General features: G+C 38.4%; 4 protein-coding genes across 11 annotated transcripts; 2 read left to right on the top strand and 2 right to left on the bottom strand.

Annotated features, from left to right (window-relative positions):
• Positions 1-484: 484 nt before the first annotated feature.
• PIWIL1 (piwi like RNA-mediated gene silencing 1) lies at positions 485-23,635 on the top strand. Its single transcript, XM_056342827.1, has 21 exons — positions 485-835; positions 1,452-1,535; positions 4,977-5,127; positions 5,867-5,992; positions 8,167-8,381; positions 9,455-9,576; positions 10,221-10,301; positions 11,221-11,421; positions 11,795-11,906; positions 14,081-14,201; positions 15,443-15,560; positions 15,724-15,838; positions 16,846-17,033; positions 17,638-17,714; positions 18,044-18,240; positions 18,529-18,632; positions 19,116-19,186; positions 19,724-19,877; positions 20,765-20,890; positions 22,009-22,156; positions 22,889-23,635. Exons 2-21 carry the CDS (start codon positions 1,455-1,457, stop codon positions 23,003-23,005), a joined length of 2,625 nt encoding a protein of 874 aa, XP_056198802.1. The 5' UTR covers positions 485-835; positions 1,452-1,454; the 3' UTR covers positions 23,006-23,635.
• A 618-nt stretch (positions 23,636-24,253) lies between these two features.
• RIMBP2 (RIMS binding protein 2) lies at positions 24,254-186,740 on the bottom strand. 3 transcript variants are annotated; one of them, XM_056342805.1, is made up of 28 exons: positions 186,553-186,740; positions 183,669-183,893; positions 182,834-182,968; positions 145,962-146,099; positions 95,034-95,123; positions 87,841-87,963; positions 81,134-81,238; positions 76,223-76,273; positions 73,604-73,624; positions 70,126-70,330; positions 64,215-64,366; positions 60,999-61,075; positions 59,960-60,069; positions 58,745-59,554; positions 54,340-54,491; positions 53,497-53,964; positions 51,229-51,378; positions 49,424-49,582; positions 45,665-46,396; positions 43,844-43,958; positions 40,596-40,748; positions 37,442-37,626; positions 35,025-35,193; positions 32,879-32,944; positions 31,370-31,473; positions 29,494-29,565; positions 28,246-28,380; positions 24,254-25,834 (listed from the first exon to the last, which is right to left on the bottom strand). In XM_056342805.1, exons 1-28 carry the CDS (start codon positions 186,661-186,663, stop codon positions 25,646-25,648), a joined length of 5,202 nt encoding a protein of 1,733 aa, XP_056198780.1. In that variant the 5' UTR covers positions 186,664-186,740; the 3' UTR covers positions 24,254-25,645. The 3 variants fall into 3 exon arrangements, 2 of the variants coding, with proteins under 2 accessions (XP_056198780.1, XP_056198788.1); XM_056342813.1 differs by lacking the exons at positions 32,879-32,944; positions 40,596-40,748; positions 45,665-46,396; positions 73,604-73,624 and having other exon boundaries at positions 186,553-186,735; XR_008822502.1 differs by lacking the exons at positions 24,254-25,834; positions 28,246-28,380; positions 29,494-29,565; ... (3 more) ...; positions 40,596-40,748; positions 45,665-46,396 and adding an exon at positions 41,072-41,131 and having other exon boundaries at positions 37,557-37,626; positions 186,553-186,739.
• A 13,953-nt stretch (positions 186,741-200,693) lies between these two features.
• Positions 200,694-218,297, bottom strand: STX2 (syntaxin 2). 6 transcript variants are annotated; one of them, XM_056344915.1, is made up of 11 exons: positions 218,052-218,297; positions 211,893-211,964; positions 211,313-211,412; positions 209,764-209,838; positions 208,718-208,791; positions 208,410-208,518; positions 206,619-206,692; positions 206,369-206,506; positions 204,857-204,967; positions 204,245-204,305; positions 200,694-202,761 (listed from the first exon to the last, which is right to left on the bottom strand). In XM_056344915.1, the coding sequence occupies exons 1-11, from the start codon at positions 218,079-218,081 to the stop codon at positions 202,628-202,630; spliced, it is 978 nt and encodes a 325-aa protein (XP_056200890.1). In that variant the 5' UTR covers positions 218,082-218,297; the 3' UTR covers positions 200,694-202,627. The 6 variants fall into 6 exon arrangements, 4 of the variants coding, with proteins under 4 accessions (XP_056200890.1, XP_056200610.1, XP_056200671.1 ...); XM_056344635.1 differs by having other exon boundaries at positions 204,178-204,305; positions 218,052-218,293; XR_008822831.1 differs by lacking the exon at positions 204,245-204,305 and adding an exon at positions 205,515-206,043 and having other exon boundaries at positions 202,660-202,761; positions 218,052-218,295.
• Positions 218,298-221,351: 3,054 nt separating this feature from the next.
• On the top strand, positions 221,352-226,160 carry RAN (RAN, member RAS oncogene family). The gene is made up of 7 exons (XM_056345054.1): positions 221,352-221,500; positions 222,435-222,477; positions 223,380-223,464; positions 223,554-223,679; positions 224,685-224,872; positions 225,417-225,587; positions 225,682-226,160. Exons 2-7 carry the CDS (start codon positions 222,442-222,444, stop codon positions 225,724-225,726), a joined length of 651 nt encoding a protein of 216 aa, XP_056201029.1. The 5' UTR covers positions 221,352-221,500; positions 222,435-222,441; the 3' UTR covers positions 225,727-226,160.
• The last annotated feature ends 13,459 nt before the right edge of the window (positions 226,161-239,619 follow it).

Genomic DNA, 239,619 nt, shown 5'->3' with positions numbered 1-239,619 from the left:
TGCTCACGGCCAATTCCTTCCAGGTCCTGAGCTGTGCTATTCTGTTGTGAAGCACCTAAAACACAAGGTGCGATCCTCTGTGACAGCCACAGCGATCGAGTCAGCCTTACTTGGCAAAAGGTGCTCTTCCTCTTCCTCCTCTTCCCCCCCCCGCCCGCCTGCCCGCCGCCCCGCGGAGGAACACCCCGCGGAGGGGAACACTCCGCGGCAGCCGTCCTCGCTGCTGCGAGCGCGCCCCGTCGCTGACGCGACTCACAGGGGTTTATTTCTTGTTGCATTGCACCACCTTCTGGGTCACTTAATTTATGTTCCAAGCAGGAAGCGGGGGGAGGACGAAAGAGGTTTTGGCAGGAAAATTCTCTGCCGACGGATCATCACGCACATCACAGACATCACGCAGGAGGCGCCAGCGGCCTCGATACAGGAGGGGGAGGGCGGCGCAGCCCGAGGAGGCGCCCGGCGGGCGGGCACGGGCGCTGTGCTGCGGCGCCCTTCGGCTCTGCGCGCCGCGGCCGGCGCCACCCTTCGGGACTCTCCGGCAGAGCTCGGGGCTCAGGAGCCAATCGGAGGAGGGTGTGCGTTCCCGCCTTGCGCCGCTAGTGCGTGCAGCCGCGGCGGCGTGCAGCTGCCCCCGGCGCCATTACGCCGAGGGGAAGAGCGGCCGCTTTGAGGTGGTTGTGGCGGCTCCTGTGGCGGGGGCCCGGCCTGCGGGCAGTGGTGGGCTGGCTGTTGACCTTCGTGGGAACAGAGTCGTGTGGAGTTGTGACGAGAACGGGCTGTTGCGTATTGCAGCAGTAGGAGCAGTAGTCCCTTTGCGCCCCGGTCACAGGTTGAGGTAACACAGAGGGCCGAGCAGAGTGGGGGTTGGACACGCCTCTGGGCGCGGGTTTTGGCCCCAAAAACTGCTCAAGGCTGGCAGAGAAGTTATGGCTGAGCCCACACTGAAAGGGGGGGTGGGGGGCGGGGTGCATGTGATGACAGACAGGTCTGTGGGGCCGGTTTGCCTCATTAGGTAGCCGAGCAGGTGGTAACGGTTGGCATTTGCTCTGGGTGAAGCATTCCCTGCCCCTAGGGTAATGTAACAAATTAGGTTGAGTTGAGTCTTGAGCATCACTTGAAAGTAGTATCAGTAGGCTCCGACTTATTCTTGGCTGAGGTTGCAGATCCTGCCGTGCTCTACCATTTCGTTGACTTGCTTCACAGCTTCAGAATTTGTGGTGGGTTGTGCTGGTCAGTTCAAACTTGAGTGTAAGAAGCTGTAACGCCCCCACGCTACCTGTTGTGGCTGCATTAGTTCCAAGAGCAGGACATTTTGCAGAGGAGGGTGTATTTTAGTGAACCAGCTGAAATTAAACAAGGGTAAATGCAGTGGTGCTGCTCATAATACTGTTTGGAATAAGGGTGGGGGAAGGAGAAGATTGAACACTAATGCTATAGGTGGTTTGTCTTAGAAGATGACTGGAAGAGCTAGAGCCAGAGCAAGAGGAAGACCTCCAGCACAGGAGAGTACTATTCCTTCTGTCGGAGCTGCATCTGTAAGTTGGCTCTCCTTTAAATTTAGAGTGCAGCTAGGCTTTGGAATGTCATAGCTCAGCTACTTCCTATTTTAATATCAGGTATATATGTTAGATGTTATGTGTGTGTGTATATATGTGTCATGGTTTAACCCCAGCTGGCAACCAAGTACCATGCAGCCGCTTGCTCAGTTGCCCTCACCCAGAGGGATGGGGAGGAGAATCAGAAAGGAATGTAAAACTTGAGGGTTAATATAAGAATAAAGATTCTTTCATAAAAAAGATTAAAAAAATAACGCAAGGAATTAATTCACTACTTTCCATTGGCAGGCAGGTGTTCGGCCATCCCCGGGGAAGCAGGGTTCCATCATGCATAGCGGTTACTCAGGAAGACAAATGCCATAATGCCAAATGTCCCCACCTTCCTTCTTCCCCCAGTTTATATACTCAGCATGACGCCGTATGGTATGGAATGCCTCTTTGGCTAGTTTGGGTCACCTGTCCTGGCTGTGTCCCCTCCCAATTTCCCGTGCCTCTCCTGCCCTCTCCCTGGCAGGGCCCAAGAAACTGAGAAATCCTTGATGTAGTATAAACATCACCCAGCAACAACTAAAAACATCAGTGTCCTATCAACATTGTTCTCACATCACATCCAAAACACAGCACTGCACCAGCTACTAAGAAGAAAATTAACTATCCCAGCTGAAACCAGGGCAATGTGTCATGCGTGTAGTTACATTAACTCCTTTTTATTAAGGAAATTTTTGTGTGCTTACAACCAAGTGATCTATTGTAGTACAGTTGCTATAATAGAGCTAGTGGAAATAGGTAGACGTTTTCATAGCACGTTTTGTCCACTGTGATAAGCCTGCAGAGAAGCAGAACACATTAGTCTGCTGCTGCTATTAATGTATATTTGGCCAGAATCTGGTCCTTTTACTTTTAATATTAAGGACTTTCTGACTGCATTTGAGTTAGTGTTTAGGGATTATTTTGTGCATATGTGGCCTGGTCAGTCCATGGCTTGAAAATTGTTCATACTTGTGTGTTTGTAGCTATTGCCCCATACCTGGAGATTTTTTTAAAGCAGTTGCTCAAATTTGTCAGTTACTAATAATAAACTTTCATTTGAGAATGTTATTAGGTTGGAGGAGTGTTTCTATTCCATTTCTTGCCAGTGTCAGATGAGTTTAAGTCGTGATAAAAGGTAGTTTACAGGTCTGTTTCTCAAATAGTGAAATGCGTCTTGCATTAGCAGTGGCACTGATGCACCTCTTGAACCCGGAACTGAATTTATAAACCTAAGAGACCTGATTACTTCAGATTTTGTCTCTTTAACATGAATAAAATTGTTAGCAGTAGTCAGGAGGTGATACCAGTGTCCTGCTGTAGGCAAAGAGGAAACCAAAGGAAACAGTAAGGTTTAGGGACTATGCAGTCCGAGTGGATAAAAGTCTGCATTGTTTTTTTTTTTTTTCCTGTTCTACCACGTAGACTACATGTATCTCCCTCCAAGAGGGTTAGTTCCAGAAGTGTTTCCAAAGACATGCTGAAAAGAGATTGTGAACGAGTAGGAGCGTTTATGTTAGACATTTAGAAAATGAGGGCGTGCACTCTGTCTCAGGTTAAGTGAGAACATAATCTGTGCTGATGGCAGGGGAAGATTGGAAGAACTAGCCATGTGTTGTAGAAGGGAACCATCCCATTACTTGACTTTTACACTGCATTGATACAGAGATGTCATAGTACACCAGGTTCTTAATACTGAGGCTTTTATCAAAAGGCATTAGTGAGGTTTAAGGAGGTCAGGGGCCTGCCTTTCCTTACTGATGTCCTGACAACCCTGTGATCTTGCTGCAGGGGTAAGAAAGAGGATAGATTGGTCAGTCCCTGGCAAGTTCTTCCCGACATGGAGACTGCATCCTCCAAGGAGGATGCAGAGAGGGTGGAGCTTGGCTTTTCGTAGTGGTGCATGGTGGGAAGATGAGACACAATGGACACAAACTGAAGCAAGGGTTGTTCAGATTGGACATTAAAAAAAAATGTTTTCATGATGAGGACTGTCAAGCACTGGAACACAGTGCAGAACAGCCAAGCATACTGAGGTTGTGCAGTCTGCATCCCTGGAGATGGGATAAATCCGAGCAACCTGATCAGACCTCATGATTCACTTTGCTTTGAGCAGGCGGTTGGGCTAGAGACCTCTCGAGGTTTCTTCCAGCCTGATTTATCTTGTATTTCTATGAAGAACAAGACTGTTGTTCCCCTTCCCCACACCCATACAGTGGACCCTATCCCAGCATAATCTTGCCCTTCAGTTTGTGACTTGACATGGAGCTCTGTTCTGATCCTTTAATGGATGGGAAAGGAATACAGTGAGCTCAGGATCGCAGGGCTCTGCCTAGCTGTTGGACTAGAGAATCCATGTAGGTGGGATTACCACTTCCTTCAGGAGCAACGATGGAATATAGGTGAGGCAAAGCAGAACTGATCTTTCCTGAACTGCTTTTATGAATACTACAGGGAGCACAAAACTTGTGATAATATGCTGTTACTGTGATAGTACTGCACTCTGATAATTTTCACATAATATTCTTTAGGGTAGTGTGCATTTGATTTTGCAGCAATGCTTATGGGTGTTTAAAGACTTCTTAGAAGGTATACTTTTGGCAGATCTTACAACACGTAAAAATAACATGGAGAGTATAAAACCAGAGGGGCCTGCTTAGTTACTGATCTTGTGTTTAGTGTCAGAACATGCATGTGAGAACTGCAAGATGGGTAGCAAGAGCTCTCAGAGCAAACAAGTAGAGGAACTCCAGGAATGGATTGTGGGCAGTTTGTGACATTCTGCTGTGTTGCAGGGAAAGACGGAGCCAGGCTGGCCCTCTAGCTCAGCTTTCATGATTATCCTTGACACTGGCCTCTTGCTTGCTTACGCTTGGAGAACTTGATTACTCCTGGAGGGACTAATGTGGGGTAGACTGCGATCTGGTAACATGAAACTCTGAATTGCAGGATTGCTTATGGCTGAGGGTTGTGTGTTGCAGTTCTTCTAGGCATGACACTTTTTAATATTATTTATTCACTAGACACTAAACTTACAAAAGCTGTTTTTGTAAAATAAGTAATCAGCTACTTGAAGTATCAGAGGGATTGTTAAAAATGAGAAGTCCAGAAATTTTAGTTAGAGCTTGCAAAGAGAAGATTTGCATATACTACTAGTTAAATGAATATTAACTTGCAAAAAAAATAATTCCTGAACCCTGTTATTTTGGAATTTGAAGTACAGAGTAATAACTCTACTACTTAATATAGGGAAAAAAAAATTAAACTTAGGTAGCTGTTACACTTGGGTGTTTGAGTGTTCTGTACTTGGTTAGTGACTTTGTTTTGCTCTACTCCTGGAAGTACGCTGGTTTTTTCAGTTGCAGTAGGAAAAGCTGTCCCTAACTGTTGTAGGTTCAGGAGACTTTGCCAAGTCAGCCAACCAGCTGTCAGCACCCCCAGCAGCCAGGGATTCCTCCAGCGCTCTCAGAACCACTGGGTGGCCATGGGCAACAGAGGGTCCCTCAGCGTGTTCCAGGAGACCAGGATGGGAGAAGGCCAGAAGGTCAGAAAGAGTGAAAATGTTCGTTGCCTGTAAGAGCACACGCTTTGAAGAGAATGCAATTCAGATATTCTTTAAACTGTATTTCTAGGTTTTCTTTTCAAAATGAGATTTATTACTAAGATTTGGAAAAGTTCCCTGTATGTACCTTGTGATGATAGTATTGCCATTCTAAAGTGCAGTATAACTGAACTAGGAATTTTGAAAACTACTTCAAGTGTGCTCTACTCCATCTATACTATCTCCTCTTACCAAAATAGTTTAAAAATAAATTAAAAAGCAGATGGCACAACTTAACTGCATGACTACCAATAGTAAATTTCACTTTGATATTTCATTTATTTCATTGTTTTCCTTAATTCTTAATAAGGAAATTAAACTTCCTTACCTATTTCACATCACAGTGCGTTTAAACATTTCAATGCCAGCTAGAGATGAAATGGAAGATCCATCATCCCTGTATTTGCAGAAGAATTTACTGATTTGCAGTTTACATCTTTTTTTATTCTGGCTAGCAAGCTGCTACTAGTTAACTGTCTGTAAATCTTAGGAACTTATTATGAATTACCTGAATGTTATTTTTAAAAATAATTTATTGTGTAGCAGAAGCTGAAACTTAACGTGTCAGGATTTCTCTTAATTTTTTATATATATGACTTTCAAAATTGAATTGTATTTAATTCTTCTTTGTATGTAAGACTTGATTTCAATTCTTTCTCTTCATTAAATTTCAAAACAATAGGATTACAGCTTTCTGTGGGATTTCAGAAATTGTCTTTCGGAGATAGGGGTGGCCGTCACAGAGATTTCCATGACCTTGGCATAAATACTCGGCAAGCCATCGAACACGTTCAAGAATCAAAAACTGGTATGTTCAGATTAGACTATGACATATAAACAAATTGGAATGAAAAACAGTTTTGCTTTGCTTATGCTTTTAGTATTCCCTAGAGAACAAAATAAGAAAACCTTCATTGTGTACTAGAAAAAGATAAAAGTTATTCCTGATATCTGAAGAGGAACAGTAAGATGATGTCTGATGGCAGTGCTTCAGACAGAAGTTATGTAGCATTTTAAATTGCCACTATTTAGACGTAAGTCATGATCCTTGTATGTTCCTGTTGTCTACTTCTTCAAGCAGGACTCTTGATTTGCTTCTAGAAGTTTGGTATTTAGTAGAAGGTTGGTTTTTTTTCTAGAAGTTCTGGTTTGTAACACATTGACCTAACCAAATTAGTTAAGATCGTGGAATTTGGGACATCTTCTGAAGAAATTTTTTAGTTTAAATAAAAGGTTATATTCTTCCTTCCTTGAGATGAAATCATGCATATCAAAAAAGTAAAATCAGGCGGTCATGATGGTCCTGCCTTCTTGCTAGAACACAATTATTTTTAGCGTTCAACACTGCAGGTTCTGCACCAGTGTTGTGGTTGTAGTTTAACCCCAGCTGACCACTAAGCCCCACACAGCTGCTTGCTTAGTCCCCCTACAGTGGGATGGGGGAGAGAATTGAAAGAATGGAAGTGAGAAGACTCGTGAGTTGAGATAAAGACAGTTTAATAAGTAAAGCAGAAGCTGTATGCAACCAAAGCAAAACAAGGAGTTCATTCACTGCTTCCCATCAGCAGGCAGGTGTTCACCCACCTCCGAGAGAGCAGGGCTCCAGCACATGCTAATGGTTACTTGGGAGGACAAACGCCACCACTCTGAATCCCACACCCCCCCGCCTTTCCTTTTTCTTCCCTCAGTTTATATACTCAGCATGAGGCTCTGGTATGGAATGTCCCTCTGGCTAGTGCAGGTCAGCTGTCTGACAGCTGTGTCCCCTTCCAGTTTCTCATGCCCCTCCAGCCTTCCTGCTGGCAGGGCCTGAGAAATTGAAAAGTCCTCGATTGAGTATGAATGTTACCTAACAACAACTGAACGCATCAGTCTGTTATCAACATTATTCTCATAGTAAATCCAAAACACAGGATTGTACGAGCTACTGAGAAGAAAATTAACTTTATCCCAGCTGAAATCAGGACAGTTGGTAATAGTTTTGTATTGTAAGTGACTCTGTGAGACATCACAACGATATGACAGTAACTGTAGTCCACTTTTGGTTAATTAGACGATAGCTGGAGCATGCCACAGGTCCAGGAATGTCGGGGCTTAGTTCTGCTCAAGTCACTTCAGGGCAGAAGCAGTATGGTAGTTTTCATTCTCACGTAGATTTTCTTTCTAGAGCTATGCTAATGCTAGATCACGGTTTGCTGTACTTCGTAGGCAGCTGTATTGCTGGCCTCTTTATAGCTTTGTACGATTTTCTAGTGTAACATACATGCTTTGTATGTGGTAGGATTTTTTTGTTTTCATTTGGGGTGTTGTATTTGAGATAGAAAAAAATGGATAATGAAAGCCAGATTAAAATGAGTGATCCATAGTTGTCTGTAGTGTATTTTTTGTATTAGACTTGTGTCTTTAAGCCTAAAAGAAATTGGAATGAGACTTGAAAAAAATGGGAAGAAATATGTTAGATACGTAAGTGATCTGGAGGTAGTTCTTGCTGTTGTGGGTTTTTTGTTTGTAAAATCTTGAAATACCACAAGAAATGTCATCTTGTCACACATGAATGAGAATGTGGTTATGTCTAGTGACTGATACTCAACTGTTACTTTCTGCATTGTGCTTATGAGTCGTACAAAGAAAGATTAATTTGTCCACAAAGGAAGTGTATGTTTTGGTGGAAATTCTCTCTAGTACCTGGTACTAACCCTTTTGGGGGCAGGTTACTGATCTAAATGCTTACCTCGTTTGATGAGAGATTTTTCCTGACAACTGAAGGAACTATAAAAAGCTCTGATAAGCAGGTGGGTGTCTGTAACACTGTGCCTATGTGAGCATTTCCTATAGCTTGCTGAGTCTAGAACAGTTGCAGAACGCAACTGACCTCTGATCTTTTGTCTGAATGCCTTAGTACTTTAAAATTTCTCAGAGCTGTTGAATTACTATAAGCTAGTAAAATTGTGTAACTCCTAAGATGTTTGCCTCTCATTTTAGGTTCTTCAGGTGATAGGATAAAATTAACTGCAAATTACGTCCGTTTGACGTCTCGACCCCAGTGGGCTTTATATCAGTACCATGTTGGCTATAGTCCTGAGATGGAAGCGCGCCGTCTTCGATCAGCTTTGCTGTTTCAGCATGAAGAGCTAATTGGAAAGACACATGCGTTTGATGGATCGGTATTATTCCTGCCAAAAAAACTAGGGAATAAGGTATGATACAAGAATGCTATTTATTTTTTTTATTTTGAGTTGCATTTTGTGATGCATCTTGTTTCTTACTGGTCTGGGCGAAGTTAGAATTGATGTCCCCATGAGTACATTTAAGTGGATCGGATATATTAGTATAAGCTAATTTGCTTATGTAGAGAAATTTGGTAATAAATATCTGGTCCTAATGCTTAGGTTCTGCAGACTAGAGTAATGCCCTGCACAGAAGTGGATAGTATAGAAAGTATTTTTCCTTTAATTTTCTTTCTTCTTATGTCTTTTTGTAACTTCTGTATTTTAACATCCAACATGTACTGTGTGTGTGTGGCAAGGTTTTGGTAGCTGGTGTGTGTGTGGGATGGCCCCCATGGAAAGAGATTAGGGGCTGCCCTGTGCTGTACACAGCCATTTCGAGCCCCGGCCCAGACCAAAGCTGAGCCCATCAGCAAAGTTGATGGCACCTCTGTGTATTTAAAAAAGGTGGGGGGTTGGAATGCCAGAGCAGAAGAAAATGAGGAGAAAGGAGGAGCAGAGGGGAAATGCCATGTGTACGAGTGGTAACCCCTGTCTCCCCCAACTCTGCACCTTGTGCTATTCATTGCCTCGCTGGAGGGGCTGAGTGTAACTGGTGGCGTTAACAGGGCAGGGCAGAGGAGTCTGGAGTAAGTTTGAGCCTGGAAAAGGGAGAGGGGGAAGATGTTATCGCTGTATCTTATTTTTCCCCCTAGTACCTGAATCAGTAATGAAAAATATATTAATTGGCAATATATTAAATTTATTTCCTCAAGTTGAGTCTTTTCCTGCAATGTGAATTGGTAAGCCATGTTCCTGTCTTCATCTTGAATTCAGCTGCTTTGTGGATGGCCTCCATTCTAATCCTGTAGTCATCTTCACCCAAATGAATGAAGTGCTTTAAGTTACGGTTCACAGTTGTAGTAGGAAATCAAATTCCTGTTTCAGCTAAGTCTTGATTTATTAGACTCTTAATGCGCAAGTCCCATTCGATATTAGTGGAGCAAAGTCCAGATATAGCCCTGTTTGCCTCTAGTTTTATTAACAAAACTTTGCTTTCTCAGGTTACTGAAGTGTTCAGTAGGACTCGAAATGGAGAGGGTGTGAAGATAACAATCACATTGACTAATGAGTTGCCACCTACTTCACCTACCTGTCTGCAGTTTTACAACATCATTTTTAGAAGGTTTGCTGTCCAAGTTGTGTCTTCATAAGAAGTAATAATTCTAAAAATATTTGACTTAAGTTTTTCCTTTCCAAAGAGTGGACTACAAATCAATGTAACAAATCTGTATGTTGAAGCCTTTGTAGCTAACATTACTATGCGGCCAACCACATCTGGTGACGTTTTAATGTGCAGTTACATGCATATTCCTGGCACTTGTTCATGTGAATGGCGTTTATACCTTTTCCCTGAGCAGGCAGACTCACACTGGAGTGCTGTTGTAGGCAATTAGTCTTACCCTTGCCCTCTACTTGTTTCTGGATTTGCCTTTTAAAGCAGTTAGCAGTGCAGAACCTTGAGCTGGCAAATCACCTGTTTTTTTCTGCAATCTTTCTACTTAACCTGGGTACCTGGACTGCCTGGTTCATTAGACTGCTACCTTCAGCTGGTTGGTGAAGGGTTGGGTTGTATGCTAACTTATTCTCAACGGATTGTCATTAATTAAATGTCCATGGCCTTTCTGAATTTAGTAATTAAAAGGTCACATTTGTGATTGTTTATCTAGTCAGATGAACAAAAACTGAGGTTGTGCAGAGGTTTGGAACCATGCATGGTTTGATAAACTGAATAATAATGGTAAATGACATCCATATTTCATCTTGCAGGCTTTTGAAGATGCTGAATTTGCAGCAGATTGGACGTAATTATTATAACCCCAGTGACCCAATCAGCATCCCTAATCACAGGTTTGGCAAAAAGGATACTTGGGCGTAGGAGGGGTGCAGGGACAAAGGATGATACTTATACACCACTCTGGTGGTTTATCTTGTAATAAAACTATGGACTTAAAAAACTGGTATTCCTGGGAAGTACGAGACCTCATTCTCTAACTTACTTTCTTCTATGTGTAAGATCTCATTACTTGTTACCAGTGTGTGTTCTGCTATTACATTTCTACTCCACTGTCAAGAAAACTTGCCTAAATGTCTGGAAGCCTGAGATCTCCGAATACTTGAATTCTAAAGCTTAGGAGTTTCCAGCCTTCATTCTGAAGACCATTTAATCTGCCATGTAAATTCGTATCTGGCCATACCCCGCTGGATGGGTAGTTGTGGAACTCACCTATTTCTCACTGTCACATCTTGCCCTCATTCCCTGCCAGGATTGTGTATAATGTTACTGATGCTCCACGCTAGCCCTAAGCCTGTTGCACAAGTTAGCAAGCTTTGAGTTTGACTGGGGCCTCATCATATGGCTGTGGTGTACTCCTTGCCTACATAACCTGGTTGATGGAAGTAACTGGATGGTGTTCAACTAGATAAACTGTTAGTCTTGTTAAAGTGTCTTGGATACCCATAAACTTTGTATATAAGATATTTAAGACTAATGGCACCAAATGGATTTCTTAAGTTTTGGGGCATCCTTTATTTCACTTCAGTTATATTGCTACATCGTTCAGTTAATCTCCTTTTATCTCGACTAAGGATACCTGCATGTAAAACATTTTTCATTTTGTTAACTTTCAGGAGCTTGGTTATATTTGGATAACAGCTTCTTTGTGTCTTAACAGCTTTCCGATGTCTGGGAAAGTGGACGGAAATTGCTCAGGGTGAGAATAGAGATGCTTTAAAGCACGTTAAGATTCTGTATGTTCTCTTTTGGCAGGCTGATGGTTTGGCCGGGCTTCACAAGTTCTGTCCTGCAGTATGAGGAAAGCATTATGTTATGTACAGATGTGAGCCATAAGGTTCTTCGCAGTGAAACAGTGTTGGATTTTATGTACAGTCTGTATTACCAGGTTGAAGAAGAGCAAAGATTTAGAGATGCCTGTACTAAAGAGCTGATAGGTTTAATTGTTCTTACAAAGTAAGTCTCTCTCAACTCTTGTTGTCTTAGAGAGCTGTTTATTTTTTGGGATGTTCCATGTCCTGAGCTATATAAAGAAGCATCAGAAAGCGTGAAAATGACATCATTGTCAAGCTAGCAAGCGTATTGAGATGACAGTGTTTGTAAGAGCAGGGGTAGTACATACTAGTTTAGTTCTGGTTTCATTTGGTTTTCTTACGGTTTAGTTTTTAGTAGAATTGATAGCCTCGTACAGGTGAAAACTTGAAGTTACTGCTGCTGATAGGAGCAAAACTTTCAATTTCCATGGATATTACTATTAACTCATCCTGCAGTTATATTTCTTTTCTATTTAAGATCAAAAATCCCCAAACTGATTACATTGTTTATTTAGGTACAATAACAGAACATACAGAGTTGATGACATTGACTGGGATGCCAGTCCACAGTGTACCTTTAGAAAAGCAGATGGTTCTGAGATCAGCTACGTAGACTACTACAAAAGGGTATGGAAACCTAATGGTCAATGTGTGCATTATGCTTTAACTTGAAATGTTAGAGCGTTGTCAGAGGTTTACTTATGCATGGATTTGTAATTCATGTTTTTATTTAATAGAATTTTATTTTTAATGAATACTGTGTAATCTGAGGGTAGCGAGTAACCTATGCAGCATGATTCAGCATGAGTAGTGCGTCCCAATGAGTAGTCGGTCAGGCAAAAATGCTGGGAGGCCTACATGGATGAACAAAGAGCTCCTGGAAAAACTCAGAAAGGAGACATACAGAAGGTGGAAGCAGGGACAGGTAATCTGGGAGGAATATGGAGACACTGGCCCAGCATGCAGAAACGAGATTGAGAAAGCCAGAGCCCAGCTGGAATTGAATCTGGCCTGGAATGTTAAAGGCAATAGGAAGGGCTTCTATAAGTACGTAAGCAACAAAAGGAAGACTAGGGAAAATTTGACCCCACTGCTGTGCATGAGGCAGGGCCCCTGGTGACATAGGGTGTGGAAAAAGATGAGGTGCTGAATGCTGCCTTTGCCTCAGTCTTTACTAGAGAGATGGCCATTCAGGATTGCCAGGCCCCAGAGACCAGGGAAGAGTCTGGAGCAAGGAAGGCATATCATCGGTGGAAGAGAATTAGGTCAGGGAATACTTGAGCAAGTCCCTGGGCCCTGGTGGATTGCACCTACAAGTAACTGAGGCACCTGGCTCATGTTGTCAGGCCACTGTCAATAATATTTGAATGATGTTGGTGATAGGGGATAAGTGCCCAATGGCTGGAGGAAATAAAAAGTCACTACTGTCTTCAGTCCTACTGGAAGTTCAAGGAGGATGACACAGGGAAATATGGGCCAGTCAGTTTCACATTGATCCCTGGGAAGGCGATGGAGCAGCTAATCCTGGAAACATTTCCAGGCATGTGAAGGACATAGAGAGTCATGAGGAGCAGTCAGCGTGGCTTCACCAGGGGAAAGTCATGTTTGACCAACCTGATAAACTTCTGTGATGAAATGACTGGCTTAATAGATGAGGGGAAAGCAGCGGGTATTGTCTACCTGGACTTCAGTAAGGCTTTTGACACTGTTTCCTGTAAGATCCTTGTAGAGAAGCTGGTGAAGCATGGGCTGGATGAGCAGACAATGAAGTGGATTGACAGATGGCTGCATGGACAGGCCTAGAGCATGGTGATGGGTGGCATGATATGTAGCTGGAGTCCAGTAACTAGCGGTGTACCCCAGGGCTCAGTACTTTGTCCGGTCCTGTTTTAACGTCTCTATTGATGACGTGGGTGATGGGCGGAGTGTACCCTCAGCAAGTTTGCTGATAATTTACTGAAGGTAGAATATATGGACAATCATCTTAAGAGAAGTTACTCTTTGATAATTTTGGTTCTTTGCAGCAAAGTTTATGGGCCTACTACTGTAATTGTGAAATCTTTCTGCCCATCAGTTTCAACTGGAAACAGGGTAGGACTTAATAAGCTAGCAGCAAAATTAATATTATCCATTCTAGTTCGGGATGGAGTTTATAAATTACAGATTTTCTCTGCCATCTTGCCTTTGCTGTGATCCTGCTTTTTTTTACAAAAATGTTAGCCTTTGAGTAGTTTCTGAGGTGTGGTTCCCTTTAAGAAAAAGGAAAAGTTGAATTATGAAGTATGTTTGTTGACTGTCAGCTTGTCACCTTTTTGTGTTTTTTTTTCTTCTGAACTAAATTAGTGACTGCTAGACAGACCAACTCTTGCCAGATGCAAGGAAAGGTTGTGGGAGGATTGAATTTCAGAAACTTCACTTGGATTCCTGTGATGCCTTGAAGTAAACTGCTCTGTGGGGTGGGAATGTTCGTTACTGAACTGGAATGAGGATCGCAGTCTTGGGATGAATACTCTGGGTGGTAATTGCCTCAAGCAAGGCAGAAGCATTGCTTCTGTTGTCTTTTGCAAGTCAATAATTTGATGGCACCAACAGAGAGAATAGTGCTTCCCCATTTGGCGGCTTCTGACAAAAGGAGTTCCTTTCAAGTTAGCCATGCTAATTGAAAAAAAGTTGCTGGTTGCATTTCTTTTGGTTTTGTTTGTTTCTAGGAAAAAATACTCATTTTCTAAAGTGAGCATTATGCTTAAGAAAACTGAGTTCGTTATGAATAAACTAACATACAGTATGTATTTCTAATACAGCAATACAATCAAGAAATTACTGACTTGAACCAGCCTGTCTTGATCAGTCAGTCTAGGAGGAAGAGAGGGACTGTGATGCCAGTACCGGTGGTGTTAATTCCCGAGCTGTGCTTCCTGACAGGTACTGTAGCGTTTTTTCATATCAAAGTTTAGTGGGTTTGTATGGCAAGGTTTTGGTGTTGGGGGCGCTATGGATTTGGCTTCTGTAAGAACTTGCTTTCCACCCCCCACCTCTGTTCTGTGAATCACGTATTTAAGAATTTTCCTTAAAATCTGCATTCATCACAGATTTCACTCACATCAAGAAAAAAAAAATTCCCCACACCAAAATCAAAATAACATCATAACAACACCAAATGGAAGTGGACAGTTTACACACAATCCGCCCCTTGTTGCTTCACCACCACAACAGAAATTCCCCACCATTTCACTCTTCACCCTCTAGCTGTGTTCAGTACGAGTTTTGCCTGTTACCTCTCCCTGTTACTATCTTTATCTCAACCCATAAGCTTTTTGTTGTACTTGCTCCCCCCTGTCCGGTTGAGGAAGGGAGTGACGGACGGAGCGGCTTTGGTGGGCACCTGGCCTCCAGTCAGGTTCAGCCCACTAACAAAGCATCTGTCCAACCATAATGCCTGCTGAAACTGGTGTTTTGACAGCAGCCTCTTCTCAAGTTAAGTAGGAATGTTTTGTTTGTATAAATGTGATTTTTAGAAACAAGTTTTGTAGCTAAAAGATTATGTTTACATGATGCTGAAAAGTTCCAGGGATTTTGATGTTGCATACTCTTTGCATACAATGTTTCAGCATTATTTTCTATATAATATATATACAATATATATTATATAATATAAAATATATATATATGTGATATATGAATATATATATGAATGCATATATAATACGTATTCAGAACACAATTATTTCAGCATACAAAAATTCAGCATTATCCTACTGATACCTTGTAGTGTTTCTTGGCAGCAGAACTTCTGTTGAAACAGAAGTTTGCTAAAAATTGACAATTTTGTATGATAGATAAATATCTATTTTCCTCTGAGATACTGATTTTGCGCTAGCAGTACCTTTCCATCTCAGAATTGTTTTGCTAGGAATGTAAATACAGAGCTATATGTCTTGTGTAGTTTCTTCTCAAGTGCAAAAATGCAGATTTTTTAATTTATTTTTTTCTTTTTCCCAGCGCAGATGGGAATATATGTACAGGGAGCAACTGAAAACCTTGATTACTACTGACACCACTTTACGTGTCTGCAGTACATGCATAGCTAATCTGCGTGACTTACAAGTTTACTTTCTTAGTCTTTAGTCTAACTTTTACTCAGAAAAACATTTTGCTGTTAACAGGATTAACTGAGAAGATGCGTAGTGATTTTAATATGATGAAAGACTTGGCTGTTCATACACGACTGCCACCTGAGCAAAGACAATGTGAAATTGGAAAACTTATTGACTGCATCCAAAAGTATGCTACCTTAGTATCTTTTGTACTTCTTTATCTTACAGATTTTTCATGACAAACTTTTTTCTTGCAACAAAACTTTTGAAATCTTACTGTTTGTTTTTTTTATTTAAGTCTCAGCAAGAACATATTTCTTGGGTTTAATTTAAATCTTGTTTTTAAACAGAGATGACAGTGTTCAGAAGGAACTCCGAGACTGGGGTTTAAGCTTTGATTCTAATTTACTATCCTTTACGGGAAGAGTTGTTCAAGGAGAAAAGATCCTTCAACCAGGAGCTGTGGTAAATAACTTCTGACATCTTCTGGATCTCTCACTGATGAAGCAAGTTATTAAGGAAGGAAACACTACTTGTTGGTTTGTAAATGAAGGATTATGAGTTAAAACATTATACAAAAGTCTTTGTCCAAACAGAGGACCTGCAAACTTCTGAAATTGTTTACAAGTTCTGTATAGAAACCCCTGAAGATTTTTTCTGACTTGCATTACAATAGTGTCTTCCTTGCAAAACAGTTCCTCTGTGTAAACAAAGTAATTCCAGATGCACAAACTAGGAGACTAGGGATGTTTCTGACTGGTTCCCATTTATTAAAATATGAACGTCTTCAAATGAAAAGCCACTAATTATTTCAGTATCAGTAGACAGACCACATACAATATCTGTTCACTCAAAGGTGGGGTGACTCTTCAGTATGAATAACTTAGATTTCAATTAAGTCATAAAAGATATGCCATAAAATTAAATTATGCCATAAACCAACATATATTTGCTCTGTAATAGAGATCTTTTGTTTGTTTTGAATGGTTGCTAGATGGAAAAGGGCATTTTACAGTATCCTCATCTGTATATCTGTGTATTTGGTAAAGCCTTTTTTATTCTTGTTATTGAAAAGGCCTGATATCTTCTTTATAATAGTACTTTTCTTTTTCTCAAGCAGTTACCTTGTTAAAAATAAAAATATGTGAAAAATAAGTCAATACATAAACAGCTGTGTCTTTGCTGCATAGGTTTTGTGCTACAAATAGTAACAAGTTACCTGGGCTAAAAATTCTATGTATCTTTGCATAATTATGAATGAAACATTTGAAGAGTGTAGGATTTCTTGAAAGGGCTAGATAAAGCTTATTTTAAAGTAGGGACAGTAGCAGTAAAGGAACAGCTAAAAATAAAGTCATTTGTTCTAGGCAGAAGTGTTAAAGTCTGTTCTTGATGTGTATCTGGAAGTAGTTGTGGTATAGCTTCTTTACTAGGATGCTGATTTTTCTTTCTCTGCCATCTCTTATTTGCAGTTTGATTACAATCCTCAGTTTGCGGATTGGTCGAAGGAGACTAGGGGAACTCCTTTAATCTGCGCAAAGCCTCTGGACAACTGGTTATTAGTATACACACGGCGCAACTGTGATGTTGCTAATACACTACTTCAGAATCTGTTTAAAGTCACACCATCTATGGGAATCAAAATGAACAAGGCAACCATGTAAGTCTCTTTAGAAAGCTGATGGAAAAATTATTTTATACATACTAAGGTGTATCTGTTAGCATGCTTGGGCTTGTACATGAGGAGATAGTGTAGTATGTCACACTGCAGATTTCTGTGAGATTTTTAATAAAACAAGTTACTTTCAGTCCCAGGCAAAAACAATTTGCATGCTGACTTCCTTACTTGTGCTTTTATTTGTGAGAGCTTTCCCTGGGGGTCAAAGCATGCCAAACCCAAACAGTATTAGACATACGGTCATTGAGGAAAGCCTTCTCAAGCAGAGCCACATCTATTTAATACAAGGAGTATGTGTTTTCTTGCTGACTTCAGATGTGTTCTGATTAGTTCTCGTTGCATATATCATTCTTTGAGTACCTGTGCTTGCTTTTCACTTTGAATTTAATTGCTTTTGGAAGACTTTAATTTGAGGGTGATTCCTCTTAATCCTCAAAATGTGTAAATATTGTATGTTTATTAATAGCTATAAATGTGACAGTTCATACAGCACTGATGCATAATGAGCATTTATGTTTTTGCTGAAGTTTCAGTAGCAGTTAGTTGGGGGTTTTTTTCTGTACATATTTTTTCCTTTCCTTTTCAGGATTGAAGTAGATGATAGAACAGAAGCTTATTTAAGGGCTTTACAGCAAAGTATTACCCCCAACACAAACATAGTATGTATTTGAATCCATAATTTCAAATCTTGTTAATCTCTGTAACTGGTGTTTTTAAGACTGGTGGGATTCATTCTCAGAAATGAAACTCTTGGCTCCAGAGTTATCTACTACATGCCTACTCATACTGCTATTCAAACCCTGGGCTAACTATGGGTATCGTTCTGGAAAAGTCTTTGTACTTGGCTCTGAAGTATGGACACTGACACTTTCCAGCTGTTCTTGCACTGTGAACGCTTGAATTTCTCTTGAGCATAAGAAACTTTTCCTATAGAACTACAACTGTTATGCAAATGTCAGTATGCAGCTGCTTCTTTTTTTCTTTAAAGGCAGTTTGTGTCTTGTCCAGTTCCCGAAAGGATAAATATGATGCTATCAAGAAATACTTATGTACGGATTGTCCCATTCCAAGTCAGTGTGTGATTGCTCGCACTTTAAGCAAGCCTCAGACTGCTATGGCCATAGCAACGAAAATTGCCTTACAAATGAACTGTAAAATGGGTGGAGAACTTTGGAGCGTTGAGATTCCAGTAAGTAATATCTTTTTAAAATGGTAACTGTGTTCTTTTGAGCCTTATTTAAAAGCAAGCCTTTCCCCCCGCCCCCCAAAAAATTGCTTGTTCTTTGTGTAGTTTGTTTTGTGCTGGTGAGAAGAGGCATGAAGTGAAATACGACATAAGGAGATGTCTAATTAAAGAATTGTCCTGGAACTGTACCACTTATGTCAGGGTCTTATTACACTATAGGACGGAGTTGATAGGTGCTTTGGCATGTCTTTATGTACTGATAATGTGTGTTCTGTATTGATTCCTTTTAAGTTGAAACAGGTGATGGTTGTGGGAATTGATTGTTACCATGACACTTTATCTGGAAAGCCGTCGATTGCAGGATTTGTTGCTAGCCTGAATCAAACAATGACACGGTAAGATTTGAATGCCAAAGAAACATCTTGACTTCGCTGAGAAGTAGCTTGAATGCGGTGGGCCATCATGAGACTGTCCAAACTGATTTACTGAATGTTGTTAATAACTATATATTGTGAGGGGTTTTTTTCCACTGCATCCCTTAAGGAACAGCCTTGTCCTCCTTCCACAGTGCTTGGAAGAGGGGACAGAAGGTGGGGCAAGGTCTGGGATGAATGGAGGGCATCAGGCTTTTCTGCTCTGTGAGTTGACTTGTGTGAGTGTTCTGATGGAGAGGAACTGCACATGGTGCTAAGGCTTTTGTCTTACCACAGGGGCTTCTTCGCAAGGGAAACAGTCTCACAGTACGCTAACTCTTGCTTCACTGCATTGACCCACAGTACCCATAAAGACCTAAGTGGTTGTAGCCATTTAAAAAATAAATTCACTGAAGTAAGCCTGGGAAGTGCTTTGAAGGTCATCTTTCATCATGTTCTTCACAGGTGGTTCTCCCGCTGTGCTGTTCAAGGTCGTGGGCAAGAACTTGTGGATGGGCTCAAAGCCTGCTTGCAAAGTAAGGGAAGGCTTTCTGCTTTTGTTGAGTCAGATCAAAGCAATGACCCTTCAGCTTCCTCAAAATATGCCTCAGCTGTGTTGAGGGGCAGTGTTACCAACCTTGCATTTAGATAAAAACAGATCAAAAATACAGTTGTAAATACTGCTGAAAATCAATGGCTTTTTTGTCTACATTCTCTTATTGGTTCCCATATTTCTTAACAATAATTAAGTAATACTTATCAATGCACCTCAAAGAATGTTTTAAAGGAGACAGATTTAAAGGATGACAGCTCCTTCCTGCGAGAGCGGCCAGCACCAGCGGAGTAGATAATCTTAGATTCTTTCTTTTTCTGTTGGTGCACTGGTAAACCAGTATACTTTTTGCAGGTAACATTTGTGTATCATGATACATACCTCTTTCAGGTGACTGACAGACTTGACCTTATGTTTAAAAACTCCTACTGCTGTTTTTCCAGTAATAAAAATCCATTTATGTTTTGGTATAAATTGTCGTTGTAGCCAACAGCTTTTATGCTTTTGATTTTTTTTAAAGCTGCTCTAAGAGACTGGTTCAAGTGGAATAAGTATTTGCCCTCTCGTATTATTGTGTATCGTGATGGAGTAGGAGATGGACAACTAAATACTGTGGTTAATTATGAAGTTCCTCAATTTTTGGATTGCCTGAAGAGTGTTGGTAAAGACTACAAGTAAGTGCTTCCACCAACCCTCTTTTTCATACTGCAAGGGGAGTACAGGCTGAGATACAAAGAGTGGTTACAGATGAAGATGTTGTCGTCTTTTCATCCTTACTTATTTTTACTTGAGCTCAAATAATTGCTTTTATGGCGACTGGTTACATTATTTGAGATACCTAACTTATAATAGGAACAGCTGTTAGTACATGCACCACGTGAGTACTCAATACGCACACGTATACACCTGTATACTTAAGGCATTCTTGATGCATGTGGTGAACTGGTGGAAAAAGCTGGTTACTGTTGCATGTCTCCGGTAGGCCCATTTAGTTCTTTCCACTTTGGAAAGGACTGTCTGCTGTCCAGTCACTTACGTTCTGCAGTTTTCAACATTGCTTTAAAACTTAGCAGCTGCAGTGACTTGGTTTCTTAATCTGCTCTGAAAAACAAGAATATTTCCTGACGCCACAGGCAAGCAGAGCACAAAACAAGTTACAGCAAGTAGAAGTTGAAGTGCTTACTACTTCTGTTTAGCTTCTATAAATGGCTTGCTCTTTACCAAAAATACTGTTAAAACGCCGTGTTATCTGTATGAAAAGATGAGGTAGAGAGCAGATCTGTGTTTAGAAGATCTCCTTTTGGTCTTCATTGTGTCTCTCTTAATTAAAGTTGGATTGGTGAGAAATAGCATCGAAGTTGCACCTGAAACTAAAAATTTAAAGTTACGATTTTCTGTTTAAATCAATGAGTGAAGACTTACACATGAAATTAATGCCCTGGAGAACTCTAAATTAATTGGTTTTAATTTGAAGCTCTACAGAATCTGTTCCTGAAGAACTCTTAGTGCAGTTTTTCTGGATACATTAATGTTTTTTTCTTTTCTTGGCGTTTTATTTTAGTCCGAGACTTACTGTGATAGTTGTGAAGAAACGAGTGCATACCAGGTTCTTCGCACATTGTGGTGGAGCAACTATAAACCCACCCCCTGGTACTGTTGTTGACGTGGTGGTTACCAGACCGGAGTGGTAAGTTAGTGTAGAAGTAACACTTCTGTTTGCTGGCAACCTGATAATAAAGGAAATATATCTGATATTAAACTGATTGTGGGATCAAGCAGAAGAATACTTTCCACACTGGTGGCCTTTTGAAAAAGAAATTGGTGTGAACGTGTAGGTGAAAGAAATGGACAAGCTTAGCTTTTACAACTTTGCTATGCAGTATTTCGTGGTTTCAATGTGCAGTATTTGTATATGTTTAGAGTATTCCATACCCTTTAAGTAAGCGTGTGTGTGTGTGTTTCACTTTTTGCGGTTCCTTTTTTGATTTTTAAAGGTTTAGTACCAAATGAGTGTCTATGGATAGGATTGCCCAGCTGTCCTTTACCTGAAATTTAAACTTCGGCTGGTTCTACTCTGGCATTGCATATCAATCTTGTTACTTTGTAAGGGTGCATTTTATGAGCAAGTGGTGGAAGTATTCTTGGGTGGTTGGGAAGTCACTAGAAGAAGGTTCGGAATTGTACAGTTATGGGTGTGGGTAAAACATGTACACAGATCTCATTGATGTCACTTGCTTGCTGTTGGCATTGAGCAGTTTTGCATGCTGCGCTCCGTGATGCTCAGGGTCAGGTACGCGGGAAACGAGAAGCTGATTCAGTACATGATGGAAGGTTTGACTTTGGTCAGGGAAGGCTGGAGTGCGTAGGGAGCAGTGCAGTCATCTGTGGCAGCACAGGTCCGATAGTTTCGCCTTTCTCTCTTGTATTTTGCCAACTCGCTGCAGGTGTTCCAGGTGCTGCAATAGGCGACAGACATCCGAACATGGCTTGGGTGCTAGAGTAAACGAGGGGCATCAGTTCAGTATGTGTCCAGCGTGGTTATCGCGCTGTATATGTATGTGATGAATGGTTAGGGTCTTTGTCGTTGTAAGACTTTGTCCATATAATAAGACCATTTACATTCTTCCAGATCTTCCGGCCTTTCAGAAAGAAAGAAAACTGATTATGTTGTGACCACAGCACAGGCATCCTTTTGGGTTTTACTCAGTATGCTTAAGTAAGACAAATCCGTGGGCGTCTGCATTTTTCCAAGAAAAGCAGCCCTTTCTGTATCGGAATTCTGAGGGTTTCTTTTTCCTGTTACAGGTATGATTTCTTTATTGTGAGCCAAGCAGTGAAAAACGGTTGTGTTGCACCCACTCATTATAATGTAATTTATGACACTAGCAAGCTGAAACCAGATCACGTACAACGTTTAACGTACAAGCTTTGCCACATGTACTACAACTGGTCGGTAAGTATTTTTTCTGGGAAATTAGAATATTTTTCTAAGATTGCACATCTTCATGCAGTAACAACCCAAACACCACCTTACAACACCCACGCAGATCCAAAAAGCGTGCAAGTACACCTCTTGACCTATGGGGTAGTTTGAGAGCTCGACGTTTTATAATCACAGTCCTTCTGAAGTCTGAAGATAAAAGTAATATTTATTCTCACTGGAAAATACTTGTTATTTTAAGTATTAGTCCCAAATTCTGTCTCAGAAGCAAAACTGAAATGATTATTTGTTACCTGCAGAAATGCTCACTTCTTTGTGTGGAGATGGAATGGTGTTCCTCCCATTTCAGCTGAGGCTTCTTCTGTTGCATGCCGAGATCAGCATGCCATCACCTCACAACGAGACGCGCTTTAGATTTGTTAGTTCAGTAATCACAAATATTTCACGTGACTTACCCACGTCCCACCTTCTGTGAGATCCAGCATCAAATGTAAACCTGCATAAGAAGCTTTTTTGGCGCGAGGAGGGGGATGGAGTTGGGAAGCTTTTTGCTTCTATAAAGCATGTTTTTTTTAATGTGTTCAGGGTATGTAATGTTGTTTTGACAAATTGGCATAAACTACAGGGAATAAGAATTTTACATGTATCCAGACTTTTGAATTCCAGGACTGTCTTTGTTACAGTGAATGCATGCTTGTTGCAGTGACTTGAAAATAACTTTTTTTTTTTTTTTTCCTTCTGCAGGGTGTTATCAGAGTACCTGCTCCGTGCCAGTATGCTCATAAACTGGCTTTCCTTGTTGGTCAGAGTATTCACAGAGAGCCAAACCTGTTGCTTTCAGACAGACTTTACTATCTTTGAAGCTGAGTTACCAGCTACAAAAAATAATGTAGTTCCTTTCTAGGGAATGTGGAACTGTCTGGGGTTTTGGTTTTGTTTTTTCTTAAAGAGACATGCATGGGAGAATGAGTATCTGCAGTTGTGAAACACTGTCATTGTAGCAGGAAAAAGCTAAAGTTGGCAGATCTGCATTTTGAATAGGTCTCTGCTTGCTATAAAACCTACATAATTTCTTACTATTTTATAGTACTGATTTATGAAAGTGTTTCTGGGATTCTTCATGAAAGATTATCAGTTGTTCTTTTACGGGTTTGAGGTTTCACACAGAATTATTTTCAGCATACAAGACACATAGTTACACGGAGCAAAATCCAAGTTTCTCCAGTAGCACATCACACTTTTAATTTTCAAAATGCAATTGTTGCCTCCTCGGTTTTGTTAGCTGTTAAGATAAGGACAGCATTTTTTATCCTGAAATATTTCATATCGCAAAAAAAGGTTGTTGGACCTTTTTTTATCAGGCGCAGAGACACAGGCAGCGCCTAGCGAACAGTTGGGATTAGTGCTGGTTTCTTTAACTAACTTGTTGCAAACCTTGTTCCTTTTGTTTGTGAGATTTAAATAAAGTGGTTGCTGTAGTCCTTGCTCACTTGATCGTGTTAGGTGTCTTTGCTTATATACTTCAAGACTGGGCTCTGGGCATACCACCTGACATAACACTAGTGTATCTTTACAACCATTTCTTACCTCTGGAAACCCCCCAGACTCGCGTTTAGATACGCCTTTATTCTACAGTAAACTTCAGCAGCTGACAGCTCTGAAGAATGAGGGAGCTCTGTAACTTGTATTCAGTTCAGTTTTTTTCCTCTCCTAGGCTGCGAAAGCATTTCCACATTAAATTTGTAATGAAGAAGGACTTGGGGGGTTATGGCAAATACTTTGTGCTTTCAGCTTTCCCTATTTTGTATTTCTTCCTGGTTACTGTCACTTACATTATACGTGTTCTGGCTATTTGTTCTGATCTGGTTGGTATCGTTTGAGGTCAACTGAAAAGGAGCTTTTGCAGCTGCTTCCTTTCGTCAGCTATGGAAGGGTAGGAAATGGTCACTGTGGGCTGTTCCTTCTCCGCATGGGTGCAGGGTCGGAGCACGCAGCTTTAGGAACGGCTCCCTGGGTGTGTATCTTACCTGTGGTGCCTAATCCTTTAGAAAGGGAGGGAAGGCAAACACAATAATCAAGCAGCTGAGACAGTAGATCCATGAAACATACTGCACTCTACAAAATATCAAATTATTTATTTATATAAAATATAATACACAACAGTTGTACACATGCACACACCCACACAGTACTTTACCACAACTTTAGGCCAGTTACTTAATTAAATGTTACCTAGCACACGGTATCTTACAGTAATTTACATTATTACCTGAAGACACAATGGGGAAGCTTTGATCATTCATCTATAAACCTTCCGTAAATTACAAAAAGAAAGGCAGTCTGAAAAGTATGTATAAACAGTAAAAACAATTTACAAATGGACAAGAATTACAAAATAGTAACACAGCCAATGACTGCCATCAATGTATTCTTTTTCTTGAGATGCCAATATTGCAATTAATATTTCATTATCACCTGTTGCAGCCTTTTTACTGGCTACAGCTTGTGTACGTTACATGTATCTTGATTCTGACATCAGCAATATGAAAATGCCTTTTAACTTAGGACTGTACCTCCACAGGAAAAAAGGAGGGGGAGTAAAAGGTTTTTCATTGTGGGTTTTTTGTGGTGTTTTTCATTTTTTTTTTTCCTGGTAATTTGGAACAGTGAGCCAGGAACTCCAAAACTGGAGGCTGTGTAGTTGAAACTGGGCGAGTCTCTGATAACTTACACTGTGTCTGATTTCAGTTGAGGAAGAATGTTGACAAAAGAAATCGATACAAGGGGTTTGGTTGGGGGAGGGGAGAAGCAAAACAAAAAAACCCAAAAAAAAACCCCACACCAACAAAAATAAAGCATTTTGCACAGCACTTTCAAACTCCCAGGAGTTACATCAGACATTGAATGGAGTTGGTAACATAGTACTTGGTCTTAAATTACCATGTTTTAGGGAAGATGAAGACAGTTGAATACACAGTAACATACGAAGTATACGCTGTATATTTATTAAACAGTACAAATCATTGTGCATTAATAAGGCAAAACATCAAGGCTGATTAAACTAGGAGTTTCAAGACCATTTTTGTTTACGATTTTAGGTGTAGGGGGGAGATCTCTCTGAACTAGGAATCAATGAATAGAGTTTTCTTCCCCCCACTGATGGTAAAAGGAGACTAAAGGCTGAGATTTATCCCATGGAGTTGCAGGTGTTGAGTTGACTTCAAATAAAACCATGTTTCTTCTGGTCTTAATCCCACAAATTTTTTTGGTTTTTTTTCTTTTTAAAGAAAAAAATATTTGCAACAACAAATCCACTTCCTTTTTTCTTGCTGTTTTGATTAAGCAATTCACATGATTCTATTGATGTCAGAGTTAAAAATGCAAAGGTTTGGTAAAGTTGTACTGCGTAGTCATGAAAGCCCTAGTTTTGACGTTTTTTTTTTAAAAAAAAATAAAATTACACAGACTGGAAGCGTTACAGGTTGTCCAGGAGTACATGAATCATTTCACTGCACCAAGCTTTTTCAGCAGTTTCTTGCCTTTGGAAAGCAGCCCCTTTTTCTTTTTCGAGGACATATCCCTGCCTCTCCCGGGACTACCAGAACCCATAGGTGACGTAGGTGACCCAGAATGGAGATGAACTGTGGGGGATGGTGCTCTCCGTGATGTACCTGTATTCTCAGGAGGAACCTATTAGGTACATTGTTATAATTTATTGAATGTTTGAAAGCTTAAAAGCTGTTATCATCAAGAAAGTTGGTAACATCACTTGTCACATTACCCACTTAAACAAAAGGGACAGTTCCTTTCTTCCTTGTGGCTTAAAATACGGTATGGGCTTACGGAAAATAGATAAATTTTGAGCAGAAGTCTAGACAACAGCAAACACTCCAATAGAGCCCTGTTTTGGTTATACTTTTTTAAAGGAAGAGTTGGATACACTTGTTTTGCCATAGTTATCGCCACAAAAGCTACAAAACTGGTTTTGGCTTTGCATTTCAGTACTCTGATAGTACAAAAAAGAAGAGGGATGATTTTAGCTATAATTTAAGAAAAATAAATGTTAATTACTACAGATTAGCAATCTGTAGAAGCCAAACTCTTCTCAGAAGAACGTAAAATGCTACATCATCACTTATTTTTTACTGTCCTTTAAATGCCTTTTCTTTAAAATTGGCTGGCAAACTTTATGTACAAATTTTAGAAGATGGCACACTGGCTTTAAAAAAAAAAAAAAAAAGCAAAAGCTAAAATGAACCTTAATTGCAATCAAAGAAAGCTTAAAGACCCTGACTGCTTGATGTGTATGCTGCAGCTATGAGGTTGCTGAATGAAGGTGAATACTTGCACGATAGTTAGATGACTGCATTCCTAAATATTTTAAACAGCTATTTTTTAATTTATTTATTTTTTCAATCCTCAGAAGCACTTGAATGAAAATGCTAAAACTACTTATACTCAGCCTGTCCTAACTACAGTGCCCGGCTGACAAAGTGCGATACTATCAATTAGGATGATATCTTTGTAGTAGAATCCATGCCTTAGGGATCCCTGTTATCTCATAGTTCAAGTTAAAACATCAGCAATTTACTGGCTTGTTGCGCAACAGTGAGTTAAGCAAAGGGGCTTCAAGCCTACTTTGATTTTTAATCAAGGTCTAATTCTAATGAAAAAAACCAACTTGGTAAAGCACCCCAACGTACACCTGAAGATACCATGTATTTAGTCTAATGCATTCATTCAGTGAGCTGCATGTTTCGTACTGAGACTTGTATTGCATTGGTAAACCAAACAGTTGCTAATACTTCAAATGTGCACTTTCTAGGAAAAATCCGAGCAAATTATACCATAGGAAGGGATTTTTTCAGAATTGTTGAATAGTTGGTCTTAGGCAAACTGGGGTATAATCGATTATGGAAAACACATTTTAAGGCAGGCAATTTAAGTAGCTGTATTTCAGTGTAATGAGTTTCAAAACCAACTATACCCTTGTAAACTACCGTACGTATCAGCTTACGTTTTGTTTCGTTTGTACATTCTTTAAGGGTTGGGGGTCTTGTGCTTTTCTCTTGATACAGGAGCTTGGAATTTTTACATCCCAGCTTGGCTAACAATGCAATATGCAGCTTTTGTTTGTAGGGTAGTTAGACATCAAACTCTCCTTTCTATGTAAACGTAAACATTTAGCTTGTGAAGAAATATGTTCCAAACGTTGACCTTCATAAAGCAAGGTCTAATTGACATATTCCTAAGGATTCCTTTTTTAAGGATTTGTCTCCTAAAAAAACTAAATTGACTTGACTAGATAATAGTAAAAGCATACAGCCTGTTCTTCGGTGGCCAAGGACTTTGGAGACATATTTCTTTTCTTTTTTTTCCCCCACAATTACGTTTCAAGACTTGCATTAGAGAGCCAGGTAGCTGTAACTGAAATCTCTATTGGTATCTTCAGTTGCTCACTTACGTGAAGGCTACATTGCCTTATTAAGGTGTGAAATGAACACTCTTCTTCTGTTTCCAAGCAGATGAGCAAAGAAATAAAAATATATATAAAATATATAATATATAAAAGTATTGCAGTGATGAAACAAAACCAAAAATGAGATACTCTAAACATGATTAGTCTTTCATAGAAGAGAAGTCTCTGGCAATTAACTAATGCCAGTTAGAACAGGAAGTCATAGGGATTGAAAGATGAACACTGTCAATCGGCTGCATTTACGGTCTGTATTTAAAGGAATGCTTGTACCAGTCTTTTCGTCCACAAGAACTTTTGCTTTCCTCTAGATAGTGCAGGCAGTAAGAGTAGTTCAGAATCATTAGGAAGTTAACTACTTTCACCAGGGAGAAGCTGCTTAAACTCAAATTATAATGGAAGGTACTGTAATGACTGCAATCAAATGGTAAATTTAGTTTCTTCCTTTACAAATGTAACGAGCTAGTCTAAGGCTAAGTCAAGTCATTTTTCCTTACGTTTTATATATTTGGAAGTTAATTTCAAATGGGCAAATGGATTTAAAATGTTAGAAATAATGCCTAAATTATATATGAGACAATGGAATGGAAAAAAAAATTTAAGGTTTTCTTATTCGGTTGCTTACCCTTTTTGCTTTTGTACGCATCGGTGTATCATGAACGTATTTTGAGGGTGCATCAGATAGGTAGACTTCAACATCATCAGGCACTTCTTCAAGGAAGTTGGAAGGAACCAGCCCCTTTTGTCCATTAAGTTCACCCTGCAACACGATGAAAGTTTCAGCCCATGTTTTAATTAAAGCAAACAGGTACCCAAGAAGGCAAGGAAATACTTTTGACTATTTCAGAGCCAGCAAGGAAGAGGAACTAACAATCTAAGGTGACATGGGACCTTAGAAGCTTACACACTTTTGAAGATGACAAGTGCTAGTGTGTGTAACAGAGAGCACATGCATGCCCGTGTTCTTCAGCTATGCACAATGGAGAAGCAGGAACTGAATTCCCATAGTTTCTGGACTTGGGTCCTTGGAACTGCAGTGCCGTAGGTGTGTGTGCTGCTGGGCTGCACAGCCTAAAGGCGCTTCTGAGATGATCAAACTACTCCTTTGGGCCTCAACAGGGGTCACTTCTACAGTGTATCTGAAAGAGACAGCTGGGCCTGTTTTCATGGCCAGTACACCGTGGGCATGGAAAAGGCATGTTCAGGTGCAGACTGGCAGCTACTGTCAACCTGAAGACCATTCAGCTGGGCAAGCAATGCTGGAGTATTGTCTACCACCATCACACTCGTTAAGGAGTGACAAAGTAGCGTGATCTTTTAATGAGTGCTTAGAAGAGTGCTGAACTATTGTATTGATTTATGTTAATCAAGTAACCCTTTACTGTAGAGACAGGCCGTATCTATGTTCTTCTCCCACATGGAAAGCTGTACCTATCAGAAGTCAGTCATGTGTTGGCATGGATACGTGTGATCAAAATACACATTTTCCAGCAGATGACATGAGGCAGTTATTACTTAGGCAATGCCAGAGGCAGCTCCGAGCTGCACCAACAACAGCCCCTGAAAAGGTGCTGAAGTGGCGCGTGCTCAGCGCCATATGTCTCCACTGAAGGGAGCTTCCTGGTTATGCTGCAGCCTGCGAGGCATCCGCCAGGCCCGGTTTCCATCCCAGCTCTAACTGGGCTGGCTGTGACCACAGCCTCCCTGGGACGGACCAGGCATGGTGATGCTAATGCCACAGGGACACTGCTCCCAGGCATGTCCCGCGGGTTGGCATCTCTGTTAGATTAGCTGGCAGCTGTCCCCCCCGGCTGTCATTTAACAATTCAGGCTAGTGTTGCAGTCTGAAGCAACCAAAAAGAAGCCAACTTACATAGTAAAATCCGTCTTCATCAATTTCACCAAAGACAGTAATAATGTCCCCTGTGCAGAATGTCAGCTCAGCCTGCAGAAAAAGGAACGCATGACAGTGCATGTTCTGTTATTCTATATATATTCTATATATATTCTATATATATTCTATATATATTCTATATATATTCTATATATATTCTATATATATTCTATATAGTCTCTCTATATATTATATATATGATTTCTTTATTCATAGTAAACCCAGTAATATTTCCCCCTCTCCTTTATGTTAAGACACCATTAAAAACTATATTTGCTTTTTTTTTTTTTTTTTTTTTTTTTTTAGCTTGCTATATCCGTCACCTCTCCCACTAGGTTTTTAGACACCCACAGGGCTCACTGTGTGTAACCGGACCCTGGAGATCCTCGAACTCATCTGTGCAAAGCCTTGAACAACCTTTGGGGCTTTGAGCTATGTGGCTTCAAAGGTCCCTTAAAGTCCATTTTTCTGGGAGGAGGGAACAAGACATAGGGGTTGGCCGTGGTTCAGGGCTAGGACTAACAGGTACAAGTACAGCTGAGCCTGCTGCTCCTGAAACACAAAGTTTGGGAGCTAATTTGCTGTGTAGCTACATGGGATTCTGTTCAATACAGGCTCCGTAACAGGCACCTCCAGTCTGCCATTGGCAAACACCGTGCTGGGCTCTTTTTAATTGCCTGTGGTTTAAATGTAATTTAATTAGGTGGGGTTTTTTTTTACTTATTTTCAATTTCCTGTGGCCATGGGAAAGAGAGAACAAATGAAATGATTGCAACATATCAGTACAATTTATTTGATTGGTTGCCCAAACTAATCTGAAACACCATAATTTAGAACCAGATTTGGTTCACTGAGAAATACAAGACAACTCTGGCTGCATTTTAAAGCATTAAGTCCCACATACTTAAATTCACTTTAAAAAATTCCAAATTGTTCTGCAACTCACCAATTAAGAAAACATTGTAAAGGATCACTGGGGAAACTTGTAGGTATGTAGCAATTATTTTCTAGAGCTTTGAGCGTACCCTGACCACCCTGCCACAACGCATGTACAAACAGAAGAAACTGCATTGAATCTTGATCGAGGGACTTGCTATTTCACATCAAAGACAATGTAAAAAGTGATCCTGTTGTTGCTGATAACAAATACGGAGAAATGGGAGATTGTGTGTAGATAAATGGAAGATAAACTCATAACGAAGATCTAGATCATGGTGGGCTGTTGTTTAAGATATCCTTATGTTGATACACAAAAAAATACCCCAAAATTACCACAACAACATGCTTCCACAGAAGCTCAGGTGCATCAATTAAGAGAAAAATACACTATGTTACAAATGCTGTTCTACCGCGCCATACTGTTCTGGGTTGGGCTGCGAAGGAGGGCTGATTTTTGGAGGCGCTGTACGTTACAGAGGTTGGAAAGCATGCATCACTAAGCTCGTTGGCATCAGCTAGGACGCTTCTTGGAAATAACGGTGTTCTTACGTGGAAACATAAGAAGGAAAACTGAAAACAGTAGTTGGAAAGTAACTGTTCCCTACTCTTCAAAACTCCATGCTTTTTTTCCTTACAGACTTTAGTTATATAGATATGTATACACATATCCTGCACAACATATATCCATAGCTGACCATATAATGTATTGAGCCACCTTCAATAAATCCTACAAAGGATATTCTTCGATTGGTTTTGAACAAGAATCAAATCTACTTTTACTGAAGTCAGAAGCTTGCCATGCACATCTGCCTGAAACCAGTTAACTGATGTTTGTAATCCTGTGCTATTTTTTTTTTTTTTTGCACATCTGCTGTAAATGTGTAACAGCGCTTATCAAGAGCAGTTACGTCAGTACCTCTACATCAACGTTGGGAGAACTTTCCCTTGGATCGTAATCATACAGCGCCACCATCCTTCTTGTAGACACGGAATGCTGTCTGCCACTCCGTCTGTTTCTTTCTGTTCCGATCACAAGCAGAGGAAGGGAAGGAAAACTATCAAAGTTATTTTGAAAAGCAAAACAAGGTGCAACTTTTTCCCTACATCATTTTCACAACAGTGCAGTAGCAGCGTTGGTATTTCTCTAGCACAGTGATAACAGGTCACAGATTACCAAACCTATTAACATGGATAAAGGTTTCAAAACAGTGCGTACGTTTCATAAATACTTCTTTAACAGTTGGCTTGCCCTCTTTATTCTAAGCCACTGAATCCTCTGAGGAGTACTTCTCTGCAGAAGTAACATTCCAGAATTTTCAGCCGGTCTTGGTTGTAAGAATCGGATGTTACCAGGATATACAAAGCCAAACAGTCAAGATTTGTGTTTGCTGCATTTTATCCAAACTTCCATATTTACCGTCTATTCCCTTCCACCCCCTAATCTCAGGGAATTTTCCACCTGGGATCATTCAGCTTTCTGCTGGGAGACTGGAAGGAGAAACAGACACTCAGCTGTCCCAAGACAAAAGTGACTATTCATTATGCAAGTGGTTTGCAACATTTTCAAGACTGACTACAAAACCACATTCTCAAGTACTGTTTAATTTTACGAGTTTCCTTTGTGGGAACAGAAGGAAGGGAGTAAAATCTGTAGTTTCCAGGAACCACATGAAATGTGTACTGATTGATACTAAACATTTACAGAGAAGACCAAAATGGGCGTAATTTTAAATTTGAATGGTATTGGCATGGTTCTTGCAGATGACTGCTCTAGCAAGACAAACATGCTTGTTAGTGCTACTTACAGACAGGCACTGAGGGCAGGTCTGATGGGCGCTATGCAGTGTGACAGAGGAAGCCGGGGGGGTTAGGAGGCACCCTCGGATTGTTCCGGCAGGAGGGGGAACATTAAAGGTTGGGCTAACGTAGGAGCAACTACCGAGCATGGCGTGCACTCACAGCTGTCACGACACCCACCGGCTGACACTGAAGCGTTTGGTAAGTGTGTATCACCTACTCTTGCAGTGGGTGGTCTGAGTTACCTTCCCAGCTACCAATGCAAGGGATTTATGCAGAACACAAGGAGGGATCCAAAATGACAGCACAGACTGTAACAGACGCAGGACCTGATCCCCCCGATTCCCCAAAGCTTGGATCAGCCGATACCTGAACGACTGTCTCAGAGTCACACTTCCTACTCCGAAGTACTTCTCTGGGGCAAGACACTGCCCACTGCTCAGGGTTAAGAGCCCCTCTACAACCAAGAAAAGAATCCAAGAAGGACCCTCTATGGAATTGCTATGTGACAGTATTTTCCAACCGCTGCTTTCCAAAAGTTCAAAGGCATAAAAAAATAAATCTAGACAGCTCAAATAATTTCAGCGAATTTACAGCTTGAATCAAATTATTGGTTCTTAGCACAGACCTCTTTTAGACTTTCTGGATCTGCGGTGTACAGAGCGTGTGCTCTCTTTGAAACGGTCACAGTTGACTTCAGGAAAGGCATGCATACAAATAAAAGAAGAAAAGATATGAAGCTGTTCAGAGTTCTGTTTTTAAGGATTTAATGTGGGCAAAGGATTAAGAAAAATATAGTCATATGAACACAGCATGTAAAGTGTCTGATATGACATTAAAAACATGAGTAACAATACGAGACAGACGGGCAATTAGAGCCTGCTTCTGCTAAAAATCCACGTGGGCAGCCTCTGTGACAGCAAGGGTCTGAGCACGTGGATCTCTGCTATTCAGAATTTCTATTTAGTTTAAAATAGAGCCAAACTAGCTTTCCTTTCCAAATCCATTAGTAAGAGCGCTTGTTGTTTTTTAAATAGCTAATTTAAATCCATATTAAAGAGAAAATACATGATCCTTTTAAAGTGCTAAAATATTTAAAGGTGAACTGCTGGGAGTAGGTTGCTTACAGCTTGCCGTGAAACATCCCAGAATAAAAAGAACTGCTTAAAAGTGTAAGGCAGGGCAACATTTCTGTCACAAAATGCCTCTGTCTCTTTCCAAGATAGAGACTTTCTGATTTCTCAGCTATCTGAAGGAGCCACTGCCAGTTAAGCGCAACAAAAAATCCAATTATATTCGCAAAATTTGACCGTTAGACAGCTAAAATACTCAAATTGTGGGGAGCGATGTAGGTTAGCGTTTCTTTTTTCACAAGCATTCCGTATCAACAACGGAGAGCACTAAGCAGGACTTAAAGCAGTGTTTCCACTGTAGCTGCTCAGGAAGGTATTTTCTGCACCCAGGCGTGACCTCGCTGCTGGAAGCGGACGTGTGCTTAGATGCTTCTTAATCCCACCAGGCCCCTGGCTGTGTTTACAGACGTACCTAAAGCAAGCTAGGCGTCTCACTCCAACAGACTTTGCATGATGTGGACCCACACGGAAATGACTCCGCATGCAGGACAGTGCCGCGAGCAGCCGGCCCCGTACAGGCACACCTGCTGGTCCTGCCCTGTGCCTGCCCCAGGTTTTTGTCCTGCCAATGTACGTGGGGGTGTACGTGCGATACTCAGAGGAGCCGACGGGCAGTGGGGTTTACAAGTGCATGTGGGTGGGAATACTGGTTGTATTCATGCAGCGTAAGTAAATAAATACCGAGATTTGCATTAAGAACTCGATGAAGCATTTCAGAACTTAGATGATCCTTCCCCTTAATGGACGATGGAGAATTTTAAAATATCTCAATATCTTAAACAGCAACCCCCACCCCCCACCCCCTGGTCTCACATTTACTAATGCGATTTTGGAAACAACAAGGTTTCATTCAATCTAAGAAAACAACTGTCAAAGACTTCTTTGGTTTTTTTAGCAACCACTTTTACAGTTCACTTTTAAACAGGACTGAACCAATTTCAGCCCTTTATACTCTCTGAATCATGTTGAAAAATTTAAAACATTGAGATAGTTGTATGACATTTATTTTTAGAAAGAATTCTAAGTTAAGATACTTGCACTGTGTGTCTGTGTACAACAGTGAACAAATGACATAATACCAGTGGTTTGTAATACAGAGTTGTTTGGCCGAACTCTGCTTTTTAAAGGGTTTGTTACTGCGATATCCGCAAAATCTCACAATATGTTGTGCTATCCCCAGTGAGATTACACATAACCCTCTGCCACCATCCCTTTAAATTATCGGTAAAGTAGGAAAATGCAGAAGAGTAAAACTAACAATGAAGAAGTGAATCTTCTTACGCTTTGCAGCAGTGAGCATATCACAAAGCACCTCAGCACAGCACACTCCAAAGCACAGGGATCATGTTCTGTGTCTAGAAATCTTTCAGGTGACAAGACCCTTTTTTTATTATTATTAAGAAGTAATGAATGGAGTGGTAAAGAAACAAGTCCACATTTGCAGAAAAAGATGTGACCAAGATTAAGCATGAGTTGAATAAAGTCATCCAGATACCGACACAGAATGTATCCCATGGTGTAGTAAATTGCTGTACAATTTGGAAACATCTGCATATAGGAAAAACAAAAGGCAAGGCGGATCCAGCCAAGTTAATAGCACCCAAAAGTTAGGAGAAGTGAAGCGTACGTATTTTCCCTTACCAATTTTCTCAACCGGTGTATTCAAGGGAAGGAAGCCTTGTTTTAGAAGCTGATCCATCATCTCTTCATCATCTGCTTGGATCTCAGAGACCATATTACATGGGATAAGGCCAATTCTTGTACAGGTTTCTCCACGATAGAATCCATCAGCATCTTTGTCGCCATAAACCTATTATTCAAAGAGTGATAATGTTGGTCAATAAAGGGTTTAGCATTTGGGAATTTTAATGCAGGCTAAATGGTTACTAAATCATAGGCTGATGACTACAGTTTGGATGTGGAATTACGTTAGTTTTTGACTACTCTGACTTATGTTACCGAACTGGAATTGTTATATTAATTTGAATTACAACTTCAGATATATAAAAGCAGAATTTGGACTTTGTTAGTAGTGAAATGCACAAAAAGTGAGAGACACCATTACAAGTCATCTGTTTCTCCCTGTGCTAAGCCAAAAGTATACTTAAGGCTGTACATTGATGTTTACAGAATTGCCCATTTCTGGTGCTGTGTGAACGATATTCCAAATGAAGCATTTGCAACATTGTACCAAAGAGTTACTTTGAAGGGAACAACTTGTATATGATCAAAACCACCTATGTAATACTTAATATACTTGGTATATGTACTGAAGCTCTGCCATCGTCTTTGCACAAAACATGAACAAAGGTATAAACATAGCATGAATTTTCATCAATGATAGCAGGTAAATCCAAAATTTCTCTTAAGTTCTCAAAATGCAGCCCATTCATAAAGGCTACTAATGATACAGAGGCCTAGAACAAGAACTGTACTAAACAAAAGTGATGTTCTTAAGGCAAAACTGATGACTGAGTTCAGACTGTCCCTTATTTGGGTTCAAATCAATTGTTTTCTTTCTTTTCTTTAAAAACAAACAAAAAACCCCAAACCAGTCCCTTCACTTTAAATCTGAGCGCATTAAAAATGACTGTAAATTCCCTCACCTTTCTAGTGCAGGAACGCTTTCCAGTTTTAATGGCTATATATCCATGACTCGCCTGGCACCTCTGCTACTTCACACAGTACAGCATATGTGACCGTAACACATGTATGGCACAGACTTCATACAGCTCATGCTGGAACTGACCCTCCACCATCCTGCTTGCTCAGGTAATGTATGAAAAGTATTTTCAAAATGCAAACTAATCCATCTTCACAACAATTTGATGAGAAAGTCAAAGCAGCAGATCACATAGTAATCACCATGGTCTCAAACACAAACCAAACATCACTGACAGTATGTGACAAACTTCACTGAGAATAAGTGGGATGTCTCTAGGCTGTTCCGTGCCAAATGTGTACATATTTGTTAAGAAACAATTAAAATATCTGAGTGAAATGAACATTCTTGCAAAGAATAAGCTCTTACATAAGTTCCATATTTTTGGCATAAAACTTATGTAAGGAGGTAAGCAAAATATCTAACCAAGTATTTAACTTTAAAAATAAAAGCAACTTAGGATATGGACATGTGTATTAGGATCTGATCCAACATACTGGAAAGCAGTCAGTATTTTAATAGCCTAAGTCACAATTTTCTCTTTCAAATGGCCAGTGTTACAACACACTTGAATCTCAATTACCCTTGGACTACCAGCAGCTGTTCCTTCTGCCACTCTCATTTCTGCTTATTTTGCACCAGATCAGTTAGATACAAGGCTGCAGCAGGAGATGCTTACATTTGCCGACTCAACAGAAAAATCTGCTAGCTTTTTAAAATCAGATCAGCAAACCAAAAAAATTTGCTTCGCAGATGCACAAAGCATAAAATGAGGCAAGCTGGGATAGAAGAGGGCTGGCTAGAGACCTTGACAGAGCCCAGTGCTGTCCCTGTCACATGAAACGCCCAATTTCTGCACCCTGTCTAAAGGCAGGGTGTATATTTTACACCAAACAGTGAGAAAAGGGCATGGTCTCCTGTTTCAGAAAAAGATGACTCTAGAAGAGAAATACCTAACTTCTAGACTTCAATATTAAGCATATACTTGCTAGGAGTGTTCAGCATTTAAAAACACCCAGCAGCTCTGGTATGTACGAAGGTACAACACTAAGCACTTGTGTAGTATCTTTGCAGGGAAGACATCCTCTCTGAAGCAGCTTTTCCTGCAGGGTTTGTGGCAATGGCCACAGGGGCTTCAGAGTCACAATTCTGGTCTTGGCACCTACATCTTTCATGGAGTCTGGCCCTAACTATTGAGATTTTTGCCCATTACCTATTTATTTTTAAGCTGTTAGCACTAGGTATTAGGTTCCCGAGCCAGTGAGATTTACAGCCTGAACCTCCAGAGGAAAAAAAGTCTTGGACTCCAGTCACACAGGCAGCCTTCTCCACACAGAACAAAAGAGACCCTGTTTGTAAAACCGGGTCCTTTGTCTCCTTTATTCTTAGAGCCCACCTTAATGATCTGTCCTTCTTTAAATGGCAGCTCTTCTTCTGCAGCATCTGGATTTGGGGACATTGTCAGTGGATCGTAGTCAAAGAGTGCAACAAATATCCGAGTAGAAATATCTTCTGTGCCAGGATCTGTTTCTGATTCTTCATAGATATCTGGAGAAAGATGGTCATGACCACCATAGCCATCTATGAAAGTAAATTCAGAAAAGAACAATTCAGTAATACAAGCTGGCCTCATCTTTCAACTATACCAGTTAATATCTGAAAAATGTTTGGCATTTCAGTGAAAAAAACCCAATTAACTTAATGCATGTCCTATTAAGCTTGGCGTTGGTGTTGGTTTTTTTAATTAACAAGTTGCTGGTTTTTAAAAAGAAGCGTATACAATCTGCATGCACTGAGTGTGGTGCTGATCTGCTACACCACACTGACATTTACACATGTGGATACAGCTCGGACAACGAAGCAAATTCTGTTAGGTTTACTAGGGTTTGCCATCAATTAAGGAAGCATGTTAAAGAGCGACATAATGATGAGTCTGATAGGCTTTATCACTACCGCAAAAATAACCATGCTTTGGATCCACCTGTTTTCCAGCACAGCTGCTTCTGCTCTTCATGGACACATGAAAAGCACATCCCAGCCATGTTGACACACCATGTCTTAATTACCAGGTTTAAAACATGGTCATAACCTCTCCTCTCCGCAAGAAGAAATTTATTTCAGTAGTGTCAGTTATGCCAGGGTCGGAGCTACGCTGCCTATGATTTTGTTTAAGCACAGTCAACAGTTACCATAGCCAGCAGTGCCCCTGACCAACCCAAACACTAACAAGATGTGTTAAAATTGAGAAGAAATGGTTAGCTATGACTGCATTTAACCATAAGCTCACTAGGAAAGATCATCCACGAGTGTCACAACACTTGACACCGCACTGAAGTCTGTCCACTGCAGGGTACCAAATCCATTAGGACACAAAATACAAGAACTGACATTTTGTCTCACACATCTTTCAGACTTTTGAAATTACCTGGAGAATGGGTTTAGTCTATGATTCAACAACGTACTTAAGGATGGACTTCAGTGAATTAGAAAATTAAGCCAAAATTCCTAACAATAAGTGTTTTGATTGATGGGTTTTAAAGGCTTTTAATTTTGTTTTGAAAGAGCATGTGGCAGCGCTTTCCCCAAAACTAAGTTCCTTCAAGGCATACAAAGCTTAAGTCCCAAAAAATTAAGCCCTCAAAATCATAAGCCACTTCTAAAAAACTCAGCTTATTGCGCAAGTCCCGCTAACTTCAGTGGGAGTCACGCACTTTTGTTCTTTGCTGAATCAACACTTAGCATTCACTTTATAAGATCCTTCACAATGAATAAATTGAGAAAGCGATGTTATGAATTATGATGAAAATGTAGTTCAACTATATAAATTTTTTTCCCAACAATTTTCATATTAATACAATGTTTACTGTAATCACCTCTTACAAATTAAATACTCCAATTTTGGGTAATAGTTTCAACATTCAATAAGGAATATTTTAGATAAAATTCCTCTTTTTGCCTCTACATCAGATGCATTTTATTCAACACTTGATATTTTTAAACTCCCAGAAAAAATGTTCAGAGGGTCACAGCTTTAGGGGAACAGCTACTAACTCTTGGGTCCAGAGCGCAAGAAAGAATGTGAATAGAGAAAAAAATGCAGAACAGCAAAAGGGGAGGGAAAAATTCCAGCCAAGAAGCTTTAGGCAGGCACAAAGCACAGGAAGTGCAGGAGAAGGGCACATGTGGGACAGAAAGCAATGGGACACAAAGGATGGGATTCTTCTCTGTTCTGTTCTCTGTTCTCCTCACACAGTCATATTGCAGTCATTCTGTGGTTCATACTCAGGCCCACCAGCCAATGTAAAACAGGCGGGTTAAGGGGTGTTTTGTTTTTTAAATTAACAATAGGGATTTTTGCATCCAATTCCAACCGCAGTTTGTGGGGGTTAGGTGCAAGCATGAATTACAGGTAAATGTATCTCTGTTAAAAGCACTGGCCTGCAACTATCTAATTCAGAATAGTCACAATTTGCTTCAATGAACCAGAAATCAAATAATCTCTTGATTAGCTCATTAGCCACTTATCTTACTCTTTCAAGAGGTACAGAGGTATGTCATACATATACACACACATGTAACTGTGTATGTAAAATCTTAAGTCTTTGGATGCAGCCAGCCAGATTCCCAACCGATGTGTAATTGCAACCACAGCTGCACTGGATTGACTAGATATACAGCAATATACACAAGCTGATGAGCTGGCTGTCAGTCAGTCACATACGTTTGCTTTGAAACTCAGCATTAAATTAGGATTTACCTTTCAGGTAAATTAAACTTTCAGGGCTCCTTTTTTTTCACTTCAGGTATGAACAAAACCCTAATGTGTTTCTTAGCTCTATATACGGCCTGGGCTGCTTTCACAGGTTAAGTATTAGACACTTCAATCTACTGTGTTATGAACTATGAAAACTGAGCTGTTGATCATGTAATGATTTCTATATTGATGAAGCAAGAAATACTATCAGTAATGGGTATAACTGCCTTACTCATGTAATACAAGTTTGTAATTACTCCTAAAAATAAGAATAATTTCTGTCTTCACCAGGTGACACAGCCAAAGTCCTGTGTGGTCACTGGGAAGACCCCAAATCTTCATTTGGCCCAAGCTGTAAATCAGGATAACAAATGGTAACTGCTTCCTGTTACAGGGCGCTGGGCTGTGATATACCAGCTACTGTTTGTCCCTGCCCAGTCTACATGAATCGAGTGGAAATGTGGTCATTTAGATGAATGGTTGTTCAGGTGTGAAGTACAGTAAATACTGGCTGGCATTAGTAGCAGGACAGCTTCACACGGGTTCATGCCATGCAGTATGCTTGGACTCAGTTGAGTATGGAAAGGTGGCTGCACAGCAGTTCCAGGACAGAGGACTAAGGGCTGTTGGTACCTTACAGCTGAGCCGGAGGAACTTACCTGAGAGCAGACAGGACTAAAGAGCCAGCTCCCCTGGCATTCTGCATTGCATGCAATGCTGTCATACAGAAACCGCACTTGTTAACACGCAGCTCTAAAATGTGTCTGTCACAAAGGATGAATAATGTTCGGCATACCGTATCTATATTCAGAGGCCATGGTACGCTGCTGAGGCCATTTCTTGTGTCCACCAATGCTGCGATAATAAGCTTCTTCTTTTACAGGTGAAATATTTCCCTCACTACCTGACCGAGACCGACCGCCTTCACTGTTACTGTCCATTGTAATTTCTATGGAGAAAAAGGGAACGATCTATTAAAACATATTGTATAGCTGCCTTTGTGGAGGCTCCTGCGGGCAGGCTCTGCCTACCTCTTTTTCTGACTTGCCCATAGTAGGAAGGCTAAACACTGCACAACTTGAGCCAGATGTCTCAGCCTCTAGAAATCCTTCTTCAGCAGAGAAATCACAGAAACACGTACCTCCTTTTTTTTAAAGGGGCTTTTTTTGAAAGGAGTATTTGTGTGCTTTTTAGAATTCATACAGCGTAAATATTGTTTGTTAGATCTTTGGATAGGAATCATCTTTTATTATGAGGTTTAAACAATCCTACCTGCCAGATCTGCAAGGTCAAGTGCACTGTAAACTGTGTTTCACCTTCTAAAGTATCAACCTAAAAACAAAAATTAATTCATTTACTTAAGTCCTACCTGCAAGAAGATTCTAATCTAAAGTATTTATAGCTTAATGGAGAAAATACCTCAAAGAATTTAAATTCTGGAACATTTTGAGAAAGTTTTTATCACTGGAATCCTAAGAACATTACAATTTTGAAGGTCTTTCCCACTGATTTAACCTCCCAGAGCTGCCTTTAGAACTTTGTATCACTAAAGCGACCCTTTAGCTGAATAACTCACCAAAAACTCCAGGCACACACGTTAAGGACTAAGCTGCTGCCAAGACATTTGGAATCCACATTTTTGAGATATATGCTGAGGCCAACAACAGTTTCATGTATTTAAGCAGTCTATACTTTGGCTCAATCATATTTACCTTCTTTCCTTTTATTTTACTCTGCTTTTCACTTTATAATGACACAGCTAGAATAGTTCCCATCTTCAAAAATGACACTCTTGATACATTTCTGAACTCTTGGTACATTTCATATCTTCTAGATTTTTTTTTTTTCCCAGCAGGCTTACAGGAAGCAACTTTTGTGCAGAGTTTTATTAAGTGTTTATATTTGCTTCACTTACCCTCACAGTGATTTAGTATAGTATGATGCTGAAAGCAAGAAATATTCCATACATATCTTTCAGCAATTTTAATCGCTAGTCTTTTAGTCAGAAATTAGGTCTCTTGAACTCTAAACCTAAGGGCCTTCCAACAGCTTCACAGCATTTTTTTTACAATTTTTTTTAAGGTACTGTACATAACGCTCAGTAGTTTGCTTGTTACCAGTATTAGACAATATTGTAATTTATTCCTAATGGAACTTCCCCAAAGAGCATTTGTGTGGATTGCACATAACACAACACACACTAAATGATTCTTTAAGTAACACTGGAAGAAATAAAACCTGAAGATCTTATTTTCTAGTTAATTATCTGTTTGAGTACAGATTGACTATCAGAAATTAATTTCTTTATCTGATTCCTAAGCTGTTGCTACTGAACTACCAACCAGCGAAGTCATCACTTAGCGGTTACCATGTTCAAACTTCGTTGACAGAAAGCGAGCTCTGATAAATGTAATCACTTTCCTTATTTTTTAATTAAAATTAAAACTAAAAGGAAACCCAAAGGATTAATTCAAACAAACCTGTCTACTCTCTCACTATTAATTTAAAAAAAAATGTTCTAGCAGACAATATAAAAGAAAGAACTTAGATACAAAACTTGCTTTAACTAGTCCAAACATAAACCGGAAATCTTTACTCCTGAGAAAAAAAAGGCTGCTTTCAGAGAAAAAGGACATGAAAATCTAACAGTCTTCACACCAGCATCCAAAAGTGTATTTTTTTTTCATCTTATTTTTTCCCCATCTTGTGCTGCTGAGGAGGGGAGTTACAGAACAGCGTGGTGGGCACCTGACCTCCAGCCGAGCACAAACCACCACAGAAAGCTATTTGGTTCAGCTAACAATAACCCTTCCAATGGAAGCACAAGAGCCTCCCTGGAGCTGATTCCCCCCACCCCCACCTCCCATTTTCATACCAGTATAATTCCATGGACACCTGTGAAGATTATCCTGGTTCACACCAGGATGTGGGACGAGAATCAGCCTCTGCCCAGTCATGCTATACTGAAGACACTAAGAAAGTTTCATGCATTACAGCTGTGCGTGTTTCCTGATCTATGGTTTCAATAATAATAATTATCTACTAAATAGCAAAATAATTTGTGCCCACTGGGTGGATTATGCTTTTAATTTACAGTCCAGGAATTTTAGTGTGATTCTATGAAAAGGGAAAAATCTTTAATATTTAAAAATAAACGTATTCCTTTGATCAGTCTCTTTCCTTCTGATAATCCCCATTTGTGACATCTCTCATTCATACAGATGTCAGGTGAGAATTGCCTGACACTACTTCCTTATCCTCCTGACAATGCCTAGAGCGTTCACAAATTAGAAGTCCAAGTTAGGGACAGGAACCGGACTAACTTTACGTCCTTATGGAGTAAAGTTCTGCTAATAGCCCACAGAACCTTTTCTGCATTTGTTTTCCATGTGTTTCCTGTCAGTATAGAGTGTAAGAGTGTATGTTTTAACAGATAGGTATTTTTCCATAGTGTCTTGATTCCATTATCTTTTCTGCACTACTTTTTGGATTTTCTGGTATACACCAGCATATAGTTTAAGTCGTAAGTAAACCAGAATAGGGATGATTCTGTAAGAAGGATCAAATCTAGTAAATATATGCAAGTTCTACTAACTTGTTACATGTAACAGCTTCCATTTTTCCTGCTAAATTCCAAAAAGTAGTCAAGAAAATGGAAAGTGAATGCAAAGTGATGGCTGATGAATGGAAAGATGGATGGCTGAATGAATGGCTGAATGGGTACGTTTATTTTACTGATTATATAGTAGCCTGCCTGCAATTTTCTTCTCAGGTAAGTTCTAAGAGTATCTAAGCTTAAACAACCTTAGAAAAGCTCCAATATCCACTAAATTCAATGAAAAGATTTCCAGTGATGTCAATGACTACTGATTCTGCCCCCTGAGAGACTCATATTTAGAAGGAGATGTTCTCAGCTCCATTTCACCTCATTTAAACTAAGAGTAACCATGGTTCAAGACAAGTGTCTGTTGTTTCTTTTTTGAGGACCACCTTCCCAACTCTGAGGCTGCAAAGAACAGAAATGCACCAATCTGTCCAACTAACCAATGGAAGGGACCAACATTGGTCGAGACCTTTGTGGCACTGCACTGCCATGAGAAGACCTTCGCCCTGCATGCTCCGCCCTTTCAGGCCGTCCTGCAGATGGATTACCTAAAAGCTAAAAAACAACAACAGAAAAAACAGGTTTGTAAGTTACATGCATGATAACATTATGGTTATATGGTTGCACATTAATCAGGTCAATCACATTTGGAAGCATAAGCTCTAAAGGCAACTAAACTTAGTTTTTAACTGAAAGGTTAGCTGAAAAGTAAATACTGTTGCCTGGCAAACCTGCAAAAGAAAAAATGGTTCCCTGATTTATGGCAGAGTTTTGTAACCAGCAGCCACACATCAGAACAAAAAGAAAAGAAAAGAATAATTTTGGAAATATTCTTTTGCCTTTGTTGTTGCTGTTAAGATGATGCGATAACCTGCTGAAGAGCAGTATAACCAGTCATGAGAGCTGTGGAAATTTGACTGTACCAAAAAGGCGAGCCTTTTTCATATTCAGCTATGCAGCTCTGTCCAGCTTGCAGCATGTGAACAAGTGTACGTCCTCCTCTCTTTGAGCACACTGTTTTTCTATAATGGCCTTTGGTTGTTAAAGCCTTTTAAAAGTCAATGAAATATGTAGAAGGGAATGTAGACACACTTCGGCTCACATCACAGCTGTCTCTTTCTGTTCACTACCCCTGCAGAAAATATTGCGATTCTAGTAACCAAATAGTACTATTTTAATGCTTTCCAGAGTTCACCATGCAGTCATTGAGATTAGTACAGCTTGGGCACCAATTTTAATGGGAAAAATTTTTAAGGATCCTTTCAGCATAAACTGCTAGGCTAGAAGAGCAGGCAGCTCATTACTACTCTTACATGAAACACATTAGATTTGAGGTTTCCACTCTGGACTGTTGCAGACTGAGAGGGTAAAGAACTTGCTTTGGTCTTTAGGGAGCAGGGATGCCTACGGATGCATCTATCAAAGCGTGGAGACTCTGCTACAGATTAATGGACAGAAACGCAAATAGGCGAGATCACGCAGAGGCATCCTCGAAAGATATGGAATGACCCTGGCCTCTCTATTTGGAAGAAGCTCTTTGCCTGCATTCTCATGCAGAGATGCAGTCTGCAACTTCAAAGGCAAGAAGAGATGGTCTAAAAAGGAAGGCAAAGTAGTGACAGTGCAAAGATAAGGTAGAAAATGGAAATATGATGAAACCTGTGACTCCATAAATCTGGGTCACTGTCACACTGAGGGAGAATCTTGATTCTTGTCCGGAGATGTTTCATGATAAAGAGCTTATCCTGAAAATTCTGGGAATGAGGTGAATAAAAACAATGTGATGAAATGAATTCTTTGACATTAATAGTAATAATTTAAAAAAATATTGATGAAATAGTTTTCCATTTAAAATGCAGCTTTTTTTAAAATGCAACATTTAGATGGGCGAAATAAATAAAAACAATCTTTTGGAAAAATTATAGTTCAGCTAACCCTTAATTAAAATTTAGATTCAGTTGTCCTTTAATAAAAGCAGCCATTATTGTAATTTATTCTGTGGGAAAAACATTGTAAAGCAAATTAAACTGATTTCAGCATGATACAAAAGAGGACTGTAAAGGAAAATGCAGAATAAGATACAAAAATGAATGGGGAGATTAAAATAAAAAGGGGAAAATGTAGCAGATAAGTCCAAACGATGGACTCTAAAAATTAATTTGGGGGGGGGGGGGGGGGAAAGAAAGAACAAAAAAGAACGAACTAAAGAAAACAGACTGATTTGGCAAGCAGATGTTAGAAGGAAGATTTATTTCACACACCAGAGAGTCTTCTGCATCTCTGTGGGATGGCTTTGCAAGTAGACCAGCTGCCCTAGAGTCAGCCATTTTTAAGTCGGTCTTCCAGCCTCCCTGAACATCTTCATTAGATAAATGATCTGTTTTACTACATTTCTGAGTCTCATACTTTTTCTCATAACTGGGCTTGACCTGCTCACTCCTGAGGTCTACAAAGGAAGGAGCCAGGTCACCAAAATCTTCTTCGATGCTGGTTTGTCTGGTTAAAGTTTTCCTGCGAGCAAGCAATGGCCTCATGCTTTTCCTACAGGAACAGTTAGCAGTCTCTGCACAACAGCTAGATGCAACGTTGGCAGAAACTGAATCGCAAGTATATCTGAAATTAAAACGAGATTCTTCTTCTTCACTTCCACAGTCTAGTCCACTGTCTGGGCTTCTCGATAAGGATCGGCTATATTTACATCCTTTGTCGTCTGCAGCAAAATCCTCCATGCCTGAAATTCTGTGCTTGGCTGGGTACCAGAAGTTGTGCTGCTGGTCTTGATTGTAGGGCCTAGGTGGTCTAGAGTCTCTAGCTATAGTGGGATTCTTTTTATAGGGCATACCTAAACCCTGCTTGTACAGCAGTTCAGAGTATTCACCATCCTCTTCAGCTACTTCTGGAATACTGAAAAGCTTTTTACTGTGATGTATCTGCTGTGAAAAGTCAGGCTGTTCCAAAAAAGTGGCTTCAGTGGTCTTATTCTTATCGCACTCCTTAAGATTATGTAATGTTAAAAACCAGACAGGGAACAAATAGTGTGTGACAAAAATAAAATGGGAGGGAAAAGGGAGAAGAAAAGAAAAATAAAGACAGAATTAGTTTTAGAGAAATGGCAAACATAAGACATGCAGCTCATTTAGTGAAAAGGATGTCATGCTTTGAATGAGAATCTGTGAAAAATAAGGACATGATTAAGAAGTTGCTGGGTGTCAGATACAACATGAGAGGTCAGTACAAACAACTGAGTGATGCTCTGAACAAGAATAAACCCATGCATTTAAAACAAAGCAATAAAAGCTGCATACAGGTTCCAGCATGGTAAATGAGAATGGCACTAAAACACAGCACTAATGCTTAGTATGTCCCTTGCCCCATGCCAAATTTCTATTTAGTGTTTCTTTGTAACTAGAACCCGTATCTGAAAATGAAATTTCTGTTCTAGCAAGCTTTCTTGCTTTGCATCTGTTAAAGCATCCTATACGTAGCAAATACTCCTTCATCTCCTGCCAGAGGAGAGCTACTCTGCAGACACCATTAAAGGAGTTCCAGCTTCCTTTGTAAAACAGTTAAACTGCACCATTTTTAAAGCTTGGCTTCCATGGAAAGAACCCTGAGAAGCAGGTTGCTCTCTGATGTCATTTGGTCTGCACTGTCATCAAATCTCTCATCATAATCTCATACCTGCTTGATAAAACCAATATTTGAGCATTGGCCTGTTAACAGAAGTAAAAGTCTCTGTTTATACCAAAAGTAGGTAAAAAATATCCCAGCCTGGATAAAACAAATATTCTGAACATGATAGATACATTTTTTAATTTTTCTATTACAATTACACAAAACAATTGTTGGTGTGACAAAAGAATCCTATGCAGTCTTTGTTGGACTCAGAAGATACAAAAGAATAATGATGCAGGAGGTGTTGTTTTTGACTGACATGGTTTATAGATTCTACATCATGGAGATCACCTCTCCTTGTACTTTACTCACTGCCCAGATCAGGCAGGTCTCTGGACACAACAGCACCCATAAATGATGACAGGATCATCTTGGAGACTTCATCAATACCCCTCTCTCTGAGCATGTTCAACTTAACTGGGGTTTGGGTATCTTCCCCTTCTAGGCATTAAGAACTAAGTTACTTTATGACTTTGTTTCACCTATTTTCATTCTTTTTAAAATGTGTATCACACTTACAAAACTTTTGAGACACGCTGCCATAAAAGTAGAAAAAAGTCAATAAATATGAACAAGGATAGTTTTGATTTGAGCTCAAATATCCCACATTTCAGAATGCTCAGAACAGGTAAGTGAGTCGAACCTTCCCTTGATCACCCACATCAGCCTTTGTTTTAGGGAATGACTGGAGGGAATAATAATCTCCCAATAAAGCAAATATGTATCTGCATGCAAAATGTTTTCTTGTTACTTGGGGGCATGTATTAACTCAGGAGAGAATGCTCAATTACAGCTGCAAGGCCATGGTTGGCATACTTTCAGATTACAAGAGGAAAAGGAATCTGATTACATTATGGAAAATTCAGTAAGCATGTTTTTCATTGTTTTGTTAATTACTGATATTGCAAAGTGAAACTGGATCTAGCAAAAGGGGAAAATTAACAAGCATTTCTGGAGTAGAGTCTGATCTGCATTTTATATCAGAAAACTTATCAGCATGGTGGGCCATATTCTCCAAATAGACTCAGACATCCAGGAGTCCCTTCTCCAGGAAGTACTCATATACTGAATGCTACTTCTGCAGAATGAGTCAACCAACTGTACCCTTCATTATACACTACTGCATCAAGAGAAGTATGCCTGCAGACTTTAACAAGTATAAAATGATTTACCACACCAATTAAGGGTCTGGATCTTTCTTTTGAAATATTAACACTGGCAATATTAATTTAAAACCAGTAAGTAAAAATACTTTCTGATGCAGAAAGAACATGAACAGTCTAGCCATAATTGACTTTTTCCTAGAGGAAAGGGACAGAAGCAGCATGCAGAAGGATTTTGGCTTCAACCTTTATGTTAGCAGAATAATAGAAAACCTGATTATCGTTTCTTTTGAAAAAGTACCTGTCTCATTCCAGATAGTATCAGAATAAAAGGATTGAACTTATAGTACATAAAAACAGTTACAAGAATGGTTAAAATTCTTGTATGCATGAGAAAAATAATAATACTGGTTTTTTAAAGAACAGCATATTGGAAGAAAAAAATCAACCTGTGAGTTTCCCTATCATTCAAGTTATTCAGCTTTCTAAGAAAAACACAATTTAGCATAATTGCTAGACACATAAAAAGCAAATACAATTTACATGTACAAATATACTCTCAGAAATACATGTTCTGTAATAGGTAGGTTCAACACTCTACGTATATACTCTCAATTGTTATACTAAAGTTGTCTTTCGCAATTAATATTTCTGTGCAGTGTTAAAGCAATATTTCTGATAGGCATTTCCTGCTGTCTCTGGTGATTCCTTAATAATCAGAGCACAAGGATTTCTGATAACTTATTTATCAAACAAAGCTAACCCAACTCCCTTTTTTACAAGCATGCTTTAAAATCTGTGGAAGAGATGGGACCAGCACTGGAAAAAGGGACAAATTACTCAGACATGGAAAAACTAAGTTGTTTTTCTTCTATATGTATGTATGCTTACATGAATCTCCTTGCTTAGAAGCACATGTAGTATATTGTCGTATCGAGATGGGAAAGGTCCCCAGATATAGAACAGAAATTGCAACTTCAAAAATTACATACGGGAAAAGAGTCAATTAGTGAAAAGATGAGCTACAGAATTACAGAATAATGCAAAAAAAAAAAAAAAAAAAAAAAGGAATAAATGTATTAAAGTGGCCTTGACATCATAAACAGGGTTCACCCCGGTTCTAGGTCTATACAACAGAGATTTTCAATGGTCTGCAAATCCATTAATTGACAAAAAGAAATGATTTAAAGGAAGAATCAAAACATGGAGGTACTCCTAAGGTTTCTCTGCAGGCAAATTTACCTTAAGTGCATTGTGTGAAGTCACACTGACTCTGCGCCTTCCCCCATCCTCCAGCTGCATTTCGGAGTACAGCTCTTCCTCATCTTCTTCCATAATATCAGACAAGTCAGATCCTCTGCTGCTTTCTGTATGGTACTCTTCACCATGGCAATAGTGAGGCTAATTGACAGAGTGAGAAAGAAAAACCTTTACTGACTGTAAAGCTGAAAAATCCTTGTGTAACACCAATGAGGACTAGATTATTTCCTAGGTTTGAATATCAGACTAATAACCGCATATAAATTACATCATGTGGCTTGCTGCTCTGCTCCAGTGGAGAGATCATACAAGGTTTTTTGCCCATTTGTGCTCCCAATTCAAGAAATCCAATCTTAATCCTATAGGTGATACAAAAACCGATGTTTGCATTCAGGGCACCAAATCTAGTTTCAGTCTTGACTAAATTCCCTTGATTTATAGAGGTCCTTCGTACATCAGTGGACTTGCTAACCAAATTGTAAAAGCTCCAGGATAACACACATATCATCTGTTCTTCACAGCTGTTTGTTACATCACATTGCAATTTAAAAGTGATCAGTATTTAATTCTTGCAGGATGTTACCATCATTGTATGATGTAGCTAGCTGATGGAATTTGAAGCTTTCATTCTCTTAAACACTGTAGGAATAGATTGGATAAAACCTTAATTGTCTTTTTAAACAAGTCCAAATATTTCAAGTTCCTGTAAGTTTCCAACTACTTGGAAGAGGAAAACGTATGTCTATGTTCTACTGTCAGATTGCAGTAAAATATTTGAAGAATCAATATATGGTCTCTTATAAACACTAAACTTTTTACACTGGGCCTTCTTAATAAGATGACTGGTCCTATTAGAAAATCTTGGTCTCCCTGTGTCCAGAATAATTTTATTTGTATACAGAGGCACAGATGCATCTCTCCCACAAGCACATTTTGTAAGCCCAGCATGATTACCTGTACTCTAAAATTGGGAACCACTGTATGTGAATATGGAACCAATTATGAATATTACAACACTGGAAATCTGGAGCAATGTATATACATTTATAAATGCTTGAAATTCTATAACAAACAAAACTAAAATTTTAGAAAGTCTCAGAACTGGTATGAGAAAGAATGCCATGGCTTGGACTCTTCAACATGGGAGGTCAGATATTTGGCTAACAATTTGACCACGCTAAGACAGAAAATACCTCTTTGCCAGAATTTGTTACATTACTTTCAAGAGAGATGTATATTACTTTACATTTGTTTGCAGTGGGATCAGACCAAAAGCTGTGCAGATGTGCAAAATTCTTCTGGCGACATCTTTCTGTTAATTACAGCAGGCCAAGTATATATGGTGTTGGTTTTCTGCTAATTAAGATTACAGGTTATGGCTTTTATGGAACACAAAAATCCTTCCCCCTTCCCCTTTTTTCACAGCATGTTTTCACATGCAGTAGCAAGACATCATATAGAAAAAGCCCAGAGCCCAAACACGACATTCCAATCACATTTTCCATTTCAATTTTTTCATCTTCAGTTTTCTCAGTTTCCAGTGCTTAAGACTGCTGCATGGGATAAATATCGAAGATGTGTATCTACAGCCAAGCATTCGGTTACAATTCGGCAGTGTTACGCTCCAGTAACAGGACATTCACCTACTTCCCCACAATTCAGCTGCTTGTCTGTATAGTTTACCAACATGGCTACAATAATCAGATGGTGACCTTGATAACCTGCTGAGCTTCATAAAACACTTGTTTCATGTTGGACACCTGACACAACAAGACCAGGCTACTCACTTGCTTTCCAAGTTCTGACCCTTTCAGGAAATCATCAACTGAAGCCCCTCTTCTTTTGACATTAGGAGAATCATAGCCGTCTTCTTCATCATCTGAGTTAGCATACTGGGCTGCATTACTCCTTTCGCTAAAAATACTCCTCCTCTCCATCTAGAAAAGCAACAAAAAATGGAAAACTGTGAAGCAGGCTTGTTCCTGCAACCAATGGAAGAAATAGCAAATATAAGACAAGAACAAAACATTAAATATACTCATGGTTTAAAGCAATGTTAGTTTCCCCGACTGTAACCTTTTAACTTATCAAGAATTTTTTGCTCGTCATATTACTCTCGTTCATAAAAAACGATATGCTTTTATGTGACCATCAACTCAGCTCCTATTTTTCTTCCCTAAGTACCACTTAGGTCAAAATTCTCAGTATTCTACAGTCAGAGGCTGCTAACAAAGACACTACTTTCTCCTTGGCAGATGGTTAGTGGATGACCTAGCCACTACAGCATTTTTTAACCTCAGTAGAAAAAAAAAGCTACAGAATGAGATATCATGCTCTTCCTCTGCTCTGAGGTGACTCTTACCCTCAGCTACTGAACCCTGCTGCTTACTCTCACAACAGTAACCATCAGCCATCTAACAGGCTGGACAAAGGGCAGAAAGACGACACATAGCTTCTTCTGCAGCAGCCTACTGCAAGAGAACAATTTCTAGTACTGGGGACTAACCATGACAAATATTAGAACAATCTGATTTAGAGTGAATCCATCTGTAAATTTCTGTCTAGATCTCTGAATTAAACATTTCAAGCATCACAAAAATTAACTTAATTAAACATGGCTCAGTACATGTTAAATCAGCAATTTTCAAAACCTGAGTATTTTGATTCTCTTTCCCTATATGGTTGCTATATCAACTTTCACCACAGATTACCAAAGAAACTAATTGCCTTTTCTCCCTCTACTACATTTATTCCAGTTTGCTTTATTTATAAACAAAGGGAAAAAATGTATAGATGCATATATATATTTTTAGCAGACCTTATCGATCCAGAATTATTCTGGCTCCATTCTGTCCCAAAACAGGGGCAGTCAATAAGTTGGGGCTGTTAAGACAGGTATGAACTACCAAAGTTTATGGAGTTATTTTGGAGATATGATGGGAGACCAAAGACCGGACGTAACAACTCTGCCAGATGAAGGACCAAAAGAATGTACGAAAAAAGTGACACCAGATCTTGAAAACAAGTAATATCCAGTTGTGAGCAGCTTGTGATGAGAAAGTAACTGCCCAGGGCACTGAGAGTATTTAAACATTGTATGCTGGGGTAGGAAAACCAGAGCACGTTGTCAGGATGCATGCACATCAGCTATACTGACCCAAGTGCCTCAAATACAGGATTTAAATTAACTGCAAATATCTGAGTCCCTACAGCAGCCATGGGTCGTAATGGTCTCAAAACAAGGGAGTCTCTTTTGGGCAGTAATGCTTCTAGCAACTACAAAAGGAGCTGCAATGAAAAGCTTTTACATGGCAGCTATGTGGAAGCTGTTGTAAATATCTGTGGAAGATGTAGCACTGGGCACTCTTGAAGGGCAAGTATGTAAAATTGCCTGTATATCCATGACAGCATACAAAATAGTGCTTTACGTGCATCTAAACTGTTATTTGCTATTTTGAAAAAGCAGACGGTTTTAGAACACAAACATGTTTCTTATCTGACTGCTAGTTAGATTCCCTTATCAAAATGAGACTCTGCCCTCATTGTGTAAACTGTCAAAAAAGATTAGCTCTCACAGTAAGTCTGTCCAAGACTTTTTGTCTGTCTGCCTATTTCTGGACCCATTTTTAAACTGTCATTTCTTGTTTTGATCTCTTTCAAAGTACTTGAGGTACTTGGTTGACTCTTCTCACATAGGCACAAGGCTCCCTTTTGACTCCTGCAGGATCCAAGCACAAACTTTGATGATTACTGATATATTTTTTTTTTTTTTTCAGAAGTAAGGCTCTGCATTTTTGGAGACAACATTTCTAGTGATGTTATAGGATTTCTATGCTGATCAAAGGCTGATCAATGCTCTTTATGGTTACAAGCATATTTGTGGAAAATGGCACAGAATTTTACCACACTGCTGCTTCTTAAACTATGGATCTTCAGGTATTTAAGAACGATTAGCTGCTCCTTAAAGCATACGATGAAAAAAAATATCCTTGAAGCAAAGTGCCACAATGAATAAAGCCAGCCCAAAGAAGCCTTAAGAAAAAGTCTGTCTTTACCCTGCTGCTTTCTGCAACTCGTTGTGCAGCTTCTCTTGCCATGGCTTTTGCAACAGTATTTGGGACAGGTGTGCCTTGAGGTTGAGGGAGTATTCGGTTAGGCGATGGAGACCTCCTCCCCTGAAGTGGGCTGTGAAAGTTAGGAGCAGGTGGCTCAAGCGTGTGTACATGAACAGGGGATACTGAACGAGTCTGCTCCCATGACTCATCCATTTTTAAATGCGGACCTAAATGTTCTTCTTTGGTTTCTGGGGCTCCGGCACTTGCTAATGGCTTAGATTTGGGAGCAGTTCTGGGGTGAGGGGTTGGAGGCACCAGTAGGTCACATGGAATGGCAGCAACAGAAGAGTCCACTGATTCCCCTTGTGCAGAGAGCGTTCGAACTGTAACTTCCTTTGCTTCCAGACTCCTTAGACTCATTAGCTCCACCATTGTGTTCTCTGCTGTTGGGAAGACCACCTCCGCCACCTGAGTACACAAACAACTTATAAGCATGAAGACATCTATTTCCCATCCCTCAACCCCACTAAAGTTCAACCTTTGAAATCTGAACATGGAGTGAATTATTGTCAACACAGTGGGCTGCAAGAGCCCACATTAGAGTTCCACACCAATTAGCACCAGTTGTCTTTCATCCTTATCATTCCATTTGTCCAAAAGCTTAAGTGCTTATAGAAAGGTAGCTCAAGAACACCTTATAAACAAACAAAAGAGCAGGTTCTACTGAAAACTGAGAAAACCTTGCACACATTCAAGTGCTGTGAAATGTTTATTGTTGCCTTTACCTGTTTGTTGAAATTCACCTAATTTAGATGGTTACATTAACGCTGGAGGAGAACTCACCCGTTGACCTTTCACATAAACACCATAGCCTGTGACATTGGCGCCATGGGAGGTCCCTGTTGCTGTCAGAGTTGGTGGTTTCCAGGACACCTGTATGGTTGCTGGGGTAGACCCAGCCCGTACAGTAACATCTTGAGGTGGAGCTGGAGGACCTAAGAAAGACAAGACTGGTCACTGTTGAGCCTCAGATCAGAAGTGTGTACATCAACTGATATACCTGCAAGTTGGAAACTACAGATCTCAAAGCACTTTGGTGTGTGTTTTTTCTTTTTTCTTTTCTTTTTAAAGACAAAAAATCCTTATTGCAGTTATTAAGTAAAAACAGAAGCACAGGCTCAGCAGGTCACAGCACCAAGAACTGACCCTCAGCTTACAGCCATTATCTAAGCCATATTTCTTTGCAAGATGGTCTATACTTGCAACTTGCTCTGGACATATTTTTATCCCTCCAGACTGCATAAGTCTACTTACTCTGAATGCAGAAGATGTTAACAGAAAAATGCAGGGAGAAAAAGGCCTAGGAGTGGCACTGTTAGTGTAAAACTGCTGCAGCTGACAGCAAGTGACTTTTTGGTATGTATCTCTGCACCGAATGTACACTACATACTCAGAAATCACTTTCAAATTTTGTCTCTCTGGATGATCAGTGGCTCCAAGTCATGATTTATGGGCCAGAAGCACACTGACACTAAGGTGCAATGTGGACTGCAAGGTGAAACCTTAACCTTTTCAAACAGTAGCACACTGGTTTAAAAGACAACTGGTCTTTTCTTTGCACTAAAGAAAAAATTTGCCAACTAACCTTTTAAGGCATTTACAGTATGTCAGTGTAATAGCACACCAAATACATGCTTAATTAAATGACATTATTACCCTACTATAAATAGCTCTTCTTTGGACAGAAAGTCAAAGTAAAAATATCATAGACATTATTAGATCATGAGCATTTCAGGCATCCTGTTGTGTTGATTTAAACAGTCAAACCCTCAGAAGTGTTTCATGCTAAAACATCTCAGAAGCAGGATTCAGCTGTAGCCATCTCTGAGTAATGGCCAGGAAAATACAAACCTTGGTGGCTGTGAGTTTGCTTTTGCCAGTGACCTAAGCACAACCTATAGTTCTGTTCATCTACCAAAAAAGGTACAAAAATATTTCAACTCTGTGCACACGTTGCTACAAAATAGATCCTGATACAAGTGTAAATATCACAGAAGCCTCAGCTTCCAGATATGCTGGCAAATTGTCAGTGCATTTCAGTAGTTTGCTGTCACTGAATTTCATCCTCTAGTGAGCATGGAAATAAAATTATGGTCATGTTTAGGGCAGTAGAGGCACAACATAAAATTTTTGCCAATACCATCCCTTGCATCTAAAATGTATTTCTAACTTACAAGGCCAAAGTATGCAAACTGACTAATACTATTCTTGGCCAAGATGCAGATTTTGATTTAGGATTAAATTTCAACTTCCCTGACCATCCTATTTTATTGACAGCTAGCACTCCCAATCCAGCAAAGCTCCTCAGCTTACAAGAAAGAATGCATCTGACCTAGTCCAGTATCTTGGCAATGACAATATTACTAATCTGCTCCTGCAGTTTGAAGTCACCTTCCTTCCATTCTCCCAGAACCAAACAACCCCCATTGACTCTATCTCAACCCTCACAGGCTGTAGCAGAGAGAGCTTTAATAAACTGTAATGTGCAATGCTTAGTATGGTTTCTATTTCTCCCCATCATTCAATGGGAAATGACTCCTCATAGCTTTTGATGGTCTTGTTATAAACATAAATGTTTGTTTCAGAATTCTGTTACAGTTTGGTCTTCATGAATTTATTACATAAATTAGCTCAAAACCCGTAACAGTCCCATTGGTCCCGACCCTGTCAATACTTCTATTTTTAGACCAGAGCACCCAGAAGAGAATGACTTCTGTTTTAACTTAAGCAATTCTAATGCTTTGATGTACCAAGAAGAGGAGTTCAATGGCTCAGCAACTAAAAAGCTGTCACAGCTTTGGTCTGATAGGAAGCAATGGGTTTTAAAGTATAAATCGTGTAAAACATGATATATCTATGCAAAGAGAAAAATGAAAACACAACCTCTAATTGTCCTGTACCTTTTATGCAGCTGCTCTCTCTAGCTTTGAAATGAGAGCCGTTATCTCATGTTAATTTTTGCTTAATGTATTCCTAACAAACTCCTGAGATTGATCAGTGTGACAATTTTAAATAGTCACTGGTCCCCACTCCCTTTTTGCTGTAAGTGGTCAGAGGTATCCTTTTCCATAAGGATATCACTGAATAAACTAGGAAAGAGCAGAGCTTCTCAGCTTCAAGTAAAGCAAGCCTATGTATTAATTTGTAAAAATTTCTGAAGCCCTTAGAAAAATGTCAGTACAAACTTTAGCAGCTGCCTGTGACCAGTTATGCTGCAGTTCACTGCACTGTCTGCTAAACCTGACATTCACAACTAAAGCTTTATGGGACATCACTCACCTGCATGCATCTTCTAGAGAAACATAATAACAACAGATTCACTTCATACAGAATATCTCCATTGTTCTCTCAGCACACTCTAAAACAACCTTTGAAACATGTTCCTTACAATGTATATCAACTAAAGGCATTTAAGGTGGGAAAATAATCTAGTCTGAGAGAAAAACCACTATTAGTCACATTAAAGACACTTTCTGTATTATTATTCTTTTAACTGTAGTTTGGAAGAAGAGACGTGATTTCTTAAAGCCAGCAATATTTGCAAGACAAAAACATGCCACACTATGACGGTAACTCCCATTCTTGACTCTTGACTTCATGGGCATCCTTTTCCCTCTGTTTCCAATGACTTTTGAAACAGAAGCATCAGCTTCTAATCACTTCAACAGTTGCTATTTTATTTTTCTATATAACACTGGCTTTCGTAAAAATGCTCTCTTTGAAATGTAGTGCCAGGGAAGATTCTGGGATCTCTGGATCTAAAAGCAGAGGCTTTGCTGCATTTTAGCTCCTCAATAGAGAACAGCCCATTTATTACTTTAGCATACTTCAGCAACTAGAGGGAGATACAGCATGTTAAGTGTTCAGCTTGAAAAATCCTCACTTGAAAGAGCTTTCCCAAATAACAAAGAAGTCAACGTATCTGAGTAAGTTCAAGCCACATTCTAGGCAGTCTGACTCCCACAGAACATACACAAAGCTTAAAATGCTCCCCACTCCTAGCAGATGCTATAATAGCACTACTATTTATCTCACTGAAATAATTTAAGACAAACAAGTAAATGCGTGAGCTGAGGGCATTTTTACTGAAACTATAAATCTACAGCATCAAAACCTGTAGACATACAGGTTTAACCCCCTCTCTACTCAAGCAGCATTACTGTCCTGCATGTCTCCTTACATGTATGTCATGCAAACCAAGGAAGAGACCAGAACTATTTCTTGCCCCTTTGCCAGAATCAAATCCCAGCAGGAAGTCAATTAAGCCATAGCACAGTACATGCTATTGAAATTTCACTTGCCAGGAGTCACGTGTACTTGACTGTCCTGGCTTCAGAGGCATTTGGTGCTCTGAAACTCTGAATATAAAAGGAATCTTCTACTTGTCCTTGACTAGATGACCTTGGTTAGATGGATCTATAAGGAGGGATGTTCAAATTTTTCAGGTAGTGCCACTCCCCCTCCCCCAAATTATGAGATTATTCTTTAAATGCACTACATTATTTCTGCTCTAGTTTTCAGCATTTCACTGTTCTTAAATACTGGGAAATGACTGATAACTTACCAATATTCCTAATGTAAAAGCAAGGTGGGAAAAAACCTCAAGACTTGCCAAAACACAACCAATTTGTTATCTTTACAAATGTACATTTTACAATGTGATTACAACTTTGCAACCAAAATGTGTTTACATTCCCTAAATGACTGCATGATCCTCTAAGATGTCTGTGTTGTTTTCCATTACAGAAAAGGGCTGGATCATCCCTGTAAAAAGCTCTTTAAGACACACAAGTAACATACAAATAACATGTCCAAAGTAGTAACTTTTTTCCCCAGTGTTGTTCACAGCAACAAAAATAAATTACTACCAGAAAAACTCTAACTCGACAAATTTAATACAAATGGAGACTAATCTGATAAAACATTTAGTGTGTCATCTGTGATGATGATAAGCATGGATTTCCCTAGTTTATCTCCCCAAAATACTTCAGTCCTTACTGAGGAACAAAGAGGAGAATAATGTAGGACAGGAATTAATTTTAAATACCATAAAGCAATCTAACAACCCTCAGTCTGCTCATGAAAGTGACAGGGATTTCAGCATCAACCTAAAGGTTAGATTAATTTATCTAGTATTTTCAGAGAAACTTAACTGGAGAGTTTTGGGGTAGGGAGAAAAATATCAAACCTGCTGGCAATGTAGAAAATTCCACAAAGGCTTCCTTTTTTTCTCGTTGTTCCAAGGGAAGCTGCCAGGGCATCTGATGGGGCTTGGCCATGACCTTCACCTTGTAGGCCATATTGGGCTTCAAATTAAAAAATTGGTACTTGTAGCTAGCAGCCTTGACAATGTCAAATTCTTCTTCATTAAGAAAGATCACATGACTGTAATTACTATTTGTAGGGAGCCAGGACAGCTCAGCAGAAATCTGGGTTATATTGTCCACTTTAAGATTAGAAGGGGCTACTACGACGTCCTTCCCAACTAACAAAGTGCACTGCAGTTCATCTGAGTTACCCTTGTTTGTAATGCTCTGAATTGATATTCGGTATGTACAAGTAGAAATGTTAAGCTTTTCTATAAGAGCTTTTGTTCTACTTCCCAAGGCTATGTTCATCCGTACTTCTTTGTCAACCAGAACATTGTAGCTGCTAATGGTTCCCCATCCGGGTGGCACTACTGGTGGCTCCCAGCCCACAATGACACTTTTGGCTAGTTGTTTAATAAGGGTGATTTTTCTAGGATAAGGCACAATGTCTTCTCCAATTTCATCAATGTTCACATCCAGAGTCCCTGCACCATTGCTGATTACACTAGAGTCTACATGACTTGGTGGACTTATCTCCAAGAGATCTCCTTCCAAAGTAGGACCTGAATGGTTGATAAAATTCTGATCTTGTTCACTGCTTAATGTGCTTGATAACCGGGTCTCATTGTCTTGAACAAAATCCACAAAATTTGAAGGGACTAGTCCTCTTTGTCCATCTAGAAGTTCCCCTGGCGAGAAAGAACAATGCAATTAAAATTCCTTTTGCATGTCAATGCCTTGCAAGTGGACAAGATAAGGAAGAAGATATAAGTGAAAACTACACAAAAACCATTCACAGTTTGAGAATGTAAAGGCTCAGTAAGGAAAAAATCAGAACTGCCAGTAAGCTTTCTTGTCAACTTAAATCTTGCCAGTGGGAAAAGCTGACAATATAAAATATCTCACAATTAGTTTTGCCTGTAAGGAGCAGCTTTGCTGGTGCAGAAACTCTGTTAATTAACATGATGACAGGGGTAATTTTAGAAAATTATTTGGTGGTAGATGAAGGAAAGAATTGGGAGCATGTTTGACAGATGAACTGATTTGAATCTGCATCAATTAGCATGAATTCACAGGTTAAAAAAAATAAATACCTTCATAAAAGCCATCTTCATCCATATCTCCATACACATAAAGGTACTTCCCTGCCGTGAGGGGTAGCTCTGCCTCTGGATTTTCATTTGGGCCATCAAAAGGGTTGTAACTGCAAGTGGAGTATGGATGGAAAACACGTTTGTTCACTTACAACCCCCACACAACTGAGTACTAATCAGAAAAAGGTGCACAGTTCTAAGGCTGCACAGGAAGGTAATTCCTCAGTTCAATCTTTCTACTTCCCTTCTGAAACATGTATTCTGATTTGAGTCTAGGTCACCTTGTTGTGAACTGTAACTATCACCAAGAGGCTGCCATGAAATGCAACCTATTCACTTAAAACCACATCCTTTTCTGTAGAATTTACTTACACATTTTTCACTTGGGTCTCTTTGAAAATACTGGGCAAAATCTTCCTTATTTTTTAAAGTGAATTAAATCAAACTCAGCTGTGGGGGTCTTTTCTAGTCCCCATATTCTGTTTGTTTTATATGGCAGTTCTTTATGACAAGTTTAGTAACTTCAACAGAGACAAGTTAAAGACAAAAGAAAGGAGTTACAGCTAAAACAAGCTACTCATAGACAAAACCTTCTTATAAAGTATTGAAATCCATATCCATCCTGAAAGAAATTGTTTGTCGCAGAGATTTTTATCGTGACAGTACTCTGTATCTGAAATTTTAGTGTGCAAAGCAAAGATGTGAGGAACTTTTAACTCTTTCTTGCATTGATGAAAAAGGACTTTATAACAACAGGTTGAGACATTCTCTATAAAGTAGGAGTAAAGGACTGCACATTCTCATCTCATTTAGACATTGAAGGCTAGCAGTACAGTGGTTGGTAAAACAGCTTAAACTTTCTTCGACAATTACAGCACATGGAAATGGCACTATTTTGCAGCCAGTGCAAACAGGAAAGAGGTCTGCTTTCTATAACATTGGTTCCAGGTAGTAATTCAGTGCACGAATAAAAGTGAAGCAAAACTAAATGTTGAATATTACAAATACATATTATACACGTAATGAGCTGGGGTTTTACCTATAACGTGCAATGCAAAGATGGACCTTCCCAGAATATCTCTGCTTTGAGGTATTGGAATTCTGATCATTATCCATCTGTAGAGAAAGAAAAAAAAAAAAAAAAGACAATGTGATTTCAAAAGTATGTATACACTGTTCTCCTGACAGGTGATATAAATCAGACAGTGTACACACAACTTTTTTTTTTTATTATTGAATTTTCACGTGGAACAGAACTGGTTAATTTTACTAAGAAGGGCTTAGGCTAAAAAGGAACTGCAATTCAGAGTCTAACAGGACAAAGAAACTGAGCTAATTCCTTGACAGCTTGCTAGAGATTTAGATCACCTGTCCGAGACTGGATGTTGGTCTTCCTCAAAAGCTTGCAAAATTGACAAAGTACTTGGTCATCTGGGCAGTGGAGATGGCTGAAGGACAGGTGGTATTGACCACACCAATCCCTTTCATGCTGCTGACTAAAGAAATAGTCATGACTTAAGCATACCAGTCTCACTGACCACCTCTCCCTCCTGACTAAGCTTTCAGTAAAGTCTTCATTAAAGCATAGTAGTAAACTCAGTTACTCCAAGATGACCTAGTGTAAGTGGTATGCCTAGTGTTTCTGGGCATAGTACAGCTGTATGATCACACAGACAACCTAGAGGAATACCTTGATTTTTTAAATCACAAAACAATAGTATAAACCTGATACCAGCGACTAAGTACTTAAGACAAATGCTGAGTTTTGAGCTGGTGAGAATGTCCACTTCCAAACACTTGGAAACAATGAGTGTCACATAAAACATACTCCCTTGTCAATCCAATCCACAGCAGCAGCACTTCTTGAATTCTATCCTTTCCACTAATTGAAAGAAACAACATATTATTTCCTCTGAGTTTACCATCATATCTAACTCAGTTCTGCAAAGTTACATATTTATTCCATTACAAATGTGGTCTACAAAACATGGAGTTAAATTGTGATGCTGAATCAACAGAGGCTCCACCGATTGTAGCTCTGCACTAGGTATCTCACTGGTAAAATAGTAATTCTTTCTGTTATGCTTCAAGCCCAATAGAGATCTTAAAGTGAGAGACACACTTCTTTCCTCTGCTTATTTTACAGTATGTTGTGAACCCTTTTAGGAAAAATGAAGAACTTTTTAGCTGAGCTTGAGAGAACTTTAATTAAGGTAGAAATACTAGGTTTAACAGTGGAATCAAGTAAGATAAGTTGTCCAAAAATTGACCAAAATTTTACAATCTGGAAAGAGTGAATATTGAGCTGCAACTTTCAGGCCTAAACTGGTCCCTGCTTCGTTCCAAGTATGGAATAAAAGTGGACCAGAAAAATACTGAGTCAAGTCACTTTTCCTCTGAATTGACTCCAAGGAGATGGGTTAGCACAACACACACTACTCCGCTGACACTCCACTTCCAGCGAGGAGGACGGTAATAGTCAGCTAACAGGTATTCTCCCCAGTGTAGTATTTGGAGATGCAGGCAAATTTTCAAGTGTTGTCAACCTGATGCCTTTTTATGGGCATGTCACAAAGCTCATAACTACGCCAATAATGCTTATCCTAGAAGATTCTGTTACTAGTAACAATCAGGGAAGTTGCAGATACATTTTTGCAGCATTTTTTTTTTAATCTTATTTCAGATTTCACAGCATTATGCTCTGGTTTTAGATTTTATTCATACACTCTCCCCCTGGGTCTGGATACCTCTAAAAACCAATGGAACTTAATTCCTGTGAGCTTACATAATGTATGTATCACATAATTACACTCTAGAAGGCACTCAACGAACAATTCTGCAAAAGAGGGCTTGGCATTCTCAGTGAGAGGTAACTAAAAAATAGTAGAAAAAGGGAATTAATTCTGACATGCTCTTCTTCTGTTCCTTGCTGTTAGTTCTGCTTCCCTAAGTCTCGCTGCTAAGCTACTTTTTCTGGTTTGACTACTTTGGGATGCTTTTTCTGTGACCTCTTCAGAAAGCAGTGAATGTTCCCACTTTGCAGTAATGCTGCTACATAAATATGCATTTATATATAAATATAAATGTATATATAAATATATATTTATTTTTGGATAATAATTAGATATGCCAACGGAATTCCTACTATACAGAAATCTAATATTTTGCTGAATATCCTACATCATACTCAGGCTAGTGATACATTTAAAAACATTTTGATTGTATCAACTTTCACAGGTTCTGTAGCAATGGATGTAAAATTGAAAATATGCACACAATTACAATTTATTTACTTTTCTAAAAATTAAGAATGGGATTCAGGACTGTAAGGTGAGGTGTAAAATCTGAAGATCATTTCCTGATGCATATATAAAACAGGCTTGCAGTATTTAATAATAAATAATACCCTCTATGAAGTTTTCAAAATGTGTCCTATTCCTCCTTATATTTAACATTTGTCCTAAATATCAACAACCAACTTGCTATGTCACTTTTGTAAAGCTCTTCTGAACTTCCCATCTGCTTTCTACTACAATTCTACTGAAAACCAGAAAACCTTTCTAAGAAAGGAGGAACTGAACCTTTCCAAAGTGCAATTAAACACAAGCTGTGAAGCTGAATGGTGGAAGAGTTCAGTGCCAACATCCTGCAGCTTTCACTTCCAGGTTACAGGCTCCGTATCAGTTCAGGAGAGTGTGCAGGAAACTGCCGTTAGCAGGTGGTACAAGCTGAGCTGCAGTGAGAAGTTTCACACACCATGAAAACCAGGCAAAGGCCAAGGCCTACAGCATAAGTTCCTTCCCTGTCAGAGCATAACTGCCTGGACAGGGCACTGCATGGAATTTCTCTTCCATTTTCCCAGGCTGTATCAAATCACACTTTTTGATAGATAAAATAATAATAAAACCACATAACAGACACACACCAAAACAGCCACAGAAATGCTGACTTACACCTTTTATGCACAAAAGCAGTACAACACTCTGAATGCATCACTGAAGGCTAAGGTTTTCATAGAAGCGTGGGGTTCTCGCACACCCATTTTTTTTACTGTGTAACTAGGATATCAGCCCAGACTGCTTTGAAAGTATCAGTTAAATTCCCACTGGTCATGTTCCCAAGTTGTCTCAGAAAATGAAAATGTTCATGTCTGGACTTTCTGAAAGCAGGTGGATCAACCTGCATCAGTCCTCTGGATAAGAGAAGTCTTGGCCCCATAATATATATTTTCAGTAAGAAATTTAAAAAGACTCACGTCTGAATCAAATCTGCATCTTGGGGTACCAGATCTTGACTTTGACAGGAATGTAGGTTTGACAGACAATTGTTCTGGTTTGTCTCCAGATATTTGAAGGGGTCGTATAAACTCTGAAATCACACAACGACTTCCAGAAGGACTTTCATGACCTGTCAGTGAACAAAACACATATGAGAATAAGTAATTGTTCTCAAGCAGAAACACTGACAACTAATAAGCAGCAGTGAGTTATTTTATCCTCCTTTTAGAAATCATTCTAGAAAAAGACTAAGGTAGGGAGACTGCAGAGCATAAAAGTAGCTAAGCCTACTAGTTCCCAGCCTTTCAGTAAATTACATAAGTCAACAATATGTAACGGAACACAGTGTAGAAAGTGAAGGTATTTTAATTAAAAACAAAAAAAAAAGTTTTCCCTAATGAAAATAAACTCCGCTTTTCTTCTGACCTCCTTGATGTCTTTGGAGAAGTTATCTGACAGGCAGTTTAACACACCCAGTGCTAAAATGCTGCTGATGGAACCCTTCTATTTCTTCCAGGGACTTGGTCATATACTGGAAAGTAGAATCAAGTCATGCATTTATCTTCTAAGAAAGTGACTAAATTGCTAATAATCTAGTTGGCAGGATATTAATTTTTAAATGTAGTGGCTTGGCTTTTGGCAGGGTAGTAAGTTCCAAGAGCAATTGCTTCATATTTCTTAAAAGCTCCTCATTAACCCAGTACTAAAACTTATTATTTGATCACAGTGCCATCTTTCCAGTTTCTGAAAAACAGAAGACATATGCTATGAAAAAGAAGAATCTCCAAAAATGCTTTTTTAATATTTTTATTGTGCTTTTTTGAAGCACTTAAAAATAAAAAGGAAAAGACAGTTTATACTGCACATTTAAAGGACCTAAAGAAGCAGCCTTACAAGAGGCTGAACACTCTTACCTCCTATTGACCCAAGTGAAAACTGGGACTAATGGTGTGGGGACACAAATAAAGAGAACAATTTCATCAAGGTTGCAAGAGAGACTAAAAAAGTGTAATATAAAATACTTTTAGATTTTTTCCCTTTTACTGTTAGTTTAGTCCCCAGACCACATGAAAACAAGCAGGGACTTGTAAACTAAGCCTAATTATACTTGCAGCATCCACAGAAGTTATAGCAAAGCAGAGTCTAGGGTGTTGCTGACAGAATCATACATGCAGAGTGCCTTCTCCTTTCTCCCTCTCTCATTAACATAATAAGCCTACACTCTAATTTTTCAGACTCTGGACATGTGTAGGTTCAGTATTTCCTCTCTAGTTCTGCCAGAAGTCTGGACAGCAATCCTTTGCTACTGGATTACAGCTTCCCAGACACACATCACTAGGAATTATTAGTGGAACTTCTTTATTCATATTGCAGAGGAGAATAAGCTCTACAACATATCATCAGAGGGTTTTTCTGGTGTGCTCCTTAGTCCAATATGATTAATTTTCTTTGCATCACTGTAATTTACAGCAGGACAGCTTAAGCACATTGACAGCAGGGAAATACACAAGACATCATACGAAAGATTAATTAAAACCAGCCCCACTTACAGAAATCCCCAGGCTGAAAAAGGGCACACTTTTTATTCTTGGAACCTTTCTTACATATATATAACAGAAAAGTCATCCCCATTCAGAAACCTTTAATCAATTTAGCTCCTTCTGTTTGTTGTTAATATGCCTGCCATATCAGTCTGTCAGCGCCAAGCCTATAAATAATTGGTCCAGCTGCGATTATTCATTCAAAGGGAAGTGCTGTTTGGTCTTATGCCTCTTGGATTTTTCAGGCTTTGTCACTAAATTAGTTGCACTACATACAAAATGTGGAGAAAGATTCTTGGTCAATATAGCCCTTGCTTTGCATACATACAGGATGATAACCAGGATAGGAACACAACGCTGTCAAGAACTCCAGAATATCAAGATGATGGAAGATACTGAACTGTTATTTTTTCCCACTTGTAAAACAAGGTGCATAAAATTTCCCTTGAGTCCTTAAAACATAGGACAGGAAACTGTGTGGTAGCTGTAATCGCATCATCTAACTGGATACATCTATGGTTCCAGGTGGTGCTAATAACCTATTCAGACACCTCACTTCCCATAAGAGTAAGTTTATACCCATACCATCAATGTATGTGGAAATACAGCTTTTGCCCCCAAAAATATGTAAAATGGATCTGTCTTCCTAAGTGGACTTAGTGCTGCCTTCAGTGTTTACGTTTCTCTATCCATTTAGCTACTTGTGCAATGTAACATTTCCCTGCTCAATACAATCTGCACTGGGTGCCATCAACTCTTGACTATGAAAAAATGTGTGAAGTAATAGAAGCTGATCCTCTAAGGCTCCTTCCCATGCTGTGAGACTGCTTTTATCTGGAACCACAATGTGATCTATTTCTTAAAGCAGCTTAAAAATCACTGCATTTTCAAGGTGTTCTAATATCTCAAATAAATTGGAAAGAACAGATTTTTATGTGAGCCATAACGTTAGCAGTCAGTTTCTGTGTATTCTGGACAGGAGACTTTTTTAAAAGGTCATGAGATGCTTCAATAATATATGTAAATTCATGCTGATTCTATCTACGTAGAACCACAGCTGGATTAAAAAAAACCAGTAAACACAGCATCATCAAGCAATGCCTCTGCAAAATGTTAAATTGAGATTCACTGTGCACATAGCACATTCCTCCTGAAACTCCATAATCTCCTGATCATTTCTATAGAGGATATCTATTTTTGCAGATTGTGAACACATGAGTACAGGCAAAAATGGCTGTATTTAAAAACTGGCTTAACCTTACTTCTAAAATAAGAAACAATTTCAAATTATGTTCTCTTGTTCATTCAAGGCAATTTTACTGATATATCCCTGGACTTGAACAACAGATGTGGAAGAATCAGACCTATAAAGACTGTTTTAAAACTTGTTAACTCACTCGAAACTAAGAATAAAAAGTGCACCTTTCCTTTTACATTTGCACTCTGGAAAAACTAAGAGTTAAAAATGAAAAACACAGGAGGTCAGTTCAAAAGAACACCCAGCAGCTTCTGGAAATGTCTCTTTTTTTCCTTTAAATACTAGAGAAGAATCTTATAAAGCCACAGGGGTTTTGTCTGTGAAGTGCTGTAAAATCCATATATGCTCAAAATGGTCTTTTTTGTTCCCCATGACTGTCAAAAGATCTGTTAAGGAAGTCTGAAGCACACCTTTTCAAGGAAAGAGGCAAAGGAAGAGCACCAGACAACTTAAAATGTCTCAGCAGAATTAAAGCTGGCCATAATGTAGTATAATTAGACTACAATACAGAATTGTATTTATTGGAACTGTTGATTCATTATGGACTACCTACATTATCTAGAAAGGCCATTTAAATGAGCCTTTTCTCTAATAAATAATAAATCTTAAAGTTTCTATATCCGATTGTGACATCATTATATGTTTAGTGTTAACTTTTTACATTCTAATCTGTTCTGGCTAAGTTTATTTCATTTTCTGATATGTTCAAACATCACCAATTAAGACAAAGCAGCTGGTCATAAACTGATCTCATTTCCATCATTTGCGTTGCTGTGCTTTGAAAGCTGTTCTTGTATTTCCTCTTGTGTTCTTTCTTCCTCACACATAATACAAATAATTACACTTCTGGTCTGAAAAAACTTGCTGTAGCATTACCAATGTTATTGTGAAATGGTTCATTTCATTAACTGGAAATCCTGCCCACTTGCTCAAACATTACTTTATTTTTACCAGTGTAATCATACTGAGAATTAATATCGTGCAAGAATTTCTGATGTTTATACACTAGTGCTGCAGGACCTGAACTCTAAGTTGCATAAAAATCACTAAGTTACAAGAAAAGGTCTACTGAGCAAGGCTTTTAAATGACTTCAGTACAGACCTAGCTGTGTTTTCTATTTTAGTCAAGGATTTCTTGGAAGATTTTGTTTGTTATGTTTTGAAGGTTTTTATAAAAGCTGTTTCCATTAGTATTTCAAGAATAAATGTAAGTTAGCTGGCAGAGTTCGACTGAGTACCTCAGAAGGTTTAGCTGATTTTTATTTGAGGACTGGGACCTATTTAGATCAATTCCCCAGACACAGACAGACTAGACCTTCACTTGCTGCCTAAAGGACATTTCAACACCTAATTACCTTTCCTTTAAAATTAATTGTTGCTTTGAAGATCCTGCCCCTAGAGACACGAGGAGCTAATCCTGTTGATACCAACAAAATTTGTTTGAAATTGTTACAGCTATCAGGTAATGCCTTCTGAATTCTTCATTTAGTGCACTTTACTATCTACTAAGGTAAGACTTTCAGCTCCAGAAAAGCCTATGAACTAATACACACCACAGTGGGTAAGAATGGAAGCAGTTCTAATTTTCTGTTCAAAAACCCAAGGTATACAAAGTACAAAGTTACTGAAGTGAAATGAAAGGAGGATGCCACCATGGTTCCTTTTGACTTAGTTTCACATTGAGTTTAGCACCCTTCACTTAAGATAACTGCTCATCTGTAATGATAGAGAAATTGTGATTTCTAGGCCCTATGCCTCAGAATTTTTCTAGGAGCCTAGGAAGATGAAATAAAAAAAAAGTCAAGACTACTTCATTTTTCCTGTTCCCCTTCGTATTTATTTTAAAACAACTTTGGGGGAATTTGTAAGCAGTGGAAATTACCTTACAAGCGTTCCTTTGCAGAACAAGTAAAGTCATTCTAGTGTGGGTGATACTGAGTTGGTGAGCACGCTCCTCAGCCTTGATAACAACATAGTTATAATACACAATCGAACATGCAATTTACATGCAAGTTACTTTCAAGTGTCCTCAGGTAACCTCTTGCCTTAATCTTTGCAATTTTCTTATGAATAATGAATCAATAACAAAGTTGTGTAGGTAGGAAGAGCAGTTGCCTCTGGCAACAGGAGATGACCTGGTGAAAGTTCAACATAGATCTTGGAAAAACACATACTGTTGAAGATACTAGGTACCATAAGTGTAGGAACACCAACAAAGAAATAAATTAATTAATTTCTTTTTACTTTACATTCTTCATTTTTAAAGAATTTAAATCAACAATATTTTTGTTATGACTTTTCTGTTTCTAAAACACCTGGCAGTTAGATGTTCAAATACTATTTTAAATACTGTTAAAACACACCTTTGCACAGTTTAGTAAGCAACTGCAGATATTAACCCTGTTCAGTTCTGTTAAAATATATCACATGAAACTCCTTTCCAACCAAAATCACTTTGTGACAGTTTGTGTTTTTGTAGACAGTGTTTGCTTCCACCGATTTTATAATTTTTTTTTTTATTGTTTTACTTTCAAGTTCTTATGGAAAAGTGCATGTTTTCTGTTAACAACTGTAACTAACAAAAACACTTCCATGTTTATCAAAATATTTCATTCAGTTTGCCCATCTTCTGCCCAGCTCTGTTCACAAGTTTCTCTTAGTGTAGAGAAACTAGGGCAGCTCAGTGTGGGGTATCTGTGCTTTCTTTTCCCTTGAACTGCTACTTTGACAAGATAGCAAATCTTATTCCTGTCCCTGAACCAGTGAAGGTTTTACAACAAAGCCTGTACATGCAGTCTTTCTTCTTCCAACAGAAGTAGATGTTTACATAAGGTACACATCACTTGAACGCTCACCTCTACACCCAACAACAATTAAGAGAGAATTCTGCTTACAGCAGTGCCTGAATTAAACTGAAACAACCTCAGTGAAGGCTTAAAAGATACTCTGAAATTTAAACAAGTCACAAAACAGGAACAGGAGAAAATTCTATGCTCCATTTGTACAATTAAACTCTATTTACATCATTGAGTTGCATCTTAAAACCTGCAGGGCAGAACAGATACCTACAAATAAAATGATGGTCCTTACCTATGCCTATGGAAGTGGCTATTCCATTAATTAACTGGGATAGAGATTTACCAGGAGAACCAGGGATATCTGAGGATGCCACCGAGTTACTGCTCAGGAGATCAATCTTCCCTGCTTGCTGTCTAAACTTCTCCAGTTCTCTAGACAAGAGGTTAAATTGTTCACTCTGTGTCCGGCATTTCTCCTCTAGCTCTCGGACTTTGGCCTGAACAAGCAAGACACAACACAGACATTTAAGTGAGATCAGAGCAAGCTGCGACTGCATCACATTTTTCTAAAGCACCAGGAAGCCAGTTGGGATAAACAGGCCCACAATCACATTTTTCTCCCCCTAAATTCTCATCCATATTTAGAATGAACCTTTTAGTAGCCCTGTAATATTGAAATAAGTACTACTTTCATGCCCAATTTCCAAAGGGGAAATTCCTCATTGTATTTTTTAGCAATGCTGTAAAAATCACTGCCAAGAACACTTGCAGCTTTGTGACCTCTACACACATCTGACTGTCACTTTTGTGCATTTTTCAAACTTTTTCTAAAACTCAGGTATATTTCTGAGGTTTGCCCATCCTCTGCTATTAAGTTGAAGCCTCCTGAATTGCTAGATTAACACTTATGTATTAAAAACCAGCAAGAACAAAAAAACCCCAAACCCACAGTGGTTCATGCAGAATGTGGGCCTAGCTACTGGCTGAATTCCCTTTCAAAAATGATGCTCCTCACTATGGATGCCAAACCACACAGACGTAATCCAGACACCAGCCAAGAGGAGATTGTTTGTAAACTTGCCAGAAGTACTGAAGTGTCATTGTTGGCAAACATCTTTGTTTTAATTTTGAGGCAGCAGGCTTTAACAAAACAGAACTTAAAAGATAAGCTTCTGTGCTAACTTGGGAAATCTGCCTACATACAGTTCATGAATTCCTGATGTGAAAAAATGTGAAAGGTGGTGGAAAGGAAATATTCCCTAGCTGAATGGAATGACAAAAGGCATGGGAATCCAGGATTCTTTCTTCTACAGCTTTTACTCAAAACACATGAAGACACTAAAGTACGAAAAAACCCTTTCATCCAAATCTGCACATTCATTGTACCAGCTAAATTAAGCATATAATAATCTTGTTCATATAATGCATTTAAATTTCAATCTGTATTTCTAAACAGCCTGCACATCTGTTTGCATACACTACCAGATATTCCTGAAGAGAAAAATCACAAATCTAGAATGCCCAAAGAGTTAGGAAAGAGCATATAAACACCTGTTGCAAAGACTGGAGAATCAGCATATCACCTGAGAATTTCATTTGTGAGGTCTGATTTTCACATAGGGACAAGCAGTTGGTCTGTACTCTAGAAATGTGCCACAGAGAGTGCCATCTGAGATCTAGGGAGCGCCTGTGTGCTGTGACCCAAATGCTGCATACAGAAGTAGCTCAACAGTGGCAGTAATAGCCTTCTTATATGAAAAGCTAATGCATTATATCCTAATCTAAGGCTTTATGATGAACAAACATCACTTTCCTTCATTAAAAGCCCATTTATACTATATGCCTAGTTAAACAACTGTACAACCAAGGAAGTCTGGATATCAATTAGATTCATTCAACTGTACTGAAGGTTTCTTTTTCTTGAAAAAGTTCTCAGTTCATATAAGAAAAAGTGCACATATTACATATCAAGAAGATGGCATATATTACATACCACCTATACCAAGATCTTGGCACAGCTACAGATAAACAAAACACAGTCCCCAGAAGAACACAAAAATCCTAACTTCCTACTACACAAGGTGCTCCTGTTTGTTCCTTTTTTTGGTAACAAATACATTTTTAAAGCTACAGTGAATTTTGAGGATATAATTTCTTTGTATTCATAAAACACAGATTAATTTAGTTCTGCTAAATTAGTCCCAAGGGTATCTATCTGATTGATTATGGAACAAAATATTAAGACACAGAGACATTGTGAGAGTTTTACACAAACATTAAATATTTTGAATTTTGCTTTTTGTCTGTCATCTTTTTATTGTGGTTTTGAGCAACTGAAATGTGAGCTTTTGCTATTTGTTAATTTGCTGAATGAATAAGGCATCTACATACAATTTTAAAAGAACATTGATAAACAAATAAAGCAATAAACTAGTTTGGGTTTTCAGATCCCCTCTTTCCAAAGGAAAGTTTAAGGATGAGCTATTCAGCTCTCTAAGAATACATACTGACCTTTCCACATGCAGTTATGGAAATTCCAGCACAAAATAACAAATAAAAACATCACTATCCTGACCCCAACAAGATGCTAAGGCTGTCTTTCAAAATTTCGAAAAAATATGAATGCATTATTATTATTTATTAATCTCAAACTTATTTCCATTTCATAATATACTTTCTTTGACTTTTCTTTGGAGCATCTAAAATCTTCAACTTGTCCTCTCTTGCCAGTACGAAGCCTGGAAGAAAAATGACTTTACTACTTTTTTTTCAATGAAGGTTGTGAGTTAGAAGAGAGCACAAAGCTGGTAGTATATGAAGAAAAATTTGCCGTACGATCCACAATAGTACTCGCAGGAGGCATCCCTACACCCATCTTTGGGTTCTTGGTTCATTGTTAGCCAGCCAGACTTGCTTCACTGTAGAAAATGTACATATTCATGTGTATCACTGCAGAGCAAGGCACACTCTTACGCCCTCAGAAATAATGAATTTTTATTCTGTATTATGGTTCTGCCCATATAACCTACCCTAATAACAATGACACAAAAGCACCAAGTCTACCAGATCTCCCTAAGACCATACCTGCCTATAGCAGCGGTTGTATGAAAAGACACTCTACCGCAGGCTATACTGAATGTATCTCGCTTAGGACTTGCCAAGTTTCTGATACAATATATAGCGTTATTTTTAAAACTTAAATGGAAAATGAAGCAGACTTCATCCATTACAAGACAGATACTGCTCGCACAAGACAGATAAGCAACTTTCCACGTGGTCAGACTTGAATTCAGACTACTAATTAGCTCACATATTCTGCTATGCAGATATCATTTCATGGTGTAACTGCTTACATAGCAGCAATGGCTTTCAGTAGGTGGCTCAATAAATCAATTTCAGGAGAAAATACCACAGAAAATTACCTCTGTATTAACAAAGAAACAATCTGAATTCAGACAAAAATCCACAAAGTCAGAAAGCTACTATGTTGAATAAACTACTAAACCATTCTTACTGGGCATGCTTGTAAGAAATTAACTTTGAAAAACACTGAGTTCCGATTAAATCATGCCATATTTGATGATTAATCTCTTATATAAAAAAGTCTCATTGTGGTGATTTGGTATTAGGCCAATAAATGTCAGGCATGCTTGCATAACAATGGTTCTAGCACACATCCCATGCAAGGTTAGGCAGGACTATCGTACTCTTTTTAAAAGGAAAAGTGCAGGATTCAGGACAGGGAAAGGAGAACTTATGCCCTAAAATACCTGCATGCTGTCCAAGGTGTTCTGGATGAAGTGCAAAGCAATAAATTCCAAACAAGACACAGTAAACAAAGATATGTGAAATAAACAAAGAAATAAAAACAGTTTTGAACACTTATTTTACATTTCAAAGCAAAATATACTAGAACAGTTAACACGTGTAAAAACATGCATTAACACAAACCACACTATAGAACATTTCAGAAATCAATACCACTGCTGATCTTATATTGCAAAAGGCAAATTAAATAAAATGCTGAAAATTAATGGGTTTATGGCAATAAAAAGCAAAAGCTTAGGAAACCTTGATGGAGTTATGCAAATTGGGAGTCACAGTCAAATCAGCTAAATAGGAATTTTGGTTAGCTTGAAGGGGGTAAATAATTGCTTGCCTGCTTTGTTTCTACTTATATTTTCCTGCATCACATACTTTACACTAGACATTAAATAACAATTTAATCTTATATTCTTAAAGGCAAAACAAATTTTATACAGTGATAATGAAAGCCTATGAGTAAAACATGTTCTGTGGGAATATTAACTTTTACAGATAAAAGTAAACAAACCTTTTTATTATTTTTTTAAAAGACGATCAATGCACTAGAAAAACCACCTTCCATCAACGCATGACCGGTAAGCACACAGACATAACAACAGAAACAGATGTCTAAATGAACTATTGACAATATACTTACTATAATCAATCAATGGTATCACACATTCTTTATGGTATGTACATTATGTTAAGACTTAATAATGATTTAATGCCTTTTCTTTTCCTCAGGCAGAAAAACTAGTTTGGTAGTTATCAGCAAAAAAATATTTTGCATTAAAAAAAGTACAAAAAAGAAAAGGAAATTTGGATGCAATTAGTGTGCTATTTACTTGTACATATATATTTTCTGACACTTTTCCTCACCCAAGTACATCAAATGATATGATCACAAGAATCTGTTGAGCCTAGTTTTGAAAAACTGAGGAGGAATTGTTTGCTTTAGGAACCTTCCTACAGGGGTTCTAATTTCTGCTGCCTGTTGTTGTCATTTGTCCTATCTTTCTCAACACTATGGGTCAGCCTGCATTTCTAAACAGCAGGCAGCAAAGGGAATAAAAGTTTTTGTCAACACCAGGCAGATACTCAAGTGTATTAATTTATTTCATTTCTCCTTTGATTTTTTGTTTTCATATGTAATTTAACCATAACCGCATTTATCCATTATATAGGTTCCATTATTATAAGTCTCCATTTTAAATCTCTAAAAATTTCACTCCAGCTTAAGACAAAGAGGTTTTGCAAACCTTGCCTTATTCCAACTAAAATTCACAGCAAAGCTCATGGTTTTTGAATGCGAGTAAGAATTTGCTCCTATTCTTCATGTCACTCCTAGATAAGACACATGCAATTCTGTATCCTTATGCACAGAAGACTAAATTACTGGATTTTTAAATTTTTTTTTTTATTACTGACTTGAAGGAAAGCTTGAAATGTGATGCAAAGTCTATAAACGCAACTACTAATGAATTTACAGGTAACGCCCTGTGTGCCAAGGTCATAACTGCTATGAGCAATTGCTAACAAAATTACTATCAATTTTTTAATGTATCTTTATGGATGATGTTGCCTTAATGGATGATGTCAGTATGTGCAGCTATTTGGTGCTTTAGAAGTTAGTAAAGCAGATCACTTGAATCATCTCTCAAAACTTAATCTATTTAAGTGTTTACTTACTAAACCAAGTAGTCACTCGCAAATTCTAAAAACATATTGCAGCATAATTGAGAAATGCCACTGCTGGAGATAAACAGCAACAGGATTATAGGCAATGGACATGGGTAGCATCCAGGATACAAGAACAATATTCTTCATAATGAAAGTGCTCAAAGACTAGAAGAGGCTCTCCATGGAGGCTGTCATATCACCATTCTTAGAGATATTTAAAATGGACTGAGCACAGCCTTGAGCAGACTACAGTAATTTTGAAGAGGGCCCTTCTCTGAGCAGGAAGTTGCACCAGATAGCCAGAGTTCACTTCCAAACAGAATTATTCTGTTTCTAAGTTAAAATTTCAATATGCTTCTGGTGCACTTGATTTTCAAATGCCCAGTTCAGACTACCTTGAAAAGATCTAGTTTTCCAATAAAAAGAATGAAGTGTTCTCCCTATCGCACCCTTTGAAGGTTTTTTGAAGTATGCAAATTCTTTCATTAGGTTTAAAAATTTTGGCTCTTTAGTACATTGCTTTGTTTACTAGACAGCACTTAATTAGGAACCTTCACTAATCAATTGCTATTTGCAGTTATATTTCCAGCTTTAATTATAATAATTCATGTAATCACTTCCTTTTTATGTGTCTGATAGTATTTTACAAAAAATGGTATCGAAATTTGCATTCTATACAAAGAGAAACTGAGGTATACACATCACTTCCAACAGACCAGCTTAATGCACTGCTGACTGAATTACAATCTTTAAAGGATGCAATTACATTAGAAGAAGAAAAAAACCCACCTTATTTGCCTACATATTACTTGAAACTTTCAAAAGTAATCATACTGCAAAGTTGTATCACCTTCAGAATGGAACTTCCACAAGAAAAGGTAACACAAAGGGTATGTACTTACCTCTAGCAACTGAACTGCTCCTTCATGTTCCTTCTTAGCTTCAACCTGAGCCTTGTTTTTATAGTAAAAAGAAGAGAGAAGAGAGAGAAAAATCAGTTACTCCTGGCACACATAGTGTGCTTTAACCACCCAATGTATCATACTGTATACTCAAATCCAAAGCCAATTAGTCTTGAAGGGATGGCTCCGCCAATATTATTATAGTGCTTTAGTTCCAAGCCACTGAAATAACTGCTTATTTTTAGGAGATTGAATCGCAGTGAAGCTTAATAGCATTGGTATTTTTTTGGACCAAGACAAGTATGCTCAACATACTGCAAGAACGCATCAGAAGTATCTCTGAAACCCTTAATTTAAAAACTGAAAAATGAGCTTGTTATTCTACATTGCAGAAGGTTCATACTGTAGAAATCTACCATACCAGCTAGGAGGAAGCAACATAAAAATTAAGCTCATTCTTTACATGCAGCAACAGTATGTATCTTCTAGGTAAAGAGCTCATAAAACACTTCAAGGCAGCCACAAGAAAGGTTGTCTGTAAACAAGAGTGCAACATTTTGGGTCCAATCAGCTGAGTCAAAGAAGAAAAGAAGGAATCAATGAGAGCAGAAAAGTGTATTCATGTAGCTCAGAAATTCAGTTATCAAATTTTGATCAGGCAATAGCACTTTGCGTTACCCTCACATTTAATTTCCATTTCAGTTTTCACCATCTTCTTTATTGAAGCTTGCCCAAGATAAGCAAACTTTTTATTAACCATTGTATCAGGCTGATAGCAGCAAGATGCACGAGCTTTGCCTGTTAGCTCCTTATTACCGTAACCAAAAGACCCCATTCTGCACATTCCTCAAAGAAAAGCCCTAAACCCTTCCAGTTTAGCAGAGGGCAACAGCCCACAAACTTTCTAATTTAATGGGCCAGATACTCCCCTGATGCACGCTGACTCAGCTATATTAACTTAATTTTCCTCATCTATGAGGGCTATCCTACCCTGTTACTGGTTTCGATGGAAGCTGGGTCACACCATAAAGTTGCAACCAAAACCATAATATACAAACTGCACTTCACAGTCACACATGGTAATAAAGCCTCCTTTTGTCTTACAAGCACAGTCATATTTCTTCCTGAATTACAGTTACAAGTCTTCTTGCTAGTACCTGATAAAAATACTGGCTCCAGGAGCATCAGCAAGCATATGATGACAGGTTATACAACCATCATTACAAGTTTAATAAAATCTACCCAGAATATGAGTTCTTGATAAAAGATGAGTAAACCTGCATCAATATCTATCTCTCTTTTACATTGAACTGTCTTGTATTAAGGTTTTCTTGAAGAAAAAGACCATGTGATTCCCCATCAATGCAAAACTTTGCTGAACAATATTATATTCTTCCTTTCAGGCTGAAAATCTGATCAGTCTGTACATATATTAATAACACAATGAATTTTTATTTATAATATCAAAATGTGACAGCAAATGCATCAGACTGTACCAGTAACTTGTTTTGAAGTACATGTTTCTGTTGTTCATCAACATCTTTATGACAGTAACAAGATAGGCTGTGAAATGTCATCCTGTTACTGCCTGGAGTTACTCTTTTCATTTCACAGTACTTTTTCAAGTAATTAGATGACTGCAATAAAAAAAGGAAGAAAGACTTCAACATACGTGCTAGGTCAGCTCTAGATGAAATGTGAGCCAACAATTCCTGTTTAATGATGGAAGAAAAGTATTACAGGTAACAGATTTATTTAAATTATTCTTCTGACAATATACACTGCATTATAACGTTGAAAAGGAGGTATGCTGGACACCAGCAATCTAGAAGCTACAACAGAACAACTTAATCTGGCCTCATCTCCTCTACTTTGCCCTTACCCAAGCTATCTGTGGTTCTTTAGGCATCTCTCTACAAGGTAGAACAGACAAGGTACAGACATCCTCCCAAAATGTTTCAGTGTTTTGAATACTTTCCCTCTTCTACCCATAGTGTACTAATTCAGTCTTCATTTTTATTTTATAGCATTAATAATGGCATTACAAATCTCAATCAAACTGGAATCCCAACATGATACAATGGAAAACAATCTGAGACTGGACAGGATGAAAATCAAAAGTTAAAAAATAAAAAAAGCGCCCTTTTTCTTTTTGAGTGGTTATCTAGAATGAGTATCACATGCAGATTTTGTCAAGAGATGTGATGGGCAGAATGCTCATTTAAGTTGTCAGAGATCCTTATCATGAAAGGCAATAATAATTTCAAAATACACAATAGCAACTTAATCACATAATTAGATGTTCAGGGTGAAAATGAGTCTCTGTGCAAAGTCCCTGGAGAAGTATTTCAGACTAACGAATGAAACCAGTGAGAAGGATTAATTATTTCTAAGTAATGCACAGATTAATTGTTACGGTGGATCTTAGTACAGGAATTATGAGCTAAAATTCTAGCAGAACTCAGTGGTAAGTTATTATTAGATAGTAATTTTTAACATAAATGATGTATTCCATGCTACTTCAGGTCCACTGAATATGTATTTAATCACTGGCTACACAGATGCTGAGCTAGTTGCATTGTGTAAAATACCAAATACAATACAACCTTGTTTGTGCTTGAAGTCTATCACGTTATAGCTTAGCACAAATGACTGGAGAAAACAGTATTACAGAGATGTGTCTCCTGTTCCCAATCTGTAACAAAAAGACCCATGTAATGTGGATTTTTTAGATGACTGTAATAAAAATTATAATCATGAAAAGCTGTACCTTTCTTTGGTTTCTTTGCTTTGCCAAGAAATTTAAGTCCAAAATTTATGTGGACGTTCAAATAATAACAGCTGAATATAAATAGAAATGGCATTTTGAAATATGCCTAAAAAGATTCTGAAAGGCTAAAAGAAAATTAACTGGAAGATCTTATTTGGTCAAGAGTTTTCTATATCAAGCAAACTATATTAGATACATCTTTTTATTCAGCTAAGAATGTCCCTCCACGCCAATTCTCTACCAAATTATCATTAGCATTATTATTTCCATGTTTTGATCTAGTCAAGCAAATGGAAAACATTAGTATTGACAAAATTGCAGCTTTGGTAAGATTGAAACTCAATACCATGTTTTTTATATTACAGTGAATACTGAAAAGTTGCAGTCTGAATGAAAGATGTCTTAAAGTGATTTGTGAAGCAGAGAATGAGATTGGTAATGAGGTACTTAAACAACTGTTTATTGTGGTGGGCTGACCCTGGCTGGAGTCCAGGTGCCCACCAAAGCCGCTCTGTCACTCTCCTCCTCAGCTGGACAGGGGAGAGAATACAACAAAAGGCTTGTGGGTTGGTATAAAGACAGTGAGAGATCACTCACCAATTACTGCCACAGGCAGAACAGCCTCTACTAGGGGAAATTAGTTTAATCTATTACCAATCAAATTAGCATAGGATTATGAGAAATAAAATCCAATCTTAAAACACCTCTGCCTCTCCACCCCACCCTTCTTCCCCAGCTCAGCTTCACTCCTGAATCCTCTACCTCCTTCCCAGAGCGGTGCAGGGGGACTGGGAATGGGAACTGTAGTCAGTTCATCACATGTTGTCTCTGCCACGCCTTCCTCCTCAGAGGGAGGACTCCTCACACTCCTCCCTGCTGTGGGTCCCTCCCACAGGAGACAGTCCTCCACAGACTGGTCCAGCACAGGTCCTTCCCCCAGGCTGCAGTTCTTCACTAACCACTCCACAGTGGGTCCCTCCCACAGGGTGCAGCCCTTCACGAACTGCTCCAGTGTGGGTCCCCGCAGGGTCCCCAGCCCTGCCTCCTCTCCACGGGGCCACAGGTTCTGCCAGGAGCTGTTCCAGCACAGACTGCCCACAGGTCACAGCCCCCTTCAGGCACCCTCTGCTCTTGTGCGGGGCCCTCCCCAGGCTGTGGGTGGGGGTCTGCTCCCCTGTGGGCTCCATTGGCTCGGGGGACAGCCTGCCTCACCATGGTCTTCATCATGGGCTGCAGGGGAATCTCTGCTCTTGGTGCCTGGAGCCCCTCCTCCAGTCCTCGAGCACTGATCTGGGTGTCTGCAGAGCTGTTCCTCTATTCTCATTCCTCTCTCCAGCTACAGGCTCTCATGCAGTTTTTTTTCCCCCTTCTTAAGTATGTTACCCTAGGGGCTCTACCACTGTTGCTGATGGGCTTGGCCTTGCCCAGCAGTCAGCTGGCATTTGGCTCCATCAGACACAGAGGAATCTTCTAGCAGCTCCTCACAGAAGCCACCCCTATAGCACACACCCCCCCCCACCAAAACCTGGCAACACAAACCCAATGCATTTATGAAAAAGAAGATCAACTGTGCTGTGTAAGTATCTTGACAAGGACTTACTTTTATCTAATTTAGTGGAGAAAAGTAGTAAGAATTGCCAGCATCTAGAAGAGGAAGCCAAATAAATCGTAACAAAACATCAGCACGTCAATGAGAATGATTAAGTTCCAGCAAAGTGACAAGGAAATGGTAGATTCCCCGTATTGTGGATATCATAAAATTAAGAGCGGGTTCCTTCCTGACACTTGAGGAATGCACAAATATTCCTGAGCCCAATATAGAGGGAAGCAATGGAAATACAAAGGAAATACATGTATTAGTATTGCTTTTCTCCCTCTTGGGAAATATAAGGACTTACGTATACTAGTCAGGTTAATCTTCACTAGCATAAACATTTATGAATCATTTAGTACAGTCATGTAAATCCAACAGTAAATATCCACTTGTTACAACTGCATCAGCAATCATGCAGAACAATCCAAAATGGGAACCAGTTTGGCGGCTGTGGTTTAAGTTCCTTCAAACCAGGAGATCTGTTTCATGACCTGTGCTCTGTCACTGCAATTTGCTGTTTCACCTGACTTACCCTTTCTCCACTTACCTTCTGCAGGAGTTCAATTTCTTGCTGTTTGGCGTTGAGAACAGCCAAGGCTTGCTCATGCTCCAACTCCAGCTGTTGCCGCCGTTCAGCAGCCTCTCGCATATGCTGTATCAAAGGAAGCAGAAAAATATCAGGAGACTTTAACATATCCGACCTGCAGCCAAACATGCTGCCATTCCCAGGCATGCAGATGTTCATCTCAACATAAAAGCTATCCGGTATCACTGATAGGCAAGCAGGAAACTGGATAGGATTTTAATTCAGTCGGTACTTAAAGAGGCATATTGCCAATGTTAAACAGGCATTTTGACAGCAAACTCTTTTGGGAGATATAAGTCTTGTCATTGACAGCAATGTGGCCTCTGTGATGCACAAGTGAACAGTACCCATTTTATCCATCAGGCACACATTTATATATGGCATTGTGATGAAAAATGAAAGCTTGGAAAATAATTAGATTGACAATTCCCTAAAAGCCTCTTTATCTAGGATACAGTTTTGTGATTTGTTTTGCAAATAATAACCCAAAAGAAATAGCTTACCTTTGCTAATCTCTGCCTATTTATAGCAAATTAGACAAAGCAAAACTCACATAGGTGGATTTGGACAAAAGTGACTATACAGTACTCAGAAACAACTTTTAAAGCACAGTTGCTACTAATGATGCAAAGCATTATGAGAAAGGTTCTTGGGAAGAGCACAAGCTGAACAATGTCAAGATACCATTTGAAGATAGGAATCTTTTTCATTACAGGTTAGTATTCTTCTCCCAGTATCATTATAACTTTCAAACATTCGGTTAATAAATGGGAGTTAAGAAAGATCTCTTTATAGATTCTGATCACTTCTCCGCTGAAAATGTTATTAAAAGATTTTTATTTCCCAAATTACATATTACTCCCATAATATCCTCAGAGCAGAGACACAATGTCTTATCTGCAGCACCATGAGTTATTACACTCAAACCTATCAGGAACTGACACTTGGGAACACAAATGAGTGGCTAAAATTGACGAGAACAGCCCAAAATATCTTATTGTGTACGCGAGAAAATTTTATCAAGTGTATTCCTAACCTTCAGTGAGCTGTTGCTCTCTGCTGAGTGTTACCCATAAGAAAGAGGGACAGCACAGTGAGGCTGACTTCTTTTAATCTGGATACATTTGCAAAGGGAGAAGAAATCTCTCCAATACTGTATTTGGCCTCTGCTAGGCATTTATTTATTTTCACTTGATGTGTTGACTAAAAACAACAAAAATCATCAAAGATTTTTCCAGTTCATCAGTTTTGACTCTCAACTATGGCTTGTTTTCTAGGAGTTTTGTGAGGATTCAGTATTTTGACTGTAAACGTTTCTGAACTGTGCATTTTGTACAAATGTTAAATGGATCTGTTAATGGTTAATATCTATTCTCAGTATTTAATAATGACCAAAAATAATGGTCCTGATTCTCATCTCATCTGAATGAACATAACCTATTTTCTACCTAGCATTACTCATGACTTAAACTAGCATGAACCTACATTTACTGAGCTCAGCAGCTTCCATCAAGTCTTATGTAAAACTTGACACTGATAGAGCATCAGCACATTTCTTATATTCAAGAAATGGTGAGGCAGTCAGGTCATTCTCACACCTTTAATTAAAACCTTTAATTACCAAAAAAAGAACAAAAGTCTCACCTCACTCTCTCAAGGCTTTGCATCAGATTTGGCACAGCATATTTTGATACTGTTAAGTTCTTACTACTTTTAAAAAATTACTACAGAACATTTCTAGTCCTTTGCAAAAACCTATAAATAACTAATACTGTGACCATACAGTGAATCTATAAAATGTAATTAAGAAACAGACTGTGATACATGATCTGTGATTCTTCCCAGCTTTTAATTTTTCTGTTTCCTAAAACACATATTTAATGACCTACAGTTCACTGATTTTAAGGTCAGAAAAGACCATTTGATCATCTAAGCTAATTTAAAAGTACTCTCAGTCATTTCAGTATTGTCACAGTCTACTTAGTATTTAAAACAGCAAGGATCTCTTCACCCCAGCATCTGTTCCTGCCCTGGCAGAGCAATTAAATCTCCCTCAAACCAGAAGCGATTCCTTCCCCTCCCACTCTGCTCACACATTGGTTATGTCTGCAAATCTGTTTTGTGCTTCCTATTGGCACATCAGCTGCTGTGATTTCTTCCTCCAAGCCTTGGAGGAATAGGTTAGGGCAGTGGAGAAGGACTGCATAGATCACTAGAAGAACAACAGGGAGAAAGCCCTGAGCTGCTGAATTCTTTCTGCATCTTCCTTCAGGACTGACTTCCACAATGATGACTTTGCCATGGTTTGCATAGGTGGTGGCAATCCATTTGTCCATGTTATTGCTGTCCTTAATGTGAGGCAGGTTAGAACTTTCTAAACACATACATTTGCATTTCCCTTTTTGCACCCTTTCTAGAGGTCCTAATAATGTTACTGTAACATCAGAAAGCAAATCCACATTTAAAGGACATAGAAAAAATACTGTAAGGGCTTCACATCTCAGAACAATTGGCAAATAATGCTCTGTTCTTCAAAGAACAAGTGAAGAAGGAACTGTTACAGCCTATCTTTCAGATCAAGGCAAGAATCCTGCTACACAGCAGAGAATGAACTGGGGACACCGTGCATATCTCTGTTTCCTTTCAAACTAGAGCTAGACAGCTGTGTAGTATAAACTGTTCCTGAAAGAGCATTTACAGGACCTGCTCAAACAGTTCCTGTTTTTCCAGCTTCCTATTGGGCAGCAGGGGGATTTGACAATGAATAGTCCATCCTAGATGCAACTGTTTCAGTGGTTGCACTGTATTACCTACAGCTGCGAACAAAACGAAACCTATTCCTTCCTATAGCAGTGACTTTTACAGTTCTAAAACATGCAACTAGCTAATGCTACAACAAACTCCAATGGCTTTCAAGTACTAAAGACTGGTTTATGAGACAGAACTCATAGGTGATGCTGAATAGGGAGCAAATCTAATTCTCACCCAAGTACTCTTATCAAAAGACTCACCATCTGCGCTCGCAGATGGGTGGGCACCATTACAGTGAAATGAATGGGGAAAGCTGGCTGAACACGTCAGAAAATCGGAACTATTCTATGTAAGAGGCACTGTGAAGATTCTCAGAAGTTAGCTAATTCGGCAATTCATTTTTCCCTTTCTCCTTTGTTGATAAATCCTGATTTTCTCAAAGGAGAAACTGAATTTCTCTTTTGATAGGGAAATGAGACTAAATATTTCTCAGAACTTTCCAATGGTTGGAAAGCTGCAAACCATTGTTTAAACTACTAGTCTCCGAGTATATGAGGACACGCATGAAATACAGAATTAACTGCATCTGCTTGGGCATAGTTTAGTGCTAAAAAAGAGATTTAGGATTTCAAGTCTGTTCAAGGTACTCTGCCAGCTCAGAAGGGTTCTGCTCAAGGGACAGAACTACTGAACATGAAGATCCAGGATCTCTATATCCAGCAGGCAATTTTTGTTTCAGTGAAGGAAAGTTTTTGAAGGAGTTCTTAAGCAGAACAGTGAGATTTACAGATTGTTTCTCCCACAGCCGTTAAAATATTATTGCAGTAGAAGTTAAGCAAAATCAGTCAATCAGATTCAGCTCCTCTACAGAAGAAATTTGGAGGAATCATTAAGTCAAATGTCAGTAGATAACCTAATTGAGGAGTGGAGAAATGTCCACTGTTTGCTACAGCCACAGAAGAATGTATGTTTTTTTAATTTGTTTTAGGAAAAGAAAACACAGTCCATCATTAGAGAACTTTCAAGTGTTCAAAAAAAATACAAGCCTAGCAAAATTAGTGTCTGTACATGGTACAAGGAATAAGTTTAATTGTTTATGAAAATGGGTTTTCTTAGCAGCATAGGAGTCCAGATAATAGTAATTCGTATTTTGATTTGATTAAATGAGAATTAATACCAATTTACTTAAGTGCAAAGTTTAATCCTCAGATGTTTTATGAGCCATGAATTTACAGTTCATTTATTTTCTAGACTTTTTTTCCTCCTAGCCTTCTACTATGTGCTCCTTGAAGAAGTGAATTTCTGCAGCTGTCATGCTGGAATCCCACACAGGATGGGCACAGGCAAGCCGTAGCTGTTAAAACAGCTTCTAGGTGTTGATCCTGCTTACTGTAGACACTAGCATATGGATTACAGTAAAAGAGCAAATTAGAGATAAATGTCTGTGGAACTGAGAGTTTTGCATTCCCCAGAAGAAAATGAAAGAAATAACAGAAAAAGTAAATTATCTTCCATTGCTAGAGAAAACATCCCTACTTATTCCTGGGGAAAGCTGTATTAGTCTAAAGACAGTTAACAGTGTATCACTCTTTCATTTAATTACACAGTTTAGTTTTCCTTTCCCAGTAGATGTATGTCTTATTTGCACATAATTCTAGCCTTATTCTATCAGTACTACCTATTGACTGGTAAATAGGACACTGATAATTCACTGCGCAACAATACCTCTAACAGTTAACTAACCTTGGCATTGCCTAGTATGTGATTTCAACAGCTCATGTTTCCAGAAGACGCTGGAATAAAGTCAGTTTACAGAGTAGTCAGCTTACTTCTGATAACTTCTTTAGAGGCTTAGCAAGAGGGACGTAACTTAGAACCACCTTTTATTTCCGTCTGTAGCTGGAAAACCTTCCCCTCACCTCTTGAGTGATATCAAACAAAGCTTGAGATAAAGTTTCAGCAACATATTACCAGTGCAACAACCCAAAAATAAAATCCCTCCTTCCCAAAATTCAGACAGATAGGTAGCTATTTTCACTATAATCACCTCCAACAGCCCAGATCTATTATGACGCACCCAAAAGCAAAACTATTTTTCCCCTTTTAGAGTGAGTCTGATGCAAGTCAGAGTCATTAAGAAATCAAATTTTAAAAAAGCAATTTACTTATGACAAGCATTGGCTGAAGCCTCCTAGCATTATTAAAACATTCTATGAAGAAAAGTCTTGCTTGACATTTAAGATCTCAGACCATTTATTTCCATCTTCACCTACTCCCAGAGCATCCATCTTTCCTTTACCAGCCACTTCAGTATTTTGACAAAAGGAAAACTTTGGGCCTGAGAAGATGAAAAAGAAGCAGCTCTTTGGCAGTCTGTCAAAAATGTTTCAGCACTGAATCAATGCTCCATTCTAACCAAACACATCCTGCATTTTTCTGAATGGTGTGAATTGCAGACACATGTTTACAAGTGTTTTCTCTCTCAAGAATTCTCACTGTAGTCCTCAGCAGTGCAGTTCCTCCACTGATGTAAACAGCTGTATAACTGCATGAATTCTTTCTTTCTTTCTTTCTCTGTGGCTTTTTTTGTTTGGTTTTGGATTTTTTTTTGTTTTTTGTTTGCTTTTTAAATAATCTTAGTTGCTTAACCCTCTTCAATGCATGTTTTGGTGGCAGTTTTCCACATTACAACTTCCATATTTTCTGCAACTAAGAAAACCTGGGAACAGTGGCCCATTCAAACCAGTTTGTTTTTCTACCACATCATATGCTTCCTCCCACTGGCTCCCTCTACCTCATCACACTGGATACCAGCTCATTTTCTGTAACTGACTTTTCAGACCCTTCTCCACTACTCCTGATCCAAATGTCAGGTTTGGATTATCAAGTTACTGACATCCATCTTTATTTAATCAATGAGATTCAGGAATCTGGCTGTTTCCTAGCAAAGCACTGTTTCCTTCCCACCACTAGAACATTTTTTGCTCTTTGTTTCAACATACACAAATTATTGCCTCCTTGAATTAACTGGTTAAGCAATAATCTCTTGGTTGATTCCATTTTCCAACTGAATTTTACTCTTACGTGACCCCATCATCTCAGCTAGATCTTCGCTCTGTTAGATCCATCTGGTGAATTCCACTATTCATAGAATTAGTTTGTCTCCTGGCACTACACACAATAACCAGGAATACAGAAGCATCTTCAACTACACAGTGAAACCTCTACAGAAGAATACATTTATGATTCAAAATGCATAATTTAATTTTTCCAAGTTGAAAAGGAAGCAGCAAATTGGTAACATGAAGCCAATTGTGTATCTACAAAAAAAGCACTGCTAGACACCAACGTACTAAGCTTCTCTAGAAGCATGTTAAAAGAAAGGTAGATACGTACCAGGCACTTAATTCTTTCTAAATAAGACCTCTTTAATGACAACAGCAGGTTTTGCAACCCTGTCCTGACAATGGGATGCATTCTGCACAGGCAATATGAGCTGGTACCAACAGCTTGTTTCACAAAGCCACAATAACATTTTGCATCAAGTTAGCTGGCAGGCATAGGTCTCTTAAAAGTAAACTATCTTGGCAGTTGTTCATATTTCCTTCATCAGCAGAGTCACTTCTCATTCATTTCTTCTCATCTTGACTTACATCCAATAGCTGTGTAGTGAAAACCTACATCCAATTACTTATGAAGTATCAGACAAAGATCTGTAAAAATGTCTCTCCTCTGACAGTTTGAGATCCCTTGCAGGTAGCCTACTGTACTCCATATGTTCTATCACAGATAATAGGGGCATTCAGTCCCCTAGTATGGAATGCACTTATTCTTCCGTGACTCATTGAATCAACATCAGGAATATTAAACAAGGAATAGAAGCACTGGATTGTTGGACTTTATGGCACTACACATACCTTTAGGACCTGCTCTAAGTTCTCCAGCTTGGCTTGGAGCTGGTGTTTTTTCTTTAGAGCCAAATCTCGTTCTTTGGTCACTCTGAGAAGGCTTTCTCTAAGATGGTCATAGTCTGATTTTACCTAGAAAAAAATTAAACATGATTATTGCCCCAACAGCTAATTAATGGAGAACTATATCTGACACAAACATTTCTGCATGTTAACATGGAAAAAGGGAAAAAAGTTCAAAGGAAATAGGAAAGAAGCATAAAAAAATGGAAAGGAATGTTCACTGAGGAAATTGTGTGTCTTGTGTACATAGAATCATAAATTCATAGTATCACCTAAGTGGGAAAGTCCTTTGAGATCAAGTCCAACCGTTAACCCAGCACTGCCAAGCCCACCACTAAACCACGTCCCTGAGTGCCACACCTACACATCTTTTAAGTAACCTCCAGGGATGGTGGTTCCACCACCTCCCTGGGCAGCCTGTTCCAATGCCTGACAACCTTCCTAATATCCAATCTAAACCTCCCTGGTGTAACTTGAGGCTTTTTCCTCTTGTCCTGTCACTTGTTATGTGGGAGAAGAGACCGACCCCCTCCTGTCTGCAGCCTCCTGTCAGGCAGCTGGAGAGAGCAGATAAGGCCTCCCCTGAGCCTCCTCCTCTCCAGCCTAAACACCCCTGGATCCATCAGCTGCTTCTCATCAGACTTGTGCTCCAGACGCTTCCCCAGGTCCATCCCCCTTGTCTGGACTCATCCAGCACCTCAACATCCCTCTTGAAGTGAGGGGCCCAAAACCGAACCCAGGATTTAAGGTGCAGACCCACCAGTGCCAAGCAGAAGGGGACGATCACTGCCCCAGTCCTGTTGGCCACACTATTTTGGACACAAGCCAGGATGCTGTTGGCCTCCTTGGCCACCTGGGCACACCGCTGGCTCACATTCAGCCGGCCCTCAACCAGCACACCCAGGCTCTTTTCAGCCGGGCAGCTTTCCAGCCACTCCATCCCAAGCCTGTAGTGTTGCATGGGGTTGTTGTGACCCAGGTGCAGGACCCAGCACGGAGCCCTGAACTTCATACAGTTGGCCTTGGCCCATCAGCCCAGCCTGACCACAATCCTCTGCAGAGCCTCCTCCCCTCCAGCAGATCAACACTCCCCACCAGCTTGGTGTCATCTGCAAACTGACTGAGGGTGCCCTCGAACCCCTTGTCCAGATCATAAACAGAACTGGCCCCAGCACCGAGCCCTGGGGAACACCACGTGTGCCCGGCCACCAGCGGGATGTAACTCCAGTCACCACCGCTCTTTGGGCTCGGCTGTCCAGCCAGCTTTTTAGTCAGCATACAGCACACCCATCACAGCCGCGAGCAGCCAGGTTCGCCGGGAGAATGCTGTGGGAGATGGTGCCAAAGGCTTTGCTAAGGTCCAGGTAGACATCATCCACAGCCTTTCCCTCATCCACTAGGTGGGTCATCTTCTCATAGAAGGAGGAACATGTATGAATGAAACATTTAAATGAAACATTTTTTTTCCCCACAAGGACCACAATCTGGCAACCAAACTGTAGTTATGCATATTTTATGCAAATTTAAATAAATATACTATATAATGCACAAAATAAATTACAACCAAACAATTCCTAATATTTCTGTATCTCAGAGGCATCAGACATGGGTGTGCTACGTAAAGGGGCAAAGTTCTAATATATATATGGAAATATAACTCACAAGTACATTTTTCAAGACTATTCCTTAGTGTAAACTGATTTCAGAACTTAGGTGATCAACCTATGCCAACATTTGAAATCAGTGTCTCTACAACTCAAAAATAGGTATTCTTCTGCAACGAAACCCTTGCTCTCCCTTAAAACATTTGCATACAGAAGGTTTTTAAAGGCTCAGATACTCACCAAGTAGGATTTGTTTTCCTGTTTAATTTACTTGGTGTGAGCTCAACCACTTCAGTATTGACTAAGTCTTTTTATACAGGATTTTGTGAATCATAAATGATAGCGACTACTTCATAAACACACACAGAGAATAAGAAAACACAATACTAAGCTACTTCATCCTGACACAGAAAAGTTCTGTCTTCAATTCAGATCAGCTGAAATTTTGATTTTTTATCTCTGATCATTTTATGACTTTATGTCCCCTATTGATGTACAACAATCAGATTGTTACAGCTTGTATCATATCAGAAACTGCATTTTTTTTTTACAATAAGAATGAAAACCCACCAGCAATGATCACCCAGGTAAAAAACATATGTAATGTTCACATACTATTTCCACTTCCCTGCAATGTTGATAGAAGGTAAGAAAGCAAAAGAAATAGCCATATTTTAGTGAACAGCATTCCAAGAAGCATCTGTTTTCCTTTGTTAACCACAACACAGCACAGAAGCATAAACAATGCTGACAGGATTACTGACTAAGGAAAGGCAAAGCACTACAAAGTATTGGGATAAGCATAGCCTTTAACCTTGGTGCAGCTCATGTTTCCTTCTAACCAGTTAAGGAAGTGACAAGTTCTTTTTTTCCACTTTAATTACTGTAATTTCTTGGTTTTTTTAAAGAACCAATGGCATTAAGCAGTATCTGACATGGATATCTCCCGGACATTTTCTAAAGTGATCTTTTAGAAACTGATTCAGCCTTTCTATTTGCCTTCTGGCTCCAGTTTGTTAACTTGCAAATTCTGCCATGGACCAAACAATCTAAATGGTCGCAGCCAGCCCTTGTATTCATCTCTGCAAGAGGGCTCTTTAGAGTGCAGTGGACTAGAAAAAAGAAAGAGGGAAATGGAATAAATCATGTTTTCCACAAGAATTGATGCAATTATTGCCAACCTCATGATTTTTTTTTCTGTGCACAGATTTTTCTTCTTCCTCATTTCTTCATAACTAAGGAAACTATTAAACAATGGATTTACAGACTCTATTAACTTCCTGCATCCTTTGTATTGTATTTCATTGCTCAGACCAGTCAGTGTTTATTGCTGAAGAATAATGGAGTGGAAAAAGGAAGCAATGAGGTATCACTATCAACAATGCAATTTTGTTATTGCCTGTGATTCTCTGTTCATTTACTGAGGATAAATGAAGTACCATATTTGGAACAAGTTTCAAGAATAGGTTAATTTTTCTCAGGCTTTAGTTTTCCCTGTCTCTAAAAACAATTGATACCAACTAACTACTTTTGTAAAGAATTTTCTAAAACTTACTAGTCATCATAGTCTGAATAATTTTGCGGACCTGGTGAGTGCAGCACCTTTCTGCCATGTGCTTTTCCCTGCTGGCAGTGAAAGAGCTATCAGAACAAAAGGTACCTATCAAGCTGTTAATGTAATTTTTGAAAGAGGTAAGTTAGAGACAGGTAGAACTGTAAATATTTTATACATGTCAGAACCTTTCATTTAGGATCTCAAAGTCCATATCTAAATTAAAGTTTAGGAATACAGAAATGGTTCTGATAATTTATCTTTTTCTTTTGGCAGATCAGCTTTCAAACAAAGTTCTGTGTACATCTTCATTTTGCAAGCTGGAAAGAACACAAGCAAAACTACCAAGCACCTTCCGATAATTACTCTTACTTCCAGCAACACTGATAACTTAGTCTTTCTACAGGGCATTCTTGCCAAGACTTTCTCCTCTAAAGGTTGTGTATCACACAGAATGCTGTGATACACCCATTTATATAACCCATAAGGCAGTATAAAACTTGACAAGTCTATAATTTGTTTTTTTGTTGTTTGTTTAGAAAATGTTTGTTCTTAAATGTGAATTTAATGCTGTTTGTTATCATAGGCTGTTTAAGAACATACGGGATATACATGAATCTGAATTACACACAGAACACATCAAAACATCAGTGTTCCCAGTGGCAAAACCAGTTGACTTAAATAGAGCGCCATCATAAACAGTTCTAATTTCATGACAGAAAGAGGGAACATTTTGATCTATGATGTTTATCTGTTTGATGCATCAACCAATTTTTCTTCCCATATCTTCAAACTTACTAAATGTGCTGTCATTTGAGTCAGTTATGAAGGCCAGAATATCACTAAGGTGTCTTCCACTACCTGAGCACTTAAAACAGAAACTAGTTATTGAAAAACAGCACGCCAGAACAAACCAGCAGTTTATTTCATTGGTGGGAAGCTCTATCAGCCTTATAACCCACCACCTGCCTTAATTCTAGACATTAAGAGACCTGCCAATTTCTCAAACAACGACATTGTTCAGAAAACATTATGAAGAAACTACCACGAAAATGGTATGATTTCATGTACTGTGGAAATAAATTCTGAACATATAAAGCCTGTTCTATTTTTACACAAAAACAGTAGCCCATATACATTCAGATGAGCAGGAAAACAAGTTAAAGCCCAGTGTCACAGCACTCCTAAGGGGACAAAATCTTTTCACAAGTACTCCATTCCAGGAATGCAAATTTGTTTCTCTTATGCAGAGTACTAAAACTGTATCAGGTAAATTATGTATAATTTCAGCTTTATTTTGTGGTTTTAAAAGTACTCAGCCTCGTACCTCCTCCCTTCTAGAGTCAAATTTCAGCAACTACATTGTGTAAAAATGAGCAGTAGTTTTATTTGTGCTACATAACAGAATGCACAAATATTCCTCCAGTCCCATTTGCTTAAAGTTGGCCTGTTTTTCAGGCCAGCTCTCAAGGGTGAAAAAGAATAAATTTTAGGCAGGTTTTCCCCTTCAGGGCTGAGCCCTATCTCTGTTAGAATTCTGCTCCAACCTCCACATCCAAAGTTGTATATTTTCACACTTTCTGAATAGTAAAAAAACAAACAGCAAACCCCAAGTAATTCCCTCAGAAAATCTGTTATGCAAGAAGGAAAACATAAGGTTTGTTAACATTCAGGGCATACTGCAAAGATTGCATATTGTTAAAATTGTTGAAAGTGAGAGGGTACACTTAATGCAAGTCTTTGATCTTACTGAGGCTATGATATTAAATTAGTAGTACAGGTATCCAGAACTGCTGCACTGTGCCTTTCACAGTACTTCCAAGTATTTGAAGAAACAAACCCCCATGTAAGTATGACAAATACTGACACTACAATAATAAAAGGTAATTTTATGACTAATTTAGTGACTGTCCTGTTTTTGGCTGGGATGCAGTTAATTTTCTTCTTAGTAGCTAGTACAGCGCTTTTTTTTTATGTAAGGACAATTTTGATAAGGCACTGATGGTTTTAGTTGTTTCTGGGTGATGTTTATACTAAGTCAAGGACTTTTCAGTTTCTTCGGCCCTGCCAGCCAGAGGGCTGGAGGGGCGCAAGAAATTGGGAGGGGACACAGCCAGGACAGGTAATCGGAACCAGCCAAAGAGGCATTCCATACCGTGGGATATCATGCTTGGTACAGAAACTGGGTGGGTTAGCTGGGGCCTGAGGATTGTTGCTCAGGGACTGGCTGGGCATCGGTCAGCAGGTGGTGAGCAGTTGTACTGTGCATCACTTGTTTTCCTTTCTCCCTTTCCCTTTGGATTTTATCCTTTTCCTCATTACATCTGTTATTGTTATTATTACTGTTCTTTCCTTTTTATTCTGTTTGAATTATTACATTGTTCTTGCCTCAACCCTTGAGTTTTACATTCCTTTCTGATTCTCCTCCCTATCCCTCTGGGTTGGGGGGAGTGAGCAAGCAGCTACGTGGTGCTTGGTTGCCAGCCAGGGTTAAAACATGACAGTGCCTAATGTGTCAAAGGTTGATATTTTACCTTTATATTATAAATTGCTTTTACTAGGTTTTGCAATGTACCTCAAGCTCTTCACTATAGTAAGAGAAAAACATTACCTGTAATAAAGCATTATTTACTGCATGGTTCTTCACTTTCTGATAGCAAGAAGGCTAACACTTTTAGCGTCACCAGTATACTCAATCTTCACTGCATTAATGTTGCATGCTATTCCTGTGTCAGCTAGAATATAAAACTGCCCAAGCAAGACTTTATGTGCCTCATCAAGTAAAGAGCAAAACAAAAATAAAGAGAAAAGAAAAACATTAGGAAAGGGAGCAATTCTAGACAGATGGATTAATAAAATTAAGTAATGCTATGATACACACGGCTTCCTCCTATCATGAAGTATTCTCACACTGTCTTTTTATATTGCAACAATTTAAATGCTTCAGCAACAGGAAATTTCAGGTCTGCTTCAATACCAGGTGCTACACACAAAGTGTAGAGAACATGCATAGCCATCTATGAATTTTAGTAATTCTTATTGTCTCAAGGACTTAATCAGACCTCCTTTGCTTTGGAAATTCAGCAGTGAACTACTCTGTAAACATGAACCAGTCAGAGATATCAAAGCAAGCGGTTACCACTGCTTTGCAAGCTTTGAGGATGGGCTTTCATCACAGCCTGTGTGAGTTACAGCTCTTCTGATATGAATGAGGTTGCCGAGCAACTCACTTAAAGCCCTGTAGAAATCTCAAATTGGAGTTTTTATTTTTAGCTAAATGTAGCCCTGTAAAGTGGCTGTTCATGATGTTTCTTCCACTGAGTGCGTATGTGGTGAGGTAAAGCACATCAGCCACTCCTCCCATGCTAGTCACCCCATACAGTATTTGCCATAGGTATAATCACACTGTAGTCAGAAAGATATTTTTTATCCCATAACAGGCACAGAAAAGAACTGGAGAAAAATCTTTGCTATAAAATTAGTTTTTATATTAGGATCTGCAATAGCTGCAATTATGCTATGCTACACGGGAAATAACTGCTAAATAGACTTTTGGGCAAGACCTTTTCAACATCTTATTACGAAATTTTAAAATGCAAATGAAAAATGTGGAAGGATAGGAAAAAGACCTCCTAGAAAGAAATCATTCCTATCAGTATTTTTCAGAAAAAGAGAAATTTTCAATCAAGTCTCATCAAAATCACCAAAAGCCTTTTTACCAAAGCATAATACCAATTTACAATACTAAGAAAATATGCATCAGAGGAATGATGTACCTCTCTGAAGTCTATCTGTCTTACATTTTCACTTGAAAATAACATTTGTTCATAAAAATAATGTTTTGTAATTTTTAATGAAAATATTTTCTGTTCTCAAGTAGAAGCAGCAAATCAGAAAAAATGACTACACAATCCACTTCCATCCACTCTGCAGCCTGATTTTTGTAATAAATGAATGTATGAGATCTGTGCTTATGATGTTACCTGGTCATATTGCAGTGCTTTTGCGGACACACTTGCATACTGAAGGCTCAGGCGATTCTTTTCTTGGACAGCATCCTTCAGTTCATTTTCCTAAAACACAAATAAAGACTGCTACAGGCCATTTATCTCCATTACAGTACATCCTATTAAGTGCTTAAGGAAGCTATGTTTTTGCATTTGGTATTAACAAACTATTAAGAGTAATATCAGGCACACAGCCAAAGGCACTGAAGGTGCAGAATCAGCAGATTAGCTTGCAATTACAGTTGGCTCTATTGTAAACCCACATGTTTCCAGTAGATGATCTGATTAAAGACGTGCAAGCAAAAAGAGATGACCTGACTTTACAGGCCTGGTGCCTATAAAAATAACAATTAAAAAATGTAGATGTAACAAAGAGCTCAAACCTGGCTGCCTCACATACAGCTGGGAAAAGAAAGAGACTTGGCTTTCAGAAAAATAGTAATGCTATCGAACTTAAGTCTTGAGAAGGCATTTTGAGGACAAAAGCCAACAAGCGGAACGTATACTTATGTACACATTTTTATATTCACGTATCACACTTTTAATGGACATCTATAGATAATATAGGTATATATACATATCCTAATACAGATGTTGTTAGAATCTGGGTAGAGTATCTATGCACTACAGTGGGAGGCAAATCAGAAATGCAGATGGAAATCAAAAGGCAAGTAACCCATGCCTAAAAGATTAAGGTATTAACTACAGCCTCAGTAATGTATTTTTATTTGATTAGACAGCACTACGAAGAGGAAAATTCTAAGAGTAAATAAAACTCAAATATATAGTCAAAGGTTAAACTAGAGAGGTGGAAATGCTTTGTTAGGTCACACATCAAAGTACATGTAGCTCAGGAAAAAAACAGCATCATCCTCCAATATTTCTGACAGTTTTTTGCACAAGTTCACAAATGTAGTTATCTGGGATTAAACCTTAAATTGAATTCCTTATGACAGCTGCAGTCAGTCATGCTCGGTGATCTGTAATCTTTCCATCCCACAGTGTGCATTATACATTATCTTCTGAAATCATTGGTTATATTTGCCAAAAACTAGTATATACCAAGGAGGGCAAAACTGGGCCAACTTTTGAGTGATTTGAATTAATTTATGGCTTTACACCATTAAAATCCACACAATCAGTAGATTTCTCTGCTAATTCTGATGAGATCTTAAGAAAAACTGTTCAATTAATGCCTTATCACAATTTATCTTTAAATTCTCAATATGAAAAAAATATAAACTGCCAATTTTTTATCTACCAAGGTAAGCCTTAAAAAAGATATTTAAAGATTCTGATATTTAAATGTTTTTCATATACTGGAACCAAAAAACTTGCTATTTTAAGTACACCTTTCTTCAGTCAATTTCAAAACTCTCTGCACACAAGATCATGTTTTGAATGGAAAACTAATATTTTCAATGAAAAGAAGTTGTTAAACTGGTTATCTAAATTGCTTCCTAAGCTTCATTACCTGATCATCAGAACTAGTGAAGCTCACAGATTTTTGCCTGATGGCTACTTGACTAATACCTAAGAAGGTGTGACATCCAAGTCTGATTGAAATTAACCACTGGGTTAAAAATTGGTCAGCTAAATGGATAGTGAATAGTTCTGCTTAGAAAGTGGGATTAAAACGTCAGTTTCATAAAAGATTTCCCACAGAAAAGGTAATTCTGAATAACTGTGATTTTAACATATCAGTTAATTCTGCAGAAGGTACTCCATTTCTGCCCACACCTCGAATGCCAACCTTACTAGTTAAATTTGAACATAAACAAAAGATAGTGAAGATTAGTTCATCTTAAGTAATAACATGTTACAACACCATCATGGTATAGTATCAGAACATCTCATCATCTGTGGGAAGCCGTTCTCTTGACTAAGTGTCAAGGGCTACTGCACTGAACTAAACTAAGATGACAAACTGCAGCATATTCACAGTCTCCTGACTGCAGATATACCTATCAACTCACACATAAAGAGCTCAGCAATTATAATTTTTCATGTCTGTTCAGTCTGTTGTTCAGGGCGCAATTAAAAGCAGCAGTCAGGCTCTGTGAGATGCTAGACAGTTCTGAAGGCCAAAACCAGAAGCATTTCTTAGCTCACAATGCATTTTCAATGGTGTGAATCAATACATATTTTTATAATATCAAACTGCACAGAACACTTCCTTGGATATGCAAATAAATCAGTGTGCTATTAATTGCTGAAAGTCACTTGAAAAGCATTGTGTGTCTATTCTGCACTTCACAATGTAAAAATAAACCACATTACCTGCTCTGAAACCTTACAACTGCAGGTTTTGTCAAGTCAGATTCGACACTGACTTTAACAGATCAATTTGCATTTGTTACAAATCAATACTGCTCACCTGGCTTTAATGGGGAACAAGTGACAATGAGTTATCAGGTTTTAATAATGTTATTAAAAGGAATTCAAGCAGCAAACAGCAGGGAGGAAAGGAGGAGTAATTGACAGCAATCTAGGCCAGCATCTTTGTCACCCTACTTAAATTCTCCAGAACAGAAAATATTTTATGATAGATGGCACAGCAACTGGGATGGCTGTTAGTCCTACCTGAATAAAATATATTTTATAATGTTACTTGCAAGGATGAATAGAAGTAGGGCAGTAACCATCCCAGTTTCATTGGTCCTTAGTTATAAGCCTACTACGTTTGGCTTGTGTCTCTGTTCATCATAGCTGCTCTCAGCATTCTTCCACATTTACCAGGGTAAAGCCCACCTATATTGGCCATCCCAACTAAATCTGTAAAGATCAAGAATCCCCTGGAAACAGTAGCAGGAATTACTGTTACACTTCTAGCCTAAAACATACAGAAAGAGAGACCCAGCAACCAAACCTCAGGTGCAAAATTTCCACTTGCAGTATTTGCAGTAAGGATAGAATGTATTTGTATGTATTATCAGTGTGTTTGGAAGTGACATAAATACATGTTCACTTACAATATTTAGACTGCTTGCTGTCACAAAAAGCATTACAGAACAAAGCATAAATGACTTTTCAAAGGTCTTAGAGCAAGTAACATGTGGTAAAAGCCAGAAATTGAACCAATATCTTGCAAATTTTAGCCAAGTCCCTTTACTGAGCTGTCTTCTGGAAATGATCCACGTCATAACTACTGTAAACTCAGAAATTCCCACAATATTAGTTTCAATTTGTTTACCTGAGTCATCTCTCAACAACAATGAACCTTTACAACAGGGGCTTTGACAGAAGAATTCTGGCAGATTCAGTAATTTAGCTGCTGCATAGAATTATCAGTCATGAACCTGAAAGTAACCCATGACATGGTTTAACTGAAGCGGCACATAACTACTGCCCAAAGCGCAACACATGCTAGTTTATGTGTAGTATACATGAACAGTATTTCAGCAAAGTTATGTTCTCTCTCAAAATTCCTCATGACCAGTTTCTCCAGTGCTGAATCTTTCCAGATGCTAACTGTTACTTGGAGAACCACACTTACAGTACTTACTATGTCTCCTCCTCTCTTGTCACTGGATACCACCTGGAATTTTGCAAATGATAGTTATGCATCACTGCAGTTTGTGATTTACTGTCTAATCCATTGACTTTGGTGAAGTAATCCATTCCTTAACAGTATCTGCCTCAATATTTTCCAGATCAGTTGAACATAAATCTTCAACAAAAAAAGACCACAGCTGCCATAGAACTAAACTCCATGCAATAGACAATTCATGTATCAAAAATAAGAATTGAAGTAATGTAGAGGAAAAGCACATTTTTACTGTTCTCTTCCACGTACAAACCAGAAAACTAAAATTTCTGGTATAAATTCTTATTGGCCCACAGTCAACCTCTCAAAGTTGCTGGTTTATGGCTGCTCTTCTCAGAAGTGCTGTCAGACCCCCACTGCCTATACGACCATTTGAACTGGGGCCAGAGTGGCATGCAAAAACGTGGGGTTTGTTTTGGGGGGAATCCAACACATTTGATTATCATTTGACTATGTTGTCAGTTGTCTTCATTAGGATTTTATGACTGGATCCTGAAAGAGCACTGAAACTTCAAACACATTTTAAGATGCCTTATAAAAATCCCAGCTTCTCACACATGAAGGCTGACCTTTCTTAAGCTGCTATACTGAAATAAAAAGAGTATTTTTCCATTCTCTCTCCTTTACTTGGCAGCCAGCACTGAATGCATTAACAACAGGGCAACACTTCTCACTGTAGCTCTTACAAGTGCCAATTCCAAACAGAACCTCCAAGTCAACAAAAAGAAGAGGTCAGCAAATACATAGGGCAGCCATCACAAATGACAGACTTCCTGGCAATAGGCTGGGTACATGCTTCTTGCCTCCAGCTTGCTTGTGAGTGCTAGGAATTCTCCGCCACAGACTTCTACATTCTCAATTTAATAACTCTACCAAATTCTAAAGGGAACATGGGAAGAGGCACCGCTATGTTATGACTTGGACCTAAGAGGAGATTTTATAGGATTTTGCAACTCATTTTGGAGCTTGACATGATTTAAATTTTTAAACTTCTTGACAACAAACCAGTACCTGCCCAAAAAACAAACCTTCATAAAGCATTTCCATGCACTCTTTCCTCATATTTTCTTTTTACAATTAGCTTTTGACTTCTTTTTACAAATCCAATGAGTTTTGTCTTTTTTTTCCCCTACTGCCTTCTCCCCTGTTCTTCATTTATTCACTGTATGTAACAATCCGAAGAATTTAATTGTGCCTAAGAAGCAACATTTTACTGGAGTCAAATAAGGACTACCATTTAACCTATACAAATCAATCCAACACAGCTGTTAATAAAGACAAGTAGAGTGAAGATTAAGAACTCATCAAGCCAGTTAATCCAAGACACAGTATAAAGGCAAATGCTGACTAAATGTTACCAGACTAATGCACAAGTGAGAAGGATGTAGTACTTCATACTTCCAAAAAAGCTTCTCATAAGTCTCCAGAGTCTTGACCATCAGGTTTCAATTATTAGTTGAACAGTCTGTCACCCCCTTCCTAATTGTGTTTCACAGTATCCATTTTAAAAAAATCAAAGGTTTGAAGCAATTTAATCACTAGCCTAGCAGGCATCCAAAAATTTTACAGAGAAATGAATGTGGAAAATTAATGATAAGGAAAAAAACAATAGAAGCTGTATGCAGAACTATTTCACCCTCCCCCAGAAAGTATGGTCATAGATTAGCATCAACTAGCTACAGAAAAAAACAAACCCAAACTTTTCCTGATCTATGTAGGCAGAAGTTGCATAGAGCTTAGATTGCTCCTGCTTAAGTTTTTTTACCAAGTTAAATACAGGAAGTGTAAACCATACTTACATAGATGACATATGTGGTGGTATGTCAATTAAGCTCTATTCATGTCAGGACCATAAGTAGGACAATTTGCAAAAAGAATCTGAAAAGTCTTAAGCATGTCTATCTCACAAGGGTATTTTCTGCAGAACGTAAGGAATGCTTCAGGCATTCTCAGCTCAGACAGGCAATTTGATTTAAGAAAACACCGCTAAGGATGATGTTTTCAGAATCTGCAAAGTAAACCAAATCAGAAAATTGACAGCACTCTCAAATGCATACAAACACAAAGTCCTGCAGTGTGCTATTTTTTAAAGGATGCCCAGAGCACTACACAGATATAAAGGCTCACACAGCAGTACATACTTCACAAAACATGAGATGATTAATAAAGAAATATCCATGAAAAAATAACAATACATTTTGTTACTTTATATATAAATTGCATCTTTTTAAGTGCAGAAATGAAGGCAAAAATGTGTGTTTCTAAGAGAGCAAAAATAAAAATTCTCCTATGGATATGAGGACTGAATATAAAAATTCACAGTAGGAGGATGACTTCTGTAGATATAATACAATCTGACACCACTGTCGGGGTAACAAGGTTCTACATTGCCTGGAGAAAGGCATCTGTTTCACTGTGTGCTAGCTTGCTCATCTGTCAATTATTTTTGTTTAAAAAAATGTTATACACTATTCATTTATTTGTAGCTCTTTTTCTTTGAGACTTATTTCTGCCAGTAACCTGGAATGACTGTATTGGAACATTGATCATAATCCCCTGTGATAGTTCTCTATTTTGACGATACAATAATAGAATCAATCCAAGAGAAAAGTGAAAACCTCTAGTCTACAGATACTTAAAAAGGAAAAATGAAGAATCTTCTGATCTTTTCTCATGTATTTTTTGTCCTGCAAATGACTAATTTCTAGGGTCAGGTTCATCACTACCAATTAATTTTTTTCTTCTTGTAAGAGCTAGATTTTAAAGGCAAAGCTGACTTACCCTGAGTAGTACACAGTGGAACTATTTAAGAACCTCAACATGGACAAGTAAAGAGCTAGGTTGAGAGGCACTGCCTGTACAACAAACTGCCATTTAAAACCGTTCTGATTTTCTCTTTGCAATTAGCATGTGGATGATGCAAGAAAGATAGATGCTGTCCTGCAGAATTAGAACCAGTTTGTAATATAGCACTGAGCAAAGTGGAACCAGAAGCAAGCAGAGAAAAACAGCTTTCGCAAGAGATGCTGTTGTTCTGCTAATGTTAGTTAATGTTCTGACACCACTTCCATTATAACTAACTGCTTTGGATGCATACCAGTAAGACAAAAGTGGGATCAAAGAATGCACTGAAAGATGCTGAATGTCCCCTCCCTGTGCCATGAAGAGTACAGTTCTATCCTGCACTGGCTTCCACAGTTAGCAACTTTGACAGTTATAAAGTTGCACTTCTAATGAATTATATATTGTAAGTCAGTGGAAAACTATTACATGCAATAAAAGATAAACACTTCTCTTTGGAGGTGTTCTGCTATTTCCACTTGTTTCTTCCTCTCAATTGCCATGATGAAGTACATGTTAGTAAGTAGTACAGGAAAGGAGTCAAGACAATTTATGATGTTAACATTTAAAAACTAAGGATTTTCTACAGAGAATATTAACAGGCAAGCGTAAGTTTTTTTCTGCTACCACTTTTAAGATAAAGGAAAACCTACTCAGAAATGCTTGCATTTTCAATAGAATCACTTGACAATTTGATTTTCTTCGATTTAAAAATAGGAACTTTTCCATGCAAATTATACTTTATTCTAACAAAGGAAAACAAATGCAGCTTTACCCCTCTAATCAGGAGGCTGAATTTAGCATAAGAAACACTACATAAAAATAGCACTTCTTAAAAAGCACTACTGAATAAGGAATGCAAGAACTGTAGCCGTTTATTGGACTTGGAAACCACCAGTGTCTTGGCACTACAGCAACCAGGACCAGATGTTATGGAGGAAGCACAAACAATTAACGCACGCTATTATTTTTCACTTCAATAAGACTCTTAAGATAACAAGCTTTGTGCTACCAACTCATTTCATTAACTCTCTTTTTGTCATGTCCTTTGGAGTATTAGCTTTTCATGCAACTGTTTCTCATAGCTTGTCCACACGATCGTTTTTACCACCTCAAATCAGTCACCCCCATAACAACACTGATTTACATGATAAGGCACGCACTGCCATGTTTTGCATTATCAGAGAGGAAAAGGAAACATCAACACCTGACTCACCCGAACTTCTAGAAGATTCCCCTATTTTAGAATCACATGTAACCATATTTGATTTGCTGCTGCTCAGACTATGGCCATCACTGAAAATTGTTCATCACACGCTCCCATCTTATTTTCCTCATCTATGGCACACACTATAAACATGACAAGACCCTCTCATCTGTTTTAATAATGAAAATGATAAAGTGTAATGAAAAGGGTAAAGTGATAACTCCAGATATACCTAAAATGCAATGGTTTATTATAGTCTCCATATCTGTGAATAAATAAGCGCAGACATTCTAGCTGCAGCTGTTTATAACGAACACCAAATATGCAAGTTCTCTTCAAGATATTTCTTTTGGGCTTTATACCCACCGTGGCTGAAGGAAATAATCATGAACACAGTAAAAAAGCAGATATTATCTATAACACTATTCAATATTTGCTGTTATGTTTGTATTTTATGACGCTTAGCTTCCTCCATTAGACATGCAGAATGCATCAACTAGACTCTATACTCAAAGCAAAAGACCAAACATCTTTGCACACTTCCAGTTCACAACTCAGATGGAATGAGGCCTCTAAGTGGCAGTAAGTAGCATTACTTTTTTCTTAACTTCTGCAGAAAGTATCAAACACTACCCCAACAAGACAGCAATTGAATAACTCACAATTTCATTATCATCTTTTCATACTATCACAGCAATTACAATGAAATGTTATTATTGGATAGCTGTTTAATTACTTAATAACAAAGTAATACATAATCTTGCTGTGGAAAAATCGTACAAAATATATAGCTGATAACTGAAGTATCAGTTCAAGGTAATTTTAGGCCTATCAACTTCATAGAAAAATAAGGGGTAAGGGAGATGACAATTCTCATTAATAGTGAGTTATTTATGTTTGTTAACACTGTAATACTTTCAGTCTAAGGCTGTTCCAATAACTGAAATTATACAATTATTGATACTGCTTTCACCAGTGACCATATAAAAAAAATTATGTTGATAGGCATAAGTTCCAATATAAGCTTCATACCAAAGTAATTCTACCAATGACAACGCAGCTATTCCTAATTTAGCCACACAGAGCACGTACACAACATATTTTAGCTTTTGTTCAGGCTTCCCTCCTGAAGATATCACCTAACCTCATTACTCAAACTACTACTATTTCCTTTAAAAATCAAGCACATTTGTGTTCCACCTTTCAAATAACATCCAACTGCTGGTAACATAAACATGGCTGAAGATACAGTTAAAAAAAAAAAAACATTTCTGCAGCCTCTAGTAGTGAATTAATCTTAATGTTATGGCAGTTTTTTCTCTCACACAATATTAGAAAGCTAATCAATTTGATTTGTGGGCTGAAGCTAAATCAGTATTTATTCAAGGCTTTTTCTTTCAATTATTTTTATACTCACTTCTCAACACAATATATTAATCTGTGTACCTGAAAGACAGAGGGTCTAATTCTCATTTACCATGGCACAGTTCTAGTTCCTTCAAGGACAACTTACAACCAAGGGAAAGAAAAATTATCCACTGCTAAGGGAGAAAGGAGTGAACAAGTTCTCTGGTCCTGTATAAAGGCACAGAGAAAACACATTGTGGCTTAAACATTAACCCCATTTGAATGTTCCTATCAAGCCGGCATGGTCTGAAGGGGACATTCCCTACTGCCTCTTCAACAAATGCTTCCTTTTTATTTTATCATCATGCTACATATTTTTTGTCTCACATCTCCAATTGGTAGTAAATATTCTTTTGCCTTCAGGCCAGTGGGTGTGCCAAAAAGCTAACTTATTCTTGTAGATCAAACCAAATGCTACCAAATATTTTCAAATAATTAAAATGCATTGCGTCATCTTAGTGGTTTCTGCACATGTGTGAATTTCCACTCACACTTCGTATTAACTCATAAGAAACTTGCTATCCACACTTTCCACTTACTTCAATTCCACTAGTGGCAGAGCAAACAAAATACATCAGCCAAAAAATATTAACAGCCATTCTGATCACCACTGGAGCTCATTAGGGATAAGGCTGCAACAGAAAGCATCTATTAATTATCTGCTAAGACATAAAGGTTTCCATTTGCTGATCAACAGAACATACAACAATGTGAACTTGGAGATCTCTCAGTAGAACACCTGTTACAATCTTATAAAGACCACTATGTTAGTATTCTGGTAACACATCAGCTGCAGATGCTTTTTTTATCAGAATAGCTCATGGAGGGATCTTGTCAACTTTGATTAAATTGCCAAGTTCATTGTGCTATTTCTTATAATAGAAATTTCTTATTCTTACTGAAACAGATCAAACCATTTCTTGGTTCTTTCACTGATAATTAAAATGCAATTAGATCAGCTTTCACAAAAAATTCTCAAAAAAGCTTTCCTTTTTGTCAGGCACAAAGAGGAGAGAATAGCAAACAAGATCAACTGTTGTCATGGTAACATGCCCCAGCAGGTGAAAAACTCGGTCCTGTGGCACTAAAAAAGGATGAAATGTACTGAACCTAAGCATAACATCAACTAAAGCTCAACAAGCTAAATGTTTTCTTCATAGATTGGCATATTTTAAGCAACACATTTAAAAAAACAAATGTCAAAAAAAACCCCAAAACATCTGAACTCTGGTGACGTAAGTAATTATTAAGTTGTCTCAGAGCAATTTTATTAGGCAGAAATTTATATTGATATGTTGTGTAATTTTGGAAATCTCTACATGAAGTTTAGCACAATTTTTAAAAACTGTAAGTGACTTGAAAACAGAAGATCATTTTTCATTTCAAGACAGGTATGTTTAAAATATGCTGAATGATTTTAAGGGTTAAATGCCAGAAGCATCATTCAAAAACAGCTCTTCAGGCTCCAAAAGTTCTGCTTTCAGAACAGATAATATTGCAGCCTTCAAATAAGACTGTACAATCAATTTTTCATCTTCTGTTAAGCTAAGATGGTATATATAAACACAATAAATTTGTGAGTTAACCCAAACAAAGTATTATAGGCTACTGCTTTCCCTGCATGATTTTTAAAGAAAAACTGAACGAAACTGTACTCTGGTCCTTCTGTGGTCCAACCAAAATCTTTCTTAAGTAAAATTACCTACAAATGCACGACCACCTCAAAACACTTAATTCCCATTTACAGAGATCAGGACAATGCTTTGCATGCATTCCTTAGGGAGAACAAACACGCAGGTAATTCATAAAGCTGCCTTTTCATCTGCAAGGCTCTCTAACAATAGAAAGTCACCATGTATCATATTCTATTAATTAAATCTGGGTTTAAACCATTTTCTTTCAACACAGTTTGAAAACTAGAAAAAAATGGAACTTTATGTGATTAAATGTGAAAGGGCTACATAGCTTGTTCTAAACAATACAGATGTGATTTTCTCCATCTGTGTAGCAAAATGTAACAACCTTAACAAAGCTTAATGGTGTAACTGTATGTGTATTTACAGGTGTGAAAACTTACACATACTATTTTTCTAAGGATTCTCGGGACAAATACATCACAAAACAATGAGTTTGAACAGACTGCCAGTGAGAATTTGAAATTTATTCCTTACTCACAGTCCTTGGGCAAGCAATGAGTGAACTGTGCATTCATCCTTCCTAAGCGCAAAAAAAGAGAAAATGGCTCTATCACCTGACTAAAGCTATTCTGTTTCTTATCCTTCTACTCAGTATCATCCTGTTGCAAGGACATCAAGGAGAAATACAAAAGCCAGCAAATACTAGCAATCAAAAAAAATTATGACTTTTTTTCAAATAATGTGTCATCATTTTATTACTTAAATTTTAGTTCAACCTTGTATGTCAGTAACGCACCAAGCTTCATTAGGCCATACCCAATTAAAAGAAAGTCCCTGCCTAATTATTTTTTTTTAAATATATTGTTTCACTTTTAAAATCATATTTTAAATCAATTTTAATTGTATTATTTTATTTTGTATTTTCATATTATTTATATATCTATATAATATAGATATAATACAATATATCAAATATACTTATGTTAAAATAAATAAAATTTTGTTTATTTATTATTAATTATAAATGAAATTAATAAAAATAAATCATATTTTAAAATAAAAACATGAAAAATATTGGTTTACTTTTTAAATCATATCACAAAATAGCAGCTATAATAAAGTAATTTATAAATAATTTTGGAGGCAAGAAATCCTCTTCATATGGAAAAAGGAAAGTAGTTTTACAGTTCTTAAACAGTGGCTGCTTGAAGATACTTCACAGCCTGGAGTTACAAAAGTGATATTAGGAAAGGTTATTTGACAGATTACAAATGAAGAGAACGAGCAGTATCTCAGTAATTAAGACAAAAGAACGTTTACTGATTTTGGATTCCTCTGCTGGTTGTAGACATCCCTGAAAAAATGGGGCAGTCACCAGCAATGAACACGTTGGAAATGTGGTCTTACATTACTTCACTGGTACTGAACAGCAATATGAAAGCAGAGTCGGAGGAAGATACCAGCACAAAAATCCTCCTGCGTATCACACTGTACATAAACATCCAAGTCTTTAAGCCTTCAAAAACTACCACAACTTCTTGTTTTGCTGTCATAAATCTGCTCTGCATCACTGCAGTTAGTCCATAAGGATAATTTTCCAGGCATTTTTTAGGAGAGTAGAACACAAACAAAATACTTTGTGTAAACATATAAGAAACAACATAAAATCTAAACAATATATTTGACATATTACTTTTCCTTATCTTCTCTTTCCTAAATCTAATTAATGCTTCCAGGAAGATATTTACATACCCTTCTGCTTAGTATAAAATCAAAAGGAAAAAAGTCATAAAGGCCACAATTCAGGCAAGGTAAGAGCAGTGGGATTTTGAAGGAATTTATCCAATCTCCCTAGTATTTTCCCCTTTGTCAAACTGTGACACAAATCGAAAGAGAGTCCTGACTACTTTCAACAGGGTAGAAAATCATCAGTTAGAAATCTGCATTAAAGTTGCTATCAGGCTTATTTCTTTGCTGTTTCCAAGTCCTAGCAAACATATTATTTGGCATCTCCAAATAATCTTAAATTTGCTTCAACATGACTAAATTGGTGTATATTACCCTCTAGCCTTAAACCATTAATTATTTCATTACTTGGAGTTACATGTGGTAGCAATGGAACGTATTTCACCCCCACTTACTCAGAAAGCAGTCCTGTATATATGCAATTGCATCCATCTTCCCTCTTTAATGACACAGGCAAACAGAAAGAATCAGAGTTTCATCCTGCTCATTCAAGCTGTACTGCATCATACTCTTAAATTAAAATTAATCTTCCTTACTAGCCAAAGCTGAGCCTTTAGCCACTGCCTGGGAAGAGGACATGACTCCCCTGGGGGCTGTTCAAGGCGGGGGGGCTTCTTGCACCTGACACCTCTCAGCCACCAGATGAGGTGAGACAAAAGCACATTATAATGGGTAATTTGGTAAGGTATGATTAATATTATTTATACAAGGAAGGCTGGAAATCCATACTCGGCTTCTTGCTTCCTTGAGTACCTGAGGCAGGGAAGCTTTTTGTGATCTGTAACACCACTAAATATTTACATTTTGGTTTATTCTTTACAAGGTGATAACTAACTGCTTGAGGCTGAAGAGAAAGATCTATAAGCTTTCACTCAATGTTTGTCTCCAGCTTGCTATTAGTACATCTCTGAACCAGACCAGGACATTCTGGGACTTAGGGCATTTGTATTCATTTAAATAACCAAAGTTTATTCGTAGCTGTTTCCAAGATAAAACCTTGACATATTAGGGACACACAGAGTTTATGGTTTTGCTACTTGCTCATTTATGAAATGAGATGTGTAAAATAGTTACAGAGACCGCAAAAGGATTTTGCCTTCTGTCACTCAAAACAATCTAAGCACTAGGAAATTCAATTTTTTTTCCATAAAACCTTTTTAGTATAAGTACACATTACTTGTATCCTGAATATAGCTTTTAAAATATCTTTCTTGCTGTCTCTTCATATATAATTCACATTATTTTATGTCCTCCTTAAAAACATATACAACTTCCATTGTTGTGATTTGTACATTTGCAATTTTTTAACAAAAGATTCGTATTTAAAATATAAACAACCTGAAAACACCTTTTAAGTCTGAAGACCGTATAGGGCAACCAACCTGGAAGAGTCTAATCAGAGCACAGACTTCATCTTTTGTATAAATACTAGCTGACTAGCAAATCTTACTGAAGGAGAGAAATTGAAAGGGGAGGAATAGCGATGCAAAACACTGATTTGTGAACTGACTGAAAATAAATCTGGACTCAAATGATATATAAAGGAGAAATACTATAAAAAAAAGAAACTCTGGACAGTGAAAATAACCCTATTCAAGGAAATCTCTACAAATGGTGGGACAATGTAAAGGACTGCTACTACTATTGGAATATAGTATTCCACTTTACAAAATTAAGTGTTGAAGATGTCTCATGCTGAATTAAAGATCAAAAAGAAAATAATTCCAATGCTAATAATATTTCACTTCAGGACTTGCTGCATTTAATTTTTTCAATTCATAAAAATCAATTGTTCTGGCAGATACAAATCTAAAGCTTTGTGCAAGTTCTAAGGAGAGGCTTTGAGGATAGAAAAAAAAAGAAAAACACTGAAAAACACTAGTCACAAAGAATGTCTTATTTTCTCTACTTCAAACTGCTAACTCACCAAAACAGTGTAAAAAAATTGATCCTATACTTATGCATTTAAAACCTTACTTCTAAATGAATTATTACTTTAATCTCCCAGTACTCTAACTGAAGGATACTGCCAACTAATGTATGCTAACAAATACAGTTCAAATACTTGGTTCTGAGCTTCCTTTTGTGACAGAAACTAGGATGCTTTTAATGGTAACATTCTGCATACCTGCATTTGACTGGCTCTGCATCTGAAAGATACCTTCATTCAGCTATCATTCAGCTTTGGTCTAAAAACCTCAAAACAACAAAGTTTTTTCAGGAGATCGTTATCAACATTGAACAACTGACTAAACAGTTTAATTGATCATAACTGCAAGAAAAAATTAAAATTTTAAATACTGATGGAGTATGTATCTTTGATCTGGTCTAAGCCACTGAAGAGCTTTTAAAAGAATTCAAAGACTGTAAAGCCTGGACCAAAAGGCCAGTATCTAAGCTTTTTTCAAGTTTTAAGCAAGAACAAGGCCAGTTTGACAAACAGATTAATGAAATCATAAGTCTTTTTAATAAAGGATATGATTTGGTATAAAATCTAATGTGTTAGGATTGCAATCAATATCAGAAATACTAAGACCAGTTCATTGTAGTCTACTTAATCATTTTTCTTCTCTTTCCATTCACAGACATACAAAGGGACAAACCCATTTTTAGAAACACCTACAGTAACATACACCATCCCAAAACCTGGAAGAGAATGAAATTAGTTTATATTCTGGGAAGATGTAGGTTTGTTCCAATTTCATCGGAATTTATTTTCACTTCACAGCTTCTGATCCTCACAGGCTATGCAATATCAGCAATTGAGGAAAACAATGAACAGAGATAATTTGTCTTTATTTGTTAAAGATAAAATTTGTTGTATGTTTCTTAAAACTATCAAAATTATGTTTCCTCATGAATCTTAAACTGAAAAAGATAAAAAATATTGGATTAAAATAAGCCTCATTTTATCTTTATGTAACAACCTCCTAAGCCATACACAGACAGTATCAGCGTAATTTCTGAATTCTCCCAACACATCAATTAAAAACAAACCTACAGCTGAAAATCTATTCATGAAGTACGAAATAGGTCTCTTGCAAGGTAGTTATAATTCTCTATGCAAAACAAATCTTTGGAGAACATTGAAAAAATATACAAAAATTTCCAGCACTTCAGACACTGAAGACCAGATACCATCACCTGTTTCTCTACCTGTCTATTATGAATTCCATTAACATGTATTTTTTAATTAATATTGAATTAATTTTCAATTATTTTTTCCAGATGTATTTATTTTTAACAAGGAATGCCAAGAGATCTTCAGTATTCAAGCAAACACCAAGCCTTTTATCTTGAGATCTAGATGAAATTTTGTAATACTGACACTAGGTTTAAACGAAGTTGAGCATCACTGAATTCTCTCTGACACAGCTATCTGCAATGTGAAGAATGAAACTGAAAATTAAAGACAGCCTCAAATGGCTGCACATTTATCAAGTATTCTAAAACATAAATTTCATATCACTATTTTTTTTTCCCAACTATCTAATGAAGAATGACAACTGCCTTCAAAAACATGATTACCAGAGATCACTGAGGTACCAGAGATCAGATGTCTTGACAGATCTCTCTGCTCCAGTGACAATCAAAACATCTGTCATTCTAATAGTCATAACAGCACATAAAAGATTAATATTTCTCCTAAATTTCCTAATGCAGAATATATAGCTCCAGAACCGCCATTTAAAGTATTTCCATTGCCTATAGCACTAAACTAACTTCTATTTTCACAAAAGCATTTTGACAGCATGTACATCTATGAGAAGCATTTATTTGCACCTCATTGCAAATGATATCTAGGTTCATGAGGCGGCTGCCTCTTGGTGAACTATCCTTTTGGCATTAACATACATTGTAAAACAGAGGAATCATGATGTATATATGTGAAAATCATGGGCTTACTCTCATGATCTACTAAAGGAAAAGAAGCTAAGCGTGCTGCTTTTGATTAAATGTTTTACACTCCATATATATTCGGTTTACACTTCATAGGTAAACTACTGATTTCGGGTCCACTCTCTCAAACAGAGGCTCTCACAAACACATTTATTTCCCTGAATGCATGTGCCTTAAGAATATATGAGCCTAAACTACCATAAACACAAGAAAACAGGAAGGTAAAGTCTAATTTGTTCAGTATAAATGCATGTAAGAAAACTTATTAGCGTTCTCAGTTGCTAAAAAATGAAGTTCCTCCACAATGTTGATGTGAGTTTTTAATCTAAATACAGAAGAATCCATGACAGAAGGCAATTTCAACATATAAAACCAAAGCCTGCACTGTTTTACTCTTCTGTATAATCCTCACTTACTTCAGATTATTTCATACTGTAATCCAGGGCAGTCTGTCCCACTACAGCACTGTTCATAGTGTGGTAACAGAAAGTACCATTTACAATATGCACAGACTACTTTTTAATGTTCTGACTACCAGTCCCTTGCCCCAGAAAAGCCAATTATGGAGAGAGGAATATGTATGTTTGCATACATGTCCCAAACTATATCCACACACGTGTGCCCCACTAAGAAAAACAAAAATCAACTACAATGAAAGCGTGCCAATTCCAGAGTTTTTACAGATTAGACTTAAAGATCGCTGGTAGGCCAATCAAAAAGAAAAATCTTGACATAAAGCATTGTTAAGTATATTATCTTTTGACTGCCAAAACACAGTCTAGACAGCTCATCAGCTCTGAAATCACCTACCCTTATCCAAAGGAAACCACAATTTTGCTGTTTCTTTAAAAGTTTTTGTTGCTCTGACAGTCAAGACTACCTATCATCTCATTAAAGGACAAATTTGGACACTCCTGCCAATTCCTTCCCTCCTCTATGGACAGTTTGGTATGAAGCCTGTCTGATAGAAATCAGGGATAAAAGCTGCTTTTAGGAATGCAAACTCAATTTTCCTAATCAATTCCTATTTTCCTACTTGCAAAGACTAGTGCTGTTAATGTGAGTGTAAAAATCTTGTGTAAGCATTTTACAAGTTAGTCATACAATTCACTTGCAGTAGTTAGAAATAGATGAATTGCCTTTTTAAGTATGTTCTCCTGAGTTTCCTTAAAAAAATCAAGACAAGGAAAACACAATCAGAGATAGCAGGTCTCTCAGGATAATACCAAAATGAGCTTTTTATCAATCTGAAGATCTACACTTGCATATATGGTCAGAGGACAGCCACAGTCACATATTTTAAATTGAGTGAACCTCAGCAACATAAAACTGGGTTTTTAAAAGGCTGGACATACCCAGTAGCAAAGCGACACTGGAAAAAGGATCTCTTCATGGCAGAGCTAGGGAAATAACAAGTGGTAAACAAAGGGAGGGGAAAAGGTCATGTATCTACCAGCTGAAAGCATACCATGGAATTTGCAGTTAAAGCATTTCTGTGAAAAACTACCAACAATTATGTTGTAAAATACGTCATAGGCAAGATCCAAACAATTGTCTCTGTCTGCAAGATGAAACATACGACTTCTCTCTCCCTGCATGAAAGACTCCATGAAACTATCTGGAGCACAGAATGTGGATATAGGATTTACCTCAACAGCAATGGCAGTGTTTTGACTTTCTCCTCAACTTGCACATCCGCCCATTAGCAATAGTTTCCCACTATTAGTGGTTGTTCTATTTTGTAAGCTTCCAGCAAATTAATACTGAATTGAATTCCACAGAAAAAGATGCTACAGGCTTTCTTCCCCAAGCCTGATTTAATCATATTCTCCTCTTCTTCAATTTACGCTACATTTAATGGTGGAAATTATTTTTAAGATTGATTTCTGATTATATGCTTATTATAATTCAGAGGATTATTATTCCTGTCTATCTTTAGCTAATTCTCTAAGAAAATATCTGATCTGGAACAACTTGTGAAGGCCAACAGTGACGTCTACATAAAAGACGATTTCTTTTTCCTTCTACTTCCCCTTTACAGCACTACACCCAGCATGTGGCAGAAGGCACTAAGTCCTCATGTTATTCCCTTCTTTCACAAATAATACTAGCAAATAGTGGAGAATGGACAGAAGAACTAGAAATAAATCAGTATCACACATTTCAATTAGCTGTAGAATAAATCCTTCTCACTAAGGAGAAGGAATCTACGTATGGCCAAGCCTATATGTAAAGACATTCCTGTTACAAAATACTCTGAAATTCTTTTAAGAAAAGAAAATTACTATTTACTGGCAGTATAGTGTGAGTATAAACTTCCGCTTTTTTTTTATTATCCATATAAAATTATTGCTTTTTAAACACCTATGCTTCAAATTGTTTGAAGTATGATAGCAGATTATCTGCATAATCCATTACCTTCACTCAGGCCTATTTCAGATTTCATGCAGCTATGCAAAGTTTAGTTCTGCTTAACAGACCTGTGAAGCTCTTCACAAAGCAGAAAATTAGTCAGGACAAAAACCTGTACAGCCTTAGGGTGGCTTAAAAAAACACAGGAAAAAGTTTAGTAAAATTGAACTACAAGGCAGAAATTTTAAGTTAGGTCTCTTATTGACACTGTAACTAGCTAGAGAATCCATGTTACCTTACTCCTTTGCTTTTCTGCTGGAAAGGCAGCAGCTGAAGGGAGCTTGTTAACTCCATTTCTTCAAACTTACGATTCTGTTCAGTCCTTGTCAAAACAGAAACTGCCACTTGATTAGGAGCTTGACCCAATACAAACTACTGTGGCCCTCAAACACTCAGGTGATGCTTTATTTACCCAGAGGAAATGAAACTCACTGCCAGCATGTTTTGTATTTGTTTTCATGCCTCATTCAGAGGATCAGAATCTGAGCCTTCACTGTTTTCAGCACAATTCAGTATGATTCAGTCTTGGTGCTGCCAAGACTATATTACTTAAAATGGGCTTTAACTACATAATTAACCAAATGACTTAACATCACTTCATTCCTTCTTTGAGAATGACTAGAATTAAGTTTTTGCTCTCTCCTTAACTTGGTCTCTTAATTCGACCATTGCTAACTGAACCACATGTAGAAAATGAAAGAGCAGTTTTCCCTGCGGGTCCCAAATTGCCCATGATGAAGTGATATGCTTCTGCAGAGTAAAGATGGTAAACAAAGTTATGGCAATCTACATCTCTGCCATAGAAAACCTGAAAATATCCTGTTTCCTGGACAGGCTGGAAACCAATCAAAACTTTGAACATTTTTTTCTCTGCCAGATTGTCAAATGCCATTATTTCTTCTTCTGTGCAAAATGTATGCTGAAAGTTGCTCTAATGCCAAAATGTGTCTAATCCTGCTATAATGTGGTAGAGAATAATTCCTAAATTTAAGTAGTAATTGCTTTGCCGTCCAGTGAAATGTACACTAAAAATATAATCTCAAGGCAAGTCCTCATTTTAAACACCAGTTCAGACTTCAGTGAACACAACCACTAAATCTTTGGAAAAAATCAAGGTGTACATTTCAATTGTAGTTTATGCTTTCATCAGTGCTTGCTCTGTATCACAACACAATTGAAATAACAATATTCAGTGCTTAGATGTCATCCAATACATAGTTACAAAGTGCTTTGCAAATAAAACTATACAATTTTGTTGGGTAACGTTGCTTTTTATGGAGGATTTTGACTTTCCTAGTTGTGGTTTCATTGCAATTCTGAACAAAAAGTGACATTTCAAACTTCTTTGTGCAAATGAAAGGAAGGAACCGTCCTTATTTTAAATACAATTCACCCAACAGTACTGCCCTACAGCAGTTCCTTGCCAGCTTGGATCTTGAGAGCACTGTCTTTGATTTCATGAATTTCAGAGGACTGAATTCTCTAGCATCTAAAATCTGAAAGGGACTAAACTGAAAAACCAAGCAAACAAGCTGGCAACAGATTAGTTTGCCATCTGCCAATTTAAATTACTCTTTCAGTAGCCCTACAGTGTGAGTTTCAAATACATTGTCAAATCCCCAACCAGCTAATTAGTATCATTCATGATTTTAAGAAAGTATCAGCAGCACTAACCAACATGCATTTATCATGTACAGGTTTTAGCTTCACTTATCTTTGATATTCTATGAATTAATACAGAATAAAAGATTCAATGATAGACACATTCCATATTTAAACTATGGTTTTACAATTCATAAGACTGGGCACCAACCCCACCGGGGGGTGGGGGGGAAGGCAAAACAAGTACCCCAGACACCAGATTTCCAATAAATTTTCATAAGCATTCAAAAAGAATCAAGGCAAAATCTGAAAGTGTACAGACCAGTCTGTCAAATGAAATCACTGATAAATTAGAGAAAGAAGGGTGTCCCACCAACCGCTGACTAGCAGAAGCCACTGTGGAATGCACAGCAAACTCCCTAAGTACTTTGCTCCTTTTGACTACTGACTGATTAGGGGAAGAAATTTAGTCCTATTCATAATGGTGTGCACATGCACACTAACTACTGTCTCCTACAATAAACACCCCTCGGCAGATTCAATCACCTTGCTAGCTGCTGGCAAGACATGACCCTGCTTTATACATGGGCAAGTTTTCAAAGGCAAAATGCTTTTTACTGCTTTGGAGGTGTTGATGCATTCTCATTGAACATGGGAAAACTGTTAACAAACATATGGAAGAAAACCTTCAAGTCTCCAGCTCAGTCCTGCAGATTAAGAAATTCGCTGTTTACAAGGATGATTATCTGCCACGGCAGTAAAATGTCACCACAGATTAGAATAGTACTATTTACACTTTTAGTGAGAAGTCTTACTATGCTGGACCAGAGCTTTAAACGTTGCAGTATATCACTTGTAGGTCTGTGTCACTGTATATGTACAAACTGATCTTGTGAGCCTAGGCAACATATTGTCATACATAAGTATCAAGGATATGACAAGCATCTATCAAAAAATATCTCTTCTTCAGTCTTCCCTGTTTATCATGAAACTGCATTCATTTAAACAGTATTACTGTAGAGCTATGAAATCCCACAGATCAAGCATTTTTGGAATTCTGCTCCCGTGCCCCCCCCCCCCCCCCCCCAATTTTGAATTGAATTCATTTCAGTTATGGTCAGCGTAAATATGAATGTTATGAAATCATCCCCAGAACAAATTAAAATAAAACCCACTACACACAGTTTGATTTTGTTAAGGAGTTCAACAGATGTCATAAATAAATACAAGAAAATATATCCACCAAAAGGAGACATGATTACACTTCCACTTAACCATGCTGAGCATGTCTCTCTTCATTAGCACCCCTAGAAGAAGCATGCAGTTAATTTCACCTCATTTGCGGAACTATCCACTTTTTTCATACACGTTGGTAGAGAAGAGAAAATGGAAACAACTCAGTGCACTGCAAACTTCAGGCTACTAACTTGACAGAAACCCCTTTCTTCCTTTGAATCTTTCCCTTTTTCTCAGTTTAAAAAACAGGTAAATACCTACATAACTTAAAGCAAGCACTTTGCTTTAGGCCTCACTGTTTTCAAAGTCTACCAATACTGTTATCTGACTGTAGACTACATGATCAGTACGAAGAAACAAGCCAAGGCCACATAATCATGTTGTGCCCACCATAAGTGTAATAGCTAATGCAAAACTGTTAATCTGTCAAATTCCTGCTCAGTATTGGGATATATAAAGTGTTATTTTTAGATATGAAAATCCTGTGATAAATAAAGGACTTAGAACTATATTGGAACATTTTGGTTTAGGATCTGCTGGCCTTCTGGGGTTTGGCTTTGTTTGTTTGTTTTTGTTTTGAGCTCCTGAGTGTCTTTTAACTATACTAAAAAGTTTTCGTATCTGAATCTACCCAAGGACCATTCAGGTGTTATTCATCTGCATTAACCCCATTCCACTACAAATAGTAAATCCTGAAAAGTTAAGATCTTTAATTGGGTTATTAGTAGGTGCCTAAAACTTCCTACCAGACAAATGCAACCACTTCTTTTAATCCTTCATTTTAGGGGATGGCTCTGATCTTACCTGACTGAAATTCACTCTAAAATGGAGAGAAAGGGAGAAGGAGAAAGAATAAGAGTAACAAATATTGCCTCGCTTAGGATAAACAACCACAAAAGCAGCAGAATTAGAAAGCTCTTACTCCATATAAAGTGCCTGAGGAACAACACATGAAGGATAAAGATGACGAAAGCATTTGCAGACTGAGTAATGCTTGATAGAAGGTGCAGCTAACCAGAGGTCATCACTATCACACAGGGAACCGACTGCACCTTAATGATCCACGAGACACTTTTCTCTAATTCAAAGCAGTTTCCTCCTATAGACTGAATTTCGCATTGAGATGGGATTCTCAGCCTGATTTGATACAACTTCTTGGTTTGCCAGCAAGACAAGATACACCACAAAGCTCCCATTAGGTTTAATCCAGAGCTTGAAGTGTCACTATTGCTCTCAATCTCTGGTTTCCTGGGATCTAATAACTTCTATGACATTAGAACTATGTTTCTCTAATATACCGCAGTATTGTGACACTGTAGAGGAGTTCACAAGTGAAACTACATAGCAATTAATTACTGAAAGAAAGAGTGAAACATTCACCTTTGTTCTAGGAAATTTTTTCACATGACTACCTGGATCCTCAGAAATTATAATCTTTATGATCTTTAAAACTTCCTGTATTCTAAGATGAGGATGGTGATGGATTTTTGAAGACTATGCAAGAGAGAGGTTGCATTTTAAATACAGCCCCAACCTCCAAATTAAGTAAGATACAAAATCTCTTATATTTTGAAAAACATAAACAAAGGAACAAAGTGCTGGTATGCTGCTGTAACACAGAAACAACCATTTATAAAAATGTGAAGAAGGGTAGGTTACTACAACCTTAAATTCACTGCTCTTTAAGCAGTGGCTCTTCAAAAGTCATATACAAATATATTTGCGTATATATACACACAGAGATAGTATAAGAGTAATGGAGGGCTTCTAAAAATAATTTTTGTTCAGCAATAGCTTTCATAATTATTTTTCTTCTTCACTATTCTTGCAGTCTGTGAGGAAGGCTAATTCTTCTTCACAGATCTCTGCATGTGTTCTAACAGCTCAACCCAGGCTCTGATTTTTCAGCCTTCTTTGGAACCAGAAGAGCCATTTGCAGGGTGGAAGACATTAATGTCACTTGAATCAAACCTGCTTGAGAACTTTTATTGCCATATTCTAAAGAAAAGATTCAAAATAGGAATTGTGAGGGAAAAAAATGGGGAAAAATATTACAGCTGTTGTTCAAAACCAGAAATAACCACTGCACTTTTATTCACTAACTTGATATTCGTAACTGAAAAAAAACCACCAAGAACACACTGTTTCTTCTAAGGCACCACTTATAGTGAAATCTAGTTATACACAGTAGTCATTCCCATCAAAAGTCTGTATCTTTCACTCCTTTAATGGGCTGAGACTATGGGCAAGCAAAACATTCCCTCAAGGTGAACCACCATTCTCTTATAGACACCTACTCATTCATTTGCTATTACGTGGACAACCCCAGCCATACCCTCTGGCTTCTTCATTGACAGACACTCTCAGAACTTAGAGGACACAACTGGTGGAAACCAGATGGAGAAATCATCAACATGCCCAGAGGACTTCTAATGATTCACAGATCACAGCTGGCAACTTGGCATTAAAGAATAATAATATACACATGATTACAGGGCTTCTGCATCTTCTTATTTCATCAGTATTTTAGAACTGTGAAGCTTTTTTTCTTTAATATAATTTTTCTACCAAATGTCCGTTAATACAGGGTTTTCAAAACATCATGTGTACTACTTGCAGTATACAAGCAAAATTAAGCCCTTTAAATATATTTTCAGATAACTCAGAACATTTTTATAAGTATTGTTAAAGTTGAAAGTTATTTTGAATTTTCCGAAATGAAATTTGAAAAAAAAATATTCTGCTTTTCTTCAAAGTCATCATCATACTTTTCTTCAGTATTGACCATTATACATCTATTACTTTAAATAAATCAGAAGTATATAAACAGAATCTGTAAATGACATTTAGCACTGAACTCAAACATCACAAGATTTCACTAAACACCATCAACTTGAAATGACTAAACACTTTTTTGGATTTTTTTGTGCTAGTTAGCTCTATCAAACTCCTCCTTCTGACAAAAATTTACAGAAAATTCTGACATTACCAAATTATGCTTTCTGTAAGAGGAACTGCAGTCCAAAAATATCTAGTGTGCTAAAGCACAGATGGCTTTCTTATGCATCACCCAAAACGGCAAGATCAAAATTCTGAGTGGTTTCAAGTGGTTAATATTGACCCTGAAGAAAAAGGGCTTCACTCCCTATAACATAAGATAAAATAACATACCACACCTAGCTAACACCCCATGGTGTTCAGCTACTTAAACCTGGTTTAACAAAATTTTTACAGTGCCTTCCCAACTATTCTTTTTAGCTTACTAAATATGGTGCTACTTTTTCCCAGAGGTAGACATTTCCCAAGCCCAGTTGAGGGGTTGTCTTAGTTTTAAACTTAATAATATTGTAATGTGCTAAAAATTCTGTTCCATGGGAGGACTGCAGTCTTACTCATTTTATAGATAAGGACACAGTCCTATTTCAGGCAAATTATTTCCAGAATCTGAATAGTTGAGATCTTGTAAAGGGTATGTCCCAGCTCATCTGTCAATCTAATTTAGTTCGTGTGTCAAGAAGATGCACTCACAAGGCTAGAATCCAAGAAACAGAACAGAAATTAAATTCCAAACCTGAAGCTGAAAAAGCCCACAAAACAAACAAAAAAATGCCGATGATACAGCAGAAAAGGGGAGTGGGATCTCCATGTCCCTAGCTCGGAGGCTGGCAATGGTTTCATTGCAGACGTAAAAGCAGACAGGATTTACATGGCATGCAGACATTGCAAGGACATGAAGAAATCCAGGCAGATTTCTGATACAATTCCCATCATTTCCCTTTGGTAAGTGAAGAGCCAAGAAACCATTTTTTTCTTTCAAGGTAATGCTTAGCTGCATTGCAAAAATATGAACTATTCTACTAAATGAACAAGATGAGGTTTCAATAGAATAAATATGTGATTGGTTCAGAGGACTGAAATAATTCAGAAAGAATCAACTTTTTCCTTTATATTAACTTGGTTTTTTTCCAAAACACTGCCCTGACCGGCAGAGATCTTTAAGTCCTCTCCCACCATCACAAAGTACACTGAAAGGTATGAGCCCAAAGGCCCTTCCACAGTGTATAACCTCCAGCACCAAGAACTCTGTAGGAACAGTGAAGAGTAAGCCACAGAACTCTTTTAAACAATTCTGTTCACAAAATCAGAGTAAACGCCAACTGTCTTCCACAACTGGTGACTACCAAGTGACTTTTTATTCATTTGGAATAACAGAAGCAATTACAGCCTGGAACAATCCAACTCCAGCGATACTTCGTAAGAGCGGCCGTGTAAACCAAGAACATAGCAAATCACCCATCTGTACGCTTGGTGAAACTACTCTTACTGATTGATTAGTGCTGCTAGTTAACATCACTTCCTGGAAGTTGTTAGTCAGTGCTTTCTCACTGAACTTGTGACATTCCTCCTTACAAACCTAATGTGAATATGACTTTTCCACAGCTATATGAACTCACATACAACAAAAATACGTAAGCCACACATCAGGTCACCTGTTCTTCCTTATCAGAGAAGCCCAATTTACCTCTGTCCTAGAGAAGCTGTCTCATTGTTACGCAAAAACTGCTTGAAGAATCTGAAATTTCTACAGTAGCAAATAGAGTAAAATCCATGATTTTACAAAACTTTGGAGCAAGTCCAGTGGCAGTCTGCATGTTGACTCTGGAACTGATGTCAAGGTGCTTGGAGAATGTTTGTACTATGGGAAATCCAGGATTAAAGTGCTAACCCTAGTATGGGTGGTATTGCAGCCTGCTGTCTTGTTCAGTTCTTTGAACCAAGCAACTGTAGTAAATACGCAGCACTGTGAGGCATAAAGGTTTTAGTGAAGAACCTGTTGCAATAGCTAAGGGTTTCTATTTGGAACATGCCTTAACTCGATGTTTCTGGGGCGCAGTCATTATAAGGGACAGTAATGCCAGACAGTGATGTAACAGACAAGCAGTAAAGCATTTATATTCCATATCGTACTCTTCATACAGTGATTTCAAGGAAATATAAGATTACATACCTAAGGCTCACACAAGGCCAGCCTACAACTAAACTATATTAAGAAATGCTTAGCCATACAAAACACCAGTGTACTCACGAAATACTAATGGTTTTTTAGGGTATTTATATGTGATTGTATTTTATATGTATTTTTTATGCATTTTATATGTATTCCTTTAATCTGACCTGTTGCTTGGAATCTCATACATCTGGATTCATGAAAGGAAAGAGTTCCTTCAGAGTAGTCCACAGCATGGTGTTTATGGGACTCATCAGGGATCATAATTTATATTTTCACTCCAAAACCTCAGCTGAATTCCCAAATTGACAAAATAAGTTGTTTAATTTCTACAGGATTTCTAAGACAGGAGAAAGCTTTGTTTAATAATGCTTTGGTAGTGTACAAAATCTAGGAGGCATCCATTATTCAGTCAGCCAGCCTATAAAACTTACATGACTTTTAACACACTTTTAATTGCTTTTAATTATTAACATTTACACTGCTCTCAAAATGATGAAGTGTCTCAGCTGGAGACATGGTTAAATTTTTAATATCATGGGAAAGCAAAGCAAAAAATCTGAACTGTGGATTTTAAACATACACAATGTTACATGCACATGTTTTTAAAGATCTGTTACCTATATAAATGTGTATAAAATTCTCTCCATATATATAAAAAAATATATAAACATAAAAATATACCTATATGTTTTCATGTTTGTATCCTTAATGAAATCTCATGATCATGCTGTTCAGAAGGTAAAAAAAAAAAAAAAAAAAAGATTAAGTTCAGAAAGCTGTTTGGTACCACAAGCTTGAACAAAAACGACTGCACAGACCCCTAAAAAGCTTATCTTACCATATCTTTAATTTGTGGAATTTTGTTAGTTAGGAGAATGCTGAGGTTACTACAGAGTGGTGTAAGAGGCTTTCTCACTACGTATTTTACAGTTCTAATGGAAAGCACTCATGAAAAGAAGAAAACCAAACCTCACATGAAGTGACTTATTTTATTCATGTATGAAGCCAGCTATCAAGCACCTTGTCTGAAAGCATTTCTCCAAACGGCTAGTTTGCTGCTTTTTTTATTTTTTTAAACTACCCCATCACATGTCAAATACCTTGCAATTCTACAATTGTCACTAGAGATCATTAAATACAACAGTCATTGTCCCAAACAGATAAGCTCCACTTATGTTATCTCCTTGTCTGCCTCTGTCTCTCTCTTAGGGCTTTTTCCCAACTTGCATTTTAACAACTTACCCAACTTTATATGCTAAATCTTCAAATTAATTCTACCCTTGTTCTAGGTTTATTAACCTTAGAAAGCAGAGGTAGGTTAAACATAGCAACATTACTTTTTCTTGAGCTACAGTTCTTTCTCTTATGATTTTTGCCAGAAAACTGGAATTTTCCTGGTGGTGTCACTATGGAATATTTTCCATTTTATATGACCTGCTCATTTCAGATAAAGTTTATAAACACGTTTGCTGCCAAGAAAACCTTTTACCTTCTGAGGTTTCCAAACATCTGTTTTCAAAAGCTCAGCTCAGCTCTGTCTGCAATGTTAACCACAAAAGAGTAAACTGAGCCACAACACTACTAAGGCTTGATGTAGTGTGAACTAACTTTAGAATAGAATTAAAGAATAACCATTATAATGTTTATTAACCACTGTAACAATTGTAGATATCATGTACCGCCACATGTTACTCATCGACCTTTGGTGTCTGTTCTGTTATCCTTTGTTAGACATCCGCCTATCTGCTGACCTTCTTTGTTAAAACTTTAGCAGAACACTCCAGCAGGAGAGGACAGATAAGGGTAAAAGAAACAATTAAGCAAGAAAAGCAGATGGCCAGCAAAGGCATAATTTACCTCAGACTGATAAGAACACTGCAAATGTGCAAGACCATCACATAACAAGCAAAAGGTGAAAAGTACACCATGAGGAAGACCTACGGCCTTCCTCCTAGAGACCACTGCCCACATCTCGGAGACCCCTGCCCACAATTCTTGGAAGAATTTGCGCAAGCGCGAAGGACTGATAAGCTAATTAACATACGAAGCGAGGGTAGGCGGGATTAGATAATGAATATGTATAGGTATTAGTTGAATAATCATTATTTCATTGTATAAATATGGAATGATTAGCTACCTTAAACATGCACGTTTGGTGGAAGGATCCCCCCGTGCATCCAGCGCTGCCAATAAAGGATACTTAGTCACTAAGAAATTTTGACTACGTTCTTTAAATCAATCTGGCACCCCAGATGGGACACCTCTCTGCTGGGCTGTAGGACCCGATGGGGATAGGACTCCCTAGGGCACCCCCGGGATTTCCCAGAGGGACTCCTTGACTCAACGGATCACTGCGGCGGCAGACAAGGACCCCATTGCTGTAAGTGACAGTATCCTCTATTTTGGTTTGTTTGTTTGGTAGACCGGTCATTTGGAACTGCCCGTAAGTCAAAAGTTAAACTTCTGCAGGGTGGTGTATACTTTTGTGGCTAGCACCTTAAGTATACGTTTGTTTTTGTTGGCATTCAATTGCCATTTGGAGCCTGACAAATTCGCTGATAGGGCTCGTTTGGTATGGTCTCGTTTATTACGGTTTTCTGACTCATTGAATGTGGACATTTGACTTTGATTATCATTATTGCGATTTTAACTGTATTTTTGGTAATCTTGCTCATTACGGTTTCCTGACGTACTGGATGTGGAATTTGACTCTGATTATTGAGATTTTAGCTGTATTTTTTGTAATAATTGTGGGGTCTTGGTGTTGTTGTAAAAAGATACCTGTGTGTTGTATTGTATAAGCGTTAATCTTGTTAATATAAGGTAGTAAAATGGGAGGAAAGCAAAGTGGTGGAATTTTAAAGAAAAGCCCTTTGGGATGTGTTTTAAGTCACTGGAAGGACATTGGAGGATCTGCTGGTGGGAACGTGAATAAGAAAACTGATAAAATATTGTAATCAATGGTGGCCGCTTTATAAGCTGGAATGTGGAGACAAGTGGCCTTTTAATTATAATTATAAGGTTATTAATAATTGTTATACTCATTTATGCTGGAAATGTGAGAACATTTCTGTATTAAGTATATTATAAATGTTGGTATGTGGTTATTGTCTTGAGCATCCGAGGGGTGAATGTGAACCTCTATATGTTTTAAAGTGTATATGGTGTAAAGAATTATTATAAGTATAGTGGGGACAAGAAATTGAATGCCCTAACGGTAAGGTTTGGACGCCTTGGGATAAGAGAGAAAGCTGTAAATGAAATTAGAGTGGTCTGCTGTAAGTGAAATTAGAGTGGTCTGTGACTGGGATAGCGACTGAGATAACAAAGCGGTGGAATAGTAAGAAAGAGTCCGTTGGGATGTGTTTTAAGTCACTGGAAGGAAATGGGGGGGCAACCTGGAGAAAGCTGAATAAGAGAACTTCAGTTAAGTACTGTAATCAGTGGTGGCCCCTGTATAAGTTAAAAAAAAAAAAAAAAAAAAAAGAGAGAGAGCTCAGGTTGTGGTTCCTTCTGTGGAGCAACCAGAATGAAACACGTTGTAAGATAAAAACTTGTACTAATGTATGTAAGATCTGAAGCAGGGTGGGGGGTGGGGTGTAGAATCAAAGAGCCTGTGAAAGTGTTAAAGTATTGGGGTGAGTTTGTACAAACCCCCGTACCCCCTCGAAGGTGCGGCAGAGTCATGCTGGATGCATGGCAGGGTGTTTGCTGTTGCCTGCAAAGGCATGACATGTAAGAACACAGACTTAAAGCAACAAGGAGCAGATTGGCATTCAGGGTAAGAAAGAGTTAAAACAGAAGTGCTGTTGCAGAGGCAGGCTTGTGTAACCTGCAGAGCAGGAAGAGCATCTCCTGCCCTGAATCCTTCTGATGGTGAGGAGGAGGGGGTTGCTGTTGCTGACAATTGAGCAGAGGGACCTGACAATGTCACCCCAATTGCTGCAGCATTTGCAGCACAACAGGACAGGTAACGGTCCCTTTAGGGCAGGCTATGGGTCGGAGAATAAAGGTGCATCTTTGATGGGGAAATTTAGATGTTTGAAAGTTGGTTGTGAATGGGACTGGATAAAGGTTTGAGTTGATTTTTACTAGGTAATCATGATGTAGAAAAGTTGATAGAAGTAACTGGGGACGTGTACAGAAGGTAAGAGAAGAAGAGCTGGGTCGTGCTAAACTGGTAGAGGAAACGAAGCAGAGACAGAGGACGAATATCAGGCAGAAGTGAATGAGCATATTGTAGGGAAAGTGGACACTGGAAGCGAGATTGCCCTGAGCTAAAGAACCAACAAGGGCTTCTGGTGAACTAGGGACTAGGAAAAATGAGGTGGAATTTTTAGTGAATACAAAACCAGCTTACTTGGTGTTAAACTTCAGTGAAAAGAATTTGTTACAGTTGTGGGAGCTGCTGGCCACCAGGAAAACATCCTGAAACCTTTAAAGCACAAACTAAGAAAACAAATAAGAATGCCAAATTCACCAAAATCTTTAAGTGGAAAAGAGGACCTCCCTGAAGTAAAAGAAAATTTTAACCAGGTATACCTGGAAATAAATTCCAGGTAAGGAAAAAATGCTTTACCTGTTACAGTAAAAATGATAAGGGGAAGGCCTGCCTAGTTCAGGTAAAACAATATCCCTTGGTCAGCAGGGCTGTGGGGGATATTGGCATAAAAACTGAGATAAAATACACTCTGTAGTAGTTCTACTAATATAAATCTGTGTTTTACCATGACAGTTACTTGTTATGGGATGCGCAGATGAAACTCTGCATTGACAACAAAGTACAAGGAATAAGGTTGGTCAGGTGCCTCCTACCATAGTCAAGGGCAAGACTGGGTTGGCCTCTGTGTTTGCCACCAAGAAGAATCTTGAGCTCCGCTGTTGGCTGCAACCCAGTAGGCGTTGAGCGGTGGGAACATGTGCCATGCCAGACCTTGATGTGAGGAATGGCCCCGTCCATTATAAGAGGGTCATCCAGGAAGGAAGAACATAAGATGACCCATTGAGGCACTGATTTGGAAATTGGAAACCGCCTGGCCGACCATGAGGCCAGACAAGTAGCAGAGGAGGCAGGAAAGGAGGAATTATCCTTAATACCAGACGGTAAAATCCAAACTATAAGTACAGATCAGGAGCCAAACTATTCTAAAGAAAACTTAGAGCTAATTCAGGACATGAATGATAAAATAAACAAGTGGGCCTATTTGGCAGATGGTCGTATAGTGGTACCAACCAATTTAATACGGGCTATAGCCTTAACAGAACACAGTAAGACCCACTGGGGAGCTGATGCATTATATAAAAGTTTAAATCAAAGGTTGGTAGGGCAAAATTTGTATACTATAATAAAACAAGTGTCACAACCATGCCAGGTGTGCCAGCGCAATAATCCTAATGTAGCAAATAGAATAAAATTAGGAAACATTAGCAAGGGAAATTATCCAGGACAACAGTGGCAAATCAATTTCTCTGAACTCCCGAGAAAAGGGGGGTATCGATACCTATTAGTTATGACTGACACATTTTCAGGTTGGCCAGAAGCCTTTCCATGTCGAACTAATAAAGCGAAAGAAGTGACAAAAGGATTACTGAATGAGATTATTCCCCGATTTGGGGTGCCAGCAACTATTTCCTCTGATAGGGGCACACATTTTTGTGCCAAAGTAGTACAACAAGTGAGTAAAATATTGGGAATAGATGGGCAATTACATACTCCCTATAGACCTCAGGCAAGTGGACAAGTTGAAAAAATGAACCATTTGATCAAACAACAGATAGCAAAAATAGGACAAGAGGCAAATTTAACTTGGCCACAATCTCTTCCCTTGGCCTTATTGAGGATATGAACTAAGCCAAGGACAAGGAAGAACTTGAGCCCTTTTGAAATACTGTATGGAAGACCGTACCAGTTACAATTTGTTGGAGAGGATTTGCAGAAGTTAGGGGAAGGTTATTTGTGTGAATATGTAAAAGCCCTCCAACGACAATTGAAAGCTGTGCATAAACAAGTGTTAGGAACAAGAGCCAGAGGGTTAGATCAACCAATTCACCCTTCAAACCTGGTGACTATGTATATATAAAGACTTTTGCAGGGAAACCCTTGGAAGAGAAGTGGGAAGGACCCTACCAAGTGCTACTGATAACATTTACTGTGGTCAAAATAAAAGAACAACCAGCTTGGATCCACTATTCCTGGATAAAGAAGGCTCCTGAGAAAACATGGACTGTCGTTCCGACAGGATCCACGAGATTACGGTTCTTCAGGTCATGATTATAATGGGGGGGTTACCAAACCTTTGCTTAACTTTGTGGAATAAAAATGCGCATATATTCCTGGTACAGGGGATTTCTGAGACCCTAAACAAAATTGACTGTTGGATATGTACCCATATGCATGAGTATGGATAGAAAGGTGTACTGTTGATTGGAATTCCATTACCTAGGAAGCAATCTTGGAGAGATCTCTGGGAAAATACTTCCCGGAATGTTGAGAACGATGAAACTTTGAAAATTGAGATAGATAGTCCTAAGGCTCAGGAATCGTACTATACCTGTGTCCGAAGGTGCAATCCGCCTAAGGGACGAGGGAAATTAGATTGTGATCCTGGAACGTATGTAGGGAATTAAAGCTTTTGTAATGTAACTCTGGATATCGGTACTTCTGTCTCGGTCAATTCCACAGCTTGGCCAGTGCCGGAGGGAAAGGGTTGGTACTGGCTGTGTAATGATACAGCCCGAAAAGTTCTGCCAAAGAATTGGAAACGGACATGTACCTTAGGAGCAGTAGTCCCCAACATGACACTACATGACAATTTGTCAAAAGGATATTTGAGGAATCATATTAGAAGAATTGGACAAGAAGTTAGGTATCCTCTAATAGAGAAACCAAGTGCTTTTCATAGTTTTTCTCGATGGTTCATCCCGTGGTTAGGAGTAAGCGAATTGGAAAAAAACATAGTTAATATATCAACAATAATAGAGAACTTGGAAATCAAAATAATCGATGCTATAAAGGCACAGCAAATAGAGGTATCTAGCTTGTCACAGGTAATACTACAGAACAGAATGGCTTTGGATCTATTGTTGGCTGCTCAAGGGGGAGTGTGTACAATCATCAGTACCAGTTGTTGTGTATATATAGATCAGAGTGGAAGAGTTTCCACAGATTTAGAAGAAATTTGGAAACAAACCAGAGTACTACATGAGGTAACAAAAGATCATTTCTCTTGGGGACTTGAGGAGATATGGAACCAGTTAACTTCTTGGTTACCCAATCTCCAATGGCTAAAACATACTTTCGTTGTAATGATTATCTTTATAATCCTTGGGATTTTTGTATGTATATTATTTCAATGTATGCTTCGGTGTTTAGATGCGAGTAAATATATATGACACAAAAACAAGATGCAAAGGAATTTGCATGACCTTATGAAAAGGGGGGAAATGATGTAGTGTGAACTAACTTTAGAATAGAATTAAAGAATAACCATTATAATGTTTGTTAACCACTGTAACAATTGTAGATATCATGTACCGCCACATGTTACTCATCGACCTTTGGTGTCTGTTCTGTTATCCTTTGTTAGGCATCCGCCTATCTGCTGACCTTCTTTGTTAAAACTTTAGCAGAACACTCCAGCAGGAGAGGACAGATAAGGGTAAAAGAAACAATTAAGCAAGAAAAGCAGATGGCCAGCAAGGGCATAATTTACCTCAGACTGATAAGAACACTGCAAATGTGCAAAACCATCACATAACAAGCAAGAGGTGAAAAGTACACCATGATGAAGACCTACGGCCTTCCTCCTAGAGACCACTGCCCACAATTCTTGGAAGAATTTGCGCAAGCGCGAAGGACTGATAAGCTAATTAACATACGAAGCGAGGGTAGGCGGGATTAGATAATGAATATGTATAGGTATTAGTTGAATAATCATTATTTCATTGTATAAATATGGAATGATTAGCTACCTTAAACATGCACGTTTGGTGGAAGGATCCCCCCGTGCATCCAGCGCTGCCAATAAAGGATACTTAGTCACTAAGAAATTTTGACTACGTTCTTTAAATCAGGCTAATGTCATTAGGTTGCCAAGAGACACCTTGAATATAATTCAGGCTGACCCATAACTAAAGACAGCCAGCCAGAAATGCTGTTAAATATCCCCACAGGCTTCTTGTTCCTTTTTTCTAGAAAATTATTCACACAATTACAAAATAATTGAAATACTTTTAAGAGTACTAGAAAACAATGAAGACAGCTCCCTCGACTATTCAGATATGGACATACCCAGCTGCTCATGCTCAGTCCTTTCTCTAAGAATCTTTCCACCCCTAGTCACTCTCACACCATCCTCTCAAAAGGATGCGGCACGATTCTGGCCTCCTTCTTGCTATATCACTTTCCATTTGGGACCTGGATAAGCCTCAGTCCTCTGATAGGAATCTTAGGAGTATGCAAATGAAAGTCAGACTCCCTGTGAAAAACAAACCAGCTCAGAGAGCCAGAAGTACCCCTGAACTTTCAAGACATTAGAAAGTATTTATCATAGGCAAATAATGCGGAGAAGCTTACTTCTTTCTTCAACAGGAATTAGAAGGCATCTTTCCTTAACAAAGGAGTGAGTCTCATAATTGTCCAGCTTTCAGGATTTTAAGGAAATAGAAAAACTATGCAAGCAAAGTAGGAAAACTGAGTTTGTTTCAGAGGAATGGAAAGAGAATAGCATTAACACAGTGCTAGCAAACAAGGTTGTGGTTTCCTTCTGATACTTCTGAACAAAACCTGCAAACAGTACTTCTTCATTGAAATCCAAACAAGAAAGAAACCCTTGTGTGACAACCAATGCACAACTCTATGTGTGTCAGAGATGATCAACCTGCTAAAATTATCTTCTGAAGTTGTAAAGTTGGGTCATAGGGGACTAATTATATAACAGAAATGCCCAGAATACAGCTTGCCACTATTGTTATTTTTCCTATATTTAGGGGTTTTTTAACTTTTCTACATTGATTTCAGACCAAGGTATTGCCAAATTTGCAAACTAGCTAATATTTTTTATATAGAGAAATAAGAACAGATTCTCTTATGAATAAATTTCTGTCAGCTTTCTTTTATCTTTTGCTTACTCCCCACTTCACAGCCTTAGTTTGTATTTCAGAATCTGACAGGTGTAGGGTTTATTCCACTAAATCAAATTACAGGTATTAATTAATGGTGCTTCTTTTTTGCTAGCTCCTGCAAGCAGAAGGGTAGATAAAAATGTATTTACAGCAGAATTTAATTATCCATTTTCAAGCCACTGGTCTCCTGGCAAAAGTCTCCCAATGTAGTTCAGAATAGGACTGGGATTAAGAATTAATTTACTGTCAGCAATGATCTGCAATTTAATGGCTTAATCAAGTTTGCTATGAAATTGGTAGGAAGCTCTGGAGCCTAATATTGCCCCAGAGTGTGCTGCATCTAAAGACAGGTTTCAGAGATCCATAATGTAATCATCATCCAACAAATCCAAGATTTCTCTCATATAATCAGGAACTGCCTCCAGCAAGCTTACTACTGACATTACAAAGTTATAGCTCATGGGTTTGAAGCTCAGTGCATACATTTGACTGTCCTTTTCCAGCTAAATCTCCCAAATAAACTGTATTTGCATGAATACTAAGATTAGCATGTAAATACAGGCCAGCGTGACTAACACATTCTCTTTCCTTTTCAGATCATAATGCAAATATAGAAAACTTAATAAAAAAAAGACAAAAGGTTTTAACACATAAATGCTTCTTTTAGCTCTATTCGGAATTCTCCCTACAGTGAGCAGTACGATTACAGAGCTCTTCTACAGGAGCACAGCTGAAGATGGAAATAAGAGATTAAGACTTTGAAAATCACAGCTGAGATAAAATTAGCTATGAACTGAGCCTTTTTTTGTTAAAATTCTGAAATTTAAGGGATTTTGGTTAACTTTAAAAATAACCTCAATCCACATTTTTTGATAGAAGCCAACTGATAGAATAATAAAAGTCTAAGTGCTGAAACAGAAAATATTATGCCAGAAATAGGGTGATAAAAACTATTGAGCTTTCAAGGCCAGATAACGACCTCAGAGGCTCCAATCTTTCAAAAAAGCATGAAAAAGCTTCTCACATGGGGTGTTTAGCTGGGCTGAAATATTCCAAACTCTCTGCAAATTATCATTGGTTGTCAAAATATCCTGGGGGAAACTCCTAGAAGTGCTCTGAACATCATACCATTACAGCAGCTTACCTATTTTATTACTTTTTCCCTGCTAAGATTATGAATCATCCTTACGTCTCCCATTCTGTCACCTATCCATATTTACATCACATCTGCCACAATGCTACTAGTACATCCAAATGCTTCTTTTTGCAGCACTGACTGCTTTCCCCTCCCCTCCTTTTAAGAGGAATAAAACCTCAAAGCTTTTCCCCTTCATTTATTCTCAAAACAGAGTAATACAGACTATCTCTAAAGTACCTATGTTATATTACATCTATATATATATACACATATATATAGATATTATACTAATATATATTACATCACTATGTGGAATGATAATTTATGTATTGAATTTAAGAAACATGGATGCAGAAGTTTTGGGTTTTTACCTCCTAAACATGAAAATGAACATTAATAAAGTCAGGATTGTACAGACAGGACCATTATGTAGTCCTACACCTTCACAAAAGGCTGTGCATTTCACTGTGTGCACATGTGGTAGAAGAGTACACCCCTTATTTATGTTTAAATAAACAGGCTAAAATTATGAAACTTATGTGTAAAGAACTAGTAAAGTCTAAAAAATACCAATCTTAAGGTCACTGAATCACTTGTATCAAGAAAAATCTTAGTTACTAGCAAACTCTTGTAGCAGTATTTAGGATAATGAATATGCTAGTGTCAGAAATCAAGCATGCACCAAATGTGAAACAATCAGAATTCTGAAACACCAAGTCAACCCCCCCCAAATAACCAAAATGCACAGACATAATGAACTACATATTAAACGTAATACTGTGCATTGATGTTTGAGTAGTGACCGCTTGTATCATGTAGTTGTTTAAATACAAAAGGTAAGCTAAAGAGATGAAGAACACATCTCCATAAAGAAAAAAAAAGGCAGTCTTAAATTATAACTTGTCATTCCTGTAGTAAGTATTTCTCAATTGAATTTACATACAACACATAAATTGACAGTAAGTCCTTTAATAAGCGTGTTGAGAGTACTGCAACATGGAGTCAGACATCCAGAAACATCTCACTAAGCATTTGACCATTCTAAATTCTAAAGCATTTCTCCATTCTAAAAGGAGAAAGTTATGAGAAAATTACTGTCTGCATCTTAATTAAAAAGGCTGAATAGGTTTTACTTGTAAGACTGGGCTTTAATCCTCTACCCTCCCATCCACTCAACTGAGTTACCAGCTAATAATTCCCTTAACATCTGTATAGATCACTGAACTGCTGATACATCATTGTCTTAACAAATGCATTGTTCCTCTATGGTCTGCAACACTGCTTTGTTTAGTCATCTGCAACAACACATTTCTCATACTTTGAAAACTTCTTCAGAAGCACGAAACCTCTTTTTTACTCTAGTTCTAGAGGGTTCCTGCACATTCTGTTTTAAATTCTGTAGGTCACGTATTACAAGGATATGTCATGAAAAAATATGGCTTTTGTTCTCTGACCTTTAAGCATGGGCTTGCCTCCAAAGATGGCTGAGAACACAGTTGTTAAACTTCAGCATCTTAACAAGGAAGTGATACTTAATGAGAAAATCAGAATGTTCATTCATTAAAAATATGCAAAAATCTCTTTTATAGCGTTGTATCTTTCCTCTGTCAACACAGCGTATGTGCTTGGATGGTTATGCTCATTCAGAAACTGCAAATTACCAGAGCACGTGCCAATCTTGGAGCACGCAGCAATGATGGCAATGACAATTCTGGTGGGTTCCAGTTGTTAAGAGTTGTTCTAATAATCATCTTGCTGCCCACTGCAATACTGTTTATGATTATGGCAGTGAGCTGAAAACAGCTGCTCCTACTTTCTGAACATCCCTGTCTCATCCCAGACAGCATTTAATGGAACTAGTGGGCCTAAAAATTCACGCCATACATCACGACTTCAGTGCATGACCTAGTGCTGGTTTCTTCACTTCGTATCAGCAGCCTGGTTTGTTTCTCTTCTCTCCACAACAGTATGCCTAGAATTACATGCATGCTGTATATCCACAGGTGATTTTTTTGATCCTACTCCAACAGGAAAATAGATGTTTTCAAACCTTAAGTTTTTCTGGACCTTGATCTAAATTTTTAAACTGTCAACTATTTAAACATAATTTACATTCTCTCAAAGTTACACCATGCTGGATTGCCTTTCAAAATGAGAGAGTGGTAGGCATAACACTTTGCTTTGTTTCTTTCTGTGCAATCATCTCCAAATTTACACACTGAATTCCTTCCTCAACAGCTGCAGAGGGCTAACTGCTAAGAGCAGGTAACAGCAAAGCCTGCCACCATCTCAAGTGGGAAGCTAGACTGCAAACCATCAAAATACCAAAACAGCATACTTGTCCCAACTTCTTCATGTTATTTTGGTATACTTAAAAAAACACCACCACATAACTCATTAATTATAACCTTTCAAAAGTGTTTTCCTTTCCCCCAAATTGTTAAAATTTAGTAGAACTGCAGCCAAAGATCTCATAAAATGATTTTTAGCCTTTGTCATGCAGAGAACATCAAGAAGAGTCTCATCTTTCTATTAATGCAAATGTATTTAAGCAGTCAGTACAGGAAATTTTAAAATATGCTAATCACTATCCCTCTGGACTCCAGTCTCTAATGTCTTTGCTGATGCTGATATCATAGATATAGATGTGATGTCATAAGTAAAGGGAACACCATCATGTAAAGTGTCGATAGGTATCACAACTCCGTAAAGTGACAGCCGTATGTCTATTTTTTGCCACATTTATGTATTTCATAAATTTCCACATTCAACATCCTTTTAATATAGAATATTCTTATTTTCTGGTGTCTGAGCTGAACTGCCACAGTATGTTACAAATGGAAATGCTTTTAATAATCACATGCACTCATTTTTCTTTTTAAAGTGATTCAGTGCTGATGAAAGGCACCAGATTGACGGCCTTGCAGATTGGAGTTCCCTGTTAATCCACAACGAAAACAAGGCACTGCCAGGAGAGTAGCTGGGCCAGCTTCCCTCTAGTACTTCTCCACTTAAATCCGTAAGAGAAAAAACCCACCCAAACATATATATCACATCTCTTAAGTCACAGTATGACTCTGCCTGCTCATATCCTTGGCCTTGAGTCTTATTTTTACTAGCAGAGAAAGTAATCAAAGAAAGCAATGCATTTCTGTGATTGGACTACTGCCCACAAGTTGCTTTAGCGCACATGTAAATCCAGCAGCACACATCACTTTTAGGCCAGCAAATGGATCCTCACCGTATAGTTAAAAAACTATATGAATTTTATCTAATAAAGCATTGAGGTGAAGTTACTGGGTCTTGCCTTCAGCACTCCTTTTCTGAAAGCAAGTGGTTCTTGTCTACTGGGTGTCCCATCAGGAATGACAGATACTTTCTTCAGCAGTTGCTATAAGGGAAAACCTACCTAAGACAGATGTATGTAACCTAATTTTGCCATTATTATTTACGAAAATGAGTATGTATTTTATTAGCAATGTAGCCAAAATACTGAAAGTATTATTTTGGATTTTACTTATCTACCATATGGAGTATAGTAGCAAGAGTCACATCTGAAAGACAAGGCCTAGACCTAGACACTTGTCCAAACCACCTGTTAACTCCTAATCTATAAAACTGAACTAGAAATGTGAAGAATAAAGATCCTTCTTTAATGACACACAAATATGTCAGCAATTAGGGCAGAATATGCTAGCATATAAATAAATAAACAAAAAACCCCACAGGATTTTGAAATACCAAAACCAGCTCAGCCAGAACACTTAAAACAGAGCTACATGGCTTGGTCATATGGCTACATGAACACAACCGAGTGATTTGGCCAGAAACAGCAGCGTTTCATTGTGCAATGATAGCTGTGAATCTGACAGCTTCCTCACACACCCTCCCACCATATTCAACTAAAATTCTGCCTGCCCACAAGTAACTAGGGAACTGTTAGTAAAGAGGTAACGGACCACCCCCTTCTTAATAGATATATAATTATATAGCTGTTTTCTTATTTCAATAAAGTTTCACAGATAATATCAGCCCTGGATTTTTGTAAAGATCAAATCCCATTGAAATGAATTCTCTAGTCTTCTTTGGAAGCATAGGTTATGTCTAGAACTGCATTTTATCTTCTGTTAACTGTAATGATACAGCTGTTAAGAATACATTTCAAATGTTTGCATTCACTTTTTCTCCAGGTGAAGAGAGAATTTTGTTTCTGGAACTTCAACTATTAGAAATTACCTGCAAATCTTCATAGCAACTACACAAAATATGCCACCTACTGCTAAAGAAGGAACCAGGAAGTTTTAAAATATGTTCATGAGTAATCTTAATGTAGTGTGCTTTGCTTTGAATCGTATTCTGTTCCTTTATGGCTACATTTCACATGTTATGAGTTTTAAAAACCCACACAGAGAAAGAGTTAAATTATATTTGCCTTGCTGAAAAGAATAGTCTCAATTACATCTTTGAGACCATGTACTCAAGCCAAGATACTTTTGGCTCTATATGAGCATATTTTTAAAATGTGTTGCTAATTATTTATATAGCTCATTATCTGCTTGCTACTCTGAGCACGACTCATTTCCCTCATCCACCCAATGCCTCTCAGGTAACAAAGAACTAATTGAAAATACTACTTTTTTAAGAAGAGAATAATTATCCAGTGCAACCACTCTGGAGGAACATTCAGTGAAATCCAAAAATGAGATCTCACTGTCATTAGATTTGAGAAGCAAAGCACTTACATTGCAACTTTCCCCCAAATACAGAAAATCACCTATCAAGGTTTCTTCAAGGGCAAAGCAGGTACTTTACAGACAGCTGTGTGCATAAGGAAAGAGTAAGAGAAAACATCCCAACTAATGATTACTTCAAAACTGTTTATTTTAAGCAACATAGTATACTTCTGGTCCTCCAAAATAAAATAAACTATACCAAGGTCCCACATGATGGACCAATAACAGTACATACTCCCCAAGGAGAGAAAAAGTTGCTATTTATATAGAACATGCTGCTAAATGTTACTCAGCCTGCAGTCCAGAATATAGCTGGTGGTTGCCTCTCTCCCAGCATGACAAAAAATGGTAAGACTGATGGGCACACTTCCACACTTTTTAGCCAGTCTTTACACAGCATAGCTACTGTTAGAATGTATTTACACAGGTTAGCTACAACTATACACACCATTTGAGAGCCCTGTTCTACAAAATCTTATGCTTATTGAAGTACATTGTAAGCTGTCTGCATTAACAGTGGAGGAGCTTGTGCCAATTATTTACATCGGTAAATAACTTTCACACATCTCACTATTTAACAGCAACCTTGCATGCTGCCAGTGCGCAATGAATATTTTCAAGTGTCTGAAGACACTCAGAGCTTCATACACACAACCTTAATCAATTAAAAAAAGAACTGGAATGCTTCTTGGGAGGGCAGGATCACAACTGCTGCTTCAAATCAGAGATGCAGTCTCAAAACCGTTTAAACAGACAAGCAGAAGTTTCCATGCCTTTAGTAAACTGGTCTTGTCCAACTCCTAAATTCATTTATTCTCATCATGGTACTTCATGCTGAGAAAGAGAAAGTCACTTGCACTATTTCCTGGTATAAAGCGAATGTTCCAAGTTGCAGGAATATTTGCTGAAGGAACATTGCTGAGGTCTACAGTCCTACCAATTTTAACTTCAGGTCAATTTACTATAAGAATTAAAAATTCTGGGCCTGTAATTATGTCGTTAGTTTTTATCTAAACACAAACATTCTGCATGACTTACCTTGTCAGTTTTAAACTCCTCATAGGACCTTTTTTTTAAAAAAAAAAAATAAATCAACATTTGCCAGTAAAGTGCCTTTTGCATTTGGAATCTGTACTAAGCTCCCCATAGACACAAATACAGAATCTGTGCATATAAAATATGCATGAGTGCTAAGCACAGGTTTAGACATGAATTTGTAAACTTCAGTACACACTAATATGTTCCTGTTCACACATCTCAGGTTTTCTGGTTATGTTTGATGAAAGATGACAGCTCAGAAATACAGTTTTATACATCTTTTTGACATTCAGTATGCTTTTCCCCAATATGTCTTTTATCTCTGATGTACATCACCAAGCCATGGGCTCATCATAGGCTCTAATATCCATATTCAGAAAGGGATTTCATTTAAAATACCTTTCTCCCAGGTGTGCTGCCTTGACAAAGTGCTATACACTTTGTACAGCATTTATATGAACTGGATTTTTGATCCAGCACTTCTGGTGGTTTTTAGGCAGAGAAAAGCAAGTCTGCTAGCTTTGAGCAGCCTTCTTGCTGCAGATCTAATCACTAGTACTTCTCTAGGAAACAGCGTGAAAAGTTTGTTCAAATAATGATCTAGTCTACATATATATGCTGATAGAGAAAAAATTGAGTATTCACACAGACAAGGCTGTATCTTGCTTGCAATACTCGTATTACTAGCCTTGCTGACTTCCATGGTACTACGGGTTATCAGAATTTGGCCTGTATTAAGCGGAAAAAAATTAACACCAACGTTAGCAAAAAGACTTGCAGATATTTAGAAATGGAATACAGACTCTTTTGGCTTTAGGTCATCAGTTTTAATGGAACAGAGATCCTCTTGCCACCTATTTGTCACTCAGAGTAATGATTGCAATCTTCAGCCATACAAAGGCTACTGAAGAGTATCTCAGCAATGCATTAAAGGACTCAGTGTAGTTCAGTTTGAGAACCATACGACAACTAAAAGTTTAAGAACCACTTGTTTCATAACATAAAACACAGCAGCAAAATTAGTACTAAATTGTTAGTTTTTTGGAAGCCTCAGCAGAAAGTCTAAGATAGCTCTAGATCTGAATACGAACCAACCAACCAACCAAGGTATTTCTGCTGTTCCTATGGGAGGAAGCTTTGATATGCACTAGCATTCCATCATCCAGGTTTCATGTAATACCTATTTGAAGTTAAAATAAAAATTCTCCTGCATCCTATAAAGAGAGTCATTCAGTCCCCTAAATTATTTGTAAATTACATCTCAAGCCACATTCAGAGAACCATCATCTAGTTCACCTCTAAATTCAGGAGTAACACCACTGAGCCTAAAGATTTTAGCACAGGGTTTAAGTTTAAGGCTTACATTTTTTAAATCACCAAAATAGTTTGTGTCCAACCTATTTACTGGACAAGAAACCTTCCAAGTGAGTTTACTACAAAAGTCTGCAGTCTTGATTCATTAGCACAAAAGTTAATTAAATCATTCTCTCCTCAGACATACTATTTTGTCTTAAAGATGATTAAACAAGAGGCAAATGCAATTAGGATAGGAAAAAGCATAAGCAAAAAAATTAATCTTATCATGTGTTTCAGAAAAAAAGGAAGTAATAAATTACCTTGCACCATAAGCCTTTTGTTTTGCTGTAACTGATAATGCATTAAGATTCTTTAGCTTTCTTGTTTAATACAAGTATTACATTTGTTGAGGCAATATAGAAAGAAACTGGGACTGTGACAACAGACAGTACATTTAGGAGAAAGATAATATATACAGCTAGGCTTATGCAGATGGCGTCCCTTCAGGACAGCAACGAACAGAACACTGGGTAGTGAGATTTATGAAAATATAGACTACATGCATAAACACAAAATCATTATTTTTTAAAAAAATATATATATATACACACACAGAGTCTCTTAAACAGAATCCAAACTCATATTCCAGGTTCAAAAAATAATTGTTTTAGAGGAGGTGGAACCTCTGAAGTTCAGTTTGCATCACTGGCTGTTTGTTGGCTGGATGCATTTACATGACAGAGTACAAAATGCAAAAAGAAAAAACGCCCTTTAAGCACCACCTGGGAATAAGAAAATCTGCATTCAGTTCCTGAATTTATCTTTGACTTTCCTTAGATATTAATTAGCTCAGTTATAGACGAATAGAGATAAGAATGTTTCATTGCTCTTGCTTGTTTAGACCGGATTCACTGCTCAGTTATCTCAGTTATACTGAGATCATTTTGGGATGTCTCTTAAATCTGCAGTCACAAAACCCAAAAGCCTAGTTTTTTATTGTAAGACTACAAGGTTTCAGTATACCATATACAATAAGGGTTATCAGAATGCCTTACATTTGAATTTTATAATCCAGCAGGATTAATGGATATATTTTGAGAGAAATCACAACTACAGACATGTAACACTTGAATAATACATAGCATATTTTTTCCAGAATCATAACAAGCCAGCATTACATCCAGCACAGGCAAAATTGCCCTGAGCTGGCTAAAGGCCTGACTCAGCTATGCTCTTTTGAATGTCTGAGCACGCCCCACTTCTCCAGAGCTCCCTTAACAGCCAGCATCACGTGTGTAAACCAGTCAGCTCCAGGTAGCAGCAGCAACCAAGCTTGAGAGTATCTGCTCCTAGCTGGTGCCCCTCCTGACCTATCCTGACCATGGCTCTGATTAGTCCACCGAAAAGAAAAAAAAAGATGGAAACTATGTTACAAAACTGTTTTTATTAAAAGGTCATATTTGAATCAAAAATCTTTGAGGGAGTAAGAAAATTATGTTCTAAGAAAGAAAGAAAGAAAAGAAGCCTGCTTTCATGGCTACTGATTTAATTCAATCTCATACTGGACATGCCTCATTGTTTGGGCCTTTAAGTATCTTTATTATTATTGTTATTACTATTTATTAACATTACTATTATAATTATTACTGCTTTCTCTCTTTCAGGAATGTAACAACCAGCATAAACTCTGATTAGGAAAGAGTGTTTTTAAAAACACATTAAGATTTATTCTTGATAGAAGTTCTCTTCATAGCCTGCAGCTAGAAAAAGCTTTTATTATACTGGCACTGTGTCAACAAAGTCACAACAGAATTCTACATTTGCACAGGAAATAATTAATCTAGAAAGTATCGCTAGAAATGCAAGGTTGTATAAGTCATTCTGTTGATATGGAAAACTGATGATTGAATGTTAAAAGGAAATAAACTATTAAAATAGCTCATTGGCACTCAGTGCTGTATGTTTAAAAACGCTCACGAGACCCAAAATATTAGAAATTCAAATAAACTGTGATTAACTTCAGCATTTATCAAAATCCAGATACTGGTTTTGACCATGGATATTGTTGTTTTCATTGCTAGCAATTTCACACATGTACAGGGCACAGGAAATACAGGTAACCTTAAAAAGTTCCTTTCATAGAGCCAGCTATCTAGGCTAAACACCAACCATATGTCAAGCATTCCTATTTATGATTATTACACTAATATCCAGCCTCTCTGTTCTGCCAGCATTAAGGAACATAAACCATCTTCAAATAGCAAGGAAGACTCAAAATATTTACAAATTAAAAAAAAAATAATTGTTTCCTTCAGTCCAGTTTTTGCCTATTATAAACATATAGTGCTTTGACCTCAGTAAACAATTAACCTAAGTGAATCTTCGGGAAGTATGACAGAATCTTGCTTTGCACAAAGGTATAAAGGCTTAAATGGAGTACAGTGTGCATTTCAGAGAAAACTATGTATCACAAAAGACTAACATAATCACAGTTTTTCCATCACGAACATGAGATGGATGGCTGTATCTCAGCAAACTGCTGTTGTTATAGAAACTGCTGACACGTTGCTACTGTGGTGAAACTGGCATTATACTCACACTAATGTCCTTTTTATCAACCTCAATTCAAAATTCAGAGCACTTTAATTTACAATCAGGTAGCTGTACGTCATTCTCTGCAGCTGCAGGCAGTGTCAAATGCTGCTGTTGCATGGTAACTAACAGGTAACTGGTGCAAGTCTGTTATATTTATGTACACAGAAAGCTAATGACAGAAGGCAAAGAGAACATTTATCTGTAGAATAAAAAATTTGGTCTCTGTTTACTAAAATACAGGATTTTCCTCTGGCAGTGAAACCACTGCTGAAACGTACAGTACCAGCACGAAAAATTGCACTTATATCTTCTGATCCTGAGTGCGAATGATAAAAGTTACTGTTACTGATACAGCTACAGCAATTCATTAAAAATGAAAGAGGAGTGAACAGTTAACTTAAAATTTCGCCCCAAAGTACTGTAACTACATTATGAAAGAAACATTATTTAATATTTTGTTAAGAAAATTTAATCTTGGCCTCAGAGTATGTAGTGCTCTCACTATCCATACTACAATACTATGTAAACAATAGTGTTTTAAATAGAGGCAGTTTGGGTGTACAAAGTTTACCCTTTATCCCGAAGGCTGCTACTGCCCAGCAACCATGTAGATTTCTTGTGTTCCCTTTAAACAGTGACATATTGAGCAGTGAAAATAGATTCTGAATGGACTTAAAGATACAGTCTATGCCGGACTGAAAGAAATTGCTGCAAATAATCATTTATTTTGTTCTGAAGACCCTAATCCAAACCATTGCTTTTTGGTTTACAACATGACTTTAAAAGCATGAATCATTTGTGTGAATGAAATTAACAGCAAAAGTCCCACTAATTTCAGTGGCATCCAGTTTTTGCCTCAAGTTGGACTTCTGTAAGTGTACTGGGTCTGGGTCTACAAACAACTACCTAACTTCTCAAACGCCTTCTGTTAGGGGAACTTCCACACACAACATTAGAAGACTGACTTTTTTTTTTACCAGAAAAGTCTTTCACCAGACCTTAACATTCAGTTCACGTTACAGCTATGTAATTATTCTTTTCAGAAGCAGAGATGCAAAGAAGGTATGAACAGACAATTCAAAATATCTCATTTATGCACTTTTCTCTTGTAATATTAAATATTATTACTTTTGATGCAATCAAAGTCATATCCTTCAAATGGATAAATCCAGCACCAAGTTTAGAACCTCAAGCTTCAAATATCAGGCTCTTAAAGCAAAGCTATAAGCTTTTACTTTCAGTTCAATAAGGTACAATGTAAGAATAGTGAGAACATCAGATTTTAAAAAGGTGTCCTTTTATTAATTTTCTTTAAATTATTCTGTTAGTTACTCGTTGCAGAGTGCTTTGAAGATGAAGATCAAAGGTGATATATGAACTACTATTTATAACTCAGTCACCAAGAAGTGTGGATCAAGTAATTGAACAACAGATATGCTCCTCAGAACTCATTATCATTGGAAAGTAAATCACAGTATCTTATCTTTCATAACACCTGTCAGTCCTGAAGGGTCTAAAAGGCTTACAGTATGCACATGTTCTTCACACAGATATAGATGTACATGCTTTTAGGCTGGCACAATACTTCATTTTTAAAATGGGAGGGTATACCGTAGTAGCAAATATTCATATATGCAGGCCCAATTATAGGATCAGGTCTTGTTTAAATACAACTATGACTTCAATTGTGGAATAATGAATTGCAATCAACTCTGTGGAGTGCAGAAACTACATTAACAGCTGTAAAGCATGCTTAATAGAATAAACCTTTAGTAGCAACTCCTCTGCCCCTTATACATTAAAAAGAATACAGTTTATTCTCTATAGAATTTAAGAGCATTATGTACAATCATAAAGATAGTCCACAGAAGGATACCATGCTACTCTAAACATGATGTTAGTATTTCCCATTGTATACTTTCAAGAATCTATTGTTTGAACTCACTGTAAATGTACTGGGGCCATTTTGTAAGGACAGGTACATACAATCAATAATCATAAAAAAGGAAAATTTATGCATGGAAGAAAGCATTTGTATTTATATAATCATAGGATAATCTAGGCTGGAAGACTCTGGAGATTCCCTAGTCTAACTTCCTGCTCAAAGCAGGGCCAGCTTCAGAGCTGGATCAGTTTGGTCAGGGCTTTCATCTCTCCAAGGAAGAAGACTCCACAACCCCTCTGCAAAATGACCATTCTCTTTACAAAGATTTCCTCCTCAACACCCATAGATCTAACAAGAATTTCCCTTGCTAGAGCCTGTCTCTTGTGCTTTCACTCTGCATCTCTACGAAGAGTTCGTCTCTATCTTCTCTATAGTTGCCCATTAGGAAACAGGCTTCCTGAAGAGTAATATACTCACTGTATCATCCCTGAACACATGACCATCTGTTTTTGAACAGTACCACCACAATAAATATATTTCCTAAAATAAAGAGTAACTCAAGACCAGTAAAACCACCTGTATCTTTGACAAGGAGAACGCAGAACACTGGCTACCAATGTTGGGACATAAACATTCAGGGAGCACATTTCAGCTTTGAGGTTTTGTTTTGTAAACTGAATTTTAAAAAGTATAATTGTTTTAGCACTGGAGGGTAATGTTATTCTATCTCATTTGAAAATAATATTTCTCTGTAGAACAGCAGTAGGTTGAGAAACAAAGCCCTGAAGTTTATATCTAAATGAAAGCTCTGAAACTTGTAGTTTACTCTGAGTTCAGATTTACCTGAAACAAACAACAGTAATGCTTACTCCATCTTGAACTGGAAGGTCTAAACACAATTTCAGATGCTTTACTCTTGAATAAAGAAAGAATAAAATTTTAACACAATTTGGTTCAGCTGTTAGCAAAAACCCCACTGCTTACAAATGATAGATGTTTCCTTGCCAAGTCACAAAGTTTTGTCATTTCTTTACATTCAGAAGCAATGGTTCTTTCTACTAACACTATATCATAAACAAGTAAAGGCAATGTAGAGCTCCAAACTTATCAATATTATTTGCTTCACTATCATTACTGAATCAAGTCAGTGAGTTGTGTTTTTTTCAGTGTTTCTCAAATGACAGATAAAATATAGACAGTATCTGCAATTCTGGAAGTTCGTACAAGGATTGTCGTGTCCCGGTATGATTATGCACTGTTAAGTGCTAGGATTTGATTCTGCTAGCAGTAGCACGAGACCAGTCAGCTGCCCATTGCTCACTCCCCATAGCCATGCTACACTTTCCAAACGTGCCATTACAACTCCTCGAGCAGCTGTAGAAGGAACTACATGAGGAACTGATCTGTACTAAAAAAAAACCACTGGGGTGGGGCAGGGGAAGAAGTAGCTTGATTAAGTGGGCACTTCTATGAAAAGGACAACTGTGAAATTATGGCTTAAGCTATCCTGGGCAACTAAGAAGGTTTTTTAGAGGATAACCCCATACACAGTAGATCTCCTCCTCTACTCACTAACTGTATTAGTATTGAAAATTGACTCCAAAATTCAGCTCAAGCTATTCAATCTAGTTTCTCCAAAAACTCCCAAAAGCTTGTCTTCCTTCTTCATAATATTTGTGGTTTAATTACCAAGTTGTTTTTTTTTAAAAAAAAATAAAATCACACTTATTATAACTTCATAGTCCAAAAATTAGTAAATTCCTTGCTGTAATAAAAGCAAAAGCAGATAAAACAGCTATTAATTATGGGAAAAAAAATGTAGTGTTCCACCTGGAACTCTGATTTTAAAAAGAAATAGAAATCTGTCCATTTATGCATTCAAATGTCTTTGCACTTAAGTGAAAGTATTTTATCTAAAAGGAAGAATTCAGGACACCTCACTGGCACAAATATTGCTCTCTGGAAGTTGTCTTCAGGTACACAAACATTATCCTATAACTTTTATATTCAACAGACCCTTCTAAAATGTTCTCTGAAAGCAAAAGGTGCCCCAAAATCAGAATGCATGCAAACATATAGAACTCCAACTGGAAAAAAATCTGCTGACATTTAGAATCAAGTGGCAGGACATATACACCAAAACAGATTCGCATGTGTTCATCACAACAGTTAAGCACTGGATCCTACACTTTTGTATTCATGCATGCAGAGCAAAGCATTGGAATTACTATTTATATCACGTTTTTGTTCATTAAATTCTCATTTCATGCTTAAATCATGTCACAAGTACGTATATATATTAAGTACTACTACCATTCTACAAGATTCTAAGAAATCAATACAGAATCTATTGCTATAAAGATCATGGAGCTAAACCCTCCTTCTCACGAACACTCACCATTAGAAAAGCTCGACCCCCTGACGTTAAGTGCACATGCAAACAAAAACACCCAACCAACCAACCAACAGAAGCAGCATGGACTGCAAAGCTAGACTTGTTTTTAAATTCATCAGATGCCATAAAATAGTAAAATCGATGTCAGGACTTACTAAAAACTGCCAATGATGATGTCCTTGATTTAAGGTGGTGACATGAGACTTAGAAATCTGGGTCTCTTCTAAAAACTGGGTCTGATCAAATATTTTCTGTGATGTTGCAGGCTGCAGACATGATGAATCATTTCCAAACTGTGCAGAATAAAACAAAACAAGTTAAATGACTAGTCTGTTAAAACTGCATTTGTACTAGCTGACTAGCACTTGCTCTCCCAGCTACACAGCATGTTCCATTAACGTCTTTCTCATTACATGTGCCTCTAAAAGCTGCTTGAAAGTGATGGTTAGATATACAATACAAACAATGCAAGCCAATCTAAACTAATAAATTCAGCTTTGTTGAATAAACATTTTGCCAGGGCAGGCAACAAGACTGAAGTCCATCATAAACCTACAAAACAAGGCTTAGTGTGGTCATCAGTCCCTTGCAAAAAATTAATTTCAGAGGGTAAATGCAAAAATTTGGTTTCAATAATTTCTCTATAAAATGCAGGGACACAGAACTATGCAGAAAAAACCTGACTAATATTAATCATTAGAGACTGCAAGTTTGTCAGGATTTCTCTTTACATTAAAAACAAAGTTTCAGCAAAGCTTATACAAAGTACCATTAGAAATCCTGTTTCTTTGCTAGCTCACCCACAAAACTCACAGTGCTTCCGAGCTTAAAAGGGATCATTAGGTTTGGTATTTCGAATGTCTTTGGATAGAGTTAGCAACGTCAACATTCTCAAATTCCTGTTTAAAAATGGTTTGGGATCAACCACCTCAAATACACTACATCTTCATGTAAACGTAACTTGAAATGCCCATGTTTCTGAGGAACCTTATTTTCCTGAATTTGGGGTAGTTCAAAACTACTTAATCCTTTGCTTAGCATTTTCGGTTCTGGCCAACAATCAAACACCATTTGCAAAATAACTCAATAGAGACCATAAATTATTGAGACAGGCACAACCCAAAGTCACTGAAACCAGCTGAAAAGCTCCCACTGATCTTTGGGTAAGATCCTAATTGTTTGTGGTTTAGCATCATAACCCAAGAAAAGATACAATAAAGCAGTTCTCCCCTCAGGCAAAATTAGCTTCCCTTCCTTATATCATAAGCCAATCAATTTTAATACTACCTACAGCAAGTAAGAATTAGACATATTTTAAGATGCTTCCTCAGGAAAAAAGAAAAATAATGGAAGTTTTTTAAAAATGGAAAAGAATTTTAAAAACCCAAACACCATAGCATCAGCATTGTGACAATTTTAAATGAATCAATGTAAAGTCTAGCATGAAATGCAATTGACTTGCTCTTCCTATTCCCAGAAGAAACTTAGCAAATCACCAAGATGATACATATAAAGATACCTATGTGACTGTCCACTTCATGGATATTAACCAATAGGTGGCTGGTTTTACTACATCAGGATCAGGTGTAGGTCTGTCAAAAAAACCCTACGATATTTAAGACTTAATTTACAAGGGCATCATGCAATTCAAATTAATTAACTGGAAGGACAGCATGCAGATATGTGAAAGACAGAAACTTCTGCTGCCACAGTTAAATTCCCTCTAAATCTCCAATTCAAAACTTCCAAAAGATGCACATCAAGCATTTGAGCAGTGCACGGGGACAGCAGATCTATTCAGCCTAGTGACACACTAAGGTTATTCTCATCCCCACCAGTGTTGTTCCATGAGTTCCTCCCATCCCCTTTTTCTGTCTTATTAATCATATATCACCTACTAAACTGTGAAATCCTCAGACAAATCACTCTTGTTGCTAACACGTATATAGCACAACACTCTCTGGAGTCTGAATACATGCTAAAAACCATAATGTAACAACAGAGAAGAGCTGATGTATTTATTTGCCTCAGTACGTGATAAGCATGAATAATTTTTTCCAAAGACTTTAAAACTTTTATTTTTCACTAAAATAGAACTCTAAAAATAACTTTGGATAGTGCCCTTCCACACATAAAATGGCCATGGATGCGTAGAATTGCATCCTATATGAACAAGCTAAATGTCAGAGGTTATTATCTAACAGATTGCTCAGAGTTAATGATAGCTACTTCCACTCATACCCCCACATTTCCATCTATTTTTAAATGTCTTTACTTACATAATGTTTGATGTCTTCATCAGCACCAATCTAACTCTGATGGCAACATCAAGGCTGTACTTGTAGGACATGGGAAATCACACTGAAAAGCATGCATCCTTTTAGATTTGGGCCTAGAAGCACAGGATCTTTTATTTATTCATGAGTTTCCCCGAGAAGAACTAGTGGTTGCTTTGTGTCAGCTGAAAAGGATCGTAATTCAATCTTCACTGGAACCTGTTGATCTGAATGACTCATTAAGGTGCAAGCTGACTGCTAAATAACTGTTTCATAATAACAAAGCCTTTTGTTAAGGGAAGATATGTTTTGAGAAGTCAATTCATGCAGTATGAGTTTATCTAAGTTTCATTTTAAGAGAGCATTATTTCTTTACAATAAAAAGAAATATAGTAAAGCGCATTCACACCTGTAACAGCAACATTTTGCTGCAAGGACTGCATGTCAAGCGGGCAGCAGGATGTTTTATAGGCACAGGCCTTGAAAATGCAAGCTCGCAGCTGCAGGAACACTGGAGCAGGGTAGTTTCTAAAGCTCTCAAGGCCTGGTATTCAAGCATGAGATTTGCAAACAGCTGCTCAGAGCTGTTACCATTCCTCTGAAATTTTAGTCTTTCCAAAAGGCTATCTGAGTATAAATGCCAAGCAGTCAACTGGAGTTTCACAAGTCTACAGCTCTAGCATCTACAGTATTAAATACTGGTAAGAACTGACCTCTTAGAGCCACAGGTTTATAATAATACTCATTCTAGAGAATTCACTCAGGGAAAATTTCAAGTAACAGAAACAGCAAGAATAGTTGGCCCTTCACAAACAGGTATTTTCCAGAGATCGCTGCTATAGCATACACGTTATGAAAGTCAGCTCAACTGGTAGACTCATTCTAGAAAAAACGCCTAAGAGGCAGAGAACATGAAGTCAAGTGATAGACTAAAGCAACTGCTGGCTACTGTTAAGCTCTATTTGGAGCCAAAAGACCACAGTAATGGTTTACAAAGGAAGCAGAATACAGAGGAGTTATGCTTGTAACGGCAAGTCTGATTTTACATTCATTTTCACATCACCTCCGTTACAAATAAGGAACAAGTATATAAAACAGGTGCTGAGTTGGAATGTGTGCATTCCCTCAGGATTTTTTGAACCCTGGAGAATGGCTGCTTTTAAGGTTCATCCTCTGGTTTGGAGCTTGGATATTTTGGAATCTTCGTTCTAATCTAAACCCAAGATTTATGCCTGCCATAGGAAGGAGGAGAAAAGACATTCCAGGCATAAAGCCCTGCACTTTATAACATGATCTTCAAGTGGATATGTAGTTATCTAGTTTACTGTTCTGTTTGCACTTGACAGCAGTTTGAAACAGGAATTACTTCACACATAATGATTGCAGTTCCCTCTTGGCCCATGGAGTTACCAATTTTCAAGAACAGGCGTCATTTCAGTTCACGAGAAAAGTGTGCTAGGGACGGTCTTGCACTCCGTTACAGCTAGAGCATCAGGAAACTCCCACTAAATGAACAGGAAGCTTCATTGGAAGACCATTGGAACTGACAACATGAAAACAGGTGATTACAAATGAGGAGTGAGGAAATGGAAATACATTTCCTCTACATAATTCTAAATAGACTCTCACCTTGCGTTCAGCTGACTGGCCATGGATGCTTCCTGACTAACATTTTTTTTAAGGATTTTGCCTTCCAACATGTCCTGTCCTTTCTTATATTAATTTAAAAACATTTCTTGGTGTTGCTTTTATAACTATCTGTCTGTAAGTACTCCAGCAATCTTAAGTAATTTAATCTTCTTCACCCCATACCCCTGCAAAACTTTTTGGTTATACTTATTTATAATATAATCTAAAAGGGATTAAATACATAAATACATACATAAGGTTTATTATTGGCTATTACCCAAAAGCAGACATTATCAAAAGCATATTGCCATAATATTTTAAGGTGACTGACCTCCAGAAAGGAGTAAGAGCCAAAAGCAATGCTGAGTCCCCAAAAGTGCATTGGGATATCTTAAACATTAACACCACTTAGTTATTACACTATTTCATAATGCAGTTGTATTGATACACAGAGGTGCAGCATAATGACACTTGTTATCAGTCTATTGGAGATCTAAGTTTTCATCAGTCTATGTATTTCTTTTCAAGCTGAAACGAGCAAGACACAAATATCAGCAAAATGCAGAGTTCTAAATCTGAATACTGACATTCTAAGCAGCATCTATAAAGTCACACTTTCATTAAAGTCTCCTTAAAATTGTAAGTCACATTGGGGTCTAAAACAGTATTTAATGCAGATCACAACATCCAATGTATTTTATGACAGCTAAACTTTTTTCTGATTGGAAAGGTATAAATACTTTACTAACTCTGAAGTTAATAACTGTAAAACCAAATTACATTAATATCCCTTACTTGACAAGGCTGCAAAACAGTGTTTTGGAAATGAATTTGAAAGATGCTATCACTGTGTCATATATTTTACAATCTCTATACCTCAAAAATAATTCAGCAGTCAACTTTGATCTTATATAGCAAATGACAAATGCATTGTGACTGAAGAATCAGTACCCAAGTTACATGAAAGACAGTAACATTCAACATGGAAGGAAGAATGTCAACAATTAAAAAGTTATCAGTCTGCTGAAGCGGTTCTTAAATACTGTGTTTGTAATGTAAGACACCTCAATAAATTCTTCACAAAACACATTTCAATCTTTCCTCTTGAATTGAGAGGACTGCCCTGCCCTGCGCCTCTGCTTTTAACACATGACCTTTTTCCTCTGAAATCAAGAGAAATATTCAGTATTAGTAAAATAAGCAGTAGTATTACAATGTATAATAATTATGCAGCTCTACACTGTGTGAGTGCATGCATGTGTATAGAGAAAGATTTATTTAATACACATGCCAAGCAAGACAATATATTGTATCTACTGTCTATAATTAATTTATTGCAGTTTATTACTGTACTATTAAGTCTAAGTAGGTAACAATAAGGCAAACCCTGGGCTAGCAGCACTATGGAAATGCCTCTTAATTTCTTAGATTAAAAATATCACAGCGAACAAAGTAGTTAACTGTACTGTGGTAATGCAATACAATATTGCAGAGTTTCAGTCAAGGGACATAGCACACTGCACTACCCCCAACACAGAAAAACATTGCGTGTCTCAACAAGCTTACAATATCTATTTGTTCATATATGGCATCTTTTTTAAAAAAGAAAAACTATGAAATCTTACATCTGCCTGCGTATTTTCATCAAGAAACACTGAAGCCATTGTGACACTGAAGTAGCACTAAACTGAGTGCAAAAACTGACGTGATCTTTATGACCATTAAAAAAAATAATGTTGGGGTACTACATCTTACCTAAAAGACACTGCATCATCACTATTTTGAGACAACCCCCTGCAGCTCCCACTAGACCTGTAACAAAGAACTGACCTAAAAATCAAACCCTGAGGATTATTAACATGCCTTCCCCTCCCCCCAGCCCCCCAGCACAACTGCCTGCAGCTTCCAGGGATGGTTCCTTAGCTTCCTATCCTGTCACTCGCCCGTGCCTGACCTTGTGTAGTTTATAACTTCTGACAAGGTCACAGTGCAGTGATTTGGCTTCAGGCAATCACCTTTGCAAATGATACATACAGACACATATTTTACTCTTCATACAGCCTTGCCAGCATAAAAGCCACTTTATGTGCTTTGCAATCTTACTTCATGTTTTACTTTCTCACTGGAAAAAAAAATAAATTACAATTCTGCATTATCACCAAATCTTATCCAAATCAGCTGATCTACACAGTCACTGACATAGGAATATGACTGAGGTTAACTGTAAATTATATATACAGGAACGGGGAAAGATTGGAGAAGAGGTAACAAGCTTTCTACAACACTTTAAAACTTTTAAAATTGTAGTACCTCCTAAGAAGCAAGCCTTGAGAAATTATAAATCTACTGCTCTAGGAAGAAAAAAAAATGTTAAACAGTTGCAAAATTATTACTGCCCTGCACCTGCTGTTAATCAAAGGCCTCAACAACTACAACAGCATGGCATTGCACGATTCTTAAACTATCATTTTTGAACTTGCTAACCACAACACTGCATAGCTAATTTCTATACTCAATGTATTTTGCTCTTTTGTTGCACTACTCCCCTGATCTTTTAAGACCAGGATCTGACAGCAAAGAAAGGCGGGATATTTTCTGTCATTGGGGGGAAAGCATGACACAGGTGCTCCAACAGTTGTTGCATAGGTAAGAGGTGTCAGTATAAAGTTCACTGAAAACATGTCATGAAAACATGGAGAAATCTGAGAGGGGTGGAAATAAATATGAAGCGTCTTGTCTGAGAAAGCAGTGACTTAAAATCAGAAAAATATTAAAATTAAAATAAAATAAGAGAAGCTGAATCACTGTGAAAGTAGTAACTGATTCTTCTTAGCTTTCTGATCTTTTTTTCTTAGAAAAATTTTTTTATTCCCTCAGTCTTCTCAGAGGTGATACTCAACTAACAGGCAATGGCTCAATTTAATATGAAAATAAAATTTTGGAAGGTGCTACACTAAGGTTCTTAGAAATGGTCCACACACTTGGTATGGTGCCAGTAATGATTAGTATAAAGTCCTCACAAAACATCTCAAATGCCATCTGGAAAATCCATCTCCTGGTATTTTTCCATCCGTAAGGTTAAAGCATGCAATATATGTTGGTCTTAATTTTCTAGTATTAAGTCAAATGTTATCTTCCATCCTTATTACAACTGAGATATGGAAACACTTTGGTGATATTTGTCCTACAGTTTAAGAGCTTTCTGGTGTAATAAACAATCCCCAATTTTGCACTATTACTTCATACTTCAAAGTCACAAAACATTAATTAGCAAGATCGTGCCACCTTGTCCTTAATCTCATTAGAAAAGACTAATGGCTACAGAATCAATTATTTCATAGAGATTACTGTCTTAACACCATTAGCCTTTACATCACACAGGCTCATTTTGAATTCTCAATTCCATTGTAGTTTCCTCCACTAGTTTAATTACAACCCTTAATTAATTCCCTTCTTTAATCAACTTTATAGCTATGTCCATTCATTTATGGTTGCATAAAAAGAAATGAAGAGCCCCTTGCAAAACTATAAGGCCAGCACAAGAGCTTTCACAGTATCTGGGTGGCCTTAACCTCTGCTCCAATAATTGCAAGCATTCCTTCCGTTTCAATATTAATAGTAAACTCATAATAAAGAAACCCAAAATTTTAGCTAGGTTTTACAAAACTATGACAACAAAACCATTTTTGTTGGTTTTGCAGTTGCTGAAAATCCAAATAATTAGGGATTATATCTACGTACTTCATTGTTTATTTTTCTGTCAATTTTAAGAATCTGTAGCTTGGTCACACTTTCCTACTTATTCCAGTAGCCAAATTTAGATAGCAGGGCTTTTATCTATGCACTGTGAGGATACACTGGAATTTTTACATCACACTTTCATCATACACTTAGACATCCTATCCTGACATGGAAAACATTAATCAATATTGAGACAAAAGAATGTCAATTGCAGAGTAGAAAATGTATTATAGGAAGCTTAGCTGCTTAAGGTAAATGGATTGGAGAGGTGCAGTTAGGTTGGCAAAACTATTTTCAGGATGTCTCCAAGTCCAAATTCACTTGTACAAATCTATGACATCTGAATCTGAAACAACCAGTAAGGGCTGTTTGGCAAAGAAAACAGTTGTAAACTGTCCAGTTTCCCTCGGCCTCTATATAAGAAAGATTTACATAAGCCTCTCTTTCTCATTGAAAGAACCGTATCTATATTGACAAATACTTGTATGAATTTTCAACGATTTGTATCTATGGGTGCAGAAAGTCCATTCTCTATTTCTGTACAAATTTTCTGTTCTATAATTGAAACATTAACTTTTCACAGGATGCAGGTGGTACATTTTTCAGAATAGATAATTTCCAAAGCAATAACCGCTATTTTTCCAACTTATTGGAAATTCCAACGCATTACTATTACCATATAGTTTGTGGTTCTTTCCAGAACAAAGTGCTTTGCAATTCATGGTATGTTAACATGAAATTAACATGCTGCTTTCTTTGAAAGCTGCCATTTTTAACTATTCTGTACTGGGAAGATGTAGAAGTAATTCAGATTTATTCACCCCACTTATTAACACATTCTATACAGATACAGGTATGTATTTGTTAATATTATTAAATCATTGAAGTGCTGAGAGATCAATATATGTAAGGGCTTTTCATTAATGAAAAAAATATGTATTTTCCCTGTACATGGTAAAATGCAATTCCCGTTTTTAGGAGGAGTTAATGTTTGAGCCACAGATCCCATAAGGATGAAAAGATCCCAACATATATTTTACATGAATTTCTGTTCAACATGAATCTGAACATTCCTTGAAACTCAGATTGATTTGGTATTGTATATAATTTTGTATCCATCAGGTGTGAAGACTGAAAGTTTCCAAAACATACTGGCTCAAATAATATTTGCCATTCCTAATGTTTTTGGCATTTCAAACCTATTACAGATACACTCTAAAAATTATGCCACTGTATATAAATCCTGACCTCTATCCTTTGACCAGAAAAGCACAAATTTAATCTCATTTTTTGCAGACCCTCATATCTCTGCAACATCTACACAAGATGTATTCTTTTCTAAAAAATTGCTGTTTCAAAAGAAGACAGTATTCAGATTCAAACAAAACCACTGACCACACTTCTCGAATCAGATCTATTTTTAATAACAGCTCTCTGCTAATACTTGCAAATTCACTTCCCTTGAAGTGCAGCCGTCTTTTCAAGAAAACGCACTATTTCTGAATGAGCATCAGTGGCATTGCTAGCTAAATGTTCATTCCGTAAATATGCTAACACATAAGCATTCTCACAGTGAGAAACACTTACATTACCTAAAGAGAAGCATGTCAACACAATATTGCTCAATATCCACATCTATTACCATAATTAGTATTCACAGAATATAATTTCTTAATATTTGGTATTTTTGTAGAAAAGATTAATAATCCCTTTTGCAACAATGCTACTATTTCAAGAAAAAATGAAAATATTCTCCAATAAACTGCAGAATCTTTCTTATTTGGTGGGCATGTGATCAGAGACATGAAAGGGTCTGTCTCCTAAAATGATGAACTTTGAAGTATTTAACACTTTTTAACTGGGTGTAAGGGAAAGGTGCTGGTCTTCCGTGGCCTTCAGTGAAAGAGGAGATTTGAATAACTAGGAATAGCTTCTATCCTGTTATCTTTAATTAGCTCTACACAAATCTGTCTGGTTTTTTATTCCCCCCAAAGAAGTAGCAGCGAGCTGAAAGCTAATTTATGTTCCTTCCTTATTGCGATGTTGCAGACAGCACAGCCATATTCTCCTGATCATTAGATCCAGCAGCTTGGGAGCTATTTTTGCCATTTCGTTCTATTTTATATCACATACATTGAGTAATTTTTTTAACCTGCCTCCTGTCTCTCCAGACCTCTGTGATTACCAAAACTTGTCAGGCTCTCATCAGACTGTTTCTTGATTAAGGCAAAATTCTTGCCACTGCAAACACGAAATGATCCTTTTCCATCTGTGAAGTAAGCAGCTATTGTTACTGTACTCTTTGCTCATAAACTACTTTTGAATTTTCTGATGTGCTAAGCAGGAACTGAACTCTCAGGAACGGCTATGAAACACCAAAGAGCCCTATGCAAAGGGCTATGAAACACCACTTTTGCTTTATTTGCTGATTTTTTTTTTCCATCATGGTATAACAGAAATTTCTTGTAATGTCTTGATAAAGAGCCTAAATATTTTTTACTTCAATTATATCTTTCACATTCTCATGCATAACTGATAAAACTTTCTAGTGACTTTTTTAAGATCTATTAAAATAAATGTACCAAAACTAAATTAGCAACAAAAATGAGAAACACCAACAACCCCTCTGCATTCAAATTTCTTTTCTTAAATACAAAAGTGGAGACCAAGGGAATCCTATTTCACTGAGCAAATTAACAAAAGGTCAGAAAGCTTGATCTTTGTCACTGGTGTACTCTGTCTGAAAGCTGAACTGTCATTTAAATATTTATAAGGGAGAGCTGTAATTGCAGGTTGACATCTGTGAGAGAGCTCTGCACATACAATACAGGAAACTCTGAAAATATTCATGACATGGGAGATATTCCACCAAAGGAAAATTTGGGTGAAGGAAAGGAGCACCAACGTGGCATTTTAATCAGTTCTGAATCAGGATACATAAGAAGATGACATATTACTTTTGGGGTCCTTCACGGGATGCAGACACACAAGAGAAATTCAGAATTCTACTAGCCACTGGGGGGAGAAAAGTTGCAAATGACGACAGTACAACCAGCAATAGATGGAATTACATTTAATTTTTGTCAATATTTTTAAATGAAATAAAGAAAAAAAAAATGGGAGGAGATGCATACACGATAAAGTTGAGAGAGCAAATGAAAATGTTCCTGCTGCATCTATTAACTGGCCCCGCTACTAGCAACAGAGCTATTTCCCAGCAGATTAAGGTTTCTGGCTAGATAATCTCCCTTCCTGCCCAATTTTAGTGCATTTAATTAAACTGAATTTATTGTTGTCCCTCTAGTTTGAAATCCAGTTTATTAAAGACTCTTTCCAAGCAATTTATTCTATTTGGTACCAAAAGAAAAACAAGAAACCTCAAAGAATTCAGTCAATTCTTCTTACACAAACCCCCAGCTAACATGAATCAAGATGACCAGCCTACAACATACCAGCAAGACACACTGCCTATGTTCCACTCTGCCATCCTTTACCTGAGCTCCCTTCCTTTTCACAAGCCCAGATACGCTCTGAACACATGATGGAGAATATTTCAATTTTGGTTATTTAGTAAATTGCCTTCCAGTCACATGATGCGCCAGCCCACCACAGCAACCAAAAGACAGCATATTGAATCCTTACACAGGTGAGACCATATTCTGAAATACAGATGCTTAAAGAACTAGTGGATATTTGAAATGGATGTAATTGCAAGATAAATTATATTTAAACTGTTTCTATCAAAAATATGTCCAGTGAGCTTGATGGGATTACATCTTAAACATATGAAGAGAACGTTTCAGTTTAGTATTTGGCTTAGGTTTAAAAAACAAGTAGCCTCATGAGCACCAGGCTGAGATCAAATGTATTCTGTTGTTAGTCCTGCTCATTTTACCACTTTTTAGAAACGATGACTATGCGCATAGCCTCTACATAATTATCTCTGTGATTCTGGAAGTTTTGAAACCAAGCTTTGAAAATCATATAAGGGATTTCAAAAGAAAGAATCACAACTTTTTCTTCAGTAATGTTTTTTGAGCATATAATAAAATATGTTCATTGCTTAAACAAGCTGACACCTGGTGGAGTTGAACAGTGACTTCTAACAGCTTGCTGAATACACTTCGGACTACAGGCAACCAGGCTATGAATCTTAAGACAACAGGTCATGTGAGGATCCACATTGCACACTGAATTCAATATGAAATCTTTACTTCTATTTCACATTCATGGCCTTTCAAAGGAAAATGTTTGTGTGCCGTAGGGTTCAGACATGCAAATGTCACTTCCAGGTAGAGTGGCAAAAAAAAATTATAGAATATTGTTACGGAGGTGCAATGCATCATTACCAAGCAACATCCTTAATCCAGAGTATGAACAACCTCATCCAAAAGTGTTAAGACCTCACATTTCACTAATATTTAGAGTGACAGCCAGGACAAAATTTGAGGTAAATATTTATAGCAGCACGATTACAGAGTTCACATCTGTTTATATAAGGGTGGTTTTTTGGTTGGGTTGTTTTGTTTTGGTTTTTTTTTTTTGTTAAGAGACTGCTTAAGAAAAACACTGCTGTGCAAAGTTACTTAGCATGTGCTACGTGAAATATCCACTAAGAGCTATTATGGACGCCACCTCTTGTTTAGAAATTCTCAGCGGCACACTGCTGGAGATGGGAAGAACATGCACACAAAATATAACTATGCATTTGCCTTGCTCCTACTTTTGTCCAAGCAGGTTGATCACAGCTGAAGAAAGTATGCTGAACTAAGTGGACTGCTGTGCTGAAGTAATTTTACTTTTTTAGAATTATGCTATATCATGTTCCTTATATTCCTACACCCATCATTACCACTCATACCGTTTGTTAGCTTTAAACCCCATGATTACTTGAACATTCATTATTCTATTCAGTGCTTCTGTTTCCAGTGTGGGGTTTGCAAATTATGAGAGTATTTCAAGATTTCCATTTCAACATTCCTAGCTGGAACACCCATTCAAAGTGTATTCTTATAAAGACACATAAACCCTCCCTTTTATGCCAGCATTTCTTTCAATAAAACATGACCTGTGTCATGAGTCATTCAAAGCAACAAAAAGAAGTTCTGACTATTGTTGAAGAAACTGATTATCTAATTTTTGTGAACAATATTTTTGCAGTGAGAATGGGGTAATAATGTGATTGAAGGAAAAAGGCATTATTTTACTTAGTTTTAATTAGATGGTATCAATAGCGAACTCTTTTTCTGCTTGGGCAGATAATAGTGCCAGAGAAGTTTTAACATTAGGTTCCATAGAGTAGGACCTAGCGCTACATAATCATATGAATTACTGGGCTCCTGATTGGCTCAGATTTTCGTGACAATACACCTACCCCACCTCCTATCAATACACTTTAACTCAGTTATAAGATCCCTCGCAGTACTCGGTATTTTAGACAAGTCTTTCACAAGGTCTACCATCTTGAAGGAAACCCTCATGCACTTCCTTGTAAGATTATATGAAATGACTGGTGTATTGCCGCTGCCCTCTTCTGGGTGAGATAAGAACGGGACACAAGTCTGTAAGTCCCTGCTGCTCTGCGCTACCAGGAAACTGGCAACCACTCTACAGCTCCCGATTTTTATTTTCAAGGTAGTGTTCTTCAATTTTATTTTTATGCTTGCTATGCAATTAAGATGTGCAGAACAATAACAACTACAAAATGGCAGACTGACAACAAACTGGTGGCAATAAGGTAACCTGAATTTTAAGGTGACAACAGGGTCTTTATGTTGATTTCAGGTAAAAAGAACAACACTTCTTGCTTTTTAAAACGATGGTGATATGAAAAAAAATCTAGCTTAAAATATGACCACAGGCTCATTTTCTGGCCTAGCTGTAACAAGGTTGTGACTTCTAATAATAATATCGCTTCCTCTGCTAGTTTGGGCTGCTAATGAAAAATACTTCGGTGATTCTCTTCCACCTCTTTCACAGATCAAGAATAAATGAGTAAGAAATGTTTGTCATCAAAGCATAAGGATGGGATTCAGGGGATGCTGATCTACTAACTGGCTCCAAAGACTCTGCCTCTGACCTTGGATAATTAATTCAGCCCCTTCATAAAGAGGAAAAAAATTGTTCAAACCAAGCAGATTGGGAATAAACTATATTATTGACATAGAACCACAGAAATACCATAGTGATGCTGGATTATTCAAGTATCTCAGTAGGTAGAAGAACCGAGGCATGATACATAAACTGGAAAAGTGATTCATAATTGTCCATATCAGTAAAACCACTCACTGATGGTGCTTGATTCCTTATATCTTTGTTTACGTATCTTTCCAATCTTAGCCAGATTAACAATTCCCATTATGACAGGAAACAGGAAACTCTACTGCAAATGCGAAGTTTAGCTTGAGGGTAATTATACAGATCTGGCTGTGGATGAATAGTGATCTTGATTGTGAATGGGAAGATTGTTGTTTAGAGTTTTTAATAAACAAATTTAAAAATTAGAGCTCACTTGCCACTTGCAGCTCAAAGTAAGAAAAAACAATAGGCTGTACTGGAGGCTATCCAGGCATGCAATCACAGCACAGGAACAGAAACATCCCATAGTTTGCATCACCAGAATGATAAAATAAAAACAGAGGAGCTGACACAAGAAAAACACTTCATAAACAATAAACTGTACACCCCAACCAATGGGAAAACTGTAGAAAAATTAGTTATTTTGATTTGATAACTGAACTACCTGGCAAAGTGAACTACTTCCTTCCCAATGAATATAACAAAAATTAGGGCTTTAAAAAAAAAAAAACCACCACCCCAAAAAAAAAATACCCTAAAGCTACCACAGAACTTTTAACACAGAGATAATATAGTTTAGGACACCAGGCATGGCATTAGAGAAGCCCTAGGATCTATTCCTGCCTTACTTATTCTTCCTGTAACAGGTAAGTGACCTCTCTCTTCTACTGAACTGTTTCAAAAAGTAGAATCCCAGCCTCAAAGCTGTAAATAAACAGTCAATAAACACAGGATCTATAACAATGGGGTTACTCTTATCCCATTTATCTGGTACCTGGTGGTTAAGTAACAGTAATCTATGCAATCACACATTAGTCAAATTTGTGACAAACCTAGCTTGACCCTCCTCTCCTAAATATGACACGTGGCAGCTAAGACAGTATGTATGCCTTCCAGCACATGCAGCTGGTACAAGTCTGTGGGAAATACAATGATACAGAACTGGTCTGCATTTCCACCCAGTTAGTTCACACCCCACTTGGAGCCCTGACAGTGTATTTGGTGTACAATATTATCCGTACTGAAGGGTTCCAGCTTTGTATTATCCTGGGGAAAATACTAGCATCTTACTGTCTCAGCCAATAGGCATTTGACTGGGATGATTATATGTACTTGTAAGGGCTGAAATATTCCCCCTGTGTTAACATTCCCCTCCAGAGTGTAACTCCGCAATTATTTGTGACCCTATTTTCTAAAAGCCCAAGACATTGATGTCGCGATACCTGCTCAGTGCTTTTGAAAACAATCTTTTGTTCAGATTCCTGAACAGGAAAGCAATGTGTCATGGTTTAACTAAATCCAAAACACAGCACTGTAACAGCTACTAGGAAGAAAATGCATTCTACCTCAGCCAAAACGCCAAACTAGACATTTAGCCACTTGAAACACATATCCTTGAAGACCTTTGAAGATCTGAGTTTCTGTGTTCCCTGAAAAACTCCTCCTAGAACATGGTGTATCCCAGCTTTCAGAACAAGGACCACTGGATGCAAAAAGTCTCTGCACATTTCCACTTTGACTTTGGTACTATTTCCTGGTCCACTGTACATCTCAAGCCCAAGAGTTATCCAAGTTACCTTTCCGATAGTTTATATTGCAATGACCATTTTTAAACAAGCCAACTGCTTCCTTAAGAAGTTGACAAATTTTACATGAAGTCACTGCTCCATGAGCAGTGAAGTCTGCAACAACCGTATCAATGCAATTCTCAGACTACTCTTCCACATTTTTTATATCAGTGATCGCCAACATTTTGTGCTCCCTCCTCACTTTTTGAAGCAGATACTCTGTAACCTTCTTAGCACAAAAACACTTCCTCCATCCAACTGGTAAGTCTTCGCAAAAACTAGCACTGGTGGGAGCTCCACTGCACGAACACTTACTTACAAGAGCCTGTTACCACTTCCCATATCATTGCCTTAATTCTACTGTTCTTCATGCATTCAATATTAGACTGGTTTGCCTTTTCAGCTTAAAAAACCTCTCCATCACTCTGATTTTCTTAATGCCTCATGCTTTAGCTAACACCAGCTCTCCAAAGCACTCCAGTCTGGTGGGTTCCCACATTTTTTGCTGCTGTGCCAAATAGCTCTGAATTTAATTAGTTAAGAATTAGCTGAAGAAATCTATCCTAGATCCAATGTGAGAGTCTGCTGTCAAAGTTTTTATGATAAATTCAAAGCCACTTTACTTTGGTACCTTCTGGACATAAGGTCCTGATGCAAAGGACTCGTGTTAGTGTCTTACATGTAAAAAGCACTCCTAACTATATGTGTAAAAACCAGAGTATTACAGAACATGTCAATAAATACTGTGGCAAGAGCAAGAAGTGTGATTTCTTGGAAAAATACCAATCTGGCTATCTAGAATTTTATTTTTTTTAACACTTCGAGGAAAAAATTTACAAGTATAAACTAAGATAAAGATGCAAGTGACATCTCTACACTACCAAGTATTTCTTCCATGAAGCATATGAATATTAAATAAGAAACCTAATTTACAAATTAGAAAAAGCTTATTTGGCACAAGGCTGGATGGTTTCTCCGTTTTATTCATGCTGTAAAATCACTCTTGTGATAAATTCTGCCCATAACTATTTTTCACAGACTATAAGGAAGCTCTGTATTGGCTATCAATTCAAACTTGCATAAATCTCCCGGGTAACTTAGAAGAAAAAGAGCCTTTATGAAAGCCAGATATCCATCAATGTTAACTCTTCTAAAACATTTGTTTTAATATTAAAATTCACAACATCACATATTACATAATACATATTTCACACATTCAGGTTTTCTAAAAGTACAAAGGATTCCAAGATCCACATGTCAAGAGATGAACAACAGATCTGAGATGTCACAGCTGTATCTCCATTCAGCAAAGCATTTAAACCTCATTTAGCAACATATATGAACAAGCTACTGTATCATTCTGCAGAACATGTACACTAGCAAAAATAGTATCTATTTTTTCCATGGGCTGCTGATTTTTATTTAAATGGGTTATGTATCAGCCAGACCAACCATTCTTTCATTTGCAGACATGTAATTAATATCTTTCTTACTGGCATTATCCCTGACTGATAGTACCAGAAGTCTAAGGAGAATCAGGCCTTTAAGCCCTAAGTATTACCAACATAAAAATTAAATCCTTTAAAAAGGATTTGAGGTGGCTTTTTATAAGAAAACAAGTCAGGAAAATGTCTAACTCCCTCTGACATAAACAACAGGACAAGAACTAAAGATTCATCTCTCTAAAGAAATCTGAAACCCAAACAAAAGCCAGAAGGCATCAGATAACAGCTGGCATCTTTCAATAGACAAACCATCCAAGTTTGACATTCCTATTTTGGCAAAAGTAAACATATCATTTTGGCAAAAACAGCACCTCCCATCATTAAGACAAACAGTGTCTTGAACTTGTATTGTAAAGTCCACGATTTTTCTATCCTCCTTTATGTGTAAACAGCAGTACCACTGTTAATTCTCCCATCACCTGGTATCAGGGCTTTGTTGATAATTATAAATTATTTCATGACCAAGTTTAAATGTATCTGCCAAAACAGAAATTGAACCTGCAGAGAGAAAGCATTTTTTTTCCCATTGCAAGTCTTTGACATAAGCCTCACTGGATCTGTGCCTACATATGCTGCCAAAAACATTAACAAACAGACTAGCCCTACAGCACAGCCACCTGAGCACTGCAGGCTTTCCCCTGCATTCCAAAAACACTGCAGTCCACAGCTTTAGCTCTACAGGTGAATAATCTGTCATTTTAGCCATGCACTAATGGGCTAATCAAAAGAGATTTTTAGCCTGTGGCGTATAAAATGGGACCGCTTCACTCTGAAATCCGAGATGTCTCAACGTCAGACTCAAGCCCTCAGGTCCTAGCCACCACTTAGTATAAAAAACCTGTTTTCTCAGCTAGTAAGAATTTTGTATCATATACAGGAAAATTATGAATGATGCATCCACATTTACCAGAACCAAACATTTTTCAATATTTATTCCAATTATATTTTTAATACTAAAAATTAATCATTTTTAATACAAACTTGAATATGTAAATCTTCATGGTATTATTTTATTTATCATTAGAGGAATATATATAAACACCTACATTTGACCTAGTTGTCTGGGCCCTCTTACAGTCAATGGAAAAATGGGCACTTTAAGATGTAAGACAGATACTAAAACCAGAAAGCTTTCTTCATCCAATTTTCATAACTTACTACTAAAGTACCATACTATCTGAGCACTTGCCATTTGCCATGGTGTCTCTGTGATGGTGCTATAAATGGTCCTTTCTCTGCCTAGACTTAGAGCAAATTTACCCTGACCTCCCACTTCCTTTTCTAATGAGTCATTTAACAGATCACCTGAACCCCATATACATCTGTGCTTACACCTTCACTTCACATGAAACTGTGCCTATAAGAGCTGCCAACACTTGCCCTTTTTCAGGGGAGCTCTTTGAATAAAGGCAAGTCAAATAACTAAATTGTCACAGGTCCAGAATTAAGCCCAGGAAGTGAGAATCAATTTGCTTTGACTTCCCTATTCAGTTATATGAAGATTAGTTAAAGGATTTTCTTTTTCTCCAGCCTCCATCTGCATCCTGTATAAGCGAAAGTATATAATTGATGATATGCAGGTCACATCTATCTTCCTCTTTGATCTGGTTAATGAAGTTGAGATTCACTGCAATTTTCTGCTTTCCATCATCTAAGGAATGCAGTTACTTTGAAGACTCCTTGAAACTTACAATATTTTTTGTCATACCCAGATTCTATTCCTCCTGGATATCTTATTTCTTTATCACTGTCAGTATAAGCTGTTAATATAAATCTTCTGTCTAAAAGAATCTAGACTGACTGAGCTCCACAAACTTAAATTCCATCTTGAATTTGTATAGAAACTTTCCTAGAAAAGTTTTTTGCTCTCACTCTCTCTTACCCAAGCATCATGTATTTCTAACTACTGGTGCAAGCACAAGGGCAGCATTTAAACTATGACCTCACACACACTAGAATGGCTGAAAAGGCATCTCCATCAAGTTAATGGTTCAACTGGTAGGTCAGTACTGAAGCAGTTCAGGACACTACCCTTTCACTACCAGAAACAGTGACTGTACACGTGTACATAAGCAGAAAGATGCTGCTTTTCTCCAAGAGTTAGTGACAAGAGCAAGGTAACCAGGGCACATAACAGGAAAGGCTGAAGTTTAAGGCTGTGGCTGGCTCATGTATAATCTGTGCAGTTCCTCAGAAAAAGGCCTTCCTAGCTAGCACATTCCCAGTTGCCTTTGTGCCCATGGATCCTCCTCTGCTCCATGGTCCCATTACTAAGACACTCATGAATGCAGGAAGTAAGAAACTGGTCAGCCTGACAAGATGCATTTAGCATATGACATCAACAAAATGCACCATGTCATGCGCTAAATGACAAAGAAACAGCCATAGGTGAAAGAAAAGAATGAGGTTGATTTAGCTTGTGAAAGTCTCACTTCCATTGTGACAGATTTGAGAGGTCTGAAAATAGGTTCTGAAGCCCCTGTTTGGCCAGAGTTCTGGTACATTAAAGGGAGCACCACACCCCTCCAAGTGATTTGCTGCCCAGACTTGTACTGCCATTTCCTTCCTGGAGTAAGAGAACAATGCAACTAGAGGAATCTGAGTACAATCTTTACCCTGACCCTCCACCTCTTTACCTTCCTCAGAGCAGATTAGTGCACATTCTATTTTAGTTCTGCAAGAAAGCCATTAGTGCAAAAACTGGAATACATGAATAAAAATAAATGAACAAAAAACCCCACACCACATCTGCAAGTTTCTTTACCTTGCATGTTCTGCTGGCAAGCTTAGGTAAGCAACTAAAGGGAAACTAAGAATGCTCCAGACAGTAAAGGTTAATATTGCTGTGGTATGGCTTGTTTTTGCACGGTGATTAGGCTCATTGCCAGACTGATTCCTTCAACGTTTTAACTGTCTGCAATGTGAGTGATTACATTAATAAACTTCCAGTGCAGACAGCATGCTAAACTCCAGCCACTGTTCCTGTAGGAAGAGAAGTCTTTAAATACACTTTTTTCTTCTAAACTCTAAATAAAAAAGGCAAATCCTGGCCTGATTTTCTCAGGAAGAACCATTCCTTAGAAACCTTTGGCAATCTATTGATTCTCAGCAACATTTTGAGGGACAGGAAGATTCCCTGTCATCTGAAGAAACTTTTTTTTTCTTTATTTTTAAGGTTATAGCAGCAGGTATAACATTCCTATCCATCACCTATCACAGATCTGAATAATTCAGATGCCAGTCACAGTATCCCTGCAAATTACAGTTTGAAGACTTTAAGGCCAAAAGCATACACCTATACTATTCAAGCTAAGACAGTAAATCAGCAACAATGATTTATAATCAAACACAAATTAGCTCATCAGAAATCTTCAGGAAAACTCCAAAATAAAAAGCCCTAAGTGATCTGAGTTGCACACAACCCCAATTTATCTTACAAGCTTGTACATTATTGAATAAGGCTGGGGAACAATTGAATCCTGTTATGTAACTAACAAAAAAGATCTTCATGTTTGGATAACAGGCAAAATGTTTGCCAGCAGCAGAAAGGGAGAGTTTTAAGCAATGTATTACAAGCCACACTGCTTCACTAATCTCTCTGAACCAACAACGAATACCTCTTTCAGCAACTGTAAAAGCTGCAGCTTACTTTTCTGCAACAGGAACGACTCCCTGCCAGCCCTAAATTTTGTCTTCTATCTCCAGTGTATCCAGAAAGGAGATAAAAGGAGTATTGGCAGAGTGAGTGAGAGGCAGTTACTATCTTGCTGTAGGGAACTACAAGCACCTGTTAAGCAGTCCATAAAAGTAGCTGTGCCTTTTTCACAAATGTTGTTTCATTACTTTACCCTCCATGACTACCAGTTATATACAGCAGTCTATCAGTGCTGTAGTATTTTTCTGGTGGTGGTGGTGGTGATGGATTTTAATGTCTACATCAGAAATGGTTGAAAACTGAAAACGTTTCATATATATTTTACAGAAATCTACACATTTACCAAGTTTACTTAGAGGAGCAGGGATACAGTGTGGGTAGAACATCTAGGTTTCATTCTCAGCTCTGTCACTAAGTCATTGCAGAAACTTGGGGAAATCATGTGTCCTTCTAAACAAAAAGTGGATAATAATCATTCCTACCAAACAGATGTCAGTAAGGCTTTGTTAATTAACGTCTGTAAGTACTTCAAAATCCCAAGATAAAAGACAAAGCGCATCATATGAATCCATAAAGCACACAATAACGTATCTACGGAATAACACATTTAATACTTCTTAACCACTGACCCTGTGCTTGTAAAAGGCAATAAACACACTTGCATATACAGGGCCAGAAGCCAATACAAGCTAGGGACTCTGTACCTCCAAACCTTCTTGCACCTCACTGATGTGGAATCATTTAAACACTACCAGTATCAAACAAAATTGGCTGCAGACAAACATGCAGGTCAGGTACATAAACAACCTTATGACAAAAATAAGCCTGTTTTCTGTATGCTTAATCGTTTGCAACCTGATCTTCAGGTTGGGCTCCAGCTCTTTAATACTTCTGAAAACTGAAGAGATGGAAAGGGCAGCAGTAATCCATCATGACCAGTCCAAGTAACAAACATAAATCTAGAAGAATATAAAACAATGGCAAAAAGACCAACTTTTAACACAGAAAGTTTACCATAAATATTTACTGCCATGACCTTCTCTTGGTATCTTTATGGAGAAAAACTGAGTATCTATTAATAACTCGTCCTACTTGAAGCAGATACATGAGAGGCTGTCACTCTGTCTTTAATTCTGTGCCTGCTCTCCCTCCTCCCTTCACATGACTATGGCATATATGTTTATTTTGCAACATGTCTTATTTTTTCATTATTTTAACTTTAATGAAGTTTTTCTGCTATATTTAGAGATGTAACTTCAATTTGCTCTTCACAGTTGAATCGAAGAAGTTGGCATTATATGCTACTCAGTTTAAACAGTATTTTGTACTGAAAGTTTCTTACAAATCTTTGTTCCAGAATCAGGCCCAGGTGCCTTTTAGAAAGGAGTATTCACTGTATTAACTGACTGAAAGAAGGTCCCTTAAACTCTTGCTTACTTGAAGCAAAGGACCAAAAACACTACCACCAATAACATCCACCTAACAACGTCTCCAGCTGATCACTTTACCGAAAGCATCCCTGGAATATCCTTAAGTTTTTTCAAGGAAGTGGAAATCAAGACATGTTACTATGAGAAGCTGGCAACTACATATGCATGCAGGAGTTTTCTCTTTTGAAATGTGTGCACTGGGTGTCCATGGCCAGTTCTGGGAGCAGGGCTGCAGAGGCCTCTGTGAAGAGAGGCCAGGGCTGCCCCATGCCAGATACAACCCACCACAATGATGATAAAGCACAGGCAAAAAACTTCATGCATCAACTCATCCGGAGTTCTGCTTATGTGGGCCCCCAAGAACTGGCCTGAATTTAAGATGCAGGTAAACCCTACAGGTCTAAGCACAAGCTCTACTACAATTGTTGCTAGCCTTCCAAAGAAACTGTGAAAGCTTAAGGCATGTGGAGAGATGCGCTAACCAGTTATTCACTGTCTGTTCTGCAGAGACTGTTGATGCCTTGCATTTGGTTGGTTTGAAGACATATCACATTTTAAATTACCCTTACATGGCTGTTGGTGAGTTCTATCAACTGTTATGTCCTTTAAATCACTTCCCCATCTCTTCAATGTAATAACAGATGTTCCCCTCTGGGTTTCCTATTAAGGTGTTAAATTTCCCTGGATACTAAGCACCACCTCCTCCCCCCATTTCATGACTGGCTTACATTTGGCATAAGCCCTAAGCAGGTACTCTTGAACAATACAAATACTAATGCAATGTATTTGGCAGTGAGAGATTAGGAGAAACCTGGGGCTTCCAGCACAGACATATCTTTTAGTTAGGAACTTTGCATTTTAAAATAGTCAGTAATCTACACTGACAAAAATACCACAGGCACCATGTAAAGATTGCAAAAGTAAAAGGGGGTTTCCTACACAAACAGCATTCATATAGCACTTTGAAGAAAGGGTTCATCGAGAATTAACTGAATTCAGACAGCGAACAGGTCCATGAAGCACTTAGATAAGGTAAAACAGAAGCTGCCTTAGACAGACAGATGCTACCAACAAATTACACTGAAAATGAACAGCTTTATAACATTTTTGAAAACTTCTATCATCTTGACAATCTTTTGGTGTTTGAATTGGAGCACTGAGCGCTAAGTATATGCTTAACTTTCAACACTGTAAGAGGCAGAATTAGTTGTGAAATCAGACTATTACCTAGTTATTTTGTCACTGTTAGACTAGAAAGAATAAGCTCTTTTAAGTGTTCTTTCATAACATAAGCTGTCCAAACTCCTGGTTCATTCATAAGGCCCTTTCTTTTTGCTTGTTCCAGTTCATCTTTCTTGAACTTAAACCCTACACTGACACAAAATGGTAGACCTTTAACACGTATGTTCAGTATTTCACAGTATATGTAAATTGTTTAAGTTATGATGGAAATAATATGGCTTTTTTCTTGTATTTCTCTCCTTCCCTTTTAAATGTGTATGGTAATTTTAAGAGACATGCAACACAGAGAAGGATGTTGTGATAATTCCCCTGAAGGATTTACTTGACGCATGCATTATTTATGTAATAGTAGTCTATTATCAATCCAATAATGATGGATAGTGATAGTTAAATGTTCCTGTGGGACTTCACAGGCCTTATTCCATAAAGTAGATTTGATGGCACTATAAAATTCCAAATGTTATTTCTTCTCGTGCACACTTGTACTGGATTACAACAGTGGGATTCATGCACGTGAGAAAAGATTTACCACTTATCTCTAAAAGTTACACTGTACCAACCCATTGTGAAAGAAAACCTTTTCAGCCCTGAAGTTATTCCAATAAATTAAGAAATACTGATAATAGGAACAAAACGGACCTTTAAAAGCACTGCAGCTCACATTCATGCATTTATTCTTCGCAATTAATGCCAGCAATTAATGAATGTTCCAGATAATTAAAAAAAAAAGAAATACACAGTGCTACATGCATCAAATCTGTATTTTTCTAAGAGCCATGACTGCTATGAAAATTCTGTCCTCCTGGAAATTATTACATACCATGAACAAAGATCATTTTTATCCTCAAGGCAAATTGGATGTCAAAGACAGTCCCATTTTGCTTACATGTGAATTTTAGTTTTGAAGGGGTAGCAGTCCACAAATTATAAGCTTACAGGAAGTTAAATTGTAGTATATTATTGAGGACAAAAGCAGGACCAATGACAAGGGGAATTGGGGAGGATACTGTCACTCATCAGTATTTAATAAAGAGTAATTTTGAACTCTGTATTAAATCAACCAAGCTATAACATACATAAAATGATTATAACATGCAAGTCTGGACAGGCACCAGGAGAACCCCTTCATACACATGGAAAATAAGTGGATGTTACCTTTTAATTCTGTAGGTTTATCATCAAGATTTCTTATTTACCTCACTCTATTTTCCATTCTGCCTTCTCACTGTGCTTTTTTTTTAAGCCTCTCCACTTCTTCCTTCTTCATTCAGTTACCTGGGAAATCCTACAGCATCTGCTGGAACTTCTACAAAGCACTAGTACACAGAGCTACAAAGCAGGCAAACTAGGCTGGTCCAAACCCTAAAAGAACACCAGTGCAAGTGAACACTTTGCTCCAGGTACCTTTCTACATGTACAAAAGACCTCTCTCCTTTGCAGAGTAAAATGTATGTATTATTATTAATTTCTCTAAGGGGTTGCACGACATTATATATTTCAAACAGTAATTTCTTACAGGCGAGGGGACTAAAAACTAACCATGGCATTATAACCTCTCTAGAACCACAAATCCACTACCTCCAGTTCCTGAAAAAAAGTAAATTGAAAAATTAATCTCTGATTTTGGTTTTTCCTTATTGCAGATAAATAGTTTCTCCCTTTTAAAAAAAAAAAATCCACAAACACTATTCAAACACTAATGTACATCAAGATTCTTTTCTAACGGCCATTCTTTGGGATTGTAAGGGAAAGGGATAGAAACAGACACACTAGATCAGATTCCAGACCATGCAGTCCAGGCAAAATTGGCTATCAGATGTTTAAGAACCAGGTACAAGAAAAAACCCATGGTAAATTCCTGTAGTATAATCTCTAGTGTCCTGCAGGGTCTGGAATAAGATATAATAAATAGAAACAAAACACCAAAGCACAAAGGGCTTAACATCCCCTCCAATTCAACTACAGCCCAGTTCCATCCACACATTACAGTATATAACTCAGACATATTGGGGAAAATTTCCTGTTACTTAGTTACAGGAAATCAGAGCTGAGCAAATATCATTTTCAATAGCAGCACAATCTCCTAATGCTGTTAAATAGAATTACATTAAAAATCGACAACATTTTTTGTCTAAATGTGCCAGTAACTTTTTACCTAACAGACTAAATTTTTGTTATACAAGCCAGAATATGGGGAGGGGAAAGATGACACATCAGAAAGTGGCTAAAAATTGGGGGAAGAGGAAGGAGAAGGAGGCTTCTCCTTTGTGCTCCCTCAAATGCTCTACCACTTTGTTGTGTCCATTTGTATACTTGGACTGACAGGCCTCTGAGAAGCATTCAGTGCCTCGCTCAATGAGGCTGATACTCAAGACCTGGCTAGCAGCTCTTCTTGCAGATCAGGAATAGGATATGCTCCAGTTGTTCAGTACCACTTCTAGTGTGACCCACTTGTTGCATCAACGTTGGCAGTTATGTTTAATGAAGCGTGGGTATTTATTTATTTACAATATACAAATATTATGTTTACAGCAATGTTTACTGCTCTCTGCTCAAGGCAGCTTTTCACAAAGAATCAATAAAACCACCTGAGCTCCACAGACACAAGTGTTACACCACTGGTGTCAGCAGTACAATGACCTCATTCACCATTTGATTCTTTTATCTCTTCTCATCATAGACAGCTTTTTAAAATTGTTCTGTCTTACTTGGAGACAATTTCCATAATCCATATATCAAGAAAAAAATATTTATTTACAAAACTTAAATCATTGGATGATAGAAATATCAGCAGCTTGGAGCTCTCTAGACTTCATTTCCTTTTAACAGTATTTACTAAAATTGAATAGAAATTTTTCAAAAGGAAAGCTAGAAAGGTTGCAAGCTAAGCATAAAAAAGGTTTATGGTTTATGGTAAGTAGTACCTATCAATATCAAAGCTACAAAACTCATTTGCACCTAACAGCTGGGATCAATATCTACAAAGAAGTCACTGAACAGGGTTGCTTTACTCTGGCTACATGAGATACTTCACCTTTTGGAACTATGAGAAAAAAAAGTGTGACCTACCACCACTGTGGGAAATAAGCTTAAGTCCATTTGAGCCATGAGAGCTGTGAAGGATGCCTTCCAGATCCTCTCTCCCTTATCAACAGTGTTTATAAACATGTTACTCTTAAGTTTATAAAATCCATGCCCCGGTAGGCATCCTCAAGAAAAGACCATCACAGCTACTGCTCCCTAACACTCAAGGTACCGTGGAGCACAGATGGTTCATATAGACAGACAATGGATTATTGCTGACAGTGCAAGAAAGTTATCATCTTCTATTGTAAATCTTCATGTTTTGTACCTTCATTTGCTTGAGTCAGCCACTTGTTGCATCCTGAAACAATTCAGGACAGAACTTGCCAGACTGACAGTTCTCTTCTCTTATGACTACAGCACATTAACAGAAGAGGTCCAGATCTCGAAGAACTCATCTATGCATTTTATTAACAGAAACAACTGCCTTAATGAAGTTTCTTTTAAAATACAAAAGCATTAACTGTACCCATCTGCCCTACCACACAAACACATAAATGCTTTACAGTTGCTTCTTTGTTCTCATCGTAATTCATCAGGCAGCCAATAACCATAACACAGCAGTGTTAATTGTACCTACTTAATCTTCAAATAAGCCAAAGCTACCAAAATCGTGGGGAGTGTACAGTACATACATTTGTAGAGATGCTTTAAGACTGTTGAGCAATAGAGAGCCCTTCCAGCAATGAAACATTTGTCGCTTCAGTATAAGCAGTAGGTAAGCAGGCAGCCATCAGAGGAATAGACAAACTAACTATAGCCACCATGATTTATGATAGCAGTGATTTTTTAAAAAAATTAATAAATTCACAAACTCTTTACTATGAGTAGCACAAAAGCAGTCAGTTAATTTGAAGTGAAACAAAAGAAAGCCTGGTTTTAGATCAATACTTCCCCCTCCTCCCTTCTTACACAACATTTAATTAAGAGAAGCAATACAATGGATGACAGGTCGGACAGGACTCTGCAAACAATTTCCATAGATTTGCATTGACCCTGCTGAATGATCTGGGGCAAATACACCTGAAGCACATTGAAAATTTCTCATCTGCAAAATGGACAGGATGATATCAACTATCATCCTTAAGCACTTCGTAAAGAGCTCTGACTGAAAATTGCTATTGCAAACTACGAGCTACACTAGAACAAAATGTACACTCACACAATCACAGATTTCAGTAAGAAATCATAAACTTGAAAATCTGACTTCATTAAAAAAAAGAACAAACCGCACACTCAAAATTTCATCCGGTTGCTCCTAGTTTCTAACTGCAACTTTTGTTGCAAGGCTACAGCAGCTCATTGCCACTGAGCCTTCCTAGCAGATAAAGCGGCAGAAAGATCTCCTGTGAGTTACTTGAGAACACACAGCATCTCAAAATGTCAGCCACAAACAAGACCCAGCCTCCAAGGCCCATATCCTGGCCAGGAAATAAAAATGAGACTTACTTTCTTCAGGACCAGAGATAGTCCATCAACAGTGGAGTGTTTCAGCTGCATTGGATAGCGTATAAATACATTTTAGGCAACAAACATGTATAACTGTATACAAAGTAGAACCAAAAGATGGTGCTAGTTTCAGAAAAAGCAAGAGGAGCTATTACTCTATGAGTGGATACATTGCTGTCATTTATAAAAGTACTCCTTTTGCAAAACAGCACCCTAATTAATTGCATGCATTAAAAATTGATCATCCCTTCAAAGCATTTTTTTAAACCTCAGTATTGATTTATGGTTTCATTTTGCATAATGCACCAGAGCCCGATTAAGATCCATAGGAGTTGAAGAGGTGGGGGGACAGACTGAGAAGTTTTCTATGTTTGTTCTGTACTCTGTTCACTTCAGAACTAAAATGAACAAACTCAGGAAAACAGAAAGGATCCTGGCATACTGCATTTAATATTCATTTGATCATTACCTGGCATGCCAGAGTGTTTAAATCCAACCCCTCCCCTCTTCTACCCTGCAGGAAAGGCAGACAGTGCAGACTGCAAAGCATTTCAGGGAAATAAGACAATTGGCCTGACAACTCAGGGCACAAAGCTTGTGCCAGAACAAACCATCCACAAGATTTCTACAGTCATTGTACATAAAAAAACTGATCAGACCGTTAGCTTCAGACAGAGCCTTATGTCAGGCCCAGTATGACACAAGCACATTTTCCCAAACTACTTAAAGGTTATGTAATAGAGATCTGCAGAGCATTAGCAGTCACATGACACGTCCCACTAAGATTTCAAACTGCCACCTACAAAATTTAATTAGCAAGTGGTAAACAAGAGAGAAAGGAAGAAATACACTCCTGGAATTGACAGAGAATATTCTTATATTCTAAACGATATGCAGAATTGGAGGCAGGGAAGTAGGGAGAACAGGAAGGAGGATTTAACAAATAGGTGAAACTGTGACTGTCACAGAAGAGGGAAAATGCAGTTAACAGGGCAGATTCAAACAATATTGCTTGTTACAAGTGACAACTGTGAGCTTCATCTATCTGAATTCTAAGCACCATTAACTCTATTCATCTTCAGTAAAAGTTTAGCCCATTAGCACACTCCCTGAGATACTATGCTAAGCTATCCCTCCTGGTGTAAACTGGCACAGATCTTTAAAAGTCCCTGCTGATTTCTATCAGAGAAAATGTTTGAGTTGGACAATGTACTTACTAAAGATGCACTTTCCATGTCAGTGAGAAGGCACTGTGATATTCTATACAGGAGTAACAAGTAGCAATTTTCAACTATGTAAGAAGGAGGTACAGAAATATTCAGCAGGAGCTGAAATGGTGGAGCCCCAGCATAAATTCCTGATTCTGGAGGAATTTAGTCTTGATTTAGGGTTTTTCTAAGCCAACCTGAACTAGTTAACCTGGCACAAAAAGGGCTTATTCTCCTTCCAAAATCAGCACAAGGGAGTATTACTGTCATTTCCCCCCCACGTATCCAGTGTGAAAACTTAATGGAAGCTGACTATAAAAATTATTTATGCTCTCCAGCAAATAATAATAAAAAATAAATAAGTCAGTCTAGTCCCAGGGGAGGTGGAGCATGGAAGGAAAGGGGTGCATACGCTGACGGCCTGTCAGCCCACTGTGCTCAGATCAGGTCTTAAGGAAGGTATCACACTGAACAGTTTGCTAAAGGATGATCTTTAACAAAAAAAAGGAAGAAAAATTCTAATTGTCATTAGGTGAGAACAGAGAAAAGAGACTGTGCCATTCTATTATATTTGCAATACCTTCCCCTTGATTCTACACGGTACTAGCATGCACTGCTGCTTCTTGTTAATCAACATCAAACATTTGGCATAGTCGTACTTAACTGCCTTAGAAACCAAATGTTACACTGTTTGTAACAAAGAAAATAAAACTCTGTGACAATTAAAACAAATTAAAAATCAGACCTACAGTTTCACTTCCTCTGTCTGGACTTTTGCACTATAAATGTTTCTACCATACCACTGCCACTCAGGGAAATCAGGCTCTTCACTCCAAACTGAACATACCCATGACCATAATGGAAAGGTTAGCAAATCAAATGTTATTCCACAAAGCTCACAATCAGTTCATATTCTTCTGACGCTTGGAAATATTTCTTGATAAATCAGTAACATGCAGTGCAGACTGTCAAGTAATTTTTAAGTTGCATATAGAAGCCTCCATTGGGATTTAGCACCTTGATGGAGAAAACAGTCATTGGTCTGAAGATGTCATTTTCTAAGCAGATAAAAGATGTAGGATGTAGTGGAAAGGATTAATTATCATTCGTATTTACAGAAAAGAGAACAGAGCCCAAGACATACTAAGTGCTTTGCCCAAGGCCATTCAGTGAATCTGTGGCAGAGCTGGAAGTCACACTGATTTCCTTGTAAGTGCCACAAAACAAGCACAAGCCAAAGTGTTGAGCACAAACCTGTAAGCCACTAATTTCCCTCACGAAATTACCAATGACAGGTGGCTTTACAATCATACTTTACAGAATGAACATGACTAACGTTATTTAACAAGATGGTTACAGTTAGCAAAGAAACCCTCAGTGACCACATTCAAAATTCAGTGTCAACCAGCTGCTCCAGAAGGTCATTAACTGTTCTCACAGGGTACTGTTATTACTACCATTTCCCAAGAGCCCACTCTGTGCAAATAAGCCTGAAAAAAGCCCTGTTTTTCACTGGTGAACAGAAACTGGTTTCATGACATACTTCTTTGAAGAAGCTGCATTTTTCCAGCACTGTGGCTACATTCCAATTCTATTTTTAATCATGATATCGGTATATATTTTTCAATTCTAATGGCAATAAGCAAATGTTACTGTCAGCAGTGCTTCATGACAATTCCAGTCTGTGGTGGACAGTCAGCTTAGAACATCAACAGTCACAAGAAAGACATTTTCAGGTGTTTTCCAGAAAATCTTAAGTAGATTTCAGTTGCTTAGTACTATGCATGGAAAGATTTTCAAAATGATAGAGGGGAATGTTATCTGTATAGCTTGCCACTCTGTGAGAGAGCTCACTGGACATGACAAGCTAATGATGTGAAAGAAGGAAACAAAGGATTTACAAAAAAATCCACTTTAGCATGAAGCTTTTGTGAAAGACTAAATAAAAAATAAATCCCAGGAAAAAATGTTGTGACTAACATATTTCAGCTAGTCTGACATTTTTTTGTAGTAATGACAAGGGCCTATAACAATTTCAATTAAATGAAAACCAGCCTTGACTCTCAAACCATACTTCATTCAATGTAAGTACTGAAAGGACAGGACAGTGATGCATGACCGACTGGTTTCTTATTTCAGAATAAAGTCAGTGTGATTCTGGGTATCTGATTTTGATATGTGGTGGGGCATTTGACACGGATAAAGGAAACTCCTTTATATCAGAGGTTACTAATTATCCAGTGATCACAGGTGTCTTATTTCTCCTACTCCTGGCAATCCAGAAAGCCTCAGACTTTTGTAATAAGCTATTACCAGAATGAACACTGTTGTGCTTATACATTCATTTCATATTCAGTATCACACAGCTATCTAAACTACAATAAGTATATACATTAACACATATCTAAATAGAATGAGCTGACAGTGAAAAAGATACATATTTTGTATATATGCAAAAGTACATACCTAGCTTGCTGTCAGTATGAGGTTGGGCACATACAAAGATGCTTAAGATTTCTGAGCTTGTAATTGTCAGTTAACTAAAGCAGCATGCATCAGCTATTCAGATCATTTTCATGCAGAAATCTGTGGCACTGCACTGTCCCATATTTTGTTCCATTTCACTTTTCCTATCCCTAAAAACCATGTGTCATTTTAAAGCTGCAATGTGGTTACAATTCTAGAAAATTCAACATACTACATGTCTCTGAAAGGTGCTCCAGGTACACCCAAATATATAAAGTTGTATGCAATAACACTGCACCTCTGTTCACTGCCTCCAGTATACAGTCATGTTGTATGTTAGCAGGCTGGAACCCATTCAGGTATATAGCTATAAAAATCACGGTTGCTCTCTCGCCTGCAGGCAGCATGGCCACTTCACTAGTTTCATTTAGGGTAGGTCTTTTTCCTATAAAAATGGAAGCAGTATGCAACAAAGCCACTGTTCAGGACCACCAGATCTCTTTACAAAAATAATCAAGTCACCTAAAAAACACCCAGCACTGTCCTTTAAGGTCCTCGAAGTAATGCATATGTATCTCAAAGGATATCACTGTAGATACATTGTATCTACAGTGTTGAATCCTGGCTGACATCTGTAAGATTTGATCTGAATCGCCTTCCTCATTTGTCAGTAGGGTAGACTTGAAAGCCCTCCTATAATAAAAAAATTAACACCAAAAAAGCTGGAATGTAAAGTGACTACATTAAGTTTCCTATCAGTTCATGTATACTGTTATTTTTTATTGTATTGAATTTATGAAGATAGTTTAATTTGCTCTACCGCTTGGTCTGTGTTTTAATATTTCATGCTGTTTTCTGAAGGCAGCTCTTCTACCTTGCTAAGCAATAGTTCTTATTTGTATTTTGATGATGGCAATCATAGTATTCTTCCCCTCAGCATACTTGGTGCAATTAATGTTAAGATCAATAGCTTTGATTTTAAGTATTTCTTCAAAATATATCCAATCACTTAAGGAGCAGACTCTGTATTTACTAGATGCAGTGACAAGGTTCATTAATAAGTTATTCTGCTGAGTTATTTTTTATATAAACTCTGCATCACTACCTGTACTGGACAAAAAAGCCCAGTGTTTTACTGCTAAAATAACAGAGAGCAGTAGCTTAAAAAGAAATACCAAAGCCTTCATATGCATGTAGATTTTCCTCAGTTAAAACTGTACTAAGACCATGTACAACTGTAATGTCGACCATCACATTACTCTTGGAAAGACATACCTTCTCTGCCCAATGATATAAGCAATAGCCAGTCTTGAAAAGAGGTTAATAAAAAAACCTGCAGTATCCCCTGTAATACTGAGCACAGCATACTGGTATGTGCTAACTAATTAACTGGTATTTATATGCATATGCTGAAATAAAATATTATTCTTTTCCACATACATAACATACTTCCCACAAATACTGCTATGCATAGTGTGCCAACATATATGTATACAGATGCAGCTGCAGAAGATCTCTCCCTTCTACCAAAAAAGGATCAGATTTACTTGCAATTAGTTTAATTCAGCATTAGATGCCAGACAAATACCAATGTAATTTCATTAAAAATATCTCTATGGAAGACTAGCCACATTGATGACTTTGCCATGACATGACAATATACATCTGCAAAGCAAACAGATACTGTGAATCTGCACCAGGCTGGGGGGGGGGGGGGGGGGGGGGGGGCGCGGCAGAGAGCTGCTAGCCAGCACGATTACTAACTTTGCCCACAAACACTAATACAGAAAAGAAACATGGCACCATCGAACCTGTCTATATACTATTTATTTTATTGGACATCTTAAAAGTGACTGGAAAATGACATCAGATTAAACATCAATAGGAGCGAGGATGGAATAATCTAGCAAGAGTTTAATCCCTTTACCTAGTGCTGATGCACAATACTAACACATTTTATTATTCCAAGCAGCACCTAGAAGAAAAGATCCAGTGAAGGGCATCACCAAATTGCAGCAGAATAATAAAGTTTGGCTGCCTCCAATAAGAGTTACTGCTGCATTACTGCTAACTAAAAAGAGGATTCTTCCACACACACACTTAGAAATCTTCAGCCCTCCCACCCTCATTTGGCCCATAAAGCATTTAACAGAAATAGCTATTTTTAGAAAGGGTGAAATCTCAGCATACCTTCAAATCAAGTGCTTCCGATGTTCAGCAAGATCATTGCCGAGAGAGAACTGCAGTCTACTGTGTCAAATTACAACCCTGTAGAGAAAGGCAGCAGCGTCGGCAGCAGCAGCATTGGTGTGTTTGCACTGCTAGTATTCAGGCTAGAAATGATTCATTAGTTGTCTGCAGGGAGGCAGGGTGAAAAAGAGAGAGCAAGCATCATCGGCCATGCAGCAGCTGCCAGAGCCTATGAAACAGCAGTGCTCACACACACATACGCACACAAAGATGGCTTTCCCTATTTGCCAGTTTCTCTTTCACATAGTATTAACCCTGACACAGCAGCAGGGAGCACGGACAGGAGCTGACAAGCAGCAAGTGGGATCGCAGCAAGGATGTGTTTCGGGAAGGGGAGTGGGGTGGGGGTGGGGGGGCGTCAAGGAGGGAGGCGGGTGCTGGGAGATTTTATTTTACCTCCAAGTAATGCTATCACAGGATCTTCTCAGTAGGTCATCTGTGGCCTACTGGCACGAACCAATGAACTGTAAATGTGAGCTGCAATTTTTTTTCACTCTCAAGCCTGCCCAATGGAAGGCTTAGAAACTCGAATACAGAAGGGTATTAAGACAGATTACCTGGAGCATCCTAACCATTCTGTCTTTCCTCTTCTCAAGAAAACTGTATACAATATATTGACACAAAATTTCCAAGTATGCAACGACCACCTCCCCAGCAGCTAGAGGGAGACACTGCAAAGGGATAGAGGGAAAGATTTTAAATAAATATTTTTTTAAAAAAATCTGGCTTTAATCTTTTCCCACCCCCTGTTTTTTCCTCCCAGCAAAGGTGATCTGAATCACAGAATCTGACCACTTTGCAAGTGCATTCACCACAATGTAAGTGAATTCTCAAGGCTGATGAAGGTTAAATTATCAAGAAAACATATAAAGTTATGTTGACTGGAACGTCTAGATTTTCCTTTCAGTATTTAACAGGGGAAGGAAGTACTGCACTCTCAGGGCACTATATATTTTACTGAATTCTGTTAAAAGTGCCTGCAGAAATACATCTTTCCATTTAATAATGTCTCCCTACATTAATTTACAGCTCCTTTTCAAATATCAGTCTTCACAGTTTTACTAACAGGAATAATGAGGAAAAGGAGGAGAATTTTCAGAAAAGTCTGGCATTAACAAAAGGAGCCAGATTTCCCCCAAAGCCTAATAGTTCTTTATGAGGTTGAAGTGCCTGGTCAGTATCCTGATCTTTAGGAACTGTCAGCATCAGATGCTTCACTGGAAGGTATTAGAAGCCATGGAAGAGGGACTCACCAGGTGATCTCTTTCTCAAGTTTTGTCTTATCTAGATTGCCAGTCCACGGTAAATTTGCACCTTGAACCATGATGCTTACTAAACAGCTAAGCAATTCTTCCGAAATGGCATTGCCTATATTTCTGATATTCTAGTTCCCAAGCATCGATCTATTTGAGCACCTTATTAAGATCGTTACCTCTAAAGCTTCCAGCAACACAGAGTACCACCACTCTCACTTGCATGAAAAGCATTTATCTTCAGAGGTCTAGAATTCAAGTATAGTGCAGAGTATCACAGTGTAGTCTTCAAAGTAACTGATTGCTTCTGAAAAATCTTTCCCTCATTATACAAATGAAACAGATAAAAATCTGATCCTTGGTTCTGTAACACTGAAAAAAACCAAAAACTGAGGAAAAGGGTTATAAACAATGTGTGGTTTCTTTCCTGAAGGTCTGTCTTGGCACATTCTAGAAAGATTACAGTTTTCTGAATGGAAAGACCAAAATCTAAAAATAAGGTATCCAAGACAACTCTTTTGTGCAAATCTGAGCCTCAAATGACCTCCCCTGAGATTACTCATCACTGTAGCGGGAACAACAAAACTCTGGTATTTTCAGAGAGAAAAGCTGTTCCTACTCAGGATCATATGTCCCTTCCCAGATTAGATTATGGCTTTAATTGTCAGGCAAGTGCACTCCTACTTCTATAACATGTTTATGGCATAAATTGTTTTCATCTTTTTTTTAAGAAAGTCTAACTTTGGCAAGTTAGATTTTTTTTTTTCCCTCTCAGTTGAGCTACATGCAAGCTTCACATCCAAATGTCCCTTCTGACCATGACTATATCAGCACTTACCATACTGTGCTTCAGCAACAAATACAGATCTGTAGCACATGACACAAAGTGATACCAGAAGAATCCAGTTGACACATTTTGGAAATCTATCTTCCCTAGGCTAGAGACTACACAAACGTAACTGTTACTTTATGTGTATTTGTACAAACCAAACAAAAATTTGCTAAGCCAACTTGATACTTGAAAATAAGTCAGATCACTGTAGAATGACATTATTAATGCAGTACACTGAACCAAACCAACCCTTCTCATTCTTTTTCATAGGCAGATTCAAAACGTGGATATCCGTACGTGTGTGTGTGTACGTATTTATGTATAAAATATGTAAATTATAATGAACTTTCTGGAAATCTTGTTTTAAAATATGTAAAGTTATATGAATAAATTAAGTCACTCTGAAAAGAAAACAGCAACAAATACTTTTAATTATTGGCAGAGATTCACTGCTATGAAGATTTTAAAACATATCTTCTATGTCAAGTAAACATTTAGAAACTCGAGTCATCAAAACTTGACATATTCAACTTCTGCCACAGCTGATGAGAACTCACCTTTTACTGGAACTGTTAACAGTCACGACATTGTTAACATAAAAAGTTTATTATTAATGTGGTAGTTTATATGACCAAGTATCAGCATCAAGCATCTAGCTTGACAGCAATTTTTGCCTGTTCAGGGCAGAATGCGGCTATGCTGATGATGGACTGCTGATAACTAGGAATGCATATATAACAGTGCTGCTGAGAGAAGAAAAGGAATTACAGTTGTGTATGCCAGGCCAAGAACCACCCCCTCATAATAACACTCCACGTGTAATGATCCCACCTTCTGATAGTTTTCTTCAGAAAAAGACATAGAACAGATTTCTATATATGATAGGGGTCTATGAAATGCCATTTTAATTATGTAACCTTTCACAGGCCATAATGAATTTAATCTTCTTCCTGGTATTTCAGAATTAGATGAAACAATTATTTAAAATACATCCTAAAAGATCCTCCCAATACCCTTAGTATGGAAAATACATCTTGCAGTGCATTGCTTCAATAAAACAAGCCAAAATGATGATAAACATTTTGTTTCCTAATCCCACTTTGTACAGTGAAATAGACTGAAGAAATAATAAAGGAGTTTACCTTGCTACCTGCCAAAACACACACAGGGCCTCCTGTGGAGATAAAGGACAGTTGTCTCTGAAGCCACAACAGCTCTTTCTGTGACTGTTTCAGTAACTTCTCTGCATCATCTGGCTTCTGCCCCATCAGCCCTTCCTGCATGACAGGAATTTTTCAATTTCCATTTTCTCAAATATATGGTGGTAGTAACATAGGAGTTGCCACAGTTAAAATTCCTAACTAAACAAAAATATCTGCTACAGCAATGTATCTGCATATGACTTTTTGTGCTTAATTTAACAATACTCTGCCACCTAAAAAGCAAGATGTCTCTTCGTAGCATCAGCAGCATAACATCCTACACTTCAAATATTGTAATACTTCACGCTTTGAAAACCTCCTCTGGCTATTCCTCAAGCCAGGCTAATTTGAGGTAGAAAAAACAACATGGTCAATTCCAACCTTTAGGAACTGGAAGAAGTTCCTCTGACATGGTATGTTGATGTGACAAAGGACTCAGATATGCTGCTGGTAGGGCACAAAATTAGTACAGTGCTGAGAAGAGCTTGATGCTAGTATAGTAATTACAAAGTATAGGAATGCCACTCTAATCCAAAGTACAAGTGAAAGTCTTAACTTGAGGCTAAACCAGAAGTACTGTGAATTCAGACCCAAACTCTCTTCTACACATAATTTACAACGTATTTAATAGCAATAAACAGTTTGGATGAAAACTGAGCAGAAAAAACATTTTTTTTTCTACTTGGTTTTAACACCTCTGTGCATAAACTATTTTCAGTGTAACCGCTTATCAGCACAATTAATATACTAAGAACAGAAATGGATTTTTACCTACCCTCAGGCATCCTAGCTGATTTTTTAGTTCTTTGCACTCCACTTGCAGCAGTTGGATCTCCAGATCTTTTATGCTTTTGGATTGTTTGTTGATATTTTGCAGATGCTGGGCCTTAACATTGACAAAGTGCATTTTCTGCTTTAAAGGAAGTGTTCTGGTAATTGTTTTTGTGATGACAGCACTGTTATTGGATGACAATGTCAATGAAGTTGAAGGGCTGACATCCTGTTAAAGAAAAAATACATTTTTCATGTCATTTTTGCTAAAGCTTTGTCTAAGCGAAAGGGTGTAATTCAAACTCTTTCAAAAGCCATACCATAAGTGCATTATCTGAAAATGTTCTTCTTCAGATCTTTCATTCAGACAGTAAGTGTGCAAGAGACAATCTCACTTTATCAATCACCAGTAAAGAGATAGGGTAACACAAAGAAGTTAAAAGCTCACAGTTTCTCTTTTTTTTTTTTTTTTTCTTCATTCAGTTGATGCCAGCCAGTCACGATCACTCTGACTATATAAGTATCAATGTATTTACCACTTGATGGCAACCTACCTCTGGCCTTTCACTCAGCATTGTATCACACAGCTAATTAAGAAGTTATCCTTGCTGCTGAACATACACCTCACTTGGAAGCTGTGGTCCAGCTACATCTGAGATGTATTCCAAAAGGCATGCTTGACCATGCTGTAAACCCTTCACTGGGAATCAGCTGTTAACGTTGGAACTTACTATATGAGAGTGGTGGAGGAAACTGAAGTTCCCTTCCAAGTTCACAGCCTGTTATGTCCCCAGTCTTCTTGCTTTACACCCAGTAATTACCTTACTCCTTGACTTGTCCCAATAGGCTGTTCAGCAACAGTATGAGAACCTAGCCCAGTAAAACGCATTGATTTGGTAAGACAATACTCTGCGTCATGTAATAAATTTAGTTTTGATTAGGAGGGTACATATGTACTGTTAAAACAAACAGATACTAGGTGCTTCAGTGTAAGAGCCTCATGGTCCTCTAGACATTCACAGAAGTTCTGCTGCTGGATATGCAGCAATTTTGCTAAAACAAAAGGCATTCCTAGAAGCCAGCGTGATTATAACAGAATTTTCCCTTCACTGAATCTATTTCTTCTGTCTTTTTTAAAATAATATGGAAAATACAAAAAAGTATTATTCTTTGCAGGTAATTAAGCTGTTCAGGTACCCTCATCAGCTACCCAGATCCCAGTTTTTCTAACATTTAGCCACTTTTCTTAAAATCCATTAATACTGGGTAAAACCTTTCAAAAAGCATAGCATCCTATGTTAATTCTACACACTCAACAATTAATATACAAAGGCAGACTCACTTAAAGCTCCTTCACGTTACAATTAAGGTCAAACTAAGTCAAGAGACAAAAAAGATAACTTCTTACGACATGCTTGCCAGAATACTACTTCCAGCCTGGTATTGTCACGTACAGTCAGTACATCACTAGAACAAGTTAGCAATTTTTCAGCACCATCTACATGTAAGGCTGCCTTGGTGTAGCTCTAATACAGAAATAATTATTTGCCCCAATTTGTGTCATATTCAGCTAAGAATATTAATGTGGCTCAAAACTGACATTATAATTTAAGATCGTGTAGGATTTAATTTTAAAGTAAAACATCCTTTTGGTTATAACTCTGTTCTTGTATTTCATAACTAATTTTAGAGAGGTCAGCCAAATTCTCAGTTCATTATTCTGTGGTGTGCAATCCCCAGCCTGTAATGTATGTTTTCTTACTTTCCTTAAAAAAGTTTTGTCGGGTTTTACCCCAGACCCGTTTAGGCTAGAGAAAAAAACACACTCATTGTCTTATTTCTCAAACCCACATTTCGATGAAGGCCCAGACACTTGATTACAGGTGAAAAAAACAAGAGGAAATTTTCAACTGACTTGAACTACAGTTTCACAGTGAGGAGCTCCTTGCTCAGCCAGCCCACAACATGGCTACTCCTTGGTGTTGAAGCTCATTGAAGCTCACCCAAAAACCCAGCCCTGCCCACTCCTCAAGAGGACCAAGAGAGACCCTCCAAGGGCAGAGCTGCAGCATCATTTCACACTGGGTGATAAAGAGGATTAGAAGCATGAGATATGAAAGTCATTAAAGTACAGTAAATATTACAAGCCATATTTTACATATAAAGTGGCAAACCCTGATATTCAAATAATTTAAAAAAAACACCAGGATTAGATTATCTTAATTTTGAGGTAGTAACCACTGGAAACCTCTAAGATGATATTTGTCTGAGGTAAGTATTACTAAAGACAGCTGTACCTACTAACATTATTGTATCACCTATCTTTCCTGTCTTTTTTTTTTTGGTATTGGACAGGTGGAAAAAAAAAGAGGTGCAAAGTCCAGATTTCAGGTCACTTAAAGTGAACCTTGTAAACATAACTTTGCCAGATACACATCACTAATATAAACATACCCTAACTTGGTGAATACTCAAGAAAAGTTTGAATATTAATTTTTAATATTATTTACATTTGTAATATACTGAACAGAAATCCACGAACTCTGAATTCAGCAGGGTTAAAATTTGATGAGAAATACCCCGATTTTCAGGCATTTCCCAACAGTTCTTATACTTCACGAAATGGGAGACTAACATGTACAGAAGCAGTGGGACATCGTATTTAGAAAAGAGAAAGAAAAAAAAAGATAATTTCTCAAATAGTAAACAACTTGAAGGATATGTTACATATCATAAAAATGTGTAATGTTCCCAAGCGAGTCATAACAGCGGATACTTGTATTTTAACAGCAACCTGAAATACTGCTGTAACTCTCAAACTACATATTCTAAGTTGGATTGTTCAAATATTTATACTCATCCTTTCTACTGCAGTGCGATGTGTTTACCTTGGCTGGCTGCCATAAGCCCACCCGGCCACTCTTCTGCACCCTCTCCTCAGCTGGTTGGGGGGCACAAAATGAGAAAGCCAGTGGCCTGAGGCATGACAGGGAAACCATCCGCTGTTCACCTCACAGGCAAAACAGATTCGACTTGGGGAAAACGGCTACCTGGCTGCAGGGGGCTCTGCAGCGCCCCTCCCGCTGCCCGCCCCCCCCCGCCCCCCCGCCGGGTGCTCGCAGGGCCGTTCCTCACACTGTTTTCCTCACGCTGTGCGGGTTTCGCCCATTCCTGAGCGTGCTTTCCCCGAGGTGCCCGCAGCCTCCCGGCGGGGCTCAGCTCTGCCCTGCGGCGGGACCCAGACGGAACGCGACGGAACTGGCGCGGCGCGGCCAGGCGCTCTCCTTAGAGGAACAGCCCCGCCCACTCCCCAGAGTGGCATCGCGCGCCTCCTGACGGGGGCAGCTCCCGCCACTCACTGGGGCAGCGCGCGCCTCCTCAGAGGGGCAGGCCTGCAGCCCCGCGGCAGCCGCCCGGAGACAGACAGACGGACATCCGGTGCGGGCATTAAAATGTAGTCCAACTACAGTCTAATCGTCTGAAGCGTCAGCATTCTTCATCTCCTGTATCAAAGTAGGTCCCCAGCACGGCAGCCAGCCTGTCGGGGTGAGGCAGGCCGTAGGCAACAAAGCAGACACAACTGTTTGGCTAGGTCCACTTGGAACTGTCTCTTCTTTTTTAAAGCCAAAAAGACTCCCGATTTTGAATGATGAAAGCTTTACTGCCCCAAACTGGAATACTGGCAGGTTCTTGCAAACAGATCCAGACACTGACCTCAGATGAGTAAATCACATGTTACTCTCCAGCAAATGCAATTTCCATGCTCTGAAACAGTTAATTTTGTCATGAATGAAAAGAGATAGAAAAACGGAATCAGACTGTGGTGTGTTATATCTGCTAAATCTGCACGTGAATATCTAGCGGGCAAGTTTCTTCTATTAAGCCTTAAACTGTTCAGTGAGTGATACAGTAAAAAGTCTGAGACTTGCCAAACACTTAAGTGTTTATTGATTTTTTTAAAAGCCATTTTTATCACGTTAGTATCTACTGAAGGGAGAAGCATTGAAAGCTCTGGAGAGCAAATCCATTAGTGAATAGAACAGCTGAATCAAAGTAAACATCAGGTAAAGTTCCCTGTCACTCGTGCCCCAATGCCATTGGAAAAGCAGTTTCTCTGTAGATAAACAAGGTACTCTATCTGGATCACAAGGGCACCCTCAGGTTATCCTCACTGCTTCCTCTTTCTGTGCCAACCTCAGACAGTGGGTTTTGGAAAGGTGTTGATCCTCCCTTTCATAAGCCTCATTGTGATGTACAAACTACTATGCTGGAATCATGGCAAAAGGAATTTTACGTCAGCATGTAGTTTTTTTATTGGGGGTTTACTTCAAATTAACCAATGTTTTAAACTGAGTATCTAACAATGAAATCAGTAAATAACTAATTAGAAGAATTAAAAAAAAAAAAGTGTAGTCTTATAATTGGTTAACATTCATAGCGTAACTTGTACAACTGCAGAGTTAAATTATTTGTGCTGGATCATAAAGCCAAAACATACATACCAGGGAAGCAAAACATAAATCTTCATGTGTCAGGTGCTAGGGAGGGTGCAGGGGGTCATTTCACCTGACATGCAGTCACTTTGACTTGTGCCAATGCTGTGACAGCTGTTTCAGCAGTTGGTAGTAAAGCCACTGGAAGATGTTAGAGCATGTAACACTCACCTTGCTCTTCTTAACATTTATTGAGCTGGTTTTCTCTTTACTTCTGCCCTCAGATGTGCAGTGTGGAGACTTTTCAGATGTTTGTTTTGTTTTCTTGTTGACCTTTTTGGACTGTGGAACAAAAATCATCAATAGCTCATTAAAATGTATTACAATACATCTAAAATGTAAAATGTCTCAGTGATTCTGTTTCTCTTACATCTATTTGTTCTTAGATGGTAAAGCACAAGTTTTGTATTATGGACTTAAGGCTCAAGAGGGTTAACAGAACAAATGAGATGCGGCATACAGTCTACAGCAGAGGACATAACATCTCTGTGGCAAAGTCTAGTTACTAGTCCTGTGTCTGTGCAGCACTTAGCATGGTGTCAGCTGTGCTAATGCTACAGAATGGGAGACTGTACCACTGCAATCCAAATAATAAGTAATATTATTAGAAGCAATTTGTTCCTTGCATGGCATTTTGTCCCTTTGTCAGTCTCAGGAAGAATCTCGTATTTGCTTTATGTGGAAGGTGGATAAAACAGCAGGGATATAAGTAGCATGTAGTTAAATGGTAAATGGCACTGTTTTATCAGATTACTTAGCCAAAATAGGGTGTTTTCTGCTACATCCCTGGAATTACGTCAGATAAAGAGGTGCATGAAGAGGGACCTTTGTTCATTCTGCTGTTACCCAATACAGAATGACAGGGTACAAGATAAATAGGCAGTATTAATTTGTGCTAGAGATTTTAGCATTGATTCCTTTTTTAAATTTCAAGGTATTGCTGAAATCACATGTCAGTTTTACAGTATGCAACATTCAACCTAAGACAGTCTTGTCTCCTAGAATTTACAAACCTAAACAAACAATGTAAGGCAGCTAGGGAATTGGCCTCATACCGTATTGCTCAGTTCAATGTAGGTCGGTACTCTTTCTTTTAAGAAGGTTGATCTTTCTTCTGTTTGTGGATGTTAAAGAGAAATTTCATAATGGAGTTTCCCATTGTCCCTCACTGTGTGTGCTGTCTATAAGCACTGGCAAGGCAGCTGGTTTTGCACTTTACATAACATTTAATCTTGGATAACCAAGACCACTCCCAGCAAGTAAACAAAGTGATCGAGATCTCTGTTTTTGCCAACACTGCTACCCTTATTTTCATCCTTTCTCTGCGGATGGTGAGTCAGGCTATTTGGCCACCATGACTTGACATTTTGTACCATTTGAGGTGTGGATTGCATATGTGAGAGAAGTTGAACCTTGCAATACCAAGTAAGAAGCTGTATTCAGAAAAGCAAGTTCAGAGTCTATTCTCTAATCAGCCCTCAAAATTATCTGGTTACCTACCAGCAGAAGATGGTAGGAGGAAAAAGCAACAAACCAAAACAAACAGAAAGAAAAAGTGAATTTATTGTAATAAAGCAGATAGCTGCTTGGAAGTGAAAAGAAACCTTTTATGTAGCTCTTCTGCAGTCACTGCCTGTGAACCAAAAGGTGGTCATTAGAACTGCTCATACCACAAACACCAACCATCTGTCATTCTTTTAGCTGTGATGATTTCTGCTGCAGGCCAGGATGCTTGGGAGGAATCCAGAAGTCTTTTCTGAAAAATTAAAACAATGTCCCCTCCCCCATATTCTCTGAATTTTTCCTGGTTTCATCTGATGTTTCCACTGGTGGGAACCCACCACATTTAAGACTACACTGAAACTGGACAGGTACCAAATATATGCAACAAATGCAAACATACTTGGGAGGGAAGGGAACAGGGGGGCTATATGCAAAGAAACCTAACAACATGTGAAATAATCATCCAAAGTGTTTTGATGTGAATTGGGGGGGGGGGGGGGGAGGGGGGAAGTCATTGCTGGACCCTGAATAAGATCATCTGTGTAAGCCTGGTTGGTACAGCAGACAAGTGTGAATACCTTTCCTTTAGTTCACCACTATAACTGGATAATAAAACCAGATTAAAATAGAAATAAAAGTGAACGAGCTCTTGGCTGGAACCTGAGCTGGCTCCAGGTGTAGATAAAGTCAGCCCTGCTTATTGTGCCTGATGATGGTGAGGGCAGAAGGGAAATGCTGCTAATGCTGACAGGAGCAATCTTCACAGCAGCAGCAATTGGCACTGACTCCGTAGACTACCACCCCTAGGAAAAGTAAAAGTGAAGGCTTGCTCAAAGCGACCTTCTATTCCCTGGCCTTGCTCACACCTTCTTTTTCCCCTTCTGTTTCTATAGCCTGTCTTGTCTCCCAAAAGTAGAGGAAGAAATGGGCAAACTATTTTCCATTCCAAGCTCTCATTTCCAAACCAGTGAGGTCTGTGAAACCTCACTGTCTCCTCTTGCAGCTGTCAGATTTCTCTCAAACTGCAATAAAATAATTCATTTTATTAAGAACATTACATCCATATTATTTTTTTCTTGAAATAACCGCTATTTTACAGCAGTTCAGATTTTGTTTTTCTTCTATATGTTACTATATTGTGTTATGGTGCTATGTATATCAGTATGTAAGAACAGAACTTTTAAGGTTATAACATATGGTAATGAAGCAGTTCTCCTTTAATCACAGGAAACATATTTTAATGCCATTAAAGTAATTTCACATTTACTTTCCTAGTACTAAATGATAGGGAATTCAACGAGGGCGCTTATATCTGTGTAGGATAAAAAGAATGCTCAATGGAAAAACCAAGAAAAACATCCTGGCCTACAAGTCTATGAGTCATTCTGCATAGCACATGCTTAGCAATGAACCAACTTAGAGGAGAAAAACATAGCAAGCAAATACATCAGAAAACCAACTCTTGTATACAGATAAACTAATCTAGTTGGATTATAGGGAAACATAGAGACTTTGCCTTTATTTTCTTCAGGCTTACCCGAAGTTTACAGTAACTTATTTCTAGGGATTAAAAAAAAAATACATCAGCTGTAATTAAAAATACATTTCAACACTTGCTGAATTTTATCATCATATGATTTTACCGGTTTTCTTTCTAAGACCGATATGTTCCATGGTTTTATTTCCCTCATATTGGAAGGAAAATCAGACCCAAAAATACACTAGGGGAAACTGTATAAATGGGAACTCTGACAAAAGCCTTATAAATAGCTTCCAAGTCAAGTGAGCACAAGCGTGCCAGCTGTCATGCTTTGGGTCTGAGCAGAACATCAGAGCTTTTCTCCCAGCTTGTCCTGGCAGACAGAGTGGGTGACTCTCTGGGGTGGATCAAGTCTTCAGGCACAGGGCAAGATTACTGTAACGTAAAATTAGCTCCTGAATTCATACATAGGCTCTCAGCTAGCCAACTTCATTTCAGAAATGCCTGTCACACAATATTCTGCTAAGCACTTTTAAAGTCTTTTGTAGAAACTTGCTATAGGTCTTATAGTGGTTCTGAACATAGTTTTAGGTGAACTTTTTTTTAAATCTTGCCATCAGTAACTACTGAGGAATTGTGTAAATATGTAGTGATAAATAGCTTTATATTGTAGGTGTATAAAAGTACTCTGCTACAGATGCAAATTAATTTATTTAAAAATAAATGTACCACTTTTTAGGCAGCTTAGAAAGCAGAGACATTTTTTATGTGGGAAACAGGAAAAGGATCTACAGTTATTTTAACAATGAATGCCTATTATTTTAGGACATTTTAACAATGAATGTCTGTTTATTTAGGACAATAACATCAGTTCACCGCAAATCATGGTATCACATGTGGGTAATATAGTTGAAGACAGACCGGGCAAGCATTTCGTATAAACCATTATTGTGATGCTTTGTGGCAAACCCAGAAGAGATACAGGCACATATTAAACTAGAATTCTTAATGTGAATTATTTGTTGTGGGGATAAATATATTTCTTCAATAGAAGTGCAAGAAATAGGGATAGATTGAAAAAGCAGCCATGGCTGCCTGGGACTACAAGCTTGGTTTTCAAAAAAACAGATTTACAACTCACTTCAGATTTACCAGGGCATCAAAACTTACCTGCTAACAAAAGTTTTACAAGTTCTAGAGCAACTCTTCTTGGATAGAATTGGCATCATGATTACAGCCACAGCATAACCAAAATACCCCATCTCTGTAGCCAAAGGAGGTGTGTGTGTGTAAACCATGTAGCTCACAAAGAAGCTGTATTCTGGTGGTGCTTATTGCCCACAGACTTTCTGCTTAAAAAAAAAATTCCACTGTCTAAGCTCTCTACCAAATAGGATTTTGCATTTTCAACTAATTATTTTGCATACTAGAGGGATATCCTTCAATATAAAACTTTTTATTAATAAGGCTTTACGTAGTTCCTCTAAATGGCAAGGTTTTAAAAAATGCTTATTTTAAACACCTGCTTATAATACCACCCCTCCAACAAAAACCCAGGCAAGTTTTCAGACAGATTTTGGCACCTCCTGGATTGGAAATAGTTACTGGATTGGAAAAGTTACACTTTGTCTTCCTCTTGTTCTTTAGTCAAGGGCTTATCCACTTTTGGAAATGATTGATTTGCCTTGGGGGAATCCAGTACAGAATAGTCATGATCCAGAATGCAACTGCTAGCTGCCTTCTGTAATAGAGGGAAAAGTGGCTTGAGAGCATTTAAACTCTTTAGAGAGAAGCCTAAATTGGCTTACAGGACTTCAGACTTTTAAAAGTCAGCCAGCACCATTTCACTAGTTACAGCTTCAAGGTAACAGTCATACTATTTGGTTGTATCTTCTTTCCTTTCTGTATGCCTTTGTTACTTCCTTCCCTTCCAAAACATTCACAGCCTGTCTTGCTTCTTTAGTTCAAACCTTGGGGATGCTGGGTGGGTATTCTGATATGCCTGTAAAAGAAATTGCCTTTCCCTTTCTCCTTCCAGGGCTTTTCAAAGGACAACCAAGATATTTAGTGACAGAAGAAACAAGCATGGCTCAAAGTTTCCCTTTTCCTCTAAGGAGTTTTATTGCAGATGAGCAGCCAAAGTGCTTTTGAACCTTGGAAGCTAGTGCTTCTAATACGATCGGCTCCCAAATGTTTGGTAGGTATGGTGAGACAATAGGTCAGACTCCTTTCCTTTTGGAAAGCAAGTAGCTTCCTGTCAGCACTCGGAGATTCTCCACACAATGGGAACAGTAAAGTGTCTTATATCTGGTAATAATAGATTGTTTTTAGTTTGGTATTTTTAACAGCTGAGTATAACATACGTAGAACAAGGCAGTGTGTACCAGCTAAAGGCATAGCCATAGATAGGGTGAATCTTGCAGTTTCAGTAGTGTTGTAGACAGGGAGTAATATTCCTCCCATCCAGAATTGTAATTGACAGAGTTCTCTTAAGCCATCAATCAAAGATTTGTATCAGGTGAAACAAAATGCTGTGCATCAACACCTGGCAACATATTCTGTGGTTTTATTTAATTGTATTTAAAAAATAAAGGCAAATTTCTACTGAGAATATACACTTAATATTTCAAAGACTTTCAGAATAGGGTAATCTGACGGCTGCAAGTTTTGCCCTCAAACAGAGATGGTGCTTTCCACCTGCCTTTCTCTTTTGTTCTGAACTGAAGGCACAGCGACCAAATTCGATATGAAAAAGCCGAGGACAGATTTCAGGAGAAATCTCTGTACAGAGCATCCTGTTTCTCCTCAATTAAGAAGGAGCTCAAGAGTGAGGAGAGTACAATATACAGCTTCCAATCAGTTGAGATGAATTTATATGTTGAGAAGCTAGTATCTAGCTCTTACTGCAGTGAATTCATAGACTGCTTAGTTTCAACATCATTTTTCTAAAGGCTTCTTTAAAAAGCCAACAAAAAGTGATTGAAAGGAAAGTATGCCTGCAACCTATATGCAAAACATACAAAACCCATTGAATTTTGAAATTAATTGTTCTTTTATTGTGAAAACATATCCCCAAATAAAATGGGAGGTACAATTGAAAGTTGAAAAAGAAGAAAGAAACTGGGTCTCTTTCCTGGGAAAAAAGTAATGGCTATACATTCCAGCAGTTCAGTACAGAATCAATGATTCAGTTCCAAAGCAAAAATAATTTCCCTTATCTAAAATAATGGGTCAGGCACCAAGCCACTGAACCATGTATGTCCTTTTATGACCCTTACATTCAAATAACAGCTAAAACCCATATTAAGAGAAGTTATTCTTGCAACATTTGTACAGAGGAATTCAATCTATGCTTCCTGCCTCAGCTGAAAGGAGAAAGCAATCAGAAGCATGACTGCTCCTACTGAGCTCCACACAGAGCTTTCTATCTAATGTATTCTGGGTTGTCCAGCTGCGACTGAAAAGCTGGCACCTACAGGGAAGTTAAAAGATTCATACTGAAGATGCAGGTTTGCTAATGCCTGCATTGCTTGTTTAATAATGGTGTGAATACCCTTACTGGCATTCATCTGCAGTCCGTACTCATACACACTTCAGAAGGGCAAAAGATGTGCTTTCTATGGTTAGCAGAAGGAAAAGGGGGGGGGGGGGGGGCGGGGGGCGGCGCGGCAATTAGCAGATTTAGATTAGAATTATGCTTACTGACCCAATAGATTAATGCACAAATTATTAATCTCAGGAATCACAGGTTTAAGTCTACTTTGCATGTAACCTGAGCCAAGTACCTTTGAAGCTAAGAGAAGTATTGCTGTGAATTTCAGTAACAGAGGCTGTAGAAGTCAGCTGACAAAAAGCCCAGCAGAGAAACTAGATTGAAGCAACTCACTTCTACCTGTACAGGTATTTCAGCAGCTCACTTAGCTGTCACCCTTTGCATCATCTTTTTAAGTCAGTGGAGAGATTCCTATAGGAATTGATTTTACTCTAAATAAACAGCTAGCCATCCTGAAACACAAACTCCAAACCTTCAGACCCTCTCTGAAATAAAGGTTTTTGTTACCGAATTCTAATCATCAAGGACTACAGCCTCAGCTATTGTAACCTGGCGTAGCATCACTGCAGTCAGTGAATCAATGCTTCATTGGTGTACCAAATGAAAATCTAGCCTGTGAAAAGAGATGCAACTCCTCAGGGACTATATACTATTTAGGCATTACTAATGATGTGTTTAAGTAGAACTGTCTACTTTAGCAGCAAATTCACAGATGCATATGAAAATACCAGTGAAATTTTATTAGCTACTAAAATGCTAATGATGCTCTGAATTTCTTACACGCAAATGAGTAAGGGTATTAAAAAAACCCAACTTACATTTGAAACAAAATTATCATGACTCCCAAAATTAAACTGCAACTGAAGCTTCGCTTCCAATAAGATAAATGCTAACAGAAACATTACCAGACTGATACCATGTTTGTTAATACTATAGTGCTCCTATAAAGCCATAACAGCCTTTAATAGGCTCAGCTTTATTTCACCCATAATTTATCTTGTCCCACATCACATTGAAGAAGCCTGAACCTAAAAGCCTCCTCTCCAACCGAAGAGAGCAGGTGATTCTCATGTGACAAATCATATCCGGAATGAGGACCCGTATTTGTGCATTGCAGGCAGCTGTGACATTTTTCTAAACAAAATTGTGCAAAGTAAATATAGAGGAAATTGTACGGCAATACCCTGAATTATTGAAAGGCTAGCTGTGCAGAACAAACATAATTAAAGGGTCTCATTATCTTCTAAATAATCATTGTAAATAATGCTTTAGATAATTACTTCATTAGTTCTCAAAACACTGGCTTTTATTCTCCTCTGAGATTCCATCCACTAACTCTACTCTGAATAAATTGCCAAAAGGGAAAATCAAAAGCAGAGCAAACATGTGAGCTGGAAATGCAATGTGTACTTCTTGTATAAACTGGTTTAAACCCAGGATGTTTTGAAATGTTTCTTGCAAATTTTCAGAAGCTGGCTTAAAAGCTTTTTTTTTTTTAAAAAAAAAAAAAAAGTATGTTTTTTTTTTCTTCAGATTGCTTTCTGATGCAGTTAGATTAATTTCCTAGCAGCTATATTTAACCATTTAAAGATGGTTGACAGCAGTGTGGACAGAACCCAGATTAGTCTATATCATGGATGACTGTTCTTAACACACATATTGCCATCTTTTTTGACTACAAATACTACATGGTAGATTCAATAACAGAAGAGACTATGCCTCTAAAAGCAACAACCTAAACAAAAAGAAAACCAAGAGAAGAAATGGGCAGAAATGGGCAGAAAATATAAGACCTGCAGCTGGATGGCTCAATAACTAAGCAAGTCTGTATTTGGAAAAGGATCTTTTGTGAACAGCATTCTGTGAGTACTGCCAGTAATTAAAGCAATGGCATGAAAAAATGGCAAACATTTTCCTGGTCAAGCCCCAAGTCAATTTGTAGCACTGCAGAAAGCTGATGCTTACAAGTCAAAGTACTTTAAAAGGCCTTTGTCAGAAGTCCATTGAAGAAATTAAGTAGCAAGAGGAAAACGGTAAGTCTGCAGAGCAAGTTAGCAGGCATCTAATCCTTTAGATAGAAAAGGCACAGTAGAAATATCAGCAACATTTGAAACTGTGAAAATAAAATTAATTTTCACAAAGATGATTACTGAAATTTTGGAAAGGGAGATCAACAGCAACCACAAAACCTAGAAAGAATGGATGTTTTGCAGTGATGCTTTTTTATTATTACGATTTTTAAAATCAACTCATACTTGAATTCAAATTGTTTTGAGTTTATACTCGCCTGTGTGCAAATTGCTCCTTTCTTTTAAACGTAACTCAATTCACTTCCACGGCAAAAGGAGGCATTAGCCCATTACAAAATGAGGTAAGCAGAATCAACCTTATATATATATATATATTTATGTGTGTGTGTGGAATTAAACCTCACAAATGTTTTCTTGCTCCCACACTCATGTAGACAGCTTAATTTGCTCATTTTTTGAAGAGCTGACCTAGGTAGTTCACATTATAGTGAACCTGGACAAACTAGGAGTTAATCTTCCAATTCTACACGTAAGCAGAACGGTTCTGCAGTAGCTCTGGGGAGTGTTTGATTCTAGAGTGACCTACAAATAGGAGCCAAGTAGAGCCTTGAACAGGCTTTCAAATAGTTGCAGTTCCTTCACTTCTACTTGGCAGTACCTGACCAGACAAAGATGCATTTGAGGTAGTACGAAACTACTCATATTGAAGAAACCACTGTCTTTGTTTCAAAATATCATAGCCAGTTACCCCTCCCACCCACTCCCCTTGTCTAAAGCTCATATATTTGAGGTATGACCTTCAAAGTAACTATTTATATCCTTCAGTTTAAGAGAAATTTATTCCACAAAACAGCCAAATGAAAAAATTATTCTCAAGGCCAGATTCTCTTCTTACTGATCTTTAGACTAGCAAAATGTTAATTTTGTTTGATGGACTTTCTGTAGAAAACCAATTAAATTAATCCATAGAATATTAAGAGATACTGTTCTACTATACAAAACAGTCATGACATTAAAAGTTAGCATTTTTAAAAAAACAAATTAATGCTTATATTTAAAAGATTCAGTTAATCAAAATCAAAGGTATTCAATTTTGTGATGTAGAACAGTATGAGAATCTGGTCTGATCTCACCCATGACACTGCTTTGAGCAGACTGCACCAGATGACCTGCAGACATAGCTTCCAACCCGAGTTAACTCTCCAATTCTATGATATATAGATGTTCACCACAGGCTCATATCACAAGTCAGCAAAGCAGCCAAAGATCTCCTTACAAGCAGCTGTCAGTATTATTATACACTTGTACACCTTCTCATCTACAAGCCTCCACATCTCATTTCAGAAATTTTAAATGCAATTCCCTTAACAGACTTACCCAATGTTAGAAACGTTGACTACGCAACAGCAGACTCAATAAAGTGTAACTAGAGAAAATAACAGTTCTGTGCAATACTACCAAATAACCTTGTCAAATATGTATTGAATTTGCTTCTTCATTTCCTGCAAGATTACACAAAAGGACTATGAAGCAGGCTGTTACGTAAATAGCACCTCTGCTGAGCCCGTATTCATTCTGACATATTCTCTAAATGGAGTTGCACTCTGTGTTAACATTGTCCAGCTCAGTTTACTTTCAAGTGACAGTAACTGGCATGGGCTGACCCAACAGTCTCATGTTCTCTCTAAAGTATGGGCATAGGAAATAAAATTTTGTATGCAAAAGAATGTCCTTCCCAGCCCACAAAGTCTGCTCCACGTTGTTAGCTATCTGTACCATAACAACAATTTTTTAAGAACTGTTTACTGTTGAACATCAAAATCCTTCTTTCTGCCTATTTGCAGTAAAATGGATTCAAATGCAGCAGTAAAAGCAAACCTCCTGTACAATACATCAACACAATTACTTTGTAATTACTTACCATTTCCATGTATTTCCTTTTGTAAAACCCTTTATTCCAGAAGTACTTTTCTTCTTCAGAACCTAGTTACAAGCTTACAAATTGCTTTTAATTCCCAAATGTTCATTTGTAAGTGCTTTAGTACCTGCAGAAGGACTTGGCGCATTTGACAGAGGCAGCTAAGAGGGGCTGCGCAGAACCGGGCAGCTAAGCACTGTCTGTGACAGAGAAGACTGAGCTGATTCACAGGTGCAAAGCCTGACCCACTGACTGCAGTGGGAGGAAGAATGCCATGGTTATTTTCAGAAGTTGCATACAAGTGACATGAATTCATCAAATCGAATTTAACATTGGGCAATCGAAGTCTTTAAACCCCCCTGATCCCCCTCCGTCAGCCCCCCCCCCAAACCCAAGAAAACCCCACCCAAACCAAAACGCACACCCGAACTGTTCTCTCAATCTACGTTAAGCACAGGTGTCTGAAAGGGTATGGGCTTTCACAATGTAATTTTTTTACAGGAAGAACCATCCTTCCTCATAGAGAGCAGCTCCCTCCTTTCCCCTTGTCTTCTAAATTTTATTTATCAGGCTTGTATCCATCAAAACTCATGTAGTGCTACGCTAAACAAATCCCCCACTGCCAAGAAACGTCTGTTCTGTGTTTTACACTACAAAGCAGAGAAGCAGAACAGAGAGAGATTAATTTTTGGAATGGCTTTAGTTCATTCTGTTGAGTTCATTTATGTTCAGATTTGGTGCTTTATCCACAGGCGGTATGGCACCACTGCGAGAAGCAGCAGCAGCTTGCGCTTATGAATCATCTGAGCACTTTGGTTGCACAGTTCTTTCTAACAACAGCCATTTGACTTTTTCCTTACGCTAAGATTTTGCTTTTAATCCTTTCACTTTTTTATTTTTAAAAATACTTTTACTTTACTAAAGATTTTTACTTTTATTTTTACCTTTTTTTTTTTTTTTTTTTTTTTTTTAGCTTTGGTTTGCCTTTATGGACAAGCCTGCCTTCTTAACTGCCAAGCTCAACATTCCCACCCCCGTCCAATTTTTCCAGTACCACAAAGAAGTGCCAAACTAAGACTAATTGCTCAGTTACCTTAGCTAGTCATAAGCTGGCCAATTTCCACGTGGTCCACATGGATAGCCCCATTGGTGTTAAGACTTACAAAAGTTGCAATGACAGTTTCTGTATAGATAGCACTGACTCAGATGAAAGCCAATGAAACCTTGGGCATTCGACCCGCCCCCCGCCCCCAGAAGATGAGCACAACCAACACACGCATACCCCCCAGTAGCACACTGACACTTGCATCACATTTGCCAGAGCACTGGCTGTATGAAAGGCTCTGTACCTCGATACACGACATGTAGAGGAGGAAGATGCAAGAGAAGAGGCCCCAGGAGACACCACCAGTCCCCATGCTGCCCGGCACAGGGGGCAGCTGTTCCCCCCCCTCTCACCCTTGTGGCTGCCAGGGCTGTCAGCTCCCAGCAGGCTGCAGTGGGAAGGAGCCAGCTCCCCACAAGAGGACAGGTCCAACATCACCACTGGTAGACCACCACCCAACGCTGTGCCAGCAGAAAGCCGTCAGTGGCCATCTCAACCAAGTCTAAACAGCAGCACAGGGGCAACGACTGCAGTAAGCACCTGCACAGCAGAACCCTGAATGTGTTCCAGAAACTCCAGTTCTGGAGTAGGCAGGGAAGAGGAAGCTATTTTAATTCTGCAGCGTGGAAGATGCACTTCTATGGGGAATGTTTGAGAATACATGAATGGCTTTATTCAAATAAATAATTCCTATAGTTTTCAAGTTTAATACTAAAGCAGAATTCCATGGGCATAGTTTAAATAAATCAATCCCACTAATGTCTTCAGTATCATCTCTGCACCTTTTTTGGTAAGAAGTTTCAGGAAATACACTACCTTTACTCGAAGACCTAGGCATCAGTTGTTTGACAATACGTCATTGCGAAAACACACCAGCCTCATCCACTTACTGGAAATATTCACAAAGGTCACAATAACATCATGAATATAAAAACAGGCACAAGATATTTGCTTAGATAAATTTATTAGTGCATAGGTTAGAGATTTACTCCCCTCCAATATTAACAGAACAAAGAAATTCATGTGGAAAACAAGTTTTGTATTGTTCTAAAACAAACCCATTCAGGCAGCTATATAACATGTAAAAACCATGGAGTGGCCTATTGAAATATCTGGTCTTGATGGGCGAATTATTGCATTATAAATAAAATTCAACATGATGGGATCATTTTGGGGGTCACTTTAGGCAACCAGCTGTCAAAACAGCAGAATGGATCCCCCCCCCCCCCCGTCTAATTTGTGTATCTGTATAAATATTTACTGACAAAAATCTAAAAAAACTATAGAGTAAAAATACATTTTACCTAGAATGAGTACTAAGGCAACCAATCTTAAGTAAACTTCCTCACAAGCATCGATGAGTGTTCTGGACTTAAGAGGTAAAGAAATCTGTTCATTAACGAAGCCAAAATTTTTCAAGCTACTTCTTTATGGCTGACTTGCAAGACGACCAGTAATTATTTTTTTTTTTTAAATGTGTGACATCTGAATAGCTCTAGCACATTCACAGCATGTTCGGACACCAACACAGGAATATTCATACATACAATATAAATTGTAAACTTTGCTGGATTTCATTAAGTCAGACTGAATTATAGTTTACTGAGTAACTTTGATCTCAGACACTTTCAAAAAACCCTAAGTTTAAGTATTCTAACCTTTTAGGACCAAGTTATTGCAGTTAACATTCTAGTCGAGTACTAGGAAACATTGTCAACTGTAGTTTTAGACTGTGTTTAAGGCCGCACATCATACTTAATTTCTCTTACAGTGTAAATGTATCTACATATCTACAGGGATATCCTTAAACAATGAGAAGTCAAAAACTCAAGTTACAAATATTTTACACAAAATACAAAAATAACATGTAAAATTAAATGCAGTTACTTGGTTACATTGGAAGTCTTTCAAGCTTTCAAGTCCTGCAAGCTAGCATTACAACAGGTATGTATATACTAAAACACTTCATACTTGTTACATAACATATATTTCATAACATATCAGTGCCTTAGTTTGCATTGTATTTCAGACTTTTCTCAGGGAGTTTATCCCCATGTGCTATATTCACATATCAACATTAGCAAACCTCTGACAAAGAAATCTTGACTTGGTTTTATAGAGAAAAAGCATGGGTTTTGTCACATTTATATGAACAATAAGGCTAAACTGATCTATCGGCTTCCTTTGTACAAGGGTTATTTGCAGAATTATCTGCTCAAGTTCAAATTCAGCGTGCATTCTTTTGTCAGAAACACTGCAACTTAACTTTTTATTACAAAGGTAAGGAAATATTTAAAGCAATTAAACCTTAGTCATATTGACAGAAGTAATCAACCTGGAAAGTGTAAAAAAGCTTTTTTCTTTTTTTTTCTTCTCAAGTGCAACGCAATAGACAGACAGTTAAATAAGTAGTCTTTTCAGAATAAAATATTTTAGCACTTGTTGGAGAAAATAAGTATAAAGCGTAGATACGTTAAGGTGACAAAATAATACACTTGAAGACAAGGCTACATCTCATAAAAATGTTCAAAAGAGTGCTAACAAAAGCAGCACTGGTAAGGTATTAAAATTCATGATTAGGATTGTATTAGCAGTAGGAAAAAAAGCCAAACAGTCAAAACTCAGTATTGTCTCTCAATTCCATATTTAAACTGTTTGTAACACTGAGATATGAAAAAAATCCTAAGTTACATCAGAACAATTAAAAAGCAAGTTTCAGCCTTACAAACATACAGTTTGAAATGAAAATCCATACATATCCTAATACATTCTGATCTTCATTTACGAGTAAACATCAAGTGATTTTTTCTTTTTTAACCGTTAGTGATAGGTCATCATCACGGGGCGGCATAAGGCATCATTTATTAAAAAAGGTTTGGTTTTACTCAAGGTGTATTTTGGAGTTTCTGAAGGTTCGTAACTCTTGGAATGTGCTTGCTATGATAGTGTTGTTGCTAGGATAATTCCAAGTATCAGAAGCAATACAGTTACACATATAATTATGAACATCAATTTCTGCAAAGAAAGAGAGAATAGTTGAGATTTAAATACCTTGTCAGATACAGAACGGTTTAAATACATGCAGATCTACAGAAAATTAATACTGACACTCCATCTGAGTGTTTGGATTTTCCTTCTCAAGAATGCTTACTGCCACAATTTCCTTTCATTAGTCTTTCTTTTCTAACACACATGTACCCATAGTTACAAGATGGAGCTATCTGTGTAACATTTTTGTATTTTGTTTCACTGAGTAATTGTTACTGCTGTATCCAATTTCTGTAAATGTAGTTACACATTGAAACAGTTGCAATAGCGAACATATACTTAACAAGTCTAAGTGCAGCAACATTGCTTACTGTACTGCCACCCTCCTTGGATAAATATTTGTAGCCTGCTCAAACCTTCACGATTACACACTTAGAATTCAATAAAAAGTCAGTAAGAATATGGTGTAGGTAATAGCTCAGAAGAGTCGCAAGGAAAAAAACCCAACAAAACCACAGAGAGACAGGTTCTACATAAATGCACCTAAGTCTGACATTAGGTTACGTATTTCTGACTATAAGCAATGATACAGTAAATCCTGTTATCTGCCCATAACCCAGAGAAGAAACTGTAAGATCAAAAAACTTTGATATAAGATTGTTAGTACAGAAAACTGAATTCCTGATTAGCTGCCTAAAATGACATCCCTCTCATAGCGCTTCGTATTTAGTTTTAAGATACCACATCTGTCTATTTTCTCTTGGACTCAGAAGACTTAACTGCTATTTTCTACATAGCCTGGCTAGGTGTTATATTTACAAGAAACGGTAGATTAGTACAGCGAAAATCTCAAGACTGAAAGAATTCTCAAACTTATCTCCTAAAATTCCAGTTGGAATCTGCAGACTGCTTTTACAAATACATTGCTATTTCCCAGTGTTTCACTTAGTCTAGTATTAATAAACAGTTTTAAAGTCAGAAGTTTTAGGATGCTCTGCAAAGCATAATCGCCAACTTTGTGTTTGTATTCTTCTGCTTTTATGAGAACTCAAAACCATAGAAAAGCCCACTTGATAACGTTCCAAGTGTAACCAGTATTCCCTATCTTACTGAAGATTTGTTTCCTGGTGTGAACTTTTAGTGTTAAAAAAATAATAATCATGGGACTGTGAGGCAATAATTGGATTTTTTGGCCTTGTTTCCTTCTTTTGTTGGAGTCTGACATAGTAATTGCATTCTGCAAATTCAGCAGCTTACCACCAGATGTCAGCTTTCAATATTCACATGCAGAGTGCTGTTCTGGAGTATGCAGAGACAGAGAAGATCCACCCGTGCGGCTCAAGCCTACCCCCTACCCGTACTAACTGTAGATATTAAGGGTTAGTACAACAACATAAGCTACCGCAGCAAAACAAGAGAAAAATTAGTTGATTAGTTACTTACTGCCACAGTGGCAGGAAGTCATGCATGCTGAGGTTATCCAAGCATCACCGAATACCAACAGACAAACCAATAATTAGAGCAATTAAGGCAATTGACACCAATGACACAATGATAATTATCCACATTTTCTGTCAAAAAAACAAGGTATTATTTTAATATTAAGTACACTGAGACTTGCAATTACTTTCAATTTTTAAAACAGTTGTTAGATCCACACTAATTTTTATTGAAGCCTAGAGTATTCTCAAATTAAGACCGATTTATCTGCATACTTTTGTGTACAAAAGGTTAAACACTTTTAAGTGCTTACATATAAATTATTGTGATTAGGACCTATATAGTTATCAAAGATGAGAAAATCATCATTTACAAATACATTTGAAAAATTATTTAAGTGTCAAAAGAACCTACTTAATGTAACAGGCATGTTATCTATATGTAGATTTTTTTTGTTGTTGTGTGTTTGTAAAATCCTTTGGTAAATCTTCCTCTCACATACTAATTTGTAACATTTTAAAATCTGATTTTAAATATCACAGCTACAAAAAAATAAAAGGCATGTATCAATCCTACCCTGAAGGACTAAATACAACAAGAAAAATTCAAGTGAAATTGAAGGTTGCTTCATACTGTGCTAAATTAACATACTAACTGACACAATTACAGAAAGACAGCATACCCTTCGTGCTTTACTTTGATATTTAACTGCTTTTTTTGTCTCTTCTTTTGCATGTTCCACGTAATCTGATGCGTTCATCACATTCTTCTCTATGTTGTTGACCATTTCACCCTTAAAAGGAAATGAATTAAAAAAATATTATTGGAATCACAGATCCCTGTTTAATGAACCTAAGAGAAGGATACTACAGAACACTAACAATTATTTTAAACAAGTGAATAATGTACGTATTAGTGGCTGACATTTTTTCTGCTTTAACGTGTAAAGGAAAAAGAATGAAAAGCAAGGGCTCAAAGTTCTAAGCAAACAAGGAACATACACGGGCAGGGCAGGCATATTTCTCCCTTTTGCAGAAACAAATAGTGAACATCTGAAAACATACCTCTGAATATGAGGCATGTTTTAACCACCAAAACTAAAACTGATATACTAAAGCGATCAGAAATCCCTGACGTGTCTGGAAGTGGAAAAGGGTATTGACAATTTTGACACAAAGTTCAAAAGTTATCTAAGAAAATGCACACATATAATAGCAACTTCAAAACCCTCAGAACTGAAGGTTTCAAATGTAAATACATAACAAATTCAAAGTAACTATGATGAATGAAATTTGGTAACGAAATGGAGGATTGGTGAAAAATTACAGTAAGTTTATTACCTGTGTTTCTGTCCATCAGAAGAAATAATAAGCAGCAGTAAACAGCAAAGTGTTAAAGAATGATACACAAGTAATTTTGTTCACTTTAATTCAAAAGAAAACTGCTACCGATTTGCCTTGGTTATATATTTAATATGAAAACTTCACAAGACTTCCAGAAAAAAAACCAATACAAAAATAAAATAGTCCTTTTCTGGCAAGCTTCTCGCCTGAACATTATTCTTTTCGCTTTCCAGCATAAGTCAAAGAACTTTAAGAACAGAAGTTAAAAATATTTTTATTAGATAACTGGTATATAAAGACTACAAATAGAACAAATTTATGTAAATTTCAAGCGAGCTTATGAACCTATAAAAGACAACCTGAGTGACCTGTCAATGCCTTTACAGTCACATTGTAACAGTAGTCACACCTTTGTATACACTTACACACGTTGCATACATCCTTGCTGATGCACATCTTACTCTAGCACGGTAGCCCTTTTCCATGCCTGTGAGACTCCCATATTCCTGAGGTATTGGCCAACATTCTGGGAGAGAGTTGTTCTTAAAACATGCACAAAATCTTAAAGCATATTACAGTGTAAACATGTTGAAGAAACTAGTAAGTGCACCAGCTGGAAAGAAAGTCTATGTTCAGTTTTATTCGTATCAGAGTACATCTAGACTACCTTTGTCTACAATAAAATAAAGAGACCTTTAGTGATTAACCTTCATATATTCTAATCACAGCCAAACCCAAGGTAAGCCTGTATTATCTGAATATAAGCGATTGTTTCTGCATATTTTGAAAAGGAAGAACGGGGGGAAACAAAAATCCCACTTACATAAATGTGTTCGAATTTGTTCACTTACCTGAGTCTCAACAAACATCGCCATGTCTATAAACATTTCATGTAGTTCCCGTATGCTAGATTCCAGTTTCATAATATCCTTGTGACGTGACTCTATTTCATTCAGAGCTTGCCTAGTTATTTGAGAGTCTGATATAATCTTTGTGAGAATGAAAAAAAAATACAGACGTAAGTAAGTATGTGCTGACACACTTCTAAATAGCAGAAGCAGCTGAAGAGAGAAGAGACATAACTGGACCAGAAATACATACATCAGAAGTGAAGATTGAAGGATTACCACTCTCTAACATTTCTTCCAGTTCCTCATCAGTGGTGGTCTTTCCAGCTAGGATAAAAACAAAGTACTTCACATAACATCACTTATTATTGAACATAAAACTTAACCATACCAGAAGGATGACAACTCGAAGAAAAAACTCTTCTACTGAGTGTTTTTCAGGACAAAACAATGTAGCTTTTAGACATTACCAAGTGCCATTTATCATATGAAAACACCAGAAAATATCAACTAATAGTCAGAAAGCAAATGCAGATTCAAAGCTACAACAAGGAAATCCTGGTTAGTGGCGGGGGTTTGTTCATTTTGGTCAAACTGAATAGTTTTATTGGAAACATTTACGATGCACATAGGAGCCTTCTAAAGCAAAGTGTTTTTCAGAAGGAAGAACTTCAAATGCAGAGTATGTATATAACATTCAGTATTTACTTATTCAATCATGTCACACTGGCACCCAATTCAGTTACTCCCCACCACTGTGTGGGCAATAAAATCTTTACAGAAACTTGGTTTTGCCAACACAAGACTGCATTCATATTCCACATAGAGAAGATGATTACCCATCTTCTTGCATCCCTTCACTTCTACTTTTCATAGCACATCTAACAATTGATGTAGCTTATTATTGCACGTTTAAGCAAACAGAATCCTATTGATGACGCTGGTAGGACAAATGCAAGCATTATGAGTTCCACAATACATGCAAGTGATTTGTACTGTACAGTTTTAAAGATTACTTGTAAAATCTCTGTTCTTCACATGTAAAATAAGTTGAGTATTTGTAATAACTTATACAACTCTGTCCTATCAGATGAAAGTTACAGTTTGAATACTACTTTTGATGTTAATACCAAAGAATGCTGCAAAACCTGCTTTAAAGTTTTTAGTGCCGAGGAAAAACTGAAGGCTTTAACTGGGTTATAGCAACACTAATTTCAAATGACCTGACTTACAGGGTCCCTTCCCTCAAACATATAGGTAAAGAAGAACTTAACTGGACTGATAAAACCTCACTGAAATGCTGAACTGAACCATTAGCATGACAGGCTTATGACAAATTTGAAAAGCCCATGAAAAGGAAAGTCATCTTATAATTTGCCAACTTTTCTGTTTGCATTTCTTATTTCAGGAATGTATATACTTGCTTTTACAGAAGACATTTAAAAAGGGTATTTCTAGGTGCAAGGTGTTATGGATGTTTTTAGGCACCTTCCAAGGCAGAAGCTGTGGTTCAGAGTAGTCAGGTACCTTTCTGAATACTCCTTTTAATAATCAATGGTTAAATAAGTCAGATGTGAGTCAGTCAACAAATACTTAAAAAGAGCACATAAAGCAGCAGCACTGACTTTGTCAGATGAATTTAACGTGTTCTTATTGACAAAAATAGCATAGCATAAAAAGAGACGTCCTGTTTAGCATGTTAATTTTGGAATGGCTTTTAATAACACTTGCTGTCTTCACAACACAGCTTTTTTTAATGTTTCATTTAAAGTTGCAACATCAGAAAAAATGAAACAAAGGAAAAAGATATTTTCTTTAATAATTTTCAACATAACATATTTAGCAAGTTGTCTCTATTTTCCTTACAGCTGTTCTGAAGAGTAGTAACAAAGAGTTTATGCCATCCAATAAAACTGATTCTTTTCTCTCACGTTTCAAGATGTCCAAGATGTACGATGCTCTGTACCAAGTTTAAGCAGTAAGAAACAAGGTGGTACTAACACAATCTTAATTAAAAAAAAAAAAGTGTATTCAGGTAACTTACTTATCTCCAATTGTCTCTGTATCCGACATTTGCTGCGTTCTCGAAAAAGAGTTTGGGTCTCGTTGTATTCAGTCATGACCTCCACAAACTTGTGAGCTAATACAGAGTGCTGTTTTTTGAGGATTTAAAAATATGGAACAAAAACATTTATTTTCTTTTTATATAGCAAACACTACTGCACAACTGAAAGCGGTATTTGCATTCCAACAAAACGGAACATGAGGTTCTGACAGTATTTCAGAAAAAGTGAAACTCATTCTCTGTTTTACTAGAATCCTTTCATTTTCTTTAAACTTAAGTGATCATACCTGTGTTTTTCTAATCCTGAGGTCCACTGACGTCCGATTAGCATTCTCACCCTGATCAAAACTTTGTTCAATAGCTAAGAACAAAAAAGAGTATTATGAGTCAAGGTTCAGTACAATTATTAAATACTGTAGCTTAGCCCAGTTACTTTGTAAATACTATCAATTACTACTTTTTTCATGTACTAGCTCCCCAGAGACACATTTAACATTTCAGGGGGAGGAGGGGGTGGCAGTGATACATATATACATATATATATATATATATGTACACACACACACAAAACACCCCTAAAATAATTTCAACAATTCGTGCAGATCTTAAAGATTATTGGAGTAGTTATTGTGTGTTAACAGAGTCACACTATTGCCTATTACTCTGGAAAAATTTCAAAAGGTGTATCAAAACAGGCTGCTCTTACAGTTTAAACAAACACCATACCCCAGTGTTTATGAAAGACGAGAGCATATAGTGATTGACATATAGTCACATTGAAACACTCAATGTATTTCAAAACCTATGCTAAACAATTAAGACATACAACAGAAAGCCACAGCAAAATTAGGTAGTCTGAATTTAAATACAATAGGTGCTCCAGAGCAATTCCCTTTGTAGACACATGCCATGGAGACTGCCTTTTTGCAGTTAATCTTCTTCCAGAACATCATGACCAAAAACCAGCTTTTCAGTTGCAGAATACATTTATACACAAAGGAATTACTTCCCATTGTAATTTTCTAGGTTAATTCTGAAGGCAAGCAAGCTCTTTGTCCTGCTCCACAAATTAGGTTGTGCTGAGACCTGGCATTTATCAATGGTGAAGCTTGCCAAGGAGGAATAAGTAGAAGATGATACCGTTACTGACATGGGCTGTACGTTAGCTGGCAGGGAAGTGGGTGTCTTTTTTTTAGCTGTACAATACAGTTTATACAAACAGAATTCAGCTTTTAAAGTTTAAAAGTTCACCTGCAATGCATTAAGTTTGTAACACTGCTACCATCCTGAATCATTACAGGTGACAGTAGTTTTATTTCTCTTCACAACCTACCCTTTAACCTGGCTCGGATTTTATTAGCAATCTTCTTTATTTCCTCATTTAATTCTTCAAGTTCTTCCTTTGTTCCTAAAAAATATATATATATTTTTTTTAGAACAGTTAGTTGTTGGTAATAGTAAGCCTGCAACCATCTACAACTCTACCTTGCAGTCTCATAACTGTATTCAATGCAACCATGCAGAGAAGTTTATTATACTCCCCGTGTACTTTAAATATGACTTTTACAACAGCACACTACCCGATTCCTGCTTTTTGTGTCAGGCCCTCACACCTGGGAAACGTTACTACCAAGTCACCAACTAAAAACCAGCTCATAAAATATTCCACTTTTTTTCCTTAACACAACACTTCCAGGCTAATATTCATTTGCTGATCAAAATGAAAGTTCACTGAAGTTTATCAAGTGAAAATACAGATCTGGCTCACTTTTTTTAGTTCTGTCTCTCAGACTCATAGCTTTTACCTTTATTAACCGTACCACGCACCACCTATATTTTTGAATACTATACATAGAACTGTTCATGAAGAACTTGGCTAGATCTATTATAAGGTTTACCGAGGACGCTAGATTAACAAGAGCAGACATTGCTCACTTGTAAGTAACATCGTGTTCCTACACAATTCAGATGCATTACTGTGCACGTTTTTTAGCACAAACACAAGCTGATAAATAAGCTGAGATCACAGATTTTGAACATTCAGATGAACCCATATTATACCTGAGATTCACTGGCTCTATGACTGTTAAGACAAAAAGCGGTCTGCAAAATCATTGTTAAGAATACAAACATTCATAAACAAAGAAAACAGGGGGGAAAAGAAGCACTTCAGTTTTTTAATCAACAAGAAGATAAATGTCAAGCTAGCATTGCAACACCCCACAAAAGTATCTCAGCAACTTTTCTTCCCTTTTCCTTAAACCCTGCCCCCAAATCCAGACATGCTTTGAAACACGAAGTGTTGAGAACAGAGAAGGTTCCATGCTTCTGGCTAAGTTCCCTAAACTTTTGAGTTTGCTGTTCAGAAAGCACATCCTGACTTTCAGCTTTGGGGTTACAGCCTCTAAAAATAGGGCTCCAGTGCGGAACGCTCACTGCCACTGTAGCAGCTGACTGTAGCATTAGTGTTAAGACAGGATCTTGCCCCTGCTGAATAAAAAGATGATGGCTTTACTGTATGAGCTTCAGTTGACAACTTCAACATTTTCACTAATTATAAGAACTGCAAATAGTCTCTTAAGTTTCTGAAGACAATCACTTCCACGATACTGTACTAAACTGAGTTTTGGTCTAGCAAAGGTTTGGACAATGCAACAAATATTCTGAGAATGTTTTTATACAAGCGAGACTTCAAAAAGGTAAAAGTAAGCAAATTAAAATATTAATTCAATACTAAATACGGAAATATTTAAATAAATTGTGTTACATTTTGCATTCTGAACACCTGAAATTCCATTCCTATAGACTGCTAAAACAATTACAAGAATTATTTCGGAATATCCAGCCACACATATCTGAAGTCAAAAAAAGCAGTAACTCACTTCCTTCAGGATTTGGTGCCGACAGGATAATGCTGTGCTGCTTCTTCACTTCTTCCACATTTTGTGCTATTTTTGCAATATTATTTCTAAGTTCCTCAACCTAGAGGAAGAGAAATACGGCCATGTAAACATTAAATTACTCAGGGCAACAATCTAAACAAATAAAAATTCCATTGCAAGATTTGTTAAGTATCTTACAGAAAACTCTGCAGAAATGTTGGCATTTAAACAGCTTGCTTTTTCCTCCTTAAGAAAAACACGGTATTCTTAATAGTAAATCTATTCTGCATGGCCAAAATCTTAAGTGCTACTATTCCTAATAAAAAAGATTTTAAAATTCTCTAAGCAAATTCCTTGTGAACACGGAGTTAAAAACACTTCCATGCAGTAAAGACAGAAAATACCCAGAAATGAACAAACGCAGGCGTTACTGACATTTGATTTGTCATACCACTGCAAAGCATTCAGGCTGGTGGGGTGGGGGTGTGTGTAGACGAATCATTAAACCTAACTACAAAAATTGAAAGGCATGAAGAGAAAACTGGAAGTCTTTAATGCACGGTGAAAACTGTAACTTTACCTGTTGGAAAAAGTCATCCATAAAATGGTCTTTTTCAACAATAACTGTCTCCCCATCCTCGGTTCCTTTATACTGTAAAAGTCAACAAAACAAATCTGTGAAATAAAACTCAGGATACTGTTCCAAAACAAAGACTTCTTCTGCATTGCTACTGCCTACACATTTTTGCCAACAGCCTGCAAATACAAAAAAGTGAGGACTACTCTAAAAACAAACAGAGGTCAAAGAAAGTCACCTGACTACCATGAAATTATGAATGTTAAGGCATGTACTCCTCTAAACAACCTCAGGACAGGACAGAACCAGTCTGTAAGCGATGTCACAGTTTTCATTACCTATCATAAGAATTATTAAAATACAATTTGACATGTAAATAATCTCTCACAGCATAAAGATACTTCCACAGTGAATCCCACGTGAACTGAAAGTAACATCAGGTTAACCAAGACATCATCAAACCCTGTCAAAGAAGCAACAAGGGGGTGTCGGAGTCGCCTTAAGACATCTAATGAAAGCTACAACAAAAAGCTATCAACATCGGCTTACTGGTTTCGCCCTTGGGTGTTTTCAAGGCTGCCATTCCAGACCAGTTTAGGCATAATTAGCTGCACTAAACTACACATCCACTACATAATTGCTACACCCTCAGAAAGCAGCCCAGGAGGCAGAAGCTCAAGCTGACAGGGCTCACACACCTCCAGGGCACATGGCCCAATACTTCCGAGTGACACTTCCCTAACCCTTGAGCTAGTCCAGCAGCATCTTCAGATCTTGACAGTAACAGAAATTCAAATTTTATCAAGGGAAAAGAGAATCAGCACGCATCACATAAAGGCAAAGAGTTCCAGCTCCCATGTTCTCTAGTCCCGACTGCAGACTGTCTGAACTGCATTAAATCAAAATTGGAACAAAATACTATTCTACCATCTAGCCAGTGAGTTATCTGTTAGAAAAAACAAACTACAAGACAAGTATTATTAAGGGACTGTCTTGTCCAAGATGCCTTTTTTTTCTTACAAGCCCCTCTGCCTTTGATGTTCTATCACCCACTTTCTGCTCCTAGACCCTAATCCTATTACCCAATAAGCCCTTTGTTTCTGGCTTCATTAAATTAGACGAGATGTATATTATTTGCATGACAATTCTGCAATTTAATTCTATGTCAAACACTGCTATTATCTAATAACAAAGGTCATACTCAATGAAGATCTAGGCACCAAAATCTAAGAATGCCGCAAATTTCAAGGAACATTACTTATACTTTGTGACAGTTCCTTTACTGCAAATTCAGGGAGCGAACAAAGCCCTTTGACAATACGCATGTCAGGACCTACCCGGTGTTTATGCTCAGGGGAAGCCATAATGCCCCAGATGAAACAGGAATTTATAAGTCACTGCGCTCCTGGGCCACCCTCCAATCACTCGTAGTGCCGTCTGTCATTAATGACTTTTTGTAGTTACTCATTTTGGGGAGATGATTGCTAGAGCTCAGTATTAAATAATCTCTCCTTAGGGATTTTGATCAATTAACAGTTTTGTTAATACAAGTATGTGACGAAGTCTGTGAGCACATGAAGTCACCCCACTTTTACCCATTCCTCAAACCACAGTGCTACAAAGTTACCAGTTGCAAGTTAACATATAAGAATGAGCTACAGTTTAAAGACATTTAATTTCATCAGAACACCTTCTGCTGACATGTACCGAGTAGAGAATAGTTTTTCTGATTGTTTATTACCACATCCTATTTAGTTAATTGAACTAAAAATAAAAAAAAAAAAAATAGTACCAGCTAAGAAATTCAGCATGTCAGCTTTTAGTTTGGTCAAATGTTCTAAGTAAAATATTAAACACCTGAGTGAAACTTAATGAAAGATAAAGAAAAAAAAATATCTTGCTCTGAATTCCCCTTTACAGATGCTAGGCTGGAAGGAAACAGTCATGATTGCCTACACTGCAGTCTGTTTCATTTCAATTTCACATTTGGTTGCAATGCCACCCCTGACAGATCAACGCGCTGTCTGCTGATCGTTGCAGGGTTTATGGACAGCCTACTTTGGACATCAGCACTTGAGGTGCCTGAGACTGGTCAGCCTCTGTTCTCTGTGTTCTTGAATCATCACTCACCTAAATAAAATACATCTTATTTGCTAACTGTTCAACTTCAGTAATGCACCTTCATTTGACAAGCACACAATTCAACCAAGAACTGGCTTTTATCATCAAGTTCAGCAGAAACAAATTGTTTCTCCTAGACCTTACCTCCCCAATCTAAGCAGTGCCAACAACCAGAGCCATCTAAGGGTCTGTTTGCAGCTCATACCTTGACCTTGGGACTGAAAGCCTGGGCCATACGACTCCATAGATATTTATACACTATTTATAAAGTTCCCTCAGAAGTTTTTTTTATATGACAGAATCCAGATATTCAGACAATATCAGTTCTCAGCTCCAAGTAGGAGCTACCCCTGATGGTTCATGAAACTTCTGACATTCCCCGTATCTCAAAGAAGTGCAGAAACAAAGTCTAGCTTGAGATATATTACCAAATTAATTACTGACCTTTGAAACTGAAAACAGCTTTTGACTAAAACCATGCCTATTTCTCTCCCTTGAAATTCCACTCAACGTTAGTTACTTCTCAGCACAGATAACGTGTATCCCTCGGCAGGCTGCAACAGTAATAACTGACAGCCATCACCGCAAGGAGCAGGTTGCAGAGTGTTGGTTTCTCCTTACACCATCAGTGTTTCCAGAAATTCTTTTATATTAGAGTAGCCGAGGAGATCTGTCAGGCAGCTGCAGCAGGTCAATCATTAACGTGCATTTAGCAGCATTACTGTACAGCCAGAGAAACGTCATATGGTAACCACCTTCAAGAAATCACTTTACGTTGTTACGACGTGGAAAACATACAGCTCATCTTCAGTAAATTCCATGTCTGAACAAAGACTAAGAGGTTAACTTGGGGAGGGGAGGAGGAGAAGAACTCAGTAATGTTTTCCTCCTTCTCAGAAGGTTTGTTTTGCATTTTTTTCCACACCCCCCCAATTCTACCAATTTTAACTTTTTTGACTTTGTGGTTCTTCACTCATTCATAAACCGTTCTGGGGGCACTAAGTGAACGCCCAAGAAACAGTTTATGAAAAATGTAGTTCTGTAGAAGTTACAGATCCTTATGTTACAAAAAGAAAAAGCATATAAAAGCGTATTTTCAAATGTTATGCCTATGACATCCTCAGAAACACCCAAGAATAAAGAAATACAAAAAGCACGTATTGAAAATGATTAACCAATCAAACAAGAAAAACTGATTTCACCAGACAGCTCTGCATCCATTTCAGCATAGAACAAGACGGTAATTTTTGAGCCACAGGAACAACGCAGCCCAAACTCGAGATCTAAAACATCGTGCATGTGTAGAAGGTTTACATCTTTACCTGGTTTTTAAATGATTTAACAATAAGAAAGAAGCCTGAATGAGTTTTATTAACAGACCTTTAAAAGGACATCAGTTTCCAATATCTGACACTAGCCAGAAGTGCTGAACTGAGTGTCTGAACACAGATCCTACAGCTCTTCTTAAGACATTTTAAGACGGACTTGCACCCATGAACAGCAAACCACCGAATGCTAGGAGAATATTTTACAGTCATTGCTATATACTTGCTCTGTTGATTTTTTTTTTCTTCCCTAAATATCTCCTATTCACTGCTGAAAACAACATACTGGATCAGAGAGGACCTTTTATTCTTCTTTTAATCTTACACTCATTTATGCTCAAAATAACTAAAACCAGTCTGGGATTTGACTGATTGCACAGTTAACCATATTAAAGGGTAATTCAAACAGCTGAAAGAAGTTAATTTTGCCCCGATTAGAATAACTTAAGAGTGACATTAAAATAATCCCCTAGAAGTGGACAAGTACAATTGCAGATGCTATCCTCTGAAAAAGCACATGCAAGATGTTTTCTAGCTAGAAAATAAGCAGCAGCAACATCATCTGAAGGCTGTATCATCTGCATGTCTTCGATTTCTTTCTCCAGCAACTGTTTGAGTACTGTTTAACTGCCTAAATACAGTGTATTAACAGAAGTATCTAAAAGTTATGATTTTATGTTAATGAAACACAAAACTTGGTAAGTAACTTTTATCCTTCTCTATAAAGGGAAATGAGAAGTATGAAAAAGTTATGATTTTATGTTAATGAAACACAAAACTTGGTAAGTAACTTTTATCCTTCTCTATAAAGGGAAATGAGAAGTATGAAAAAGCTACAACTTTTAATGACAAAATAGTTCGCTTGCTGTCAAATAAAATCCAGGAATAGACAAATGAGGACATGCTAAATGAACTTTTCCGCTAAAAGGAATACAGTATTTAGTTAAAACAGGTCAGTGTAGTAGCAGCTAAAGTACTAGCATCTCTTAAACTAACTGTATACCACATTGGGTCTTTAGGGGAAATGAGGTGGATGGATTTCACATTTAAGGTAGAACCAAAGAAAGAAGGGAATTCTTACATCAAGGGAAAGAGGCAAGGCATGGTCATTCCTGAGTTTTGCAGGCACAAGCATGTTTAAAAACCACAACGTGTATATATATATATATATATATATATATATGCTTGGCTCTTCGCTTCATGATACAGGCAAATAAAGTACAATGGAACCACGCTAATCAAACTGAAACAGTTTGGAAAACAGGCAAATAAATATTAATACATTATTTCTCCCAGATTATTTATTCCTTTTCAAAGCAATCTTACCCATGTATGATGAAGGATCACTGTTCAAAGCATTTATGCTAGTAAAGGAAAATGACTTCACAAAAACATGATCTTTTTTGATATTTCAGATGAAGATGGAAGTTGCTGCTTCTACAAGTTCCCTGTGGAAATCAAGTTTTACCGATGCCATCACCCACAGGTATGCAACTTGTCAAAACGTCACGTCAACTACACACTTTTCAGTGATGAAACATAGGCCGGATCATTAGTAACTCCTACCTTCATTTGATGTTTAAATATTTTCTTCTAGTTAGAAGAAAACTTTGAAGTTTTAAGTCTCTAAGCTATTTGTTAATTGTACAGACAGTGAAAATACTGGTGATGAACATACGAAGCACTTCAGCAATACTGAGTGTCGTGTTTAAAGAAGTCTCTTGCTGCAGGAATGTTTAAGGTAAAGTAGCTTGCTGCAGCATGGTAATCTTTTTGAATACTAAAGCCGCTTTAAAAATCCCTATGTACCGCTACTTTAAAAATTTTTAACAATGTCTAAGGGGGGAGTAGGGTTTGGGTTTTTTGTTTTTAATTCACAACCCCATACAACAGACCAATGCTGCTTCACTTCAGTCACAACGAGGCCTACGGGTTTAGGTTTGTAAAGGAAAAAGCGAATTCAGACCTCCGTTTGCTGCTTCCTGCTTCTGGGAGGCGTGCACCGCCGCGGCACATACCCCCCCAGCCCGGCCACGTCCACGGCCAGGAAGAGGGAAGCGGTACCCCTGGGAGAAGTTCCCTTTCCCCCCGTAACTCCAGAACTTCTTTCCTGGTCAAGACACGGCGGTCTGACGCCGAGCACACGTTCCGGACGCCCACCCATCCATCGGGGAGGCCCGCGCAGGCCGCCGGTCCCCGCACCCCGCGCCGCAGCTCCTGGGCGGGACCGGCACAGCCGCGCGTGAGGGGGCCCGGCGCTGCCGCGCGCTCTCCCTTCCCGCGTCTTTTCGGGGCCGACGCACGAGGCCGAACCCCCCGCGTGACGCTGCGCCGCGCGCAGGGCCGGGCCGGAGCCGCCCCCGCTGCCATCTTGCCCGGGGCCGCGCTCGCGGAAGCTCGCGCACTGCGCCACGCCACGGGCCGCTCGGCAGGGCGCGCGCCGGCCCCGCGGGCCGGTACTGGCGGCGGGGGGGAGCCGCGGCGGGAGCCCCGGGCGCCGCCAGGTCCCGGCCGGGCCGCGCCCGCCGCGGGAGGGAGGAAAGGGGCCGCCCCTCGCCCGCCGGGCAAGCGCCGCGCTCCGGCCCGGGCATGGCGCCGCGCAGCCCCGGCCCCCGCCCGCCGCCGCCCTCGTCACCTCCCGCCCCCCCCCCCCGGAGCCTCCGCGCTCCCTGCACCCGCCCCGCCGTTCCCACCCGCCCGGGGCCCGAGCCCTCACCTCTGCCAGGTCGGCCAGCCGGTCCTTCATCCCCGCGGCGGCCCGGCGACGCCCCGAGACCTCCCCGACTGCTCCTCGCTCGCTGCCGAGGGCCGCCCGCGCCGGGGCCGCCTACCCCGCGCCGGCTCGCTCCGTCCCCCGCTGGGCCGGGCGCTGCGGGCGGGCCGCGCCGCCACCCCCGCTGCCCTGCCGCGCCCGCCCGATGTCACGGCAACCGCGGGCCGCGCCGCGCATGCGGGGAAGGGGCGGGCGGGTGCGGCAGCCGTCCCCTGGGGGCGCGCTCCTCGCGCCGCTGACGTCACGGCGGGGTCGTTCACCCTCCTGAGGTAAACGCCTCAGCGGCGGGCGGCAGCGCTCCCCTTAGCGGAGCGGCGTGACAGAGGGGTCAGGAAGGTACGACTGAGCGGAGTGTGGCCGCGTACAGGTCCGAGGGGGCGCCCCAAAAGAGAAAGGATCGGCTTCGGGGAGCTGAGAGGTCTGAACCGTACCGCAGGCACCTGCAAGGGAATTCCCGCCCTTGGAAGGGCCTGGAAGCAGTGCTGCCAGGCATATTCGAACAAGAAATCATAACGCGCGATTTTGGGAGACTATTATGAGACAAAAAGTTGTAAAAAGTTGCGATACAGTTATTTTTAGTTGCATTTAATTCTTTTCTGGTATGTGATGTGGGCAGGCTGCCTTCTCTTTGCCTTTTCCTAATATTAAGCTATGGCTTGCAGTCCATTTTCCCCCCTCAGAGCAGCTGAGAGTGATGCATACCGTGACTGGAAATTAAAAGAAAGCTGTATCCTCCCACTCCACGAAGCAGAAGGTGACTAACTCTTCAAGGAAAAATCTTTAAGGTTCCAGTAAACCACCCTTCACTGGAGTCCTAAATCCGTACAATAATAGATATGTGTTAAATGCCTGGGAGTTTCTAGGAAATAGAGCATGCACATACTGTGGAAGGCAGAAAATCTGCAGTGGTATTGTGTTCTTAGGTGCTTGCTGAGAACTGCTACTTCAGACGGCAATTACCTGTAATAATTTGTATCTCAGTGCTATCATAAATAGACTTTATCTTCTAGACTACATGTTCAGCAACCACAAATTTTAAAAAAAGTTACTTTTGGGTACTGAGCATAACAATGCAATGCATAATTTTCCTCATGTATTTAAAGAATTTTATTCCAGTGATAGATCAGGAATTTAAAGATCCTGAATTAGCAATGTAAGCCACTTCAAAGGCACTAAATGGCTGAATTGTTGGTTTCTGAAAATACGTGTATCTGTATCAGCCCTTCATCACTGACCTAGTAAATGCTTATCTTCCAAGAGTGTAGTCTGCTAACGAAACCTAGAGTCAGACACATTTTAACTTGGTGAAAAAATGAGTAAATTTTGTCTTTGGAATACATATTTTGATTGCATTTTGCTACTGTACAATCCATTTTACCTACCTATGCTGAACGTGACTAGTTTCCTTTTCAAACCTTTCAGCGTAATTTCCAGTGTCGCCTTGAATGCCAGTGTGCAGATCTGCGTTCCTGCCAGAGCTTGTATTCCAGAGACGTGTCTGCAGCCGCTGCTTTAACTGGGAAGTACAAATATGGTCCTTTTCATTGCTTGCTTGCGAATGTTGTTGCCTCAAAATGATCTTGCTTCCTATTAATATAGCAGTTGTATTCAAATATGTTGTTTAGTTCTCTTTATCTCCGGTACTGCCTTTTACACCATTCCTCATTTGCATCTTCAGAGGCTTACTTAGTAAAGGCTGCCTTTTTCTTTGTGTATTTATCTGCCTCAGTGAGTTGCTAAGGTTGTTCACAGTTGACCTGAGTCAAGATTCAGGAAACTTAAAAGTAATTATTCTGCAAATCATCCAGTGATACCTTATGTACTCTTAGATAGTGATCTAAGGCTGCTGATGAGTGAGTGCTAAGAAGTGTTCTGTTGCCTTTGCTGAATGGGGTGGATGTTTTGTGGATCCTTTGAACTGAACACTTATACATGATGATAAAAACTAGATTCCACCTAATTTAACTTACCTCCGTAACAACAAAATAAGTATTTTCCAGGAGCTCAAATGCTATGACAGGGAACTTTTTAATTAGAAATCTATTTTAATTTTTTCAAAATAAAGTATTATGTAGTGCTACTATTTGGTTTGCACAGAAAAAGAAGTAGTTTACTAGTAGATTTGTAACAATTTGGAGAAGTTTTTAAAGTAGACGAAGTGTGCTGTATACAGTTGCAGATTATGCGCCTTCCCCCCCCCCCCCCCGAAGTGTTTATAGTGTTAAAAACTGCCAAACTCCACTAATGCGGCTTTATGGGTTCCTATTTATAAATGCATGCTTATTTGTCGAGAGGCGGAATTCACAAGGGTTTTATAAAGATAGCATTGTGCTGTGAAAAACTAGATGAGTTGCATGTTCTGAAAAATACCCTTCCTGACACCTAGAGGTGATCAGCAAAAGTTCTCAACAAGCCACAAACCCAACTCATCCAAAAAAGTGAAGGCGTATTCAGGAAGCCAGTGATTTTTCCAAAATCTTATGCAACATTTGGATTGGCATTATGCTATCAAATAAGCAAAAATTAAGAGCATAGTGCAGCTATTGTAAAACTTTCCCTGTATGTTGTAGCTAGGTCTGTAGAAAATGAACAAGAGAGATGTTTGTATACAAGACCTGCCATGAAATATTTTGTTAATTCAATCCAGAGATATTTAAAGAAATAATAATCCGTTATTTATTCTCGATTATGGGGTGCACCAAGAAAGATTATGCAGACCACACAGAACTTGTTTTCAGTATACTGGAGCAAGAAATACTGGAGACCTTAAAAGTCAGTTTGAACCCATGAACTTGGCATTTATAGACCTAGGCGAAACACTTAGGCTCTTTGACAGTCGGTTTTTCAACAGCTTTGTTCCACTGAAGTTTGGGCTTGAGAGGTTAGAGACCTTCCAGGGCTCAGGAAACGGCTTTATTTTAATGAGCGCACTCCGGGGAGCGCAGTGCGTCTGTGCGAGGGGCTGAAGAGCGGCTATGAGGGGCCGCAAAGGCAGCGCTGGCGAAGGCGCGCGCTCTCCCGGGTGCGGCTGCGGCCCTGCGCGCACTCTGACTAGACGCGAAGGGTCGCGCGGGGCGGCTGCCGCGCGCCCCGGGCCCCTCCCCGGCAGAACCCGGGGCTCTGCGGCACCAGGCGCTGGCCCCGGTCGCCGGGCGGGCTACCCGCGCCGGGCGGTGCCAGCCGCGCTTCGCGACTCCCCCCGGGCGGCGGCCGGCGCGGGACGGGCCCTCGGCGCCGCGCGCCCTCCCGCCCGCCCCCGCCACGTGACGGCCGGCCCCTCCTCCTCCCCGCGGCCGCGCGGCGTCGCTCTCCGGGTATTTGAACCGCGCTTCCGCCATCTTCCTAGCGCCCAGTCACGGAGGGGAGCGACGCGGTGAGAAGCCTCGCGAAAGGTAATGGGGCTAGGGCGCCCTCCGCCTCCTTCCAGCAGAGAGCGCGGCCGCTCCGAAGGGCGTGAGCGGTGGGGGTGGCGGCCGCCCTTAGCCGGTGTCCGGCGGCGGGGCCGGGAGGCGGGTCGGGCCGCGGCGGGGCCGGGAGGCGGGTCGGGCCGCGGCGAGGCCGGGCCCGAGCGCGCGGTGCTGCCGCGTTACCCGCCCTGGGTGGCGGCCTCTCCCTGCCGCAGCGGGAGGGCGGTAGCCGTGCTCGGCTGCGTCCCGGGCGCCGGGACGGGTGAAGCGGAGCGGGGCCTCCGACGGCCCGGCCCCGCGGGGGGAGGGGAGGTGGTGCGCGCTGCTCAGTCATGGTGGCTCGCGGCGGGGAGCGCGCGCCAGGCCCGTCGGCGGGGGCTGGTGGCGGGCTGAGGCCGGGTTGGCGGGAGGTCGCGCCGGGGAGCCCCGGAGGATCCGCGCCGGCCTCCCCCACACACCGCCCGGCCGGAGGGCGAGGTTCCCGCGGGGGCTGGGGCGCTGGGCGGGCGGAGAGGACTTGGTGCGGAGCGAGGCGGGGGCTGGCTTTCGCTGAGGCGCCTTTGGCGGCCCCGTCCCCGTCTCTGCTTTCCGGGGCCCGAGGGGCGGAGGAGTGCGGCGGCAGCCTGCCGTTACCAGGCTGCAGGGGCGGGCGGGAGGGAGGCGCCGCCGCCATTGCCGCGCGCGCTCCCGCCGCGTGTGGGGAAATGTGGAGGCGCTTCCTGCCCCATGAATGGGCCCGGGACCACGCGCGCTGTAGTGCTGGCGGGCGGGGGGCGGTGTGGGCCCAGCCTCCGCGCCGGCGGCGCCGACTGGCGCGCAGGAGGCGATTTGGGAGCCGCGAACGGCGCCCGGCCCCTTCCGGCTGGGACTTGAATCAGTTCGCCTGTTGTGAGCTCACATGCTTCCATTTCCCCTGCAGACCCAGCATGGCCGCCCAAGGAGAGCCCCAAGTGCAGTTTAAGGTAAGGGAGTGGTTTGGTGTTTTGTTTTCTTTTTTTTCTTCTCCACGCACACCATCCACACCTGCCCTTCAGTAGAGAAGCAGCACGACTGACTCGAGTGCTAACGTGGATGGGAGGTTTCGTTTTGAAGTGATGGTCTTTCATTAATGGTGCAGTTAGTTTATTGTAATATGGCTGTAACCTGTAAAAAAAAAAATTCTGTTGCACAGTGTCAATCTGATGTTGTTTGTAGTGTAATAAAACTTAAATTTCACAAGTGAAGTTCACAGCAAAAAGTGCTTAGAGTGCATTAGAATGGTCTGTTTTCTGTTTATTATCTACATGTCAATTGTTTAATGAAGAAAACTTCCAAACGTCGTGGTGCAGAGTTTTGTGGTGTGTTGTGTGGTGTTCTTTATTTTGCTGGCAGTCCTTAAGACTGCTTCATGAAAGGCTGCTACTTGTATTTCTTACAGCGCTTGGCTACAGTATTCTAGCTTTTAGTAGTACAGTTGTTTGGGGGCTTTTTGTGTGGTGGTTTTTTTTTTATTAAAATGTAAGATTACAGTGGATTTCTCCAATTTAGGTGCTTAAATGAGCTCCCCTCAAAATATGGTCACATTCAAGTTGAAATTCCATATTATTCTTGATACAGTCACTTCTAGTTTAGTAGAACCATATTCAGAGTGCATTGGAGTTTTCAGCTACAGGAACTGGGTAAGTCTGAGTGGAGTTGTAGTACAATAGGCTTAAATTGGGTCCCAGTACAGTGAGTTGCTTTGTCAGGAATTCAGTCTTTTGTTTACAGCATCTTGTAGAGCTGAAGTCTTTGTAGTAGTAATTAGTATTTAACACTAAAATGACTGGTAAATGTCTCTGCAAGTGTATTGCTCTGACTTCTTTTTCCCTTTGTCTGTCAACAGCTTGTTCTGGTTGGTGATGGTGGCACTGGTAAAACAACATTTGTAAAACGTCATTTGACTGGTGAATTTGAAAAGAAGTATGTAGGTAAGTCTGAAGAAACATTAGAGATTTAGTATCAGTTAGCAGGCCATGAATTGCATCTCTAAGTGCACTGTTTTTTCTTATTACTACAGCAACGCTGGGTGTTGAAGTTCATCCCCTGGTGTTCCATACTAACAGAGGCCCTATTAAATTTAACGTATGGGACACAGCTGGCCAAGAGAAATTTGGTGGGCTGCGAGATGGCTATTACATCCAAGGTAAGATAAATGTATATGTGGGAATATTCTGTATCTTTTAGAGTTGAATCCTTCATTCTACTCATGTTGGCCACTTTGAAAGCTGTTAGTGTGGTTTGCAGTGATGAGCTAGTTTCTGGGTCTTCACACTTCTCATGTAGCTATGATAATTTCCTTTGCCGTCCAACTTGTGCTGATGCAGGAACATCTTAAGATTGTATTTCACTATGCTCTTGCAGGCTTTGGTATTAATGAGGAGTAATGGTGCACCTTATTCATACTCATAATACTAACTTACTCAGTTAGTACCAATTCATATCTGTATAAGTGTACTGTGCTGAGGCAAGGACTTGAAACACACAAAACTGTTAAGATTTTAGATATGACAGTGAAGTTGTACATCTCCATGCCAGAGTCTAGTCATCTTTTCTAAAGGAGTATTGGTAGTGTCCCGTACTCTTCTTGGCTAAGCTCTGTTCTTTGTATATTTCAGTCACCTTTCAAACTTTGCAAGGGATTACTAGTTTGACATCATGGCTTTTACTTTAGAAATGCCAGGATCGAGTCAAGCCCCCATGTTTGTTGAAGAACTGTTCGGGACAAGGGCATCCTGAAATGTGAACTACAAGCTCTCAACCTACTTGAAAGCCTCAATAGGGTGCCTGAGATTAGTTAAATAGATGTTAACTAATTCCAGGTATTTGTGTAAATCAAAGTTGACTCCTAATCCTTGTGCGTTCTCATACAATGCAACAGGGTTATGCAGTGGGACAGTTGCATTCATAGAACTGGCTGGTCTTTAAGACTGGGCATTAACAAAGTGAAATAGTGTGGTCATGGGCTGAGTTCTGTGGACTTGTGTGTTGAACTTGTTAACAAAACATGGGCTTTCAAACTGTGTAGCTGAGGGGGAAAAGTTAATGAAGACGCTTAACCCTAATGTGGGATTTCTGTTTGTTTCTCTTCTCTCTCCAGTCTTAAATACTGCTTACTCTCCTGATGTAACTCTTGACTATTTTCTTGCAGCTCAGTGTGCCATCATAATGTTTGATGTAACATCAAGAGTTACTTACAAGAATGTACCTAACTGGCACAGAGATCTGGTACGAGTATGTGAAAACATCCCTATAGTGTTGTGTGGCAACAAAGTGGATATTAAGGACAGAAAAGTCAAGGCAAAATCCATTGTCTTCCACAGGAAGAAGAATCTCCAGGTATGTTGGCATGAGTTTGTAGGAATTGAATTTGTTGGATCCGACTGAAGTTGGGTTCTATGCAGTAATAGTGTTCCGCCTTTGTCACTGCGGGCTGTACTATTTCAGCTTTACATCCTGTTGGCTGTTTGAACCTAACTTCAGGGAAGAGGGAAGTGGTGATGTTAAAGATGATCACCTCTGTGCTTGAGCAGAAGCTATGTAAGTTCTTAAAGAGCTTGTGTGCATTTTCCTTTTGCTGCTCAGAATCTCGCCAGATGACAGAAGCGAGACTAAAGTAGATCAAGTCACAGGAAAAAGATAGATGCAGTGTTGCCTCCTAAGAGTTCCATCTTTGATCAGATTGGATACCTTTTCAGTTATTGCTGCTTATTTACCTGAAACTGTATGTTTCTGGGCACGTAGATCATGACTTTCTGAAAGCATAAACAGAAGTCATGTGGTCAAAAGAATACTAAGGTAAAAGTAGAGCTGATTATGTGTGTGTTCATCTTGGTATGCCCTAAATATCAGAGGTGTCTTTTTTTATGTACTTTTTTTGCAGTATTATGACATTTCAGCTAAGAGTAACTACAACTTTGAGAAGCCTTTCCTCTGGCTTGCTAGAAAGCTAATTGGAGATCCAAACTTGGAGTTTGTTGCCATGCCTGCTCTTGCACCACCTGAAGTTGTTATGGACCCAGCACTGGCAGCACAGTATGAGCAAGACTTACAGGTAAGTGAAGAAGGGCACAAAGGTCATATGATTGTTTGGGTTGCTGGGGCAAATAATTGAAGAACAGTTCTTAAGTGTAACTTATTTATTCCAGATTGCTCAAACCACTGCACTGCCAGATGAAGATGATGATCTGTGAGGGATGAAGCTGGAGCCCAGCGTCAGAAGTCTAGTTTTATAGGCAACTGTCCTGTGATGTCAGTGGTGCAGCGTGTTTGCCACTTTATTATCTAGCTGAGCAGAACATGTGCTTAATCTTTGGGATGCTGAAAGAGATGAATGGGCTTCGGAGTGAATGTGGCAGTTTAAAAAACAAAAAAAAACGCAAAAAAAACCCCCCAAAAAACCCCCAAACAAAAAAACCCCCACCAAAACAACCAAACAAAACAAAATGAAAAAAACCCACCTTCATATTTTGGATCTGCATATTTAGCTGTTTTTTGGACTGCAATTACTTCCCCTTTTGAGTTTCAAATATAAGACTGCTGCAGTCACATCAAAGTGTTAAGTGTAAATCTTGTTTCTGTCATTCCCATTCTTTTTTGTTTAGATAATAAAGTTGTATTTCAAGTATCTCTAAGCAAGTGAACTTTCATGCATTGTTAGGAAAACTCTTCAAAGTGTCTTCTGCTCTTCAGTTGAGGCTAACACTCAGTTCTTAACTGCATTTCTCATTCTCTATTCCCCTTCCTGCTTCTCATGTTATGCTCCTCTTGCTAAATCAGAGCTAATGGTTAACCTTCCCTTGATTTCCTGAAGCATATAATCTAAGCACCTGAGGAAAGCTGAACTAACTGCCAGGTAAAACTAAAGCAGTGAACACTTGGCTGGTAAGTGTGATTGAATCAATATTCCTATGCAAATGGGAATGTTTGTGATCTGAAGGGTGTCTTGAGAGAAAAAAAAATCTAGTTCAGCTTGCATGTGCTACCATTAGATACAGTCTTGTCTTTTAATAGGTTCTACGACATGCCTTCACAGAGCTGTGTATTTCTAGTAGCCAGAAACAAATGGCATCTAGGCCTGTTAGATGACTTAAAACTTGTATCTTTGCATGGAACTTCATTCAGTAGACTTACAGCTGATGAAACAAACTCTGAGCATCTTAAAATTCACTAACTAGAAGACAGTTGTTGTTTCAGCTACAAGAGCTCTTGGCTACAGAACAGCATATTAACTAAAACCACATTTATGTAAATAGCTAGACTTAACTGTAGCTGCACCAAGTTCTTAACTTGAAGCTAGCTTATTACAGCACAAATGGTGGAAGATGTCAGCTTTAACACTACCTTGTAGAGATAAATCTTGGTCGATATTAGTACTGCTAGGAAACAAAACTAAGATAACATTTCTCAGTAGTAGTTGGGTACATGAAGCCTTGAACTCTTCAGTTTTGTGTTTTTGGTTTCTTAATAAAGTGGAGCATTTCATTTATTTAACTTGCATGTTTGTGTACATAACTCCTACTTGGAATATTCAACTGTTCAGGTACATGGTAGCCAAAAGTGAGCTGTGAGCATTACTTCTGCTATACTATTGTAAAGGAATTAAGTTGGTGCAGGTTGGAGTTATGTGGTTTTTATTCTTTAGCTAGTCATTGAGAAGCTGAGTTGTGGTATTTAGGACCTGAAACTCATAAATGGAAGTAAGGAATGTTGTAGACCTGGTTTGTAAAAACTCCTATGGTAACACTCTGTTGAATCTTCTTGCTGCATCATCTTGCTTTTAAACTTCATATTGTAGGTTCTTGCCTGTAGTGCTTACTAATTTACCTGTGCATATCTTTGTTAATACTGCTAGCTTGGCTGTCTGCTGCTGCTTTACTAGATGTGGTAGCTTTTTTTGTCTTCAAGCTGTCTCACTTCTGAAAATGCACTGCTTAAAAACCCCAACAAATTGATACAGACAAACAGTAGTTCTACAGTATTGATATGCCTTAAAAAGAAAAAAACCAGCAGCACTGAAGCTATATTTGTGTTGTTTCGTAGTGTGTGTATGGTGTCATCTTTACAACTTGCCTGCTACACGCAGGTACTAGCCTTAGTATGAATTCCTACAAAACAGCTGGAAAGATTAATGGAAAGTGTAATAGCTGTTGAAAGACTAGTACAAGCACTGTGAGCTTTGCTTTGTAATCTTTGGTGTTACTTCCAAGTCCACAAAACCTCATCTCTAAAGTAGGCAGTAATACTAGTCCTGTAAAGTAATCTGTTAAACTTCATATGTTTTGAGAGTGGAGTTAAGTCCACCTGTTGCAGCGTACTTGGTTTGTCACATTTAGTTCTGGTTAGTTGATTACAAATGAGGTAGGTAGGCTTACTAGCCATGTGCAGATTCCTCGGTTGAAAGTCTTCACACACTTTAGAAGTTTTTCACTATTTGGGTTTAGGCAAAATTAAATCTTGTGTATTGGATCAAGTAGTGAGGAAAATAAAACGAGTTCTAAGAGCCTTTGTACTAAATAGTCACATCAGTCTCTACTAGAGCTCTACCGTTATCTGCACTGAATTGCTGAGACTGAAATCTGTTGTTGCAGTACCTGTTTCATTCTACCAACTTGAGTTGCACAGTTAGATCAGATTAATTGTAGGAGTTCTTGTGTTCCCTGTGTGCCGTTTGGTAAGTCTTGCCGCACTAAGATCTCTGGTTTCAGATCGGTTTTTAGTGGCTTGTCATTATGTATTATGCTCAGCTTTAGCTTTCAAAAATGGGATGAGGTGCTGAGCTGTTTACTGTTTGTAGTTCCACAATAAAGCTGTGAGTTTTAAGTGTCCAAGCCCACACAGGGTTCTATTAGAGTAGTTGAGAACTAGAGTGTGTGTGCAAAATAGGTAAGGCAAAAGCATTAGTTAAAGCAACTGGCAGAGGTAATATTTGCTACTTCTCACTGAACCTTTAAATGAAGGAGTGTTAAAGCCTTCCTTAGGAAGGCTGGATTTGCCCATGGATCTCAGGATTTCAACAGAGAATAATTTTTTTTTTTTTAGAAACATTGGAGAATGCTTCTCTGCAGCAACTGGAAATGTGTATGCCAAGAAGGTTGAAGTCTGCCTCTTGTGTCTGCAAGCTATGCTAAACCAAAATCTTTTTATTTTAGAAATGTGTTGTAGACATTTGTTGTTAATACAGTCTTAGTCTAAACTAGTGGAGAAAACACTGCTGAGACTGATTGTTCTGCCTTCACCTTTCTGAAAACAAACACCTGGCTTGATTGAAGCCAGTTTTCCCTGACCTGGACTGGTAGTACTGATGACTTTCTCTCACTTGAGTTTTGGCAACAGTTTGTTGGGCCCTTTCAGACCAGGATTAATAGCAATGTCTTACAAGTAACTGAAAAGCTAAATCTGCTGCTTTGATCAGTTTGTTTTCATATTGGTGTATTAATTTATATGCTGGCTTTGTCTATGTCATATTTGTGCTGAGCTGAGAAGTTTTCCAAGTACAAGCTGCTATGTGAGCATCCCATGAAGGAGTTTTTCCTTGAAGTGTGCCGTAGCACTTTTCACTCATCTCTGCAAGTGGCCAGAATCACTGAACGTTTTCAGCTGGTGACTACCCTGCTGTCCTAGGCCAGTAGCTTTTTCAGGCAACACCCACTTCATAACGCTGGAAGCAGATGTGGTGATGATTCTGAGTCTTCGTTGCCCTTTGCCTTGTTGGTAACTGTTCCGGTGGTACAAGCTATTGGCTCTAGCAAAGACTGCCTTCCTCTTCCTGATTTGGAGCTCACTTGGCTGCCTGGCAAATAATGTGAAGCTAAAGTTGAGGGAATTCTGTGCGTGAAAGGAAGGCTTAACATGATAATGTGTTTAACAGACTTGGTGGGACTTAATGAGCTAAACCTCTTCATATATCTAGTTGATAACTGTAGGAATGCTGAAACATAAGGTCATGTTATTTATACCGAGGCTGTAGCACAGACCCTAAATCTTAGGTTACAGATTTGAGTGTACAAGGTAAACACTTCCATGTGAGTTGTGTGGGTAATTCTGCTAGTTCACAAAGTGACCAGATTGTTTAATGAATAAACAACACTTCCCCAGAATTCTAGTGTTCTGCAAGCTGCATCACTGAAATAGGCCAGTGTTCATATTAGGGCCCTAGTTCAGTATAGGAATAGGCTGTTTGGTTTGTATTTTACTTTTTGTAGTCGGGTACCTGTCTTACTGTGATCCTGCAATTAAAATAACTTAATTTCCATGTTTCTGCTACTTGCTTTGGGGGGGGAAAATTGCAAATATGATGACAAATTTCCCCAAATAACATTATAAACAGAACTTTGTATTTTATGTAACATTAACAGAAGTTTTTAAGTTTTTCCTATTATCTCTGAAGTCATAGTTTTAATATATTTAATGGAAGCATTAAAAATTGAATCTCATCAATATAGTTCCAGGTTAATAGGAGGCAGCGAGCTTGGTTTACTCTGTTGCCTGTTTCTGTGTTGACACTTCATGAGTGAAGGACCAAAAAGGGCAGTTGAAACCAAAACTAGGTGTAAAGTAGGCTGTTATAAACAGGAGGCTCATATGGTTGTGATCAATGACATCCAAGTAGAAAATTTTAACCAGTGTCCTTCCTGTTGTGACAAAATGACTGACTATACTCTGAAGCCTGTCTTTCTTGATACAGCTATTTCAGTCTTCTGTACAAAGTATTAAGCTAAAGATAGCAAATCAAATTACTAATATAAGTGGTTGTTCTTTGCTTTGAACTTCTTTTTCAGGTAGGAGCTTGCATGAGCCAGTATCACAGTCTTATTTCGCAGTTGTAATACTAATTCCTGTTCCTGCTACTTCAGAAGCTTTTCACCACACGCAATCAGTGGTAACATGATGATAACTCTTCTGTGTCTTGGTGATGCTTGAAAGTAGTACTGGAGGGAAGCAATGTGCATTACACTGAGAATAGAAAAGAAAGCTAACTTTCCCAATCACACTTTTTTGATGGATTACATCATAAACTGTTAAATCTTCCAGATCGCAGGTTGGGTTTGCAGGGCAGCTATTTAGGGAAAGATGTCAAGCCAAAGAGCTTTGTTCCATTTATAAATAAAAAGGTGAGTCATAATAAACCAGAAAAGTGTACATTTTTTTGGCATTATTCATTGCCTTTTGATTCTGGATCTAATATTTTTATTTCTAATTTGTCTGGATATTTTGTTTGTGCTTGAATACCTAAACTGATCTCTAGTTACAAAACTTATTTCAAACTATAGCAGGTGAGAGACAATTGAGGTAATTCATCAAAGATGATGTATAAAAGAGCTTCTTGGGACCCATCACCTGGCAGGCAGAAGTGCAGGAGTTGTTGCCAAGTACGTGGTGCTTAAACCAGATGAGAGTAGTTCTTAGGTCATTATTTTTTTTAAAAAAAGCTAAGAAATTAAGGTGATGGAGTGGTTGCAGCATACTTCTTTTCTCTGGCTAGCTAAGCAGACTAGTATCTAGGGTCCACTTTAAGTAGACTCCAGTAATTCTAGGGTTGAGTGAAACTGTTTTTGTGGTACCAGTTTCAGCCACGCGGTGGGGCGCGCCGCCTGTGTAGCTGGCCGGATCGGGGGATACTGTGTTGCATCGAGACAGACCTGTTGGGGTTGCCCAAGTGTCGTGTAGCCAAGGAGGCACTTGGATGCTTTTAGGTTTATTAACAGTAGAGAGTGGCTATAATGCATGTGCAGTGACAGATGCTAGTTGATAAAAAATAAAAACAAGTTTGTTCTGTTCTACGGTATTTATTCCAAAATAATATAAGTGTAACTGGACTTTTAACATGATTATTTTTTTAAGTTAAATCCACTAAAAGTGTGAAATAGACCAAGGCAGTGAGTTACAGGAGGATTTTTGTCATCCTAAAGCTATTAGCATAGCAAAGCTTAGGCACTCCTGTTATGTACTTTCATATTTTCTCCTGCTCTTCAATTTAGGGTTAAAAAAACCTGAAAAATTGGAGCTTACTATATGGAACCAGTCAATGTCTTGATAACTGGCATTGAGCTGAAGTATAACTTCACTGGAAAAAAAATCGGTGCATTAAGTGCTGATCACCTAACTTCGATGCAAAATAAAAATCTGGTGAAGGATCTGCTTTAGCCAAATCTAGCGCGGTGTCACATCATTCATGGTTTGATCTTGTAGTCAAGTTACAGTATGAATAGCAAAAAACCAGAAAGCTTGAGGGATTGGTGTCCTGAGTATTATAGCTCCTGTTTTGCTGTAGAGAGACCATAAGTAAGGAAGAAAGGTGTTCCTCCATTCAGAGCTCCAGATTTGAAATTAGGGTGGCTGGAAGAATTGCTCCATGATAATTCTTTCTAGTTATGCTGGAGAATCCTGCCTTTAAAAAGTTCTTCAGATGCACTCTTCATATTTCATAAGTGATAAACTGCATCTATGCTGTCCAGCTGAGGTCTCCAGCTCAGAGTGCTGAATAAGCAAGTGACTCTCTCTCTCTCTCCACAGGCAGATTCCTAGCTGACCTAATGGCAGCTAGCTGGAGCTAATGACAGCTGTTGCACCAGAGAAGCCTGGGCAGTGTGACACAAAACCAAAGTGTCATCTTCAGAAGCATAGCCTAGACTGTTGATAAGAGAAAGCAACAAGCAAAATGTCACACTAGGCAGTGAGTTGATGCTTCTGTTGTAGAGGGCTGAACCTTTGGGAAGGAATATGAAGGAACTCAAAAGCAGCACGAAGAAAGCATGCACAAAGTTGGGCTTCTCGCAAAGGTATGGAGAATAGATGAAGGAAGACAAATTATGACCAGAGCACAAAATGCTTATATGCTAATGTGATAATGATTAATGCAACACTCCAAAGCATAACTAGTAGCAATTATGCTTAATGGAAGCCTGCTACTAGATGTCAAACCAAATAGAAGAAAGCAGTAGGGGGAAAGAGATGCAGACTGGAGAGGGAGAGGAAATGCAAACTGGCAACTGAGAATTTCTCTAAATGGTTCCCCACCATGGGGAATTTAAAATAAGACCAGCTTGGCATCCAACAGATTGGGAGAACTCCCTGTACCCACGTGTGAGAGAGACTGATCATGTACCCATGCTTTGCTGGAAAGCAGTTTAGGCAGTGCTGACAGGGTAGTATATCAAAAAACTTTACAGGGAAGAGATGAACCTAACAGAAAGTAATTGAGTTTGTCCTATCACTAATCTTCATTGTGCACAGGTCAGTTGACTTTGCTAGAACTTCTGTGATTTAAATGGAAACTGCCTGAGAAAATCTACCTTAACACACTGCAACTTGAAGATTACTTGTCAGGTAGAGTGTTTTGTCACTTTCTTGTAGGTGAATAACTTCGGTATTTCCAGATCGGGTGTTAATTTCATTGAACAGTAGGGACTTTTAGTAACTTGTAAAAGATAAATATGATTTAGGCATATAACATTCTGTGTCACAGTCTGAAAGACTTATGCGCTGGGGCAAGTATCTTTCTGTGACCTGTTTTGTTACCCCTTTCTGTTACTTCAGTTGGCTACTTTCACAAGTACTCGTTCAAGTGCTTTGGTTACAGGCTTTTAAATGAGTAGGTGCTCTCTTTTTGGTACGTGTGTATACGGTGCCTTGTACAACTAAAACCATGTCCTGACCCGGAAGCTTCAGTATAACACGTGTGAAACAGTACTTTTAATTTTCATGTAAATATATATCCGCCTTGCAGACTAAATGCAAATGAAAACATACAGGTATAAAACCTTCTCTTCTGCCTTTGTAAAACTGGTAGAAAATAATGCTAACTATTTATTGCGAATTTGTTAGTTACACTTTCAAAATTTATTTGTATTTCAATTGCTGTTGACCTCTACTGAGTGGATACTTGCTACTAGTGGCTTACCACTAGCAGGGGACTAGTGCTTTTATCTCCTCTGAGCAATGGATAAACCCTACTTGCATATAAATGGCACGTATTACTGGCTATTTAAAATTTGACATATTAAGCTTTGTAATGCCTTTTTCACAGGTACTAGCTTGACTACAGACCTGTTTCTTCCTTATTTAATTCTCTAGATGTGAATGTTGGCATGGTAGCCATTCCTTGATGACTCTACCTCCTGCTTTTCACCCCAGATGACTTTGCATGTGCTAAAAAAGGCTTAGAGCCTAAGAGGAAGAAGGGAAATGCTTAATCTCTGAAAAAAATCAGTATTTCTGACTAGTGAAAAAAGATCTGAATGAAGGTCACATCAACAGTCAGTCTTTAGTTGCAAGTGACATCTGAAAATGACAGTTACTTAAGAAGCCTGTGAAAAGCACTGCAAGACTGACAAATCCTCTAGAAAAAGAAAAGGGGGGATTTTTTCATCCCCATATCCTATCTGTTCTCGTATTCAAAATCACATTTTGAGTAGTTGATTTTATTTTAGTTTGCTTTTCTGTAGCATGCACTAAGAACAGTGGCAGATACAAACAGGATTTTTTTGTGTATTGCTTTGAAAATATGTTTTTAGTCAGTTCCATGATTCCAGGGTGTGTCTTGTGATTTTTAGGATTTTTGGGATGGCTGTTGCAGCCAACAGATGTGATTTCTCTAGTCAGGTTAAGCATTACTGCAGAATGAGGAACAAACCAAGAGGAGTCACAGTAATCAAGAGAGTGCATGGAAGAGAATTTATGCTAGGATTTGGTTTATGTATTGACACTCTTCTATCAATGAAGAGCTAAAATTCCAAGACTCAGTACTTGAAAGCATGGGGCTTAGTCTGGATCTTAATTCTGGAATACAGTACTTCTAAACTAATTAATAGGTTGCATTTCAAATTTGATGACTCCTCATTTCTTCATAAGAGTGCAGTTTTGGAAGCTACTGCCAGCGTTTTAGCAAGCACTCTGATTTCTGCCCCCACCCTCTCATTGCTTTTGCCACTTAAATCTGAAGAAAGAAACTATAAAAGACAGGGACTGTGTTATTCCCCGCAGAATGAGAAGTCTTTAATAGGAATATTTAAGACTTTTATATATGTATTGGCTTCTGGGTGTATTCTCCATTTCTACTATAAACTTGTTTTACAAAGCAGTTGAATGAAACTGAATGAAAATGGAGTTGCTTTTACCCAAAAGGGCAAAAGAAAGTTTAGTAAGACTGTAAAAGGAAAAAATGGCACAAATTCCAAAAGCAAAACTTCTATCATTGTGAAATATTTCTGAAATAAAGAAAATCAGACTACCTGAATGATACCAAAACCCATGCAATTACAGGCAGTGGCTCTTTGCAAAATAAGATTTAGCTTAATCGTGTTTAAAAAAAATTGCAGGTTTTATTTATACAATTATGCTATTTTATTTAAGCTTGACGTTAAGGCTGAGATAATCAAAGTTTTGATTAAATTAAGTCTTTGGGATTTCACAGAAACCTAAACTGCTTTGCAGAAATCAAAAGTCATCTTCAGTGTATGGAGGACGACTTACCACAATACAGAAAAAGTCTCATGAAAGGATGATTCATTAAATACACAATAAAAAGAGTAATAACTGTTAGTGGGACCTCATAAAGAGAAAACTTAAATGTCTAATGTGTTGTATGTTATTCACCTGTTTACTTAGTCTTTGAATCATCAGGCTCTTAATGTTTTCAGAAAGAATATATAAATTGAATCAGTTTAACATTACATACATAACATGATAAGGCTTAAGTCTTATTGCCAAAAAGCTGTATTTTGTTTTCTGGTATTGGCCAGCAACTTCTCATTTTCTTAATTAAAAAAATATTTTCCATGATAGCATTAGCCTTGTTAAATTAGCTCCAGGATTTTTGTTTGGTTTTTTTTCAGTCTGAATTGTTCAGTTTGTCCTTTTCAGTATAGTCAACTCAATTTCATGCAATATTTTTTTGTGGTCTACTTTCTGACTAATTTTGCCAAAAGATCTTCTAGTACTTGATGTATTCTGGGGACCAGAATCATGCAATGGCCACTGCCACCCTTTGATTGTTTTTTGTTAGATGGCATTATGAAAATTAGAATTTCAGGCATTACAGTTCCTTGTACGAAGCTTTTTTTCATAGCTTTTGTGGTTCTTTGCTGATCTGAGAGGAATGATGCTCATCAGCAGCTGTCTTTGTGCAGGTGATTCCTGACAGAGCTGGGGGCCCAGTGAAGAGCTCATGAAGTAGCTTGTTACATCACATCTGATAGCTGTTCATTCAACATTGCATTTCACAGAATCAGAATGGGCCTCTGGAGATGATCTGGTTCCACCCCCTGCTAAAGCAGGTTCTCCTAGATTAGGTTGCACAGAGTTATATCCAGGCAGGTTTTGAGTATCTTTAGAGAAGATGACTCCACAATCTCTTTGGGCAGCCTGTTCCAGTGCTCTGTTACCTCCAAAGTAAAGTTCTTCCTCATATTCAGATGGAACTTCTTGTGTTACAGTTTGTGCCTGTTGGCCTTTGTCCTGTCGCTGGGCACCACTGAAAGGAGCTGGTCCCAGTCCTGTTGACACTTGCCCCGAAGAACAGGCCCAGCTCCTTCAGCCTTTCCTCATCAGGGAGATGCTTCAGTCCCCTCATCATCTGTGTAGTCCTCTGCTGGACCATCTCTGGTAGTTCAAGTCTCTCTTCAACAGGGGAGCACAGAACTGCTATTGTGCAATTGAAGGATGCAACTCTGAAGCTGTGCTTTGTCAAGTATCATCCTATTGTTAATCACAGTAATAAAGATGTTAATAAAATATGTATTTATAACTTTCTCACACTAGACACTTCTATGTCCCTCCCATACCATGCATTCTTTCAAAGGCAGTACTAGCTTCTATAGACTGAAAAAAGATAATCATAAGAAGGATAAAAAATCCTTTCCCATAAAGTCAAGAAAGTCTTGATTTTGTTCTTTAAAAAAAAATAAAGTCCTTTATAATGCCTTGAAGGTTTTTGTTTGGAGGTGTTTTTTGCTATGTATTGGAAATTCAAATTTACTTCAGAATTTGCACTGGAAAGCTTAGTGTTTATGCTAGACAAAGTTAATATTGTTTTATCATGAAGAAAAAATTGAAAAAGAGAATATACAAATCTGTCAACTAGCTCAGAGGTCACAGAATCATGGAAAAATACAGTTGGAATTGGCCAAAAAAACTAATGTAGCTCGTCCTTGTGCTGCAAGGTAAGGCTGACTTTTCATAATCTCTGACATGTTTTTTCCAGCCTGTCCTTGAAGAAATCTAACAATGGAGATGTGACAGCCCTTTCTCTCCTTCACTCCTGCAATACTCTACACTAAGACCAAGCCTTGGTACCTCTTATTCCTCTGCAGTGAGCATGAAAAAAGATTTGATTCTTTTCACATAACCAAATCCCTCTGTACTTCCTGGCTTGCCACTCTTGACGCCTGTTCTGCTTGTGACCCCCTGTGGAGCATACTGATTTAAAAAGCATTTTTTTCCTGTGTCTTCAGAAATGGCTTTAGTGATCTGTTTCTTACCCTGCATTTATGTAGTGAGTTGTGTGTAAATACAGAACAAATATCCATTCATTTTTATTATTTTGGCAGTTGTTGCACCAATACCCGAGACCCAGAAGAGACTGGTTTTGGTCTAGGTAGCCTATGAACCTTGGAAATTATGGCTCTTTTCAGGGAACTTCAGGCCTATGAATTTCTGATTGAACACCCCGCTCCCCACCCCCAAACCAATAAAAAGAACCTCCAACCCAGCATCTTTCTAATAGATGACTTAAAGGTAGATAAGAAATGAAATTCTGTATTCATTCTCAATGCGTTTGAGTTTTGTAGCTCAATAATGCTTTAAGTATTGCACAAAGCAATAAGCAAAGCTATAGCAGGCTTTGGCATAGTGTAGCAACTAAAACTGATTTGATGCTTGGATATAATAGATCATGTTTGCTGGCCTGTGCCACCCACAGTATTTTTGGTTTTGCTACTACAAGGGCTACAGCCACGCTTTTTATTGTGAAAACGTATCCTTAATTTCAGCTGTACAGCCCTCTTCTTTTTCTAATATCACACATGATTTATTCATTTCAAAGTTTAAAAGTAAGTAGAAGCAACTAATGTTGTTGGCCAGATTTTGTGGTCCTAGAGAAAACTTACGAACCTAAAAAAATGTTCTGTTAAATTTTCTAGGTGTTTGGTTGGGAAAGTGCTAAAATAAAAGGGACAAAATACTTAAAATGTTTTTTAATATTATGAGAAAATGTGTACAGCATACTTAACTGTTCACTTGTAGGTATACACAGTTCAGTGGATGCTTACCATTTAAAAGAATGTTACAGGGATCATAGGAAATGCTGTCTATAGAGAATTTAGTATGGTAGCATGAGATGATGGTACATCTGCAAGAATAAACACTAACAAACAGTTTTCAAATAACAAAACCCCCCTCAGTTATATATTTTGGTTTTGCTTAGAATTGCAGAGTCCTGAGTTATGAAAGCACAAGAGACTGTGCATGTTTTCAGTTTAAATAAAACTTAAGCATATCATAGACTAGATTTTTCACTGGTAAAGTATAGCCCCGATGCATGTTATGTAAGGGATAACAATGAAGAGGGGCGTGTAGTTGTTAAATGCCTGAGAACAGATGCCACATAATTCTTCCAGCACACAAGAAAAATTCCGTAGTATGTTACCATAGCCATAGGTGCACTCCATCCCATGGGGAAAAGAGAGAATTTGTATGCTGGAAACATAAGGAAAGCAAGACTCAGTTTTTTCTGCCTCATCCCCATCTAATATGCATTAATATAATGATGATACCATTTAAAAAGTGCCAGTTGGCAACTTAAGCAACAGTCTTCTGTCTTTGAGTGAAATTTGTATTCTCCTGCTTTTATTTAGAACTGGGGGGCTAAAGTGTTATGTTTGTAAAGTGAATCTTCCATAGATACTTTGCCAATTAGTATTGCCTATTGCCTATGATCATGATTTTGTTGTATTACACCAAGGAAGAACACAGGGAAAGAAACTTATACTCTCCAATTTCTTTGAAGGTGGTGCAGCTGGGAAATTACTCCCCCACTCCCCAATAATTTGTTTTGGGCATCCTGGAACAGTGGCTATCCTTAGATGGTATTAAATCTTTACCTGGAGAAAATTGTCCTTTTGAGGAAGAGGAGGACTTATTTGCTGGGATTGAAACAAGCTGCTTTAAGAGCAGTAGTTGTTTTAAATGAGCAAAACTCGTGAGAAAAAAAACAAGTGTGTTGGAATGACTAACCAAAACAACCAATATGCAGTATTCTAGATAACCAGTTCACCTGCATGAGCAGTTCTCTTCAAATCACATAGCTTTTGCCTCTTGGAAGTTTTAATTTACAATATAGAGATAAATTACGCATGCTATAAAAATGAGAGCTAAACTAAGTGTTAAGTCTTTTGAGATACCAAAAAAAATGGCATTACTTGCATACAAAATACTTACAGTGAATTGACTGAAAATATTTCTCTCAAATGACATTTTTCAGTTCCCTTGCTCAAAGAAGAAATGAGAGGTTGGAAAAGGAAAAAACCCCAACTCTTCATACTACAGTGCTTCTAAGTACTGCTAAATGCAAGATGGACCTGTCTGTCGTGATATGGGCACAGCTTCTTTTAAAAATCAAAGTAGGTGTCAGCGTCTCAGTGAATTGGATAGAGCTGGTGTAGACTGAGCGTGATGGCTCCTTTGAAAGGCTGTAACGAGCCATACAATGGAAGAGACAGATTAGGTCTGCATGGCAGATAGATGCCCACAGTCTTCGAATACATGACGTAGCTAGTAGAAAGGAACAAGAGTTCTGAAATGCCTTTCTTGTTTATAAACTGCGCTGTCAATTTATGGCTTGGTCCTGAGTGAGTGTTTGAACTGTGGTAAAGTGGCTTTGGTTGCAGCTGGTTAAACCTTAGAATGGGGCTGGTGGCAGGGAAAGGCTAATGAAGCAGCTGAGGGCACAGTCCCTGGTTTGGGAAGGTGACTGCAGAATCCAGACAGAGGTGGTGGGACAGGGATGCATAAGTAAAAGAAGAACCCAATGAATGACACAGATTGCTTTTCCATCAAATGTTGGTAATGCAGTTATCAGCAGATAGAGC

This window comes from Falco biarmicus, chromosome 1 (genome assembly GCF_023638135.1).
Source record: "Falco biarmicus isolate bFalBia1 chromosome 1, bFalBia1.pri, whole genome shotgun sequence".
Taxonomy (NCBI): domain Eukaryota; kingdom Metazoa; phylum Chordata; class Aves; order Falconiformes; family Falconidae; genus Falco; species Falco biarmicus.
This window is presented reverse-complemented; position numbering and strand designations above follow the sequence as displayed.

Excerpts from the sequence above, each read along its gene's own strand:
- PIWIL1 (XM_056342827.1), top strand. The coding sequence starts at position 1,455 with ATGACTGGAAGAGCTAGAGCCAGAGCAAGAGGAAGACCTCCAGCACAG. Across the intron at positions 1,536-4,976 it reads CTTCTGTCGGAGCTGCATCT|GTTCAGGAGACTTTGCCAAG; the intron begins GTAAGTTGGCTC and ends TAACTGTTGTAG. Across the intron at positions 8,382-9,454 it reads CAAAAAAACTAGGGAATAAG|GTTACTGAAGTGTTCAGTAG; the intron begins GTATGATACAAG and ends TTGCTTTCTCAG.
- RAN (XM_056345054.1), top strand. The coding sequence starts at position 222,442 with ATGGCCGCCCAAGGAGAGCCCCAAGTGCAGTTTAAG. Across the intron at positions 222,478-223,379 it reads AGCCCCAAGTGCAGTTTAAG|CTTGTTCTGGTTGGTGATGG; the intron begins GTAAGGGAGTGG and ends GTCTGTCAACAG. Across the intron at positions 223,680-224,684 it reads AGATGGCTATTACATCCAAG|CTCAGTGTGCCATCATAATG; the intron begins GTAAGATAAATG and ends ATTTTCTTGCAG.
- STX2 (XM_056344915.1), bottom strand. The coding sequence starts at position 218,081 with ATGAAGGACCGGCTGGCCGACCTGGCAGAG. Across the intron at positions 206,507-206,618 it reads CTTCAATCTTCACTTCTGAT|ATTATATCAGACTCTCAAAT; the intron begins GTATGTATTTCT and ends ATTCTCACAAAG. Across the intron at positions 202,762-204,244 it reads CTTAATTGCTCTAATTATTG|AAATTGATGTTCATAATTAT; the intron begins GTTTGTCTGTTG and ends CTTTCTTTGCAG.
- RIMBP2 (XM_056342805.1), bottom strand. The coding sequence starts at position 186,663 with ATGGTTTCCCTGTCATGCCTCAGGCCACTGGCTTTCTCATTTTGTGCC. Across the intron at positions 95,124-145,961 it reads ATCATCATTGGCAGTTTTTA|GAAAATGAACTGAAGGATGC; the intron begins GTAAGTCCTGAC and ends TTTGTGTTTTAG. Across the intron at positions 73,625-76,222 it reads GAGCAGTTCAGTTGCTAGAG|AACACCTTGGACAGCATGCA; the intron begins GTAAGTACATAC and ends CACTTCATCCAG.